The 233,972-nt window shown below is 45.3% G+C and overlaps 4 protein-coding genes across 7 annotated transcripts; 2 read left to right on the top strand and 2 right to left on the bottom strand.

Annotated features, from left to right (window-relative positions):
- Window positions 1-44,859: 44,859 nt before the first annotated feature.
- On the bottom strand, window positions 44,860-67,351 carry NALF2 (NALCN channel auxiliary factor 2). Its single transcript, XM_081963719.1, has 3 exons — window positions 66,588-67,351; window positions 46,282-46,453; window positions 44,860-45,388 (listed from the first exon to the last, which is right to left on the bottom strand). The coding sequence occupies exons 1-3, from the start codon at window positions 67,332-67,334 to the stop codon at window positions 44,955-44,957; spliced, it is 1,353 nt and encodes a 450-aa protein (XP_081819845.1). The 5' UTR covers window positions 67,335-67,351; the 3' UTR covers window positions 44,860-44,954.
- A 3,678-nt stretch (window positions 67,352-71,029) lies between these two features.
- ZDHHC15 (zDHHC palmitoyltransferase 15) lies at window positions 71,030-113,349 on the top strand. 2 transcript variants are annotated; one of them, XM_081963716.1, is made up of 12 exons: window positions 71,030-71,242; window positions 76,762-76,788; window positions 77,948-78,042; window positions 79,571-79,691; window positions 81,117-81,186; window positions 81,966-81,998; window positions 84,097-84,217; window positions 85,939-86,071; window positions 86,827-86,953; window positions 92,427-92,539; window positions 94,413-94,496; window positions 113,132-113,349. In XM_081963716.1, the coding sequence occupies exons 1-11, from the start codon at window positions 71,125-71,127 to the stop codon at window positions 94,454-94,456; spliced, it is 1,002 nt and encodes a 333-aa protein (XP_081819842.1). In that variant the 5' UTR covers window positions 71,030-71,124; the 3' UTR covers window positions 94,457-94,496; window positions 113,132-113,349. The 2 variants fall into 2 exon arrangements, with proteins under 2 accessions (XP_081819842.1, XP_081819841.1); XM_081963715.1 differs by lacking the exon at window positions 113,132-113,349 and adding an exon at window positions 97,456-97,626 and having other exon boundaries at window positions 71,031-71,242.
- Window positions 105,603-137,277, bottom strand: UPRT (uracil phosphoribosyltransferase homolog). 2 transcript variants are annotated; one of them, XM_081963718.1, is made up of 7 exons: window positions 137,080-137,277; window positions 113,356-113,398; window positions 111,433-111,502; window positions 108,485-108,547; window positions 108,075-108,236; window positions 107,432-107,530; window positions 105,603-106,054 (listed from the first exon to the last, which is right to left on the bottom strand). In XM_081963718.1, the coding sequence occupies exons 1-7, from the start codon at window positions 137,145-137,147 to the stop codon at window positions 105,948-105,950; spliced, it is 612 nt and encodes a 203-aa protein (XP_081819844.1). In that variant the 5' UTR covers window positions 137,148-137,277; the 3' UTR covers window positions 105,603-105,947. The 2 variants fall into 2 exon arrangements, with proteins under 2 accessions (XP_081819844.1, XP_081819843.1); XM_081963717.1 differs by lacking the exon at window positions 137,080-137,277 and adding an exon at window positions 136,450-136,860.
- A 400-nt stretch (window positions 137,278-137,677) lies between these two features.
- ABCB7 (ATP binding cassette subfamily B member 7) lies at window positions 137,678-226,826 on the top strand. 2 transcript variants are annotated; one of them, XM_081963714.1, is made up of 16 exons: window positions 137,678-137,848; window positions 160,010-160,087; window positions 166,572-166,658; window positions 173,922-174,041; window positions 197,463-197,595; window positions 198,434-198,702; window positions 202,028-202,116; window positions 202,198-202,285; window positions 205,790-205,964; window positions 206,847-207,004; window positions 207,504-207,667; window positions 207,813-207,942; window positions 209,159-209,330; window positions 216,660-216,763; window positions 218,394-218,501; window positions 226,200-226,826. In XM_081963714.1, the coding sequence occupies exons 1-16, from the start codon at window positions 137,834-137,836 to the stop codon at window positions 226,416-226,418; spliced, it is 2,109 nt and encodes a 702-aa protein (XP_081819840.1). In that variant the 5' UTR covers window positions 137,678-137,833; the 3' UTR covers window positions 226,419-226,826. The 2 variants fall into 2 exon arrangements, with proteins under 2 accessions (XP_081819840.1, XP_081819839.1); XM_081963713.1 differs by lacking the exon at window positions 137,678-137,848 and adding an exon at window positions 142,621-142,768.
- Window positions 226,827-233,972: the final 7,146 nt, after the last annotated feature.

Here is a 233,972-nt window from a genome sequence, read left to right as displayed (position 1 = left end):
CGCTGAGTCACCTTTATGACGGTTGCAAACATCTGACAAGTAAAATCAGTGGGGAAGCCAAATTCCCTTAAAAGCCGAGTTACTAACCCAGTGACTAAATATCATCAACTGCAGTGATTCCCTTAACAACTTTGGCAAAAAAGATCATTAAATGGGGGGAAAGTTCACTTAACAACAGAAATGTGTTCATTAAGGATGTAAGTCGAGGAGATGTACCGTGGTGAGCAGCTGGCACGTGTCTGGCCATGGCGGAGGGGCATCGCACACTCCTTAAAGGGGGGTCCTGCAGGGTGCCGAAGGCTGCTTCCCAACCCCTCTGCCTTCCTGTGCCTCTCACACAGGCGTTTTATTTGTGCTGATCCCCTCCAGTTTTAGATGGGGGGGGGGAGCATCATCTGATTTCTCACCTTTCAGATCTGCAGGGGTTGTGACCTCTGGATGGTTAGGACCGGGTGATTGGTCAGTTCAGCTTGTAACTCCAGCAGACCGCTGCTCTGCCGGGGGACGGTTGCTCTCCTTCCAGTGACTTTTTTTTTTACATTTCTTTTTATTTTTTTATATAAACATATCATACAACCTTAATCAAACAGTGTGTCATCTTGAGTACAGTTTTGTCTCATCATATTTAATATGTATTATCATTTTTATTATAATTTTATCACTCCACATTTCATTTACATTTCAATTCAGCTGCTCCCCTATTAATCTACTTCCCTTCCCGGTTTATTTAATATTATATCTTTTACTCATTCAGATATTGTACCCCCGCAAATAAAAATAAAAAATAAAAAAAAATCAATATTATATCTCTTTTTCTTCGTATTTACTTTCTATCCAATGATAAAATCCTCCCATATATTATAATGCTCCGATTCGTCCTTCCCCTTAGTTGCCCATGTTAATCTATTCATTTCTGCACAATCTAATCTTTTCTGGATTCCCTCTGAAGGGATTTTTTTCCATCTTCCAGTTTTGTGCAAATGAGATCTTTCATGAGCCAAATAGGTAACAACATCAGTGCTGGTAGTGCAGATAGTCCTCAACTTACAACCACAATGGAGCCCAACATTTCTGTTGCTAAGTGAAACACTAATTAGATGAATTTGCCCCATGTTACGACCTAGTGCAGTTGTTAAGTTAGTAATACAGTTGTTAAGTGAATCTCCATTAACTTTGCTCATAAGAAGGTCACAAAAGTGGGTCATGTGACCCTGCAACTGTCATAAATATAAGTCAGTTATCAGACGTCCGATTTTTGATCACATGTTCATCATGGGGATGCTGCAGTGGCCATAAGTGTGAAAAAATGGTCGTAAGTCACCTTTTTGCTGTCATTGTAACTTTGAATGGTCACTAAATGAACTGTTGTAAGTCCAAAACCACCTGTTGTGTATAGTATAAAAATATTGTTCAAGATAAAGGTAACAGTTTCCCCTCTCCAGTCGCATTGGTTGAAAACCCCAGTCCAGATCAAGGGGCAGTGAGTTCCAGTGGCTCCTTTCACTCTTGAGCCAGGCCCTCCCTCTCAGGGGGTGGGGTGGGGAGGCAGGGCAACCTTTTCTTCTGAAAAGGTTGCCTAGAAAACTGCAGCGAATTTTCCAGGCAGTTGCCAGGAGTCAAGATTGACTCTACTGTTCTTAATATGACTGTATACCGCCCCGAGTCCCTTCTGGGAGAGGGGCGGTCTAGAAATCAAATAAAAGTTAAAGTTGCAGCCCCTCCCTCAAATAAAATCCCCCCTTTTCAGTTTTCAGCCCCTGAAAAAATGGTGCAGGAGTAAACAACCACAAATGAGGGCTTCTGAATTTCTGCTCCACTTTGCTCCGCCAATAGAAATCACCTGTTTGATGGGAAGGGTGGAAATTGATGCGTTTCGTGTTAACACCCCAAATCCTTCATTGTTTCAGCTCAATACGCCCAACTGCAAAATTGACCCTTCCCCTCCATACAAGGATCTTGCATTGCCAGGGCTGCTTGGGGGGGGGGGGGGCTGCCCCTGGATTGCAAGAGCCTCTTGGTTTGCAGGAGGGAGGGAGGCCCAGTTGCTCCTGAAACCCAAATACCTGAGGGCAACTTTGGCCGTTCCCCTTTTTTGTTTGGTGCTGACTTGACCACATACTCTTCCTCTGCTGGGCCAAGATCCATAGGCATCAAAATACACCTTGACCTTCCTCTTTTCCACCGGCCTCCACCCTTTTTTTTTCTTTTCTAATCTCTGGGGTTCAGTTGGACAGCTGAGGCTGTTATGTGCCAAACGCCGAAAGTCAAGCTATTCACCCAAACTTACATAAGAGAGAAGGTGCTGTTTCAATTTTTTTTTAAAAAAAAAAAGTTTTGTAAAGCTATTCAAACAAATATTAAATCTGAGGCAAGTAAGTTTCATAAAAATGGCAATTACTCACCTTACTTTCAGCACCTAATTAAAGCACAATTTGGCACGAAGCGCAACAATGATTGCCAAATCCCACATTTTGAAGATTTCAGCTCTGCCCTATTCTTAGCCAATAAATTCAACATCAACACATGTTGAATCATAAGCCTGCAATGCCAGCGATCCATTTGGTGGATGGTTTTCCTTCCAGACTTTCATGCCTCCTCTTGCAGCTCTGAACACAACTCTGATGACTAAAGACGAGACATGCGAGGTTGTGTGTGCTTCAATAGGCTTTCTGCTTTCTGACCGCCACTCCGGTTGACCTGCCGTTTCAGCGCTCATTTCACTTGGGCCCACTTGCCCATCCTGTGCTACCTAAGGTGGCTGACAGGCAGCAGTGACCAACGTACCTGTTATGTCCTGGGCACAGGAAGGCCTTCCCTAGATCTGCTTGCTCCTCTCTACCCATTTTCCTTTGCTTCAGGGCTTCTTTTGCCTGATCATAGTCCCTTTTCGCGACTGTGGAGGGAGAGTAACCCAAATTTGAAAGATGAGATTCTACAGCCTCGGTCCGTGTGGATTGAATCACCTGAGCTGCGAGACAGGCAGAAAAATAAATTTGATAAACCAACAAATAAAATGGAAGAATGAACGGTGCTAAGGCTTGAGATTTCTCCAAAGGTCGATAGAAGCCAGAGACGCCCTTCTCAACGTTCTCCACACCCGTCCACAGTCCCCGGTGTCCATCTGAGACGCAGGGTGGTGTCTCGAGGGCTGCTTTGATGAGTTTGGATCGTACCCTCTCCAGAGAAGTAAAACATGAAGCGGCGGGAGCCCATCAGAGTCCCATGAAGGAGCTGGCTTAGCAGCTTTGCCTGGAAGAACTGAGGTGGGGCTGGAGGGGAATGCTCACCCTTGGATCGGAAACATTTAAGGACATAGCTTTGTCCAGCATTTTTTCCAAAACCCTCACTGGACCCCTGGGCAATGGAGGAGTTCTGCTGTAAGGTGTCTCTTGGCATCTCTGGGGCACAAGGCCCACCTAGCCTCGGCTTCCAACCCAGCTCTACATCCCAAAGGGCACAGGTGGAATGCATTGGCCAAGGTCTGGATGGGGTAGGACAGACTTCAGCTCAGTTCTAATAAGGCTGAGGGGCTGTGTGGAGGCCTTGGGCTGGGCAAGTCACCATCCTTGGTCTTGGATGGAGCTGCATTTCCCCAGTCAAGACCTGGACGTCCTTTAGATCTGCACCTGTTGCTTGTAGAACCTGTCATAGCTGTAGCCAGAATGGGTCTGGGCCTGGGTCTGGGTTGTCCTTTAGGCAGCCATCGCACTGGCTCTCAGAGCTGCCAGCCTGCCATGAACCTGGGGGGAGGGGAAGGGAGGCGGGAGTGAGGGAGGGGAAAGCGAAGCTGATGGAGTTGGTGGTAGGGAGAGTCCTGCGTCTCAGAGGCTTCAAGGCTGCTGCAGGACCATTGCAGAGACCATTTACTCAAGGATAATTGGACAGTGAGGGGCCAAGGGAGGGGGAGGGAAAGTTAACCGGGAAATTCAGTTCTGCTTTTGCTTTAGTACAATTCACTTGACCTCTAATGAAACTTTTCCTTTTGCAACAAACGGAGCTAAGGATCGTTTCTACTTAGGAGTCCAAGCTGAGGAAGGGCTAACAGTGGCCACCCCAAGATTGGATTGTTGCAACGAGCTTTTCGTGGCCTTGGAAGCCACCCAGAAGCCCCAACTGGTTCAAAATGCAGCCACAGAGGCAGCCGTGGGGCGTTCCTCGGTGTGCCCGTGTGTCGCCACTCTTCTACGAGTTGTTTTGTTTACCAGATGGTTTCCAGGTGGAATTCAAGGGGTTGTTACCAATAAAGCTCTGCGTGACTGCATGTCTCCAATCGTTTCTGCTGGTCCAATCATTTCTAGCAGTGTGTGCGCTCCAAGCCCTTCCATTAAACATTGCCTTCTGTGTTGGGCCTCCGCCATCTGGAACAGCAGCCCCTCCCCCGAGATAAGTATGGCACCCCTCCCCCCCTGGGCTTCCAGAACGCCTGGAAAACCTGCTTTGATGTTTGTTATTGTTCAGTGGCTCCTGTTTTATTTTGTGCTTTTGTTAGCCTGTTGATTTCATAGCTTTAGTTAGTTTTATGTCAGTGTTTCTTCTATGTGAACACCAGAAGGTACAGCAAAGTTAGGAGAAGAGGAGGAGGAGGAGGAGGAGGAGGTGGAGAAAGAAGAAGAAGAAGAAGAAGAAGAAGAAGAAGAAGAAGAAGAAGAAGAAGAAGAAGAAGAAGAAGAAGAAGAAGAAGAAGAAGAAGAAAGAACTGGAGAAAATGTACTAGAGAATTGAAAAAGAAAAAACAGCCCTGGAAAAATATCTGAAGGACAGTGAGATATAGAATCTAGTATAATATGAAGAGACAGGTAGTCCTCGACTTAAAATCACAATTGAGCCCAAAATTTTTGTCATTAAGTGAGAGATTTATTAAGTGAATTTTGCCCATTTTATGACTTTTTGTGCCACACTTAAGTGAATCACTGCAGTTGATGTTATTAACCCGCGTATTAAGTGAATCTGGCTTCCCCATTACTTGGTCGCAAAAGAGAGGCGGCCTTGGGACACAACAACCTTCATAAGTATGAACCAGTTGCCAAGCATCTGAGGATGCTGCAAAGGTCGTAACTGTGAAAAACAGTCATAAGTGACATTTCGCAATGCCTTAGTAACTTTGAAGGTCACTAAATTAACTGTTGTAAGTTGAGGACTACCTGTGTACTAAATAGCCAAGAAAGAAAACAGGCCTCCGAGGAAGACCAGGTGAAGAAGAGAAAACAGACATAGCAAGGCAAAATACATTTTTTAAAATACCATATTTTTTGGACTATAAGATGCACCGGTGTATAAGACACACAAAGATTTCAAAGAGTTAAGTAAAAAAAAAAAGGTTTTGTCCTCCCCGGCCCCCAGGAGGACTCTGCAGGCTTCAGCAGGGCTGGGGGGAGGCAAAAACGCCCCCTTTTTTTGCCTGTCTTTCACAAGGCCTGTTTTTCTGGAGCCACTATGAGCTTCTCAGATTCATTTTGGTGCCAAAGATTCGGTTTATTTTGTCAGCATTCCAAATATCATCCAGAATTAAATCAGAGTCCAAGGCAGAGTTTTCCTCAAAGTTCCCATTTAATAAGAGAGACATGTTGGTACAAACTGTGGACAACCCGAATCTGAAAGCTTCCTGAGTTTTCCACCCAGTTGAAAGTTCATGATCTTGCCTCATACCCACAAGTCCATCACATGGTCCAATCTTCCTCTGCCACGCTGGCATTTCCACCCATCTAGTTCCAGTCAGGTGCAGAGACAAAGGATGACCTTGGCTTTCTAGAAAGGAATGTTTTATTTTGACAACAACACATTCTACTCCTTACTATTCCCCCCTCCCAATTACCCCACTAAAGAAGAGCATAGTGAAGAAAGAGAGAGTGTGTGGCAGGCCAAAGATCCTAAGAGAAATCTGACTGCAGGCCTGAGAAATGTGATGTGGGTGTGGAGCTTCGAGAGGCCAAAAATGGCTGTATTCAGTGTATAAGACGCGCTACCATTTCCACGCTCTCTTAGGAGGGAAAAAGGTTTGTCTTATACTCTGAAAAATACGATAGTACCAGGCAAAGCAGGTAATAAGACCTGGCAAAGGCTAAGAACAGGAAAATTGGAGAAAGAGACGGGGCAGATTCTGGCTGCACAGGACCAAGCCTTATAAGGACAAAGGCATACAAAGCCAGGATTTTGAAGAAAGCAACTGACAGCAAGGAAACAGTGGGGCACTTTGTTAGCTGTTGCAAGACAGTCACACAGACTGACTACAAGCAGCAGCATGACAAAGTAGCAAGAATAAGCGCACTGGAAGATTTGCAAGAAATACCATTTGCGAGCAAGAACTGGTGGGGCCACAAAACAGACAGAATAATAAAAAATGAAGAAGCTAACATGCTCTGGGACTTTTGAATTCAAACAGGCCTGCCACATCACACACACACACACACAGGTTAACAATTGTAAATTAAAACAAAAAACAAAAAAGTCTGGATGGTGGAATGTGGCAATACCTGGAGACAGCAGAACAGAGGAGGAAGAACTGGAGAACATCATCAAATACAAAGATTTACAAATAGAAGTAGAATGACTGTGGCAAAAGAAAGCAAAGATAGTACCAATAGTAGTAAGTGCCTAGGAGGCAATCCCAAAACATCTGGCGCACCTCTTGAACATCATTGGCATTGTCCAAATTGCCAACAGCCAATTGCAAAAAAAGAGTGCTTTATTTGGATCAGCTTACATCCTGCGATGATTCCGTTAATGCCATCAAACCACATCTATCTCAGATCCTTGGGAAGGACTCAGTAGGTGGATAAAATTGTCAAATCCAGTCTGAACATCTAAACAATACAATACAATACAATACAATACAATAGTAGAGTTGGAAGGGACCTTGGAGGTCTTCTAGTCCAACCCCCTGCCTAGGCAGGAAACCCTATACCGTTTCAGACAAATAGCTATCCAACATCTTCTTAAAGACTTCCAGTGTTGGGGCATTCACAACTTCTGGAGGCAAGCTGTTCCACTGATTAATTGTTCTCACTGTCAGGAAATTTCTCCTCAGTTCTAAGTTGCTTCTCTCCTTGATTAGTTTCCACCCATTGCTTCTTGTTCTACCCTCAGGTGCTTTGGAGAATAGTTTGACTCCCTCTTCTTTGTGGCAACCTCTGAGATATTGGAACAATGCTATCATGTCTCCCCTAGTCCTTCTTTCTCTTAAGCTAAACATACCCAGTTCCTGCAACCGTTCTTCATATGTTTTAGTCTCCAGTCCCCTAATCATCTTTGTTGCTCTTCTCTGCACTCTTTCTAGAGTCTCCACATCTTTTCTACATCGTGGCGACCAAAACTGAATGCACTATTCCAAGTGTGGCCTTACCAAGGCATTATAAAGTGGTATTGACACTTCACGTGATCTTGATTCTATCCCTCTGTTTATGCAGCCTAGAACTGTGTTGGCTTTTTTGGCAGCTGCTGCACACGGCTGGCTCCTATTTAAATGGTTGTCCACTAGGACTCCAAGATCCCTTTCACAGTTACTACTACTGAGCAAGGTATCACCTATACTGTACCTGTGCATTCCGTTTTTGTTGCCTAAATGTAGAACCTTACTCTTTTCACCATTGAATCTAGTAGTTGTTTAACAAATAACTACTTTAAAAGATAGTCCTTGATGTATGATCCATCGCTAAGTTACAATGAACTCCCCCCAAAAGCAACTTACAATTTGGATTAAAACTTCTGATGGCCGCTCCACCCAGGGAGAGTTGTGACTACATTTCAGGCACTTAGCAAGCAGGTCACAATTATTGCAATTTGCAGCACTTGGCAGCCACGTGACCACAATTTATATTTTTTTCTATTTTTATTTCATTCAAAAAAAGTTAAAATACAAAACATCAAAATATTTCTAAGAAAAAAAACACAAAACAAGCAAGATATTAAACATGTGCATTAAAAAAACGAACACATATACACATATTGTCTCCCCTAGCTGAATACTGATTAATATTGTACAACCATATTAGCTTTGCACCCCTTGTAAAATAGGCTCAAAGAATTTTTAACGACTAAACTACTAATTCTATTTGCAAGTTATTAACCTGTCATCTATATACTAGATTAATGCCAAGATAGTTAACAGGAAGAACATTAATAATAAAAAAGACAAGATTAAAATTTCAAAACACTCTGTTAACAAACTGTTATTGTAATCAACTCATAGAAAATTTGCCGCAGCTTCTTAACCAAATAGTTCCCAAATAGTTCCAAGAATTAACATGATTCATCCTGGATCAAATATCCACATTTATTTCTTTAAAAAATTTTTATTTATTTATTTATACAATCATATCATCTTTGCAGCACATTTTACATCTTTTACATATCCGTTGTGTTTCCTTTATCAATACATATATATCTTATGTAACTATATCTATATCCATATCTTACATATCTTATTTCATACATCTATATACATTTGATCCTCTCATATTTCTTATTTCATCTACAATCTATCTTGTATTTCCCCCTCTTATTGATTCTGCAGTTTTGTATTTGTTTTGTAGTTTCTTGATCTTCTTCTCTTTATTACTATCCTGTTTTCTTTCCTCTTTCCTCTTGCCAATTATACCATAAGTCCCATACTAAGTAATACTCCGATTCCTCTTTGTCTTTTAGCTGTTTTGTGAGCCTGTCCATTTCGATCCATTCCAAAAAAAAAATTATCACATTGTCTTCTGTTGGAGCATGTTTGTTTTTCCAATTCTGTGCATATGAGATTCCTGCCACCGTGGTTATATGTGGAATTAGATATTTGATTTTCTTCTCATACTTCCCCTTAATTATGCCTAATAAAAATAGTTCCAGTTTTATTTCTATTTGATGTGCAGTAATCTCTCCAAGCCAATCTTTTATTTTTGTCCAATATTTTTTTGCGGTCTTGCACGTCCACCACAAATGATAATACGTTCCATGTAGTTGATTACAAAATAAATTGTCCACATTTATTTCTTAATACCATTTCTTATCAATTGTTATCTAGTTAAATGTAATAAGTCTAATCTCGAAAGCCAATCTATTTTTCCAAAAAAAGTCCAGATAACATTCTTTCTAAGTTATTGGTGTGATACATCCATTCCCCAATCTCCTTCAATCCACATAAAGAAGACCAATTCATAATTTATCCTCTCAGACAGTTTTCCACTGTTGTGTAAGAATGAAGGCTTGAACTTCAGGGAAGTGTATATGGAGTCAACGCAGCCATTTCTGGATCCACTTCTCAGTGAATCTACTGCTTTCAAATTACATTCCTTTTATTGGCTTAATGTATCTGCAGTTACTTGCCTCTGAATATTTTCCGCAGCCTTTATGAGTTCATCAAACTGTTTAACAAAGATTTCAGCTAGGAATTGCATTTTATCAAACAGATAAATACTGAATGCCGTATTCCAAGTGTAGTCTTACTAAAACATAGTCAATTAACAGATTAACATAGTTGGACGGGACCTTGGAGGTCATCTAGTCCAACCTCCCATCCAAGCACCCATTTCTGACAGATGGCAGTCCAGTTTTGAAAGCTTCCAGGGATGAAACTCCCACATCTTCCAAAGGCAACTTCTGTTCCATGGGTTGATTGCTCTCACTGTCAGAAAATGTCTCCTTAGTTCTAGGTTGAATCTCTCCTTGGGCAATTTTCATCCATTAATCCTTGTCTGGCCTTGGAAAATAGCTTGACCCTTTCCTATCTCCCCTGGTCCTTCTCTTCACTAGACTAGCCATGCCCAATGGATGTGTTAGTCCCAAGGGCAGCTTTAGATGAGGTCCACATACTTACTTCTCCTGCCAGATCTGATAGGATGGGCAAATATAATCTGGGTGAGGCAATCCCACAAATAACCCCATCTCATCCCATGAAGAACTTCCAAGGGTCAAAAACAGCTCCTTGAATTGGATCCAGAAGGAATCTGGCAACTGCTGATGCTCTCAAACAGAAGCCTTGTATGTGCCACGTAGCTGTCTATGCGGCTGCATTTTGTGCCAGGCTTCCAGTTACTCTCCAAGGGCAGCTCCATGCAGAGTGCATTGCAGCAGTCTAATTGGAAAGTGACTATATGCCTACTTGATTGCGTTACAGTCAGTAAGGTTACTTTGCACAGATGGGCTGTTCTCTGCCACACGTCTGCTAGTGCAGTCAAAATCTGTGGTTAGAAGAGGTGAGCCAAGTTCCTCTCTTAGTTGAAACCTGGCTCTATTACATAGTGTGATTATTATGCTGAGTCATACATTGGCAAGCAGTAGAGAAGCCTCAGCAGGAATTCATGGGTGATTTATCTTCATTGGTTCAAACAATAATAGGTAAGCTAAAATAATTTTATTAGCAGCTAGATGGGTCGAGACAAAACACATGTGAAAGGAAAGCTTGAAAAAGAGCTTAGAGGGCCACTCACCTCAACCCCCCCCCCAACTCCCCTTAGGACAGAATCCCTCATGGATTCTTGGGGCAGCAAGGCCATCATCTAGGTCTCCTACCTGGAGTCAGGTGCCCTCCTCCGTCTTTCTCCTTTGTATGATTATTGCAGATGTTAACTGTAATAGCACAGAGGTTCAGGGGGACCACATTGTTTCAAATTCAATTCAGAATAAAACTGGAAGGGACCTTGGAGGTCTTCTAGTTCAACCCCCTACTCAAGCAGGAAACCGTATATATCAAAACTAACTACTGAGCCACGGTGGTTCCACTCAACAGTGGTTAGAATGCAGTACTGCAGGCTACTTCTGCTGACTGCTGGCTACCTGCAATTTGGCAGAATCTCACCAGGCTCAAAGTTGACTCAGCCTTCCATCCTTCCGAGGTGGGTAAAACGAGGACCCAGATTATTAGGAGCAATCTACTGATTCTGTTAATTGCTTAGAGAGGGCTATGGAGTGGTATATAAGTGCTATTGCTATTGCTATACCATTTCAGATAAATGGCTATCCAGATGCTTCTTAAAAACCTCCAGTGATGGATCACCCACAGCTTCTGAATACAAGCTGTTCCCCTGGTTGATTGCTCTCACTTTTAGGAAGTTTCTCCTTTTTTCTAGGTTGGTTCTCTCCTTGATTAGTTTCCATCCATTGTTTCCTGTCCTGCTTTCTGGTGCTTTGGAAAATAGGTTGACCTCCTCTTCTTTGTGGCAGCCCCTCAAATACTGGAAGACTGCTATCATGTCACCCCTAGTCCTTTTTTCTAGACTAGCCATACCCAAAAGACCAGTCCCTGTGGCGACTGCTGATGCCTAGCATGGCGTGGGGAAATGTCCCTCAGTGAGCCTCTCCAGGGGCTTCTTCAAACTGGACTGCAGCCGAATTGGACAGTCAGACCCAGAGAGAGCCACCAGACCAGGGAAGGAATAATGGGTAGTTCTCATTGCAAACATTTGATTACTAGGCAACAAGAAATAGAACAACAAATATGCTTGATTAGAAGTAGGAGTAGTTGCAGTAGGATATTATCTACATTTTGAGGGACCTGCCTGGGGAAAGCTTTCAAAGTGGGCTGCTTGTGAAAGGTGTTATTGTCACAGAAATAATAATTCCTGGGTATTTTTTATTGTTGCTGCCTAGGGGCTAACCCAATTAATCAACGATAGCAGAACAACAATATTTTATTTTAAAAATTGAAACCATAAGCTTTTAATCAAATTTGGTGCCTCACCAGCAAAGATGCAATACAAAGTAATGCAAAGAAACCTGCATTATTTGGGCAAGGAATATGATTGTGCCATGGTTTCAATGGTGAACTTAAGCTGTCCCAGAAGTCAACAGCTTTCCCTGCTAACCTTCACGTTTCAAGGTTCCCCCAACTGTCATGGACTCACTTGGAATTTTTTTTTCCAGAACTTACATGATAACATGTGGCAGTCAGCGTCATACAGATCACCATGGCAAAGAGATAATGGAAATCCTTTCCACCTTCAAATGAAGCAATGTCTTCTCTGAGGCACAATGAAATCTTCTAACATATAATGAACTCTATGCATTGGGCTCCATGATTATCATGGAGTCCATGAAACATTGAATAAGAAAATAACAATAACGGAATTGGAGAGGGCCTTGGAGGTCTTCTAGTCCAACCCCCTGCTCAAGCAGGAGACCCTGCACCATTTCAAACAAAGGGATGTCCAATCTTTTTTTAAAAAACCCTCCAGTGATGGAGCCCCCACAATTCCTGGAGGAAGCTGTTCCATTGATTAATTGTTCTCGCTGCCAGGAAATTTTTCCTTGGTTCTAGGTTGCTTCTCTCCTTGATAATAACATGATAATGTTCCCTTATTTAGAGTTAGTAACTAACACCATCTGCAAATTCTCTGATGCTGTACACGAACATCTGCTGATGCTGCTTCTGATGAGGACACAAAGCTAAGAGCAGAAAAAGGGCCATGAGATTCTCTTTTATTGAATGCTATCTGTTAGATCTGGGCAACGAGAGACAGACTGCGGACACGAAGTGACTTAACAGCTCTTTATTAGTAATAATAGTGATCCAGCTTGTTTGGTAGTAGGAGGGTTCCCCTTTTATAGGGATTGGGCACGCCCCTCGACCAATCAGAGGGATACCTGTTTCCCGCTGTAGGAGCGGACCAGAGGGAAGACTTATCCCGATATATGTTAATATCTAACACCCCTCCCCTCCTAGATGGGACGTTGCGGTAGGTAACATAATCTTTTAGGTAGGTGGGTGTTTGTCTTGCTCGGGAGGAACGTCGTAGTTCGGGTTGGCTTGAAGTGGTTGCAGGACTGGGTGCGGGTTGGTTTGAAGTAGTTGCAGGATCGGGTGCTTTTTCTATTTCCCGTTCTGGAGGTCTTGTGCCTTCGTTGCTCGGGCGTTCAGGAGTTTGTTCGGCTGCGCTGTCTGGGGGTTTCTCTGTTACGTGTGTGTAGTCTTGTTCCACGCTTGGCTCGCCGGCGTCGTTGTTTCCTATGCTGGGGTTTTCTTGTGGCTGACTTTCCGTAGACAGGAAACTTTCGTCTTCATTTCTAAGGTTGGAGTGTGCTAGGCGACCCCGCAGTTGATCGATGTGCCTTTTCCAATTCCGCCCATCTTCTAGCTCTAGCAAATACGATCGTGGGCCCGTGATGCCTATGACCTTTGCCGGCATCCATAATGTTCCCCCCGTGTAGTTGTGAGCGTATACTGAATCCCCTACTCTGAAAGACCGGACCTTACTTGTAGAGTCTGGGGGAGCCGTGGCAGAGTAATTCGGATGGAGCCGGTCTAGGTGAGATCGTAGGCGACGGCCCATGAGTAGTTCAGCGGGGCTCCTACCCGTCGTTGCGCTCGGGGTAATGTGTTGAATGAGGAGGTAATGGTCAATGCGTGTTTGCCAATCACCTGGACCCATCCTGGCGAGGGCCTCTTTTGCGAATCGCACCATTCTCTCCGCCTGTCCGTTTGATGCTGGGTGGAATGGCGCGATGAGGGCATGCCGGATTCCCAACCCTGCTAAAAATGCTTCAAAGTGCATGGCCGTGAATTGGGGCCCGTTATCGGATACGAGGAGATCTGGCAGGCCATGGGTGGCGAAGAGTCGCCGTAGAACCTTTATGACTGCCTCTGCCGTGGTTGAAGTCATTAGGACTACATCTAGCCACTTTGAGTATGCATCCACAACTATAAGGAAAGTCTGACCTTGGAATGGCCCTGCGAAGTCGATGTGTATTCGCGACCAGGGTGCTTTGGGTTTCTCCCATTCTGTGGCGGGCGCTTCCGGGGGTGCTGGTCTCGATTCCTGGCATGGGTCACAAGTGGCCACCCACTCCTCTATTTCTTTGTCCATGTTTGGCCACCACACGTAACTTCTTGCTAACGCCTTCATTCTAACAATCCCCGGATGACCCATATGTAAAGCATCTAATACATTTTTACGTAAAGCATGCGGAATAACAACTCGATCCCCCCACAACAAACATCCTTGTAGTACTGAGAGCTCGTCCCGTTTCGACCAAAACATTTTGAATTCCGGGCCCACATTTCCCTTTGGCCACCCCCTCCAAACCCAAGTTTGAACTTGTTTTATTAAATTGTCTTTAGAGGAGAACCTTGCAACATCGTAGGAAGAAACCGGTCCCGAATCCAAACAGTCAATGAGCAATACCGGTACTTCTGGAGTGGGGTCTGGCAGAATGTCAGGTAATGGGCAACGGCTGAGTGCGTCTGCGTGTCCAAGAGTGGAGCCAGGTCGATGTATCAATTTGTATGAATATGCAGCCAGGAAAACAGTCCACCTGGTCATGCGAGGAGAAAGGGAGACCGGAGTGGGGCGGTTTCCCGCCAAAAGTCCCAACAGCGGTTTATGATCTGTGATCAGTTCAAAATCGCGGCCGTAGAGGTATTCGTGGAAACGCTTTACTCCCGCGACGGCAGCCAGCGCTTCCCTGTCCATTTGGCTGTAATTTCTTTCGGCCGATGAAAGAGTTCTGGAGTAGAACGCGATGGGTGCTTCTTTTCCGTCGGGCATCCTGTGGCTGAGGACTGCTCCAACTCCGAAAGGTGATGCGTCGCAGGTCAATACCAGCGGTAGGGTCTGGCTGTATTGAACAAGCAATGAGTCAGTGGTGAGTAGACGCTTTACTCCGGCGAAAGCTGCAGCTTCGGATCGTCCCCATTTCCATGGTGCGTTCCTCTGGAGTAGACGGTGTAGTGGCTCAGCAACGGTCGCCTTCTGTCTCAGAAAAACGCTGTAGAAGTTAAGTAATCCGAGGAAGGCCTGCAACTCGGTCTGATTTCGTGGTGTGGGGGCGTCCTGGATCGCCTTAATTTTCTTTGAAGTGGGGTGTATTCCCTGACCATCGATTCTATAACCCAGGAATTCTACGCTAGGCACGTTAATTTGGCATTTTTCTTTTTTAAGGCGGAGACCCTTTTCTCTGATTCTGGCCAAAACAGATCTGACTCTTTTGTTTAATTGCTCCTCGTTTGCAGCTGACACCAAGATGTCGTCAAAATAGGGGACGACTCCTGGTATCCCTTGCAACAGTCGTTCCATGACGCTCTGGAACAATCCTGGGGCAATGCTAACGCCGAATTGTAGCCGGTTGCATTTGAATGCTCCTCTATGCGTCACTATCGTTTGGACCTCCGCTGTGGCGCTATCAACTGGCAGTTGCTGGTAAGCTTGTGCCATGTCTAACTTTGCGAATACCTTTCCTGGCCCCAACGAGTGCAATAAGTGCTGTACTACTGGCACAGGATATGCGCTCTGTTGTAGCGCGACATTAATTGTGCACTTATAGTCCGCGCAGATGCGGACTGATCCGTCTGGCTTGACTGGGGTCACGATGGGCGTTTCCCAGCGCGCGTGATCTACCGGCTCAAGGATTCCTTGCTCCACTAACTTATCTATCTCTTTGTCTATTTTAGGGCGGAGTGCAAAAGGCACTCGTCTCGGTTTAAGTCGGATTGGCGCCACTTTAGGGTCTAAATTGAATGATATTGGTTTACCCACATACTTACCAAGACCGGGGCTGAACACATCCTCGAATTCCTTAAAAATCTGTTCAGCGCTGCTGTTTCTTACGGCGTTGATCCCGGTGACTTCTAACCCCAGGGCTTCAAACCAATCAAGCCCCAGAAGGTTCTGCAATGGCGCGCTGGCGATGGTCACGGGCAGCTGGGCTTCGATGTCCTTGAAACGGATGTGGAATGTGCCTTGGCCCACGATGGGGACTTGGTTCCCCTGGTAGTCTCGTAGCAGGACGTCTGGAGCGTGTAGTTGGCTCTTTCTGAGGCTAGGGATAGCCTGTTTCATGGATGCCCATGAAATGATCATCAGGGTCGATCCTGTGTTGACTTCTAGCTCGCAGGGTGAGCCCTCCAAGAGGACTGTGACTCTCAGCCTTTTGGGCCGCTTAGGGCGGACTTGATGTATTGTGGTGAGATACGTTCGCAACTCCTCTCTCTGGGTCAACTCTATCTCATCGTCTACATCCTGAAAATACTCTCGTTGAGCGTCTTGATAGAACGCTCGTTCAGCTCTTTGTGTGTATTCTCTCTGGGGATACGCTCGCTCAACTCCTTGTGAGTAATCTCTCTGGGGATACGCTCGTTCAGCTCTTTGGAAATGTTCTCTCTGGGTAAACACTTGTGGATTTCTCTCTGGGCGCCCTTTTTGATTTCGCCAAGCCCCTGGGTTGGGCTTCTGTTGGCGGTACATGGGTGGCTGCCGTGAGGCAGGGACTCCGCTCCGGCACACTCGTGCGATGTGCCCAAGTTTGTTGCAATGCGAACAAACAACGTTCCTGAACCTACAAGTAGACCTGGGGTGATTCCCTCCGCAACTTGCGCAGGGCGGCAAACGGGATCCGGGTCTCCCCCCAGGCCTCAAGTGACTGCTCTGCATCAGGTGACTGTCCTCGAACTCGGGATTCTCGTAGTCAGGGCTTGCGTCCTCGTAGTGCACTCTGGTTTGCCTTGCTGCTGGCTGGTTTATGTTGGCCCCTCGTTGTATGGTTACAGATGATTTCTCCGCTGATTCTGACGCTCTTGCTTCGTTTAACGCTGTCTGTAGGGTTAAATTCGGGTTTGCCAACAGCTTCTTTTGCAGCGAAATGTCTCTTAACCCACAGATGAGTTGCTCTAAGATGTGTTCTTCCAGATCCCTGTATTCGCAGTGAGCTGCTGCTTTTCGTAGGGCTGCAACATATTGATTAATGGATTCTCCCGCCTTCTGAGTCCTCATGTTGAATTCTTTGCGGCAGACATGGCGGGAAGGTTTTGGCGCGTAGTGAGTTTGCAGAGTCTGTTGCAACGTTGTCCACGATACTGCTTGTATTGGAGTAGGCGCGGTGAGGTCTCTGGCCGTATTGAAGACTTCTTTTCCGCAGTAGCCGAGGAAGATGTTTTTCTTCCTCGCATCGGTGATCCCCGTGTATTCGTTCGCTTCGAGGAAACACTCGAAACGAATCATGAAGGCTTCCCATTCGTCGTTTGCTGGGTCGAAAGGAGCGGGGGGAGCATGCATCGCCATCTTCTCTGTTTGAATTTGCCGCGCTGCGGTGATCTGAGATGGCTGTCGGAATTGCTGCCGAATTCCTGGGCTGGATCAAATCCGGAGATTCTGAAGGTAGCGTTCTTCGTCCTATCTGTCTCTCGATCCCACCTTCGTCGCCAATGTTAGATCTGGGCAACGAGAGACAGACTGCGGACACGAAGTGACTTAACAGCTCTTTATTAGTAATAATAGTGATCCAGCTTGTTTGGTAGTCGGAGGGTTCCCCTTTTATAGGGATTGGGCACGCCCCTCGACCAATCAGAGGGATACCTGTTTCCCGCTGTAGGAGCGGACCAGAGGGAAGACTTATCCCGATATATGTTAATATCTAACACTATCTTTGAAAAAAGTCTCATCTGAGAAAGCACTGTTGCTCCTTTGTTTTGCCTTGTTCTAGGGTGAATCGGAACCCTTCAGCCTCCTGCCCACATTTAGCCAGTAACAGGTAGCAGATCTGCTTAGTTCTTCTGCCTACTTGCTGCCCAAACACCCTGCATGCAGATTCTGGATTGGTTCATAATCTTCCACATTCTAATGTTATGACTTGCTTGAAATGAAAATATACAATTTGAAAAAGAATAACCAACTCATTAGACCCCACTTCACCTGCCTCTGTTGTTCACACCCTGTCATACTCAGACACCTGCGCTAGTTTTGACATGTCTTCGTGTGACTTGCATGGACACATGTTTGAGGCTTAGACACCTGGAATCATCTGCCTAGTAGTTGATTCTGTGCCATAATCCCTGTTACATAAAGAGCCTGCATCGAACAGCGACAGTATTCAATTCACCCCCCCCCTTCTTTGATCATTTAGCCCTCTGCAAAAGATGGTCTGTTTCTTATTCAAATTCTAGAAAGTTTTTACAGCAGCAGACCTGCCAATTTTCCAAGACCAGCCACAAAAAGAAAGAAATACAGAACACGGAATAACAGAATTGGGAGGGGCCTTGGGAGGTCCTCTAGTCCAACCCCCTGCTCAAGCAGGAGACTCTATACTTTTCCAGACAAATGGCTGTCCCATTGCTTCTTAAAAACCTGTTCCACTGATTTTAGATTCATTCTAGATACAAAGAATGAGTTAAACAGTTCCACTTTCTCCCTGCCTTGCGCTCTTCTCCAGAGGTGGGTTCCTACCGGTTCGGCCCAGTTCAGCTGAACCGGTAACGGTATACTAGCTTGGGTCGCAAAACCGGCAGTGACCCAAGCTGGCCACGCCTTCGAACCGGTTCTCCAGTAGCAGCAGTCGCTGCCGCTATCTTGTTTTTGAGTTCTGCGCATGTGCAGAACAATTTCTATTGAACTACGCACGTGCACATGTGCGCAAAGCACGCCCACGAGTGAACCGGTCATAACGCCAGCTGGAACCCACTCCTGCTCTTCTCCCATTAGCGGATTGATAATTTTCAGCAGGAACTAGGCGACCTGCTTTCGGTGACTAAGCAATATGGCCCTTCGCTGTTCTTGGGCACTCTGCCATTGTTAACGTCTAAATTTTCTATTTCCACATTTGGGAGGAAAATAAGAGAAGGCATCTGAATCGAAAGACATCACCTGGGTGTTCTCAGTTATTAGTCAGTGAAGGTTCCTCCTTTCCACCTTTCAGGTAGAGGTGCTCCAATACTTCCTGGGGAAAAAAATAATCTCTTCGGTTCTGGGAGCAGCTTCCCAGCAATACTTAAATGTGAGGAACATTTTGCAGAAGAATCGAGGCTGAACAAAGATCTAGGTAGTGTCACATAATTTATTTAAATTTCAGTGAAAGTTCGTTCAAATAGTTCCCCACCCAAATGACCCAAAGTCAGCTCGATTCCCAAGGTCTCCCCAGATCAGTGGTTTAAATAAAGAGTTAATTCATCCCAGTTAATTTCTCCCTCAATTCCTGTGCTCAATGTATCGATGACCTCCTCTCTTTCTTCTAAGGAACTCAAATTGCATACAGAGTCAGCTTCTCACTCTTATGCTCTAAACCGCCTAGTGAGACAAGCCGGGCTGACTGGTATAAAGTCTTCCCGGGAACTTGGTGGTGAAATGACGATGTCAGTTTGTGACTTCCCAGTCCAAAACTTGAGTTGTTCTGATGGATATATTGGTTCAATCCAGCATGACTGTGCAAATATCTAGAGGTCATAATAACACCTTTTGCATGGAAATAAAAGAAATTCAATGTCATTCGCCACAGGTGAATAGGCGGTAATATAAATTCAATAAACAAAATTAAAAAATCTTGTCTTATTTCCAGGGTAAAGCAACAATTAGTGGTCAGCTTGCCTTCTGGAGTCCGGACCAGCTGCTGCAGGAGGAAGGTAAGCAGCCCAAAGAAAGAGGCGGTGGTGAGGGAGGGGGCCGGGCTAGGGCCGGGGCTGTTCAAGGAGGGGAAACAGGGGAATGTGTGCTACTGGCGAAGGGAGAGTGGGTGATGAGCAGGCAGTGGCTGCAGGGCAAGGCCAGAATGGTGCATTCCCTGACCTGGCTGAGGCAGGCAATGGCTCTGGGACCTCGGGGAATGGCGTGTCCTTGGGCCCCGTGCCCCAACCCAAGGTGCAACGCTCTCTACATGGGGCTGCCCTTGAAGAGCACCCGGAGGCTTCAGCTGGTCCAGAATGCGGCCACGCGGGTTATCATGGGGGTACCTAGGTGCTCCCATGTTACACCCCTTTTAGGCGGCCTGCACTGGTTGCCGGTTGTTTTCCGGGTGTGATTCAAGGTACTAATTATGACCTTTAAAGCGCTCCATGGCTTAGGCCCAGGGTACCTGCGAGACCACCTACTGCCACCAGTAGCCTCCCACCGTCCAGTGCGATCCCACAGAGTTGGCCTCCTCAGGGTGCCATCGGCCAGTGTCAGCTAGCGATCCCCAGGGGGAGAGCCTTCTCTGTGGGAGCGCCTTCCCTCTGGAATGAGCTGCCCCCGGAGCTTCACATAATCCCTGACCTCCGGTCCTTCCGACGCACCCTAAAAAGTTTGCTTTTCCAGCAAGCCGGCCTGGCCTGTTAATTTTATCTCATTTTTTAAACGTTATTGTCATATTAATTAGGTTTGTTTTTTTGATTGTTTCTAATTTCATTTTAACTTTTGTGATGTGTGTTTTTAATGTTGTACGCCGCCCTGAGTCCTTTGGGAGAAGGGCGGCATATAAATCCAATAAAACAAACAAAACAAACAAACCACTCTTCACTCTGAAAGCTCCTCAAATTCTCAGAGACTGCTGTGATGTTGTGCCTCCTCATTCTCTTTATTAGATGAGACATACCTAGTGCAAAACATCAGCAAATAGCCCAAATCAACAAGGATGAAGTCAGGAAAGTTAAGGCTCTGAATCAACTGAGACTTGCAATAAATGTCAAAAATAATTTTTAAAAAGTTTCTTTCAACATATAAAAACACAAAGAAGTCAAGGAAACTATTAGTCCAATAATGGGAGAAGATGGCAAGGAAGTGACAGGCAACAAGGAGAAAGCAGAACTGCTCCATTCATTTTTTGCATTTGACTTTATACAAAAGGGAAAAAAAAGTCCATCCTATCAAAAGCAGTGCTGTAACAGGCAGAATAGGAATACACATCAAAACAGGCAAGAAAATAGTAAGAGAACAGGTCTCCCATCTGGATGAATCTAGTCACCGTGATCAAATCAATTACACTTCAGGGTTCTGAAGGAGCCAGCAGATGTGATCTGGAAACCATCGAACCATATCTTTCAAAGATTCTGGAGCGCTGGGGAACTACCAAAGGGCTGTGAAAAAGCTGATGTGGTTCCTATTGTCAAAATAGGGGGGAAAATGAATCCAGAAAATGACAGACTAATCAGCCTGAACAACAGAGTTGAGCAAAGCTATTACTAGAACCAAGATGAGCTTGTCAAAAACACATTATGCCAGACAATCCCTTTTGCATCCTTTAACAAAGTGACTAAATTAGTGGATCAATTAGGCAAACATGGGTTACTTGGATTTCAGCAAGACATTTGCCCAGGTGAACTACAGCCTCTTCTTGGTAAGATAAACTGCACCACCAGCAGATGGACTCTCCATTGGCTGACAAACTGCACCACCCTCTAGTCCTCAACGGAACTACATCTAAGTGGAGAGAAGCATGCAGTGGGTACCTCAAGATTTTGCCTTGGGCCAAGGACTCTTTATCATCTTCATCAATGATTTGGGTAAGGGGACAGAAGGGGAACTCATCAAATTTGCAGGCTACACCAAGCTTGGCGGAATAGTCAGCACTATAGAAGATAGTCTCAAGATCCAGAAGGATCTTCTTGACCAACCTCAATAAGTGGACCCTATCCAATCCAATTCAGTGGTGAGAAAAGCAATTAGGCAAACACCGTCTATCCTGCAGCTGGGTATCTAGTTTTTCCTGCCAAAGTGCAGCAGGACCTTACTTTTCTTGCCACTGAACTGCATTTTGTTGGCAAGGACACTTAGGTCTATCAAGATCCTTTGAATATATTCCATACCTTGCCTTCTATATACGTGCTATATGTACTTCTCATTCTTTGGAGAGAAACACTAGCACCATCCAGCGGTGAGAAGAAATTATAACTACAAGATTGCTTATTTTAGGGAATTTCCCAAAATTAAGCTGCTGAAAGTACAATCACAGTGGGAGAAAATGGTAATTTAGGAATGTCTATGGATGTAGAGGCAGCTTTCAACTCAGCTATCTATCAAAACATATAATGTAGGTAATTGGTCCTATAGGAAATTTACCAGCCAATAGCAATTTATCTGCAGAAAGGAAGTCAGGGAGGCTAAAGAAGGAAAGGATCCACTCCTGGGCAATGGGGAACTCTACATCTCTCTTGTACCAAAAGGGAAGCCATCTTCAACTGGGCTTAAGCAGAACAGTTGATAAAAAGGGAGCCCAGGTCAAGTGAAGTGATGAGTAGAATCAACAATAGTCTTAAATTACATGAAGTATATTTCAGATGGACATCAGAAAGCATTTCCTAAAAGTAAGGGAGGTTTTGAACAGAAGAGCAAATGATTAAATAGCTCCAGCAATTACTTTAAATAGAGCCTGGATGACCGTCAGTGAAGGATGCTAGAGTAATGAACCGGACAGGAAATTGAACTAGATTATTTACTTATTTAGCAGATTTTTTTTTATTTATTCCCTTCTACAACACATTACAGTCATTATATCAACATTGTTATATCATCATATCTGTACATGTATATAACATTTCGCTTCTATATTTACACACCTTTATACACAGTTCTATATATATTTATATATATTGTGTTCTGTAGGGAGAACGAGGCAGACAGGGACTGAGGCAAGGCAGGTTGAAGCTAACACAACCTTTTAACAGTGACAAACAGCTCATATGTGCGGCAAATCTTGGACCGGCAAACAGCAAGGCAAAAGACAGCTGACAGCTCTTTTATACTAGAGCTGTCAGGCATTTAACCAATCGGGTGGCTGGATTCTCCCGCCGGCAAGCTGCTTGCGTTGTAGCCAATCAGGAGCGAGCAATGTACGTTTTTGGCAGGAGAAGTTAGCAATGCAAGTCTATGGCAGGAGAGTTTAGTACACAACACCCCTCCCCTGCCAGTTGGCACATGTGTAGTCCGCCAAGTACGCAGGCTGACGTCGGATCCGCCCTGATCGTCTTAGTTCAGGGGCGGCGGCCATAGGAGGAGTCTCTGCTGGCTGAGCCTGCGGAACTGCTGGAGACTGAGCGGCCGAGATGGTGCGAAGTGAGGCCATCGTTGGACCAACTGGACTTTCAGGTAGGGTTGGCGACGAGAAAGCACTGGAGACGGGTGTGGAAGTGGTTTCTGGCAGCATTAGTTCTCCAGGGTAGGATTGGGCCTGCCCTGGTTGGAGGTCTGGAGCACCGGTCGTTCTTCGTTGAAGTTGGTTGATGTGTCAGCGCCACTCTCTGCCATCGTCGAGCTGGACCCTATAAGAGTAGGGTCCAGTTAACTGTATTATTTGTCCAGGGAGCCACCTTGGTTTAGCCCCGTAGTTCTGGGCGTAGACCAGGTCTCCCACATTAAAGGCTCGAGCTGCGTTGTCTGTGATGGGGCTTTTTTTTTAAACATAGTTGGGAAGCAGCCGGTCCAGAGTTGTCCGGAGCCGGCGTCCCATTAGCCATTCTGCTGGGCTTTGGTTAGTGACCGGGCACGGTGTTGAATGTTGCTCCAGGAGGTATTGGGACAATTTGTTTTGCCACTTGCCTGGCCCCAGGCGGCCCAATGCCTCCTTAGCAGACCGGATGGTCCATTCAGCCAGGCCGTTGCTTGCCGGGTGAAATGGAGCCGTGGTCGCACGTCGGATGCCTAGCTGATCTAGGAACATTTGGAATGGTGCCGACGTGATCTGGGGCCCGTTGTCGGACACCACCACATCAGGTAACCCATGGGTTGCAAAAAGACTTTCTAGTACTTTAATGACAGTCTCTGAAGTGGTGGATGGCATGAGTGCCAGCTCCACCCACTTCAAGTAGGCGTCCACTACAATTAGAAAATTCTGCCCCAGGAATGGGGCAGCGAAATCCAAATGGATTTGCACCCATGGACCCCGGGGCATGTCCCACTCCCTGACGGGCACTGACGGGGGAGCCGGCCTTGACTGCTGGCACTGTTGGCAGGCAGCAACCCAGTCTTCAATCTGCTGGTCAATTTTGGGCCACCACACATAGCTCCTGCCCAGCGCCTTCATGCGCATGATTCCTGGGTGAGCAGTGTGCAGGCAGTCCAAAATTGGTGCTCTGAGCTTGGAGGGAGGTACTACCCAGTTTCCCCACAGCAGGCATCCACTGAGGACAGCTAGCTCATGCTGATGAACGGAAAAGGGCTGGAACTCCTGACCAACTGGCCCTTGCGGCCACCCCTTGCGCACCCAGTCCAGCACTTGGGAGAGAACAGGGTCTTTGGCAGAAAGCCTGGCAATATCCTGGGCGGATATTGGCATGGCTAATTCCTCGACCAGGAGGACAGAGGCAACGGGAGCAGAGTCAACCACAGGCGCTGGCAGGGGGCAGCGGCTGAGGGCAGCGGCATGCCCCAAGTTCTTCCCTGGCCTGTAAGGCAGCTGGTAATTGTAGGCAGCCAGGAAGACTGTCCACCTGGACATTCTAGGGGACAGGATCTGAGGGGTCTGACGGTCCCCTGCCAAAAGACCCAAAAGGGGTTTGTGGTCAGTGACCAATTGAAAAAACGCCCATAGACATAGTCATGAAACCGCTTGACACTGGCTGTAGTTCCGTTCCACAGCTGAGAGAGTGTGGGAATAATAGGCAATTGGGGCTTCTGAGCCATTCGGGAGAACATGGCTCAGAACAGCCCCAATGCCAAAAGGCGATGCATCGCATGCCAAAATCAGAGGGAGGAAGTCGCTGTATTCGACCAGCAGGGACTGGGACGTGAGGACATCCTTAACTGCCTTGAAGGCATGGGCTTCCTTAGGATCCCAATGCCAGGGGGTCTTAGAGTCCAAGAGCCTGTGTAGGGGCTCAGCTAAGGAAGCCTTATGCGGCAAAAATATGGCGTAAAAATTGAGGAGCCCAAGAAAGGCTTGGAGCTCCACCTTAGATGTGGGTGTGGGGGCTTTTTTGATTGCCTCTATCTTGGATGGGGTAGGGTGGATGCCTTTGGCATCCACGAGGTACCCCAAAAATTCAACGCTGGGAACCCCTAATTTGCATTTCCCTCGTTTAAGTTTTAGCCCCGCCTGGCGGAACTTTTAAGGACCGCCCTTAGTTTGATGATGAGGTCGGCTTGATCCTTGGCGGAGACAAGCACATCATCAAAATAAGGCACTACCCCAGGCAGCCCTTGGAGCAATCACTCCATTATGCTCTGAAAAATGCCAGGGGCTATGCTAACCCCAAACTGAAGCCTCTTGCACTTAGAAGCTCCCCGGTGGGTGACGATGGTCTGGGCCATGGCAGTGGCCTCGTCCACCGGGAGCTGCTGACATTACCCCGCCCCAGGGAGTGGAGCAGGTGCTGCACCACAGGTACAGGATAAGGGTTGGCTTGCAACCCCCTATTGATCATGCATTTAAAGTCACCACAGATCCTAATGCTCCCATCCTGTTTGATGGGTATCACAATGGGCGTCTCCCAGGGGGAGTGGTCCACTGCCTCCAGTACCCCTTGTGCAATCAATTTGTCCAATTCTAAGTCTACCTTGGGCCGTAGGGCAAATGGCACTCTCCTAGGCATAAGGAGGATTGGTGCCACCTGGGGGTCCAAATTAAATGAAATAGGTGTTCCCGTATATTTACCCAGCCGGTCGTCGAAAACGTCTGCGAACTCGTTGGTCAGCGTGGCGAAAGGGTCTGGAACCACGGAATGGATGCCGGAAATGTTGAGCCCCAGCGCGGAGAACCAGTCCAGCCCTAGGAGGCTGAGCAGCTGGCCGTCGACTATGACGAGAGGGAGAGGCCCTTTGAAGTTTTGGCATGTGACCTGGAACGTGCTACAGCCCACAATAGGGATCTGCTGCCCTTGATAGTCCCTGAGGCGAATTGGGCATTGCTTCAGGGTAGCCTTAGTAAGGCTGGGCAGCATCCACTTTATCGTGGCCCACGAGATGAGGGATTTTGAAGACCCCATGTCCACCTCCATTTTACAGGGCTTCCCTTCAATTTGGACAGTCAGATAGATTTTGCGAGCCGGCTTTGAGAGCGAAGCGTGACTGACAGCCCATTCAGAGTACTGCTGGTCATCTGCAATAGCAAAACAGTCCCGGCGGCGCATAGGCGCTTGTTTTGTGGACTGCCTTGGCAAGGCGTGTTCAGGAGGCCGAAGAGCAACTGGCATGGCCGCCCTGCACACCTTGGCCAAATGTCCCTTCCTGTCACAACGTTGACACATGGAGGCTCTGAACCTGCAATTTGACCTTGCATGGTTCCCGCCACAGCTGAGGCAACCCGTCTGAGGCAAAAAGTCTCTCTGTGACTGGCTTTTTCGGGTTGTCAGGTTGAGGTGGCTGATGTCCTCTTCAATGTCTGAGAGATCGTCCGTTTCGACCTCGTCGTAGTGGACAGCGTGGCCCCTGCTGGCATGAGTGGCTGGCGGCAGAAATTTTTGAATTTCTGCGGTAGACTTATTAGACATCTTGTATGCCGTGGCTTCGTCCACGGCTGCCTGAAATGTCAGCTCTTTTCGCGCCAGCAAATGCAGCTGAAGTCTGAGGTCTCTGATACCACACATCAGCTGTTCTAGTAGGGCATCGTCCAGCACAGGGAAATTGCAGTGTAGAGCCGCCGTTCTGAAGGACGCCATGTAGTCCGACACGGATTCTCCCTCTCTCTGGACTCTCTGTCGGAATGCATAGCGCCTCGCCATGTGTGAGGGAGTTGGAGAATAATGGTTCTTCAGCTTCTCCAAGAGTGTCTCCCAGGGCATTGAGTGCACTGACTGAAGGGCTGCTAAAACCCTGGCTGTGCCAAACATCTCGTGGCCACAGGCGCTGAGGAAATAGCCTCTTTTACGGCCACTAGACAAACCAGTGAAGTCGTTTGCCTCCAGAAAGCACTCAAACCATTCGACGTAAGTGTCCCATGTCTCGGTGGCCGGGCTGAATGCCGAGAATGCCGGTTGGGTAGCCATCCTGAGAAGGACGGTGTGTGAAGGATCAGAGAAAAAAAATTCAGCGGTGAGCGACGTCTCGTTGCTTAGTGACTTGTGACAGCTCTAACAGTGACTTCGCCTTTCTCCTTTACCTCAGACCTTATCCCATCCTCGTCGCCAGTGTTCTATAGGGAGAATGAGTCAGACAGGGACTGAGGCAAGGCAGGTTGAAGCTAACACAACCTTTATTAACAGTGACAAACAGCTCATAAGTGCGGCAAATCTCGGACCGGCAAACAGCAAGGCAAAAGACAGCTGACAGCTCTTTTATACTTGAGCTGTCAGGTGTATAACCAATCGGGTGGCTGGATTCTCCCGCCGGCAAGCTGCTTGCGTCATAGCCAATCAGGAGCGAGCAATGTAAGTCTATGGCAGGAGAAGTTAGCAATGCAAGTCTATGGCAGGAGAGTTTAGTACACAACATATTGTTTTTCGGCTTAATTAATTTTCTTGTTTTGCAGCCATTTGTAACAATTGTTCCAAATGTCATAATATTCCGACTCTTCTTTATCTTTTAATTTCAGTGTTAATTTATCCATCTCTGCACAATCCAAAGTTTTTTTTATCATTAATTCGTACAAGAGGGTATTATTTTGTTTCCAGCATTGGGCAAATGCTATTCTAGCTGTAGTTAGTAGATGTGTTAATATATATTTAATTTTCTTTGTATATTTCCCTTTGATTATTCCCAGCAGAAAGATTTTGGGTTTGTATTTTATCTGTTCTCCTGTAATTTCTTGCACCCATTTCCAGATTTTTGTCGAATATTTTTGTGTTTCCGGGCAGGTCCACCATATGTGATAAAAAGTCCCTTGTATTTTTTTACACTTCCAGCAGGTCAGCTTCATGTTTGGATACATTTTAGCCAATCTTGTTGGTGGTAAATGCCAACGATAAAACATTTTGTACATATTTTCTTTAAGTGCTGCTCATTTCCAATATAAAACATGGTTTTGTATCAAACTGGATGGAATTGTTCCACATAACCCAGTTACTAAGGAACAAAGTTGGTGGCATTCCTTCCATCCACTGCCTAATGTATGGCCTGGATAAACACCTTTAAATGGTGGTTTCGGGTGCTCTTTCTGGCAGTTCCTGGCAGCTACCTCTCCCTGGTGTTCACGGACTCCCATATTTCTCACTGGGAGAAAGAGCTGCTGAAGAAACTTCATCTGCTAGGTTTCACGGAGGATGCCTTGGGAAACTACGACCTCAAGGATGCCCAATTTAGGATAGTCCAACGGCTCGTGGACATTGATTTACAATATCTACGAGCCAGAGCCAATAAAACTTGCTCCCCCCTGACTCTCAACCAAGTTAATAACTATGGATTGAGGATGACTTCCTATTTTTATACCCTAACCATTCCCAAGTATAGAAGAGCTTTTTCCCTAGCTCGCTTCAATGTCTTGCCCTCAGCACTTGTGGATGGTCGTTTCAAGAGGCTCCCGATTAATGAGCGGCTGTGCCCTTGTGACAGAGCCGAGGTTGAGACAGCGGAGCATGTCCTTCTATTTTGCCCTATGCATAGCGCGGACAGATCTAGGTTACTGTCTCTTCCCGAAATCGTCCCCTCTGGTCCTGATGGCTGTGATCTGTATGTGCATTGCCTTGGGGATGTCTCCTCGTACATCACCTCTCAGGTTTCCAGGTTTTTCTTGAGAGCTGTGACCATTAGAGGAGAGAGCTGTAACCTCCCTTAGTTGGGCTTTTGGTGACTGGCTGCTGTGTCTCTTTTGTAGTGGTCGTGTTTTAGTCTGTGACTGTAAATAAAGTATTATTATTATTAAATAATCAATGAAGCTATACCCCATCCACTGCCTCTCCTCTGCTTCTCCTGTCCCTAACAGAATTCCAGAAAGCCATGCCTAGTCTTGATCAGCTTCGCCTTCTTGACTGGAGTTACAAGCATCATGAAAAACTCAGCAGTTGAGGCTCCAGCCAGACTGGGTGGAGCTCCTCTATCATCCTTCCTCAATTCAATTCCTCAACTAATTAGGATTTCATAAACTGCTAATCTGTTCCTTCAGGCACATTCAAAAGCCACAAACTTCTAACAAAATGTTCCACCAAGAAAGGCCTGAACTAAATGTTGTAGTCTGTGCTTGCTTCTCTGCTGGGAGCCAGAATTCGTCTAGATCACACCACTGATCCAATTGGCCTGAATGAAATGGTCCCATGCAGTCATAGATAACTGCTCAAGCAATATTTGGAGTCCAGGACTACAGTAGTCTGTGCATTGGCATGGAAAATCACTTCCCCCTTTTGGTGCACCTAGGTACACGTTTAGCTGTTCTGGGGTAAGACCAGCATTGATGAGCCTGGCTGACCTGAGTTTCCTTGCTTGGGGCTGAGCGTTGTGCAACATCTCTACAGTTCTTCTGCAACCCATCTGTCATTCTTCCAAGAGGAAAGAGGAAACTGTGTACAATGCAAAGCAAAGCGTCAGAAGGCAAGACAAGAAACAATGGGTGGAGACCAATCGAGAAGAGATCCAATCGAGAACTAAGGAGAAATTTCCTTACGTGAGAACAATCTACCAGTGGGAACACCTTGCCTTCAAAAGCTGCGGGTGCTGCGTCACTGGAGGTTTTAAAGAAGAGATTGGACAACCATTTGTCTCAAATGGTAGAGGGTCTCCTGACTGAGGAGAGGATTGGTCTAGAAGACCTCCAAGGTCCCTTCCAACTCTGTTATTCATTAATGGTGACTTAATGAAAGTTTGTGATAGAATCTTTTGCCCAAAGCTTTGGTTCTGTCAGAAGGCTTATTCATGTCTGGATATGTCCAAATGTTCCATTTCTCCTCCAAAGTGTCTAGTCCTTGCTTCTGGGAAAGCATTGCAACTGTTTTTCTTCATAGATCGCCTACCTCTCCTTTAACACCCATGTTTTTAGATAAAGATAGTCCAAAAACTCTCGGGAGAGTTAATATTTACCAAAACATTACCATGGCAAAAAATGGCACAGTAAGAAAGAAGTCAAGGAATTTCAACATTGACCACAAGTGGAGCTATAATAAGCATTACCCCAGCATTAACCTCAAAAGGTTACAACCCTTCATAAATGTTGAGTAATTTAAAAAAAAAGTTTCTTAATTTTATAAAAGGAAAAAAGGGGTTAGGTTCTTGAATCCTATGTTTTTCAAATTTGCTATCATTTTTCAAATGTTACATTTTCATGTAGAAATACATTTTAAACTGTTATATGATTTTTAATTTTTAACATTTGTGAAGTTAATTCTTTAAGTTCATATGAATTTTATACTTTTTTAACTTGTAAAGTTTACATAAATTTTAAATTTTTGAAATCATTGATTTACATCGTATCTCTAAATGGTATTTTAATGGCACTTCATCTACAATGGAGTGAAGTAAGCAGTGGAGCTCCTCGAGGTTGTGTTTTAGGCCAAGAACTCTTCAATATCTTCATAAAGGATTTAGATGGGGGGGGGGGATAAAAGAAGAATTCATAAATTTGCAGACGACATCAACCAGGTGGAATAGCCAATACTCCAGAAGATAGGTTCAGGATCCAGAAGGATCTCAACAGACTTGATCATATTGAACAAAATTAAATTCAGTGGAGAGAAAAGCAACACCTAGCCAAGAAAAACAGCACAGATGTGGAAAAGGTGGTATAAGAGTAACTCTGAGAAGGATTAGGTAGACAACCACTTAAATATGAGCTAGCTGCCAAAAAAGTTAGCATGGTCCTAGGTTGCACAGGGATAAAATCAAGATCATATAAAGTACCGCTTTATAATGCCTTGGTAAGGCCACACTTGGTATATTGCATGCAGTTTTGTCATCATGATATAAGAAAGATGTTGAGGCTCTGGAAAGAGTGCAGAGAACAGTAACCAAGATGATCAGGGGACTGGAGGCTGAAAGATGTGAAGAACGGTTGCAGGAATTTAATGAAAAGAAAGACTAGGGGAGACATGATAGCAGCCTTCCAATATTTGAGGGGTTGCCACAAAGAGGAGAGGGGATCAACCTAGTCTCCAAAGCAACTGAAGGCAAGACAAGAAGCAATGGATGGAAACTAATCAAGGAAAGAATCAGCCTGGAACTAAGGAGAAATTTCCTGACAATTAGAACAATGACTCAGTGGAATGGCTTGCTTTCAGAAGTTGTGGCTGCTTCATCTCTGGCGTTTTTAAAGAAAAGATTAGACAGCCATTTGTCTGGAATGGTAAAGGGTCTCCAACTCCAACCATGTTCTTTTCTGTTAAATTCCCATTTTCCAAACATTTCTGGAATTCTCATGGATGTCATTTGCCTTGGGAATTCAATTATTTTACTGCTTTTCTTTTGCCCAGTTTTTCTCACAAATCTTCAAGATATTTGAACTGAATTTAAAATATTGAGATACAGGTAATATATTTATGATTACTTAAAGATAAATAAAGGTAGCCTTTTGCATAGTCCAGACACCTTTATAGGAATTTGATTTTTGCATCCCACCAATTTGGTATGAATTACATCAAATAACATGGACTGCAGCATTAGAGTTTTCTTTCCTGGTCTGAGTACCAAAGCATTCTGAATACAGTAATAAGACTGAGCAGTCAATTCATGTCAAAGTCCAACCACAACTGCTGATCTTGACAGTCCCTCGAAAATATATCAGTTCTTTTAGCATTGCTAGCATGAACATTTACTAACCTTTCGGTTTTGATTAGGTTAATTTGCATACTCCATAAACAGTATTGTTCTTGGTTTGGAGAGTCTGGACTTGCATAACCTCAACGGACAACTGTTCGGTGTCATTAGAAAAAGATTCTTCATTTATCCTGTCATGTCTAACCTCTTATTTGTGCACAAGAAAGAATTGCAGCAGCTGATATTAAAACAAACTGATTTATTTGCAAGTCTCTCTCTCTCTCTCTCTCTCTCTCTCTCTCTCTCTCTCTCTCTCTCTCTCTCTCTGTGTGTGTGTGTGTGTGTGTGTGTGTGTGTGCAGGCATGCCCTACAGCAAAGCTAGAGATAAGATCAGGTGCCTTCCTAACTGAAGGAGTGGCTAGACTGAAGCCTGCTGCCAAGTTGAGGGAAGGAGCATCTCCATATATGAAGATGAACCTGTGGAAAAAAGTTTGCCAGAAGGAAAACCAACAGTTCTTAATGATCTGATGTCCTTACATTGCTAATCCAGTCCCAAACTTAGTGTTAACTTCCAACCCAAGCTGGCAGAAACCATTTTCCTGGTCCTCAGTTGCCACACAGATGGGGAAGGAGGTTGGAATGCCTCTGTTGTACACAATTGCTAGCAATTGTCTCTACTAGCAATAGGATAAGGTCGGGAAGGAGTGCCCGGAGAGCTTATCGATTAACTGAATTGGCCAAGGTGACCTGTAACTGCAGGAAAGATTTAGAGTTGATTTTCCTTTGAAGCAGTGCTGATATGATGTTCTCAGTAAAGAAGACCTTTGAGATGGATCCTAGTCTCCGAGTTCTGATTTGCTTGGGTTCATTAGCTTAGATCATAAAATCATGGAATATAAGAGTTGGAACGACTTTGGAGAACACCTAGTCCAATCCTACAGCCAGTGCAGGAATCCATTACAGCACCCCCAACAGATGACCATCCAATCTCTCTTTAAACACCCCCACCATAAGAAAATCCAGCTCTTTCTGAGGCAGTCTGTTCCATTGTAGAACTTTTACTACTAGGGACTTCTTCCTGATACCTAGCTGAAATCTGCTTTCTTGTAAGCCATAAGTTCTGCACACCATATTCTCCTGTGGCTTGGTCAATGTGCCTTTGCTGCTTTTATCCCATGGATACAGCTATGTCTCATTGAATTCTGGGTCATCTGTAAATTTAATTAGCAGTTCCTCGGACTCTTCATCCAAGGCATTAATAAAACAGTAATAACAGCCTGCCCCTCCCATCTTATGGGTCTCCGTATCATCTGTTGATTAGGGGGCTAGCTTGCAAGATTGGACTTTTGCCCAAAGGAAGCTTCTGCATCAGGCCTTCAAAGAGCAAACCCAGAGGGCAAAGGATCTGGAGAGGCCTAATTTGCCAGCGCAAAGGTTAACTCATCCCAACCTGCTGATGCTTCTGATTATCATTTTTTTCAGGATGATCACCAAAGAACATGCTTTGCTTTTTGAACAGTCAAAAATATAATTGAAAACTGAAGGTATTTCTTAAAGAATCTGGCCAAAGAATTTGCTACCTTTATAAAAAGAATTGTATTATTTTCCTCATACTAAGAAAGAAGAAAAGTGATTTTTATTTATTCTTCTTTTGTGACTCAATTTTTTTTAAAATATTTCCTAAATCCAGTGGGCCAACCTAAAGTAAAACTTGGTTTTGTTCAGACTGGAGGGAAAGAAGAACTAATTCCAGAATTTTGAAGGATTCTTCACAAAGCCTTAGTAAGGCCACATCTGGAATACTGCATCTGCCTCTTGTCACCACAATAGAAAAAAGATGTTGAGACTCTGGAAAGAGTTCAGAGAAGAGCAACAAAGATTATAAGGGGACTGGAGGGTAAAAGTATATGAAGAATGGTTGCAGGAATTGGCTATGTCTAGTCTAATGAAAAGGACTAGGGGAGACATGATAGCTCTGTTCCAATATTTGAGGGGCTCCTACAAAGAGGAGGGGGTCAACCTATTTTCCAAAGCACCAAAAGGAACAATGGTTGCAAACTAACCAAGGAGGGAAGCAACCTAAAACTAAGGAGAAATTTCCTAAGGATGAAAGCAATCAACCAATGGAATAGAAGTTGCCTCCAGAAGTTGTGGGTGCTCACATCACTGAAGGCTTTCAAGAACAGACTGGACAGACACTTGTCTGGAATGGTATAGGGTCTCCTGCTAGAGCAGGGGTTTGGACTAGAAGACCTCCAAGATCCCTTCCAACTCTATTATTATTCTATTCTATTCTTTTGATCCAAGATGCCTCTTGCTCCTCCTGCTCATTGAACATGTCTCTTTCCTTCTCTTTTCTCTCCCTTCTGCGCTGCAAAGGACACTCAGCCTGCTTTCATGGTGCCCAGTCCAGAAGGAACCTACTTCTCCACTTATGCAAACAGGAACATCCCGTTTTCACATTTTCCCTCTAATTCCAAACTCTCCCAATGTCTTTCTCAGTTCCTACAGCAGGTAACCATTTCCTCCCAGATCTTCTGCTCACCTTTTCTCCACTTGCCAGGGGAGATCACTAGACATCAATACAATACAATACAATAATACAATACAATAATAGTAGAGTTGGAAGGGACCTTGGAGGTCTTCTAGTCCAACCCCCTGCCTAGGCAGGAAACCCTATACCGTTTCAGACAAATGGCTACCCAACATCTTCTTAAAGACTTCCAGTGTTGGGGCATTCACAACTTCTGGAGGCAAGCTGTTCCACTGATTAATTGTTCTCACTGTCAGGAAATTTCTCCTCAGTTCTAAGTTGCTTCTCTCCTTGATTAGTTTCCACCCATTGCTTCTTGTTCTACCCTCAGGTGCTTTGGAGAATAGTTTGACTCCCTCTTCTTTGTGGCAACCTCTGAGATATTGGAATAATGCTATCATGTCTCCCCTAGTCCTTCTTTCTCTTAAGCTAAACATACCCAGTTCCTGCAACCGTTCTTCATATGTTTTAGCCTCGTCCCCTAATCGTCTTTGTTGCTCTTCTCTGCACTGTTTCTAGAATCTAAACATATTTTTTACATTGTGGCGACCAGAACTGAATGCAGTATTCCAAGTGTGGCCTTACCAAGGCATTATAAAGTGGTATTAACACTTCACGTGATCTTGATTCTATTCCTCTGTTGATGCAGCCTAGAACTGTGTTGGCTTTTTTGGCAGCTGCTGCACACTGCTGGCTCAAAGAGCTGTAGGAAAATTAAAAAACAGCCCAGAAGGCAATAAAGGCGAATAATCCCCCAAATATTTCCTCCCCCCCCCCAAACATACAATTTTTAAGAAATTTGCCTTTCAGAACATCAGATGAAGTCTCACAGTTCAACCCATGGATATATTTCTCTGTATATCTGCAATCTCTAGACACACCCGGAAGTGAATATTTCTGGCTGTCAAGAAAAATCACGCACCAGATAAAAAGTTATCAATTCATAACATTTTATTTCTGTACTGGGTTAAACAGGAGCAGAGAAGTTCCCTGATCCAAAATACAACGGAACTGAAAGCATTACAGGTACAGAGACTATTGAAACACGGAGAGTAATAGGATAATAATAATAATAATAATAATAGTTTAATACAACTGAATTATAGCATGATTTTTTAAATCATTTCCCCCCTCCTTTTTTGTTTGTTTTTTTGTGTTTGTTTGTTTTTTTGTCAAACCATCTTGGAAAACAAATGTAATAGGAACTAGTGCAAAAAAGTTCTAAACATGAAGCAGTGTATAAAATGACCTAAGAAAAGTGCTTCCCCCAAAGAGCACAGCCATTTTCTTATGACGGAAGAGGGAGGGGGGAAAGGAAGGACAGAGGGCCAGTGGGGAAGAGGGCTGGGGGGGGGGGAGAGGGGAGGTTGGAGAGAGAAACAAGGCCATGAGGGAACAAAAGAGTTTGAAGGTTGAGTTCAGCAACACGCCTTGTAGTTTCCCAAACACCTCAATTCTGTTTTGCAAAAAGGGTCCTTGCCATCTCAGCCCAGGGGTCCCCCTCTGTGGCAGAAGCTGACCGAGAATTCATGTAGTCTGCCTTGATCCCTTCCCTCTCTGGCCAGCTCACCTTTGGGTGGCATAGCCCCTTTTATTCCAAGGAAGGCCTTCAAGAGGATCTTAATCAGGGCTCTCCAACCTTGGCCTCTTTAAGACTTGTGGACTTCATCTCCCAGAGTTGGAAGTCCACAAGTCTTAAAGTGGCCAAGGATGGAGACCCCTGGTCTTAATAATTAAATAATAGCGTGAAGAGGAAAGAGGAGCTTCCCCTACAGAAAAACCTCACCACAGAAAGGGCTCCTTCAACCCAGGCGACAGCAATGGCCAAAAGGAAAACAGGAATAACCCTACATGTCAAATGAGATGTTGGAATGGGTTAGAAATTATGTCCAACCTCTGTGTAAGCTGACTCATTTTTTATCAGGGTCCCAAATGTCAGGCAAAACTGACCTAACTTTTCACCTCCAATGTTAGTGCCTTTCTCCCCCGACCCACATTTCACTTGGTGCCAATGTAACCTCCCGTAAAGAGCCTTTCTCGCTTGGTGGGGCTTTCACTGCCATCATGGCAGCTTGAGAAGGCCATGCCCTTCTTCCTGGACCATTTCTCTTGCAACCTGCTATTCTAACAGCCCAAAGTCCCAAAGGTGCTTTTTCAAAAGGCAAATGGACTTCCTTTGTTTTTGCTTGAAGAGGTTTCGCTTCTCATCGAAGAAGCTTCTTCAGTTCTAAAGAAGCTTCTTGAATGAGAAGCAAAACATCTTCAAGGACAAAGCCAAGAAAGTCAAGTTGCCTTTTGAAAATGTGAAAATTGAAAACTTACTGCACCCGTGTAGAGTTTGCCAATTACACAGGGGCAGATAGGACAGAGCTCCAGAGGGTCAACATTGTTGCCCAGAGGACCATGGGTTGCCCTCTCCCCTCTTTGGAAGAGCTCCCGCTGCCTTAAGAAAGTTCAACACAGTCACATGGGATCCATCTCATCCTGGACAGTCTTTTTTTGAACTATAATCATCTGGCAGATGCTACAGGATAATAAAAACAACAAATAGGCTGAAAGCAGTTTCTATCCCAGAGCAGTAACTACATTGAATTCTCCTGTATAGTGCAATATTAATGCAATATCAGAGGTTTTCAGTTCAATTGTATAGAATGTGAAGGGTGTCTGTTTGTGTTTTATTTTTATAGTTATAATGTACACTGAAGATGGCATTTAATTTCATTGTATGAGGTACAATAACAATAAAGTAAACAAAAAAAAGCACCTTTGGGACAACTATAACCTGGATGACTGAGAATTTCCACAGACACCTACAGTCCAAAGTTTCTGACATTTGCACTTAGTAAAGCACATCTAAGGTATGTTATTATTTTGTACTGTATAGCATTTGAAAACCAACCTGGTTGGATATCGGAGGCTTTGTCAAAACTGCCTTGAAAAGTAGCTTTCTGGCCACAAATAGAACAGAAGCATATTCTCAAGTCTACCCTGAATTTTAAATACATATTAGATTTCAAAACTTTTTTTTAGAAAAGCAAGAAACAATTGGCTGTGTGTGTGTGTTAATGATTATGGGGATCCCATCCTCTGAGTTGGGTGCAAGCACCCTCATCTAGTACAGTTGGGGAGAAAAGCTGACATTCCTCGACCCACTTTTACTTTTAAGAATTTGCATATTGGGGTCACAGTTTATCCTCTAGGACAGGAGTCTCCAACCTTGGCAACTTTTAAGCCTGGCGGACTTCAACTTCTGGAATTCTGGGAGTTGAAGACTGCCAGGCTTCAAGTTGCCAAGGTTGGAGAGCCCCCCTCAAGGAAGCCCTTCCCAGAAGCTGCCTGTGTGTTGCTTGTTAGAGCTATTAACTATTCTACTAACAGTTGTCTTTGGCGGGAATGCAAACATGTGGCTATTTGGCAGGCTTAACCACGTAAGTCTATGTAGATCCTGGATGTTTGTCTGGTGAGCCGCAGACATCCTGAATCTGGGAAGATGTGTTCAGAAACTTTGGAATTATGCTGGATTTTTGTGCTCTAGGAAGGAATACAGAAACAGGACAAAACCAGATGTGTAGAGTTAAGGGGAAAACCACAGAAGCTGCAAAATCAGGGATTGTGTCATTAGAACTTAAGGACGGGGCTGCCCATAATATTAGAAATCTCAGGTTCTCGAACACCTTGGTCTCTTGGTAGGTTTATGAAATGACATCCTCTAAGAACGCAATGAGAACAGGTGGCTGTTTAAAAACTGGCACAGCACAATCAAAAGCGAGCTTTGTGGAGTCTGATACGTTCGGTCTCGTGCAATGACTCAGTTAATGGCCATGTAATAAATACGATTTCCAGATGCTCTCTGTAAATTCTACCTCGGATGCACATCCCTCTGTTCAAGAAAAGATCTTATCTGATATACATTTAAATACGACCAGACTGCATCTTCATCATTGTTTAAAGGCCGCAGCACTGATAGTCGTTGCCTCCCCCAAGATTAAGGAAACATTTGAAAAGGTAAACAAAACTGGAAGCTGTGAAGAGAATTGTTTCCTAATGGATCTTTAAGATGGAGAAAAGATGTGAAGGAAGTAGAAAGAGCGGCTAATAGATCCTTATGCTCAAGCCCCTAAAAGAGGCTCTCCTGAAGTCATCCTTATGTTCTGCGGTAGAAAAAAGGGAGGCAGGAGGGACCAGGTGCGAACTTCCCAGTAAATCTTCCCATCAACTCTCATCTGAGAAAATCATTGTTCAGATCACATGGCAGTTATACTGTGGCATGAAGGCTGAAATAAATGTTTTTGTTTTCTTACCACCCCCTACTTTTAACTTATTTTGAAAGCAAAATGGAACCTAATTTTACAAATGCAATAAAGGAATCAATCTCTAACTTGTCTACAAAAGCTCCATTTTTTTTGCCACATGGCACATACAGTATTTTCCATATTGTTCTTTGCACACTTAGCACATAGAACAATAGGGTTGGGAGGGACCTCGGAGGTCTTCTAGTCCAACCCCCTGCTCGAGTAGAAGAGTCTATACTACTCCAGACAGTTGGCTGTCCAGTCTCTTCTTGAAAGCCTCCAGAGACGGAGCCCCCACAACCTCTGCAGGCAAGTGATTCCATGATTCATTGTTCTTTGTCAAAACATTTCTGCTCATTGCTAGGTTGGATCACTTTTTAATGATCTTCCACCCATTTCCGCTTCTTCTGCCCTCAGGTATGTTGGAGAATAGGTCAAACTCCTTTTCTCTGTAACAGCCCCTCAAGTACTGGAAGACAGCTATCATATCACCTCTAGTCCTTCTCTTTGTTAGAGTAGGCATATCTAGTACCTTCAATTGTTCACCAGGCAGTTTAGCTTCCACATTCCTTACCATCTTTGCTGCTTTTCCCTGCTCTCTTTCTAGACTCTCAACATCAACCTTTTTAATATCACGGTGACCAGACCTGGGTGCATTACACAAGTGTAGTCTCACCAGTGCAGTATAAAGCGGTACTATCACTTCAGATGGACTGTTTACTATCCCTCTACCAATGCAGCCCAGGACTGGGTTGGCTTTTTGGGCAGCTGCAGCACACGGCTGGCTCATACCTAAGTAATTGTCCCACAGGTCCCTCTGCCTGTTACTTCTGTTGAGCCAGGTACCACCTGTGCTATATACCTGAGCATTTTTCTTGCCTAAGCATAAAACTTTACTTTTCTCACTACTGAACTGCATTTTGTTGAATAGGACTTTGATGACTTTAAATCTTTTACCTTCTCACACTTGATGAATACAGGTAGTCCTCAACTTACAACAATTCACTTAGTGACCAGTTACCATGGCATTGAAAAAAGTGACTTATGACCATTTTTCACACTTAGGACCATTGCAGCACGCCCATGCTTGACAACTGATTCACATTCACGATGATTGCAGAGCCCTGGGGCTGTGTGACCCCCTTTTGCGACTTCTGACAAACGAAGTCAATGGGGAAACCAGATTCACTCAACAAACTTGTTAGTAACTTAATAACTGCAGTGATTCACTTAACAAACGTGGCAAGCAAAGTCGTAAAACGGGACAAAATCACTTAACGAATGTTTCACTTAGCAACATAAATTTTGGGCTCAATTGTGGTCGAAACTTGGGGACCACCTGTACTTTAATTTTCTATGTCATTTTATTTAACTTGCTATGGAAACCTGAGTCTGAAGAAGCGCATTGTGTACCCCTGGGGATGAGTGAGGCAACAAAGAGCCCGAAAACAATAACAGAAACTGTGCATGAGGCATGAAATCGAACATGGAATGACAACATCTAATGGAAATGGAGGATTCAAAAAGTATACCACTGACTTAAATGATGATGCTGTTAAAAGAACTTTGGAGTTCTGGACCAAATTACCTGATATGAAGAGCTTCTGGCAGGGGACAGACTATGCCCCCCAAGAACCAGGAAGAAAATAAGTGAGCTTATCTGAGTAACTGAGGGACTGTAGCAGAGAAGAGGGGGGCCAACCTATTCTCCAAAGCACAAAAAGTAACAGGTGGGAGATCATTAAGGAACATCCAACCTAGAATTAAGGAGAAAGCCCAATTAATAGTAGAATGCCTACCTCCGGAATTTGTGGGTGCTCCATAACCGGAGCTTTTCAAAAAAATAAAATAATTGGGCATCCATGGTATAGAATTTCCTGTTCAAGCAGCCGTTTGGACTGGACGTCCCCCAAGATCCCTTCAAATCCTACGATTCTATGTTCTGTGAATAATTTGGGTGTTCTAAAATGCAGAATGGCAATCTATTCAATTAAAACATCTCCAGATGTCTCAATTTGGTCTGGCTAGCCTTAGGAACTTTTGAAACTACAAAACCTGTACTTGGAAAGTGTTTAGGAAGAATCTAAAACCTAACTATTTCTTAGGAACTTTGGAATTCAGAGTTGAAATATCGTACCTTGTGACAATTCACAATCTTTTTCATGTTTAATGGATACTCTGAATGTTTTAAAGAACAATAGGTGTCCAATGCTTCTATGCCACTTAAATTTTAGTATGTGGCATAGAAGGCCTTTTAAATAAACACATTTGGATCAGTTCTATGGATTTGTTATCAAACCTGCAAGTCTGATTCTCAGATGCCCTCAATCAAAATCCTGTAGGGTCATTATTTCTGAGGGAGCACCAATCACCAGGTGTTTTTTCCATGGGACACCTTAGAAATTGCCTACAACCGCATTTCTCAACCTTGACAACTTTAAGGTGTGCGGAATGCAATTCCCAGAATTTAACAGGATCCGTGAGATCCAGAACATTCTCTTCCCAAGGCTTGTGCTTCATTTGACCCTCTTGCACTATTTATGAGTCTGGCCCCCAACAAGCAGGAGTCACAAACAAATATCAAATGTTTTCATTCCCTCATTCAACCTCTCTTGTTCCTCTATTTGTTCTTTTAAAAACTTCTGCCTGGATTTCTCCAAAATGCTGTTTGCAAATCCATGCCAGGAGACACTTTCCTTGGCATCCACCAGGAAGGGGAGACGGTAACCTGCTGATAAATTGGTGTTTTATATTTGGTCCCATCCCAGGTGCAGCTATTTTGAGACTGAGCCCGTCTTCCCACAATCAATCATTTCACCTAAAATATTATTTTAAAAATCAAGCTGCATCCACCAGGCCAAAAGCTCTGATCATCCCTGACAAGGGCCATTTCTGTACGAATTTTCTCCACGTAAAAGTCTATTGGGAGGGGGGGGAGGGACAGTCTACATAGAAAATAATGTGTAAATTGTGTAGAATCAAAACCTTTCTTTTCTCATAGAGAACGTATGCGTAGGGTAGATTGTCTCCCATTAAACTGTAGCCAGCAATCGCAAGAATCTGAGCTCAAACCTTTCAAGACGCTGCGCATTCCTCCTGCTGCAAAGTCTGCCCTGCCCACCTGCAAACTCTTCAGATTCCCCAGTTGCCCTCTCTGCCTTTCTCTGCAGGGGCCTGGTCTCCCCCGCTCCACCCCCAGCCCCTACTACTACATTTGGTGCTGCCACAGAAGTAATTGCAACTCATCCAGTAAAAGAAAATCGGTGGTTCCTTTATTTCAAATCCAAGCTGACAGCATATTTTTGTACTGGTAATTCCTGATTCATGGTCAGTCTTGCTCAATCACACTTCGTTGGGGTGATCTCTCCCTGTGGCTGGAGGGGTGGGGGAAGGCCAGGACATTGTGTTTCATGCTTCCTGACCATGTGCTGACTGCTGTAATGCTTTTGAGACAGCTGAATCCCTTCTTTATGCCCAGAGTCTTTTTTCAGACTACAGTAACTGGAGTAGAATGTATTTTGTTTAGAGGAGAAGGATCAACCAGGTCCAGGAAAAGGCTCCTAGGCTGTTTTAGTAGCATCCACGTAGCTGTAAAAGTTCAGAAATTTCCTTGGGAATTGGAAAATCCACTTCAAGGAGAACAAAAAGGGGCCCAGACTTTGGCAGAAAAAGTAAGTGATAATAAGGGATGCATACAAAATAGTAAAAATTGAAGAGCATGTGGCAAAAAAAACCAAAAACCCTAAAGGAAAACAGTAAGAACTTATATTCAAAGTCAAAAACTGGCCAGAGAAGCATTTGGATCACTGGGTCAAATAGTAAAAGAAACAACATGGAATGATGCACTTTGCAGAGATACTAGATGAATCTGCTTTTATATTAACGTCGTATGAACCTGTATTGCCGTGGTGGCACAGTGGTTAGAGCGCAGTACTGCAGGCTACTTCTGCTGACTGCCGACTGCCAGCAGTTCGGCAGCTGGAGTCTCACTCACTCAAGGTTGACTCAGCCTTCCATCCTTCTGAGGTCATTAAACTGAGGACCCAGATTGCTGGGGGCAAGAGGCTGACTCTGTAAACCGCTTAGAGACGGCTGGAAATCATAGTGAAGCGGCATATAAGCCATTGCAAAGGATGAAACCAGGCGTTGCTTCAGTATCAGAATTTAGTTTTCCGTATGTTTTAAATAGGACTGAAAACTATGCCTTCTTTTGATCTCACTGTGCTCTGCCACCATGATGCAACTCATGGTTTCAAAAATAAGTCATGTCTTATCACGAACTGAACTCCATATTGTAAGTGATAGCCAATTCTTATAGAAATTATGTCACCAAGGAGGACAAAAGCACGTGGAGAAGGGGACACCTTTGCAAGGACAAGGAGCAGGCACTTCAATCCCTGGCACCTCGTTACAGGCTTGGGAGGAGGCCTTACCTGGAGATCCTCTGGAAAGCATACGTTGGTTTGGAGTGGTCAGTCTCATCCCTTTTTTATCATCAGCCTCTTCTTCCTCTCCCTCAGGAGGCAAATTTAATCTGAAAGAGAGAGCGAGTGGGGAGCTTCTACTTGAGGCAGATGCACTGTGTGGATTGGATCAAGATGCACTCCTGTTTTCATGCTGCATCGTATCCAGTGGGGTTAAGAAGAAGACTCTCTTTGGGCATTCAGGACTTTGATCATAAATTTGAGAGGGATGAGTATCTCCCAGAAGGTTCTAAAGCTCAAACCTCAGAATAACCCAACATGTTGGTTCCCTCTTTGATAATGAATTGGATTAATAGATAACAATATAGCCTTCCTGTGATTTGCTATGATTATTCAATTCCAAGTAGCTTTCCTTTAAGGAGGAAGGAATGTGGCCCAACCTATAACCAGAGAGCACAAAAATCCACAATGAATGTGATTTCTGGAATGAGTAAAATAATTCCACTTCAAGGTTTGTCAGACATTACAGAGAAGCCAAAAACAAGGGTTAATTTTTTTATGACCTAAGTGTGCTCTAAATGAGTCTATTTTAGACCCAATCAAGCCACCTAGATTTTATGGGATCCTTGGTGCTCTCCGTTGCTTTCTTGCAGACAATTCATGCACAGATATCAATACACTGATGGTGTTACCTAGTTGGGCAATGAAATGTCTGCAAGAAAACCACCAAGGACCCCGCAGCCCAATCCTTAGCTGCAAATATTCTCTTCTATTGGTACAAATCGCATATCCAGTGCCGCTCACTTTTCTCACTCTTGTTTATACCCCTCATTGTTGTCACTAATTCTTCGTTCTCAGTGGTGATATGTAACACGCCAACTGCTGATGGAGAATAGTCTTTTTGATGCTATCCACATTTCTGAGAGTGAGGGCCTTCGTGGGAGGTTTGAGACAAAAATGTTTTTTTTTTAAAAAATGTAAGATTAAAGAGCCAGAAAGAGAAGGAGAGATACTTCCATGTCAAGAGTTTCTTAAGCGTCTCCCTTTTTCCTTGAATGAAAATTTAACTTTCAGATAGAGAATGTTTGGGTATCAGAAACAGCCTGCCTGCATTGGGTCTGCATAGAACCATTTTTCCCATGGGCCCATGTGGGCAGAGAGAGCGTGGGGGCAAATTCAAATTGAGGAATGAATGTGGACCCAAACCCAGCAGTGTTTTGGTAGAGGATTAATTGAGCCAAAAATAAGGACGTGCCTTCAATTTCTGTAAAGAATCAGGAACTGGTTGCAGGGATTTGGCTTGAGTCAGTTAATAAGATTATATGAAGAGCCGAGACAAGCCTCTCAATTGCCCCTCCCCTCCCAAAAGAGTACTGGGCTGGTGTTTCTTAGAGGAAATAGGTCGTGGGACTATTTAGAGGTGTTTGTTTGGACATTTGTAGAATTAATCTCAGGTCAACTATAACCTTCTTGCGTGGGTGCTAGAAACGGAGAGACATCAGGCATTTCTAACTTCCTACCATTGTGCGAAAGACAGCATGTCTACCTCTTAGAGCATGGGTGGGGAACCACGGCCCTTTTATGACTGGTGGGCTTCAGCTCCCAGAATTCCTGAGCCAGCATGGCGGATAAGCCCCCTTCTCCTGCAAAACTAACTCAATGAAAAAGAACAGAAAAGAAACGGCTTCTATTGGCACATTTTCAACGAATCTAAGACGACCCTCCAATTTTGAAAGTAATCCCTTTGGAGAAAAGCCTCGCCTTTCTTCCAGGCAAATACAGTGTTTCATGTGTTTGAGGACATCTGACAGAGATGAGAGGCAGACAGTGAAGGAATTCAGCCCTTCTGGGAACGTGGGACTCCAGACTCCACTAGATGCTGCTGCTGCTGCTGCTGCTGCTGCCTCCTCCTCCTGGGCCCTGGCTCAACAGGAAGCCTAGGAAGGTCCCTTCAGCACTTCTTGCAGCTCTTGGTCCCGGGGGGGGGGGGGCAGAGAGGTCTAAGAAACAGGGGAGGGAGGAACCCTGTCATCAACCCCTGGGTTGCCTGGGATGGGCCTCGCGCAGGACTTGGATCTTGGGCAGGCTACGTCTGCCACTGCCGCAGGCCAGTTACTCCCTCCGGAGGGGAAACATCCCGGCAAGGACCCTTACCCAGGATACGTGGAGGCAGAAGCAGCAGGGGTCACTCCCCGGGGCCTTGGCAGGAGGCCACCTGCTGCCCCCTTCCCTTCTGCCCCTTCCTTGCCTGGCTTCTGCAGCTTCATGCCAGGCGCTCATGGGGCCCTCCTAGAGGCCGTGTTTCCACACAAGCCCCCTGGGCGTCCCAGGGCGGCCCTGCGAGGGGGAGTTGCTCTTAGTGGGGGGTTTCCACATGGGGGTGGGCCTGTGCATGGCATGTCACCCAACCGGTGCCCCCAAGAGAGGTATAAGGAATGCCCCCTCCCCTCCCCCGCAGGTGCCTGTCCCGCCCTTTCTTTTTGCCTGAGGAGCTGCCCTGGCGCTCGGTCACTCGTCTCTGGCGATGCTCTCCTCCACGGCGGGCAGGACCTCCAGGACCTCACTGTTGTGCACACCGGAGAAGGAGACCATGGTGTGCAGGAGCATAAGGACCAGGACGCAGAGCCGGATTTTGCTGTGGCTGAGGCGGGACCCTGCAGAGACCGGCAGCAGAGACGGGGGAGGGTACTGGTGGTGATGGTAATACAGGCGATAGTGCTGCTTCTCCTCCTCCTGCTGCTCCTTCCTCTTCCTCTGCTGCTGCTGCTGCTGCTGCTGCTCTTGCTGGTGATGGGGGGCTTCGTGGCGGGGGCTGTGGGATGACTCCGACTCGGTGGATTTGGTGGAGGCGTTGTAGCTGCGCTCCGGTTGGGGATCACAGGAGTCCCACTGCACGTCACAGCACTTCGCTTCCGGGTCAGGCAGCTGGTTCTCCAACAACCCTGGAAACACAATGGCACAATCATTGTCTGGGGAACAGCAACAGCACTTAAGATTTATATACCGCTTCGTAGTGCTTCACAGCCCTCTCTGAGCGGTTTACAGAGTCAGCCTCTTTCCCCCAACAATCTGGCTCCTCATTTGACCCACCTCGGAAGGAGGGAAGGCTGAGTCAACCTTGAGCCTGGTGAGATTCGATCTGCCAAACTGCAGAAGTAGCCTGCAGTACTGCACTCTAACCACTGAGCTCATACAGGTAGTCTTCGACTTACAATTGGGCCCAAAATTTCTGTTGTCAAGTGAAACACCGGGTTAAGTGAGTTTTGCCTTACTTTACAATCTTTCTTGACACAGTTGTTAAGTGAATCACTGCAGTCGTTAAGTTAGTAAAATGGTTGTTAAGTGAATCTGGCTTCCCCATTGACTTTTACTGGTCAGAAGGTCACAAAAGGGGATCGCATCAGCCCGGGACACTACAACTGTCATAACTATGAGTCAATTTCCAAGTGTCTGAATTTTGATCACATGACCATTGGAGATCCTGCAACGGTCGTAAGTGTGGAAAATGGTCGTAAGTCACTTTTCTTCAGTGCCGTTGTAACTTCGAACGGTCACTAAATGAACTGTTGTAAGTCAAGGACTACCTGTCATGGACATTTCAGCCCCCCCCCCCCCCTTGGGATGGGATAAAATGTCAGCTCGCACAAGTCCCTCTATTGATAAGGAGGGCAGAGCTGCCACCAGCCTCCCCTTCCTGGGCAGGACTGAAGCAGATCAATGCCTGTGGACGGGGCTCTCCGTGTGCTCCAGGCTACCCCCGTTCGCCCTAACCCCAGCGAGGCAAAGGGAAGGTGCTCGTCCCTGGGAGGCTTCCGGGTCCCCCTCCGAGTCTTACCCGTGCAGAGGAAGCCAGGCAGCCCTCCATAGACCAACTCATCGTTGTCGGGCAACACAAAGGGGCACCTGGTCTCCACCTCCAGGCAGTATTGCTTGCATGGAATCCGGTGCTGGCACTGCAGTTGGGTCACATCAAAATACTCAGAGCACAGCCAGGCCTTGTAGACAGCCTACAGGAGAGGAACAAGAGTCCAGAGGCAGTCACACAGTAGCAAAAACAGCCCCCCCCCTGACACACACACACACACCCCGCCCCAAGAATCTGAAGGGCGTCTGCTGGGATATATGGGTAGTCCTCGACTTACAACAGCTCAATTAGTGACCGTTCCAAGTTACGATGGCACTGAAAAAACGACTTATGACCGTTTTTCACACTTACGATCACTGCAGCATTCCCAGGGTCACGTGGTCAAAATTTAGACACTTGGCAACTGACTCGTATTTATGACGGTTGCCATGTCCCAGGATCACGTGATCCGCTTTTGCAACCTTCTGAGGAGGAAAGTCCATGGAGAAGCCAGAGTCACTTAACAGCCATATTGCTACCGGCAGCTCAATGAACGCCGTCATTCACTTCACAACTGGGGCAAGAAAAGTGGGACCAAACTCACTTAACAACTATCTTGCTTAGCAACAGAAATGTTGGGCTCAATTATGGTCGTAAGTCGAGGACTACCTGTAGTCACGGACAACCTTAATTGTTTGTTGCCTTGCACAACTTTGCTCAACTGTTAGTAAGATAAGATAGATTGTTGGAAAATAAGGCACCTTCAGAGAAAACCCTCCATTTCTAAGAGAAGAAACTCAGGAATCCTGTGTAGGGAGCCGTTCTTCCCAAGCCCAGCTGGGTCAGGCTGAGGAATTTGTGGGGACACTGGGGTTTACTTTAAGGGGAAATTATGGGGAGAAGGATCATCAGCGCTGCTTAAGCCTGCCAGGGGAGCACATGAAGCTGCTCACTTACTGGCCATTCCTCCAAGCGGCTACAGAAGAGACATGAGAAGCAAGACTGGACTTGTAGAAAGTTCAAATGCAAAAGGCAAATGTTACATAAAGGAGTTTCAAAGCCAGGAGACTTAATGTACAACACAAAGCAAAAACAAAAATCCTGACTTTGGTTTACTGTCATCCTCTTGTTTCCAAAGAATCTGTTGTAAGAGAACTGGCCCCTTAGTCCCTTCCTAGTCCCATCGCGGCAAGAGAGAGAGGCAGGCCACTTGGAAAGCACCAGGTGTGACTTTCTCTTCAGCAAACCTACATTCCTCTCTGATTTCAGGGGAAAGATGCACTTGCTCTACCCTGTCTTTGGCTGAGAAGCTCAAGACGGCACGCAACAAATACCACCCCCCCCCACCCTGACTTAAGTTGGGCCGGGAGAGAAGAGAACTGACTCAAAGCCTCCCAGGGAGCTTCCAGGCTGAGGTGGGGGCAGGAGGGGGCCCAAACCTGGCTCTTGCAAGACAATTCTGAGTGAGGGGTCCTGTCTCTTGCCCCCAGTCCTTCCTCACCTCTAGGTTTCTGCTTTCGGCTCTTGAGGCAACACAATGACTTTCCTCTGCGGCTATTTGGATTGGCCTGATCCCAGGCTCCTGGAAACAACGATAGACCAGGACCTCTATGAAATGACCTATGTGGAAAGAAATGTGCTGGCAGGCAGGTTACTCCGTGATCTGTGTAGCTGAGGCCCCTGTTTTCTTCTATGTGGGTCAGCTATACATGTTCTACCAAGTCCACAGAACAAGCAATCTATGGAGGTTAAATGATGGTTAACCTCCTGCCTTGATCATCAATTGGAGCTTTCCTGTTTCTGCAGCCCTAGTCCAGGTTAAAACCAGAAATTGGATATTTTTTTTCAACTGTCAATAAACCCATCATTTACTTCTTATATTGTCCCGCATTGCAATTGCCTAGTTAGTACATACCACCTACTGGTCTCCTGACCCAGATAGAGGCAGCTTTCAGGAGAAAGCAAATTGTATTAAAATAGTAATGGATTAGCTCAGGGACTCAAGGAAAACACATTGCATCCCTGCCCCCACCCCCCCATGCATAGACAGCTACAAATTGGCCGCATTCACATTACTCCACCCTCCCCTCCACACAGACACCAATCCCTGGCTGAAGATTGGAAAATACCTCTAAAATACCAACTGCTTTTCAAGATTGTCTACACTGCTCCACCACACAAAAATGAAGGGTCTGCAAGAAAACAAGCAAGCTCAGAGAGCACCAAGGACCCCCCATACAAAATTTACCAAATGCTCCTCTATGTTGGATTTGCAAATGTTGCACCAGTGTTTGTGTGTGTGGGGTTGTTGTTGCTGAGCGCCACAATAAACATAGAAAGAAAAAGAAGGAAAGCAATGGAACTGATCCCATAGGAAGATGAATTTTTATTAGTCTGCAAAAAATGTTAAGATCATAAATATAAAATTTCTAGTGGGGAAAAGGCCTAAAGGGTTGTAGAGCTATTTTGCTAATGGCTCAGGAACCTGATTTGTAGTTCAGTTTCAGTGAATCACATAAAACACAAAAAGTTTTTTGTTTAGGATCAAACAATCTGACTGACCGTGAACTTTTGTGCTTTACAAAAACAAAAGCTTCCTTTTTTTCTTCTTTTTTCTTCTTTCCTCCTAATCTATACAGGTAGTCCTCGACATACGACCACAATTGAGCCCACATTTTTATGTTGCTAAGGGAGACATTTGTTAAGTGAGTTTTGCCCGATTTTATTACCTTTCCTGCCACAGTTGTTAACTGAATCACTGCAGTTTATAAGTTAGAACCATGATTGTTAAGTGAATTTGTCTTCCCCATTGATTTTGCTTGTCAGAAGGTTACAAAAGATGATAGTGTGACCTTGAGACACAGCCACGGTCATAAGTATGAGTCAGTTGCCAAGCATCTGAATTTTGATCACATGGTCACGGGGATGCTACAAAAGTTGTAAGTGTGAAAAATGGTCATGTCACTTTATTTAGTGCCATTGTAACTTTGAATGGTCACTAAATGAACTGTTGTAAGTCGAGGGCTACCTGTACTCTAAGAACTCTGTTGTATGAATTGTAAAGGAAGTGTAATTGGAACCAATTGAGTAGAGGAGTAGACATGTAGTATGCCCTAATAAGAAACACTCAAGTCACTCAAATGTGTGTGTATGTTAAATGCACTTTATCTTAAATATAAATGACTAAATCATGTATGCCAATTTATGTTGACTATTTAATGAATACATATATGGAAATGATATATAAACCTATATTTCTTTATCTATCAAACTTTTGCATTAGGGAAATGTCCCAATCAACATTAAATTCAAAATTAGTTTCTTTTGGTTACAGTCCAACATAAAATACAAAAAAGGAAAATTACACCAATTTCAATAATTTCACTGTAACCTGTGAGTAATAAGGAAATAACTAGAAGTTAGAATTACTAACATGATGTTATGAAATTACAACCTTAAAATATCCCTGTAAAAGTCCTTCATATTAATACTACAACTGAAGCCTAAAAGAAGGCTTCAAAGGGCAAAAAAGATGTAAAAACAGATAAAGATTAGAAAAATAAAAGAATATAATTTTGAAGAATTTGAAAGAGCGGCTATCAGGATGAAAGTTGAAAGAGAAGCAAAAGAGATCTGGTGTGATGTATTGGTAGACAGTTAAAGACAGTTTTGAGAGTATTGAAGAGTTATTAAGAGGATCAATAATGTGGGAGAATTAATTAACAGGGTCCATCTTGTAAGCAGACCCACTATTATAAGTAAATAGATGAAAAAACCTATATTCTGGCTGTTGAATTCAGTAACAGCACTATTGGATGGAAATTGCGCATGTATAAGAATAAATGAAATGCTTAGTAAATGATTCAACCCTGAGCAGAACGTGTGATGGCAGCTGAATTGCTTAATGCACTTATTGATCACTATATAATAAATGCTTGTGAAGAAGTTGAAAGGGTATTGATTGGGACATAAATTTGCACAATAAGATACTCCTTGTTGCTTGACAACCTGAATGATTTGTAATGAATGCTAAACAGACCGTGTGATGCAATGAGGCATATGAATAAGCAAATAAGGAAATTAATGTATCAGGGACGAAATCAATTCTGATTGACTGGAGAAGTGGGGTGAAAGGTTGCTGATAGATGACAATAATAGATGGATTTCTGTAACTGGGTGTAATGTTTAGTAAGAATGGGATAATTAACACACAAACTTTAAGTCTTGCAAATGCTGATAGGAAAATTGGATAGTCTGCTGTAAGGCATAAACATTTGTTGAAATAAGTTAATGGCTATAACATGAGAGTGTGCATATGGCTAATTCCAAAATAATCTAACAACAGTCTATTCTGGGATAATTCCAATACTATTTCTTCAAGATTTGTGCTTCCCTCAGAGGAAGTAGCCCACAGTATGAGGGAACATTTAGACCCACAGTTCCTGCTACAGCAGCCACAGGAGGCCATGGTTCCAGCTTTGGCTAGTACACCAGTTACAACAATTCCTAGGATTGGAAGCACTAGCAACAACTGCTCAAGCCTTTCTCACGTCCACGAATGGTATCATGTGGTTTCCTGATTTCACCCTTGCATATTCAGGGTTTTTGCCAATATTCTATTTGAGTTATGTGTCTCTCCATTTTTTTTTTACACTAGTCATTTTTGTCTCTCAGTTTATGAGAGTTCTTTATGCAACCATGTTGGTTTTATTCGGGGTTTCTTATTTTTCTTTCTCTGTGGTATTGTGTTAGACTGGCCTTTTATACTCTCATTTTTTCAATTTTTCCAAGCATTTTGATTTCTTTCACCTTCAAGATTTCCAGCCATTGGAATCTTCCTAAATTCTAAGATGTTGAAGTCAGCTCTTAAAAGTCTGAGATGCTCTTTTGTCTTTATTTAATTACTTGTGCCTACATTACGTTGAATTCCAATATGACATGGTCACTCTCCCTCAAAGTTCCCGGAACCTCCTATCATTTCATCTCTATTGATAAGGTTTAAGTCCAGTATAGTTGAGCCTCTGGTTCCCCCTTCTACCTTTTGGATGCCAAAATGGCCTGGCGCATTCGTCAGGAACCTGATCTCCCACTTGATGCAAAATTTGTCTCCCAGTTCATATCAGGACAGTTAAAGTCCTTCATTACTACTATAGCAGGCTTCCTCCATAATTTAGCTAACTGATTAGCAAAAAGTTCCTCTATTTAATCTGCTGTTGGGTGATCTCTGCTGTGTGTCTGTGACAGTAGAAAGAAAAACCCACAAAAAGTTATCCTTGATTTCACTATAACTAGGGCTTGAATTGTTACTTAAGCAGTCACTGGAATTATTTTACAGTCATTTCATGACAGCTTCTTGAAATAAACCTATTTACCAGAATTTTGTGTCCTTGAATTGTTTCCTGTGTTGGTTCCAGTTCTAATAGCTATTGAGCGGTTTGACAGCAATTTCATTAACTCATTACTCTCTTCTTCACAAGAGAGGAAAAAAACACAGTTCCAGTTTCTACACTCAGACAATGATAATCCTTTGCATCATCACCGTACGCACAAAAGGTTATCAAGACTTTGCTCCTGTGGCCCAACATCATTACTACATGGTGGCCCAGATAGATCATTTGAACCAAACGATAAATCAAACACCTCAGCAATTAGCCCGAATCCAGGAAATTGCCAGACAGAAATATTTTCAGAGCAGCATATCCTTCTAGAAGTCTTAAGTGCTATTGCTAACTCACAGAATTCCCCACCCACCCCATCCATCCACCCACCCATCCATCCATCCATCCATCCATCCAAAGTCCATATGTCTTAACATTGCCAAGGTTGAGAAACACTGTTGCAGACTTTGCAGATTATGGACAACAATATGTCGTCTGTGGCCACATTTTGGAAATGGAAGGAAATCTGTAGTAGATGCAGGGTTTAAAAGACTTGTCCCTTTTTTTACAGAAATATTGTTTTGTTTACAAAAAATACAGGCAAACTTGCTGGGAATGGAAGTCCTCCAATGTTCTGTAACTTTCTGCAAACTAGGGAGGCGCAATGGCTCAGCAGTTGAAGATGCTGAGCTTGTCAGCTGGAAAGCTGAAAGCTGAAAGACCCTAAAACACCATGCAAAGGGGTGAGCTTCTGTTACTTGCCCCAGCTCCTGCAAATGTAGCAGTGAAAAACCATGCAAATGCAAGTGGATACATTTGATGGGAAGGTAACAGTGTTCTGTGCACATTGGCATATAGTAATGCCAGCGACATGACCACAGTAGCTTCTTCAGGCAATATTAGCTCCTTTGGCTAAAAAAATGGAGATGAGCATCACTCCTAGAGTCAGACACAACTGGACAGAGGAAACTTTTGACTTTTTATTTTTGATAGGCCAATTTCTTTGGCACTGTGGGATACCGGCATATGATCCAAACTCTCAAAACCATGTTAATAGTGCAGTTACAGGATCTGTGACTCTAAATGATTCATGCTTCCTTCCTAGCAAGTCAGCACAATTAGAATGTTTGACAGATACAGTGAAAAATCCGATCAGTGCAGGATAAAGAAAGTGTTTCAGCCCTTCAAAATGGTGCATGGGGCAATCCTAAGCATCAAATGCTCTCCCTTTTTGGTCTAATAGATGTGTAGGTTATAAACATGTGAGGGCAACCCATCTCTTGCATTACAGGAACATGCAGAGGAAAAAGACAATAGAGTAGCACAGATTCTGGGGGAGTGAATGTGGGAGAAGGGAGGGAGAAGAGAGGAACAAACCAACGTGACTGAGCAGTAAAAGTAAGGATCTAGTATACATCCTGAGCATTATCAATCTGAGCACCCTTTCACTGTTATTTGCCTCCTTCCCTGAGCAACCTGAGGTGGAAAACAGGATCATGTCCCATCACAGGGAGGCTTGGAGCCAGGCCTAAATTGTTTACCCCGACTTGCCAAATGCCACCTTTTCCCACATGTCAGCTTCATGGCTAATAAATGCTTCAGATATTTTCCCAGGGCAGGACAATCTTAAGCAAAATAATTCAAACGTCCACAGGATAAAGCAAAGCCGCTTATGACATGCATGCATTAGAAAGAACGTTGGTCTTACCTGAACGTTTTTTTCGGGAGAGTGGAGGGAGGGGTCACTGAAGGGTTATTACAGCCTGATTGGTCCATTTGACTGAGAGAAAACTTCTTAGCCTTCGGCTTCTCCCGTTGGCTCCCAGTTTCCGCGATGTCACGGTCAGCGTCTGCATGATGTAAGAAGACAAGGGAAAGCCGCCCAGGGCCACCCGATTCTACCCCTCCCGGACCCTGTCTATCTACCTAGGGCGGGAAAGTGACCCCTCCCTCCACTCTCCCGAAAAAAAAGTTCAGGTAAGACCAACGTTCTTTTTCCAGTAGAGTGGAGGGAGGGGTCACTGAAGGGACATACCCACGCTACGTCCCAGGGAGGGGAGACTGGGTCCCAGGGGGAGGAGCGGCCGCCACCCGCTGGAGCCCCCTCCGCCCGAAGGACGCCTCAGCCGAGGCATAAGTGTCCAGGCGGTAGTGTTTTATGAAGGGAGTAGGGGAGGCCCAGGTGGCCGCGCGACAGATGTCCTCGAAGGGTGCCCTTGTGGCCCAGAAAGGGCCCCCAATTCAGAAATACGCCTGGCCGATGTAATGGCCACTAAAAATACTACCTTCAGCGAGAGGAGACGCATGTGAACCGATCTGAGCTGTTCAAATGGAGAACCCGTCAGCGCCTTCAGGACGAGGGTAAGATCCCATGTAGGGAACCTATGGACGGGAGGCGGACGGATGTTGGCCGCCCCTTTAAGGAACCTCTTCACCAATGGAGAGCGAGAGGGGGTAGAGGAGCCCTCTCCTCCCAATATAGTGGATAGGGCCGCTACCTGTCGCCTGAGTGTATTATGGGACAACCCGTCCTCTAATCCTTTTTGGAGAAACTCTAGAACGTCTGGAACCGTGGCCCTAGCTGGATCCACCCCCCTGGGGCTACACCACTTCGCGAAGGCCGACCAGGTGGCGTTATAGATTCTAATTGTGGACGGTCTCCTAGCTGCCTCCAAGGTAGCTATGACCCCAGATGACAACTTCCTCCCTTTCAGTAATCCCCTTTCAAGAGCCACGCGGTCAGATGCAGCCACTGCGGCTCTGGGTGAATTAAGACCCCCTGACACAGGACTACCTCTTCTGGCGGAATCCTCCAGGGGTCCGTGACCGAGAGCTGGACCAGGTCTGCGAACCATGGTCTCCTCGGCCAATATGGGGCTAATAGAATGACGTGAGCCCTCTCTGTGACTACCTTCCGAATGGTTCTGGGAATGAGGGGAAGGGGGGGGAAGGCGTAGAGGAGACCCGGAGGCCACCGGGTTCTGAGAGCATCCACTCCTTCTGCTGCTGGAGTCTTGAATCTGGTGAAAAATCTCGGCAGTTGTGCGTTGCCGGGGGAGGCAAACAGGTCTACAAGGGGGTTGACGAATCTGAGGCAAATCTTCCGAAACAACTCTGGGTCCAGCTGCCACTCGCCGTTGTCCAGAGTCGCCCGGCTCAACCAGTCTGCCTGGTGGTTGGACTCCCCCGAAATATGTTCCGCCGTAATTGAGGCCAAGTGTCTCTCCGCCCATAGGCATAATGTCTGCGCCTCCCGCCACAGGGCTCATGAGTGAGTCCCCCCTTGACGGTTGACATGAGCTTTCGTCGCTACATTGTCCGTAAGCAGGAGGATGTGTCGCCCCTGCAGTTGGCGGCGGAAAGTCCGGAGGGCCAGTCTCGCGGCCTTGAGTTCGAGCCAATTTATATTGTGTCTGAGGTCCGAGGCAGTCCAACGTCCCTGGGCCATGTCGGACCCCATCACGGCCCCCCAGCCGTAAAGGCTCGCGTCCGTCGTGACTTGTACTCTCTCTGGCTCCCAAATTGAGGCCCCCTGTCGCAATGCTGGGGACATCCACCACTTGAGCGAGCCTCTCGCTTCTGGCGTTAAGCGAAGCGGTCGTAGAGAGTTGCTCAACATTTTCCTTTGGGCTGGTTTCAAGGCCCACTGGAGGGGACGCAGATGTAGACGGGCCCAGGGAACTATCCCTATGCAGGATACCATCTTCCCCAGGAGTCGGGACAAGGTCAGGGTGGAAACGGACCTTTTTGTCCTGATGGACATGATCAATTGTCTCAGACTGGTCAGGCGGTCTGGGGACAGGCGAACCCTCCCTGACTCGGAATCTATTACTGTCCCTAGATGCAGAATCTGTCTGGATGGGGATAGATGACTCTTGGGAAAGTTTACTGAGAAACCTAGTGTCTGGAGCCATTGGATGGTCAGCTGGAGGTCTGCTTTGGCTCTGGGGAGGGACCCTGCCTGCACTAGGACGTCGTCCAAGTAGCACTGGAGCCTCACCGGAATGGATCTCAGGTATGCAGCCAGGGCCGCCAGGACCTTGGTGAACGTCCGTGGGGCCGAGGCCAGGCCGAATGGAAGAGCCCGGTACTGGTAGTGTTGGCCTTTGTGGGAGAATCCCAGGAATTGGCGGTGAGCCCAGAATATGGGGATATGGAGATAGGCCTCCGTCAAATCTACCGAGGCCATGAAATCCCCCTTTCGAATGCCCTGCAGGATTGACTTTAGGGAGGCCATCTTGAAGCGCCTGTAAACTAGATACTGATTCAGGCGCTTCAGGTCGAGAATCGCCCTCCAACCCCCCGAGGCCTTCGGGACTACAAAGAGATTTGAATAGTAGCCCCGCCCCCTCTCCGGCTCCAGAACGACCTCCACCGCTCTGATTTCCAGAAGGTGCGAGACTGCGAGGTCCATGAGACGACGGCGTTCCGGATCCCGGGATGAGGAGAATGTTCTGAAGCGTCTCGGAGGGTAGGAGAGGAACTCGAGTCTTAGGCCGTGGCGAATGGTCGCTCGGACCCACCCGTCTGATGTGATCTGGTCCCACTTGTCCGCATACAGTGTCAGACGGCCGCCTATGGGATGACTCGGGTTCGAGTCATTTCCCTCTGCGGAAGGGGCGGCCGCCCCCCCCCGCGAAAGGGCTGTTTGGATTGGGACTGGTACCTGGGGCAGTCCTGAAAACCCTGCCTGTTGTACTGCCTATCCTGTCTGTACTGCTGGAACCGGGGCTCCTGGTCCCTGTCATAAGTCCTGAAGGAAGGCCTGCGATACGGGTGACTACGTGTTTCGGCCTTCTTGGTGGAGGTGGGCATCACCTTTTTCTTGCCTTTATTCTCCACCAAGATCGGGTCTAGAGCAGACCCAAACAGATTGGGACCCGCAAAGGGGGCAGCTATTAAATCCCATTTGGCTTTATTATCGATCTGCCAATTTCTAAGCCAAAGGAGCCGACGTGCGGCCACAGAGATAGCTAAGGCGCTGGAGCCGAATCGCATCGCATCCAGGGTTGCGTCGGCCGAATACTGGCAGGCCGCCATAATTTTAGTTAAATCCTGATGGATGCGATCATCCTGGATCGGGATACGATCCTGGAGTTGGCGGAGCCACATAACGGTCGTGCGATTAAAATACGACGCGGCGGCCGCCACCCGCATTACCCATGCGGAAGCCTTGTAATTTTTCCGCAAGGTGAGCTCCGCCCTTTTATCCTCCGGCTTAACCTTATCTGCGGCATCCCCCGAGACCACCGGGGAAGATGAGACCAGGGCAGCTATCAGTTGATCTATGGCCGGTAATTGGATGGCCTGTAGGAAGGTCTTTTCCATGTTATAAGCCCGCCTGTCATTGCTGCCAGGGGGAGAAAAATTTGAAGGCCTAGCCCACTGACTGGTGGCTACCTCCAAGAACAGTGGAGGGGCAGGGATCTCCTCTTTATTGGTGGCCGTGTTTGAAAACATCACCATGTCCGGATCTCTGGGCGGGGGCACTGTGGGGTCCCCCGTGCCCACCTTGGTGGTTCTCCTAGCCTTCTTCAGTAGGGGCTTAAACATGGCCTGGATGAATAAGTTGGAAGAGGTGGGCTGATCAGTGGCCGCATCCTCTTCCTCAGAGAAACCCCAGTCGTCTTGACGACGGGCCTCCTCCCTAGAGGAGACCTCACTCATGAGGGAAGGAGAAGAAGTTCTAGACCTGGCCCCGCTGAAAGGAGTAATCCTACTATGCCGGGAAGGTCTGTCCCTTTGAGCTATTCCCTTGGAAATGGCTGCAGAGATTAATCTTTTAAGATTTTCAGGGAGGTGTTCTAGATCCTCCTCATCCCATTCAGAATCATAGTCATGGGGGATCGAATCCCTATGAGACCTCCTATCCCGTGAGGAGCCTGCAGAGGGGCCCTCTAATGGGTCATTTCTATCCAAGCCCCCTGTCCCAGGGGAAGTTGGGGGTGGGGGTGAAGCCCCCCGTCCTTCACTCCTAACTGATCTGGATGAAGAGGAAGAGGGAGAAGAAGGGCTGAACCCCCTGTTGACAGAAGGGGAATGACAAGGAGCCTCAGATCTGGGGGATCTAGATCTAGGTCTGGGATCCCTGGCCTTCTTCTTCTCTGCCCTCTCAATGGCTTTCTCAATAGCTCTGGAGCGCCTAAGCTCGTCCCTTTGCAGAGCTCTGGAGGGTCTATCCTCAGCAGTAGGCCTAGCAGCTCGAGGCCTGGCCGGGGCCGTGGGGCCTGACTTCTCCTCTGGGGCCTGGGTGGTCGCGGTTTGAGCGGTTTCGGAACGCGCTGCCATCGCCCCACTCACGTGTTCAGAAGAAGGTGCTTTAGCTGATTTGGAGTGTTTTGCAGCCTTTGAGCCCGGCGCTGGTGTGGAGACGCTCAGCTTGGGCCTGTGGTGCCCCTGTGTTAGGCCCGTTCGCCACGTGTTCAAAATGGCCACCGGCTTGTTTTGCGGCCGTTTCTCTTCAGGCGGCCGCTAAAATGGCGCACGCACGCCGCCGCTTGCCTCCCCGGCCGTTCAGACGGCTAGTCGACCCGCTATTGTCGATCGCAGCTCTGTGCGATTCACCGCCGGTCTTCACGCCCGGCAGGAGCCGCTGGCGCTCCGGTCTTGCGCTCGCGCCGCCGCCGAGAGCACCGCCGACCCGGAAAAGGAGACGCGGCCGAGTTAGGGGCTTGCCGGTCTTCACGCGCGGCAAAAAAGGCCGCCGGCGCTGCGGCTTAGATAAATGGGTCGTCGGGGGAGGAGTTGGGAGCTGTAAGCCCCCCGGCACGCCCGAGACACCAGGAATCAGCCGGGGGAAGGAAAGGCCCAGAATGGAGAAATAGGTAGGAGAGGAGAATGCTCTAAGCGCCTCTCCCTGCTTATCTGGGACAGCAAAAAATTCCCGCTGGGCACAGCTCCTTCTATTCTATAATTTCTTTCAATTTGGAATATCCAATTGTCCAAATACTGCTCTATGTAGTACTCACAATCACTGGGAACCAAACAATAGTCTGAGGACCTTCTTGACTGAGAGGAAACTGGGAGCCAACGGGAGAAGCCGAAGGCTAAGAAGTTTTCTCTGAGTCAAATGGACCAATCAGGCTGTAATAACCTTTCAGTGACCCCTCCCTCCACTCTACTGGAAAATTGTTTCTTCATAGGTTGCTTTGCTAACTCTGTTTCCTAGAGTTTCCATGATCTGAGGAATAGATGAAAGAGGAGGAAAAAGCAGAGTCATGACCTATCTCCTTCCTGTCCATAGGATCGTAGGGCTGGAAGGGACCTTGGAGGTCTTCTAGTCCAACCCCATGCCCAAGGCAGGAGATCTTATACCATCCTGGAAATTTGGTTATGTTCTTGAAACCTCCAGCGATGGAGTATCCATAACTCCAGGACGCAAGCTGTTCCATTGATTAATTGTTTTCACTGATAATAGATTTCTCCATAGTTCTAGGTTAAATCTCTCTTTAGTGAGCTTCCATCCATTGCTTCTTGTCCTGCAGTCAGGTACTATGAAAGAGCCTTCTGAATCCTGAGTTTATCTTCCAAAGTGTTAGCAACTCTTCCTAGCTTAGTGTCATCTGTAAATTTGATGAGTTCCCCCTCTATCCCCTCATCTAGATAATTTATGAAGAAGTTGGAGACCATGGGCCCAAGACAGAACCTTTAGATCTAAATATTTTTTATTACTCTATAATATATAATACAAAGTACAAAAGAAAATAGTAGGAAAATAGGGGAGGAAGAAGGGAAGGGAAAAGTGTGGGGCAAAAAGAAAAGGCATTGACTTCTGACTCCCTTTGGTGCAGTAAAATAAGATAATAACATCAAACCTCAACGTTTCACTTTTACACAATAATATAAACTGGCCATTTCTATAACAACGAACCTATTAATCAGTAATCAAAGTTCTGCCCAAGACAGAACCTTAAGGTACCCACTGCGTACTTCCCTCCATATTCTACTAAAATTCCTCGTGTCTATAGCTATTTACCTCATCACAAGTGTTGGATGCTGTGGTTTGCTGTTGCCTACTTAGTGGGTTTACTAATCTGATCATAAAATTGGTATAATTGTTTGTATCCAGGCTGCTGTGTATTAGGATAGCTGATGCCCATAAAGCCATAAACTCTCAGGACCTCAGATAATATTCATTTAGTCAAACAACTGGGGGAAAGGGGTAGAACATTTCTCTACCACACTGAGTGATTTACAAATGTTAGCACGTGGCTCACAACAACCTGGCTCATTTTACCAAACTCAGAAGGATGGAAGGCTGAATCAACCTCAAACTGGTCAGGATCGAACTACTGGCTGTTGGCAGCCTTCATTGTAACCACTGAGCCATCAGGATTCATTATGAAGTTGATGATAGAAGTTTGTGGGTCCTTCAGTTGCTAAGGTTGAGAAACACTGCTTTATAGACTTCTCTCAAGCTCAAACTACACTAAATAGGAGGAGGCAAAATGCTGACATTTTAATTTTTGTATCACCTACATTTCCAGTTTAAGAAACAGACAGGCTGATTATGTCTTTTTGACTCCAACCTGGATATTTTTCCAATGTTCCTTTCTCACTCCTACCAGGGACCCAAACACTTTGTACTCCCTCCCCTAATAATAGACTCTGTCTTCAAGATCCTGGCAGCCAAAATGGCGAACTCCTCACTTCACTAAGTGAATTCCTACACTGGCAGGACCCATTCAATTGGGCATCTGCATATTAAAAACCACACACTTTCTATTTTGGGGTAGTTGGTTGCCTTCTGCCCAAGCAGATATCAAGGTTTATGTTTCCTCTTATCACGCTGGTCTTTGTGCCATGCCTTTAACCACAGAACCTGTTGCATTCCCTCCCTTTTCCTCAAAGACTTTGGACCATGATCTCACTGAATATTATTACTAGTGCATCACCTGTCAAATGCATGGATGCAGTAGTACAGATTATGGTTGTCCCCCCCCCCCCCAGGATAGCCCATTTAATCCCCTGTAAATTCATCCTCTTTGCTCCAGACACAGCTTGTCCACTTCCGTGCTGGGGCTGTTAGAGCTTGAAGCACTTTATCTGGCTTGTGAGCATTCTTAAGACAACATAGAATATAGAATAGGAAGGGACCTTGGAGGCCTTCGTTCAAACATCTTCCCCTGGCAGGAGACTCTGTACTATTTTAGACAAATGGCTGTGCGGTCCCTTCTTGAAAACCTCAAGTGATGGAACGCCCACAACTCCCGATTAATTGTTCACACTGTCAGGAAATTTCAGTTCTAGGCTGTATCTCTCTTTAAGGATCTTTCATCTGTTACTTCTTGTCCTGCCCTCAGGTGCTTTGGAGAATAAGCTGACAGCCTCTTCTCCAAGACAGACCCTTAAGTACTGGAAGATTGTTATCATATCACCCAAATCCTTCTCTTCGTTAAACTAGACGTACCTACCACAGTTCCCTCAATCATTCTTCACATGGTTTAGCCTCTGGCCCTTTGTCATCTTTGTTCCTTTCTTCTGTGCTCTTTGTAGGGTCTCAACAACTATTTTTGTATCTTAGTGACCAGAATTGGATGCAGTATCCCAAGTGTGGTCTCACCAATGCAGTACAAAGTGGTTCTATCACTTCATGTGATCTTGAAACTATCCCTCTGTTGATGCAACCTAGGGCTGCATTAGCTATTTCAGCAGCTGAGGCACAGCGCTGGTTCATGCTTAAGTGGTGATCTACTATGGTAGTAACTAGGACACCTAGTACTCATCATTTTGGGTACTAATGTCACCTCCCAAAACCAATTAGCGACGAATACCGAGGTACCACTGTATGTATGTTTATTGCTGACTGGAAACGCCTTAGAGAGTTTTTCTATGAAACAGAAAAAAATGAACTTATAATTTTTGCTGATTAGGCAGGATTAATGATAGAAATAAGAGAGCTATGTAAGAATGAGAGGTAAATTGATAATTGTACTTATAACTGCGGCAAAGAAGAACAGAAGCTGCTTCTTTGTATCTATTTGTTCTTTCTTTCCTGTTTTTCTTTTATCTTTTTTCCTTTCTTGCACTTTTAGTTTTCTCTTCTAACTCCTTTTCTCTTCTTTTAATATTAATTTGTACTAGTTTTTTTATCTTCCTTTTAAAAAACTTTAATAAAAGTATATTAAAAATAAACAATGATATATATTTTGTTTGATATGCAATGCAACACCTCACATTTTTTGTTACATTCGTTCCTTTGAGTAAATTGTAGCTTTCTAGTGCTCTGTGCCAATAATAAATCCCACTAGTAATCTCTAATACTATTTGTGTACCTGAATTCAGAACACTTGTTCTGCTTCTTTATTCCTTAGTACTTGCATAGGTATAAAAACATCTGGGGTCCTCAGGACCAGATACGGGAGTTTCCTATGAAACTCAAATCCCCACCTCTTCCTGCCTCTTTAGTTCCTTGGCTGCATATTTGATTCTAGATTTTTTCCACAATCTTTCATTTGCAATTATTTACATTTTAAAATAAATTATTATCGAATTATTTCTTCAAATAATTGCTTACTAAAGCTACAGGTAGCCCTTGACTTATGACCACAATTGAGCCCAAAATTTACGCTGCTAAGTGAGAGTTGTTAAGTGAGTTTTGCTCTATTTTATAACTTTTCTTGCCATTATTGTTAAGTGAATCACAGCAGTTGTTAAGTTAGTAACACGGTTGTTAAGTGAAACTGGCTTCCCCATTGACTTTGCTTGTCAGGAGGTAGCAAAAGGGGATCACGTGATCCCAGGACACTGCAACGGTCATAAATGTTGCCAAGCATCCAAATGTAAATCACGTGACCATGAGGATGCAATAATGGTCGCAAGTGTGAAATGGTTGATTGTGTGAAAAACAATCATGTCACTTTTTTCAGTGCCGTTTTAACTTTGAACGGTCACTAAATGAACTGTTGTAAATCAAGGGCTACCTGTATTCACAACAGTTAAACCAAAGTGATCTTCCGAAAGCCTCATAAAATTAAAAGACCGAGAAAAGGTAGAGCAGGGGGCTACCAGGACTCGGCCTATTTGCAATCCGGCCAGGTGAGCCGGCAGGTGTCGGCGCTCACAGCCCCACTGAGGGCCAAGAGGAGAAAAGAAAAGGCCTGTCAGGTTTTGGCGGGAAGAACCTCTTTGGTGAAGGAATTACCTCAGGCAAGGCTGAAATTATGCAGCCAGTTGGAAATGCCTGAGAATGCGAACTTGTCTTCTCTTGGCCCTTTTAGTAACATTTATTTTTTATTTCAGCCCTGGCCAGTGGCCTTCTCTCACCTGCCTCAGGTGGGCTGAGCTGCAGGCTCCATGTTTTGTTTTTGATTTGGTTTCCCTTTTTGGTACTTAGCCAGGTCCCTTTTCTGCCTTCTCCAGCTCCTGAGAGGGTCAATGTGGAGGGAGAAACCTGGGTGGCTGCAGAGAAGCTCTTGAACTCTGGCATGGGGACCTGAGAGCTGAAGGACCTCGGAGACCGAGGAAGTTCTCCCCTCACTGACCGGGAGGCCTTTCTGTGAAAAGGCTTCTGGTGTAATGGAGCTGGGAGAGAGATGAATGCCCTGCTGGCTTTGTGGAAGAAGCCATGCTTCTTCCTGCTTCTCTTGCTTTGAGATGGGCTCTTTGCTTTACTTCATTTAAATTTCCTGCCCCATTTCATTTCAATATTACTGTTTGCCCCAACGATATGGTCAAGTTCAGCTCAAACCTGAGAAAACATCAATTCCTAGATACGACCCTCACCCTTATAAAAATATTCATCAAAGATCTGGCAACTTTTTTTGACGGGAGGAGAGGGCACATCTCTGTGACACTCCAAAAACTCATTGGTGATAGTCGGTGGGGTTATAATAAAAGCTACATTTCATTGAATCAATATCAATAGAGTTAGCGGGTGTGTTTTGTGCAACATGCTTTAATTGGGTCATGAAGTCAGAATGTCACATAAATAGGGAAAGTGGGTCAGTTGTTGCAGCCAATCAATTCCAGAGAGGGAAGCGCAAAATCCTTTTCCCCAGATGTCAGCAACACCCACAACTCTGTGGATTTAGTTCACCATCTCCATCTTGAGCTACGGACCACACAGATGAAATTTTGTGGTCGTAAGTCGAGGACTACTGTATAGGAGTGGGTACAACTGATATACCAGCACATACAGATTAGGCCTCATTGACAATGAAAGAACTAGGAGCATTCTTTGGGCAGAATGCATTTATTCAGAATAGACAATTTCCCATTTTCCAGAGGAAGAAATACTCATTCACAATATTACCATTGTATTAGGTTTCTATTTCCTCAAGCTGCTGTCTGATCTGTGTCAGCCTATTTTCCAAAGCAACAAAAGGCAAGACAAAAAACAATGGAAGGAAACTAATCAAGGAGAGAAGCAGCCTAGAACTAAGGAGAAATTTCCTAACAGTGAGAAAAAACAACCAGAAGTTGGTTTCTGCCTCCAGAAGTTGTAGGTGCTCCATGATAGGAGTCTTTCAAAAAGAGACTGGAGTGGATAACCATTTATCTGAAACGGTAGAAGACCTCCAAGGTCCCTTCCAACTCTATTATTCTATGTTCTATGTATGTATGCACTATATCTGAAAACTTTGAAAGAAGTCATTCAAAGTTTTTGAATATGTTGCTAATAATACACATATGTTGCTAATAATACAATATACAATACACCAGCAATACATTTTTCTCCTAAACTGAAATCTGCTTTTAAATAAGCACACCAGAAATCAGTGAGGGGAAAAGTAGATGGCCTGGGAAAAGTTACACTTTTAAATTAAATCCTCTCTAACGCCAGCTCCAATTTCTTTGTGTCTTCTTCGGGACACTTTTCATCACTGATTTTTTTCTGAGAACATCCATAGGACTGAAATGTGATGATCCCAGAGTAATTTGGGATCGTGAACGTGTTATTGGAAGCCAGCCCTTACTTTTTGTAAGTTAACAGAATACCTGACAAAATAAAATGACATAGCATTGGACACACTGAGACCCATGGGTACAAGATCATTACCAATCTCCAAGGTAAACAAACCACACACCTATATATCAGCCTCCTCCAAAGGTTAAGATGACAGGATGATTCCCCTCTCATCCGAGTGTATAAATCTTGCATAATCAACGGAACTAAACCATCTCCATTCCGATTATGGTTTATTTTCCAACACTGCCATATTGTGACAATGCAGAAAATCTGAGGCACTTCTTCTCCCCATGAAGGCCCCACAGTCAAAGCTGATATGCAAATATCAGTAGAATCATTTGAAATGTTATCTCCTCCCCTCCACATAATATTAAAAGCCTAACTTTATGTTATATTCAACATGAATTATATAAACAGGTACTTTTAATATGATGTTACAATGAGGTGGGATTAGAGGACACAGAGGAGGTACATTTAACCGTCCAGTTCCAAATTCGTTAATGGAAGAAGCAGGTCTCCTTACATTTCCATATCCATATAAAAATCAGGGCCCCTGCACTCATTTTTTGAACGTACGTTCCACTTTCCAAAAATGGTGCATTTACTGTTATGTGCAACATAACTTGAAAAACCTTTTCAGAGAGGAAGTAACAAATGAAAAATGCTGAAATTTACATTGTATGCAAACTGAAAGTTATATTGTATGTAAATAAAATTCCACACAGCTAAGCATACAAGGATTAATTTTACAATACCTAATAAACAGGGTGTTGTATTTGTTCTTGGCTTTGTTGCGACATTTAAAAGATTAAAAAAAAAGTACAGCCACTTTGGTGATAAATTTTCTTTACAACCCAGAAATGCTCTGGGTCATATTTTCAATTCTTCTTACTCCTCTCTGTCCCTCCAAGAGCTATTAATTCTCTGGGCTTCCATTATTAATTAGGATATCTTATTTCCAGAGGTGGGGAGTCTGTGCCCAAGCCAGAACCCTGGTCTCCCAGGCTACCTTCCACTGAGTTCTGTGTGAGTTACACCTGGAAATGCTACCCATGGAACTGGGCTTGAGGTTCCATTGACTCAAGCACACCCACATCCATTTGGCCAACATTCATGTCTATTATTAGTGGAGGCAACTTTTGGAAGTCTTTGGGATGTGTTAGATGCCCTGGAGTGCAGTTATTACGCCTGCCCTAAAGGCAACCCTGGGGAACTTTGGAAAGTGGGAGGTGCTTATGATCAAACATCCCAAAGTAAAATTCCTAAAATGCTTTGATGTAAGCGAAGTTTGGAAACTATAATAAACTGATGCACAGTTAAAGAGAACTCTTTGGGACATCTACAGGAATACATAATAACTAAATGTTCCATCTTTCTGTTCAGCAAGACAACTCAAAGCAGCTAACAACACTGGTGAAAAGTTGAGATTAAAATATAATGCAATAATAGAGAGTGTTGTCAACAAAGCAGATTCATTGCCTTCTTAATAAAAGTAACCTATGGGACAGAACCTTCCAGAAAAGCTCCTTGGTCCTAGGTCAAAAGAATGAGTGTTACAAAGGAAAGCAGAGGTGAGTTGTCCTGAGTGAGGGTCAGTTCAGAATGGCTACTTAATCCCAAGGCTATTTTGCTACCAAGGAAGATGAGATTCCCAACCATTAACCTGCCCTGCTGTACAGCAAATCCCTGAGGAACTTTGAGGACAATCTAGGTCCTTCCTGGGAAATTCTGACCATGGCTGCTGCAAGAAAAGCAAAATGAGCGTTTAAAGCAGCCAGCCTGCAAGAAGCCAAGGGCCTGGCTCTCTTGGCTAGCATGCCCCTTATCTCAACCCATCTGTGGAGCCAAAATCTTGCTCATCAGCAGCAAGAAGCACAGTTGATGAGGGAGGCCCAGCTGAAGAGAAGGGCAGTGGCAAGCAGAGCCCCACTAGGCCAACCAGCTGTTGCACACAAAGCCAGGGAGAAGCCCAAGGAAGAGTTTATGGGTCCCCCCCTCCACCTCCCTACCTTGCAGTCTCTGATGCAGGAGCGCACAGAATAATCCTCGGCCTGCAGGTATTTCTCCAGCAAAAGCTCGAACTCCTCGTATTTTTCCTGAGCGTGTTGGTCCAGCCTTTGATAGGCCTCCAGGCAGCTGCTGCAGGCTTCCCCGCGCTGGGCTCCCGCAGCGGCCGACAGGAAATCCATCAGCAGGTTCGACAAGCTGCAGTCCAAGCTCTCCGGGCCGGCCATGCCCAGCAGCAGGTCCCAGGCCGTGTAAGCGTCACAAAAGGGGAGGCGGAAGGTCCGAAAGTGTCCCTCCAGGAAGTCCAGCTGGGGAGAGGCGGCGGCGGCGAGGGCGGCGGCCGCGGGCAGCCGGAGAGGCACGGCGGCGAAGGCGGCCAGGGAGCCCTGCTGGAAGAGGCGCCGCTGGGAGCAGGCCGAGCTCAGATCCGGCCGCGCGGTTGCTGCGGCGGCGGCGGAGCAGCGCGGGGGCGGCGGCGGCGGGGCGGGGCCCTCGACGCTCCGGTTGTGCGGCCCTCCTTCCAGGGCTGCCCCGGGCGCCGCCATGCCCGAGCTCCTGGCCTCAGCTCGGAGCCGCGTTCCGGCGGCGGCGCCGCAGAGCCACAGGCGGTCGGAAAGGAGGACGGCGAAGAAGAGCAGCGAGCCCAGCGACAAGCGCCATCTCTGCGCCCGCTCCGAGTCGGCGCACGGCTTCTCCGGCTGGCCCAGGCGGGCGGCTAGTGCGGCGGCCTCATGTTCTCGTGGCTGCATCCAAGCGCCGCTGGTCATATTTTTGGGGGGCGGCGCGGAGACGGGCGGGGGGCGGCGGGGGACAACGGCGGCGGCGGGGGGGCTCCGGGGCTCCTCCGCTCCTCCGGCCGCCCCCTCCGCGAGCAGAATGTCACCTACCGCCGCTTCTGCCGCCGCCGCCGCCGCCCAGGCCCGGAGGGAAGGGGAGGGGCGGCCCCATGGCGGCTCCCCCTGCGGCCCGCGACCAGAGCCCGCCGGCCCCGCCCGCGCCTCCTCCACCGCCGCTGAGCCCCGCGCGGACGCCCCCAGCCTCCCCCCGCGAGGCTGCTAAGGGCTGCCCAGGAGCCGCGCATGGTGCTGCGCCGCCGCGGCGCTTCTCAGCATGGCCAGCCCTGGCGGGAGGAGGCCGCGCCGCGCCGCCCCGGCATCCCCCCCTCCTCCTCCCGGGCGTCCCGGCTGCTGGGTCCGGCGCTCCGGGCTCACCGCTTGGCCCGCTCCATCTTCCGTCCCTCCCCCCGCCTGCCTCGGCCCTCCCGCCCTCCCTGCGCAGCGGGCAGCCCTCACTCGCCTTTCCTCTTACGCTTCAGGCCACTCCGGAGCGCCCGGGCGCGGCGGCCAGGCCCGTCCATCTCCCCCTCCCGCGCCCGCCGCTCGCCTTAGTCCGTCGCCATCTTCAGCCGGGCAGGGAACACCTTGAGAAATCGATTGGGTCGGGAAGGAGGGGGGCGGCCAGAGGAGGGGGCGCATGCGCGCTCCGCACCGCACCCGGGGAACACTTCCTTCGCCCGGCGCCCCCGCCTTGGCCACAGCGCCCCCGAAGCCGCGGGCGCCATGCGGGACGGCGCGGGCGATGCCTTCCCTCCGTCCGACCGGGCCCCTAAGAGCCCCAGCGCCCGGCGGCTTCCCCACCGCGGCTGCTCCTCCTCCCCCGTCCCCGAGCGGCAGAGGAGCGCGGCTGCCCCGCGGCCTCCCCGGCGGGATGGGGGCCTGGCGGGCCGTGGTGCTGAAGGACAGCTCCCGAGCGTGGGAAGCGCCGCGGAGAAACCGCCTGGGCTCCGCGACTGAGAAACGCGGGGCGCCGCCCGGCTTCTTCGGGAGCGCTTAGCGGCGCGGAGCGAGTGGCGAGGCGCGGAGGGGACGTCCCGCGATAGATAGGAGGGGCGACCGCGGCTGAGGCTATAGAGCAGCCCACGAGGGTTGCGGCGCCTCCAAAGTCTCATTGGCTTCCTCCACGTTTTCCCACCGCTGCGAGAGATGATTTGTGCGGAGACCTTAAGACAGCGCCCCGAGGCGATGCGCCTTCTGGCTGCCTCCTCCCTCTTCCCACCGCTTCTCCCGTCAGCATCAGGCCGACCGCACCCCCCCCCCCCCTCCGTCGTTCCTCTCCAGGAAGAGCTCAACTAAGACTAGGGAGCCTTGGCAAATGAAGGAGATCCGGGAGCTGAAGTGGCTGTTCCTAAACCCAAATCTACTGGCAATTTTCATTCCATCTTCAACCTGAAAGTCCTGGAGGAAACCGATGGTTAATCTCGTTATGCCTGCCTAAGTGCACCAGCGGGCCTCTCGTCCCCATCCTACTGTCCCCATTTACTTGTATTCATTTCCCTTGTTCATGTCCATGTTCATACTTATATCTGGATCCTGTACATGTTTGACCTGAAAGTTATTAATAAATAAATACGGATGGAAGACCAAAAAAAAATCTACTCCATGTGTCAGATGCATACATAATGCGGAGACATCACTGGCCTTTCTTTGGGATGACCTTTGGCGGAGCTGCAACCAGAGTAGAATTAAAAGAATGACAGATTAAAGGATTTGGAAGGGACCTTGAAGGTCTTCTAGTCCAACCCTCCTGCTTAAGCAAGAGACCCTATGTCATTCCAGACAAATGCCTGTCCAGTCTCTTCTTATAACCCTCTAGTGGTGGTGCACCCACAGCTTCTGGAGGCAAATCGTTCCACTGCTTCATTGTTCTCACTAACAGAAAATTTCTCCTTAATTCTAGGTTGGATCTCTCTTTGATAAGTTTCCACCGGTTACTTCTTGTTCTGTCCTCAGGTGCTTTGGAGAATAGGTTGACCCCCTCTTCTTTGTAATTTTACCATGTACAGCTGAAGCCTGCTCTGTGGATTTTATCCTCCTGGCAGATTTTACCAAGGGTGAGCTTCATTGGTGGGCAGTGGCTCCAATCTGGGCCCTCCTGCGATTTGTGGTTTGGTCTGCATGTTCGACTTGCCATTTGTTTCTCTTGCCTTTGGTGGCAGCTTTAAGGTTGGGCTTGTTTCATGTTTGTGAAGCAAGCTCACTCCTGGGCAAGAAACCATTGTGGGGAGCAGGCAGGCTGGGTAGTCAGTTTGGATGGTTGGGGACCTTCTGGGGGAAGAACACAGAGAAGTTAGTGGGAACACCATTTAAACTTGGTCTCTCTGTGGCCTTTGTACCTTCTTCGTCGGCAAAGTAGCACATCAGGGTTTAACAGAATAACAAAATAACAGTGTTGGAAGGGACCTTGGAGGTCTTCTAGTCCAACCCCCTGCCTAGGCAGGAAACCCTATACCATTTCAGACAAATGGCTATCCAACATCTTCTTAAAGACTTCCAATGTTAGAGCATTCCCAACTTCAGGAGGCAAGCTGTTCCACTGATTAATTGTTCCAACTGTCAGTAAATTTCTCCTTAGTTCTAAGTTGATTTTCTCCTTGACTAGTTTCCACCCATTGCTTCTTGTTCTGCTTTGAGGTGCTTTGGAGAATAGCTTGACTCTCTTTTCTTTGGTGCAGGTGCAACCCCTGAGATATTGGAAGACTGCTATCATGTCTTCCCTGGTCCTTCTTTTCATTGAACTAGACAAACTCAATTTCCGCAACCGTTCTTCATGTGTTTTAGCCTCCAGACCCTTAATCATCTTTGTTGCTCTTCTCTGCACTCTTTCTAGAGTCTCAACATCTTTTTTACACAGTGGCGACCAAAACTGGATGCAGAATTCCAAGGGTGGCCTTACCAAGGCCTTATAAAGTGGTTTAGCTCAGGAAAAGAGGGTTTGCTCCCAGGAGGGATCCTGGCTGGGCACTAAAACTACCCAGAAGCTGCTTTCCTTTGGCTTCAGGCATTGGAACTCCGGCTTCTTGGTTCCCTGGGTGGCAGCACTGCTCAGGCCACAAGGGTGCTTCCGCTTTGGGGCAGGAGGGTGTGTGAGTCCAACCCATCATTCGCAGCAGAGCACAGTGTATCTCAAGGCGCTGCAGGAATAACAGAATAACAGAGTTGGAAGAGACCTTGGAGGTCATCTAGTCCAACCCCCTGCTCGAGCAGAAGACCCTGCACCATTCCAGTCTCTTCTTGAAAACCTCCAACGGATGGAGCTCCCACGACTTCTGAAGGCAAGCCCTTGCCCTGGCTGACTGCCAAGAAAATGTCTCCTTATTTCTAGGCTATTCCCATCCAGGGATCCGGAAAGAAGCCGCGATCCTCTCCCAGCTGCACACACCCGGCCCGCACACAAACACACGTCCGCCCGGCGCTCAGCGATTCCCGCGCCTTCTTCGGGAGCAGCGTGCGCATGCGCGTCTCCCTGCTGTCTGCGCTGCCCCAGGGGCGCCCTCCAGAGGCTGCCTGCCACGCCGCTGCCGGCACTACATTTCCCGTCGCGCCGCGCGCTCGGCCGCCGTCCTCCAGGCGCCGCAGCCGATCCTCGAGCGATCGAGCGAGGGAGCGAGGGAGGGAGGGGACGAACGGGCGCGCCGGCCAGCCCCGCTCAGCCGAGCGCCGATGCCGCCGGGCCCGGCCCGCGAGGGGCGCCGCGGCGGGGATGGCGCTGTCCAGGGGGCTGCGGTGCTGCCAGCGGGTCTTCGGCTGGGTGCCCGTCCTCATCATCGCGCTGGTGGTGCTCTGGTCTTACTACGCCTACGTCGTCGAGCTCTGCCTGGGTAGGAGGGCGCAGCGGGCGGAGGGGCCTCCCGACCCATCGTCCCCAGCGCTGTGGGGCTGCTACGTCTCCCATCCTCCCCAGCCTGGCCTTCCTCAAGGGCCCCTCCTCCAATGGGGCTGGGCTACAGCTCCCCGGGCTGCCTTCGGAGAGAGGGGGCTGAGGATGATGGCCACTGGAGTCCCAGGCTTCTGGGGACTTCCCTCGACTGGATGCCGGAGGGGGAGGATTTCGGGGGGGGGAGGCTAATTCCCAGGTGGGAGGGGCTCAGCAACCTCCGTCCAGCGCTTCCAAGGGGGGGGGTCGAGGGGGTCGCTGCCGTCCTGCTGTGCCCCCCCCCCCAAGGCCCCCATCTCCTGCCCCGGCGCCCCCGCAGCCTTTCAGCCTCTCCCGGCTTCCCCTCCTTGCCTGCGAGCAACTATGTAGCGCAGGTCGCTGCTCGCCCAGCTGCTTTGAAGCCGCCTCCGCCCGCGGGGTGGGCGAAATCCAGCAGGGAGGACGCTTGTGTGTGTGGGGGGTGTGTGTGTGTCTGCCTGGGGCTTCCTTCCCACCCTGGACGCAGGAAGAGCAGCTGGCTGACCGGTTGCTTTCAACCCTCACCGGCCTTTTAGACATCCGAGCCAGGCTGGGTTCTTTCTGGGTCATATATCGGGGCAGAAGCGTGTTCGTTTATTTATCCGTCTTTATGGATGTTTTTGTCGTGTTTCGTGTGTCTCGGAGGGGGCGACCCTTTGAGGGCCGCATGCAACGAGGTTTCACGTTCACGTGTGCCGATGGGGGTAGGTTTAAAAGTGACAATAAAGTTGTTCTTAAGTCTTTTGACTTCTGGACTTCAACTCCCAGAATTCTGGGAGTTGGAGTCCAGGAGTCATAAAAGGGCCCTAGCACAAAAGCCAGACTAGCCTGTCTGGGATCACCTGTGGGAGCCTTGGATGGGGGGAGGCTGCTCACCTGACTTCGGGGCTTCCCCCTCCTTGAACCATGGCAGGGGCTGTGCAAAGGGAGCCAACGGGCACCCAAAACCGGATTGCATGCTTAGCGGATGGGGCTGCGCTCCTGCCTCGGGCATGGTTGGTAAGAAGCGCTTCCAATCTCTTCTGGAAGCTGCACCTCAAAAGGAGCTCAGCTTGTTTGTTTCCAGGAGAACTTGGGGAAAAAGGTTGCTGCTGCTTTAAGCATCTCATTGACATTAAGGCCATGGTGCGCAAGCTCAGCAATTTTAAGCTGTGTGGACTTCAACTCCCAGGATCCCCCAGTCTGGCTGGAACCAAGTTGGTGGTCTTTAGCAAAGGGACCAGTGGTGGGTTGCAGGTGGGACACCCCAGCACAGGCGTACCGGTGCCTGCCCGGAGCACCAGGTCCTGTTCCGGTACGGTGCTGTGGAGGGGCCGCCCGAGCTCCTTATCTGTATCTGAGCTCTTCGACGCTTCTGCGCATGCATACGCAGCGCACGCCGCCTGCGTGACACTCTGCCGAGCAGCTGGAGCATTGAGGAGGTGCGCGGAGGCGCTGCAAGACGTAAGGACGCATTAGCATGCTGTGCGCGTTCATGTGGTGGATGCCAGCCCCGTTGCAACTGTACCGGTTGCAATGGGATCTGGGACCCAACACTGGAAGTGACACTGTGTGGGCATTAGGGCAAAGGCATTTCTTCCCCACTGATTTCTGAAGGCTGCCCAGGGCAATTTGTTTAGGGTGCCATAGGAACACAGGCAATCCTGGAACTTTCTCACAACAATCTGCTAATGTAGCTCAGTGGGATGGTCAAGAGCATTATATGGAGTGGGTGGATTAAATTGGATGAGAACTTTGTTAAAGGTACTTGGTCCCACTTGATTCTTAAAAACTAGATCCTGCAGCATCTAAAAAGGTTAAACCGTGGCAACTGGACCCAGGTTTATTAAACGGAGACGTTTCATTACTCATCCAAATAACTTCTACAGTCAAAATGAAAAATTGAAGGCAGAGAGTCGTTGGGATGGACTCTTGCCATACCAGCTGCAGGGGTTTCTCCCCAAAATGTATTGCAAATGTAAACCATCCAGGCCAAAAACATCTCAAAAGGTTAAATCATGGCAACTGGACCAAAGTTTATTAAAACCTCTGGAGTCCGGAGGCTCTGTTTAAGCCTTTTACTCCTGACCTTGGGGTCCTTCAAGAGGCCCCCTCCCCCACTACATTTCATCATTCAGGAGAGAAAAGATAGATATCCCCAACTCCCCCAGACCCTAATCCATCAGAAGCGAGTTCTGTAAGTGAGACATCTGCAACAATTCCATCTTCTGTTGTGACTTGTTCCTTTGTGTGGCCTCCTAGATAGACCGGAGCAAAAACCAAAGTGGTACTAAAGCTCTTAGTTTCCAGAAAATAGCTCATCCCTTTACATAACGATCCTGGTTGGAGAATTGGGAGAGAAGGTCGGCTACAGAGGGGCCTCATCCCAGCCACCAGTAGGTGAAGCCAGGACTTGAAATCAAGGGTGGGCTTCCTAGAGGACCAAAAAGCCCCCAGGGAACTCTAAAGGTGGAAACACCCCTTTCTCTTCAAGGGGCTCCTGGAGTTGATGGCACCAGAGAGGGAACAATGCTATCAACCACCAGCCAGCCTTCATTTAAGGAGGGAAATGGTTTCAAAGCAAGTGTGAGCCACTCCATTTACCCGGGAATTATTGCAGCTGGTGGTTTGTTAAGAATCCCATAGATTCAGTTAATTAAAACTGAATCTGAATCATAGACACACAGAAAATCCTTGAGTTTTAATTTGCCTCCAGGTCAGTTTTTCCTATTATGTGTGCATGCACATACACGCTGCCCCAGAAAGCTTTGCCTTGCCACCTTCATTTACCTTGGCAAACAGCAGTGTGGGCAAGCCTGTGCCTTTCTCTGTGTGTGTGTGTGTGTGTGTGTGTGTGTAGTCTGCAGAGGGATTCTGCGTCTCAGCAGAAGCGACTCCTATGATACTCCTGAGGGGTAAGACGAAGGTGCAGCGATAAGGGTGCCTCCCGGAGGTGCTTCCTACCCAAGCAAGGAATATGAACAGGACTCCTAGTTGGGTGTCTGGTGTCCTTCTGTCTTCAGAGCCCAAACGCCACAAAACAATGTAAAAATTAATAAACGGTTGCAGAAGGGCCCTTCTGGAAGGACAGTTTGCTTGAACTTGCTGTCCGCTACAACTATCCTTTCAGATCCTTTTTTTTTTTTAAAAAGTGAGGCTGTATCTTGAAGGTTTGGCAGACGGAATATTCAGCCTCAGGACCAGGGGAGGTTGAGCCCCTTCAGGAGTTCAAGTAGTCACAGAACAGAGTATTTGGAGATGGTGCTGAACACCAACAGGGACCTTGGGGCAACCGACTCAGCCGCCGAAAGATTCGCACAGAATTCCCTTTAAGAAGGTTATTGATAAGGTTACAGAAATGTCTGCAATAAGACTGCGTTTACTTCAGCATCGTAGGATCCTAGGGCTGGAAGGGACCTTGGGGGTCTTTGAGTCCAACCCCCAGCACAGGGGCAGGAGTCCTTCTGTCATCCTGGATCAAGGAACGTCTAATCATTTTTTTGAAAACCTCCAGCATTTGACATTCTAAAACTCCGGGATGATCCGTTCCGTTGTTTTCACTGTCAAGAAATCCCTCCTTAGTTCCAGGTAGGATCTTTCTTGAACAAGCTTCCACCATTTCCTCTTGTCCTGTCTGCCTTCGGGTGCGATGGAAAACAGGTTGACCCCCCTTCTCAGTGACAGCCCTTCAAGTATTGGAAGGCCGCTATCATGTCACCCCTAAGCCCTTCATAGACGTACCTCATCCCCTTAACCATCCATCCTATGGTGTGTCTTGTCCTCTTTGTTGCTCTTCTCTGTACTCTTTCTAGGCCCTCGGAATCTTTTCTCTACCGTGGTGACCAGAGATGGGAGCAGTATTTCAAGTGTGGCTGCCTCACTAGTGCAGTAAAAAATGGTACTATCACTTCCCCTGATCCAGAACCCAGTAGATCTTTCAGTTCTTTAAGGCAGATCATTTTGCAGTTTTTAATACCTTCCCAAATCCCGAGGAATTTGCAGGTGGCTGCTGTTTTCCCAACCATTTCCTGACCCTCAATTCATCTATGAGAGATAGTTGCAGGTGGAGGTCAGTGCTTCCTTTCTCATTGCACTCATTTTCCCTCGGCCGTTTCTTTGCATCCAGTTTTTTCTATGTGCTACTGCATTATTTGATTATTTGGAAATAAAGAATAGGTGGGATTCCTCACCAAGCCCTCTCACTCAGCCACTCCTGCTTTCCATTATTCTTCACAGCAGGCTTCCAATTGGAGTCCCAAAGTCACCTGCATAGCCCTGTATTGAGCAATGCACGGATGAATGCTCTGACTCTGTGGGCATTTTCATGATGCCCTGTGATTATTCAGGTAAAGCCGTGATCATTCATGGCTTTCTGCCCTTTCCTTCAAAAAGAACCTCCTCATACTGGCACTCAAGTCCTTAAAGATGTTGGCCGCTCTTCTGTTTAAATACTCTGCTTAGTCCTTGAGGATCTTCTTCTCAGCCTAATTGTTGTGAGGATAAAATATGAGCAAATGCCCAATGAAAGAACCTGCAAGAAACAAAATATTTGTAAACATACAATGCTTTCCTCTCTTCCAGTTTAGAGGAAGCTTCGTAAAGCCATTTTGCTTCAACTTGTTACCGCACATGGGCTCACCTTCTTTTGAGGAGAGGAGGACTTTAAAAACAGCTTTGATTGAGCAGGGCAAGTTATTTTTGCAGTACAGCTGTGACACAGCAGAAAAGACGGTTGTTTTTGACTTCCCTTCTTTTGCCTGAAAAGATAAGCCCTCTTGGAATGAATGAAAGCTCAGTCCAGGTAAATGTGGACAGGTGTGAATGTCTTTGAGCTGGTGTAAAAACTGATTCACAGGTAAGCTTAAGGAAGCAAGCAGGCAAATGAGTCAGATCCTAGTTGAGGAAGGAGCAAAAGTTAGATGTGATCTATAATTATAACTGCTATTCTTATTTATTAATATCATGTGCCAAGCATGGTAGCTAATTAAATAAACAGATGTAATCTTTTAAAACCATCCAATTCAGAGGAAAAAGAGAGACGGTTTTAACCTCATTCATGAAAGTAGAAGAATTGGAAGAGTAGGGTAGAACTTCCAAGGAAGGTTTTAATAAATCTGCAGCAGATCAGCAACCAGCTCCAGCTCCACTTGAATTCTCTCCAAAGCTCTCATCCTTCCCATGAATGAACTTGTTGGAAAAGAATCTTGGTTTAGTCTGGCAAAATTCTGTCCATAGGCCAACAACAACAAAGTAATTAGTAACTCCACGTGTCATTCTTGATTCTTGGGGCATTTCAGTTATAAGGATAATAAATCAAGTGAATAAGTGAGTATCAGTGTGGTGGAATTAATAATATGATTTATAACCCATAAAGAAAAATTAATTTCAGACAAGGCATAATTGCAAGCATATTTCTTTGTGGAAACTTTGATATGTCATTTGAAATGTCCTTATTTTCTCTTTCAGTGACTCTGACAAACTCTGTAGAAAAAGGTACGTGGATATTTATTATATCTGATCTTTATACTTTGTTCTGCTCTAGATTGCTTTGCAGTCACCTACAATGATAATCCAATATAATTATCCCACTATTGACAGATATAGAAAGAGATTCATTGATGGGAGCCTTACACTGCAGTTGAGGTTCATGGAAATGCAAAGTGTCACCAGGCCTCACCTGCAATAAGACCCTGTAGGAGAATCTAAGTTGCATTCAACTAATTAAGGGAACTTGCAAAGAAGAAGCTAGTCCTTGGGGATCCGGTTTCGAATTGCTTGCTTAGCTAGGAAGTTTGAGCAATTGATTTTTATTATTTTATTTCATTTCATTATTTCATTTTTTTATTATTTTATTTTATTGTTTTATTTTATTTTATTATTTTATTTTATTATTTCTTTAATGCTTTGGCTACCCATCTTACTACAGGGCAGCTCTGGGTGGCTTTCATAAAGTTCAGCTCCCCATTTCAGTTGAGTGGGAATCTTAGCCGTTCTGGGCTTGGGAAAGGGTTTGATTCCTTTCTTCCATCGTCCCTTTCTTGATGGAATCCATGTCCTCTCCCCCTCCCTCTCCCCCAGCAGTTTGGGTTTGAAAGGGATCTCAAACTATAGCATTTTTTTTTTTGTATTCCTGGCCAGTTGAAGAAGTCAACACTCATAATACAGGGAGAAATGTATCTTGCTTTCTCGCGGGATGACCGTTTTTTCCCCCTGGAAGCATCTCACTTCCTATCATAAGCATTTTTCTTCTTCTGTTAAATCCTGTCTGAATCTTGGAGATTGCCCGCATAAGTCTCTGCTGTTTTCTTGGCAAGTTTTTTTCCAGAAATGGTTTTTCATTGCCTTTCCATGGCCTCCTGTGTTGGGCTGAGAGAAAGTGACTAGCCCAGCTGGTTTGGGGCCTAGGGTAGGATTAGAACTCATGGTCTCCTGAGGCTTTAACTAGAGGTGCTTCAAATCATGAGACAGGTGGCGTATACATTTCAATAAATAAATAAACCCGGACTCCACATTGATTCTCCCCAGTCTTAAGCATAGAGTCCCTTTGAGAAAGGTTTATGTTGTCTACTGTAAAAGTCATTAAAGGATTAGCAGCAAAAGGGGCATTTCTGCTTCCTTGCTTAATACTCTCCTTCTCCTTCTTCTTCTTCAGTGGCCTACCTCACTGTATTCCATATCATCTTTATATTCTTCATATGGACGTATTGGAAGTCTATATTTACTCCTCCACTGCAACCGGACAAAAAGGTAAAACTCGGGGATTTTATAAAGGAACCAACCAGATGTGTGACCTTCAACTCCCAGGCTGAAAGTTGGTTCATATGTCTGGAGAGAATGTAGTCTGGAGAAGGCTGAAATAAAGAGAGAAGCTAAAACAGAAGTGGTGTGTGCACACCTTCAAGAATAATCTAAATAGACGTCTCATCATAACTTTAAATCTGCCCTCATGGTCAGAAAGCAAGTGGATCAGTTTGGGGGCAGCTACAATTACAGTGGTATCTCGGTACTCATCATTCATTGCTTCCGGGAGGCGCGACGAGTTCCAAAAATGATGAGTACCAAACAGATTATTCCCATAAGGAATAATGTACTGACTCCAACAAGTTCTAGCTTATGTGTTGAGTACCAAACAAACGATGAGTACTGGGACAAAATTCTCATGTCAAAATGTGTTGAGTACTAAATTCAATGAGTTTCAAAGCAGTTGAGTACCAAGTTCCACTATATAAAGCATGGGATCCTGAGATAAATCAAATACCTCTATTAAGGTCTTTGGCCAGCCTTGACAATAAAAATAATACAGTAAAAAAGAGAAATAGTTTAACACAGCAATTTGTTATTGAGGAAGAGGAAAAAATAATAGGACAATTAAAAATTCAGTGCAACTGTATTACTTAGTGCAGATATTTGGCCACCCGATACATGTGTGTGGGGTTAGCATCCCTTAAAAAATTATAAATGCAAACATTCTTGTATTTGGAAATGCCTGGGGTGAGAGAGCATGTCTTGGGGCATCATGGAAAGGGCACCATGGGAGGAGACGAGCAAGAGTTTCTACTCCCTGGATCCACAAGGGCAGAGTCTCTGTGAATAAGAAGTCTGTGAAATCTTCCCCACCAGTAGAGCTGATGGGAGGGCAGAAATAATCGGAATGGCTTGGTCAGGTTTTGCTATATTTTAATTGTGAAATCAGCATCTTGGTAACCAAAGGGTAAGGCTGTCTGGTGGGCACCAATAATTGGATTAGACTCAATAATTCTAATTGATGAGAATCAAGAAGATTCTAGCAGAGGGAAATGGGCAGAGAAGTTGAGTGTGATCCTGCTCACTCTTCTGAACTGACATTAAATCTGCATTTATTGTGTTGCCTGGTGGTGTCTGTCAATGGCTAATTTTTTGGACACACAAAGGCACACCTGGGCCTCTGGGCAGCTCCGTTCCCAATGTCAGGTCTGCCACCACTTAAACCTCTAAGTAGTAACGACCCTTGGCTCCGTTTGTTGAGAAAAGCTATAGTTTTATCAGAAGCCAAGTGGATGGCAGTAGTTCATAGCCAGAACTGGAGAATCGCTGGCCAAAATCCCTTAGTTCAACTTTTCTCTCCCTTAACTGCCTCCCACTGCTGATTCCCCCCATAACCAATCAGGTTCAAGCAAGACGATTTCAGAAGGCTCAGGAATTCTGGGGGTTGAAGTCCACAGGTCATATAGGGGCCATAGTTCCCCACCTCTGTCCTTCAGCCATGCGTGTTTCACTCTCTTCCTTCTACTTCCAGTTCCACATGTCCTATGCTGACAAGGAGCGCTATGAGGATGAAGAAAGGCCCGAGGGCCAGAGGCAGATCCTCGCAGAGATGGCCCGGAAGTTGCCAGTTTGTACAAGGACAGGGAATGGCGGTGAGTTTCTAACGTGGCTTGGGCAAAGTCCACCTATGCCGCAAGCCACACTGACACCGCCCTTTTGAAGAACTTTTGGGTTGGCAAAGAGCATCGTCCAAATCAGCAATAACAAAATGTTTGGCTTTTGTATTAAGGGGGAAGGAGCGGTAAGGCGTTCGTTCATTCCAGCTCTTAAAATCAAAATGCAGTCCTTGAAATGTCATTACAGCCTTTTTCCTGGCTGCTTTTGTCATTTTCACCCTAGCTAAAATTTTCACTGTGATTTCTACTTGCCAGTTGGAATTGCAAAGGGGGTGGGATGAATTCAGATCTTGGGAAATTGTCCCTTCTGGCTAGTAATTCTGGAAGCTGTAATCCAAAATATATCTGGAGGGCGCAGGATTGAGAAAAGCTCATCTAATTATTACTTTTCCCCAGTGGTGGGATTCCACCAGGTCGCACCACTTCGGGAGAAACGGTTGTTAACTTTCTGAGCAGTTTTGTGAACTGGTTGTTAGAAGAAATCATTAGGGCAGAGAAATGGTTGTTAAATTATTTGAATCCCACCACTGCTTCCCCCCATCCCCCCTATGGAATGTAAAGGTCTCCACTGTTGGATGCACTGATGCTTGTTTCTGATTGTTGCTCCTAATTTCATAGGAGTGGCTGATGAATAGCAGCGTTTATATCCAGGATGAACAGTTAACATGCTGAAATTCAATGGAAAATCCATGGAAAATCAGCATCATAATTTGCCGTTTGTATCCGGCAGGGACTAATAAATCACCAGAGAAGCTTAGTTCACATAAAAAAGACATGGTAGAGAAGCTTTACCAAAAAAGCTGGAGGCTTTTGGACCCACTCCAATATAGGAAACTGACACAGCATCCTAGAAAAAAGAAGCGTTAAATAACTTCTGTTGTCAAGAAATGACTTTGTCCATAAAGTCATCAGCTCAGCCTTAGTGAAGGACGTGTCTCATCATCTCTCTCCTGTAGCATTCAGCCACCTAGAAAGTGTAGCTTCCCTGCAGGGGTGGCATTCACTTTCTTTCCCTACCGGTTCGCAAATGTGGGTGCTCACATGCACTTGGTCTTCCGTGCATGCGCTTTGGCTTGAAAACGTCCCTAAATAGGATGACATAGAGCCCAGAGCAGGTGGGCAGGCCTACCTGTGATTTCTACTACCAATTCAGGCAAACTGGTCCGAAACGGCTGAATCCCACCTATGCTTCCCTGGTTTTATAGAAGGCATCGCTTATCTTCAAAGTAGCCCTCAAATCTTGCTTTGCTGGCTGGGAATTCTGGGAGTTGAAGTTCATATACCTTAAAGTTGCCAACGTTGAGAAACATGCCTTGGTGTTTCTAGTAACAAGTTTATAAGACAGAATTTGCACTCGTGATAATGTTTAACTAGGGGCATTTTTGTCATGTTCTTTTCCAGCCATTCGATTCTGCGACAGATGTCAGCTCATCAAACCTGACCGTTGTCACCATTGCTCAGTTTGCGCTGTGTAAGTTCATTCTTTTCATCCATAAGCAATGTGGCTGGAAGGTTAGCTCAACAATTACATAGGAATGTTGTTGACTGGAAACATAGAAAGAAATCATTTTGCTTGCTTTAGCGGTGGCAGCACAGTGGTTGAACAGAATAGAATAGAACAGAATAGAATAGAATAGAATACGTAGAGTAGAGTAGAATAGAATATTCTTTATTGGTGAAGTGTGATTGGACACATGAGGAATTTGTCTCCAGTGCATAAGTTCTTAATGTGCATACCAACTACAAGTGATAGGTCATGTATCATAGATCATAGTTATAATCATTAATCATAATATACAACATACCATAGAGAGGAGAAGGTAGAGAAGATGGGAAGGATAATACAGCCCTACTACAGGGGTAAATGAAGTTTATATCGTGACTGTCCGCAATGTTTGCCTGATGCCCAGAGCAATTTTCTGCATGGCTTTATATCTAAGCAAACCACCTTATTCATTCAACTGCTGGTAGCAAACACAGAATCCCTTTTTCAAAGGATAATCAAGACATACGATGCAGCAACCGTGTCCTGTGTTGTACGTGCAATAACAGAAAAACTAACAAGGGGGCATCATGACCAGAGACTTCCTGGGAAATGAAATTGTAACCTGGCAATTGTGAACCTTCGTCTTTAAAAAAGGAAGCAGAATCCTCGATTATGAGTAATCTAGAAAAGAACAAAGTCTGTGGTTTGTTTCTCCCCCCGCCCCCGCCTGTGTGGTTCCTGACATTTTTCTCTTCTTTTAATAGGTGCGTGTTAAAAATGGACCATCACTGCCCATGGTAAGGACTCTTGAGGACCATTTCATTAATCCATCATATGCACAATAAAGTGTCTCAGGGATAGAGGTGTATCAATTTCTGAAATTGACCGGATCATTCCACCAACACTGCTTAAAATTCAGAACTCCAACTTTGGTTCAGCTACTCCAATAAAAATCCATGCGAACGGTGCACACCTTCAAATTGCTATGCACAGAAAAGTGTGCCAAAATGTGCCATGAATCCATTGTGCATTAGGCGTGTGAAATGGTATTCTTGATGGAATGCTTTGCAGCTTTTTCCCCATTGCCTTGAGAAATATTTATCCAATCCATTTATACTTTTGAACGACCTGCTAAAAGAAAACGGAATATCACATTGGTGGGTTTACACTATTTCCATTTCTGCTACTCAGAAAGAAGGACTGGGTGTTATATCTCAAGTATAAAAGTTCATTCTTAATGTTTGTCCGTCCAAATCTGGAAAGGAGGTTCAGAATCTCATATTCCATTAACAGGAATTCTTATTGTACCTCTCTTTGGTGCAGATTCTCCTTATTTTGGTATATTTCCCCCAATATGTTTTGGGGGAATTCCACAAATGCATAATAAATGGAACCATGCTGTTGTGCCAGGTGTGTTCCAACTACCTGGTTTTATTTCTTGGACCTTACTCTCCACAAAAATGGAGACCCAGAATGTCTTCCAATAAATTTGAACTAGAGGCATTTTAAATATATACATATTATAAAAAAAACAATCTAAAATATGCCAAAGAGGATTGTAGTAGACTTGGGCATGTTGTGAAAAGATTTTCGTGCATTGGCTGTTTAGGTTTCTATTTTAGGGCAGTCTTTCTCAACCTTAGCAATTTTAAAATGTCTGGACTTCAACTCCCAGAATTCCCCAGCCAGCCAAGTTGAAAAATACTTCCATAGAGCAAAGCAAGATCTGCCTCTCAAATTTTGTTCGTTCCCTGGAGCCTTGCAGAAAGCAGTGTTTGTCGACCTTGGCAACTTTAAAATGTGTGGACTGCAACTTCCAGAATTCCCCAGCCAGCCTTAATGGTTGGGGAATTCTGGGAGTTAAAAGTCCACGTATCTTAAAAGTTGCTAAGGTTGAAAAATGCTGATTTAGATATTTATATGTGCAGATATAGTTCATTTTCTATGAATGACTAGATGAAAGATGCAGGAAGAATTACTTGACGAAGGCTGGAATATACCATGAAATGAAATGGACATTTACAAAGTTCTGGAAGGAGAAAACCAGATCTGAATAATGAAGAAGGAATGAAGAATTTTTTTTGAAAACGCTTGTATATTAGCTGGACACTAGAGAGGATTGGTCAAGCCCTGGCTCTCTGCAGTGATACAGAAATTAAAATTATGTTTGAGACTTTCCTTTTTGGACACCATATCCAAGAGGAAGAAGAATACAAAGATTATTAGGGAAGAAAACTACTATCCCAGTTATCTTAAGCAAGGGCTAAAATGCAGTAAAACAAAGATGTCAGGTCTAACCATATCCCAGTTTGGGGGGCAGTTTAAGCTTTGATCTGAAGTCCGGGTCTATCTGCTTCTGGGAGAGGCAGGAAGAGGCAGTTACACCTGGGAGGAGGCTGGAGGGAGGGAGGCAAATATGGTTGGAACGGCCCTGGCATCACCCATATGCAGGCGTGTGGCACGCACATGTGTTGTAGCTTCACATGACGCTTCCACAAGCCTTCACGACGCTTCAGCTGCTCAGCGGAGCATTGCACAGGCACTGTACGTGCCATGTGCATGCGCGGAAGCACCGACAGCTTTAAACCACGGTCAGGAGCGCGGGTGGGTGGGTGGGCCCTCCGGAGCACCGTATCGGAACGGTACCCGGTGCTCCAGGTGGGCTCCGGTATGCCCATACTGGGGCGTACCGCCTGCAACCAACCACTGGAAGGGTGGGCATTAGAGGGGTTGGGACTGTGCCCATGGACTGGGTGTATGCAGGGACTCTTCTGTGAGCTGGGCGTTGCCATTGGGCTGCATCAGAGAAACGAGGCTGCTTGTTGCTGCTTTTGCTTTTCATAGCATCATTTCTCCAAATGTATTTTGATTCCACCTTCTTATTTTTTCCTCCAGGGTGAACAACTGCATCGGCTTTTCTAACTACAAGTTCTTCCTACTGTTTTTAGCCTATTCTCTGTTGTACTGCATGTTTATTGCAACAACAGTCTTCAAATATTTCATCAAATTCTGGACAGTAAGTTGGGGTGCCTGGTGGCCGCTTCCTTTCTGTATGTCGTGGGAGTCTGAAATCTTCTGGGGTGAAAACCAGTCCTAGGGGGAACACACCTCATTCCAAACAGAAGAAAGTTGCCATCGCGCAAAGGATTACGACAGTCCTAATCTTTCAAAACTGGGGAAGTTCGTTTCTACTTCAAGCTCGTGTCTTTTTTTATTTATCATCAAAATATATAACGGATCATATTCCCCTCTCATTCAGCCGTTTTGTCTTGTAATCAGTATTGGTGTAGCAGAGTTGGAAGGGACCTTGGAGGTCTTCTAGTCCAACCCACTGTTCAAGCAGGTGTAGGGTTTCCTATCACATTTTAGACAAATGGTTGGCCAACCTCTTCTAAAAAAACCTTCCAGTGTTGGAGCATTCACAATTTCTGGAGGCCATTCGTTCCACTGATTAATTGTTTTCTCTGTCAGGAAATTTCTCCTTAGTTCTAGGTTGCTTCTCTCCTTGGTTAGTTTCTCTCCATTGCTTCCTGTCCTGCCCTCCCTCAGCTGCTTTGTGGTCAGGGCTTCAGTGTCTCCATGCTGGGGATTCTGGGAGTTGAAGTCCACGCATCTTAAATTTCCTAAGGTTGAGAAATAGTACAGGTAGTTCTCAACTTATGATCACAATTGAGCTCAATGTTTCTGTTGCTAGGTGAGACGGTTCTTAAGTGAGTCACTGCAGTTGTTAGGTTAGTAAGATGGTTGTTAAGTGAATGTGGCTTCCCCATCGACTTTGCTCATTGGAAGGTCGCAAAAAATGATCACATGACCCCTGGACGTAGCAACCGTCGTAAATACCTGCCAGTTGCCAAGTATCTGAATTTTGATCGCGTGACTCTGGGAATGCTGCAACGGTCATAAGTGAGAAAAATAGTCATGTGCCTTTTTTAGTGCCCCTGTAACTTTGACCGGTCACTAAATGAACTTTTGTAAGTTGATGAATACCTGTCCTATAAACTTACTGGAAATTAGAATTAGAATTACAGTTTGTTTAGTGCCCATTCAAAGTTACAACGGCAGTGAAAAAAGTAACACGAGCAGTTTTTTCACACTTACAACCGTTGCAGCATCTCCATGGTCATGTGATCAAAATTGAGGTGCTTGGCGATTGATTCACACTTATGATGGTTGCAGCGTCCTGGAGTTACGCGATCCCCTTTGGTGACCTTCTGACAAGCAAAGTCAGATTCACCTAACAACTGTATCTAACGGTATCTAACTCCCAATAGCCTTAAGCAAAGACCGTCAGGGAGGAAGGGAGGGGGACGCCATTCAGCCACATCTGGATGGCAACTGAGCCATTCCCATTATGTCTGGGAGGGGCATTGCCTGCTCCTCCAACCTCTGCCAAAGCCAGACCTGCAGGAAAAAGGAACCCACCTGCCAGGGGTGGGATTCAATTTTTTTTACTACCGGTTCTGTGGGTGTGGCTTTGTGGGCGTGGCTTTGTGGGCGTGGCAGGGGAAGGATACTGCAAAATCCCCATTCCCTCCCGATCAGCTGGGACTCGGGAGGCAGAGAATCGATGGGGGCGGGGCCAGCCGGAGGTGGTATTTGCTGGTTCTCCGAACTACTCAAATCTTCCGCTACCGCTTCTCCAGAGCTGGTCAGAACCTGCTGAATGTCACCTCTGCCACCTGCCCTTTTGACCCTCTCCGGGTCTCTCCTTTGACTTTCTCTCGCTTTCCTTTGCAGATGGAGCCGACCAGTGGCCATTCCAGGTTCCACATCCTCTTTCTTCTTTTTGTGGCAGTCATGTTTTGGGTCAGCCTGTTGTTCCTCTTTGGCTACCACTGCTGGCTCGTCAGTCAGAACAGATCGACTCTAGGTAAGGCGTTCAAACCTTCGAGAAGAAAGTTATGGGCGAGGCAGCTTTGTACCGGCCCATGTGTGGCAACCAAACCGATGGAGACGCATTCCAGAATCCAAGAATGGCTCCCGTTCCCCATTCTGGAATCCTGGAATCCTTATGCACATGTTTTTTCCTTCATATTTGTTGGTTATTCCTAGAATCATTGGGTCGGAAGGGAATTGGGAATCCAAGGACATGAAACCCTCCAAGCTGTGGGTGCCCCATCACTGCAGGCTTTCAAAGAGACTGCCCACACCCACAATTCAATGCGCCCTGCCAACCTGCACATGGGTGGGGGGGTGTTTTCAGCCTCCCCAGGTTCCAGAGGCTTTCCTGAAGCCTGGGGAGAGTGAAAACGGCGTCCGTCCCCCACCAGCTGGCCCAGCGTGCCAGCAGATATGGCTCCGGTACCACCTGTGACATGCGTGCCATAGGTTCGCCATCACGGCTATAGGGTCTCCTGCTCAAGCAGAGGGTGGACTAGAAGACCTCCAAGGTCCCTCCCAACTCTGTTATTCTGTGTTTCATGATCCTCCTTACCTTCAGCAGGAAAGCTGTTTGACCTCTAAGCACAGGAGATTGTGAAAATGCTGGCTCAGATTCCTCCCCTGTGATGAACCCGCAGGATGGTTTGAGGTGTCAGCTGATTTCTAGCAGGCAAAGCCCCGAAAATCCCTCCTTTATCGGGACCCACTTTCCGGCGCCTGAGACAGCCTTCTATTTTGCCACAGAGGCTTTCTCGGCTCCTGTATTCTCTGGCGGCCCTGATAAAAACGGCTTCAACCTCGGCTTTCTCAGAAACCTCCAGCAGGTGTTTGGGGAAGAGAAGAGTCTCTGGTTATTCCCGGTGAAGTCCAGGTAAGTAAAAAGCAACCCACCAGTCATGGAGACAGGATTTGAGTTACTCTTCCCTCGTCTCCCTTCTCCCCCCCCAAAGGGAGGTTTGGGGTTGTGTAGGAGGGGAGAGGACCCCCGGAGCCATGGGGCAGCAGGAACCTGTCTGGGTGCTCTGCATATCTTCCTTTTCATTTAAAAAGAGCCAGGGAGAAAAGACGCCTAGAGAGTGGCTGGAGGGCCAGCCGGTCCGAATCTGATCAAACACTAGTAAGAATTCATATTAAATCCTACTTAGTGGCGATAGAAGCGGCAAAACGGCAATATTTTTCCGCTCTTATCGCGTCCGCAGATAACCGCCCAGCCGCCCTGTTCATGGTGACCCGTTCCTTACTTAACCAAGGAACTGGGGAAGACCCCTTGCAGGGTAAAGCTGAAGAATTTGTTCAGTATCTGCAGGATAAAATAGCTCAGATCCGGACAGGCTTGGACTCTGACTGGGTAGATTCGGGCGAGCCGACGGGGATGAATCTTGAGGAGACAATCTGGGATGAGTTTGACCCTGTGACCCCCGAAGGCATGGACAGGATTATGGGGAGACTCAGTGCTGCCATTTGTGTGCTGGACCCGTGTCCCTCGTGGTTAGTTTCGGCTTCCCGGGAGGTGACACAAGGCTGGCTCCAGGCGATTACCAACGCTTCATTGAGAGAGGGGTTCTTTCCCACCGCCTTGAAGGAGGCGGTGGTGAGGCCCCTCCTTAAGAAGCCTTCCCTGGACCCAGCTTCTTTAGCCAACTACCGTCCGGTCTCCAACCTTCGCTTTGTAGCGAAGGCTGTCGAGAGTGTGGTAGCACGTCAGCTTCCCCAGTACCTGGATGAAGCTGTCTACCTGGATCCGTTTCAGTCGGGTTTCAGGCCTGGGTACAGCACGGAGACGGCATTGGTCGCGTTGGTCGATGATCTCTGGCGGGCCCGGGACAGGGGCTGCTCCTCTGTCCTGGTCCTATTAGACCTCTCGGCGGCTTTCGATACCATCGACCATGGTATCCTACTGCGACGACTCGGGGGGTTGGGAGTGGGGGGCACCGTTTTACGGTGGTTCTCCTCCTACCTGTCGGATCAGTCGCAGTTTGTGTTGACTGGAGGGCAGAGATCGACCCCCAGGCGCGTCACTTGTGGGGTGCCCCAGGGGTCGGTTCTCTCACCCCTGCTGTTCAACATATATATGAAACCGCTGGGCGAGATCATCCGTGGTTTTGGGGTACGGTATCATCAATATGCTGATGATATCCAACTTTTCATCTCTTCCCCAAACCACCCAAACGATGCCCTCGACGTGATGTCCCGATGCCTGGAGGGTGTGCGGATCTGGATGGGGAGGAACAGGCTCAAGCTCAATCCCTCCAAGACTGAGTGGCTGTGGTTTCCGTCATCCCGATTTGTACATCTTGTTCCATCTTTGACGATAGGGGGAGAAATTTTAGCCCCCTCAGAGAAGGCTCGCAATCTGGGAGTCCTCCTGGATACGCGGCTTAGTTTAGAAGAACACCTGACGGCCGTGACCAGGGGGGCCTTTTACCAGGTTCGCCTGGTACGTCAGTTGTGCCCCTTCCTGGATCGGGATGCTCTGTGCACAGTCACTCATGCCCTCGTCCTTTCTCGCCTGGACTACTGCAATGCCCTCTACATGGGGCTGCCCTTGAAGAGCACCCAGAGGCTTCAGCTGGTCCAGAATGCCGCCGCGCGGGTTGTCATGGGGGTACCTAGGTGCTCCCATGTTACACCCCTTTTAGGCGGCCTGCACTGGTTGCCGGTTGTTTTCCGGGTGCGATTCAAGGTATTAATTATGACCTTTAAAGCGCTCCATGGCTTAGGCCCAGGGTACCTGCGAGACCACCTACTGCCACCAGTAGCCTCCCACCGTCCAGTGCGATCCCACAGAGTTGGCCTCCTCAGGGTGCCGTCGGCCAGGCATTGTCGGCTGGTGACCCCCAGGGGGAGAGCCTTCTCTGTGGGAGCGCCTTCCCTCTGGAATGAGCTGCCCCCGGAGCTTCGCATAATCCCTGACCTCCGGTCCTTCCGACGCGCCCTAAAAAGTTTTCCAGCAAGCCGGCCTGGCCTGTTAATTTTAACTTATTTTAAATCTATTGGTTTTTTAAATTTGGTTTGTTTTTTTGGATATGGATTTAATTTTTTTAAACTTTTGGGATGTGTGTTTTTTAATGTTGTATGCCGCCCTGAGTCCTTTTGGAGAAGGGCGGCATATAAATCCAAACAAACAAACAAACAAACAGGGAGAAGCTGCTCTGCTTCTTTGTGAAAAGAAATCTGCTGGCATGGCTGGTATTTTCCCCAGGATGCCCTTCTGCCAAGGGATGGGATGGCATAGTGATTAAAGACGCTGAGCTTTTCAGCTGGAAAGCTGGCAGCTCGTGTTCGAGATCTGAGTGCCGCATGATGGGGTGTGCTCCCTTCTTCGACCCAGCGCCAGCCCACCTAGCAGTTGGGAAGCATGCAAATGCGAGTAGATGAATAGGTACCATTTTGTTGGAAAGGTAACTGTTCTGACCGAGGCTTCCCAAGAGCCTGAAGCAAACTCCTTGTCCTGACAAAAAACCCTTTTACTAATTGACTGTGAACTCTGCTCATTCACATCCATCAAAGTCTTTCAATGGAGGATTTACAGTCACAGATCTTCTCTGGCTTGGAGAGCTGCCAGGCCGATCTCTGCAGATCTTGGTAAGGAGCCTCGGAGAGTCACAGACCAATTAAGCGAATTAATTGTCTCCTACAAACTCCACTCCCTTTTCATTCCTCTTTTACTTCCTCTGGAGGGGCCATTCATCGTCCCCCTGTGGCTTTACTCCCAAATTGGCCCCTGTTCTTTAGCAGTTCCCTTCGTCTGGCAGCTCTGCCCATGCGCACACTGGGAACAGGCTCCAGCTGTTCTTCTGCCCCACTGATGTCTGACTCCGAAGGCAACTGATAACTGGCATACGGCTTCAGCCCCCTCTCTGCCTCCGATACGGAGCCCTCATTGGAGCCTTCCCCAAACTCCAGGACTGGCCCAGGTTCCACCCCACCTCCTCACTGTCCGAATCTGCTGCCAGCTCCCCTGGCCACTGGCAGGCCACAACAGGACAAGTGTTCTGTGCGCCACAGAAATCTCCTTGGACAATGCTGACTAGGAGGTGGAGATGAGCATCCCCCCTAGAGTTGGATATGACTGGACAGGGGAACCTTTACCTTTGCCCACCTGGCTAGACCAAGGGCCAAAGTAACCCTATTCAGTGTCTGCCGGTGTGAAAGGAGCACCCCATGCCGACTTCCTGCTTTACCTTCTGCTAAAGAGCCCCTTCATGGCCATTTTGTGAAGGTACCTGTGACATACTTTCAAAATTCTATAGGTGTCCACCTGCCAGAATGGCTTCTCCTTAGCATCCTTTCACAAAAACGGGCCCGTTCTTTTTTTTAAAAAAGGCATGAATAGTCTTGGGGGGGCTTGCAGAGTGTTCGGGGGGGGGACGAGCAAAAATGGCCTGTTTTTTGTCAAAAAAATTGCATGCATAGCCTTATAGAGGCTTAAAGAGTGCTGCTGGGGGCAAAAAATGTCACGTTTTTTGCTCACTTCTGCCCTCCCCAGCCCCCAGGATCTCTCTGGAAGCCTCCATTAAGGCTATGCCCGGCCATTTTGGTGAAGGGGGCGGGGCTCCGGGAGGCAAAAAAAATAATACAGTATTCGGTGTATAAGACGCACTCAGATTTTCAGCCTCTCTTTTGAGGAAAAAAGGTGCGTCTTATACTCTGAAAAATATGGTAACCCTGTTGCTGATGTGACTCCTTGGATTAGTCCTCTGTTTCCGTAAAGGTTCTGTTGCATTCATGGTGGAAAACCAGCAGATGTTCCACTGTTTCCTTGTTAAAGAGGAGGAGAGGAATTTCTTGAGGTTTTTTTTTTCTAGTTTAAAGACAATGACCCTTCTGGAGGCATTAGAGAATACATCTTTGGCAACAGCCCTTCCCCTGCAGTTCCTACTTAGGTGCTGAGACATTCTGCTCTGGGGTCAGTTTATGGGTCATAAACTGGGTCTGGAGCCAGTTTATATCAGGCAAATACTGCAGGTAGTCCTTGCTTAATGAATAGACACTTAATGACCCTTCAAAGTTACAATGGACTTCAAAAAAGCTACTTACAATCCATCCTCAAAGTTACGCCTGCTGCCCCAGATGGGTGGCATAAGGAACAAAGCTGTTGCAGAATCTGGTAGTCTAGAAATACTTTGAAACCTCGTCCCAAAGTGGAGCAACAGAAATAGACCGTAAAGTGGGAGTGTGGGGTCTCTAACAATGCTTTGAGCTCTAGGCACATAGTGCTTATAAGCAGCATCCTGAATAACGGGAAGGGAGCTTCCTATAATCTTCACCGCTGTCCTCACCACTCTCTGTAGGGACTTTCTATCTGAGGCACTGCTGCCACCAAACCAAACAGGGATGCAGTTTGTTAAAATGCTCTCAATGGAGCCTCTGTAAAAAGTGGCCAGGACAGAAGGAGAAAGATGTGCTCTCCTCATCCGATGCAGGAAACGCAGACGCTGCTTTGTACGCTTCAACAAGGATGACATGCGGAGAGACCAGGACAGATTATTAGTTATCTGCACCCCCAGATAGATTTGCATAATGACCATACGATTCACTTAATGGTCGCAGTGATTCACTTTACAAACATCCTAAGAAAGGTTGTAAAATTGGATCTCATGTGATGTCTTGACTTACAACCGCAACAACTTAAGACTAAAGTTCCAGGCTGCATTGTGGTCGCAAGTCAGGGGCCAGCTGGTTACTGTCCATTTGGAGGGACGTGCCGGACGCAGGGAAGGAAGGGCAAGGGAGGTCCAGGGCTGCACTAGGAAGACCTTGACTGTCACATAAATAGTCCTCGACTCACAACAGTTCCGAGTCACAATGGCCTGGAAAAAGCCACGTGGCCCTTCCCCTCTCTTAGGAGGATTGCAGCAACCCTGAGGTCATGTGATCAGAGTCCAGACCTTGGCTGGTTCATGTTTCATGACGGTTGCAGAGTCCTGGGGCCACGTGACCCTTTTTGCAACCTTTTGATCAGCAAATTCAATGGGGAAGCCTGCTTCACTTAACAACCGCGTTACTAGCTTAATGGCTGCAGTGATTCACTTAACAGCTGCGGCCAGAAAGGTGGTAAAATGGGGGAAAAGTCACTTAACAAATGTCTAACTTAACAACGTAAATTTTGGCCTCGATTGCGGTCACAAGTCGAGGACTCCCTGTACTTCTCTGCGGAAGAGCAACTCAATCTAGCTGGGTTATAGGTTGGGACCCTCTGAAGGGAGGTTGGTGAGCATTGGAAGAGCCTCCTTCGCGGTGCCTGATGCCAACAAGACCCAGATCTGCCCAGATTTGCTGGTTGGCTTTTCCTTCTCTCTGGGGGCTCCTCCCTCACCTCCCTGCTGCCTTTCTCTCCACAGCCAGGGGGACGGACACTCCTTCCCCATCCGAACCCAGAGTGAAGCCCGGAACCCCCTGCTGGCAAACGAGGAGCAATGGGAGGAAGACGGGATGGAAGATGGCAGCCAGCACAGTAAGGGCACGCCAGCCTTTGAGGGGGTGCCGGGTGGGATGTAGGATGAGCCGTTGGTGCAGAGAGAAGGGGGGGGCTGTCATGGGGAAGGAGCTCTGGGACAAAGTGGAGAATTGAACAAACGGATGCAAATACTGCAAAATGCCATTGTGTGGACCTCAAGACAGCAGACGGGAGGCAATGGGTGGAATTCTCTGCTTACACCTTTGATGTAGCTATCAAAAATAGAGGATATTCCTCCTTTGGGTCCATTAAGTCAACATTTCTCAGTTCCACTGTTCCTGCTAGCTGGGGAATTCTGGGAATTGAAATCCACACTGTCAGTCCTGCCCCAACTTGATCCCTTAAGCAAGAACGACCCTCGACTCCATTTGGTGTGAAAGGTTCACTAAAGGCCAAGTGGATTATAATACAGCAAAGCCAGAACTGAGGATCACCTGCCAAACTTCCCCAGTTAACTTTTCCCTGTTTGTCCCTTCTTCCCATTGTTGATCCCTCCTTGTCCAATCATAGATAAGATGTTTTGGGAAAGGTCTCTTCAACTGTAGAGTGGGCAGCGCAGAGGTACATGCCTTTCCCAGCTCTCTGACCTTGAGGTTGTGTCTCTTGGTGCGACGAATCGTTAGCTTTCCCCACTTCCCATCCAGCTGCCTCCCCCCAGAGCTCAGGACAGACTGGCAGCTAGCAAATGGGAACCACAGGTGTAAGATGGCAGTTTTGACACTCACACATTAGGTTGACAAACGCTGCTCTGTCCATTGAAAAAAAAGAGAGAAAAATGGGCATCAGACATCCAAAAGTGATTGGGGTGGGGGAGAGGGAGGGAGAGTCCTTGTGCCAGTTGTCCTTATGCATCAGAAACAGCCCCTTCCTCATCCTTGAAGCAGATTGAGGGAACAATTGGAGAATAGGCTTCCCATTGCATTCTGGACCATTTCCTTTTCAAGTAGTTTTCAAGGGTAGCCCCACGTAGGGCACTTTGTAGCAGTCGAGCCTTGAGTTGACTTCCTGCAGTTATTCATTTAGTTTACATACGATATAGATACAAGTTGAGTCTTCTGTGGACATGCATACATACATGGCACATACTTTGCAAACCACAATAGTCCCCCCTCCCCCTCCCAATGGGTGGGTGGGTTTCCCCATGCTGCTGTTCTTGCCAAGGCTTCTGCAGGCGTCCCCAGTGGTCCCAGTGCAGGGTCCCTTCTTCCTTTTACATTTTGCTTGAAAAACAGGGTTTTGTGAGATGAAGAGGGCTGCAATCAGTTATTTTAAAAAGTTACTCCTGTTCTCTGCATCCAACTGAAGGCCGCTCTGTTTACCAATCAGGCCCTATTCAACAGGGGACTGGAGAGGCTGCCATCAAGATCAGATTGATTGCAGGATTAGGGAACAGCTTGTCTCCCTGCTTGGGGTGGGGTGGGGGGATGTTAATGGCCCAGCACAGAAGCCTGGCTGGAAGGGGAGCAAGCTATAGATCTCAAGTGCATCTTTGGCAAAGCTTAAGAAAGGCAGGCTGAGTACGTACGTGCCCATCCTTACCCACAGATGTATACAAACGCAGACTCTGGAAGTCGTAAACCTTCCAAATACTTTTTATGCTTTTGAATAGTTTAAAAGGGAACCGTTATTAAACGCAGAATTGGGAAGTAATCACAGTAATTGTATCGAATTCTAGTTGCATGCGAAGGACATGCAGTCTTCCTATGACTTGGTAGAGGGGGGGGGGTCTCCAGCAGACCATCCCAAGCCAAATAGACCCCCACCCCACTCCAGCCTAGAAAAATTGGGCTCCACAACTACTGGGAACACAACTCTGAAGGAAGAGCAGTCTCTGTCTTACTGAGTGGCCTTGTGTTGCTTGTTTGTCTAGATTACCAGCAAGGGTCTTCCCTTTCCATTGAAATGGAGACGTAGCAGCTTTGAAGAGCTGAGGTTGTGCAACTCATGAGCTCTGGTAAGTGATTTCTTCTTCAGCTTAAGGACTCCTTTTTCAGTTAATTGTTTCTCCCCATCAGATATCGATCTGGATGTCTTGCCTCCAGAAGTCATGAGGGCTCCTTTGCTGGAGGTTTTCAAGAAAAAAAACATGTATTTGGAATGGTCTCAGGTTGGACTAGAAGACCTTCAGGGTCCCTTCCAACAATGTTACTCTGTGTTCTACAATCTTGGCTGTGGTAGAATATTCCCCCAGCACAGGAGTTGCAAATTCCTATGATTCCCCTGTGGGAAATATGGTTTGCCCAAATCTATTAACTTTCTCTTGGCAAGGAAAAGCAGCCAATAAAGCCCCAGATGCCATCTCCTTGCACAAGAGTTAGAACAACAGAGCTAGAAGACACCTTGGAGGTCTTCTAGTCCAACCCTCTACCACACCAAGAGACCCTACACCATCCCAGACAAGTGGCTGTCCAGTTGTTATACACCACACTTTGAAGTAGCTTCCCCCCAGCCTAGCATCTTCCAAATCAGCTGGACTACACCACCTGCTTCTCAGGAATAGCAATACCACTTAGATTTATATACCACTTCACAGTGCTTTTACAGCCCTCTCTAAGTGGTTTACAGAGTCAACCTCTGGCACCCCAGCAATCTGGGTCCTCATTTTACCCACCTCAGAAGGAAGGAAGGCTGAGTCAACCTTGAGCCCCATCAGGATAAAACTCCTGGCAGTCGGCAGAGTTAGCCTGCAACACTGCATTCTAATCACTGCACCACCCCAGCTTAGTAGGAAGAAAAGGGGAAGGGACTGTGGAAGGAAGGAAGGAAGTTGGGAAAGGCAGGGAAGGGAGCAATAGCAGTTAGATTTATATACCGCTTCATAGTGCTTTTATAGTCCTCTCTTAAGCAGTTTACAGAGTCAGCCTACTGCCCCTAATAATCCGGGTCCTCATTTTACCCACCTCAGAAGGATGGAAGGCTGAGTCAACCTTGAGCCTGGGGAGGGTCAAATTCCTTGGAGGGAGCAGTGAGTTTTGCCTTGCAGGACTGCATTCTAACCGCTGTGCTGGTGGGTGTCATGTTGGGAAGCTCAGCATTAGTCATGAGCCACAAAGTGCTGACAGGTGTGGGGCAAGAGCGCCAGCTCCAGGGGAGGTCAAAGTCTCACCTTCTTGGAGCTTGCCTAGAATCAGGGCTGGGTTGGCCCTGATTCAGATTTGATTCATCCAGGGGTGTCTTTGGCCCAGATGTTCTTACACAGCCATGCCCACCATACACACACACACAATGGAAAGTGTGAGCTTTTCTTATGCTGCCTTGTGGTCTTGTGGAGGTGGCCGGATAGACGTTTATCAAGTAGAAGAGGCAGATTTTGTCTTTCAGAAGAAGTTGACTAACTGCTTGCAAACGATTGTTATTTAGAAGACCCCGGAGGCTTTTCCGGTAACTCTTTCAACACAAGCCATTCGCCTGCAGGAAACCCACCCGGCGCCACTTTTGCTGACGGATGAGTCTGCTCTTGAGCAGGGCCTCTCTTGATGGTGGCACAGATATCTTTACACAAAACCAACCGCAGAGCTGAGCAGCATTTTTCTAAACCTTCTTGATTCGTCTAAATAACGGAAGCTCAATATCTCTGGGGATTCTCCGTCATCCAGGTCCTGGTTGTCTCAAAGGTGCTTTTTCAAGAGGCAACTGGACGTTCTGGTTTTTCCTTGAAGACGTTTCACTTCTCATTGAAGAAGCTTCTTCAGCTCTGACTGGATGCTGGGGAATGGAAGGATTTGTACTCCTTGCAGATAGCTGGTCATTATTGAAAGAATGCAAATGACCAGCTGTCTGCAAGGAGTATAAATCCTTCCATTCCCCACCATCCAGTCAGAGCTGAAGAAGCTTCTTCAATGAGAAGCGAAACGAATTCAAAGAAGAACCAGAACGTCCTGTTGCCTCTTGAAAAAGCACCTTTGAGACAACCAGGACCTCGATGACGGAGGCCGAGGGGCCACAACAGAAAGAACGGAGGATTACCATCCAATGAATGTGGAAATATGCGAGAGGGATAGAATTGGCCTTCAGGGAAGACGGAAGATGTACCAATGCCAGCAGTTGGGTTGGAGTTTTGCTCCCATGAGAAGGTTGAACGCACAAGAGTGCGATGTTACAGAAGCCACAATCCACAAAGGGATGCAGGTAGTCATCGGCTTACAACCATTTGCTTAGCAACTGTTCAAAGTGACAACGGCACTGAAAAAACTGATGCAGGCCAGTCCTCGCACTTATGACCGTTGTGATCAAAATTTGGGTGACAGCCAGCATCTACTTACAGGAAGTGGGACTCACCTAATGAGCACAGAATTCACTTAACAACCACAATGATTCACTGAATAATCGTGGCAGAAAAGGTTGGAAAATTGGGCGTGACTCACTTAACAATCGCCTTGCTTAGCAATGGAAATTCTGGTCCCAGTTGTGGTCGTAAGTTGAGGACTACCTGTATTGTGCTCCTTAGTTTTGGAAGGGGGCAGTCAAAGAGGTGGGCAAAGGTAGGGAACCTGGGGTTGGGTCTTTACAGCAAACAGGAGGAAGAGGGGGGAAAAGAGAACTTGCTCCTTTGGAAACCAACCCAAACCGATTGGCCCTTTCCTTTGGAGTTTTTGCCCCCCCCCCGCCCCCCAATTAAGGATTTCATTCCAGAACATCAAAGAGCAGCTACTGATGAACAGTTTTCATCCCGGAAAATGCTGCCTCCTGCCCCCTCCCCACACCCGCTCTGATCTCGATCATTATCAGCACATCTGCAGGTGCAGTTTCCTTTTTATTTCAACGTGTGCATTAAATGCAAGGCTGCCTAAGGTCACATCGAGTTTGGTCCTTAGGAGCAGAAGAGAAATTCTTTTAATTAGGCTCCTTCTTCTTCCTTTCTTTTCCCGCAACCCACTTTCCTTTCCTCTTCCTCCTCCTCCCTGTCTCATTAGCTTCCTCTGGTGATGGAGACTTCGGGGGCATAAAAAGAAAAAGAAAAAAAGGCGCTTGGATCAGAAAACGAAAAGCAACATTGGAGGCTAATTCTCGCTTTCCGAAAGGCTTCTTGAGCAGACACTGTCCTTGGTGACACTTCCAAGGTTTGCTACACATTACGGATTCTTTTTTTAAAAAACATGGCAGCTCTGAAGTGATGAAGGCTATTCATGACCGTCTCTTTTTGTACGCCTTCCCCAGAAGAAGGGGAAAGGGCTTGGTGCAAATGCATTTCCAAGTGCCTTAAGGGGCATTTTGCTAGCAGCCTGGACTTCGTGTTGTCTCGTTTTGCCAAATAGGAAGAACAGCTGTGTAAAAGGGTTTAGACGGACGGTTAAGCAGACGGCTGGAAGCAGGAATCATGGCTGCCAAACCAAGTCTTGCTGCTAGAGAACAAGGTGAATACTCACCGCTTCCGTAGCCCTAGCAAACCTCCAACACCCTCGGGCCCTAAATGTCCTCATCGTTAACTCTGGTTTTGCTAGAAAAAAACCCGGCTTTTTTGAGTTCTCCTTTTTGATGTAAGCACAATCCTCGTTGTAGGTGCCTACAATTATCTGAAATTCATTCCGAACAGCTTCAGCTACTGGACTAGTTTCTGCTATGAAAAATAATAATTTTAAATTGAATTGCACAACTGTGACCCCGTATCAGACAGTTCACGGAGGCTCATGGGGCTACGGGCATCTTTAGACAGAGCCTGCCATGGGGAGAAAGCCCGGCCCCTGGTTTTGCACGAAGGGAAGCCTTGCTTGGAGCCAGGCCAGCCTCACTTCATGGACTTTTAAACCCTTTGCATAAGCTGATCAGGAATAAGATTGGTGTCTCTCTGTCATTATTCCTTTCTTTCCAAATGCACAAAGAAACTCATGGATAGAGAAGTTCAAAAGGCTGGCCTTCCCCCTGTCCCTTTAACTTGAGGGCTGGGTGACTTGATCTCAAATGTTGGTGTTGCAAGAAGAGGTTTTGATCCAAGTGGGATTCCCCCCCCCCCCCACCTCCAAAAGAATTTTTTTTCATGCTTTTCAGTCACTATACAGAAATAGGTTCTTATCTTCCCTCTTTAGAACTTTGGAGAAGAAAACAGCTGAGTACCGTAATGGGATGTCATTGGAAGGAGGTTGTAGACGTCAACCCTTTTCACAATCAACAGGGGGATGGGCTGGTGGTGCAGCTTCAGGGGCTGGAGCTAAACCAACTTCCCCCAATGCCAAGATGGCATCACCAAACCAGGCAACTGCATCTCTCTGCTTATGCTCCGTTTGGCCTCCCCACCCACACCCTGTAGCCACAGAAGCAGATGAAAGAGAGAGCAAGAGTTGAGCTTTCTCAATATAAGCCCATTCCAGTACTGCCTGGCATAGTACCTCCATCCCACTGGGACCATCGTTTTTTTAAGAAGACTTTAAAAAAATCCTGCAGTTGGAAGAGGCTGCCCATCATGTTTATAGTGACTAAGATGCCCTCAAAGTTTTGGCCAGGACCTCTGTGGCTTTGTTAGTGGTGCATCTTTTGGGGTTTTGGACATGCCCGTGCTAAGAGTAACCCAGTTTCATAGCTGGCAGCTGTACCCTTTGCTGATTCTGTAGGTGAGACCTCCCAAGATTCGGCCTCCAGAATTGTCTAGGCTGTTAAAAAAAAACCCTTAATGTGCTAATTTTTCTCAGTGTAGAAATGTGCCAGCCAGAAACTGAAGCAGACACAAATCTTAGGGCAAATATTGAAGCTTTACTAATTTCAATAGAACTAGTTTAAACATTTTTTTCTGCTGATTATATTAGTCCTTTGAATGCTATACATTTTAAGCAAAATAGACATTTGCGTGGGTCCACGTTTAACACTGATATTCTTCCCTAGTTCAACTTCATAACGGTGCTGTCAATCAATTGCAATGTGTTTCCCTTTCTTAAAAGACTCTTTTCTTCTTCACATCGATCAGAGCAATTAAACGCTAACACTTCATTAACAAATTAACAAATGCATCTCCACTCTCACATGTCAAAAAGATAATCTACTAAAACACTAGAACATGTATTTGGGGGGACTGATTTTTAATGATGTGTCTCCAGCCTCATGGAGCTACGGGAGAAAAGCATCTCAGCTGCTACTGAACATTCCTCAGGTCCACTCAGAGGAGGCGAAAAGCTTGTCTGGCTTCGTTCATCTCTTACTGAAAGAGGGGCCCAGAATTTGGGAATCTAGCAAGCTGGGAAAACCGTGCCTTGGAAAATCTCCACATCCAGGTTTGATCAGCAGGAGTCTTTCGGGGTCTTGAAGGAATGGCCTGGTCAACTGCCCTCCCAATTTCAGGCATTTCTTCATGCCCCGAATTTCCAGATGTTTTTAGACATTCTTGAATTAGGGACACCAACAGCAGAGGGAAGATCCTGGCACTTCTGGGCCTTGGCATTAGTCCCAAATAAACAATTGGCTAGCAGCAGATATAGTTGTAGCTCAGTGTTGCTCTACCTTGCTGAATTTTTTAGGTGGGTGGATTTCAACTCCCAGAGGTCCCCTAGTGAGCGCACTGGCCAGGGAATTCTGGAAATGGAAGCCTACATACCTTAAAGTCAGCAAGGTTGAGAAACACCATTGTAAGCCTTTATCAAGGCAAGGAACGGTTCAAGCACTTGTCTGCTTAACAGCTGTGTGAAAAAACAGCCGCCAGGGAAGGTGGGTTCTTTAGCCACGATTGAAAAGCTGTGAAAGGGAAACTGACAGTTTGTCTGCAAAAGCAGCTTTCAAATGCTCCCTTTAGTTTTATCTTTGTGGAGCAGTGATTACGATCCACAGGAGCTTTATCATCATTTGCTTCCAGGAAAACTATGCTTGCATTCACTAATAGTCCTGCCTGGTTCTCCATGAAAGAGTTTCACTCCTGCTTGTGGGCTTATATTTTTTATTTTGGGATGGGAACAGGGCGGGAGATGTCCTAGAACCAGTTTCCTTCAGCCGGGCCTGCTTAGAACTTCTTGAACTCAAATCATTCCTGATGATTTCCAAAGCTTCCCTCACCTCAGCAGCCTAATTTAAGGATAAAAATCTACTTGGTGTCCTTAAGGCTAAACCATTGGGAGTAAAACAAAAAACCAACCCTTTCTGCAGCTATTATAACTCACCCAATCTGTTCTATGCAGGGAAGCCCTGCAGGAAAAACTCCAGTAGCCTTGCGACTTCTCCTAGCAGCCTCTCCCAAAGCCCGTTCCAGCTGTGTGGCCTCTTCTCTGCCAGCTTCCTTGGGAGCTGGGCAGCTGTTGAGCTTGAAATGGCACAAGTGGAATACATGCAAACTATATTTTTAAATAATTTTGGGGTGGGGGAGAACTGCTTAATAAAATTAGATATGATCAGGTGACCAAAAATAATTTCTCTTTCGAAACATCTTACCAACTGCTTTGCGGCAAGCAAATGGGCTTGTTAAAGCAGGTTAGGAAGACTTCTGCCCCGACAATTCCTCAGAATCCAATGCATCCTAGTGCCCATCCCTGCAAAGCAGAGTTGCAAAAGGGCTTCCACAAATTATGGGAGGAATTATTATTTTTTTGCATGGTGGATTAGAGATCCAGTCCCCCCTATTAATAGTGCTGCAGCTGTATGCATTTCATTACCAAATTAACCCGTTTTCCTAGTTGCACAAATACTGTACGCTGAATCTTTAACTGTCAAATACAGTACAGGTAGTCCTCGACTTACAACAGTTCATTTAGTGACCGTTCAAAGTTGCAACAACTTTGAAAACAAGCTACCTATGACCATTTATGACCGTTGCAGCCTCCCCATGGTCACACGGTTTACATTCAGAGGCTTGACAAGTGGCTCACATTTATGACAGTCACCGTGTCCCAGAGTCACGTGATTTTTCTCATAAGCAAAGTCTGGGGAAGCCATATTCACTTAACAACCGTGTTACTAATTTTAAGAACTGCAAGGATTCATTTAACCTGTGTAGAAGGAAAGTCATAAAATGGAGCAAAACTAAAGTAAATTGAACAAGTTGAACTGACTCTTTTGAGTCTAGTACCCTCCAGCAGAAGGACTGGGGGATGGCTGGGAGGCCTTCCCTCATGCCCCCGCATGCTGGTTTCAGACTGGGAAAGGCTGTTTCGTAATTAAAGCAACTTTTTCAGTTTATTAGGATAAAAGTATGTTTGTTGGAATACTTTGTACCAACCATTATTGCCGCTTTCAGTCTTATCCAGTGGCTGCATGTCATTCTGCATGTTTTCATGTACTCACATGAGGACACGGGATATGGAGAGACCCAAAACCCGAAACAACGAAGCAAATGTTCTGAAGAGCAGACAGTATTTTTTTCTCATTTTAGATCATGAGAAGTCGTGAAACGTTTATGCTGCCCGACTCCCAGCGACTCTGGGTGGCTCGCAACAATCTGCTTGTTAACGGACGACACAGACCCAATAATTCGTGGCAGCGTTCTGTCTAGAAATATTGTATTTAGTAATCTACTTAGCCTTTTTTGTGATTTCTTAGGACCAAATGAAATTCAGAAGCAGGGAGGAAGGGTAGTAATTACTGCTTCTGAATTAGTAAAAAAAAAAAGAGGTAACAAATGGGTCTAATTTGCAAGCATATTCTTATTCAGGAAGAAATTAAAGACCTTAAATGGCTACTTAAGAAATTTGATGGTATTCTATAGAGCAGTGTTTTTCAACCTTGCCCACTTTAAACTAGGTGGGACTTCAATCCCCAGAATTCTGGGAGTTAAAATCCACCTACCTTAAAGTGGCTAAGGTTGAAAAACACTCTTCTATAGCATTTCAATTATGATCATCCAATATTGTAACGTTTGTTTCTAGATTTCTATTGTTTATTAGTTTTATGGTTGCAACCAACTAGGTATAATTTTCATACATTATTTAAGCCATTTTTAAAGCAGTCACGGATGTGCACGATGCCACACATTTTCATCAATCTAAACGTAATTTAGGATTGTGAATTGGTTGTGAGAAGTATCTTTTTCCCAGTAACGGGACTCTCTTGTGGCAAATCTTGCCTTGTGTTGCGGAACAAAGTAACATCTGTATCCTGGAACTATAAAATTTGCACTTTGTCCAGAATTATTCATGGAACTGGTTGGCGTTGATGTATGTGGAACTTTTCCATGCTGGAATGTCCCCGTTTCAGAAACCTCTCAAAGGCTTCCACGGTTCCACATTGCCCACATATTCCTGGGCATAAAATGGCCTTCTGAGAAGATGGAGCAGCAGAGAGCGGTCCTCGGAAACCAACCTGAGGACCTTTGCGAACAGTATGCATCCCATTCTCACCACAAAATTGAAAGCATCACGTTGATGTCTGCTAAGCACAGCAAGACAAATGTAGCTAGGTAGAAAATCTGTGTTTAAAAAATTGGCCGCCTATATATAGCTTAAATTTTGGAGATCATCAGAATTGTTGAATAATGTCGTTGTTGCATGCCGGTATAGTGGAAGAGTCAGCTAGCACGATGTAAGAAATGTTTATTTGGCCCCAGCCTATAACTCTTTCTCATGTAAGGTGTGGTGCACAACTGAAAGCACAACTTCCTCTACTTGCATCAAGACGGGACCATGACGTGTCTGTAATGACAAATTGAATGTGGCATACATATCATTCCTTTCTCCTCACTTGGGTGGGGAAAATACGTTGGAGAGGTAGTGTCAAGGTTGGGGAACTCAGTGTTCCCCAACCTTGGCAGCTGGAAGATGACTGGACTTCAACTCCCAGAATTCCCCAGCCAGCTTTCTTCCAGCAGTCAAGATTAAGAAACACTGCAGTCTCCTATCTACCCCCTTCTCAACTTTTGGGGAAATCTAATATAGCTGCACTTCCCCCATCTGTCTGTGACACGTCAACACTTAAGGTACGCAAAACAAGACAGAGAGTACCACCAAAGCTGCTTTAGCTCAATTTTTTGAAATGCCTGCCTTGTAATAATGCTCCAGTATGAGCAAAAGAGGTTTGCTGTTTTGCCAGTCGCACTGCTTGCTTCCCACCCCAATAAAACAAGTATATCAGGACTTCCATGAAAACACTGATAAATGCATTAATATATTAAGGGAAAGAATATGGCTGGGTTGGTCATGGCTGATGGAGGAAGAGAGCTGATTTTACTTTGTAGAAAGTTTAAAGTTGTGTTTCTTATAGCAAAGTTGTAGATGAGTCTCTTGTTGGTTTAAAAAGAAAATCAAACATTTGAGGCAGAGGATTCACTTGAAGGTACCAGTTATTTCTCAAAAATACTTCCCACTTAATATATTGTAGTTAGATTTCAATTCTTTCTCTGAGCTTTTGAGAGCGGCTTAAATAAGTCACTATGGCAGGGAGGAAAGATTACTCAGTGAAACACTACATGTAGATAAGTAAAGGGTGGGTTAATCTGGTCAAACTCTGCATGAGCCACCAGCAGCTACTGATTTGACTGCACTTTTGCAAAATACTTTTGTCAAGTCTTTTTGTTTTAATCATTAAGGGATGTTGTAAAATTGCACTAACCTTTAGTTTGGATATTATTGATCTCGGGGGTGGCAACAAATTGCACAGCCCTTTAGTCTATATTTTTAAATATTTTGTTCGCTATCTAGAGTAATTCCTGGTTTTTTCTTTGGTATTGTATAATTAAGATAGAATTGTTTCATTGATGATATATCAAGGAATGGATTTCCCCATTTGATTTTATAATCAGAAACATACAGAATGGATTACTTAAGTACGGTATAGTGGAGCATAATCATTCCTAAGGATCCTCCGAATCTCTTGGTTGTATCATACCCTGCTGTTCATGTTGGGTCTCCTGAATGTTTAATGCAGGGGTGTCCAAACTTGGGAACTTTAAGACTTGTGGACTTCAACTCCCAGAATTCCCCAGCCAGCATGGCTGGCTGGGGAATTCTGGGAGTTGAAGTCCACAAGTCTTAAAGTTCCCAAGTTTGGACACCCCTGGTTTAATGGTTACATTCTCTCAGGTTCATTAACTGAAAAATGTATGTTCATGATCATGTAGCAGTCTAAAGCATGGAAATATTTTACAATAAAAATGTTTTGTAGAATCACATTTGAATATTTAAATATGTTAAAATGTCTTGTGTAATGCTGCATTTTTTTAAATTCAAGTACCAGGAGTCTAGACTGGGTTAATATATTTCTCTTGTTTTGCATGACGTAATCTGCCATTATGACTTGGCTTATTTTTACTCAGGGTCTGTTAGTCACAGACTGAGTTTCCAACCAGGGGACATCTTGCCCAACCATCTCTAAGCTTAAGGTTTTAGCAGTCATGTCCAATACAACTAAAACATATTTTAGTAAGAAGTAAAGTGCGCTCTTAAAGAAATTAAAATAAATATCCTTAGGTCTGATGATGAACAGAAGAATGAAGGTTAACAGAACTAGAATATTACTGGGGTTTTTTAAAAATGCAAATGATTTTGGTGTAGGGTTCCAGCTGATTAGCAACCAGGAGACAATTGATCAATTACTTTAGCCAAGCTAAAAATATTGTCCGGATACTGACCTATAATGGCTGATCTACAGCAATGATCTTTCTGAAATGCTTTGCTTTAAAATTGTGTACAAGTCACCTGTGGTGAAATGAAACATTAGTTTTGTCTTTAATTGTTCTCACTTGTATTATTAATTGTATTTAATTTAAAAATCAACAAGGTTTACTATCAAAAGAAAACTAGTTGACCTGTGGTATGAAAATCTGAGCAGCCACCAGATGGCAGCAAACGCGAAGCATTTTCTGTATCCCTTTGCTGCCTTGGGTTGGCTATTCAGAATTCTGCAACCCAGATTGGATGGGTTTGCCTCTTCCCTTAGTCCACATATTCGTGAGCAAGTGTGAGCAGTGTAATGTTTTGCACACACCCTCTTTTGAATTGTGCCTGCATTTTGTTTACACGTCTTTATTAGTTACATAACTCCTATACAGCTTAAGGATGCAATCTACAAAAACTAAAGTTTTCGGATAACTTTAGATAACTTGGATAAAGTTATATCCAAAGACTGGCACAAATGGCTCAACAGTTTCTAGTGAAAAATCCATCTGTTCCAGGAAAAGGTCCAGTTGCAGTATAAAAACAATGAAAGATACAGACAATGGTGCCTTCACAGTTACTTTATTTTACCGTTGCAATCAGCCAAATTGGCTACAAAGAATAAATAAAATAGAGGGCAGCAATTTGAATAACCCAACATTAGATGCCTGTGGTCTGATTCATTGCCCCATCATTATTAAAATGAAAACTAGACTTAAGATCAAGTATCTATCCATTTAAATAAAAAAATTAGTGCAGGTCAACTATTTCCACCTTTGGACAAAAAACAACAACAAAAAAAAAACCCCGAAGATGTTAAATATTCCCATAGATACCTCTACTTCAAATTATAAAATGTAGAAAAATGGTATAATATCTTACAGTAACAAAACACAAATGGGTTAAGTACTTCAGTCTGTTCCAAAATACTTCTGCCCAAAATGTGTAGGTGCGACTGGATGAACCTCTGTTGTCAAAATTGTGATATCTGGAAATTCCTGGATTATTGATTTGGCACCTTAAAAAAAAGAAAACTAAGTTAGATATGTAGGTATGTTGATTTTCTACTTCTGGAATGTGCCCTTATCCAATTATTATAAGTTTTAATGAAAAGTTGACATAAATTCCTCCCCCCCTCCCTTCCCCAGTATTTTTTGAATTCAACAGTTGCATTCTCTTTGGAGATATAGTTAATTTCTATATGAAAGCTTACATGTGACAGTTTCCACAGCTGTCAACAGGAAATTCAACGATACTTCTATAATACAGAAATGACACTCTGGAGTATTCTTATTTGCATAAGAAAAAAAACTTAGATGTGTCCCCATAGGCACCAAAGAAACACACAATTCCTTTCATTTAACCTGACTTCTCCGACATGAAAGGATTTCACTACATAGGAATGTTGAAAATCTTTTTAAATGTTTAAGGATTATATTCATAATTATTCACTCCATCTCAATTTGTATCTACAATATTTTGAAGATGCTCACATCCGTGCCTTCGAGGTACACCAAAGACAGTCTGTTTTTCAAAATCTTGCAGCAGAAGGGTTAAGATTATGTTTCTCCATGGAACAGATTGCTTGATCAAGTTCTCATAAGTTTTACATATTTGTTGGGTTGAAGATCTATGCTGAAACATCTTGTCTGCCACTTTTTAAAGAAATCATCTATACCAGCGATGGTGAACTTTTTTTTGGCTCGCGTGCTATAAGTGGGGGGAGCGCAGGGGGTCATGTGCAGGCGTGCCGTACCCATAATGCAATGCGCGACCCCCCGAGTGCACATGCGCAGACTAGAGGCGCAACCCCCCCCATTTTTTGCATGCTTTTTTTGCCCTCCCCAGGCTCCAGAGGCTTTATAGGAGCCTGGGGAGGACGAAAAACCCCGCCCACCCGGAAGCCCTCCGGAGGCTTCAGGGACCTTCAGGACGCTTCCCTGAAGCCTCCGGAGCAGTCAAAACGAACCTCTGAGCAAACCGGAAGTCCGTTCCTGAACTTCTGGTTTGCCTGTAGGGCCGGTTTTTTGCGCTCCGGAGGCTTCAGGGAAGCTCATGAAGCCTCCGGAGGGCCCCTGGGGGAGGCTCTTTTCGCCCTCCCCATGCTCCTATAAAGGCTTTAAAAAAGGGTGAACTCAGCTGGCCAGCGCGCACATGCACGCTGGCCAGCTGACAGGGCCGCGCCTCGCATGCCCTGACAAATGGCTCCGCGTGCCACCTGTGACATGCGTGCCATAGGTTCGCCATCACTGATCTATACTGTTGCATGTAGCCTATCTTAATTTCTCTGTTCATTTCTAGCATGTGTATAGCTCTCCTTAGATAAAATGAGAGCTAAACTCTTTCCCACAAATACCTTGATTTCATGACTTGCTACTCATTTGCCTGAACTTACCATGGGGGGTAGAGAATAGACTCAGCAGGATTATAACGTTGGGCTGAACCCCATGTTCTATGAGAACCTTGACGGCCTCGATCACAGTGTTGCCAGTGCCTGATACATGGGGGGGGGCGGGGGGGGAGGAGTGGAAAGAGGGGAAAGAAAGCAGAGGTGAAATATCCAACTTTTCTTTTCAAACTTTGTGTGTGTCAGAGTCATCTTTCCTTTCGGTATGATTACAACTGGAGTTAGAAACTAATTGTGGCACAATCTATTCCCAACTCTTTTTGAGAAACTTCTACGAAGCATTTGGCTGAACAGAATAGTTCGGAAGTTGGAAAGAAATAGTCAATTACCAAGTATTTCATGAAGATTTAAAAACCTGTGGAATTCTACATAGTCGTGCCATTGCTTAATTACATTAGCAAACTCCCATTATCCGTTTTATATGAATAGACGCCTCTTACTCAACGTGTGCAGCCTAGGATCAATCTTTTGCCAGCTCAATTAGATCAAGGCCTAGACCTTCCGGCAAAGCATGAAACCCGTGTATTTTGCATCTCACAACAAGCTAAGCCTGTCCTCACTGGCTTCTCTATGGCCCAACCAAGCACTTTGCAGCCCACACAGCTTCTAATCCCGTCTTTAAAGCACTCACTCAGAATGGGGTACATGAGGAGGACTTTTCTTCTGTAGATGTCTGGTGGAAATTTTGCATAGTACACTTTGGCTCTCTGGGTCTCCTCGTCGCTCTGGATCAGGATCTTCCCTATTCGTATAGATCGGCAGCAATCGCGCAAACCCTGTTCCATGGCCTCCCCTTCATTGGGAGAGGAAAACAGGAAAACGTCATGCGGCAAAGAAGGGCAAGGGGGTTACTCGCTTTAAAAACTGGCATCTGCACACTCAACATCGTCGAAATTCTATGCTGTTTTCCTAAATAGGGTTGACTATCTTACATCCTGGGCATTGTTTTTCAGTCTGCATTCTGGTGTCATTGATAATGTGGTACAATGATCAATAATAAGAAATACTAACAAGTACACAAGAAAATTTTAAGTGACCTACCACTTCTCATTATGCTGACCCCACAGTTTCCCTTTTCAAATTTCACTCCTTCATATTTGTACCCTGTTGAAAAGACATAAATATTGTTTTATTTGTTATACAGATTTTTTAATTCTTATAAGAATGAAGAAGTTTCTCCAGGAGTTGATATCCTTCAAGTTATTCAGTAGTGAACCTAATAAATTCATTTCCCAGACAGCTTTTACTGCAATGACATGTTTAAATAAGAAAATAGGAGGTCTTACAAATTTGGAACTAACCAGTCACAGAAAGAAAGGACAATATTGCAATGGTTGACCTTCAGCGATGAGAAATAAAGTTTAATGTAAGATGCACTTTCACTGCAAACGTTTACAGAGGTGTCTCTTTTTAAGTGTTGAAATTTCATTACCATCTGTACAGTAGTCAATTCATAAATTTCCTTTTTAAAATTTAGTCCATACTTTTTGGGGGGATACACACAGAAAGAAAAACTCACTGAGTTGCTGTTGTTGAATAATTAGCTGTGTTATGTCTTTCACATTCTGACTCCGAAGTCAGAAATCTGAGGAAAGAATCCAGTCCCATCTGCAAAGAAGTACCAAAATAACTATGGAAGCTCCCTGACTGCTTTCCTGCAGCCTTCCCCAGCTTTCCAAGAGGTTTGCCCTGTGACTTCCAAAACTCCACCCTGTATGTAGGAACGAATCAGGAGGTCAAGAAATCTATTTTAGGCTAAGGCATTGAGCAAGATTCCAGGCAAAATTAAGAGAGCAATTCTATTAGACTATTTATTTACAGACTCTACAGACAACTCTATTTATTTTCAGACTATTGTTCCAATCATATACTGTAGACTCTGGCTTGATAATGCAGCTGGTTCAGCCATTTCTGCCAGAATGAAAAGCCAACTGATTGATTGCAACAGTGCTTTTTGTTTAGAAATCTAGTTTATGATTTTGAACATCTGAAGCTAATTAACACCTAGTCAACCACAGCAGAAACAAACAAACCAACAACAAAACAAAACACACAGCCAATTTGAACCTGTATGAAAGACCTTTAGGAAATCGCAGGCTGGGAAATCGAAATATATTTAGAGAGATGGTTACAAGCTACATGGTTTCTAAGAAAATTACATGGATATAGTCAGGAAAACTCCAGGAAGAATGTTCAGCCTAAAGGGGTTTTTATCTTCACCTTTATCAGAGCTTTAGACTCCTGTTAATAAGTTGACAAAATAAGAAACACAATCTTATGGCTAACTCAGCCTATCTAGAATCAGAAAATGTAACGCTCTTGCTTACATAAAAGCTCTCAAACTATATTAGGAGGACGTATTGATTCAAAATAGGTGAATTGATCATCTTGCTAGTTAATTATAGTTGCAACATTTCTCAGACCCACTTGAATCAAATCTAGGGACAGATGCACAATACCGCAAAGTTCCAATCAGCTGGAAACACAGCATCTCTCAGTCACATGTCCCCATTATAATCAATGCACATTGTTCTGTGTCTGACCTTTTGTTTTTTATCCCCCCCCCCCCCGCCTCCTTACTGAGCAGAAACACTGAAGAGGAAGGGATTTAAAGAGAGGAAGCAGGCATACAATGAAATACGCATTTATAGCAATTCTCTGGCACTGGCAGCTACCAGCATGCTACACAAACAGCCTGGTATATTTCCCATTGTGTGCCTGTTTCCTCTCTTCTTACCCCTTCCTTTCCATTCCCTTCTTTCTGTTTTGCAAGGGTGGGATGGGGGTGGGGGAGGGACCAAGCAATCTCTCCTGTGCCTGACCTGATCCCCCCCCCCCCCCATGCACAACAGAGAGATCAGAAAGGAAGGGATTACAAGAGAGGAACAATGGGGAATGCACTGGTTTGCCAAATGCACTCAGGAGCTACCAGTGCCCTCACATTCCTTTTGGTGTGTATTCCCCACTGTGACCGCTCACTTTCATGTAATCCTTCCTCTTCCCTTCTGCTGGCACCAGGGTAAGCATTCCAAAGAGTGGGGGGCGTTGAGAAAAGGAAAATGCAGTTGCACTCACAGGATTTCCCACTTAGTGACTGGTTAGCGAGAGTTGCTGGTCCCAATTATGGTTGCTAAATGAGGATTACCTCATTTGAATGACCATGACCCATCAATCTAATGATCAATCCTACAGTTTAAAAAATTAAAACATTCTTCTGTTTACTGGATGTTTATTTGTATATCTTGAGATTTAGTTGTTTAATCTGTACAGCCTATAAAACAAGTGGAATTCTCTAGCATGTAGATTGTTTACTGCAGAAACCTATATATTATATATTTACATCAGAATGTTATTTCGCCTTTATAATTTTAAGGCAATTCACATATGTGATCTCTTTAGAAATCTACTAGTCCTATATAAATCTTGCTGTTCTTTGATGTCTAGGACAACAAAAACCAGACGTGGGTAACAATCTCCTGAGAATTTCATTGGACATTGCTGCTAAAAAAGTATTCCATGTTTTGTTTAATAATTTTATTTCTTTGCGCTAACTCTTTGACATCTTATCCCCCTGTTATCTATCTCCTCCGGCCTTGGACTGAATATAGTTAGTCCTTGGTGAGCAACAGTAAATGGCACCAGAAACTCAATCACTAAATGACATGGTCATAATGCACAACAGCACATGACTGCATCAATCTCTGACGGCAGTTCCAGTCATTAGGTGGTTTAAGCCCAATGCCACACGATCTTCATTTGCAGCCTCCTGCCAGCTTTGCCACTGATTGCTTGTCTAAAATCTGTAGTGAAGATTGCAAATGGTGATCAGGTGATTGTGGGCTACTGTCTGCGAGTCAGTTGCCAAGCACCTGAGTTGCCATCACGTGATTGGGGGAGTCCCAGACACGCCTCCTCATTCAGTAGCATTGGAGCAAATGTTTATCAACCTTTGCATAACTTGCCTGGGAGACTCCCAGGCCTTCTCTTACCTGTTGGAGTAGTCACTGTGCATTCTGTGTAGGGTAGTCGATTTAATCCCTCTTCAACTACCAGTCTGATCTGCAAGAGATCACAACAAAGTCAAAGTTCCAATAAAAGCGTTTCTCACTTTTATTGTAAGCAAATTTGGTTTCCTGCCTTGCCTAAAATAAGCCTTGCTGGCCACATGACCACGGAGACGTCTTCGGACAGCGCTGGCTCTTGGGCTTTGAAACAGAGATAAGCAATGCCCCCTAGAGTCGGGAACGACTAACACATATGTGCGAGGGGAATCTTTACCTTTACCTTAGCCCTCCACTTTCTACCAATTGTTTAATGACCATTAAAAAAACCTCAGAAAGGCTGTTTTATGGCCATTAAGGACTTCCGGCCATCATAAAGTGTTGCCTCTGCCTCCCCCCACCCCCCCGCAGTCGCAATCACGTGACTGGATCTTGGACATTTGGCAACTGACTCACAATTATTATTGGTTGCCAAGTGCCACATGATCCCAGGGGTCATTTCCATTGAAACCGATATCTTCTAGGAATGGTGTTTGATGGTTTTAACCCAGGAAAGTGAAGCCAAAAGGTCTTAAAACTAAAACTATGACTGAGTTTACGAGGCATGCCCAGTCTGGCCCTTTGCACAGAAAAAGAAGGAAAGACACACTATATTTTTGCTTTTGGAATTGAGGGTGGCTTACACAGCTGTGGGAAAGTAAGGGCAGCTCTTCAATTCTCTATCTCCCCCCCCCTTCTTTCACCAGGAAGCCAGCTGCAGTCCTCCAGCCGCACCCAGGAAATTGGGGAAAGGAGCATTTTAAGACACTGCAGCTGAGTGGCTGCCTTTATCTTCTTCTTCCTGGTAAAGGGCCAGGTGGCGCCGCCTCGTGGAAGGAAGAAAACAGGGAAAGCCGATTGGTATGGGGCAGGGCAGGGCAATGAGGGCTGGAGCTTCCCAGGCATTCCCCACGCTTCAAGTCTCCAGACCTTTGGAGTCAGCTGTGGGCAGCTGCCTTGCACCCTGCTGTGAAGGTTTCCCAGATGTTTGGCCCTGGTGGGGTGGTTGCTTCATGAGGCATCACTGGAACCTCCCTGGCATTTAAGGGCATAAATGGGTGGAGGGGGGAGGTAAGGCAGGTAAGAGGAGTGGTGGCCAGTTCTAAATGTGAGTGGGCTGCTGAGCTTTGATCAGGAGATCCCAGGGGGTCTGCAACAGCTGCAACTTTGGGTACAGGTCGCAAGTCCCTTCGTTCAGCACCCTTGTAATTTCAGTCGTTGAATGGTCATAAATCGAGGCCTAACTGCATAGGACAGCCACAATGGTGGATAAACAGAATATCTCGGAGGACTCTCTGCTTATCTACTGGCATTACTGCTGAACCAATACAAACAACAGAATTTAGTTATTCTATTCTTTGATTTAAAATGTCTCTAAAGGCAATAAAACAAGATTTCCAAGACATGTTTGAATGGTGACTTTTAGCCCTTTCATCTCCATGAATCAACTCCTGCTATTTATCAAATGGAGGAAAACATACTGATTCCATGTAAATAGGTATTTACAAGAAAACTAGCATTGGTAAATACAGTAATAACTGTCCAATAGTTTAAGACTGGTTATATTAAGTAAAAATACCAACTGATTCAGAATCCGTTATGTATTCCTGAATATATATCCTAAAGATTTATGTTTACATTTTTATAGAGACATCAAAGGAGCCCCCACGGGTGTCCCCTGGGCAACAGTGATGTCAGCAGCTAATGCTTTCAGCCCGGAAGCACCCTAAGCCATACCTCTGACATAAATGGGAAACGGGACAATATGAACGCACAATGTAACTAGACTATTAATGTTAATGATTGATTTTTATTATGGTAATAATACTGTCGTTAATGAGCATGACATAGTGCATGAAAAATATGGCTTACCAAGCGATCAGCAGAAAATACGAAGTCACCTCTACTGGCTGTCCTGAACAAAAAAGCAGCAAGAAATCAGTTTTATTAGGGATTCAACTTTGGTTTGAATCACTTTGTTAGTTATCCCAGAATATTGAATATAATTAAATGTGACCCTAGCAACATGCACATTCATTTTATCTATTATTTTATGAGAGAATGTCTAGACTTTGCATTTACATCCGAGATCATCACCAAGGCCCGTCAACATTAATCATTATAGCAGCCGCCAATACGGCCAGAGAAAAACGCCATCAGAAAGATCTACTGAAGCCATCCTGCTATGGAATCCATGGGACTTTTTGTTTATTTCTTTGAGTAACAATAAGGAGACAGGATTATCTGTAAGCACATGAGCAAAACTACATTTATGTTAAGCCCCATCAAAAAGCTCAAAAATGAGCAGCATAGTAAGTTTAATAAATAAAACAAAATGGATCTTGCATTTCTCAGAGCTCAGTAACATTCTATACCCCTGCATTTTATTGAAATTAGCTTCTTTTAGTGCTTCTAGTCAGACTTAAAAGAACCTGACAAAAACATGTTATCATTTATCTTTTTGAAGCCTTTATTCATTATTTTAAGATATGAAAAAAGTTTGCAACAAACAAGTATCCTAGGATACTAAATAAGCAATCAACATAAACCATAATATAATACTCAATAAAAACAATCAACATAAATCACAAGATATAACAACAAAGTTATAGTCATAAGAAGCTAAGGAAATATGTAATAGAAAAGATGGGAAGGATAGTAGTAATACTGCCCTACTAGGTGGTTTGACATATAGCTAATCTGGTTCCCTATGGAGCAGGCTTTCCCTTGTCTTACATCCTCGTAACTCCACAGATTTCAAAGCCTTGTTAACATTCTCAACCTTCGATGGAGTTGCAGCTGTAGGTGGCAATAGCAGCAAGCTCAGACACAGAATATATGTTCCCTCGTCTCAAATTCAATCTATATTCACAGAGAAGATCTATGCCTTGTCATGTTCAGAGAGTCAGGAAGTTTTAAAAGAATGAAAAACAAGAGCAGAAGCTGTGAACTGGGTTGGGAAAAGCCAATAATTAACACGTGTTCTCCCCAGTTTCTGATTCTATTTTGGAATCTCCAGGAATCTGAAGAAAAGCCAGGTAACTTAAAACAGATAGCAGTGTAGGCAAAAATATTTTTCACATTATAAGATGCACCCCCCCCCAAAAAAAAGTGGGTGGAAATGTCTGTGCACCTTATAGAGCGAATGTTTCTGAAGCTTCGCCCACCCACCAGCCTCCCATCATTCGGCCGTTTTCAGCCTCCGCGCGTCCAGTTTTTGGCCCGTCCCAGGGGTTCTGTTCCATGGTGGCTGTGACCAGCGGCAATCCCCACCACCTGGAACGGGCTGAAAATGGGACATGCGGAGGCCGAAAATGGGGCGGAACAAGGGGTCAATATTCAGAGGGTTTCCACAGGCGGTTTGAGACCTCCAATCTGCTACGTTCAGAATCTAACTAAATCATTCTTCTAACAGAACAATACAATAGTAAAAGTTGGAGTATTCTCTGGAAGGCCAAGAATTACAGTGGGAGAAAAATCTCATTGCACAATTATTTCATCTCATTAGCCTAAGCTTTTTCTTTTCAGCAGCATAGTGGTAGCAGAAATTATAATTATGAAGGATTGCCCCCAGAAAAACTAGAGATTACAGATCTCTAAGAATGAGATGTTTTTGTGGGAAGTCAAAGATGGCTTTCAAAATAAGGTGCTTTACACAGAAAGCATCAACTTTAGTACACCGTAAACTTCTAACAAAGGCTAACAATCAATTTCAATTCAATTTCAATTTATTAGCGCTTATAGACCGCCCCCTCTCCCAAAAGGGACTCGGGGCGGTGTACAGTCCATGTCAAAGTACAAAATTAAAACAATTAAAGTTACTACATGGAGAATATATATATACAAATATAAAATGGATGGATGGATAAGAGGAGGATAAAAGATGTGCAGGACTGTATTGCTAATAAATAATTAAAATAAACAGACATTAAGATCCCAATACCCAATAAAATTAAGACTATAGAATAATACCCTTAAAAACCAGTAAAATATAAATGCCAGGAGATAGGCGTTGAAATTATGCCAGGCCAGCCAGTCGAAACAGGTGAGTCTTTAGTTTCTGCCGGAAGGAGCGGAAGTCGGTGGTGGTTCTAATGTCAGGGGGGAGGTCATTCCAGAGGGTTGGGCCCATCACAGAGAAGGCCCTACTCCTTGGCGTCGCCCGCTGGCATTGCCTAGCGGACGGCACCAGGAGAAGCCCCTCTCTGTGAGAGCGAATTGGCCGTTGGGATGTATGTGGGAGGACGCGATCCCGCAGGTAACTGGGCCCTATGCCATGGAGCGCTTTAAAGATGGTGGTCAAAACCTTGAAACGCACCCGAAAGACCACAGGCAGCCAGTGCAGCTCACGCAGGAGCGGTGTCACATGGGAGTACCTGGTACTCCCCATGACCGCCCGCGCGGCTGCGTTCTGGACTAGCTGCAGTCTTCGGGTGCGTCCCAAGGGAAGCCCCATGTAGAGAGCGTTACAGTAGTCCAGGCGAGACGTCACCAGTGCATGAGTGACCGTGCGTAGGGCATCCCGGTCCAGGAGGGGGCGCAATTGGCGCACCAGGCGAACCTGGTGGAACGCCCCCCTTGCCACGGCTGCCACATGATCATCCATTGACAGCCGGGCATCTAGGAGGACGCCCAAATTGCGCGCCCGTTCCACAGGGGGCAGCTGCTCGCCCCCTATGGCCAGCGTTGGAATTAGCTGACTGAACCGAGGTGCCGGTAGCCACAGCCACTCAGTCTTGGAGGGGTTGAGTTTGAGTCTGTTGTCCCCCATCCAGACCCCGACGGCTTCCAAACACCGGGACATCACTTCGACAGCCTCACTGGGGTGGTTTGGGGTTGAAACGTACAGCTGAGTATCATCAGCGTAGAGGTGGTACTCAACCCCAAAACCACGGATGATCTCACCCAGCGGCTTCACATATGTGTTGAACAGGAGAGGCGAGAGGACCGACCCCTGTGGCACCCCACAAGTGAGTGACCTCAGGGTCGACCTCTGCCCCCCCGTCAACACACATTGCGACCGGTCGGAGAGGTAGGAGCCGAACCACCGTAAAACGGTGCCTCCGACTCCCATCCCCTCCAGCCGGCGCAATAGGATACCATGGTCGATGGTATCAAAAGCCGCTGAGAGATCTAATAGGACCAGGATAGAGGAGCAACAACTCTGTGCTGTGTCCGGGTCGGAAGCCGGACTGGCGTGGGTCTAGATATTCGGATTCGTCAAGGTGTCGCGGAAATAGCTGCGCCACCACATTCTCAACAACCTTCGCTAAAAAAGGAAGGTTGGAGACTGGACGATAATTAGCCAACTCCATTGGGTCCAGTGAAGGCCTCTTGAGTAAGGGCCTCACCACCGCCTCTTTCAAGGCAGTTGGTAAGGATCCCTCACCCAATGAAGCGTTCACCAGGCCCAGAAGCCAGCCTCGTGTCACCTCCCAGGATGCCAGTACCAGCCAGGAGGGACACGGGTCCATTAAACATGTGGTGGGCCGCAGCCGTCCACGCAACCTGTCCAAATCCTCGGGGGCAACAGAGTCAAACTCCTCCCAGAGTGGTCTTACAAGACTCACTGTTGACGGCTCGTCCGGGCCACTGGAGGGGGCCCATCCGCTCCGGATCTGAGCGACTTTGTCCTGCAGATATTCCCCAAACTCCTCTGCTCTACCCTGCAAGGGCGCCACCCGCGCCCCCTGTGATAGGAGGGAGCGGGTCACCCTAAACAGGGCGGCAGGGTGGTTATCCGCGGACGCAATAAGAGCGGCACAATGTCTACGTTTGGCCGCTCTCAATGCCACAAGGTAGGTCCGTAAATAGGATCTTACCTGTGTTCGATCAGACTCGGAGCGTGAGGACCTCCACCTGCTCTCTAGACGTCTCCTATGGCGCTTCATCACCCCCAGCTCCTCGGTATACCAAGGGGCTCGGGCGGATTGCTGCCGCAGGAGAGGTCGCAAAGGCGCAACCCGGTCCAAGGCCCCAGCCACCGCCATATTCCAGGCGGCCACTAGGTCCTCCGACCGAGCGCGGGTCAGGGCTACAGGTAGCGGCCCAAGCTCCGTCTGGAACCTCTCCCGTTCCATCAGGTGCTTGGGGCGGTACCAGCTTGGACGAGCTGGCTCCGCCTCTTCACGGTGAGGGGTAGCGACAGGGAAGTCGAGCCGGAGACATGAGTGATCTGACCATGACAGGGGAGTGATAACTAGGTCCCCTATTCCCAGATCACTCGTCCACTGTTCAGATACAAAAACAAGGTCCAGTGTGTGACCACCCTCGTGTGTGGGGCCCTGAATTAGTTGGGTCAGGCCCATGGCTGTCATGGAAGCCATGAACTCCCGAGCCACCTCAGATGCTGCTCCCGTCGACGGCAGGTTGAAGTCCCCCATGACCATAAGCCTGGGGATCTCAACCACCGTCTCTGAGATCAGCTCGAGGAGCTCGGGCAGGGCCGCTGATGTATAGCGAGGAGCCAAGTATACAATCAGCAGGCCCAACTGCCTCCCTGGGCCCCATTTAACACCTAGGGACTCACAACCGGGTATCTGAGGGACAGTGAACTCTCTCGGTTCTAGACTCTCCCGAATAACTACCGCCACCCCGCCACCCTTACCCAGGACCCGGGGCTGATGGAATGCACGGAAACCCGGTGGGCACATTTCCACGAGGGATAAGCCACCCTCGTGGCCCAACCAGGTCTCCGTTATCCCTGCAAGGTCCAGCTCCCCCTCGGAGATCAACTCACTAATGAGGGGGGCCTTGTTGGTTACGGACCTTGCGTTGCACAGCATCAGCCGCATGCCCTGGCCCTGTAGTTCCTGACCACCCAGTCTGCGGGGGTTGGTACAAACGACCGGGCGTAGCCAACAGCCACGGTCTCCCAACCGACTTCGTGATTTTCTCCTGTCCTCGCATCCCCCCCTCCCCACGACCGATGTAATAAAACAACCCTCTACTGGAATAGCTTGTTCCCTCTCCCCCCCCACCCCGCTCACTCCCCTCCTTGACTCACCTGCTCGACTGGTGCTGGCTTCTCTCCCGGCCTGGTTAACCCACCCACCCTCCCTGGAACCCCCTAAGAACAGTGTAAAACATTTCGATAAAAAGCCCCTCAGCTTCCGTTTCTTCCACCTCTCGGGGTTCACAAACCCGTCATCAAGGCAGGCCCTTGAAAGCGCCAAGGGCCATACCTGCGAGAGAGGGGCCTCTCGCAGGCGGAGCAGGTCTAGCCTTGAGTAGATTGGTAAAATATTAAAACCCAATTGGGTAAGGTGCAGATGGTAATAGTTAATAGTTAATAGTCGGAGGCGAAGATGTTAAAGATGTTAAAGGGGAGCTGGGGGGGGGGGGGAGAATGTTCCCAATATTTCCAGAACGTGAGGGTGAAGCAGGTGGAGATATCATAAAAAATGGGGAACAATCAAGGTGGTTGAAAGTAGATGTAGTTACAGACGTGGGTTCTTTAGAAAATGGGGGGTGGCCTTCTAAGCCCAGCTATTCTTAGTCTTAGTCTGGTCTGGGCAGTCTGGTTCCAGGCCATCCCCAACCATTATTTAGGTCTTCTTCTTCTCCACTGGTTCCCAACATCCTCACCTTGACCCCCCTATCCGGCGTCTCAGTTCTCATTTCTCTTAACATTCGCAGCAGTTTGGGGAAACGCTTCCAAAATTATCCAGACACCAGAGCAAATTCCCGGGAGCCTGGGAGCAGCCAGGATACGGCCAGCTGTTATGGGGGAGTCCCTGGCTGCGGTTCTTTCCACACACCCAACACCGCAGCCATCTCCCAATGCCGTTCCCTGCTGCCCCCCCATTCTGCTCACCACTCAGTGTCCTCAGTGTCCTCTGGTGTCCTTCAGATATATAAGAGTTTAAATACTGGGATTCTTCTCTCTGGTTTTTTTCTGTAAGAAAATTGTTTCAACCCTGCTTCTTCTGCTGGCCAGCTGGCTACATGTGGCTTTTAAAATGATCCTATATGTCAAGAGCTTGGGAATTCAGAAGGTCCAGGCAGTTCAAATGAGTATAAAGATTTATTGCAAGCTTAAGCTCTCTACAAGAGTCTGAACTACTAAGGGTTGGGGGAAATTAGTGGTAGATAAGAAAGGCATTCAAGATGGGCTGGGTTTAGATCACTTGCGGGCGCAGGGACTCATGACATATGATGCATTTGACCCCTCCCTCAGGCTCAGCCTGGTCCTCCCCTACACTACAGGAAGTCTTCGACTTACAACAGTTCATTCAGTGACCGTTCAAAGTTACAACAGCACTGAAAAAGGGACTTATGACCATTTTTCAGTTACCTTTGTAGCATCCCTCTGAGCATGGGATCAAAATTCAAATGCTTGGCAACTGGTTCTTACTTATGACCATTTCTGTGTCCCCAAGGTCATGTGATCACAAGCAACAGGGATTCACTTAACAACCAGGTTACTAACTTATCAATGGCAGTGATTCACTTAACAACTGTGGCAAGAAAGGTCATAAAATGGGGCAAAACTCACTTAACACATTTTCACTCAACAACATAAATTTTGGGCTCAATTCTGGTTGTAAGACAAGGAATACCGGTATCTGGTCCAGGACTTCTTGTCTCCTGCTCCAGACCCCCCCCCCTTTTAACATCTGTTCTCAATTGAAGAAAACAAGAAAGCTGGGCATTATAACAATGAACAATTGTAATACTGATTCTGACAGGCCTAAAGCTTAAATCTGATTCATTAAAAAAAGCAAAGTCAGTTTTCAACTGAAGTAAACAGAATTTTTATAGAAGTGCTAAGTAACCAAAAACAATTATCGGCAGAAGAGAAACATAAAGAATTCCCCCATGTTTGCATTCAGTTAGTTAATTATGGATTTCACTAATAGACACATACTGTTCTGAGCTGCTTCTATGGAAACCAGCTCCCAAAATCAGCTGCCCCAAATCTCCCTTTTTATTGTAAACTGCGGCACTGTTGCCATTAGCCTTGAAATCAAACCAACCAACCTCTGCTCAAGTATTTTGTAAAATTTATTACCCTCAAAAAGATCAATATACTGATGTAAATAAGAAACACCCGTATTTCTTTATTTATTGAACATAGGCACCCTGGGTGTTGGGCAGCTAAAAACGAAACAGAAACACAATCTAAAGCAACAACGGTAGTGATCTCAGGAACAAATGCACTTCCTCACCCCTATCAGAGCTCTTCCGAGCACTTTGAGTCCAAGGCCTGGGACAATAACCAAGGTCTTCGCAGCCCCGTGAAGGCTGCCTGTGTCTCAAGAGGCCATTTGATCCACAAATGCCCTGAGAAAGGAGGCAGTCTTCCAAGGATCCCCCCCAAGTCACACTGCCTCAACGGCAGGCAGAAATATTTGGAGAGGCAGCCCCACAAGGAACCTGGCCCCATCTCATGTACGGCTTTAAGGATGACAGCCAGGACCTTGACCACTTCTCGGTGACCTTTGTCAGAAAGGCCAGCGCAGAGACTAAATGAACATTGTTTAGTATGGCTAGTTTCAAGGATGGCCTCCCACAAAAACATCCAGTTGCTGTTACTGCTGATACGGGCACTTGCCTACAATCCCAGCTTCCTCCTATAACTCCAGTTGGAAAACAGGCACTTAGCAGTGTTGCTGCCCTGCTGATGGTTCTCTACGGGGGCTGTGTCATTGTCACTCCAAACCATCGAACCTCCATTGGCGGCTGCCTAGCTGAGCACACCCACAGAGAGGGGTTACTCTCTGCTCAACATTAGGATTGGCCCCGCCATTTTTTCTGCCACATCAGGATAAAAAGCTAAGGGCACGTTCCACACAGTAGCCCTGTAGCCCGGCTCCACACCCCTCATCCACTACCTGAAAAAACTGTCTGCGGCATTCTGAAATCCTCTAACACCCAACAACAGCACGAGATGCCTGAGAGGGGGAAAAAGGTAAATATTTTAATAATTACAATTGTAGCATATTGGTTAAAAGGTTGGACCAGAAGCCAGAATACATAGGTACGAGACTACTAGCAGTTATGAAAACTCACTGTGTAACATTGGGCTACTCATTCTCTCTCTGTTTGGCTATTTTATTTGTGGGAATAAAATGAAGAATTGGAATGAAAGGTAGGATATAAGTCTAACAAAACAGTACACTGAAGAATTCTGGAGTGATGCCTCCTGAATTAATAGTGCATAGAACGTTGGTCTTTACCTGAACGTCTCTTTTCGGTAGACGAGAGGAAGGGGAGACTACTGGGATATTCTCACAGCCTGATTGGTCCAGAAGACTGAGGGAAATCTCTTTTAACCTCCTTCTTTCTCTGTGGTTCCCAGTTCCTCGAAGCCGCATGAGTAGAAACATACTGTCAAACAAAAACAGACAACAGACAGGGGACAACCTCCCCCAGCCCCTCACCCCGACTGATTACCAACTACGTCTTAATAGGGGTGGGATGTCGCCCCTCCCTCTCGTCTACCGAAAAGAGACGTTCAGGTAAGGACCAACATTCTTTTTCCGGTAGACTCGAGGGAGGGGAGACTCCTGGGACATACCCAAAAGCTCAGTGCCTGGGAGGGAAACTAAGACTCGGGGGAAGGGGCTGTCGCTACCTGTTGTAGGACCCTATGCCCAAAGGACGCCTCAGCCGATGCAAGGGCATCCAGCCGGTAGTGGCGGATAAACGGAGTCGGGGAGGCCCAAGTGGCCGCCCGGCAAATGTCTTCGAATGGAGCCCTCGTGGCCCACTCTGCTGTAGTAGCGGAACTCCGTGTGGAGTGGGCCGTGATCCCTGAGGGGGGAGGCCGGCCCGAAGACTTGTAGGCCGTGGAGATGGCCTGTCGTAACCACCTGCCAATGGTGGCCGAGGAAACCCTGGCACCCAAGGAGCCTGGTTGGAATGAAATGAAGAGGGCCTCATATCTACAGAAGGAGGACGTGTGTCGGAGATAAATGTGCAAGGCGCATTTTGGGTAGGATGACCTCCTGCGCTCGATGGAAGGGCAAATTGACTTTAGGGAGAAAGGTAGGATCCAACCTCAGAACTACTCTATCCTGGTGGAACTGGCAGAGTTTGTACTTAGATGACAGGGCCCCTAACTCGGAGATGTGTCTGCTGAGGTCACGGCGACTAGGAACGCCACCTTGAGAGATAGAAGCCTAAGGTGAATTGTGTGCAAAGGGAGTCCCCGTCAGGGCCCTAAGTACAAGAGGCAGGTCCCAGGTTGGGAACCTATGAACAGGGGGAGGCCATAAATTAGCGGCCATCCTTAGGAACCTCTTGACAAAGGGATGTTGAGGCAAAGACGAGCAACCTTCCCCCGGCAGAATTGAGGGCAGAGCCGCTACCTGCCACCGTAGGGTATTATGGGAGAGCCCCCGCCCCATCCAGGCCTTTTTGTAGGAAATACAGAATTTGAGCGACTGAGGCCTCCGTCAGACAAATGCTGAATGGGCCGCACCACTTAACAAATGCAGCCCACGTGGAGTTGTTGGTGGAGGGGCGTGTTGACACCTCGATAGTTGCTATAACTCGAGAGGACAAGTTGGCACTTTTCAGGAGGCCCCACTCAAGCGCCAGGCAGTCAAGTGGAACCACTGGGGCTCCAGATGGATTAAGACCCCTGGCGTAGGGAAAGCTCCTCCCGGGGAATCCTCCACGGGGAAGAGATCGAGAGCTGGGCGAGGTCCGTAAACCAAGGCCATCTGGGCCAGTAAGGGGCGATCAGAATGATGTCTGCCCTCTCTACCACTGCCTTCCTCAGGGTCCCTGGGATCAGAGGGAGAGGGGGGAAGGCATACAACAGGCCCGGAGGCCATCTGCTCCAGAGAGCGTCCGTCTCTTCTGCGGCCCAGGCTGGAAAATGGGTGAACAATCTCGGGAGCTGAGCATTCGATGGGATTGCAAACAAATCCACCAATGGATCGCCGAACCTCTGGCAAATCTTCTAGAAGATGTCTGGTAGAAGCTGCCACTCCCCGTGGTCGACAGTCGCGCGCTCAACCAATCGGCCTGGTGGTTGGCCATGCCCGAAATGTGCTCCGATACCACTGGCACCAGATGTCTCTCCGCCCAGGAGCCTAGTTTCAGAGCCTCCAGTCAAAGGGCTTTGGAGTGAGTGCCACCTTGGCGGTTTATGTGGGCCTTTGTGGCCACATTGTCCATCAACAGAAGAACGTGACGACCCTCTATCGTGTCTCTGAACTGGTGGCGAGCCAGTCTGTCGGCCTTCAGCTCCAGCCAGTTTATATTGTGGCAAAGGTCCGACCGGGTCCAACAGCCCTGCGCCATGTCGGAGTCTGAGGGACATCTGACGACGACGTTCCGGATCCCGGGGTGGCAGAAAGGTTCTGAAGGTGGTCGGGGGCATGGAAAGGAACTCCAGGCAGAGTCCGTTCCAGATAGTGGATCGAATCCAGGCATCTGAAGTCACGTGATCCCACAGATCCGCAAACAGTTCCAGGCGGCCTCCTATGGGAATGCTCGGATTGGAGTCATTTCCCTTTGTGGAAGGGGTGGCCACCCTCCCCTCGAAAGGGCCGTCTGGACTGGCCCTGGAAACTGCCTCTGTCCTGGTAGTAGGGCCTCTGGAAAAACGTATCTGATCTATAAGGGGCATATCTCTGTTGTTGATTCTCTGGTTCAGGGGCCCTGAAGGACTGCCTGTGGTACGAGGACGGACGATTGTCTGTCTTCTTGGTGTTGGTTGGCAAGACCTTCTTTCTGTCCCTATTCTCTATGAGAAGGGGATCCAAACATTCACCAAAAAGATTGGGTTCAGAGTAGGGTGCAGCCGCCAAGCCTCACTTGGACCTATTATCCATCTGCCAATTGCGCAACCATAACAGCTGCCTAGACGTCACCAAGGTGGCCAGGGCTCGGGATGAGTACTTTACAGCATCTAAGGTGGTATCTGCAGAGAACTGCGTGGCAGCAATGATCTTTGTAATATCCTGATGAAATCTCCCATCCTGGATCGGAATGCGATCCTGCAACTGACGAAGCCACATGATGGCTGACCGGTTAAAATAGGAGGCAGCTGCAGTGGACTTTATTGCCCATGTGGAGGCGTTGAAGTTTTACGTGTAAGTTCTGCCCGCTTGTCCTCTGGTTTCAACTTATCAGCCACATCCCCTGTCACTACTGAGGAAGCATTAGCGAGGGAGGCTATAGGAGGGTCGATGTTAGGCAACTGGAGAGGCTGGGAAAAGGCCTTCTCCATATTGTAGAAGTGGCGGTCGTTGCTCCTGGGATTGGGAAAGGTAGAGGGGCAAGCCCACTGATTCTTTACCACCTCTAGAAAAAGGGGAGGAGCAGGAACCTCCTCCTTATTGGCCGCTGTATTAGAGAACATGACCAAGTTGGGGTCTCTGGGAGGGGGAATGGCAGGATCCCCTGTACTGACCTTAGTGGTCTTCTTTGCCTTGTGCAATGAAGGTTTCAACTTGGGGGGAGCAAAGAGATTGGGGAAGGCCGGAGGATCCGGGAGAACAGTGTCCTCATCCTCCGAGAACCCCATGTCCTGGCACGGATCCTCCCCTACCACTGAACCCTCACTAACTACTGAGGGAGAAGGAGGCCTCGCAGACTGGAGTCTAAGATCAGAGGAGCTTCTGGCTTGAGGAGGCCCCTGTGGACTAGGCTCCCTATAGGATTGCTGATCCCTCAAGGAAACTGCAGAGGCAACCCCTTTTGAAATGGCAGAGGAAATAAGCCTCTTAATGCTCTCAGGGAGCAATTCCAGATCCTCAAACTCATCCTCAGAGTGTCCCGGATCGGGGCCCTGTGGAGCTAGGGTGCAGGGAGGAAGGAATCCCCTAGATGAACCCTCCAATGGATCCTCAACCACCTCCCTCAAGCCATGGGGTGAGACAGGAGGGGAGGGGGAAATTTCCAGGCCTGAATGCCTGTGTGCCCCAACAGGAGAGATAGAAGGGGAAGAAGGACTGAATCCCCTGGGGGGTGAAGCTGAATGAGCAGATACCGGCCTTAATGGAGGCCTAGATCTGGAGGGAGAGGAAGGCTTGTTGGCTTGTTGTTCTGCCCTAGCAATTACTTTTTCCAGAGCCTTTTGGCGCCTGGTCGCATCCCTCTGGGTAGCTCTGGAAGGCCGCTGTAGGTTTGACCGCTGCTGCCCTAGTTCTGGGCCCTTCCCTCTCCTCGGGCACGTTCTCCCCCCCCCTGGGCCATCGAAGTGGTCTGCCTGCTCTCCGCCATTGGATCCACTCACGTGTCCTGAGGGTGCTGCTCCCCAAAGTCACCAGCCGGTGCAAGGGCCTTGCGAGAGGAAGGATTGGGCTGCTGAGGCTAAACTTGCCAGTCCAACACTGGCCGCGATACAAGTGGTAATTTTCGGGGCTTACAAATGGCCTCTTCCATGTTCGTGCCTCCAAAATGGCCGTCCCGTGTGCACAGCCAAAATGGCCAACGGAGGACTCTGCGCGCTGCAAATGGCTTTTTTCCTTCAGCCGCGGCTTGAAAAGGCTTGCTGCAGCTCATTGCAACCAGGCGCGGCTTGCAAAGCTGAAATTAATAGCCCTCAGCCTGATCGTAGCCTCTGGCCAGCAGTCCTTCCCACAGAGCTGCGAAAGGAGAGCCTGACACACCCGCAGTTCCAGGGATCGGTCAGAGCTCCCGAAGACCACAGGAGGAGAGCGGAGCCAATTTTGCTCTCTCCCTGGCTTGCTGCAAGACAGAGGACCCTGTCCCTGCAAGTGGCAGCTCAAACAATTTGGAATTTAGAATAGCCAATATATATCTAATTAATATAAATTTTTACTTACTCTGGGAACTCATACAGAGTTTGGACCAAAGACTGAGAGGAACTGGGAACCACAGGGAAAGAAGGAGGTTAAAAGAGATTTCCCTCAGTCTACTGGACCTATCAGGCTGTGAGAAAGGGCATTGGTACTTACCTGATACACTTCTTCTCATAGTGGGGGAGGAGTATCCAGACTGGGCTAACCTTGTCCTCTCACTGATTGGACTGAGTCAGATAAGCTCTTGGGGACACGCCCACTGGTCACCAGGTGCTACCCAGTTATCGGCGAAGAAGTCTATCCGACTCGTTGTACCATTCACTCCAGACTTCTTAAAACATATATCATCTTTTATTGTATCAAACAACAACATAACTTAAAAACCGTCAACATAACACTTTATCAACTTAACATTGTCAGAAAGGGGCTGGATACTCCTCCCCCACTATGAGAAGAGGTGTATCAGGTAAGTACCAACGCCCTTTCTCCATAGTGAGGGGGAGGAGTATCCAGACTGGGACATACCAAAGCCTACATGTCCCTAGGGAGGGAGACCCTTAGGGCCCATGGCCCCCCCAACTCCTGGTCCACTTTAAAGAAGACCCTGTCCGTGGATAAAGGTGAAGGGCCCGCAGTGGGGGATGCCCACTGGCGCTTGACCAGGTCAAGGAAGGCCTTGGGCGTAGGTATCGTGTCAGCCTCGATGGTCTGCTCATCAAAAATGTTCTCCACTGAGAAGCCCTGGCGTGGAGGTGGAACCTCTGTAGCTTTGTTGCCCAGCTTGGCTACTGTCTTGGCCTTGAAGAGCAGAGATTTGAATAGCGAAGGCTGGAAGAACCTGGTGAATGTAGGCTTGGGAGGCGGCATGCATTCATCATCCAACAGCTTGCTCTCCCTCATCTCTTCCTCCTCACTTTCCAGGTCGCTGTCCTCCTGAGATGAGGCTGAGGAACTGGGAAGGTCTTCCTTCTGGACATCCAGGTAGTCACGGGCCCTGGGAAGGGAAGGAGGGGCCCCCTGTGGCTGTGACTGTTGGAATGCCGCTGCCATGCATTGCTGAAAGGCCCTCATCATCATCTCCTGGAAATTGGGTGCCCCTATGGGAGAGGGCTGTCCCATGCCTCCCTGTGCCGGAGGAATGCCCAAGCCTAGAGATCCTGTGGGCAGGGCTGCTCCCACTGCAGAAAGGGAGGGGGATTGCCTCCCCTGAGCAGGGCCCCAAAGGCCAGAAGTGTCTATAGGGATCCTAGCTTGCATGGCTGGGTTCTCCTCTGTGGCTCCAATGGGGGAAGGAGTCCCTGGAGCCTGCCCCTCTGTGCCCATGCCTGGGATGCTCTTGTGACTGCTTGCCTCCTTGCAGAGCCTTTCCAAGGTCTGATGCCTTCGCTTCTCGTACTTGGAAGGTGGCTTTCTGCCCCCCCTTCCCTTGGATCTGCCCTGGGGGAGAGGTGCTTCTGTTTTGATTTAGCCTTTCCTCCCCACCTCCCAAGGGGAGTCTCTGGGAAGGCCACTGACCTGGTTGGATGCTCTTCTGCCCCTCCGGTGGGGCTGCTGGCCAGATTAGCAGCTGCCTGGCTCCCTTCTTCCTCGTCTTGGATGACGTGGATCCTCTCGGCTTCAAAATGGCACCGCGCGGCTTAAAAGAAAGGGCGTGACTTTTAAAATACTCACCTAGCCGCTGGGGCTTTCCGGAGCTGCCACGCGCCCTTGCCGCTTGATTCCAAGCCTCCTGCCTCTGTCCGGTGCCGCTGTGGCCAGGGATCTCCTTTTTGGCTCCTCTGCGCTCTTCTCGCCACGTGGAGGGAGGGCGGGCGCCCCACGGCGCTTGGGAAAGCCGCGGTTCGCTGCTCAACCCAAGGGGAGCAGCGGAGCGCTCCTGCGTCTAGCGAACCTCCGCAGCAGGGCTTGCCTCCAGGAGGCTTGTGCCTTCTTTTCCTGCTTGCCTGGCAACAGTCCTCACTGAGTGACTCCGGTCTCACTCAGTGGCCAGGGCAGCATGCCACCCCAGGGGGGCTTGTGGCAGTCCTTGCTGGGATCAGAGGCTATAACGCGGCACTGGGAGGCAAAATCCGCGGATCCAAACCTTTTCCTTGCTTTGATTTGCATTTTTTTCTGGAGAATCAGAATGGTCAACCATCCAGTGAGTGGACTGAGTCGATAACAGGGTAGCACCTGGTGACCAGTGGGCGTTCCCAAAGAGCTTATCTGACTCAATCCAATCAATGAGAGGACACGGTTAACCCAGCCTGGATACTCCTCCCCCTCACTATGGAGAAAAGGTGTGTCTTATACTCCGAAAAATACGGTAAATACTTTGAGGGTAAAATATGAATCTTCCATCAAAACAATTATTTGAGATCATTCATTACCCTAAAAGCCTCCTCATTCCTACAGGATATTTTCAGAAGTTCTGCACCTGCTTACATGCAATATTCCTTATCAGCTTGATAACACACATCCATCCGCATGGATTCTTTCTTACATTAGCTTCTTTCTCGTCTTTTCTTTGCCATAACACACATTTCTCTAATGATGCAACACAGACTGAACTTAGAAAAATGCCCTTTGGTGAGAGACAACTTTTCCATATTAAGGATTTCACACTTTCCTCCGCTGCTTTCTGCACGTTTTGAGTTATAAATTAATGAATCCTTCAGCACATTAATTGTACAACATATTCTAGATATTGAAAACTATAATCGTTTCAATACTAAAAGGAAATAATTTGAGTGAGACATTTTTATAACAGGATTACGCTGCTCCTAACACAGTGGGTCATTGCTGAGTGCAGCAATAACAAATGTATGAAGTCAGCGAAAGCAAGCCAATAATTCTACTTGCCCCGGAGCATGCAACTAATCAAGAGGCTGCCGAGTACAATTTGTACATGAGGAAAAGCTCCAGGCCATCGTCTCTTTCAATAGGAAAGGATAACATTTTCTTCAAATTGAACTCAGCTGTCTCTGACATTATGGACATGCCCATGTCAATTTTGGGCAGCAGTACGGAAGGGGGTTGCCACTGCCTTCAGGAACTGCTGCTCGGTTGACAAACCCAGACATGGTCAGCCAGGTGCTGCCACCCACTGAGGCTTATGTCAAAGCAGAGAGTCAGAGCACGGGGAGTTTGGAAGTAGCTGCTCCAACGGCTTTACAAAAAGGAATCAATCGCTGTAGGCACAGCTCCATGAGCCACTAAAATAAATCAGGCCAGTGTTCTTTACAAAGATGACCACACCCACCACAGGCTATATTAGAACAAAATATCCCTGGCCAAGTGAAGCTGGAGGCTGACCCTTGGGGAATGTCTGCCCCCAGCCATGAAAGCTCATGCAATACCTTGGACCAGTGGTTCTCAACCTTCCTAATGCCGCGACCCTTTAATACAGTTCCTCATGTTGTGGTGACCCCCAAGCATAAAATTACTTTCTCTGCTACTCTATAACTGTACTTTTGCTACTGTTATGAATCATAATGTAAATACCTGATATGCAGGATGTATTTTTATTGTTATAAATTGAACATAATTAAAGCATAGTGATTAATCACAAAAACAATATGTAATTATATATTGTGAAATATTTATTTCTAATTACAAATAAATGAAATTTTGTCTTGAAGCATGGTGTAGCTTTGTTTTTTCTTGCCTAGGTGTTAAGAGTTTACTTCTACTCCCCTCTTCTTTGGGGCAGCCTCCCAGATATTGGAAGACTGCTATCATATCACCCTTAAGTCCTTCTTTTCATTCAACCAGACATACCCAGTTCCTGCAACTGTTCTTCGTATGTTTGAGCTTCCAGTCCCCTAATCCTCTTGGTTGCTCTTCTTTGTACTTTTTCTAGAGTCTCCACATCTTTTTTATAGAGGCAGCCAACATCTTGTCTGCTCCTAAATTTTGGGTCTGAAAAGAATCACATCCTGGAGGCTAGACAATCTCGGCTGCTATACAATCATACACACACATACACAAAGACACACAGTGGCTTTATTCCCACAGCCTCCTTAACTAAGTTGCCTGCAGCTGCATTCACAAACTTGCTTACCCTGCCTGGATGGATCTTCAACCTGGTTTGGGGTTGTTTGCAGGAGTGCTCTTAATCTTGGTGGTGGTGGTAAGCTTAATCTTAATTTATTGGGCAAATGTCGTGCATTGTTTATTTTTAATTTTTTTAAAAAAGTGTTTTATTTTCTCTTTCAAGTTCATTCACAAATATACACTGTTATAATGACCATTAATTATATCATTATCATTTATCCTTATTTTCTTACAAATATATAGAATACAGTTTGAATCACTTTCTTGCCACCCCATTTTATTTTGCAACAACCTTGCTCCTTCTATCTTCTCTACCTCCCTTGACTTCTTCTTTCCTCCTCTCCTTCCTCCCTTCTTCTTCCCCTCTCTTTCCTCCCCTCCTCTCTTCTCCTCCCTCTTCCCCTCTCTCCTACTCTTAATTCCCCTCCCTTACTTCCTCTGTTTTTACCCTTTCTTCCTTTTTCTCCTCCTCCTTCCTTCTTCCCCTCTTTCCTCCCCTCCTCCTCTCTCTTACCCCTCTCTCCTACTCTTAATTCCCCTCCCTTACTTCCTCTGCTTTACCCTTTCTTCCTTTCCCTCCTCATCTTTCCTCCTTTCCGTTGTTGCCCTTGCTTATTTACTTTCTCTGATGGGTTCTCGGGTGGCATTTCAGCGATCCCAGCTTTATATTTTCATACGTATCATTTTCTGTTACATTTTATTTCTAATATTAATTCCACTTGTATCATTTTTTTAATTGTTTACTTGCATTGCATTTTTTTGCTCTTTTCCTTTGTGCATGGTTTATGGTACTTTTAACAAGCAGGTTTTCATTGTGTCAATGGGGCCAATTTGGGCTCCTGAGCTTGGTTCACCTTTGGCAACTACAATTTGAGGTTTTTGCTGGAAATTGGCATTTATTTCTGTGTTTCCGCAAAAAAACACTCATTGCAGATAATGGATTTGTATAACGATTGCCATAAAAATGGTTGTAAAATCAGGCATGGTCATATGGTGACCAAGTTCTTGACCAGCACTATTTACAACTGTAACTTTGGGTTCAATTCTAAGTCAAGGATTACCTGGAGTAACCTTTACATGAAGCATTCTCCTCGCCCCTCAGTGTTTATAGCAAGTAGCTAAAGCTTAAATTTGGTGCAGAACTAGACTTTATCCATCTCTTCTCATTTTTTTACCTTCTTTTAGCAAAGAATGACATGCTACTGATCTTTACAAATGCTCTGGAAGTCTTATACACAATGAAACTCAAAATGCTATAAAAAAGCTAATGCTTCCATTACACAGGAAGTACATAATTAGACATTATGAGATTAACACTGCAATAAATTAGTGAACTGTTTACAAGGTGAGAAGCAAAGACATTTGTGGTGTAAGCTCTATGATTTTTCAAATCTTCAATAGTAAAGTAGCATTTGTTTTCATAGCATTTTATTGAAGACACACGAGACCATTTGAAGCAAAAGGCTGCAATTTGCTATTACTGATGGCCCTATAGATCTCATACTTAAAATTTTCTCATGGGTCCTGCAATGCCCTGCTTCATTGGTATTCAAGAGCACGTGATGATCTTGTTTCAAAGCTTTTGCTATATCCTATTTGTGGGCTTACAACCAAAAAGGAAAAATGTATTTTGAAATCGTTCTGAGAACACAAAGTTCTGGCTTCATATTGCAGCTACACTATGGGTTCTTTTGCTTCCAACTTCACTAATATTATAATAACAGGGTTAATGCATCACAGTAAGATGATTTTGTTAACAATGATCACTAAATGAATCACAATGAGCTTTATTCTATACATTAGGTCAAACTATATAACTTTATAAGCACAGTGGAGTTCACAGTAATGCTAAGTCAGGGTTGGAGTACACAACCTTTCTTGCATAAAGGCACACTTAAGTCTTTGGGTGGCATGAGAGCCCCCAGTCAAATGTGATGATCTTGTTTCAAAGCTTTTGCTATATCCTATTTGTGGGCTTTCATTTTTATATTTCTGCACTGTTTATCATGATTGCATGTTATTTTGACTGCAAGATGCCATCAGTATATGAAATGGATAGAATCCTTCTTACCTACATAAGGGAACAGAAACAAGCCATGGACCCTAATGTAATTCTTTCTCAAGTACACTTCAGATCTGAGCCAGCAAATATTTTTCTGTATGCTGGAAGTATCAGCTTTGGCAATCTTAATCATCTATTTTGCCGAGTACTGTGAATATGACCCTAAACAATTAAGAACCTGAAACATTACTGTAATCTTGAAGTCAAATCCAAATTTGTAGCCCAGTTCTTATAGGACTGATGATATACAGTCTCAAAAGTGACTTCTCCCTGTTAATTCCCTTAACCATTCATCATATGATTTAACCTCCAGACCACTTATCATTTTGATTGCTCTTTGTTGCACTCTTTCTAGGATCTCAGTCTTTTTTGTATTGTAGCAACCAGAATTGGACACAGTATTCCAAGTGTGTCCTTACTGGTGCAATATAGAGGTACTATCACTTCTTGTGATCTTGATGCCCTCTGTTGATGCATCCTAGGACTGCATTGGCTTTTTGGTAGCTGCAGCACACTGCTGAATCATGCTTAAGTAGTGGTCCACCCTTTCACAGTTACTATTGTTGAGTCAGGTACTGCCTATTCTGTACCTGTACATTAGGTTTATCTTGCCTAAGTGTAATACCTTACTTTTCTCACTACTGTACTGTGTTTGTTGGACAGGGCCTAGTGTTGAAATCTGTCAAGATCCCCCTGTATCCCAAGTCTATCTTCTAAACTGTTAGTTATTCCACGCAGCTTGGTGTCATTTGCAAATTTCATGAGCTCCCCTTCTATTCCCTCATTTAGATGATTTATGAAGTACTGGGCCCTAGACAAAACCTTGAGTACCCCACTGCATGCTTCCCTCCATGTAGATGTAGTTCCATTAACTCTGAGTTTACTTGGTCACCAACTGTGAAACCATCTGGTGGAGGTGATGCAGTCTTATCCCACATTGTTCTATCTTTCCAAAACGTAGGCTGTGATCGACTTGTCAAATGCCTCACTGATACTGCAGTCCAAGTAAACTATATCCACAGTATTTCCCCATCCACTAATTTAGTTACTTTATCAAAGAAGGCAATAAGGTTTGTCAGGCCTGATTTGTTTTTAACAAGCCCATGTTGGCTTCTAGGGATCGCTTTACTCATTCTGCAGCTTGATCATCTTTTCAGAGAAGAAATGGTCATTTAAACAACACAATCCAGATTTCAGGAATTATGCAAACTCAAGTAAGATCATCCTCCACATTAAAAATATGTCCTTAAGGTTTATTTTTCATTCTACTGAAAAGTCACTATTTTATAAAGCAGCATTATTGATTTATTTGTGATAGGTGTTGCACTAGAAAATTTCCAATGTCATCTAGATTAGAGGGTATTTCCAGCTTTTACCACAGTACTAATTGAGAAAATGTAGAACTGCTGCATAAGCTTGGATATATTTCCCAAATCGGCTTAATAAAAAAGGACCCATTATCTTAAAGCAAGATCCACTCTACTGGTTCAATAATTCTAGAATGAAGATGCACATAAGACAGTACCAATGTCTGTAATATCTACATTCACCGTGTTTCATTTGTTAAAAATTGCTTGATACAATGAAAATGATGCAATCCGACCATTTACTCAATGTAATTATATTTAAACCTATAACATTATTTGAATAAGTTTCAACAAATTGTGAAGCAATGTAATTATCACATTAATTATAAAACCAAAATCAGAATACGTAAGAATAAGCATCAAAATTCTAACACTGATGCCCAGAATACATTAGCTATTTATCAAGTTAGTTATTGTTGGCCCTTTGTTCAAATAAGCACTTAGTGAAGCATCTGCACTAGATATGTGGCATATTCTAGAACAGCCATACATCTAAAGCATGTTGTAGGATTATAAATAGCTTCTTTCTGAACAAATTTTGTGACTTGCTTCAAAAAGAACAAACTGGAGAACCTGGTTTATATGTATCAACAAATAACGAACCCGGATGCCTCTTTAACTACTAGATCTGCCAAGAAGCCTGAGGTGGAGTCATATACTTTGCTAGTTTTTGTTTACTTAATGACTTACAACCAAAAAGGAAAAATGTATTTTGAAATCGTTCTGAGAACACAAAGTTCTGGCTTCATATTGCAGCTACACTATGGGTTCTTTTGCTTCCAACTTCACTAATATTATAATAAGAGGGTTAATGCATCACAGTAAGATGATTTTGTTAACAATGATCACTAAATGAATCACAATGAGCTTTATTCTATACATTAGGTCAAACTATATAACTTTATAAGCACAGTGGAGTTCACAGTAATGCTAAGTCAGGGGTGGAGTACACAACCTTTCTTGCATAAAGGCAAGCTTAAGTCTTTGGGTGGCATGAGAGCCCCCAGGGGGAAAAACATCTAAGTTTGATTCATAATAAATGCATTCAATACATTTTTCTGTCACTTTAAAAATATGCTAACAAACTTTTGGTCTTTCTCAGATTATGCAACCTCCTGTTAAGCTGCCAACTAACCACATTCAGGTCTCTCAGTCTGCATTAAACAAGGTTATTGCAAGAACATTCATTTCATCTCAAGTCTGCCTAGCCAAAAAACTCTTTTGCATCTATGTACAAAGGAAAATGTTTTTTAATAAAAGACAGCTTGATTCATCAAATCCTACAGTACTATGACAAAACCAGATCTGAGAGTAAGCCAAGAACAGTGAGGCAGCAAAGGTGGACTTGCACCAACATACTCTATGAACTTTGATGCAGACTTGAACTGAAAGCCCTACCCTGAAGGCCTCATTTGATGGTTGAAAGACGTCAGCACTTGTCCCCACCCAGGCCGGTCTCTTTACAGAATAGGAGATGCCTTGGGCCACTGTCATCTGGTGTGGCTGTACTTTCTTAATACTCCTCCATGCTGAGTAAAATCTGGATGGATGACTCGCCCATCTCTCACGCATTTCCGATAAATATGACCTCAGGAATTATTACCCAGCAAGAGTTAACATGCCTGTATTTCAGAGGAACTGAAACCAAGAATCCACATACGTGTGCTCATTTACTGGCTGAAGCATTGGCTGGCTCATTCTGACATCAGCAGGCTTACCTATACAGACCCCTCCCTGCTTACGAAGTTGGTTTTTTAATCAAAACATAAAGTTAAACAATTGATCAATATTATTCCACTAGTGAGCTGTAATGCTTTATCTTTAAATTCACTTTTAAAAAAAATAAGAGTGTAACATTGTTTCTAACACTTTTTGTTTCTTTTTGTACAGTAAAGCAATAAAAATGGGGGAGGGGGGAATGAAAGAAAGGCCCCTCCTCCAGACAACTTTGCACCTGGCTTAATGCAGAGTCAGCCTTGTGTCAAGGTGAAGATGCTGACCTAGAAGGAGAAGGTGGGCCCTAACCTCCCCCCCCCCCCCAGGCTGGCTGGGTGAATGAGGGCAGTCTCTCTCTCTCTCTCTCTCTCTCTCTCTCAAAATTCAGATTATTGGCAACTGACTCATCCATCACAGTTGCAATTTCTTGGGGTCACGTGATCCTTTTTTGCCATCTTCTGACAAGCAAAATCAATGGGGACGCCAGATTCACTTAACAACTATCTTGCTAACTGAACTGCAGTGATTCACTTAACAAATGTGACAAAACTCTCTTAACAAACGTCTCACTTAGCAACAGAAATTTGGGGCTCAATTGCGATGGTAAATTGAGGACTACCTGTACTTATTAGAGAGGTTCGCTGCCTTGAGGTGACCTATATAATACACACAGATGCGAGAGATGGATGGATGGATGGATGGATAGATAGATAAGATAAATAGATGGATAGATAATGACCTGAGCCATCTCTCCTCCTGGAGTACCAGATGCCACTCAGGGGCCTCGTTCAGCTTTTCAGCCCCTCCTTGGCTGCCCCCCCCCAATTTTCCTCCCCCGGAGAAAGAGGAATCTCTGCACCTGCCGACGAAGCCCCGAGCCCGGCCAGCCCTTCGCCTCCTCTCCCCGCCCGCTCGGGCGGCGACGCCCATCGTCCCACGCGGGGCTGCAATGCCGAAGGACAGGCGGCCGAGGCGCTCCGCTTGCAACCCCCGCGCGGGACTCTGAGTCAGGCGGGGCGCTCTGCACGCGCTCAGAGGGCGCCCATGGCCACGCGCTTACTTGTCGCGGATGATGGTCTGCAGCTCCCGGATCTGGTCGTTCATGGGCAGGAGCTTCAGCTGGGCCGCCGTCGACCCCGGCCAGTCGTAGAGCGCCGGCATCGTGCTGGTGGTGGTGGCCGCCTCGGCGCCCGCCTCGCCCGCGCAGCAGCCGTTCCCGCCGGCGCAGCAGCATCGGCTGCCGTCGGCGCTGCTGCTGCTGCTGTCCGGGCTCAGACTGTCGCCGCTGCCCGGGCCGGGGTCGGCGAAGCGCAGCTGCCGAGGGCCGCCCTCGCCGCTCGCTGGCATCCCGGGCTCTGCCCCCGCCGGGCCCACCACGCGCCGGTCGCGGCAAGGCATCGCCTCCATGCGCCGCCGGAGCAGCCACGGCGCCCCGCCACGCGCTCCGCTTTACCTCAGCCGCGGGCCCGCGTGCCGGCCCGTGACGCGGCACAGCTCGGGCGCTCCCATTGGCCGCCGCGGCTGCCGCTCGGCGCCCCGCCGCCACTCGGCGTTCGGAGGAGGGGCCGGCGCCCGCCTCCTCTCGCCCCCTAGCGAGTGCGCGCGCGGCCTCCAGCCCCGCCCAGCCCATTTCTGGCCGAGGCGGGAACTGCGCGGGACACCTGAGGAGCTCCGTCCCGCGCCCGCTTACCTGCGAGGAAGTGCCGTGGGCCGGACGGCTGCTAGCCCCGCGTGGGTGACTCCCCGGAGTCCGTCCATTGGCTGCTGTTTCTCCCTGAGTGGGAAGAGAGTTCGCGCCGGCGGAAAGTCCCCAGCGCCCTGCTCGTTAAACTACGTTTCCCAGAATCCTTCGCGCGAAACCAGGACTCTTAAAAGGGGCAGCTTATATGATGATTATTCTGCGTGGGAAAATTGGTCCTTCGGTGCTGCGGCCGCTTTCTCGTCGCATGCAGGCAGGGCTGCCTCGGCTGTGGCTGTGCACAAGCCGCAAGGGAGCGTCTTCAGGCAAAGAAGCTGCAGATCCCGCTTGCAAACCGCAAGAGCTGCATTTGCACAGGGGGCAAAAATAGAAGGCCTTTCTGAATGGCAAAATTAGGTTCTCCTTGTGATGGAATAATTCCAGTGCTCCTTGCATGCCTTTGAAATCGCGTACATAAATAGCCCTTGGCTTATTACCACAATGGGGAGCAGAATCCCGTTGGTGAGCAGGGCGGTGGTTGGTTAGTTCTAACCGATTTTACGACCTTTTTGCCGCAATTAAGCAAATCACTGCAGTTAAGTGAGTCGTGCAATTGTTGAGCGAATCCAACTTCCTCCGTTGAGTTTCGGAAGCCAGCTGGGAAAGTCACAAATGGCAACCACAGAATGCTGCCACGGTTGTAAATACATGCCGGTTGCCAAGAGCTTGAATGTTGATGTAACGGGGGATGCTGTGAAGGTCATAAATGCAAAGACCGGTGGTAAGTCACTTTTTTCAGGGCTGTTATAACTTTGGATCTGTGGTGGGTTCCAGATCCCGTCGCAACCTGTAGGCTGCAAGGGGGCTGGGCGTCCTTGTTGGACACGCACGATGCGCCTGCATGCGCCCGCCACTGCCCAGCCACAGGTGCTCAGTGGAGGTCGCACAGGCGCCGCACGCAATTGGCCCATTTGCATCAAAAAGTGGTAAGGAAGGGGGGGTGGGCCAAGTGAGCCGCCGTTCCGGCACGGTGGCCGCTGCTCCCAGCTACCACCAGAACACCCGTACCGGGCCGGACCACCCGGAACCCAACACTGCTCTGAATGGTCACCAAATGAATGGTTGAAAGCGGAGGATTACTTGTAGCCGCTCTCTGTTTTTAGTAAATGGTTTATAGTGCAGCATATAACACCAGAGTATCTAATTTTCTGTTTTATACAGAGTTCAGTTTGAACAGAAACATTCATCCTAATATAGAATATAGTTTGCACAGCGAAGGTCCATACCGATTGTGTCCTAATTTTCCTAGCTTTTTGATGAAACAGGTGCAAACTGTTATCTCTTTCCACTTATTTTTATAACTTTTTTTCTCTTTCCATTCCTGTTTATATTAATTTCATTGCTATTTTCTGATGTTAAATGTTTTATTTTCATTTAATATTTATTTTATACTTAAATATCTTGAGCTTCAGAAAATTAAATTGAATTGTGTGGTTAAGAATTGTTTTTCCAAAATTAACTGGTTTTTTAAATTTAAAAGCCATAAGAAAATAAACTTGAGGTTTTTACTTAGTAATTTAAATTATGCTTATATTACATAAAAGAGGCTAAGGACTTGATATTAAAATCAAAGTAAATAAAGTGCTGCTATGTCTCCCTGAGTAGGAAGAGAGTTCACACCGAGTTAACAATATTGGAAACCGTGCCAGCACATTAGAATAATCCTTGGGGACTGACTTATTCTTTAGAACAACATAGACAATTCCATCATGTTCTATTTTATCTTACAATATGAGCCATAAAACTAGATCATTTTTCAGGATTGTGTGGAAATTACGGAAAACACTCTACAACCTGCATACATGATCAAAATTGCCATCCTTCCATCTTGAGTATACATATATTGAATAAAGATGCAGTTTTGAATTTGATTTGGGGGGGGGGGGACCACAGGTAGTCATTTAATGAAGTGACTGTTAGAAGTTGTGATTGCACTGAACAATTGGGTTGGGTCCTCAAAGTTACGGGTGTTGGAGCGCCCACAACTTCTGGTGGCAAGCTGTTCCACTTGTTAATTGACCTCACTGTTAGGAAGTTTTTCCTTAGTTCCAGGTTGGCTCTCTTCTTGACCAGTTTCTATCCATTGTCCTGCCTTCAGATGCTTTGGAAAATAAGTTGACCCCCTTTTTTTTGGTAGCCCTTCAAATATGATAACATTGATAATGATAATACTGCTATCATGTACCCAATTCCTGCAACTGTTCTTCATGTTTTGGTCATGTGATCAGAATTTGGATACTTGACAGCCTGCTTGCATTTACAACGCAGGGTGTCTTTGACTCTCCCCATCTCTGTCCTTTTGGATGCCCTGAACTCTGCTGCCTCTGCTACTCCCTATGCCCTGCACCCCTGCCACACCCAGCTGGCCTGCACTGTCTTCTTGCCCTGCTGACAAGACACGACTAGTGCCTTTTGCAAGGCAGCTGCTGGCTGTGCAGTGAGGCGTTCCGAGTCTTTTCTCAGGAAAGGCCAGCCCTGGTGTGCCTTGTCAGCCACAACAGAAAACTGTGAAGGTTAGCTGGGGATGGCAAGGGTGATAGAGTATAGAGCAGCCAATAGGGCAGAGATGGGGAAGGTAAGTGGGTGGGGGAGAAATGAGTGCAGCAGGACATAAACATCAGACTAATGACAATGCAGTTATTCTAATTATTGCAAATGGGGCTACAGAAGCACTGGTGCAGTCATGAGATGTTTTGCTTAAATAGCCATTTCCCTAAGTGATGGAAATTCCAATCCCAATTAGGGTTGTTAATCAAGGACCACCTCTACTTCAATTTCTTCCTCTCCTCCTGTTTCCTATTCTAGCTCTTCTGCTTTTAAATGTGCACATCAGCTCCCAAAAAGCAAAAGATTCAGCAGGATGAATGATCACAAAATTATGACTGCAAGAAAGGATTTTTATCATTGAATTTATTCCAGTCTTCAAAACTTCTGCTGTTTCCTCCACCCTAAATTCCTGTTATTTATATGGAAACCCCCCTCACATCTTTTAAGTCTTATTTATAAGTTGTGACTGCAACATTGTACATTTAACTCTAAAAATTAAAAAAAATGTGTTCAGGTGTCTGATCAATAGAATAACCATTTATATTAAATTTGCAGTTATATTCAATTCATAACCCTTAATTTTAAAAGTGTTTTACTTTATATCCATTTATCTCAAAAAGTCCATTGCAAGCATGACCAATTCAGGGGACAGTCAATTAATTTTAGCATTTCATTGCTATAGATCCCCAGCATAACTTTCTATCCTTAATCGCTCCAAGGCTCTTGTTCCTTTTTTGCCAGTCACTAGTGATGAAGTATTTTATTTAAAAGATTTTGGTTGGACAACAAATAAATTAACTGGGAATTTCTGCAAAAAGTTCAGCAATCAATGATTCAATTACATGAATGTTGCTGAAATATATGATGTAGAATGCATTTGAAGATATCCTTGTTATGATTATTATATCAGTATCTAAAATCAGAGAGGTAATTGTCAATCACACCCCAGTATTCTTCATTTTGGCAAGATTCTACATACCTTCCGCTGTGTGTGTTTGTATAACACATAGGATTCCAAAATTCTTCCTGATGATGGACAGATGGTGGTAACTTTTATTAGGAATATTTTCCAATTCACATAACCACGCCAACAATCTGTTACAATTATGCAGCCAGTGTAGATGCAGACTAATTGTCAATAGCCGGTATGAAGCAGTGTCCAAAAATCCTACTTCCTACACAGTCTTCCCACATTGCATTTTTGTTGACTGTGCAGGCTCTCATCAGTTTCAACTGTGCTGGATCCACCAATGGCATCCTGATGATTGAAGAATGATTGCACACAAATCTCAGACATAAAGTGATTCTGACCAGCTATTGTTTACTTTGATTCTGTATCTAGTTCTGACAAAAAGGGATACTTGTAAACTCTTTTGACCAGCAGGATACAAAAAAAAACCCCACATTGCAGTAAGGCAGATGGGTGTGCTCCAGCCACATACAAATTCCAAGGGAACATTCCAAGGAATATATTATTGATACAGTAAATGAATATTATCATTTTCTAGCATTTAACAGTTGATAGATGTGTGGGTATAAGTGAAGGGAATTTCCTGCAGAACTCAGGTGGCACCTTCCAAAGGTCTGGCTTGTCCTATAACGTTAGGATCTTTTCTAGGCCTTCAGAACACAGATACAATGCATGGAGTACAGGTAGTCCTCAACTTATGACCACAATTGAGCCCAACATTTCTGTTGCTAAGTGATACATTTGTTAGGTGTATTTTGCCCTTAATGTTGTTAACTGAATGTGGCTTCCCCGTTGGACTTTGTTTATGAGAAGGTTGCAAAAGGGGATTGCATGACCACATACTGCAATCATAAATATGAATCAATTGCCAAGTCTCTGAATTTTGATCACATGACCTTCAAAAGTCACTTTTTCCAGTGCCGCTGTAACTTTGAGCAGTCACTAAATGAACTGTTGTAAGTCTAAAGGTAAAGGTTCCGCTTGCACGTATGTGCTAGTCATACTCTAGGGGGCGCTGCTCATCTCCATTTCAAAGCCGAAGAGCCAGCGCTGTCCAAAGACGTCTCCGTGGTTTTGTGGCCAGCATGACTAAATGCCAAAGGCGCATGGAACGCTGTTACCTTCCCACCAAAGGTGGTTCCTATTTTTCTACTTGCATTTTTAATGTGCTTTCGAACTGCTAGGTTGGCAGAAGCTGGGACAAGTCACGGGAGCTCACTCTGTTACGCGGCGCTAGGGATTCGAATCACCGGCCTTTCTTATCGACAAGCTCAGTGTTTTAGCCACTGAGCCTGTTGTAAATCTAGTCTACCCGTATTCTGTAATTCTGCAAGAAGACACCAGCCCATTTCTTGTAGCTGACTTCTGTGAAGTGCAACATTCATGCAGCGAGCATCCTGGCAGAAATGAGCTAGAGCAACATGAAACAGCGATACTGAGGCCACCTGGAGTCCCATAAAAGTAAGCAAGGTTTTATCCCTATCAGTCGAAGGACCGGATATATCTCAAGCGCCGGGCGTGGCTTCTGCTGGGCAGGAAAGAAGCAAGCGACGGAATAAGCTCAAAGAATCCAGAGGAAGGGAAGGAACGGGCCTTTTATGACTTGTGGACTTCAACTCCCAGAATTCCTGAGCCAGAATTTTTTTTAAAAGTAACTTCTTGCTCTGGCCATGTTGCCATGTGGTAAATGGCTGGCTCAGGGATTCTGGGAATCGAAGTCCACAAGTCATAAAAGGCCCATCGCTCCCAACCCCTGAAATAAATGAACAATAAGCAAGAGCCATCTCGAGGAGGAGGAAGCTTTCAGTTTATCCACCTAAAGTACCCATCAAGTTAGCCTTAGCCAACCTCCCTCAGACCTCCAGGGTCCCTTCCAATTCTATTCTCCAACTCTATTGTCTTGATACTGTTTCTCTCTTTCTCCTCCCCCCCCCGCGCGAGCCCAGGCTCACTTCCGCCGGCGGCGCCCGCCCCTTCCTCTCCTCGACTTTCCCCTCCAATATGGCGCTGCTGAGGGCTCTACCGAGCCTCTCCGGTGACCGCGCGGCGGCCACGGCACTTCGGGCCAGGCCGCTTCGCGTTTCCTTGCGCTGGAGGGGCCGGTCGCTCCCTGAGGCCTCCCAGGTAAGGCGGCGGGGCTCTGGCGCTAGCGAAAGGCCGGGCGGGGCCGGGGAGACAGTGGGGAGCCCGGCAGAGGGGAAGGACTCCGGGGCCGGGCCGCTTTAGCGGGGCCGCTCGTGGAGAAGTTGTTTAGGCCTCACCCGGGGAGCCGAGGATCGGCTGGGCGGCCTAAAGTTGTTGCCCTGAGTGTTCCAGGAATCCCAGAGTGTCTCCCACCCACCCCACCCCTGCATTCTGTCTGCCAGTTTCTCAGAAGGGGATGAGGTTGCCTCGGTGGGCAGCGAAACAGCTGCAAGCATAGAACATAGAATAACAGAGCTGGAAGGGTCCTCTAGTCCCCCCCCCACCCGCTCTAGCAGGAGACCCCGCATCATTTCAGACAAATCATCGTCCACTCTCCTCTTGAAATCCTCCAGTGATGGAGCCCCCGCAACTTCTGGAGGCAATTTGTTCCACTGAGTAATTGTTCTCCCTATTGGGAAATTTCTCCTTAGTTCCAGGTTGCTTCTCTCCCTGGTTATTTTCCATCCAGTGTTTCTTGTCCTGCCCTCTGGTGCTTTGAATAATAATAACAATAATAAAAATAATAATAAAAAAAATATTATCAGTGCACAACGTATGAGATTGGTTGAGCTCCCTCAGTGCACCGCCTCCCAACACAATGCAACTGACAGTGAAGACAAAAGAAAAAATATATCCCTAACCCAATAAATCATATTAACAAACACCCAGTCCCATTTTCACCAGTGTGAACATGTTACATATTGTGTCAGCCCTGCAAGTCCATCATACTACATAGTTGCGATGTTATTTCACATTCAGGAGCCTGACAGCCCACAGATAAAAACTCTTCTTCAGCCTGTTTGTGAGGCTGCCTATGCTTCTATATCCTTCCCAATGGTAGGAGGGTAAAGAAATGCTGACCAGGGTGTGAGCCGTCCCTGAGGATTTTCCTCACTCTTCTAAGGCAATGAGCCCTAGTATCTCACCTAGTAGGGTTTTGTGCTGTGCTCACCACGCTCTGTAATGTTTATCTGTCCGCGGGATGCCATACTGTGATGCAATAGGTGAGGATGCTTTCTATTGTGGACCGGTAAAAGGAGGTCATCAGTTGTTGTTCCACCCTGTTTTTACGCAAGCCCCTAAGAAAATGGAGTTTCTGTTGGGCCTTCCTGGCCACTTGGATCATATTGTTTTTCCAGGTGAGGTCTTCGCCGAGATAGACTTCCAGGAATTTAAAGGAGGAGGCGCTCTCTACACAGCCCCCTCTTCTTTGTAGGAGCTCCTCAAATATTGGAACACTGGAAATAATCTTATAATCTTATAATCATTAAAAAAGTAACTTCTTGCTCTGGCCAAGTTGCCATGTAGTAAATGAATGTGCTTTAGAAAGTTACTTGCTTTACAGAAGCTGTGGGGAAGGAGTTTTATTTTTTTTTATTTTTTTAGAGAATGTTAGGCTTCTTGTGTTGATATTAAATGGGGGAAGATTGATTTAAGTTGCTTTTCTCTTAGAGGATATTGCTTCTTTTGAGAAATACATTGCAAAATTTAAAAATGCATTAATTCCATAAGAATTCAGTCATTTGCTTTGTAATCAACATATAAAAGTATACGTCATCTTGTGTTTATCTTCAGATCTTTTTATTTAGCTCTAGGACGGAGGGGCATCTTTTCTTTGAATTATTGTTTTGGCTAAGTGGAACAAAGGGCTTATAGAAAAGCAAAAAAGATTTTTTTCCCCAATTGATAGTTGGGCTAGATTTTAAATGTTAAAGGAAGGTTTCTAATGCAAATTCTTTTATTTGCTTTCATTAAGCTACTGATTGTCATTAAGCTATTGATTAATATTGCCCTAGCAAAGAATGCAGTGAATGTTTTTACATTTGCTCAGGCCAATTTGACAAAAACCAATTATTTTTAGGGTTAGGGTAAGAAGCTTTGCTGAGCATGAAAGGAAAGCCTCACTTAAAAAACGTGTCTTGTGTAATTTTATGATTTTTATGATAGTTGGGAAAGATTGTCATGCTACTGAGCCTTCACAGTCTTTGATAAATGAGTTGACATCTGCACACTTAAGGCTAGCATTACATTTTTAAAAGCAGTATTTTTCTTGGAAGATCTTAGGCTAATCATACAGCTTCCAGAACAAGTTAATTGTGCATAAGAAGATCGCAGATCAAGGACTTACCTTGTCTTATCGTTTAGCAAATGCCATTCCTTTCAGGTCCTAACACCAAAGCACAATGTTCCTTTCCATGTAACTCAGCAGTTACTATTCCAACTGGTACTTGGGAAGACCAGAGCCTGTGAAGTGGTTACTGCTGTTATACAGGAACAGTACACTGTTCAAATGAACTGGGTGGATTCACACAACATGCTTATCAAAATTAATCATGTCACATTTTAACTGAGTTTAAAGGCCGTGATGGTACAGCAATACTTTCAAATTTGTGAAAATAAATAGGCATTACCTTGGTGGGAACATAACAGTGTTCCGTGTGCCTCAGTGTATAGTGATGCCGGCCACATGACCACAGAAATGTCTTCAGATAATACTGGTTCCCTTGACTAAGCAGATGGAGATGAGCACTCCCCTAGAGTCTGAGACGACTGGACAGGGAAACCTTTAACTTTACCTTTATTTATTGAGGAAAATGGAATTTTATTTAACAAATAAGATATTTTGGTTGAAACCGCTAAGAGTATATACATTTAATAAATTCATTTTTTAGAAATGCCATTACTTTACTCTTTCTGAAGACTTTAGATGCAGAAACTGTCTTTGGAAAATGGTACATATTTTGTTGAATAATCGGCAGTTTCATATTTGAAAATTTAAACAGATCTATATCATCCAGACAAAATAATTTATTTTCAGATTTTGAAGCTATCTTGACACTATTTGCATTTGCCTTCGTTTTCTGACATTCTTCTTAAAGCTATCTGCACATCTACCATCTACCAAGAAGAAATGTCTTTTCTCTCCCTCCTGATAATGTTATTAACACTGTTCACCGACAATGTCAGTAACCTCTTGGACTTGGTACTTTAACGCCTTGCAATGCATGTTCCATGTCTGTTTCTGCTGCTGGGATTTTTTTCAGTGTTAGGTGTGCTGTACAGGGAAGCTTTGCATGGTTTTTCTTTACTTTGAAATTAATTTCTTCATTCTTTTGGGAAGTGTATTGATCTTGATAATATTTTACTTATGAAAAATAGTTAAAATCATAGCTGCTGTTGGTTGATCTTGGACAAAATTAGTAGTTTATAAAAATGCCTACAAACATTCCTTCCCTCTCTCCCTCTTTCTTTCTTTCTTTCCTTCCTTCCTTCCTTCCTTCCTTCCTTCCTTCCTTCCTTTCTTTCTTTCTTTCTTTCTTTCTTTCTTTCTTTCTCCAATCTTCTCATTAACCATTATAGCATAAGTTGTATATCTGTTTGTAAGGGAATATAGAGCTGTCCTCCAAGTTATGAGAAAGTTATAATCTTGTGGGACTGTCCAGCCACATGAGGCCCTTGGGCTGCAGGTTGAGCACACCTGAAGTAGATGGTGTACTCATGGAAGGCATTTAACACTATTGTTACCCTCCCCAGAAGTGGCTGACCAACCAAGGTCAGATCAAAAGCAAGTCGTGTAGTACTCTGGCAGGTCTCAAAGAACTCCAAGTTAACATGTAATGAACTAAAGATCTCTCTTGCATTAACAAATGTCAGTGTCCATGAGACTACCATCAGGAGAACATTGAATAACAATGGTATGTGTCAGGGTATCTGTCCATGAACTAAAGCCAAGGGTCATTCATCAAGACTTACAACCCCAAAATTCACAGGTGGTACAGACAAAGAACAGTTAACACTGAAGAAACTTAATGTTTTGGAATGGTCAAGTCAAAATCCTTAATCCTATAGAAATGTTTTAGAATTGCCTGAAATGGGCAATTCATGTGAGGAAGGCTGACAACATCCCTGAGTCGAAGCTTTTCTGTACAGAGAAATGGACTAACATTCCACAAGACAATGTAAAGGACTAGCCAACAGTTGTCAGAAATATCCAGTAGCTGTTCCTTCTGAAAGGGGACATACTTATAGGTAGTCCTTGACTTGTGGCCTTTAAAAATTGACTTATGATCATTTTTCACACTTATGACCATTGCAGCATCCCCATGGTCCCATGATCAAAATTTGGATGCTTGGCAAGTGGTTCATATTTATGACGGCTGAGTGTCCCGGAGTCATTTGCGACTTTCTGGTGAAAGAAGTCAATGGGGAAGCCAGATTCACTTAACAACCATGTTACTAATTTAACAACTGCAGTGATTCACTTCACAACAGTGTGTCAGGGTTCCAAATAGCATCCAAAATTAAATCAGAGTCCAAGTCAAAGTATTGCTCTAATTTCCAATTTATTAAAGAGAGCCATGTTGGCACATCTGGGAAAACCTGAATTTGAAAGCGTCCCGGTTTTCCCACCTAGTTGAAAGTTCAAGATCTTGCCCCCACACCCACAAGTCCATCCCATGGTCCAATCGCCCACTGCCACACTGGCAGCTTTCACCCACCCAGTTCCGGTCAAGTGCAGAGGTGCAAAGACAAAGGATGACCTTGGCTTTCTTGAAAGAATTTTGTTTTGGCTACACAGTAAATAACTCCGTACAATCCCCCCTCCCATTTTCCCATAATAGAAAAAGGCATAGTAGAATAATAGAAAGTGTGGCAGGCCAAAGATCCAAAAGAAAAGATGGCTGCAGGCTTGACACTGTTAAGTACATTTTTTTACTCTGTTTAATTGGGTTCTCTTTAGCTGGTTTTAAGACCTGTCTAAGAGGAAGAAAAACGGTCCAATGGGCAATCTGGAAGTCCGTTCCTGAACTTCCGGTTTGCATGTTGGGCCGTTTTTCGCCCTCCCCAGGCTCCTAGAAAGCCTCTGGAAAATGGGCCGATCATGTTTTAGGACATACTTGTGAAGAAAAATTATAAATTCAAAAAGACTAGCGAACTCAGGTACCACTGTATATGTTGTGGGAACTAATAGCAAACTTTGCAATTTTTTCAGTTACATTGTTTGATCATGTTGGTAACATTTTATGTATCTGTTAAATAACGACTTCATCTGTACATGAAGCACAATTGATTTGTAGAACTTTTTTTTAAATTAAATGTCAAATTTCTGTTTCATCAAGCAAACGAATGAAATATTTACAAACAAAGAATGCTGACTACATTCTGAAATAGTGTCCATTACCTTATTTAAATTTTTGGTCATATTAACAAAAAAGGACCTTTGGGACCACCATGACCTGGATGACTGAGAACAGGCTTGGACTCTGACTGGGTAGATTTGGGCGAGCTGATGGGGATGAATCTTGAGGAGACAATCTGGGATGGGTTTGACCCTGTGACCCCCGAAGGCATGGACAGGATTATGGGGAGACTCAGTGCTGCCACTTGTGTGCTGGACCCGTGTCCCTCTTGGTTAGTTTCGGCTTCCCGGGAGGTGACACGAGGCTAGCTCCAGGCGATTACCAACGCTTCATTGAGAGAGGGGTTCTTTCCCACCACCTTGAAGGAGGCGGTGGTGAGGCCCCTCCTCAAGAAGCCTTCCCTGGACCCAGCTTCTTTAGCCAACTATCATCCGGTCTCCAACCTTCGCTTTGTAGCAAAGGTTGTTGAGAGTGTGGTAGCACGTCAGCTTCCCCAGTACCTGGATGAAGCTGTCTACCTGGATCCGTTCCAGTCGGGTTTCAGGCCTGGGTACAGCACGGAGACGGCATTGGTCGCATTGGTCGATGATCTCTGGCGGGCCCAGGACAGGGACTGCTCCTCTGTCCTGGTCCTATTAGACCTCTCGGCAGCTTTCGATACCATCGACCATGGTATCCTACTGCGACGACTCGGGGGGTTGGGAGTGGGGGGCACCGTTTTACGGTGGTTCTCCTCCTACCTGTCGGATCAGTCGCAGTTTGTGTTGACTGGAGGGCAGAGATCGACCCCCAGGCGCATCACTTGTGGGGTGCCCCAGGGGTCGGTTCTCTCACCCCTGCTGTTCAACATATATATGAAACCGCTGGGCGAGATCATCCGTGGTTTTGGGGTACGGTATCATCAATATGCTGATGATATCCAACTTTTCATCTCTTCCCCAAACCACCCAAACGATGCCCTCGACGTGATGTCCCGATGCCTGGAGGCTGTGCGGATCTGGATGGGGAGGAACAGGCTCAAGCTCAATCCCTCCAAGACTGAGTGGCTGTGGTTTCCGTCATCCCGATTTGTACATCTTGTTCCATCTTTGACGATAGGGGGAGAAATTTTAGCCCCCTCAGAGAAGGCTCGCAATCTGGGAGTCCTCCTGGATACGCGGCTTAGTTTAGAAGAACACCTGACGGCCGTGACCAGGGGGGCCTTTTACCAGGTTCGCCTGGTACATCAGTTGCGCCCCGTGTCCTTGGGCCCCGTGCCCCAACCCAAGGTGCAACGCTCTCTACATGGGGCTGCCCTTGAAGAGCACCCGGAGGCTTCAGCTGGTCCAGAATGCGGCCACGCGGGTTGTCATGGGGGTACCTAGGTGCTCCCATGTTACACTCCTTTTAGGCGGCCTGCACTGGTTGCCGGTTGTTTTCCGGGTGCGATTCAAGGTATTAATTATGACCTTTAAAGCGCTCCATGGCTTAGGCCCAGGGTACCTGCGAGACCACCTACTGCCACCAGTAGCCTCCCACCGTCCAGTGCGATCCCACAGAGTTGGCCTCCTCAGGGTGCCGTCGGCCAGGCAGTGTCGGCTGGTGACCCCCAGGGGGAGAGCCTTCTCTGTGGGAGCACCTTCCCTCTGGAATGAGCTGCCCCCGGAGCTTCGCATAATCCCTGACCTCCGGTCCTTCCGACACGCCCTAAAAGTTGGCTTTTCCAGCAAGCCGGCATGGCCTGTTAATTTTAATTTATTTTAAATGTATTTAAATGCAGGAACTGGGTATGTTTAGCTTAAGAGAAAGAAGGACTAGGGGAGACATGATAGCAGTGTTCCAATATCTCAAGGGTTGCCACAAAGAAGAGGGAGTCAAACTATTATCCAAGGCACCTGAGGGTAGAACAAGAAGCAATGGGTGGAAACTAATCAAGGAGAGAAGCAACTTAGAACTGAGGAGAAATTTCCTGACAGTTAGAACAATTAATCAGTGGAACAGCTTGCCTCCAGAAGTTGTGAATGCCCCAACACTGGAAGTCTTTAAGAAGATGTTGGATAGCCATCTGTCTGAAATGGTATAGGGTTTCCTGCCTAGGCAGGGGGTTGGACTAGAAGACCTCCAAGGTCCCTTCCAACTCTACTATTGTATTGTATTGTATTGTATTGTCTTTTAAATTTGGTTTGTTTTGGGGATATGTATTTAATTTTTTTTAACTTTTGGGATATGTGTTTTTTTAATGTTGTACGCCGCCCTGAGTCCTTTTGGAGAAGGGCGGCATATAAATCCAAACAAACAAACAAACAATCTCCATAGACATTTTAGTCATATAATGACCATGTTGTTTAATTTTTTCATCATATAGTAGGATCGTAGTTTGCAGTACTAAAGCAATAATACTTGCAGTTTGTAGGATTAAATATCTATCGATATTCTCAGTAGTCCAGGTCATGGTTGTCCCAAAGGTGCTTTCTTGTTTTGCTGGAAGGCATTTTGCTTCTCAGCCAAAAAACTGCTTCAGTTCTGACTGAATAGTGAAGAATGGAATTCCTTGCAATCATATGGTTGCTAAGTTTTGTGGACTTTGGTATTGGTTTATCCAGGCAAAACAGGAGCAAATTCTGACAATAATTCGGTTTTTATGTACAAGTTCAAAACAGCTTTCTTTCAGACCTTTCAGGATCACAACCTCCAGGTTTAGAACTCCTCTATTAAGTTAAAATAAGGTTTATTTGGTGTTAGCTTAGCATGTTGCTTGCACCAAGCTGTGTGGTTTATAAAGCTAGTACATGGCAAAAATAGGCAGCCTTAGATCTCCAAGGTCCCTTCCAATCTGTTATTCTGTGTTATTTCTTCATCTTTTTTGGCCTGAAGCAAACCATTTATTTTTTAAAAAATAGCTTAATTGTGTGCTAATATCTAATGGTTGTGGGAAGGGGACAGTTGGCTGAAAGAATAAGCCAAGTTAATTATTCCCCTTTAAACCATATCACACTTACATGCATTTGGCAGTATTGGCTGCTGGGGGAATCTATTTAAGACAGAGACTGGGGATTTGGTGGAAAATAATCCATCCATGGGTCTCTCCCTTCTCTTTTTTTTAAGCAAAAATGGGCCTGTGTAATTGTAATTGATTGGGTGTTCTTAGTGTTCAGTATTCTGAATTTTTTTTGGTATGTTAAGAATTTGTGATAAATTCACCAATTTTGAACTTACCAAATAGATTGGGGAACTTGAATATAGATCCATGATGGGGGTGGCACGCAGAGCCATTTCTGAGGGCACGCGAGGTGTTGCCATGTCAGCTCCAGCGCGCATGCTAATTTTTGGCCTTGGATTTTCAGACTTCCAGATTGCCTGTTGGGCTGTTTTTCGCCCTCTGGAGGCTTCAAGAAAGCCTGAAGCCTCCAGAGGGAGAAAAATGGTCCAACGGGCAACTCGAAAGTCCGTTTCCAAACTTCCGGTTTGAGTGTTGGGCTGTTTTTGCCCTTCCCAGACTCCTAGAAAGCCTCTGGAGCCTGGGGAGGGCAAAAAACAGACCCACCAGAAGTCGGAAAGCGGGCCATTTCTGGCCTCTGGAGGGCCTCCAGGGGGGCTGGGGAGGCTGTTTTTGCCCTTCCCAGGCTCCAAGAAAGCCGTGTGCGCATGTGTGGGGCAACGGGGTGGGGGGAGGTCACATGAACAGGGGGCACGTCACGCGGGAGCATTAAATTATGGGGGTGAGCACGTGAGGAAGCGCGATAGCACCTGAGGGGGGAAAGGTTCGCCATCCCTGCTTTAGGGGAATACCCAGAAATGTCTGTGAGTATCTGTTGAACTCATATATGGTTCTTCAAAACCAGGATTTGTAATCATGCTAAATTAGATATTGCATTTGGCAAAAATGAACAAAGAGAAATTACTGATCACAGGTGCACAATATTTCACCCAGAGGTACCTGAATATTGCAAATAAAGGTCGGTTTGCCCTCAGCCTCCATGCCAAATTCTGAAGCTATGTTTCCTGCTTTTATGAGATGGAGCATAACTAAGGACCACCTGATGCGGCCCCAGCCATGACCACCACACATGACTGTCAGGCCAGCCTCCACTGTGAAAGGCAGTCCTTAGCCTTCCTAAATGGCTCTTGTCTGATTTGCTGAGTCAGCTAGCTTTCCAAGGTGCTTTCTGCTGCCCAGGTAGAAGGCTGGCAGATCCCAAAGCATTGCTGTAAACAAAGCTGAGCTTGGCACTTTTCTCCAAAGCAAAAAAATTAAAGGATCTTTAAAAAAAAAGAATATAAAATGTATCATGCATTTTGGCTCTTCTAAAAATCATTATTAAAGCAAGTAATTGGTAGCCTTGGAAGAGTTATCCAGAAAAATGAAAGTTTAACTACAGTAATTCATCTTAGAATAGACTGTTTTGGGCTCTGTGGCCTTGCTTGTCAGACTGGATGTTATTTGAACCAGTAATGCCATAAGTAGGGGACGAAGAAGGAGCATCACTTTCTGCATTTTCTGTAATAAATTCCTCACTCATTAGCAAAATCCTATTTAATTTTGCAAAAGGCAAATTAATCTTAATGCGTACAGTTTATCTAGGGTTATATAAATATCGCAGGCTATACATTCTGTAATGAAAGAGATGAATATAGAATCTATTGATATTACTGATGCAGAATGAGATGAGATATAAAATGTGCCAATTTGTATGTGATTTGCATATGGAAGAGCATGCTTGCTCTTTCCTTGTGGTTGTTATATGCACAAATAACCTGGACTGAGCTCAGTTTATTGTAAGTCAAATAACAGACAAAACATAAATCCGCAAATAGAAAATTAAGTACAATAAGTAAATTCCTAGATGATGATAAATATGTAATATTTGAAGTTTTAAAAGTTTTGAAGCCAAGATTATCTATAATTTTATGATCTATCATTCTTTTATGTTCAAATAACATGTATAATCTCATCACTTTTAAAGAGTTTTCTGAACATTTTCTTAGCAATCCCTGTTGAATTTTAGACTATTGATTTGTCTGATATTCATTTAAATTATTATGTGAAATCAGGATTGTTTTAGAAGCCAGGTTTCATGGCTTAACCCGTTGTGTGAATCCAGCCAATTGTAGTCTTCAGCAGTCCATGCTGAACAATTGAAATTTCTTCTATGGGAAATTATGGGTGTTAGTGGATAACAGAATGAGTTCCATGTCATATCCGTCCTGTAAAAATGTTGATTGGCAGCTGTAAATAAAATAGGTGAGCCAAGGTTTGTTCAAGCAGCCACAAAGCAGCCTCCAGTTAGCTTTCTTGGCTGTTAACCAATACATGTGTGATTTACTATGCTGCAGGCATATCCACCCCTTTTATTTTACAAGAATGCCCAAGAGCTTCCTAGTAAACAGAGATGATGGTTGAACCTTAAATTCTGGTCCTCCCATTTAATTTTTTTTAAGGAAGGCCAAGTGAGATCAAAGGAAAGAGTAATTTTTTAGCCTTATTTACGTTTTAAAAGTGAAAGTCTCCAAAAACTCTTGGTATAGTGATAGATGTAGCACAATATTTTGCTCCTTGCTTATGTTTAAAGATCTTGTCTTTACAAGAGGATACACAGGATAAAATAGTATGGACTTCTTCAGATTAAAAACAAGACTCTTTGGAAATAATATACCGTAAGTAATGTTTAACATAATACAGCGCTTGAAAATATTGGAAGAACCAGTTTTACTTATGTCTGATGTTTAGTTTTGAAATGTTGGTAATCCAGCTCTGATTATGAAGAGACTCACTTTTAAGCTTGCATACTTTCTGTTGGCATTTAATTTTTTTATTTTTAAAAAACTTGATTGGGAATCTTTTACCATAATATAATAGCATTTTTTTTTTCTTTTAATGACCCATCGGGGTGGAGTTGGGGCAATTGAATAGAGCCAAGTGCCTAAGGACTGAATGCCCTTCCTAAGGCCATTACCTTGAAGGAAATGGTCTGATTTTTAAATCAAAAGATCCAACTGAGAATTGGAATTTGGGCACCTGGGCAATACTGGAAACTTATACTGGAAAAGTATGCAGGTGGTCCTTGATTTACAACCACAATTGGCACCAGAATTTCAGTAAGGCGGTTGTTGAGTGAATCACACCTAATTTCATGACCTTTTCTTGCCATGCTTAAGGAAATTCCTGCAATTGCTGAATGAATCCAGCTTCCCCCATTGACTATGCGTGTCAGAAACTGGCCAGTAATATTACAGATTGTGGTCACATGACCCTGGGCCACTGCGAAGGTCTTGACCACTTTGGATCATGTGACCTGATCATGGGGATGCTGCAAACATCAGAAATGCACTTTTTTCAGTGCCATTTCAACTTTGAATGGTCACTGAATGAACGGTTGTAAGTTGCGGAATACATGTAGAAGAAATGTACTGGAAATTAGAATTACAGTTTGTTTAGTGACCGTTCAAAGTTACGATGGCACTGAAAAAGGAGACTTATGAGCACTTTTTACACTTACAACCCTTGCAGCATCTCCATGATCATGTGATCAAAATTCAGGTGCTTTGTTGAACTTCCGGTGGCACCGGAGGTGTTGAAGGATGTTCCTTTGGGAACGCCAGCCTCGTGATTGCGTTTAAGCTGCTAGAACAGCGTAAATCAGCTGTCAAGTGGCTTGAAAATTCTCCCCTCGGGAAAAGAGGGGGAGGAGAGCAGTTGGGCAAGGGTAGAGCTCCCCATAGACCCCCAGGAGCAATTCTGGGGCTCGAAGGGTGAGAGCCCCCCAGCAGCCCGACAAGGCTCTGCATCTCGAGACGCTTCTGCTGCAGCAGAAACAAAATGCCTCGACCACCCCTGCAATCAATGTTTTAATCTACAATGGAATAAGAAGCAGGCAGAGCAAGGGCAGGAGCGATTATAATTGCAAGTATAAAACTTTAACTCCGATGCAGTATCACTTCCTTCTGTGAAGATTGAGGAGAACAAAGGGTAATAAAGATGGCGTCTGCAAGTCAAAGGGTGTGATCAAAGCGAAACTTAAAAGGAAAGTATTTGTTGGATCTCCGACTTCCGGTCCCTGCAGGCGACGGACATTTCGCCTGCCGCTTGTCTTCTCGGTGGGCTCCGTTCAGGAGCACAGGGGGCCTTGGAGGGGTCCCCTGCCGTAGGGTGGCTTGTTGGAACACCTCAGACTTGGCGGCAGCCGGTGGGGGGTTTTCCAGCTTCGCCCCAGGAGCCGGGGAGCAGAAGGGGGGGCATGCTTGCCCCTTCGCCAAATGGGATCCAGGAGGAATAAGTTAATCAAAGAAGTGTGGCTGAAATGTTGGTCGTGGAGGATCCTTCCTAATCTCTTCAACTATCGGTAACAGATAGGCAGCAGACTATCGTAAGTTCCTGTTTGATCTGTTTAAAACCGAAGATTAGAGGGGGGAGGTTTTTTTTCTTTAACCCCCCCCCCCTTGGACAAAGCGGCATTTAAACTCTCTCTCTCTACATTGGAATGGAGAGAGAACAAAGGCTGACTTTCCACTTGAATTAACTATGCGAGAAAGACTGAAATCACAGTTGCAAGAGTGCTTGCTGAGCTGTTTTTAAAAACCAAAACTTTTGCTCTTCTCCCTGCGAAAAGGAGGAGTCAAGATGGCTCCCCTCCATTCTCATTTTTGTACTTATAAATGAAGTCTGCCTTTTGAAACCACCTTGGTGGAAAAAATGATACTTTCTGGCATCTTTTAATACCTCCCTTGAGGGTGCTCTGGATCTCTTCTGCTACGTGGACTTTGGGGATTTTGATTATTTGGTTTCTCTCTTTTTGGTGTACCTCTGTGTCTTGGAACAATGAAGGAGAATTAACTTTTTACTTTCGGATTCGCTTGCTACCTTGGACCAGCCCGGCTGCGCGCTCCAGTGACGCCATTTTCTTTGTAAAAGATTTACCATGTCTGAACTTAGACAATGGGACCTAAGAAACCACCAACGGGCAAGTCACTATCGGCTCCCGCCTCAGCGACTTCCAGTCCAAGTACCCAGCAGCTGAAAATTACTCCATTGCTACAAAAGAAGCGGCTGGAGAGAGCTCAAAAGAATTATCTGTCAACCAAATGTTTTAGGAAATTATGAGAGGTCAAAACGAACTGAGGAAGGAAGTGGCAGATCTCAAAGACGAACTCAGAGGGGTACAACATAACATAACAGAAAATAGACAAAGAATTGTGGTGCTGGAGGAGGGGGCAGCTGGGATGGGGGAAAAGGTTAAGGAGGTCCGAAAGGGATATTTAGAACTGGAAAATTTTATGGCCAAAATAGAATTTGAAAGAATGTCTTTTTTTCTCAGGTTCCAGAACCTACCAGAGACAGAAAATGAAGATCTTAAAGATATTATGAGCACAATTTTAGCAGAATACCTTAAGAGAAACAACAGATGTGGTGGGATATGGACCTGGTTTATAGAATTAATTCAGCATATGCCAGAACCCATAATGTTCCAAGAGAGGTACATGTTAAATTTCTCAGGAGGACCATGAGAGATGAAGTGCTAGGGGCCCAAAGGGAGGGACCTTTAAAATACCAAGATAAAGAAATTACCATTCTAAAGCAAATTCCGAAAAAGATAAGAGAAAAAAGGAGGAAGTATTCTTCCTTATCAAAGAAACTATACAATAGAGGAATTTGGTTTAGATGGTTATTACCAGAAGGAATGTTGATTTTCTGGGAGGGAAGCCGAATTAGAATTAAGACAGTGAATGAGGCCAAAGCCTTTATTAAAAAATATTTTTCTCTCCCAGAGGACGAAGATAGCGGAGGTGGGGAAAATGGCAGCAATGTACAAGACATGGGGAAGGGGGGGCTATGGTTCCACCTGGGGACAGGGAGGAGGGAGCAATATCGAAAAGGCTCAGGTCACAAAAATAAATATATCTGAAATATTATTGTAATTGTTGATATACTAGAAAGTGACAAAGAAAGAGATGATTGAACACATGGTTGATATAAAGTAAGAACTCTGTTTATGCTTATCTTTTATATGTTATTTTTAAAATTGTAGAAGCGTGAGATTTGGAGGGATTTCTACTACTAACATGGGAGCTACCAAAATTTTCTATGTACCCTTTTACCTTTTCCCCATAAATGTTTTAAAACCAATAAATTTTTTTACAAAAAAAAAAGAAAAGAAATGCTGGTATCTGCAAAAAAAAAAGGAAAGTATTTGTTAATTGTTTGTTAACATCGTTAAAAGACTCAAGAGCTCCAGATTAAAGAAAACAGTTTTGGTTTACTAATGAGCTATAAGTTTTAACAAGTTTGGGGACTAAGTGGACTTTTTGAATTCAATAATTTGGCTGTTGGAAAGTGTGATTTGAATATTCGGAAATGCCTTCAAAACAAATTAAAATAAGTGCCTCTAGTGCTGAAGTCACCCGGCCCAGCCACCTAAATTGCAGTCTTTATTATCTTTAGTGGATACACAAACAGTGACATTTGAAGCTCTCCAAGATGCTTTAAAGGCACAAACCTTGTTTCTGCAAGAAAAAATTACATTTGCCCTTAAAGATGTGTTTGACGAAATGTCTGAAATTAAGGACTTAATTCAAACCCTCAATCAACAAATAAGAAACGATACAGTGGATGCGTTTAAGGGTATGTTTGCTTTTGTAACATCATTGGACGACAGGTTGGAAGAAATTACTCAGTCTAATGTGAATTTGGAGAATAAAGTTGATGAGATTCAAATCAAGATTGAAAAATCAGAGGCAGAGATTACAATGATACAATACAGAGCGATGGAATTTGCTTTGAGAATAAGAGGCTTGAAAGAAGTTAACCAAGAAAATTTGAAAGAAATCTTTGCTGAAGCTTTCGCTCAGTTAACTGGTGAACCAAAAGCGGAATATGATTGGCAGATTGAAAAAATTTATCGTGTTAATCATGGATTGCCAGAGAGACAACTACCAAGAGATATTGTAATCTACTTTGTCACCAGGAAAACAAGGAATGGAATATTACAAGCGACTTTGGAAGCAAACTACAGGTGGCAGGACAGGAGGTGGCAGTACTGAAGGAAATTCCTTTTAAAATATTGAGATCCAGAAAGGATTATGCATTCCTAGTTGATGAATTTAAAAATCGCCAGATACAGTATAGATGGGAGGCCCCAGCCTGATTGGTGGTGAATTATTTAGAAGATATCGTCTTAACTCAGTTTGGAAGGCAAAAGATTTTTAGAGGGATGTACTAAAGGCTGGATTCCCACCATCTCCAGGATAAATCCAAAAGAAGAATCAGAAAAATAACAGGATGTGAGATAGTAAAAAAGGTTATCCACTTAGGACTCTATATTATAATTTTAAATGGGAGATTACATAAGTATAATTATGACCATTATGGCACAAAATATAGATAGAGATGGATAAATGGGAGAACTTACAATAGTTTTTGCTGGGAAAGATAATAGTAGTAAAATGAAAGTCTTGTTTGAGTTTTTATTTTTTCTTTAAATGATACCAAGATTTTAAAATACGGGAAAAGATTTGGATAAGAAATGAAAAATTTACGCAAGATTAAAAATTGATAGAGAGTTTTTATAAGAAGTTTTATAGATGGTTTTTAGATCTTTAAAAGTTAGCTTGTGTGTATCCCAATTTATAATTTAAATGTTGGAAATGTGATTGTGTTGATGCTATGTATTATTATGTATGGTGGATTTGCAAAGAAGCTAAAGCATTTTGGATAAAAATATGGCGGATTACTTAAAATATTCTTAAAAAAGAGGATAGAAGAATTGCTTACTATACAAGATTGGACGTTAAAAGTAGTTAATTTAGCAGAGACGGCTAAAATTTCAGCATATTGGAAAGACTATTCAGAGGAGAAATACAATTTGGAATGGAGAAGATGGATTGACTATATTCAAAATAAACATTGGACTAGATAACTTCAATTTGTTTATGTATGAATAAGGAATGTTATAGTTTATCCAAACTTAGCTTAATATAAGGGGGGTTAAAGTACAAGAGGGAGGTAAGATGTTATAGTTAGTTAGCTTATGTTAGTGTATGGTTGTTAAATGTTTATACCCTGTATTTTGCTCTGGGAAGCTGGGGGGGGGAGGGAGGGTTGGAGGGAGGGTAGGGGAAGGGGAAATACCTGTAAATTCTATTAAAACTTCAATTTAAAAAAAAAATTCAGGCACTTGGCAATTGATTCACACTTAACGATGGTTGCAGTTTCCTGGAGTCACATGATCCCCTTTTGCAACCTTCTGGCAAGCAAAGGAAAGTCAGATTCACTTAACAACAGTGTTATTAACTAAACTACTGCAGAGATTCACTTAACAACTGTGGCAAGAAAGTTCATAAAATGGGGCAAAACTCACTTAAATGTTTCGCTTAGCAACAGAAATTTAGGGTTCAATTGCGGTTGTAAGTCATGGACTCCTGTATGTAATATGTTTGAGAAGTAGATAATATTAAGTTTAAACATGATGTGTGGTGGGGCCGCGTTATTTGAAGATCCTCTACTCCTAATTATATTTGCTCATCACGTCAAATGTGCCAAGAGAGACCTGCTGCAGTTCCTGTCCCTCAAGGAAGTCCTCTTAATGGGGCCAGGGAGATGAGCCTTCTCTGCGGTGGTGCTTGCCTTATGGAACATTTCCCCCCTCAAAGCCAGGGTAACTCTCCCTCCTTATTTTCTGGAAGTCCATGAAGAAAGAGAGGAGGGAGAGAGAGAGCCATCTAAAATTCTCACTGACTTTGTGATATGGTCATTGTTTATATACCTCTTTAGCTATACTCCACCCAGTTATTTCTTGTGAAGTGCTGACCCTATCAATCTAATAAAGAAATAATATGAGGTAATAGGAATATTAAGGGGAACAGGCAGAGAATTGCCATTTACCTCTTTAAATAGATGGTGCTATAACTTAAACATGTTGCCCAACAGTTTTCTTATTTCCTTTTGTTTCTTTTCAGAAGCAAATGCTCTTTCATTATACTGGAAGTGTCTCTGCAAAATGACTGGAGTGTTTCAGTTGTGGACATTGTGCTATTAATTATTACAGCCTTGCTTTTTCTTTCTTTCCAGGTTCTACCAATTTTAAATCGACCCACATGGCACAGCTCACGGAAATGCTATTCAAGGCACCTATTGGATGCTGCAAAGGTAGTATTGAGCAGTCTTTTCTTTCTCTCTCTTGACATTCTGCTAATGAGAAAGGCTTGTAGACTCTCCCTCCAAGAGTCTGGTTTTTACTTAATCTTTATAACTTTGCTTTCCAGCTCCAAAAAATTTAGGTTAAAAAAGCAAACCTTTCTTCTTAGAGGACTATTTTTGTAAAGTCTCAAGAAAATGGATGTGATTGTAAAAATAAAAGCAAGCTTTCAGCAGCAACAAAGAGTTTCTTTCTAGTACAGGTATCACTTTGGAGGAGGGTCTAGGACAAGTTGGCACGGCCAACTCAGCTCAGCCAACTCACCGTGGGACCAGAGTGACACTAATATTGAAGAAATGGTGGAATGAAATCTTAAAGGATGAAAAAGGAGGGACAGAATGAAATAACTAAAATTATTTTTTAAATATTTTAAATACTTGAATTGATGAATTGTCCCACAGCCGGTGGTCCCATGGCAAGTAGGCCACAATGAGTTGTTCCGCATCAAATTGGCCATGGTGAGTTGGCCGCACCAAGTTGGCCCATTCCGTCAGAGAACACCATCGCACCAAGCGGCTGAAGAGAAAGTCTATGAAATGACCTAAGTCTAGAGGTCAGGGAGCTGCACTGATGCCAAGCTGGCAAGCTTTCCAGTTTTTCTTAGAAACAAACAGAATCCAAAGCCTTTTTGCAACCCTACAAGAAATGAGTTGCTGCTAGTTTAGGTTAGTATTCGAGACTTTTATTTTGAACTAACCACACTTCTGGTTATCAAAGCCAGGCTCAGAGTGAAACAGGTCTGATAATTGAGTTAGGCTTTGTAGTTCAAGTAGTCCTCAGGTTATGACCTTAGTGGAGTCTGCCCATTATGGTCGTAAGTTGTGAGTGTCGTAAACTACAGGACCTGATTTTATCACCTTTTGGTGGCAGTTGTTATGTGGCAAACATTACACAATGGCCATGCTCCCTAAGTGAATTCATTGTTTCCTATGTGTGTTTTTGCTGAAAACTGGAAGTAAACCCTGGTTTGGGTTTATAAATTGTGACCATGTGACCATGTGAATGTGGGCTGGTTGAATGCCTGAAATGTGGTCATGTGACTACGGGAGGGCAGTGGCCATTGGAACTTCAGAAGTACTTTTTAGGGTGGGGGTAATTTTGAACGGTCAAGGACAACAGTCAAGGACTACCTGTAAATGACCAACCAACCAGAATCCAGGCTTGTACTGGGGTAGTACCTCTGAACACACTAGGCGTTCCTATCCAGAAGGGCTTGGAAAACAAACTTCCTACTTTGCCCATTTTAGAAACTGAACTCCAGCAACCTCCCTTGTATATGCAGCATTACCTGCCTCTGAAACAGTCAGGCCGCCAGTCGCACTTACCAAAATCATTAGAAAGAGGCCTCAAATGGTGGCGCACTAACTGCATCTCATGAGCCACGTTTGGTGCCCCAACAGGCCTCCTGTTTTCTCTGGGCAGAGCTGTGTTCAGAAGCACACTGAGCGTAAGAAAGGAGCCCAAGGCCAGCAGGGCTAATCTGGCTGCAAATGTCCGTTTCAGATGCCATTTTTAAAGGAATTCTTTATCGTAAAGCCCCAATCTAGGCAACACTGAGGCTCAGTTAGATAGTGTTAAAAACAAGGAGCCAGCCTACCTAGCCATATTTTCCTCTTCAGCCTGAAATAGGGAGCATGGGTTAAAAGGTGATGTCAGATCTTCCAGAGATAAGCTGGAAGGCAGAAAGAACTACTCCTTCATCATCCTTAATCCAACTTAACAGTCACACAGTCCTTGATTTATGACCGGTCACTTAGCAATTGTTTGGACCTAGGAGGTAGTTACAACCCAGATTCAAATTTACAATCACACACACACACACACACACACGGCAAGATGATCGCATGACCACACTTTAGGCGTTTAGCAACATGACTGCGGTGGCTATTTGCAGCATTCCATTGGCATGCGACCACATTTCACAACGTTTTTGCCAAAACCTGACATTTACTTCTGGTTTTTGGCAAAACCACACCATGAGGACCATTGGTATGCTTAAGCACTGCTGGGATTTGCTTAATGACCACCACAGAAAAGGTTGTAAAATGTAATTGACCTGTTTTATGACTGTCACACACTCAAACCGCAATGGGTAGGCTCCATTAATGTGGTAATTCGAGGACTGTACCCCCTATTTATATTTGGTCATGCACAACTTGTACTCTTGAAAGTAATAAATGAGAGACTTTAAGCTCATGCTCCCAAGCTAGAAAGGATTTTGTCTTCAGTATCTAAGTGCAAATTTCCACTGCATTCACAAATATACTCCTAGTTGTAGATCCAGTGTACAAATGATTAATTTTGCTTCCTTTATTTTTAATTTTGTTTCTTAAACATCTCAACTGCAATAAAACTTTGTAATCTGATTAATATTTTGCTGCTGAATTCCTGGAAGAGAGAAGCCACCCAAGAACATTTAGCAATAGGAAGGAGAAGTTGGAACCTTATAAAAGTAGCCAGCTGCATAGGAAAGATTGCTTGAAACATGTCAGATACTGGCAGCCTCCTTGATGCTCTCAACCAAATGTTGATATAGTACTTAGCACTAGCAGACCAATAGCAGGAGCACTTACATTTATATATTATGTATTTATATATTATTATTTATATTTATATATACATTTATATATTGCTTCACAGTGCTTTGCAGCCCTCTCTAAGCAGTTTATAGAATCCCCAACAATCTGGGTCCTCATTTTACCAACTTCGGAAGGATGGAAGGCTGAGTCAACCTTGAGCCAGTCAGGATCGAACCCCTGGCAGTTAGCAGAATTAGCCTGCAGTACTGCATTTTAACTACATACACACCACAGTTCCATGGGTAAAAGGCTGAGTCATTGTCAACCTTGAGCCAGTCAGGATGGAAGGAATTGAACTCCTGGCAGTGTGAGCAGAGTTAGCCTGCAATATTGCATTCTGACCACTATCATGGCTCTTAGTACACTTAATTCACGCAGCAGCATGCTTAACCCTAAGGTGATTAGGACAGAATTGTTAAGTAAGTAAGCTCCCCGTTAGGAGAGCGAGTGTACAGAGAAGCGTAATGAGAGTGGTATGGAAGAACACGCAGAAACCAGCATACAGGGACACTGAATAGTATAAATAATAGTAGTTTACTATGTGGAAATATAGAGGTTCAATTTACAGTCCAAGTCATACACGGTTCAGTCAGTCAGTTATCAATGTTCTCAGTTAAGGAATGATCCTTCGAACACATTCCAGTATCAATAAAATAATCAGTTTAGGCTAACAGTAGCAAAAACACAGTACCTCACGATACGTCTGCACGGATCAGCATCTAACAAACAGAGAGCTAACAGTCATTCTCTTGTGGCTGCTCGAGGTAACAGCAACTAATCACATTACAGCAGTACTTAAAGCTACAGTACTACCATCCTGGTTTATATATTGCTGACCCAACTGTTAGCTTACATTCCTAACAAGAATGACAGTGCTCACTTCATCTGCTTTGCCCAAATGAATAATTCCTATTATGATTTAACAATGTTTTCCTCCACACCACATGAAGATAAAGGCTGGATCCCACAACACTGTAAATCCATTCAACTTCACTATAGCCTAGGCCAGGGATCTCCAACCTTGGAAACTTTAAGCCTAAAATACCAGCTTTGCTGCTGGGGAATTCTGGGAGTTAAAGTCCACCAGGCTTAAAGTTGCCAAGGTTGGAGATCTTTGGCTGAGATTAGCCTGATATGCAAACCCTGCTGCAAATATATTCTGTCACCTTCCTGTATATCTGGAAGGTTCAAAGGCAGAACATTAATTCAGGAGAGGCAGACTGCATTGTCCAATAAAAATATCCATTAAAAAAAGAGCTATCTGATCACCATTAAAAGTAATCAAAGTGTAGGAGGCTTTTAAAAGAATTGTGTTTACTAGCAGAAGAGACTTTCCTGCCCTTTCCCTCCAGTTATATCTTCCTGAAAAACCTGTCCTGCGGGGGTGGGGAATTTACAGAAAATTGGGCAAAGTCAGTCAGTTTAAATTCCAGCTTGTAGAAATTTCAAGACTGTTCTTAAAAAGTTTTGAACATAACAGATTGGAATTTAGGCAAACCACACATCTAAATATATATTATTTTATTTTACATACTGCATACAGTAAAAATTATGAATAAAAATATTGGAAGAGTCATATGTATAGTCTTTAATAATGTGAGTCTTTGTTATTACTTGGGTCTGTGTTTTGTTTGTTGTTACTTTTTTCTGTTCCCTTTTTTTACTGGGACATTTGAATTATGTTATTTGGTTTTTATTATACTGTTAGCTGATGTCAATCCTTGATGGTATGTAAATTTAAAGAAGCAAGTAGCAAGATAAATACTTAAAATAGACCAACAGCATTAATTTGTCCCACATATATTGCGTATGTCATATAGCTAGTGATTTTTCGTAAATGCTTATTAATAGAATGTTAACGCCACTTTCTTTCATTTTCCTTCTTTCCCTTTAACTTCCTGGCTCCCCTTCTTAAAAACAGAAAGAATCATGTTTTCTGTGAAGAATAGTTGTGAATTAATGCTTTCTCACACTTTTATGTATTTGCAAGCATTTCTTAAGTTCTTGTAAGTGCTTTATGATGTTATGTTACTCACCAAATTGCTCTTGGTGTCTCTCTAGCATAATAGAGATATCAAGCATTTTCTTTGAAGCCTACATGCACTTTCAGAAATGACATTCCGATTATATCATTCTTTTTTTTTTTAACAACTCGAAAATAGAAGAGCTCTGGGTAAAAATAAAGGAAATTGTGTTGTTAGTTCATTTGACTTCAAGTGGTACGCTGTGTGACAATTATGCAACCATGGGGATGAGCTGAGAGGTGGCAGAAGCTGAAACTGATTCCATTTCTCCCCAAAACTGCTGGTTTTATCACCCAGGACCTGCACTCTGCTCTTGCTCTGAAAACCCTTTCACCCAAGACTCAGAGAACGGTAGACCTGGTTCACACCTGTGCACGCACACATGCCTACACCAGTGTCTTGCAGGTTCTGCTGCTGCGATACGCCATCCACAGGGGGCACTGTAGCTAATAGCTGACCTGCTGTGACAGGAAGATACCTGCAAGATGTTAGGAAGCAAGAGTTTGGTTGCTGTTGACTAGATATTCTAGTCCAATGCTCCCCACACAGGTAGTCCTTGACAATTGAGCCCAAAGTCTTATCTTGCTAGGTGAGACAGGTGTTAATTTTGCCCGATTTTATGATCCTTCTTGCCACAGTTGTTAAGTGAATCCCTGCATCCGTCAATTGCATGATTTTAAGGGAATCTGGCTTCTCCGTTGCCTTTGCTTCTCAGAAGGTCGCAAAGGACGATCACGTGACTCCAGGACACCGCAACCGTCATAGATATGAACTAGTTGCCAGGCATTCCCATTTGGATCACATGACCACGGGAATGCTTCAGTGGCCGTCAGTGTGGAAAACGGTCCTAGGTTACTTTTTCAGTCCTATTGTGACTTTGAATAGTCACTAAGTGAACGGTTGTACGTCTAGGACTGTATAAGATCCAAAGTACTTCTTATCTTCTGGAGGAGTTCTGCTCTTGTTGAAGGAAGAAGCATTTTAGGATTTGAGTCAACCTGTATTTAGAGATTTTTACTTTTTTTATTATGTCTTTTATCACACTAGTAGTAGATGTACTCTTGCACAGGCGTCTCCAACCTTGGGGACTTTAAGCCTGGCGGACTTCCACTCCCAGAATTCCCTAGCCAGCGTTGAAGTCCGCCAGGCTTAAAGTCCCCAAGGTTGGAGACGCCTGCTGTAGCATTTGCTTTCTAAGCATCTCTCTGAATATCAAGAGGTATTCATTCACTACACCGAAGAGTCTCCAGTCAGGCTTCATGCAGGATCCTCCTGCAAGGATTCCTGAGAGAAGTAAATTATATAGAGAGCACTCACAAATGAGCTGCTTCTGGATTCCAGTGACTCAGTTTCCCATTATTTTCCTAAAGTTTTATTCACCAGTCCCTCCTCAGCCCCTGTATTGGACTTCATTTAGTAACCATTCAAAGTTACAATAGCATTGATGCCCATTGCAGCATCCCCATGGTCACATAATCAAAATTCAGATACTTGGCAGCTGGCTCATACTTACGACCATTGCTGTGTCCTAGGTGTGTATGTGTGTGTGTGTTATGTGATCATCTTTTGCAAGCTTCTGTCCATCAAAGTCAGTGGAGAAGCCAGATTCACTTAACATAACAATGTGTTGCTAACATAACAATTGTAATGATTCACTTAACAACAGTGGCAATAAAGGTCGTAAAATGGGACAAAACTCGCTGAATCAATGTTTCAGTTAGCCACATAAATTTTGGGCTCAGTTGTGATGGTAAGTTTGAGGACGATCTGTAACGGATTTTATTGTGATTGAACAACCACTGACATCCTTCTCTGCTGTGTTCTTGTCCCAGCATTTTCAGGGGTGGTCCCAGATAGACAGAAGGACCTGTTGGCATGGACATGCTGGGGGAGGCCTCCAGTCAGACCCGAAGAATGCGGTAAATATCACCCCTTAATCCATCCTGGGTTTTCTGCACTCGAGAAATAAATGTCTACACAGTTGCTGGTGTGTTTGCCTGCGAGGAGGCAAGAGGGGGGGATCCTTCTGTCGATTTCTCTTAAGTTTGCCTTGGGTTCTCTGAAGCAAGTTGATTGGAAGCAAATCCCTATTTGCATAAATTGTTCAGAAAATTAGTTTTGACAGAAGAAGGAAGCCACCAGCTTATCTGCCTGTGATTGGAAATGACTGCATCCTGGGGAGAAAGGTGTCAATTTAAAGCTTTTTGATGGCTTTGACCAGTGTGAAAAATCACGGAGATTTTACACATTCTCATGCATCTTTTCTTCCGCTCTCCTCCTTGATTATATCTTAGCGGGGGACAGCGTCTGTTTTATTTATTTAAAATGTTCCTATCTTTCTGACAACAGGCCTCTGGGGCAGCTGACAAGCAGCGCAAATTAATATATAAGAAACACAGGACTCTTCTATTGTGGCGGTGGATGAAAAAAAGGGATGCCATATCCCATTCAGCTGCTTAAGTCAGTTGTGCTTTTTAGATAGTTTTATTATTTCATGGTTGTCATTGAAAAAATGCCGTGAAAGGCAATATCAAACTATTTTTAACTATATCAGTAACTCACTTCTCAGGTTTTAGACCTTGCTTCTTTAAACTCCAGCTCTGACATGAATTAACATTTTTCAGTTTAGCATTCATTGTTCTTCACTTTCCTGGCACATCCAACTTCCGAATGAAATATTTGCAGGAAGGCAACTTCTGTAAGTTTAGAAGGATAGACTTCAATCCCCAACCCCCATCCTATTAGTTTCCCAATGGCTGTTTACCTCTGGCAGGAAAGAATGGCTGGGGAAAACTGGATTGAAGCTGCTGCTTAAATGCTTAAAACTGCCTTAAAACTACATAGGCCCTCTGCCTATCTCTAGGCAACAGTGTCTAGTCCCACCCATTAGTTGATGCATGGCACAATGTTAAATTTTGCACTGTCTGGTCTCCCAAGCCTATGGCCACACACACCAACCTCCCTCCATTCCTGTGGAGCCGGGAATATGACAGGACACCCTTTACAGAAACAAACCACTCTTCCTACTTCTGCTGACTCAGAGATGGAGGAAAATTAAATTAAATGTCACACCATCTCTACACTGAGCTAGTGGGCTTGTATTAAACTTTTCTAAAGGAACAAACCTGGCTCTTGTCAAAGTTGCAACCCTCCCCAGATTGTGGGATATGTTTATAACAAGGAGCACAGTGGGATACCTTTAGTTAAGGTGTTGCAAAAGAAAAAGCAGCTATGCCTTTATCAAAATCAAGACAATGTTGCTTATAAAATGAGGCCTGTTGGACTGTCAATCATTTGGCAAACTGTTTTTGTTATACATTATTAAATGATGCTATGAAAATTGCCTTTTGTATTTAAAAAAATGCAAAAGTAGACATGTTTCAGTTTTTGGACAAGAATGTGATAGAACTCTATTAAATTTTACTTCCATTTTGAGGAGCAATTTGAATGCAGGTGCTTACAACCACAACCAACCCAAGCCCAAAAGTTTTGTTCTGCTAAGTTGAGACATTCGTTAAGTAGGTTTTGCCCCATTTTATCACTTTTCTTGCCGCAGTTGCTAAGTGAATCACTTCAGTTGTTAAGTTAGTAACATGGTTGTTAAGTGAATCAATAGATTTTGCTTCTCTGGAGGTCACCAAAAGGGATCGCATGACCCTGGGACACAGCCAAACTCATAAATATGAACCAGTTGCCAAGTGTCCGAATTTTGAACCCACGACCATGGGGATGAGGCAACAGTCTCATCCTCATGTTTCACAACTGTGTGAAAAACAGTCATAGGTCACTTTTCAGGACTCTTTTAACTTCAAACAGTCATTAAATGAACTGTTGTAAGTTGAGGACTGCCTGTACCGTTCTTCCCATCAAATGTCTCAGAGGAGACAGCAGTAAATTAACTTGCCAAGACCTGGCATTTCACTCCAAATCTTTATGCAATATTGTTGGAATCAGATTATGTCCCTTCCTTGAATCGTTCCAGAGAGGGCAAATATAAAAGGAACCAGCACCTGAATTGGCCATAATGATCTCATTTTTGTTGGTTGAACCCAAGTATTCTGGGAGTGGAAAGAAATTCTGTAGTTTTTATCTTCAGTTGCTTGCCTTTGTTGTACTTCTTTTCCTTGCAATTTGCCCCCACCCCCCACCCCCCTGCATTTCAAACGAGCTGTGTGTGTCCAGGTAGCTGCAAGGGATTTAATCCAGTTTTCAGGCACATTAAATTGGAAGATATAACATAAGCAATACATACGGAATAATACTGGTTTCCGGTCCACGGCAGCAACCAAAACCGGTCCCTGGTGTCCAAAAGTTTGGGGGCCATTGTCCTACAATTTCAGTTTTCAACACTTGTTCCTCCATCCATAGTTTCTTGGTAAGCAAATTCTAAGAGGACAACAAAATTGTCAATAAACCATGATTTGGGCATGATATGAAGCATTAATAAGACTGTGACAAATCACTGTTTCAAATTCTGATTTGTTGAGCAAAACGAAACATGGTACTGTCGTGAGACGGGAGTCACGCATTTTCCTAAGCCAAACGTGCTTAGTGTGACATGCGGTCATGGATACCAAGTCAAGGTCCATATAAAGTCAGGAAGTTGGAACTTGCTGATCTTTTAAGAGGAATCCACTGTGTCAGGGAATGGTGGGATATAATGCTGCAGATCCCGACTGGCTTCAGTCTAGTCGTGCTTTTATGTTTGGATGCGAAGGGTAGAATTCATAAGGCCCGTAAAGAGGCCCATATTATGAACTAGCTTAATTGTTCAGGTCTCCGTGGAACATTGTACAGCATCATTAGGACATGTTTACTGGAGCTTTCCAATTCCTTTATTCTGCATGGGGTAGTTTTACCCCTGGCCTAAATCAGCAAACTTTTAATAGTGATGATTATTTGCCCCATTTGTTAAACAAATACTGTCTTCCAAAATGAGTCATATCCTTTTTGAATTCACTCCAGCCTAGTGAGTGGCATTAAATGAAAATGAGCATAGGGCTGCACCTTTGGGCTTGCAGAGAAGAGTCACAAAGGACGGACAGTGGAAAAACAAAAGAGGAGAAATAGTAACCGCTAAGTGGCAAGTTGGGAGCTGGCATTGTCTCCAGTTGCATCCAGATTCGTGTTCTCTGGTATTGCTCTTGCATATAAGTAATGCCATTCTTTGCTGGACTTTTTCTTAATGATAGTGGAGACTAAACATCAATTCTGATGGAAAACTGGGAAATAGCAATAGCAGATAAACCTCCAAGTGGCCTCAACAACTCTCAGAGAGAGCGATAATGACCAGATGACTGCAAGGAATATAAATTCTTTCCATCCGCCACCATTCAGTCAGAACTGAAGAAGCTGCTTGGATGAGAAGCGAAACACCTTCAAGAAAAACAAAGTCCAGTTGCCTTTTGAAAAAGCACCTTTGGGACAACCCGCAAGCTGGATGGCTGAGAATCTCTATAGACATTTGGGGAATAACAAGATTTCAGCAGCTGCCTGTTCTCTGGCTGATCTTTCTTGCCATGCCGTTCTCCTAAGAAAGACGTGGAGTCACTTTTTATGGCACACCTGGGCATTTTACAGCCTGCGGGCCTTGTCAGGCCTTTTGACTGGCCCAGGAGGTCAAGAGGGAGGTGGCAGCCCTCCACAATAATCCCCTTTCTCATGTGGTCCTTGGGAAGGTTAATTGCCCACATTTTGCTGTGGCTTTTTACACGAGTGGAGGCTGTTTGGAAGCTGTCATTTGGTGTTACACGTGCAACATAAATCTGTGCAGCTATTTGTGACCCACTGTTGCCAGTCATATCACTTTGTGTGAGAGTTTCATCCCTGTTGGGAAAAGAGCGAGCAGGTGCGTCGTATCCCACCTTCACAAACACACATCTAGCCTGGATAAGGAATGAGAGAGGAAAGATGACAAGAATCAAGCTGTCCTAATTGGCTACAGATATGGGCCTTGTTTGAATGCCAGGAACTTGCCAGGATTCTTGTTTTAAGCCTTAGCCTTTATATCTGACTCGTAGAGATTCTCCGTCATCCAGGTCACGCTTGTCCCAAAGGCGCTTTTTCAGGAGGCAGTCTGGATTTTCTTGTTTTTTCTTTGAAGACGTTTTGCTTCTTATCCAAGTGGTTTCTTCACCTCTGACAGGAAAGTGGGGAATGAAGGATTTATATTCTTTGCAGACAGCTGGTCATTTGCATTCTTTTAGAGATGTGATGGTGAACTTATGGCAATGTGTGCCAGGGGTGTCACACAGAGCCCTCTGTGGGCGCATGCACTGTTGCCCCAGCTTAGCCAGCTGATCATCAGGTTTCCGATGTGCGCATGCATGCCGGCCACTGGTCATCTGATTTGCAAGGTGCGCATACACACCAAACAGCTGGTCATTGGGTTTCCGAGGTGCGCATGCGCGCCGGTTTCCTTTTTGACCAAAAGGATTTGCCATCACTGTTTTAGAGGGGTGTTGAAGCACTTGCAGTTTTATCTGTGTCCTCAGAATCACCCGAGGGAAGCTCCTGGCTCCCGTGGTCTGCAAATCCATTCCTCCTCCCACACCATTCAAAGATTGTCCATCTCAAATTGTATAGCTAAAAGTCTGTAGAGATTCTCAGGTGACCCTGAGGACACAGGTATACCTCCAAGTGCTTCAATGACCTTCTAATCAGTGTTTCTCAACCTTGGCAACTTGAAGATGTCCGGACTTCAACTCCCAGAGGGAAGAAACACTGTTCTAAAAGGATGCAAATGACCAGCTGTCTGCATGGAATATAAATTCTTCCATTCCCCACTATCCGGTCAGAGCTGAAGAAGCTTCTGGGATGAGAAGCAAAACATCTTCAAAAGAAAAAAAAACCCAAGAACATTCACCTGCCTCCTGAAAAAGCACCTTTGGGATTTTTATTTAATTCTGTTCACAAACATTGTATTGTGAAATCAAATCAAATATCTTTATGACAGACTTAGACCAGCATGAATAATAAAAGAGTGCAGTAAAAAGAGAAATAGTGTAATATAGCACCTATTTGGGAAAGGAAATAGTTTATACAATTATTAGGGAAGGAAAAAAAGAATAGGGCAATATAAAAGCATAACTAATTTAAAATTTTGTACTGTTGTATAACTTGGTGAAAATATATTGTCAAACGTTGTCAATAACCTTAAGTATATCTTTTTTGTTTTGTTTCTGTACGTAGAACAATGTGTGAGAGAATACAGTAACAGAGCAGAATCTGTTTTTTTTATTTTGCTCCATCTGGGCTTACCATTTGTTCCCATTTCTCTTTTGATTGAAAATTTGAAAAATTAAAAATGAGCTTTGTTTTAATCGAAAGTCTCATTGCCATAAATAGAGAGAAAGCAGTTTACTAGGTAATATTACATCTTGGTATCATCGTTGATTTTAATCTATAGTCTAGATCACGGGTGTCAAACTTGATCGCGAAACATATTGCGACATATTTTGCCTTTGCGGAGCTGGGGTGGGCGTGGCCTCCACACGATGTGTCCAGCCCGTGGGCCACCAGTTTGACATCCCTGGTTTAAATCTTCCCAATGATGATTTTTAACGATGGTTTAGAGGGGGGTGCAGGCATTATACCCCTACGTGGACCACAGGAGCTTCTGTGCAGCTGTTGACATGTTTCTTGATGCCTTCTAAGCTCCCTGACCTGCTGGATGTAAACTTTTTAGAATCTTATTTGAAGAAAGATGAATGGAAATCTAGATTTCCAATAATACCTCCGAGGTTCCTTATAGACTCCTAAGGGTTTTTTTAGAAAATAAAATGGTTGTTGGCTGTAGACCAATGTTGGTTTGCCTTCTGCTAAATGTGTGGCTTGTGATTAGCTATGGCAACCATTTTATAGAGTGTCCCATAACATGCTCTCAAAATTCCAGATGCTCTTTCTGGCCCAAAAGGGTTAGAGGCTTCCATATAAAACTGTTGTCAGGGTTCCCGACCAATGCCCTAATTAAATCATGAGCCTCAAGCCAAGCTTCAAAAGAAAACCAGTTATTTATTAGGAACTTCCTGTCGGCATGAACCAAGTGAAGCCAACTTGTCTCTGCTCTGACCCTGTTTCCCCCTCCCCCCAAGGTGTGTCATCAGTCACATCTCCAATGAAGCAATTTCACGTGTTGTAGTCCCTCTGGCCACTGTGGGTCTGCGTGGATGTGACCTTGACGAGGCCAGCTGGATTGTGCTTTGTTTTGACTGAAGTGCAAGTTCTTGAATGCAGCTGCAAGGCTCAATTGACCATCCCCCTGCCTATGGCAACTCTAGAGCAAGTCAGGCTTTGCGAGTTGACAACTGCTACATCTGGATTTCCTATGTACGATTGCTCCCTTGTAGCTGGTCTGGCTCAAATGCTAGTTGGCTGTTAATACTGATAAGGAAGAGGACTGAAGCACAGAGGGTTCACACCTGCTTCCACCTCCTCACAAGCTTCTTTGGATTTCACCTGTCCTCATCCAGCATTTAATTTTTGCCTATAGCTTTGCTCGCCCAATTCTTGTATGTTCCAAAGCTAACTTAGAACTCAGAATCTCTGGTAGTTACTGGAACTTTGATTTAGTGTTCCCCTTCCCCAGCATGGAGGGGAGCAGGTGCCTTGATCCTTAAATCCAATTTACAAACTTGCTTTTATTACATCTCCATTTTTTACAGGTCTACATGCTGTAGATATTATTTACAATTTTGTAATGTGAGAACATCAATTGAAGATCTTTGGAACAGGAGGTTTTATGCTTGAATAAAATTATCCCTATGTTTTTAGTTTCACTGGTTAAAAAGACCCATAAGGTGACAAAAAGGGTGTCTGTAATTCATTTCAGCTCTAAAGAAGGAATGAATAATACAGGACAGGACAATCAGTTTATGAAGGAAACTTAGTTCTGTACTTGAATCTTTAGCAGCCTTGTAATGCACAATTACTCAGCCTCATAGCCATTTAGTTCAAAAGATTTGACATTTTACATGCAATTAAATCACCTAGAACAGTTTTCTTAATCTTAAGAGTGCTATTACTTCATACCCATTGAACCAATTCCCTTTGGTGCTGATTTGAATTCAAAAGTTGCTAACTAAAAATAGCTCACCTTTCTTGGATTGGGACTCGGGAATCAGTGTCATTTGAGGAACCTGTTGAGATCCTCGTTTCCATCTCACAATCTTTTCTCTCCACAGTTGAAAGAAATAGATGGTCGAAAGATCCTCAAAGCAATGCTTTCCTATGTCTGGCCCAAAGACCGGCCTGATCTCCGTGCCAGGGTTGCCATATCGTTAGGATTTTTAGCAGGTGCCAAGGTAAGAACACTAATGCAAGCTGAAATTGGTGGCCAGGCTTTTGCCAGACAAAATGTCATCAGGGAAAAGAGAAGCCAATATAAAATATTTTGGTTGGGATTGTGCTCACAGAACCTTTTTGAAGATGCATTAAAGGCCTCCGTCTCTGTCTTGAAGAGCCATTATTTTCCCTGGTGCTTTGATACTGCTATAAGTGCCTATAAGATATTTTCATTGATGCATACTGTACATATGGTGAAAACACTAAAAGCTTGTTCTCAAGCACTACTCACAATTTTCTGTCCATGGTTAAGCCAGGCTGCATATCCCATCCTTCTTGTTGCACTCAACCACAAAACTAGCTACTCTTAATCTTCATTTACGCAGTTGTGCAGACACTCACTTTCGATAAGCTTGCAGTTAATATGCATAGCTCATATCACTTGTAGGCATCGTGGCAATTCTGAGCAGACAACTTGCTATCTGTTGGTGGCCTTCATCCCTTCCAGTTTGAAGCAGCCCTCAGATGTACATCATCTTCTGTTAGGCTCAAGTCAAGAATCCTTTGCCGGGGAATTAATTTATGCAGACTGTCATTAATAGAGACTGAACTTAAATGACAATAACACAAATTGTTCTCTTGGTGGTATTTGCTAAGGTTCTTCTGTTGAGAGTTTCCCAGGCTGTGTGATCATACATTTCACCACAGTTTATGAGATTGGACAGTATTGAAATAGAATATACCCCTAAGTGTATTCTTGGTAGCTTATTTGCAAGCATTTGGAGAGAGAGAGGCTTGTAATATATGCTTGTGGTATCACTGGCTATTCTGAAAGAGGACAGAAGTATGACAAGAATAATATTTTTTTTTCTTTGTTCAATACAGCCATTTATTCGTGGGCTTTTTATTTTGTATTCTCTCTAAAAAGGACAAAGAAATCATATTTGATAAGTGTTAATTTAATTCTAGTTAGCTCAGACTAGTGACTTAGTATAGCAAGCAACATCAGTCCATGGCGCTAGAGTGAATTTGCCAGTGGGCTTCAATTCCAAAATAAAAAGAATTATTTTATTATGAGGACAGCTTCACATTAATAGAATATACAGCCTTTGGGGCTGCACCAGGTCGAATCAAGTGCTCTCTTATCTGCATTCCCCAGACTTTCCTTACTAGAAAGCGAAGGAGGAGGCTGCAGGGAGAGAACATGAGGCTGGTGAAGGAGGGCACCTTTAAGCTTTTCTTTAACTCTTTTCAAGGAGGGGGAAACAGGGAGAAGGTTGGCAGGATGTCTTCGCCTAGGCAACTATCTGACCTAATCCTTCCTGCAGCTACCATGCAGGGCTGGGGTTCAGGATGCAAATAAGTATTTTGGCCCTTGGAAATTCTTAAGGGAATTATGTGGGGGCACACCTCTGCAGTGTGCATAGTTAAATATGAACATAGCTCCTTCCGCACCAATCCGTGTTCCCTTCAAAAGCAGCCCTATTAGACAAAGCTCTCCCAAACATGGCCAGCCAGCAAACATGACTAAGGCTCTATATTTGGATCTCCCCATCCATAATCTAACTGGCACTGTACTTTATTTACATTAACCAAAAAAAAATGCTATTGGTTTTATTTTTTTTCTTAAGATAAGAGTACAGGAGAGAAAAGAGCAAGGACTCCAGCAGATTAGGGCAGCCCCATGTCCTTAAGCTGCAAAGGAAGGAAAGGGCTTCTGGGGAAGACGGTCAGAAACCTTGAGACAAAGAGCAAAGCAAGTCGTCTTAAGCAAGTAGCTCTCCAGCCTACATTTGGGGCACAGAGCATGGAAACGAGCTTCCTTGTTAGCTCTCATAGAAGGCTCTCATAGAAGGCAAACAGGAACTTACCCTAAGTAGACTACATGTTATCCACAAAATCTCCTAAATGCTTTCATTTTATTTGAGATTCACTTTAGCCTCCTCTCCTCCTCCTCCCAACCAGGTTGCAGAGCCATTCTTAGCAAGTGAGAAGCTAGAGACGATCCAGTCACTCTTTTCACCAGCGGAGGGATGTGTAGAGAGTAAGGGGAGGTTTTAGGAAGGCAGGGTGGTCAAAAAGGGCAAAGAGGCCACAGTGGTGGGATGAGAGTTGTACCCCTTTTTAATGGGTGGATCCCCTCCCTGAATCCCCCCCCCCCCGAGGTGAGGTCTGAGGTGATTCAGTGGGGAACAGCAACTTGTATTCATGGAAATGCCCCCCCTCCCCCATAAGTTCTTGGCCGGAGCATAAAAACTGCTTGAATTACAAGGCAGCCCTTGTGAACTTCCATCACAGCAGTGAAGAGCTTTCATGCCTGGGTTGATCAGGTGCTGCTTGCCTCATCTGGGGGTTTCATCTGCACATCTGTAATCACACAAGCTCACCATCCCTCTGTGTTGCCTTTATCAAGCTCTCCGTCTCTACTGTTACTGTGGTGGGAGTCCCTTGTCCTCTTCAGCTTTTACTTTGAATTGCACAGGGAGAGCCTTGGCAAGTACTAACTTTTAAAAAATTGAAGCACTACATATTCCAGCATCCACGTCCCTACTGATATTTTTTTATTTTCAATTTCCTGCAAGAGCAGCTGCCTTGGCCAGGTGAGTGCAGCTGAGATCAGAAAACACTGCCTTGTCTTAGAACTGGGAAGAGATGGAAAAGTGCTTCATTGGAAGGGGGGATTTCGGAATTCTCCACTAAATCTTTTAATAAAATAAAAGCGTGCCCTCAAATGCCAGCTCTCGTTTTGAACAAGAAAAGCAATAACCTCACCGGAAATACACAGCTTCAGCACTGGTGGGTTTTGTATAACCAAAGATAATGTGTAATTACCGTAAATTGGAGCAGTAGCTAGGTTCACATGGCACATGGAATAGCAAATTAACCTGCAGTGTAACTTCTTAGCGTGGGATGCTTTACAAATGCAGAATTCGTATAGTTAGGCTACGGTTTGGTATGATATGCCCAGTGCAGAAAATGAGTTTACAGTGTTAGCTGTGGCTGAGCTCAAAGGGCAAATACTGATGTTGTTTTGCACTATAATTCTCAAAAGACCCAGCCAGCAATCAGCGCATCTTCAAGTAGTAGCGGTTGCAGGTATTCAGTTAATTAATTAATTGAAGCCATCTCTGATTTGAGAGCCCCCCAGAGGCATCTAGATAGCCACTGTGCCCAGTTTAGGCCCCAAGGTTGCAGTCATGAAAAATACTCAGGAAGGGAGTGCCAGGTGTTTTTTTTTTAAGATATATGGCACTCTTCTTCCAAGTCTAGTGGCCTTCAACATTCTGGACTACGGTTCCAATCAGTTGTAGACCATCTTAGTCTAAGGAAGGTAGAGAAGGCCAGTGCCCAGATTGCTTAATTCTTCAAAACGTTTTCCCACTCTTGAGAATGCTGACAACTGCGCCTGTAATATATTGAAGTCTAAAGTAGTTGGAATTAAGCAAAGATGACATTGGTGTCAAATATCTTAAGCCCTTTATTTCAGCTAGAAGGGTAGGGAGAAAAAAAAAATCCTCCCCCTTATGGCGGTCTGCGTTTTACTCAATGTTGGATCCTCTCTACCAGACGCCTGGGAGTTTGAGGGTTTCCACAGAGGGTTTGCCTGGCACTGAACTCTTCTGGATGTTCCTGGGATCGGTTGAGGGTCTATGACAATTTGTTGCAGCCAACTCGCCATGACCCACTCGCCACAGCCAACTTGACACAGTCAACTCACCACGGGACTAGAGCTACACTAGGATCAAAGAAATGGTGGAATAGAACCATTAAAGGATGAAAAAGAAGGGACAGAATGAAATGGGAATGACAGAATTTTAAATAATTTTTAGTTTATTTTAAATAATTAAATTGAATTGTTAAATTGTCTCACAGTAAGTTGTCCTGTGGTGAGTTGGCCACAGCAAGAGGCTCTGTTGGACCCTCTGCCCCAACTTGGGAGTCAGAGCCCCAAGTGCTCCTACCTCCACTGGGAACATTTTGGCCTTTTCATATCCTCTGCATCCTCTGCATATCACCACCTCCTTGTCTACTACCTCAATGTCTGGTTGGTTGGCTGTCTGGATCTGTAAGTTGCACAGGACCTTAGCTTTTTTATTCTCCGTGACCTGGGGGATCTCCCATCTAGACTTAGGAGGGTCTAGAACAGGGATAGTCAACCTTTTTATACCTACCGCTCACTTTTGTATCTGTTGTTAGTAAAATTTTCTAACCACCACTGGTTCCACAGTAATGGTGATTTATAAACTTTATAAAATTTATAAAGCAGAGTTACAGCAAACCCCTACCATGAAAGCTGGAACGCCCACTAGTGGGCGGTAGGGACCAGGTTGACTACCACTGGTCTAGAGTTTAGACCCGTGATGACGAACCTATGGCACACGTGCCAGAGGTGGCACCCAGAGCTCTCTGCTGGCATGCGCTCCTTCACCCCAACTCAAATCTCGGTGGCGTTTCTTTCGTGAGCTTCTGTTTCCCTGCAAATGATGAAACAGAAGCTCATGAAAGGAAAAGATCTTGGCACTCTGCCGGTGTTGGGATGCCCTGCCTCCCGCTGGCCAGCTGGTCTTTGGGTCTCTGCTGCGCATGCACGCATGTCGGCATTCGCACATGGGCACCTTTCAGTTTGGGCATGCGTATGTGTGCAGTTTGGGCACTCGGTGCCTAAACGGTTTGCCATCACTAGTCTAGATCATACACTGTGCAAATGTCCATGTACACAATGCCAGCTACTTGGTTGGGCCATTCAGTTTATGCTGTTTCTACCCGCATCTTATGCTTTGCCACTATATGTTGGACTGTGTCTGTGGCCCAATCTGCACCTTGGATCCTGACTAGTGTGGCAGACCCCTGCTCCTCTGGATGTGGTGTTATTGTTATTGTGCTGCTATGGGATCTGGAGCTTAAGTGCTGTCTCTGGAATGAGCTGCCCCCGGAGCTCCGCATAATCCCTGACCTCCGGTCCTTCCGACGCGCCCTAAAAAGTTGGCTTTTCCAGCAGCCGGCCTGGCCTGTTAATGTTAATGTTAATTTTAATTTATTTTAAATGTATTGTTTCTTTTTTTAAAAAAATCGGTTTGGTCTTTTTGGAAATGGGTTTAATCTTTTTTTAACTTTTGTGATGTGTGTTTTTAATGTTGTACGCCGCCCTGAGTCCTTTTGGAGAAGGGCGGCATATAAATCCAAATAAACCTAAACCTAAACCTTTTCATCCAGCTCTTTCCAGCACTGGTAGGAATTTCCAATGTCTTCCACCTCAACTGCCTGTGGATGGTACATCCCACGCAGGGTCTTGCCTTGCCTTGCCATAACGGTTCCTCTGCTTGATCTTCTTCCTATGTCTGCTGCTGCCTTAGTCATTCTCTTGGAAACTCAGCTTTGGGTGCTGCCTTGCTGATGTCCTTCCAGATGCTCTGGGTTTCATCCGTGACAGCAGCTTTGACACTTACTAGATCCCGCCAGCCTCTTTCTGGCCGGTGGAACAGTCTCTGAATGTTGCAGTAGAGGTGGAATACTCCACACATTGTGTGGAGCTTCTGGGACTTCACGTCGCAGTTTCCACGTTCTCCTTTAGCCAGCTCCCTGTAGCGGAAGGGCATCTGATGACTGGCAGGACATACATGTTGATGGCATGGATCTCGTTCTTCCCACTGAGCTGGGTCTCCAGGACCTGTTGGATCCGTTGGTGGTACTTGAATGTTGCTGTCTTCTTTGCCTCTTCATCATGCCTCCCGCGTGATAGTGGAATACCAAGGTAGTTGTAACTGGTCTGTATGTCTGCTATTTGATCTGTTGGTAGTTCCACTCCTTCAATTTGATTATTCTCCCTCTCTTATTATCAGGACACACTTCTCCAGATACTTTTCCAGTCTGGATGACTTCCTAATGTCCTCACCGTAGAGCTCTGGTTACCTAATCAGGATCGGTGGATTAGCAAGTCAATGTCTCATTCACTCTTTGTGAATGAGGTCATTTTCCTGTGGCTTTGGTGGGAGGGGCTACAGCAGGGTTTGTCACAGCCTGATTGGTCCATAGACAGGGATTTTTCTTAAGTATCCTCCTTTCCCTCCTGGCTCCCAGTTCCCTCAGTCTTTGGTCCAAGCATTAGCTGTGGCTCATGTGAGGTAGTTTTTTATAATTAATAATGAAGATATTGGAAAAAATTGGATAGATTGGAAATTCCAAATTTACTACAAACAATCAAATTAATTGGTCTCACTAAAGGGAGCAAGGGACTTTGCCTCCAGGGCTCCGAGGAGCTCTCTGTGAGCCTTTGGCTCCCCCGGAAGGCTGCAGGGGGGCGTGGCGTAGCTGTTTAAAATTGCGCAGAGGCTTCCAGCGTTCCCTGAAAGCGACAAGTTCGCTTCATTCGTTGTTGTTGTTTTTTTTGCCCTGTCCCGAGCCCTGCCGCAACTTTGAGACCAGCTGAAGCTATCAACCCGATCTCCACACGCAGCTTCAAAGGCCTGCCGCGTCGCGCTATCGGCCCGATCTTGTTAATTTGAACTTGGAGTGCCGATCAGAGCAAGTGGAGCAGAATTACGAGAGCAGCTGGGCGCAGAAGGAGCCTTTGGGGCTCAGCTCATTGCGAGGCTAATCCCTCAGAGCCACCTTAATTGGATCGCCCGAATCTTCACCCACGAGGCGCGGTGGTCATTTTGGTGCGACCTCGTGGGTGGCAGCCTCTAGCCACGTTTTTCATCGGCGACTGAGAACAAAGCACAGAGCAGAGGCACGCCAGGCCTCGCGAAGCTGCTGCAGCGAGGCCCAGAATCAAGACCGGCAGGCACTCCCAGCAAGACACGTCAGTGAGGCATGGCCTCTACAGTCTCGGATCAGCAGGCCCAAGGAGAGCGGGTGGAGGAGGCCCAAGGCAGGCTTAGACCCAGAACAGCAGCCCCCAGGCCTACAGCTGATCAACGCCCTTCCAGAGCTACTTCCAGGGATGAATCCAGAAAACAGAAAGCTCTGGAAAAACAGGTGGCCAGGGCAGAAAAACTGGCACAGGCTTCTAGGCCCGAATCCCCCTGCAGATCCAGGTCTCCACTGGAAGCCCGCTCTCAAGTATCAGGCTCTCCCCTCAGGGGTTTCAGCCCTTCGTCCCCTTCTGTCTCTCCTGCAAGGCCCAGAAGGGGGGTGACTTCTCCTTTTCCCCCCATTTCCCCCAGAACATATAGGGAAGAGGTGGAGGATCCAGGTGAAGGGGGCTCTAGGGACTATTTACCACCAGCCCAACTTGCCCCACGAGGGCCATCTCGAGGCCCATCTGAGGAAGATTTGGAAGACTTAGACCATTTGCCAGATAGCATTAGGAGGCTCATCTCCGCAGCTATATATAGGGGTATTTCCTCGGACTTAGCCCAGAGGGAGGGCTCCTCCCAGGGAAGATCTAGATCACCAGCAGCTGCTAGAAGAAGGTCCCCCTCTTCCTCCAGAGGTCACGATGCCCCCAGGCCTCCTTCCCCCTCAGTGGTTAGTGAAGGTTCCATCTTGGGGGAGCACACTCACCCGGACCTAGGGTTTTCTGAGGACGAGGATGCTATTCCTCCAGAGGCCCCTGCCTTCCTGGGGCTTTTTCCTCCCCCAGCCTTTAAGCCTATGTTACATAAGGCCAAAAAGACCACTCAAATTGGCACGGGGGCTCCTCCAGTCTCTCAACACAGGGATCCCAACCTGGCCATGTTTATAAATCCTAACACGGATAAAGAGGAGGTTCCAGCTCCTCCTCTCTTCCTCGAGGTAGTGCAGAATCAGTGGGCAAGGCCTTCTTCCTTGCCTAACCCTGGTGGCAATGACAAACATTATTACAATATTGAGCGGGCCTTTGCCAAGGCTCTGCAACTCCCCACAGTAGATGCCCCGGTCACCCTATTGGCCAATGCATCCACGGTAGTCTCAGGGGACGTGGCCGACAAGCTAAAACCGGAGGACAAGCGTGCAGAGCTTACCCTCCGTAAGAATTTCAACGCCTCTGCCTGGGCCATTAAAGCGGCTGCGGCAGCCTCCTATTTCAACAGCACAACGGTCATGTGGCTCAAGCAATTATAGGACCGTATCCCGATTCAGGATGAGCGTCTTCACCAAGATCTCACTAAAATCATCTCGGCCACCCAATTCTCGGCGGACGCCACCCTGGATTCCATCAAATTTGCATCCAGAGTTCTCTCCACCTCTGTGACGGCGAGGAGACTCCTGTGGCTCTGTAATTGGCATATGGACAACAAGTCCAAATGGAATCTGGCGGCGGCGCCTTTCTCGGGTCCCAACCTCTTTGGGGCCTCCCTAGACTCTATCCTTGTGGAGAACAAGAATAAAAAGAAGGTCCTCCCTTCTAATACCAAGAAGCCGGATAATTGTCCATCTTCATACCGGAGGGCTTCTTCTTTCAGGTCCTCAGACCAGGATTACAGGCAACAAAGATATGCCCCCTGCAGGTACGATAGGCAGAACCAACCACCGTTTTACCAGGACAGAAATAGGTTCCAGAGCCAGTCCAAACAGCCCTTTCGTGGGGGAGGCAGCCATCCCTTCCGCAGGGGGAAATGACTTCAATCCGAGTCTACCCATAGGCGGCCGCCTGGCATCCTTTGCGGATCAGTGGGATCAGATAACATCAGATGCCTGGGTCAGGTCAACAGTGAGAGAGGGTCTCTGGCTGAAATTCCTCGCCCCTCCCCCGACACTCTTCAGGACTTTCTCCCCCTCCAGGGACCCAGAGAGGCAACGTCTGATGCTCCAGGCAATCCAGCACCTGCTGGACATTCAGGCGGTCGAACCGGTCCCTCAGTAGGAGTGGGGTCAAGGCGTGTACTCAAACCTCTTTGTAGTCCCGAAGAGCTCCGGGAGATGGAGAGCAATTCTGGACTTGAAGCGTCTGAATTCCTTCCTGGTCTACTGGCGCTTCAAGATGTCCTCACTCAAATCCATGTTACTGGGAATCAGGCGGGGCGACTTCATGGCATCAATAGACCTAACAGAGGCTTACCTACACATTCCAATTTGGCCAACTCATCGCAAATTCCTCCGTTTCTCCCACGGGGGTCGACATTATCAGTACAGGGCTCTCCCCTTCGGCCTGTCCTCTGCTCCCCGCACATTCACAAAGGTCCTGGCGGCAATGGCGGCTCACCTGAGGTCCAGACCGATGAGACTTCATTGCTACCTCGATGACGTGCTCGTGCTCGCCCAATCTCGACCACAAGCGGTCCAGGATTTGCAGATTACCATCCAGACTCTGCAATCCCTGGGGTTCTGCATCAATTTCCCCAAGAGCCATCTCTCCCCTTCGACAACTATTCTCCACTTGGGCACAGTAATAGACTCGAGATCAGGCCTAGTTCGTCTTTCACCAGAACGTCTAATCAGTCTGCAGACACTCGCACGATGCATCCACGCAAGTCGGTCCGCTTCCATCCTGACATTGGCACAATTGCTGTGTAAGATGGTGTCGTGCATAGGGATCGTCCCATGGGCACGACTACATTCCAGAACACTCCAGTGGACCCTCATTCCATTTCAACAAAGGAGGTTGAGCAACTCTCTGCACCCCATTCGGCTCACGTCGGACCTCCGCTGGTCCCTGAAGTGGTGGTTGTCCCCATCCTTGAACCACGGGGCTGAATTCTGAGAACCGGTCCGCATATCCATCACGATGGACGCCAGCCTCCTCAGATGGGGAGCGGTGATGGAGTCCAACCTGGCACAGGGACGGTGATCCAGATCCGACCTGCGCCACAATATCAATTGGCTGGAGCTGAAGGCGGCCCGCCTAGCTCTTCTTCACTTTCAGGACTCGATAGCCAACCAACATGTCCTCCTCTTGACGGACAATATCGCAATGAAGGCCCACATAAATCGTCAAGGGGGGACCCACTCCATGAGCCTGTGGCAGGAGACTCAGAAGCTCGGCCGGTGGGCGGAGAAGAACCTGGCGTCGATCCTATCAGAACACATCTCGGGTGTTGCCAATCACCAGGCAGACTGGCTAAGCCGGGCGACAGTGGACCACGGCGAGTGGCAGCTGGACCCAGAGTTATTTCATGGTATCTGCCTCAAGTTCGGCAAACAACTGGTGGACTTGTTCGCAAGCCCGAGCAACGCCCAGCTTCCCCGATTCTTTTTCCACTTTCCTACACGCAATGCAGAGGACACGGACGCTCTCAGAAGCCCGTGGCCCCCTGGCCTTCTTTATGCTTTTCCTCCCCTTCCTCTCATCTAGGGCACCCTGAGGAAAATAGTGTTAGAGAGGGCCCATGTCATCCTGGTGGCCCCGTTTTGGCCGAGGCGTCCCTGGTTCGCGGATCTTGTCCAGCTGTCAGTGTCCCCGCACTGGAGAATTCCTCAGGAGGAGGTCGCTCTGTGCCAGGGGGTCCTGAGACACCCGGAGCCCCAGTGGCTCCAGCTGACCGCCTGGCACTTGAGCGGCGCATCCTGAGGAACGCGAGCCGGTCCACCAAAGTTATCTCCACTATCGAGGCATCCAGACGTCCGTCGATCACTCGCATTTATAATTCGACGTGGTCCGCCTTTGTGTCATGGTGCAGGAGGTTTCAGACTAATTCGGCCTCGGTCGCCCAAGTCCTCGAATTCCTACAACACGGACTAGACCATGGCCTGTCCCATGACACGTTATGGAGGCCGACAGCTGCCCTGTCTTCAGTCCTAGCCGGGGAGGGTCACTGGTCGTTAACTCAGTCACCGTTGGTGAAACGCTTCCTTAAGGGCACGGAAAACCTATGCCCTCCCCCGGTTCACAGGCTCCCTACATGGGACCTGTCTCTGGTCCTTGGGGCCTTAACAGAGGCCCCCTTCGAACCTTTGAGGACCGTCCACCTTGAAACTGGGAGCCAGGAGGGAAAGGAGGATATTTAAGAAAAATCCCTCAGTCCCCGGACCAATCAGGCTGTAACAAACCCTGCTGTAGCCCCTCCCACCTACGCCACATAAAAGAAGCGTTCAGGTAAGGACCAACGCTCTTTCACATAGATGAAATGGCTGATGGTAGTTCCATTCTTGAACTTATATCCATATCCTGTCCTTTGATTATCGGAATGAGGGAAATCAAGCAGTAGGGACAGTGCATCACTTTGATGTATGCCACATTCGATGGTCACGTGTGAGCTGCCTTGAGTTGACTTCCAGCGTTGTCTTCCACAGCCCATTGAGTTCTTAAGGAAGGTTCTTAGTGCCCTATTGACTTTTTCCAGTGCCAGGCATTCATAGCGCCATGTGTGTGGCACTGAATTGTAAACTTTTCTGAAGTCAATCCAGGCTGTGTTCAGATTGATCTGTCTAGACTTTGAGTTTTGGGCAACTTCTCTATCTATGAGCAACTCACGTTTTGAGCCTCTGGTGTTCCCAGTGCCCTTCTGAGCTATGCTCATGTACTGGCCGTATGGTCCCATAGCTTGGTGGCTATGATCTCAGGTCCTGCAACCACTTTGCATCACTGTTATGTGTCTTCTCTTTCTCCAATATGTTCTTCCAGAAGTGTTCAGTTTCTACTGTTGGTGGCTCAGCTGTTTGTCTGTTATTGCATTGCAGTTGGGAGTAGAGCTTGGATGGTTCTTTGGAGAACAGGACGTGGATCTTCTTGGCTTCTGCTTCTCTGGTGTATTTCCTTAGCCTGGTAGCTTGTGCCATGAGCCTTAGCAGCCTCCAGGGCTTCAGATGGAGTCAGGCCCTTGTATTTTTTCAGAGTCTTAACTCTAATCTTCACACTTTTCTGTAACTCTACCAGCTGATTAACCTCTCTCCAAATCACCTTGATTTTAGCCTTTAGCTTTATTTTCTGTGGGGTGAGTATGTACTACTGTTCTTGATTGTGGAGCCAAACATCTCCAGGATTACAACAGCTGCAATGTATTCCCGTTCATTGGAGATGGTTGTGAGAGCTGTATTGACACCTTTTAGGGAACTATCTGATGGTATTTCTCTACTGAGACTCAGGAGCCAGTCGTGAGCGTTGACTGTGGCTGATTTATCCATGATCTCATACCTCATATTAGTTGCTGTGCTCTATAATGGAAGAGGCAGTGGTGACATTCCAGGGTAGGGTGACGGCTGTGCAGTTGTTCTTCTGAGGCTTCTTGAGTCTGTAATGTGTAGTTGGTCTGTCTCACACCATCATTGTGTTGAAGCATTGGGTAACAAGGTCTTTCCCAGTTAGTGTGGATATATTTCCCCATGCATTTCATTTCTCCCCTATTGTAGTAGCATTCCATCAATTCCAGGTTCTCTTGTCTCATCTGTGTATGGTTTATTCCAGGAGACCATTTATCATCAGATTGTCCTCAATATCTGAACTTTTTAAATCCAAACAACATCTAAGCTGGCATGACTCCCCTAATTCGTGTCACACTCATATTTTTTGAGGTAGGAAGAGGAAGCATTAGGGGGTCTTTGCCAAGGACCCCAAATAGCTGGGATTTAAACCTCGATCTCCAGTATCAAAGACGGTGCTTTAACCACTACGCTCCCTAGCCAGCTAGTTGGTGATATATATATATCCATCCACCCATCTCCCCATAATAGCTGGATTAAATTCAGGAATTTGATAAGAGCTGCTATCACCTCCTGTCACAGTTGCCATCATTTTGGCCTTTTGCTCATGGGCCTGGCATCCATTATTTATGAGTCAGGCATGTCTCTCTCTGTAGCGCCTCTGACTGTTAATTTTCTGTATCTGGGAGGGGAACTGGCTGGAAATGTGAAGTGCGCCGAGCGAGTGCCAGGGGAACTTTAAAATGGATGACAACGCTCGCCTCCCGAGGATGTCTTATCTACCTAATCAGCAAGGGAGATGTCAAGGCAATATCTATACTCATTTAGCTGGAGTCAGCCATACAGACCCTTAAGGGAGGACTTTTAATGAAACATCTTCAGCTTGCTTCTCCCACAGCTGCTGATAGGATGGAGATGCCCCTCCAGGCATAACACCCCAGAAAACTCTGCTCATCTCGCTAGTTCTTCCCCAGCCCCAGGTTGTGCTGAGGCAGCTTGGCTCTTGCTCTGGGTGCCCACATTGGATCCGTGTCTGCCTTCCCTTCCGAGAGCACCGGGCTGTCTCGTCTCATTACCGGATCTGGAATGGAAATCCTGCTCCTGTTCTCTTTGTGGGATTGTGAACTTCCGTCTCTCCCGTGAGAAATTATCTGCCAGAAAGAGAGGCTTTGAAATCCTTGGGTCTCCACACAGGCTAAATTGATAACAACATATAAGAACAGAAGGGGGAGGGAGGGAGGTAATAAAATATATATACAGCGTGTCAGATTGAACAGGGAGAAGAAATCCTTAAACATCTCGTGTGTGTGTGTGTGTGTGTGTGTGTGTGTGTGTTATATAAAAAGGCAACATTAAAAATAAAAATATGGTTTTCTGCCTGGATGGTTTTCTGTAATGAGTCGAAGGACAGAAAGAGGGAGTAGTGAGCTTCCTCCCATATTTGGGCATACTAGGAGTTGTAACACAAATACATAGATAGCTTACTATATACGTACATACTAGATAGATAGATGATTGATTGATAGATAGATAGATAGATGATAGATAGATAGATAGATGATAGATAGATGATAGATAGATAGATAGATAGATAGATAGATAGATAGATAGATAGATAGATAGATAGATAAATAGATAGATGATAGATAGATGATAGATAGATAGATGATAGATAGATAGATAGATAGATAGATAGATAGATAGATAGATAGATAGATAGATAGATAGATATCATATACTGTATTTTTCAGAGTATAAGATGCACCGGAGTATAAGACGTACCAAGGTTTTGAAGAGGCAGATTTTTTTTTAAAGTAGGTAGAGGGAGAGAGAGGGAGAGAAAGAGAGAGAAACACAGTAGGTAGGTAGGTAAAGGGAGAGAGAGAGAGAGAGAAATACAGAAGATAGGGGGAGAGAGAGACAGTAGGTAAGTAGGTAGGTAGGTAGAGGGATAGAGAGAAATACAGTAGATAGGTAGGGAGAGAGAGAGAGTAGATAGGTAGGTATGTAGGTAGATAGAGGGGGAGAGAGAGAGAGAGAAATACAGTAGATAGGGAGAGAGTAGGTAGGTAGGTAGGTAGGTAGGTAGGTAGGTAGGTAGAGGGATAGATGGAGAGAGGGAGGGAGGGAGAAATACAGTAGGGAGAGGGAGAGAGTAGGTAGGTAGATGTTTCCAGGTGTATTTATCCATGTGCTGGAGAAGGAAATTGCTGACAATCTACAGCACCTAAGACTTTGTTTCTGCTGGCACAGAACTTGATCAATGTAATTCTCATCAATCAGTTAAAGAGCTTTCCGAAAAGAGCGGGGGGGGGGGAGTGCAAACCTCCCAAAAAAGGCCCATTTTTCACAAAGGCTCGTTGATTTTTTTTAAAAAAGGCATGAATAGCCTTGGGGGGGGGGCTTGCAGAGTGCTCCTGGGGGTGGGGGCAAAAATGAGCAGAAAATGGACCGTTTTTCACAAATACGGGCCCATTTTTTGTCAAATAAATTGCATGCATAGCCTTATGGAGGCTTATAGAGTGCTGCTGGGGGCTGGGGAGAGCAAAACGGTTCTTTTTTTGCTCATTTCTGCCCTCCCCAGCCCCCAGGAGTTCTCTGAAAGCCTCCATAAGGCTATGAACAGCCGTTTTAGTGAAGGGGGCGGGGCTTCGGGAGGCAAAAAAATGCTGTATTCAATGTATAAGATACACCTAGATTTTCAGCCTCTTTTTTGAGGAAAAAATGTGCGTCTTATACTCTGAAAAATACGATGTGTGTGTGTGTATAAGCCCAAAACCCAGCCTGAAGATGGCGAGTGAGACCTCGCTGAAATGTTGCCAAGACAATCTCAATCTTACACGGGAAAAGACCCGAATACAACAAGACCAGCGTGTGTGTGTGTGTGTGAGAGAGAGAGAGAGAGAGAGATCAAAAAGATATTGGGTGTAAATAGAGCAGTTTTGTAGTAGTATAACTAACGTAGGTGCCACATTGATATTTATATTTCACAAATGCTTGGAGATATGAGTGTTTCTTAAAGCAATACATCGTAATATTACCCAGCCTTGGTTTTAAGAAGTTAACCATCATTGCATTCTAAGTGCTCACTAAAATAAGCTCTTGTTAGCCGTGAATACCTAGGAGATGTTCATATAAGCTAAAAAGAGTAGGGCCAAAAGAATCAACTGCTTCTGTTCCGGGCACAAAGTTCCTCCTCTGCAGAGCTCCAGTGCAAACTAAAAATTGTGTTCGCTGCAAGGACAGATTTATGAATTTAACACTTCCCCATATTTTACCATCCAGTCAGACTAAGGTTAAATGGGGAATATTGGCTTCCTCTTATATCCATTAATTAGGATAATTAATAAGGGGTTCCTACAATGACGAACTATTTTCTAAAGCACCAAAAGACCAGATGAGAAACGATGAATGGAAATTAACCTAGAAGAACTAAGGAGAAATTCCCTAACAGTGAGGGCAATCAACCAATTGAATAGCTTGCCTTCAAAAGTTGGGCGTCCTCTATTACTGCAGGCTTTCAGAAACAGATTAGACAACCATTTATCTAAAATGGTAGATTCTACCATTTTAAACCTGCTTGAGCAGGGGGTTGGACTAGAAGACCTCCAGGTTCCCTTCCAATTCTCTTATTCTATGTTCTATTATATATACCAGGGATTGGTAACCTTAAACACTCAAAGAGCCACAAAGGTCCTAACTGGAAGCCCCCCTTCAATTCTGGAGCCAATCAGAAGTCTGGTTCCCCCACCATAAAGTCTCCTCCTAGTGCAGTCTCCTTTTTCCTCTACCTGTCCTAACCGAAAGCCCTATCAATTGTGGAGCTGACCGGAAAACCCGCCCCTTGCCATAGAGTCTCCTCCTGGCACGCCATGCTTTCCCCACCTAACTGGAAGCTCCTCTTAAAATTGTGGTGCCGACCGGTGACAGGGAGCCGCAGCAGAGGGATGAAAGAGCCACATGGGTCTCCAGAGCCACAGGTTGCTGACCCCTGATATATACATAAAACTACTTTTATCATCATTTAGTTTGCTTAACTCTCAATATAGAGTACTAATTGTGTTTATGACATGGTTAAAGTCTTGGGAGGTCTTATTGCCCAAGTTGCCATACAGGAAGAGAAAGCCAAAGCTGCAATGATAGAAGAGTAGAGTAGAAATTTTATTGTCACTTTAAATATACACTAATCAGCATACATTAAAATAATTTTTTGTAAAATTCAGCTCTCAAAAGATAAATATTATACATATAAACATACATACATAAATGACACAGAGAAACATTACAGTCTAGTTCTGATGTATACATATACATGGGGGGGGGGGGGGAATCCCACTAGTTTACAAGACTGATGGCATAAGGAACAAAGCTGTTATAGAATCTAGTAGTCCTGCTAGAAATTCTTCAAAACCTCATCCCAAAGTGGAGCAACAGAAACAGACCGTAAACTCTGTTTGTGTGAAGTCTCTAACAATGCTTCAAGCTCTAGGCACATAGCATTTATAAGCAGCATCCTGAATAACGGGAAGGGAGCTTCCTATAATCTTCTCCGCTGTCCTCACCACTCTCTGTAGGGACTTTCTATCTGAGGCACTGCTGCCACCAAACCAAACAGGGATGCAGTTTGTTAAAATGCTCTCAATGGGGCCTCTGTAAAAAGTGGCCAGGACAGAAGGAGAAAGATGTGCTCTCCTCATCCGATGCAGGAAACGCAGACGCTGCTTTGCACGCTTCAGTAAGGATGGCGTCAGGAGAGACCAGGGCAGATTATTAGTTATCTGCATCCCCAGATACTTAATACTATTGACCACCTCCACATCTGCAGCCTTGATGCAAAGTGGAGTATGACTACGTCGGCTCTTTCTAAAATCTACAATGATCTTCTTTGTTTTGTTAACATTCAAAACCAAGTTATTTTTATTGCACCAGCCCACCTGAGCTTTCACCTCCTCCTCATAAGAATTTTCATTGTCATCCAGGATAAGATGGAAGATGGAACAAAGAAGTATGAAGAACAGGTGAAAGATGGAATGAAACTACTACAGATTGACATACTAGGCATCAGCAAATTGAGATATATATTTCAGCCAGAAGATCACACTGTTGGGGCATGAGACATAAAGAAGGAATAATCTTGTTTTCATAATTAAGGTTACAGTAAGAACAATATTCTTCTATAATGCAATCAATAACCAGATAATATTAATTAGACTTCATGGATATCCCTTTAATATGACAATCATTCATATTCAGTTTATGTTGCAATCACTGATGCAGAAGAGGAGGTTGATGGATTTTTTTGATGAATTTGAAAGCGACAAAACAGCCAACCGAGATGAGCTGCTTGTGAGTGGAGACCGGAATGCCAAAGTTGGAAATATTAGATATACAGATCAGGAAACCACAGTACAGACAAAACGTGATAAAAATGGATTGGCTCCAAGTTGGCAAAAAAGTAAAATAAGACTGTATGTTCTTGCCTTATTTATTTACTTACTCAACTTAAATGCTGCAGACATAAAGGAAGCTGGATTGCTTTAAAATGCGAGCTAGAAACATCAACAACCTGCTCAATGCTGGTGACACTTCTCTGATAGCCAACAATGCAGAGGATTTCTGCTTCCTCCAGGAATAAAAGTGAAGGAACACAGTGAAAAATGGAACCAACAGGAGACCAAACAAATGACAGCAGGTATAACAACTAATCTCAGAAATGATAATGAATATATTGAAGAAGTAGATAACATCTGCCTTTTAGGATCAACATTAACTAGACAGAAAGAGGCAGTTAAGAAATAAGCCACAGACTAGTACTTGGAACAACAACAGTTGCAGATGAACATGAGATGTTTAAAATCAACAAGATAGAAATTGAATTAGATCAAGAATTTATCTTCCTTAGATCAAAAATGGTTCACGATGGAAGTTCTACACTTGATCTCAGATGCAGGATAAACTTAAGCTGCACTGCGGTGGTTAACATGAATAAGATGTGGAGAAGCAAAGATACTGATACAAATACAAAAAACAGGCTAGTTAGAACAATAGTCTTCCCTGTAATGAAGTATGGATGTGACACTTGGACACTAAGAAAAGAACTGATCAAAAAATTGATGCCTTTGAACTGTGAAGCTGGCACAAAGTATGGCATATAACAGTGATGGCGAACCTATGGCACGCGTGCCACAGGTGGCACATGGAGACATTTGTCAGGGCACGCGAGTCGCTGCCCTGTCAGCTGGCCAGTGCGCATGCAGGCGCTGGCCAGCTGAGTTCACCGTTTTTAAAAGCCATTTTTCACCCTCCCCAGGCTCCAGAGGCTTTATAGGAGCCTGGGGAGGGCGAAAAGAGTCTCCCCGCCCCCCACCCCCCCCTGGAGGCTTCAGGGACCATCCAGAGGCTTCCCTGAAGCCTTCGGAACGCTTAAAACGACCCTCCGAGCAAACCGGAACTTCCGGTTTGCTCGGAGGGTTGTTTTAAGCACTCCGAAGGCGTCAGGGAAGCCTCCGGATGGTCCCTGAGCCTTCAGAACGCTTAAAACGACCCTCCGAGCAAACCGGAAGCCTCCGGACGATCCCTGAAGCCTCCGGGGGGGGCGGGGGAGGCTCTTTTCGCCCTCCCCAGGCTCCTATAAAGCCCCTGGAGCCTGGGGAGGGCAAAAAAACCATGTAAAATAGGGGGGAAGTGGCTGTAGTGCGCACATGCGCACTAGGGGGGTCGCGCATTGCATTATGGGTGTGGCACGCCCGCACACAACCCCCCTGCACTCCCCCCAATTCTGGCACGCAAGCCAAAAAAGGTTCGCCATCGCTGGCATATAACATGAGCAGCCAGAACGACCATCAGAGAGGTGCTGAATTGTATAAAACTAGAAATATCACTAGAATCCAAGTTCACAAGACTACGTCTGATTTACTTTGGCCACGTCATGCATGCAAATTCATTGGAGAAGGCAATGATGCTAGGAATGGTTAATGGGTCAAGAAGGGGCAAGCAAAGAACTTGCAGCATTGATAACATCAAAACTGATACAAAGATGAACATCCATCAACTGAAAGAAGCCATGTTTGACGGGGTAGCATGGAGAGTACTTGCCTATAAAGTCGTTAAGAGTCGGACATGACTGGATGACTAAAACTACTACCAGTGCTTGGAAGAGCACTCATGAAGACCTTTGAGAAGATATTCAGATGCCACAGTATCACAGCATATCAGAATACTTGAAGCAGTGATGCTTTCTGTGTCTATGGAAACTAAAGTTGGATTTTGAAGAAGCAGGATAGGAAGACAACACTTTTCATGTTTAGTGTTGGAAAAGATCAACACCGATGATCAACACCGGCATGGACAGCCAAGAAAACAAGAAAATGGATGATCAAACCAACCAAGAGGCCTCACATGACCAGGCTTAAATTATTCCACTTTGAAGCTGTAGGTTCTAATTCTGGGAAAGAGAAGAAGAGGCTGACCCGCATCAGGATGGAGGGACTCAGTTACATTTATGATGAATACACTGTTGGATGACTTCAAAAACCAAGTTAAGGTCACACCATCATGGAGAAAATCCCTGTGGTCATTAAGTCAGTACCAACTTGATGGTGGCGCATAATTTAAAATTTCAACTTAGAACCCAGCATTTTCTATACTTCTGTAAATACTGAAGGATTCTTTTCTAGAAAATCGATTCTTGCTTGTATAAGCATGGCCTGGCTCCAAAGAAAGGCATTCTAATTTTATTTGCCTAAAGAGATATTTAGCTGCAGCTTGTAGTGGTTTTCGAAGTTATTTGGCAATTACAGACTGTTTGAAAGCAGAAGGGAATTTAAAACCTATTTCTGCTTTTAGAAAACATTGAAGTAATAGTTTTCAACTCGTAGGTGAGACTCAGAAAGAATTCAGGTAGGTCATTGAAATGTTTGTAAAATCTTTAATACTTACCATAAATTTTGGGCAAAGTGTTTCAGGTATGAAAAGTTTAGAACCCCTGAAAAGCAATTTATGGATGATCACGATACCTCCTGGGAATTCCTAAAGTGGCTCTCTGGCAAAATTCATTTTAGTTGTTAATCAGTCACTGGTAGGGAGGAAGGTAAATAAGCTGAACGTGACACTTTTGATTTTGACAGATAGTGAGTGGTGAAGGAGAGGGAAAATGAGAACACAATGGGATGTAACATTGTGGTGCCTCATTCAGATCCATACTTTTACCCTTTAGGAGTGGGAGAAACCAATTTTGAATTTTGTGTAAGCACTTTCAAAGGTGGGGCTACATCAGAGGAGGATAATTTTTTTTTTTTGCAAAATTATAGTAAAGCCAATTAATTCAACTGACAATTCAAATGGTGGGGGGCCATTACCCTTTTAACTTTGGGGAAAATGTGTACCTCTTAAAACTCACCATGGTGAATAGCCTGTTTTTTTATTAAATAGCAGGAGAGGGAGCTTTACAGAATTGTCATTATAATAAATGTCATTACTTCTGAATAGGCTCTCCCAGGGAAACCAGTTTTATGGCCTCTAAATGATGGTCACCACAATGTAGTGCAGATGGAGTGGTATTGTGCCAAAAACAGAAGAATGAATTAAAATTGAGTTTCCAGTCAAGCCGGACCGAAGGGATTTGACCAACGCTTGTTGCTGCTTATCTGAAAAGCATAGTTAGAAATTAAAATTGTAAAACAAAATGCTTCTTTTAAGCTTTAACATCTGTTGAACACATTCTTTAATTCCTTAGAGTTTTATGTCTGAATTTTCCAACAATCTGCTTTTTTCCCACTGACTCTGATTTGTGATTGCAACATTTTAAATGTGTGAAATCTTCAGGGATGTTGTGTAATTCTAATCCAAGTAAACCCCTAGAGGCAAAGCAAAATTCCAATATCAAATAGTGATGTGAAGCATTTCAGTTTCTAATAGCCCCAAAGCACCCATCGCAGTGAAGAGTTTAAGGGACAAAACGGGAGAAGTTCATGTGTCTCTCCCTAAAACTTTGGAATCTCTTTAATGAAGCCGTATCCTATTTGAACATTAGATTGGTGGTTGTGTTATTCAGGGCCTTTTTAGTGGTGGCCCTGGAAAAATGTATCACTCCAGATAGGAGGAATGTTCTCATATTGGTAAGCCTTAGTTGCTCTTCAGCATTCATTACTTTCTCACTTGGTATCCTTTCTGCTTGTATATCTGGATTAGCCAGGGAAGGGCAATCTCGCTGGTTCTACACATTGCTGTAAGCCATGATTAATTGGTAACCCAAAATTTGTGGTCTTGTATCACACAGTAGGCTAGAGGCTAAAGCAATCTCATTTGGGGTTAGTGTGTAATATGAACCTTATTTCAGAAGATAATGCTGGTCTCTGGCATTCACGACTCCCCAGAGTTGGCGCATGCCCTCGGTGCTTTTTAACGTCTATGTAAATCTACCGAAAGGACTTAGCCATCAATCTGTGCGCAGTTTACTGCCATAACTGCACTGACTTTAAAAATGTTACCTGATTCAACTGGCTTTTATTGGAGAAGTGCTCCTCTATTGATGTTTTAGTCCTGTGGGGATTGCTAGGAGTGTATTCAGTTGAGTGAAATAGATTTTAATGTATTTTATATTACATAAAAGTTTAAAGTGTTGCAATTGCTTTTTAAAATATTTTTTACACTTGTAAGTTCTGCTGCTGTCCTATGTCGCCTTCAGGCAGGTAGCTTAAAAATAAATAAACGAAGTTGTCCATTTGCTTATCTGTTTTGCTGTTTGTTGAAAGTAAATCAGGCTGTCTTACTGCATTTGGCATGGGGAAAAAGCGATTGCTGAGCTGGTCAGAACCCAATGGCGGCTGGTTGATTTTTGCAAAGATGGATGCAATCCAAAGTGCTCTGGAAAGACTTGAGAAGGAGGGAAATGGCTGCTTTTCCTCCAGCTTTTAAAAGGAGTGGCACATCAGAAGTGTTCTTGTGGTGCTGTCGTGGTTCTATATATCAGCACTGAGCAACCCAGAGGTGGATCACTACCCGGAATCCTTTTTGGTAATCTTCAGAACCTACCAGAACCACATTTCTGAGACACAGCAACATATCCCTGAACCTTGAAAGTGATACCTGGTTCCAGCCCCCCCACCCCAAATTGTGTATATAATTTCTCATCAAGCTGTGTCTTGTATACTAGTTAGGTGTCGCCAGAAGAAGGGGGAGGGAATATCCCCCTATAAATGGGAAACCGATAAGAATTCTTGGCCTCCTGTGTGAGTAATGCTATGAAATGATTACACTGAGCTGCTGCCAACTTTCAGGATTCAAACATACTAGAAAAACTGTGCCTCCCTCCCAACTACCATCCTGATCCATGCAAAGCACACACGCACAGAGTAAAGGGGTCAAAGGTTTCTTCAATGTCACAGAGGTTTTACAAGCAGGAGGCGGCAGCACAGCTGTGTGTGCAGTTGCACGTAGGCATTGGAAGCTCACCTGCAAAAGGTGCGGATCCAAATCAGGAAACGATAGCCAAGGTATACTGTGTTGCTCTCCATTGACCGCATGGTGCTGAATTCCTGCACTTGAACTGCACTCATTGTGCATTGTTGGCTAGACAATTTTGTCTTTTATTTTTCAAGCTCTTTTTAAAAAAATTATTCATGCGCTATATTTCATAGTTCTTATGTTGTGAGCTAGTTATCTGGTGTCAGGCAATGCCACGATTGAATAAGTTAAAATTAACAGTTGACTTTCATTTCTATCTTGGGCACATCTCCATGGTCACGGGAATAAAATTCAGATGCTTGGCAATTGACTCATATTTAGGATGATCGCAGTGCCCCAGGTGACCTTTTGACGAGGAAAGTCAATGGAGCGAATCTGGATTCACTTAACAACTGGGTTATTAATTTAACAACTGCAGTGGTTCACTTAACAAATGTGGCGACAAAAGTCATAAAATGGGACAAATCTCACGTAACTAATTTCTCACTTAGCAACATACATTTTGTGCTCAATTGTAGTCGTAAGTTGAGGACTACCTGTATAGGAATGTTCCTCTTCCTCCTAGCCAATTTTCAGGGATTAATTTCAGGTTCTGTCTGGCAAGCTTCCTGGTAACCTTTCCCCGTTGTGTCTTTGGAGGTACCAGGTTTTATCCTGGTTTAATGCCTGCCTTGTCGAGAAAGGCGATGGAGGTCTGTCCAGTCATGTCAACACTTTAACGAGTTCTTTCTCAACCAAGGGGAGTGGAGAGGAAGGCTGTTCTTTATGAAAGGGGGAAACTCTGGGCAGGCAGGCCTTGTACTCTTACGCTGTCGTGCCTGAAGGCCGTAATGCTCTGCCCGCAAGTAGACAGGGGCAAAAGATCACCATTTCAGCTTCTTCGGAGAAAACATTTATACTTCATAAATAAAGCATTTTTAGCATGTCCTGCATAACCGTATGCATACTGATCTTGCATAATATCTTATGCTTTTTAGGCTATGAACATAATGGTTCCCTTCATGTTTAAATATGCAGTCGACAACCTCAACCAGCTGTCTGGAAATGTTCTGAACCTGAGTGATGCACCCAATACAGTTGCAACCATGGCAACAGCTGTTCTGATTGGATGTAAGTGTGATGCTTTCATCTGCTGACAGGGGCTGACTTTATTCGGGAAGGCTTGGGAACGTTGGTGCACGTGACCTTTCACGGGGAAGCATCTGGGGTGAACGTTGCTTGCTGGGGTCTCTCCTACTTTGTTATCATGAAGAATGAACAGCACTGCGATTCTCTTGAGTTGGGTTATCTGCTGGAATAATAGCCTAGTCTCCAGGCCTGCTTTTGCATTGTCTTTTCTTTTTTTTTTTTAAAAAAAAAACACCAAATATCTGAAGATGAAATCTGTTTAAAAGTGACATACTGTTTTTTTCAGAGTATAAGACGCTCCGGAGTATAAGATGCACCAAGATTTTGAAGAGGCAAATTTAAAAAAAAAAGTTTTTCCGCTCTGCAGACCTCCCAAAAACGGGTCTGTTTTTTTGTCAAAAAGGGCATGCATAGCCTTTAGGAGACTTATAGAGTCTCCTGGGCGCTGGGGGGGGCGGGGGGCGGAAACAAGCAAAAAGTGGGCTTTTTTTGCTCGTTTTTGCCCTATCCAGCCCCCAGGAGCACTCTGGAAGCCGCCTAAAGGTTATGCACGGCCATTTTTGCAAAGGGGGCAGGGTTTTGGGAGGCCAAAAATGCTGTATTCAGTGTATAAGACTCACCCAGATTTTCAGCCTCTCTTTTTGAGGGAAATAGTTGTGTCTTATACTCCGAAAAATATGGTAACTGATAACCTTTGACTTCTCAATCCGGAAAAGTTAATGGGGAAGGAGGGAGGGGGTTATTAAAAACTGCTGTGGATGAATAAAGTAAAATTAATTAGACATGAAAGCCTTTTTCTTTCCCCTCCTCCTCTTGCCAGACGGCACCTCGCGAGCGGGCGCAGCGCTGTTTAACGAAGCCAGAAACGCCGTCTTTGGGAAAGTGGCCCAGAATTCCATCCGGAGGATAGCCAAGAACGTCTTCCTCCACTTGCACCAGCTGGACCTGGGCTTTCATCTGAGTCGGCAAACAGGAGCATTGTCCAAAGCCATTGACCGAGGCACCCGCGGCATCAGCTTTGTGCTCAGTGCCCTGGTGTTTAATCTGGGCCCCACCTTGTTTGAAGTTGGCCTCGTGAGTGGGATTTTGGTACGTGTCGTTTTCATTCCATTGCGGCACCAATCGTTGGTTTGAGATCCACGTCTAGCGGCTCTCGGATGTCCCTGGCACCAGGTGTGGCCCAACCCTTGCCTTTCCCAGAACCCTGTTGAAGGAAAGAGGAAAAAGAAGGGGTTAGAAACGCAGAGGGGGGCTGTTGCAGCCATCTAACGCGGCCCCACCCGCCCTTTGCTTCAGTTTCACCCCCTTTGAGAGCCCTGGTGGTGCAGTGGTTAGAATGCAGCATTGCAGGCTGACTCTACCCACTGCCAAGAGTTTGATTCTGACTGGCTCGAGGTTGACTCAGCCTTCCATCCTTTTGAGGTCGGTAAAATGAGGACCCAGATTATTGGGGGCAAGAGGCTGACTCTATAAAACTGCTTAGAAAGGGCTGTAAAGCACCATGAAGCGCTATATAAGTCTAAGTGCTGTTGCTATTACTTTGGCATCCCCAGGGCAGCTCTTGATGCTCTATTATTCTTAAGGAAATACACACGTAGAAAAAGTGGCCGCACTGGATGCTTATGGCTGTTAATCTACAAATAGAAGCATCCACTAAACATCGTCTGAATGTGATGCTGATACGGGGAGCTGCTAGGGTAAGCAGGAGAAGTTCCCAGGGTCTCTTTGAAGACCTCTCTTTAGCCGTAGAGCTGCTTCTGCATTATTTTAAGAATGGCATTTTCTGCAACTTAAATGCACCTGAGCTCCGTTTGTATCAGACTCATGCAAAACGTTTGAAACGGCCACTTTGCAAGGCAAAAGATCAGTCCCAACCCAGGCACGCAGAAGCCACTGAGGAAAGCCTTGGTAGCCGTTGCACTGAGCTTTAGGGAAGGAGCTGCCCTTTCCGGTGCTGGGAGGATGAGAGTATTGCTTGCCCCAGTGAGTTTTGCAAAAGCCTCCTTTCTGGCGCTTTTGCACAGCCGCCTCCCCTGCATTGCAAAATGCTGCCTGTTTACTGTTCAATGACAAGAGGAGCCTAACAGGTAGAGGGAGTCCTTGCTTGGTGTCCGTCACGACAGCCTCGGAAAGGGTGCTTTTTGCCCTGTCAAGCGTTTCTGACAATCGTTGCATGCGCCCCAGGCAGTCACATGACTACATTACGGATGCTGGGCTCGCATTTATAAGCATTTGCAGCGTCCCGTGGCCACGTGACCGTGATTTGCAACATCCTTTCTGGAGAAAAGAGAAAAAAATGGCCATTGGATAATGCTGCATTTGCTTAACGTCCGTGTGGTTCACTTAATGACTGTGGTGACTTGCTTTACAATCATTTGGTGACCCGCTTAAGGTTCACCTCTACGGCCAAAATTCCTGGCCCAATTTTGGTCCTAAATTGAAGGCTGACTGGATCTTCCCACTTCTCTGGAAAAAAAAAAAGCCCAGGTTGATAGCTTCTCAGAAATGCAGCACATAAGCTAAGAGGGAGCAATGCTCACAGATGATTGCCGAGAAGGCTAGCTGTCAGCATGGTTACAATGGCCCAGATGCTCCCTTTCTACTCCATGCTTTCCATCTGGTGTTCTCAGTATTCCACAGCATTTGAACCAGGTTGACGTTGAAGAGCATAATCCTCCTCCTTCCTTAAATTTAGCCAGACTTTCCAGCAGGAGATCCCCAAGCGTTGTGCCAAATCTCAAGCAGGAATGTAAAGACAGGATATGAAACCCATCCCCAAATCAAACAGTGGCGGCTTTTGAGTTAATAACGCCCGGTATCTTTCATTTAAACGGGTGGGGTTTGCATTGTGCCAAGAAAAGGAAATAAACCCTATTCTAATTGGAGCTTAAAGTGCGAAATCTCTCACAGCTGCTTCTCCCCACAGCAAATGCCAAGAAGTCACACATGACAGAGTAATAAGTATCATTTTAGGACTGTGTTCTTAACCTTGGCAGCTTGAAGATGTGTGAACTTTGACTCCCAGAATTCCCTAGCCAGCTATGTTATCTGAGGAATTCTGGGAGATAAAGTCCACACATCTTCAAGTTGCTTCGGTTGAGAAACACTGGTCTGAAGGAAAGAAAGAGAGGGGCTTTAGGGCAGGGGTCTCCAACCTTGGTAACAGAATTCCTCAGCAAAGCTGGCTGAGGAATTCTGGGAGTTGAAGTCCACAAGTCTTAAAGTTGCCAAGGTTGGAGACCCCTGCTTTAGGATGCCTTGGGTTTCTTTCCTGCCCTTGTTGCTGAGGGTGAAATGTGCCCAGAAGCTCTCATTCATCAGAGCTTTGAGGTCATGCAAATATCCCAGGTTGGACTCTCCCAAAACTTTCAACAGAATAGCAATTGTTCCTTTGGAAATCTTGGAGTCACTTCTGTGGGCATAAAATGTCATCATACGATGGGGCCTTATGCAGAGTTACAGCAGTGCCTTGCTTGGCTGCAGCTGCTTCAGCTCTCAAAAGTGTTGGGGTTTTGGAAATGAAAGACCCGTCCAGATTGAGTAATTCTTTAAGAATTATGACAAGAAAGCAGAATTGTAATGCTAAACTGCTACGTGACCACCAGTCCTTGGTGGCGCAGTAGTTAAAATGCAGTATTGCAGGCTAATTCTGCCGACTGCCAGTAGTTCAATCCTGACCGGCTCAAGGTTGACTCAGCCTTCCATCCTTCTGAGGTTGCTAAAATGAGAACCCAGATTGTTGGGGGCAAGAGGCTGACTCTGTAAACCGCTTAAGAGAGGGCTGGGAAGCATGGTAAAGCGGTATATCAGCCTAAGGGCTATTGCTATTGCTAACTCTCAAGACTGTTTTTTTTTCTACTATGTATTCAAAATGGACTGTGATTAATTAATTTGTGTGTGTGTGTGTTTTGAGAGCATGCATCAGAATTTTCATTTTTAATGTGTGCCAATGTGTACACACAAAAAGTAGGACAATAAAGGTTATCTTATCTTAATTGGAATCATTGCAGTTTATTTCCTGACACATTTGGTCATCTGCCCATCTTTTCCTTGAATCCTGGATTCCGTTCATTACTTCCATTCATTTCGGTTGCAAACAGCTCTCTGTACGTGCTTCTTGTAGAGAGAGATTCTTTCCCCTTCTCCGCTGCAAATGCTGTAGCTCAAGAGCACAAGTTGAGTCTTTGTATCTGAGAATCTGCGGCCTTGTGGAGCCGCTCCTAAGTGCACAGGGTGTCAAGGAGCAAAACTTCCTGCACCAGAATCTTTCCACTCCATTTCTGTTTGGCTTGTAGACAGTTATTACTGTTATCCCTTATATATGAATGCCTTGTCCAGAGAACCTTCTGTACATTCCTGTTCTAACTAAAATGATTGGAATGCCCTTTTTTTTCCCCTTTTCTCTTCCCTGCAGTATTATAAATGTGGTGCGCCTTTCGCACTCGTAACCTTGGGGACATTAGGAGCATACACGGCATTCACAATAGGACTTACACAGTGGAGGTAAGACAGTCCCTGATGGGATTTGACTGCCTGGTGGAACTGGATGGAAACAACCGTCCCTGCCAACCTTTTGTCTTGCAGAACTAAATTTAGGATCGAAATGAACAAAGCGGATAATGATGCAGGGAATGCTGCCATTGACTCTCTGCTGAATTATGAAACTGTGAAGGTAAGCCATTTGCATTTTTAACTTTTCATGTTGTCATTACTTGGGTAGACCTTATTAACAATGCATGCCGTTTTGTACCCTTTGCTCAAGAAAAAGATTTTTTTTTTATTCCTTTCTGCTAGGAACAATGACCAAAAGAATTACTCTTAGCCTAAATAGGTAAACCAAATGTCACCTACTTGGGCCCTAAGCTGTTGACTGCCTGTGTGTAATATAAGAATGCTGCTTCTCCTTTCATATTTTCCCTCTTGATTTGCTTCTTTAAGGAGCCAGGTGCTTTTTTCAATGAAAGGTCTGCTTAACTGTGTTTGACCAGCTGCATGGCAGTTTATTAATTCCTGTTCAACTGAAAGCAGAAATGCAAACCCAGAACCCAAGCCAGCATGGGAAACACAGTTTAAGGGCTAGTTAATGTGGTTGGCCTGAATAAGCTTCAGGTTAATCTCAGTTTTAAAAATCAGTATATCAAGAAGTACCATATTGAGACTATGAATAGTATAAACCTAGGCTCTGCTCAAAAATGCTTTTCTTGCTTTCAGCAAAAAGAAACAGCAGGTAAATAGATGTATCAAATGATGTATTTGCTGGTATATGACTCCAGAAGAATTAGCCAGCCCACTGTGCCACAGATAACCGGGTGCGAGTCCCTGTGTGTGAAGTGGGGCCCAGGGAGGCAGCTGGGCTTGCTGATTGTATACTTGGCTCCTCGCTATGCATCAGCGGCCCTGCCCGAGCTCCTCGAGGTGATCTCCGAGATGGCGGTTGAGACCCCCAGACTTTTGGTCATGTGGGACTTTAACTTGCCATCGGTAGGGGAAACATCCGAGGTAGCTCGGGAGTTCATGGCTTCCATGACAGCCATGGACCTGACCCAAGTAGTTCAGGGCCCCACTCACGAGGGAGGTCACACACTGGACCTTATTTTTATCTCTGGCCAGTGGAGGAGTGATCTGGGAGTAGGAGATTTAGTCGTTGCACCCTTGTCATGGTCAGATCACTCACTTCTCCGGCTTGACTTTCCATCCGATACCCCCCATCGCGGGGAGGCGGAACCGGAATGTCCTAGATGGTTCCGCCCCAGGCGCCTGATGGAGCCTGATAGATTCCAGACGGAGCTTGGGCCATGTCCTGTAGCCCTGACCACGCCCGGATGGAGGACCTAGTGGCTGCATGGAATAGTGCGGCCGCTGGGGCCTTGGACCGGGTTGCGCCTTTGCGGCCTCTCTCGCAGCAGCGATCCACCCAGGCCCCTTGGTTCACCGAGGAGCTGAGGGTTATGAAGCGCCGAAAGAGACGCCTAGAGAGCAGATGGAGATCGTCACGCTCTGAATCTGACCGATCACAGGTGAGAGCCCATTTACGGACTTACCTTGTGGCATTGAGAGTGGCCAAACGTCAGTATTGTGCCACTCTTATTGCGTCCGCAGATAACCGCCCTGCCGCCCTGTTTAGGGTGACCCGCTCCCTCCTTTTTCAGAGGCCGCGGGAAGCCCCTTTACAGGGTAGAGCAGAGGAGTTTGGGGAATATCTGCAGGACAAAATCGCTCAGATTCGCAGCGAGTGGGTCCCCTTTAGTGGTCCAGAAGAGACGTCGGAGGTGTGTCTTGAGGGATTAGGCTGGGAGGAGTTTGACTCTGTTACTTCCGATGATATGGACAGGTTGCATGGGCGACTGCGAGCCACCACATGTTTACTGGACCCGTGTCCCTCCTGGCTTATACTGGCATCCTGGGAGGTTACACGAGGCTGGCTCCAGGAACTAGTTAACGCTTCTCTTAGAGAGGGGTTCTTGCCGGCCGTCTTAAAAGAGGCGGTGGTGAGGCCCCTACTCAAGAAACCTTCCCTGGACCCGGCTATATTGTCTAATTATCGTCCCGTCTCCAACCTTTGCTTTTTGGCGAAGGTTGTAGAGAGTGTGATGGCACAACAGTTCCCACGCCACCTGGAAGAAATGGATTATCTAGATCCGTGCCAGTCCGGTTTCTGGCCCAGCCACAGCACGGAGACGGCTTTGGTCGCGTTGGTGGATGATCTCTGGAGGGCCAGAGATGGGGGCTGTTCCTCCATCCTGGTCCTATTAGACCTCTCGGGGGCTTTTGATACCATCGACCATGGTATCCTATTGCATCGTCTGGAGGGGCTGGGGGTGAGGGGCACCGTTTTGCGGTGGTTCTCCTCCTACCTCTCTGGCCAAGCGCAATGTGTGTTGACTGGGGGGCAGAGGTCGACCCTGAGGCCGCTCACCTGCGGAGTGCCCCAGGGGTCGGTCCTCTCACCTCTCCTGTTCAACATATATATGAAGCCGCTGGGCGAGATCATCCGTGGATTCGGGGTAGACTACCATCTGTACGCTGACGACACCCAGCTGTACATTTCTACCCCGAACCACCCCAACGATGCCGTCGAAGTGATGTCCCGGTGTCTAGAAGCCGTGTGGATCTGGATGGGAGGTAACAGACTCAGGCTCAACGGGTCCAAGACGGAGTGGCTGTGGTTACCGGCACCCCGGTTCAACCAGCTATGTCCATCACTGGCCATTGGGGGCGAACAGCTGGCCCCCATGGATCGGGTTCGCAATTTGGGCGTCCTCCTAGATGCCCGGCTGTCAATGGACGACCATGTGACGGCCGTGGCAAGGGGGGTGTTTCACCAGGTTTGACTGGTGCACCAATTGCGTCCCCTATTGGACCAGGATGCCCTCCACACAGTCACCCATGCACTTGTGACGTCTCGGCTGGACTACTGCAACGCTCTCTACATGGGGCTCCCCCTGAGATGCACTCGAAGGCTGCAGCTAGTTCAGAATGCGGCCGCGCTGGTTGTTGCGGGAGTCTCGAGGTACTCCCACGTAACACCTCTCCTGCGCGGGCTACACTGGCTACCTGTGGCTTTTCGGGTGCGTTTCAAGGTACTGGTTATCATCTTTAAAGCGCTCCATGGCACAGGACCAAAGTACTTGCGGGATCGTATCCTGCCCCATACATCCCTTCGACCGATCCGCTCTCACAGGGAGGGACTCCTCCGGGTGCCATCCACTAAGCAGTGTCAACGGGCGGCGCCCAGGAGTAGAGCCTTCTCTGTGATGGGCCCAACCCTCTGGAATGACCTCCCCCCCGATATTAGAATTGCTACCGACCTCCGCTCCTTCCGACAGAAACTTAAGACCCACCTGTTCCAATTAGCTGGCCTGGCTGATTTATAGTCCCACCTTCAACCTCCTGGCAAACACCTTATTTTGGGGTAATTTTTAAGGGTAATTTTAATTTATATTTGAATTTTAATCTATTGTACAGTGTATAACCTACCTCCTCTGTCTATTTATGTATATCTACCTATATTTTTGTATTTACATTGTTTTAATATGTCTGTACACCGCCCCGAGTCCTGTTTAGGAAAGGGTGCGGTCTATAAATTAAAGTTTATTATTATTATTATTATTATTATTATTATTATTATTATTATTATTATTATTATTATCGTGCCATCTTTTCTCCCTTTTCATAGTACTTCAATAATGAAAATTATGAAGCCCAACGGTATGATGGATTTTTGAAGACCTATGAAAACGCCTCACTGAAAACTACCTCAACTTTGGCTCTTCTTAATTTTGGACAAAGCGCCATATTCAGCATTGGATTAACAGCCATCATGGTGATGGCCAGCAAGGGAATTGTTGCAGGTACCTCTTACGCGTCCAAACTGGTTGTTCATATCAAACTCATGTTTCACTTCCACTCCACTCCCTGCTCTACCACAGGTTGATTCTTTTCCTTGCTCTTTTCAAACGCATGTTCTGTATTCCTGGTGGCGCCCCAGATGTTCCCCCCGGTCACACCAGCTGGCACCACCAAGGAGAAGGAAGGCTGTGGGTTTTGCAGCAAGGGGTTGCAGGTTCCTCACCACCACCACCTGTTTTTCTGCTACATTTTGCAATAGTGTGATCTAAACATGTGGCTGTCGGCTGACTTCAGCTTTAATGTGAATCTGTGCTGAATATAAATTTGAGTAGGGTTAATACTAGCTTTGAACATAGAACATAGAATAATAGAGTTGGGAGGGAGCTCGTAGATCTTCTAGTCCAACCCCCTGCTCGACAAAGAGACCCTATACCCGTGATGGCGAACCTATGGCACGCATGCCACGGGAGGCACACGGAGCCGTTTCTGAGGCACGCAAGGCATTGCCCTGTCAGCTCCAGGACGTGCTGGCCAGCTGATTTTCAGCCTTGATTTTCGACTGTTTTTCACCCTCTGGAGGCAATCTGTTCCCGAACTTCCAGTTTGCATGTTTTTCGTCTCCATCACTGAAAACCCCCAGTGATGGAGCTTCCACAACTCCTGAAGCCAAGCTATTCCTACTGGTTGGATGCTCTCACCACTAGGAAATTTCCTCCTTAGTTTTAGATTGTTTCTCTCCTTGGTTAATTCCCAACCATTGTCTCTTGTTTTGCCTTTTGGTGCTCTAGAAAAAATAAGCTTGCTGCAACTTACTTTGAAAAATTAAGCTACTACAAGGCTGGAAACTGCCTTATTGCTCGTCTACCTTTTTTTTTGTCACAAAGGTAATTTAACTGTTGGTGATCTGGTCATGGTGAATGGATTGCTGTTCCAGATTTCCTTACCCCTTAACTTCCTGGGGACGGTATACAGGGAGACTAGGCAGGCGCTCATAGACATGAACTTATTGTTTACGCTGCTTAACATCGATACTAAAATCAAAGTGAGTATTGTCTATAAAATCTTCCTTTTTAAACGTTTGCCTTGTATGCTAGTTTAAAATGAATCCAGATTTGTTTTCATGGCAAAATTTGAGCAATTACTGAAGATCCTTCATTTTAATGTTGCATTTCTGAAAGGGGGGGGGGAGCCAAGGGCATAAGTGTAATCTCTGCATTTTCTATAAGTGTGCCCTGTGCATTGAAATTTTATTCTGTCGTTTTAATTAATGATGCAGAATTGATTGTGCAAAAGGCTGCTTTGGAGCCAGTCCATTCTGGCAAAAAAATAAATAAATATTGAGCTTGAAAGAAGAAGGGAGAGAGAAAGAAAGAAATTTGCCTGTGACTGAAACTGCTAGGTTTTTTTTAAAAAAAAAATACTTCTAACCTCTTTCAGGCATTTGCTCGTGCCTCGTTTTCAATTAGATCTGTTGTTTAGCTTGCTAAGCTCTTTAAAATACCTTCCGGTCAGTGTGTAAAGCGGGACTCTTCTTTTAATAGGATAAAGACCTGGCTGTACCCCTGCAGATCACCCCACAGACTGCTACCATCGCCTTTGATAACGTGCATTTTGAATACCTTGAGGGGCAGAAAGTCCTCAGTGGCGTCTCTTTTGAAGTCCCTGCCGGAAGAAAAGTGGCCATTGTAGGAGGCAGTGGGTCAGGGTGGGTAAAAGGATGCACAAAATTCTGCATCATTGATTGGTTTCTTTTTTCTTTCTTTCTTTTTAACGGCCATAAAACCTTGGGTTGTTTTTTTCTAAAGGTGCAAAACAATGTTCTAACCCTGAGTCTCCTTTTTTTTTTAAAGGAAAAGCACAATTATGAGATTATTATTTCGCTTCTATGAGCCTCAGAAGGGAGAGATTTATGTTGCTGGCAAGAATATACAAAATGTCAGTTTGGAAAGCCTGCGGAAGGCTTTAGGAGTTGTGCCACAGGTAGGGTTTTTTCTATCTTGAAAGTCATCCTAATGTTGCAGCCCCAGAGACTGATGTAACAATGGGGAAACTGAGGCGATGAAGCCAAATAAAGAAAGCAATAGAGGAACAAGAAAAAAACCCAGATCAGATCAGCAGGCACAGCGTGTGTGAAAAGAACAGTTTTTATCGGATGATTAAAATCCCCCCAGAAAAAAAGGTCTAAGCCGATGTCCTTCTGAAACTAGTCGTAAAAGCTGAAAACATCCACCAAAAGGATTTCCTGTTAGGTCCTGTATTGCTTCTGGAGCTGGAGCAAAATAATCACAGCTGGGGAATTCTGGCAGTTGAAGTCCACACTGAAGTCGCCATGGTTGAGGAACAGGCGCCTCTGAATAATGCTCAAGTTAGGTGATTCTTGGCATGGCTCTGTCTTGGAAACGTTTCCTCCCTGTTAACGTATTCCAGATCCCTCTGTAAAGGGGGTAAACAGCCCCCTGCCCTTCTGGTTGGTTTTGTTGGCCCTTACCACCCTCTTGCCAGTTTTGGCAAGGTGCCAGTTAGGGCCTTTGGGAGTCTGAATGACTTGTAGTCCCTTGGGAGGCCTCTCCTGCCACCTCAGCTTTCCAGGCTGTTTTAGAAAGTAATGTTGATCCTATTAATGTGGACCTCATGGTGGCCGTTCTTCCTCTCGGCCGCTCTGGCTTGGGTTAGGATGACCCTCGCAGCAGCAGCAGCATCTTCGGGCACTCTTGGGATCCCCCGGGAGCTCTGTAGCTTGTTGAAAAATTCTAGCCCACTCATGCTGACTTTATAAACGCCCTTCGCATTCCCAGCTATTTGGTGCAGGCAGTCCTCGACTTATGATCACAACTGAGCCCCAAAATTTCTGTTGCTAAGCAAAACGTTTGCTAAGTAAGTTTTGCCCCATTTTACAATCTTTCTTGACACAGTTGTTAAGTGAGCAACACGGTTGTTAAACGAATCTGGTTTCCCCATTGACTTCGCTTGTCAGAAAGTCGCAAAATGGGATCACATGAACCTAGGACACTGCAACCGTCATAAATAAGAGTCGGTTGCCAAGCATTTGAATTTTGATCACGGGGGTGCTGCAACAGTCGTAAGTGTGAAGAACGGTCATAAGTCCCTTTTTCAGTGTCGTAACTTTGAGTGGTCGCTAAAGGAACTGTTATAAGTCGAGGACTACCTGTATTTATTTTGTTTGTGTGTATCTTAGGATGCTGTTCTCTTCCACAACACCATCTTCTACAACCTCCAGTATGGCAACATCAATGCCTCTGCGGAAGACATCTACGCAGTGGCAAAGCTAGCAGGAATTCACGATGCCATTCTCCGAATGCCCAATAGGTACAACACCCAAGTAGGCGAGCGGGGCCTGAAACTGTCAGGTAAGGAAATCAATGGGCCGCTGGTCTCTGCAGCAGCTCCCTTCTCCTGCCTTGCCTCAGGCTTGGTGCTCAGCGTTGGCCTTCCTAACTGGCCTTTCTCAGCAGCAGACAGATAAATGCCAAGTTTAATATGAAATGGTCATCCAGCAGCTGGTCTGAGGCTTCTCTGGAAGCAGCTCAGAAAGTTTCATTGTCAGGGACAGAGGGCTGGTAGGCTCTTCACACCCTCCTCCACAGGATGACGGCCAAATCAGAATTTGATTAGATGGAGACAATTAGCAGTAGCTGCACAGCTTTAAAGATATAGGAATACAGAGCTCTCATGCAGCCAGTAATTGTATCGTCATCGTCATCATCATTATTATTATTATGTCTCCAAGGGCCATGAGGACTCATCAGCATATCAAAAGTGGTTTTTATTTTTTGAAAAGGCAACTGGAAAATAAAAGCCACTTTTGATACAACTATGACCTGGGTGGCTGAGAATCTTAATAGACATTCATCACAATGTCATAGAATAGCATCCAAACTTGGTATCATCATTGCTGTGAGACCAGCAAGCTATCAGTCACAGTTGGGCGAGTCTTTGGTGAGGGGACTTGAGGGATGAGCTGATGGGGCCTTAAATCTTCCCTTTTCCTCTCAATCCAAATAGTCACAGTGGCTTCTTTGGCCTGGGTTAAGTGATTAAAATGGGTACCATTCATCTTTCGTACGTTGCCTCTTTACTCCCCTCACCAGAAAAAAAAGGACCCGCTGTCTCTGGGTTGCTGGGGGTTTGGGTGAAACTTGTTTTCTGTCCATCTGTGTAAGGAGGTTTGTACAGGTTTCCCGTAACATACCTGACACGAATCCAAACTGGAAGCTGCAGAGGTCCAAATTGTTTAAAGGTTGACGTGTGTCTCTTAACTGACTATTTAATGGCAACGTTTAGTTGAGGGGGATGATGGCAGTGATTATAGAGAACACTTAAGATAATCCTGTTTAATTTTCCTTGTGAGGTTCTTAAATGATACGAAAGAAGCATTTGTGTGTCATATTGTAGAAAAATATATTTTTGCTCAGGGATAATACATTCTAAGCTTGCTTGACATTACAGCCTAAATATATGATCAAAAGAAGGGAAGAATCACTGTTTAAGTAGATGCTATATAGTGTTAATAGCCGGATGCCTCTTCTGCACTTCGAAACTACGTGATCAGGCTGTGCAGGAGAAATTTGGTTCACAATCCATTGGCTCAGTGGTGGTCGGTGATTGAAACACATAAGGGAAGATCGCTCCCACCACCTTCAGTCCGGAACCAGTTCCATAGGTGGAAGGCATAGTCATTTTGGTGAGGTACCGACCAGAGGTGGTATTTAGCCGGTCCTCTTCGGTTCAGGTGAACCGGTAGCAGTGGCTGCGGGACGCTCCGCCCTGACATAATGTGTGACCTTCTGTACGCGCACTCACATTTGTGAACCGGTGGGGAAGGTAAGTAAATCCCACCACTGGTACCGACGTTTAGTGCTGTAAGGAGCCCCAGACTGCATATGTGCCAAATTTCAAGTTTGTAGGCTTTATGTTTCTGCAGATTTCATGATGAGTGAGTGGTACTTGGTGTATATGTATGTGTGTATGTATATACCATGTTTTTCGGAGTATAAGGTGCACTAGAGTATAAGACGCACCAAAGTTTTGAAGAGGCAAATTAAAAAAAAGTGGGTAGGTAGATAGAGGGAGAGGGAATGAGAGAAATACAGTAGGTAGGTAGGGAGAGGGAGAGAGTAGGTAGGTAGGTAGGTAAAGGAATAGAGAGAGAGAAATACAGAAGATGGGAGAGAGAGAGAGTAGGTAGGTAGGTAGGTAGGTAGGTAGGTAGGTAGGTAGGTAGGTAGGTAGAGGGATAGAGAGAAATACAGTAGATAGGGAGGGAGAGAGAGTAGATAGGTAGGTACGTAGGTAGATAGAGGGGGGGAGAGAGAGAGAAATACAGTAGATAGGGAGAGAGAGTAGGTAGGTAGGTAGATAGAGGGATAGATGGAGAGAGGGAGGGAAGAGAAAGAGAGAGACTAGGTAGGTAGGTAGATGTTTCCAGGTGTATTTATCCATGTGCTGGAGAACGAAATCTGCAGCACCTAAGACTTTGCTGGCACAGCACTTGATCAATGTAATTCTCATCAATCACTCTAACGAAAGAACTTTCCGAAAGGGGGATAAAAAAAGTTTTTGCACTCTGCAAACCTCCCCAAAATGGCCCATTTTTTGCGAAAACGGGCCCGTTTTTTTTCAAATAAAAGGTATGAATAGCCTTGGGGGGGGGGCTTTCAGAGTGCTTGGGGGGGGCAAAAAAGAGCAAAAAATTTGTCAACAAAATTGCATGCATAGCCTTATGGAGGCTTATAGAATGCTGCTGGGGGGGCGAAAAATAGCCCATTTTCTGCTCATTTCTGCCCTCCCCAGCCCCCAGGAGCTCTCTGAAAGCCTTCATAAGGGTATGCACAGCCATTTTGGTGAAGGGGGCGGGGCTTCGGGAGGCATATATATATATATATATATATATATATATATATATATATATATATATATATATATATATATATATATATGTTAGAATTTGGTGGGAAGGGAACAGCGTTTCGTGCACCTTCAGCGTTTAGTCATGCCAGTCACATGACCACAGAGATGTCTTCGGACAGTGCTGGTTCTTTGGCTTTGAAACAGAGATAAGCACTGCGCTCTAAAGTCGGGAACGACTAACATATACGTGCAAAGGAAACCTTTACCTTTACCTAGATAAGAATTGTATTTAATTTACAAGATCCAATCTGGGTCGGTCACCGGGACTAGAGGTTTAGTCTTCCAAGCCTATCTTCAGGGAACTTCTCTCTGCTTTGGGCTGTTCTATGCACCGAGCAGCAGGAAACGAGAGCCAATGACTTAATAACCAGCCAATCAACAGCTAAGAAGCCACGCACAACCAGGCATAAATGTGATTCACACCATGGCCCAAAGGAGGCATTCTGGTGAGAGAGAAGTTCCCCACGGATGGGCTCCAGCACAAGTCTGAAAGCTTGGGAAACTAAAACTTTGGTTCCGGTAACTGACCTAAATTGGAGTCTATGTTATCCTGGGATGCATAATATTTGCCTTCATTTGTGTATCTAATTTTCATCACCATAAATGAAAATCTGAAATGAGGGGTTGGAGGAAAATGCAAACAGAAGGGTTTATTGAGAGGATGTGTAGCTATATTAGCTCAGAGTACTAACGTGTTTCCCTGAAAATAAGACAGGGTCTTATTTTCTTTTGACCCCCGAAATAAGCGCTTGGCCTTATTTTCAGGGAGGTCTTATTATTTTTGAGGTGCAGGAGGCGGCGAGTGTGGTCACCTCATGGCTGCTGCTGTGTTGCAATATTTTCAGGGAGGTCTTATTTTCGGGGGAGGGCTTATGTGCTCAAAAGCCCGATTGGGCTTATTATCCGGGGAGGTCTTATTTTTGGGGAAACAGGTTAGCACAGACAAATTTGGAGCTGGACTACCTGTGCTGTCATTTGAGAGCCAGTTTGATCTAGTGGTGTTGGCACTTGGCTGGAACCAGGAGACCGTGAGTTCTAGTTCCACCTTAAGCATGAAAGCCAGCTGGGTAACTTCGGGCCAATCTCTCTGTCTCAGCCCAGCCCACCTCACAGGGTTGTTGTTGTAGGGGAAATAGGACAAGGAAGGAGTACTAGGCATGTTGGCCACCTCAAGTCACTTATAAAGTAATAAAGGCAGGATAAACATCTAGTAAATAAATGAACTCCCATCCAATGCCAACCACTGAACATTATGTTCAGATTCCATACTGCCCAGCACAGTTATAACAATGGAAGAAAAGGGAATCAAACGCTGCATAATTTCATGGAATAAACTTAGTATTCCTATGATTGGTTCTTACCTGTAAAGGAGGCAGCAGCTTCCACTAATATGCAGACTCTGATGAAATGGAAACTGCAGGTAGTCCTCGATTTATGACCACAAGAGAGACCAGAATTTATGTTGCTAAGCGAGAAATTTGTTAAGTGAGTTTTGCCCCATTTTACAACTTTTCTGGCCCACGTTTATTAAGTGAATCACTGCACTTGTTAAAGTAGTAACACAGTTGTGAAGTGAATGTGAATTCCTCCTCGACTTTCCTTGTCAGAAAGTCCCCAGGTCACTGCAACCATCCTGAATATGAACCATCTGTCAAGCAACCTGTCTGTCAAGCAACCATCTGTCAAGTAAATCACATGACCATGGGGATGCTGCAAGGGTCATAAGTTTGAAAACCGGTCATAAGTCACTTTTTTCAGTGCATTGTAACTTCGAACAGTTGTAAGTCGAGGACTATCTGTCTTACATTTTGAAACATATTGCACTTCTAAAATCTCTCTCAGGACTTCGCAATCTTTAATTCCTGTGGTTGCTGCCCCTGTTTCGGTAGCTCTTTAGTCAGGGAAGCTTTGGGTGAGAGGTAGGGAACCTTGTCCTCCAAATGAGCCCCTGTCCCCTCCCTCCCTGATGCTAGAGTCAGAAAACCCAGTTTCGGCTAGACTGTGTATCTTGCGGTGGCCTGGGAGATTTCCTGGTATCAGACCAAGAGTTGCATGCCAAACTCTGCCAGGATAGTTAAATCAGTGATAGTGATCTCCATTGAAAATCTGTTCAAAGTTGTTTCTGGTACTTTGATAAACGTTAAACCTAAGGAAGGAGAGAGGAATGCAACTTGTTCATGATTTATAGAAGCTTAGCATTTATTAGGGTAAAATGTATTTCTTGTTTCTTGCTGGACTTTTAATTTCTAATTTGGAAATTGCAGGCATGCAGTAACTCTAAGAAATGGCCATTGGTTCTTTAATCAAATGCTATACTTTTAATTATAGCATTGACTTATGCTGAGAAGGTTTGCAGGAAGGTCACTGCTGCAGAAATGAAACCTGTTTCCCTCCAAGGATATGCAATAACCATTGTGGACGTTACCGATTGCAAACCCATCTCCCTTTATTTTATCATGTTGCTGGAAATGCATTGTCAAGAAGTGTTCTAAATGATTTTTTTAATGAGCATGTTTAAAATCTTGTTTTTCTTGACTTTATAAATACTACGAAAGGCCTTTGGAAAAACCATGGTTAGTAATAGCTCTCCTAGAGCCAATTTGGCCTAGTGGTCAAGGCACCAGGCTAGAAAACAGGAGTTCTAGTCCTTCCTTAGCCATGAATAGCAGCTAGGTGACCTTGGACCAGTCACCCTCTCACAGCCCATCTCACCTCACAGGGTTGTTGTTGTGGGCAACCCAGGAGGAGGAAGGTTTATTGCAGGGGTGTCCAAACTTGGGAACTTTAAGACTTGTGGACTTCAACTCCCAGAATTCTCCAGCCAGCTATGCTGGCTGAGGAATTCTGGGAGTTGAAGTCCACAAGTCTTAAAGTTCCCAAGTTTGGACACCCCTGGTTTATTGGATATGCTCGCCATCTTGAGTTATTAGTTAAAATTAATATAGCCGGGAGGCAAAATAAATTAAATTATGGGGAAATGTATATAATATGACTATCATAGGAGATCGTCATGGTGGGTTATAGTTTGTATTCTTTTTATATTGGCCCTTTTATTGTTTGTAGGTCTCCCAGAGTGACTGAGAGTGAGTAGGCAGTCGCATAGATCTAATAGCTGTCGATGGAGATTCTCAGTCACCCAGGCCACGGTGGTCCCAAAGGTGCTTTTTTCAAAAGGCAACTGGACTTTGCTTTTCCTTGAAGATGTTTCACTTCTTGTCCAAGAAGCTTCTTTAGTTTCTGACTGAATGGTAGAGAGTGGAAGGATTTATATTCCTCGCAGTCCTCTGGTCATTATCGCTCTCTCTGAGAGTCCTGAAGGCCACTTGGAGGTTAATCTCTACCCTCAGGGACATCTGAATAGTGCAAAAGGGGCGTCTTAGAAGTGCTGAAAGGACTGTGTTGTAAACAGGAGATACAGTAGGTGGTGTTATATCCTTCTTCCCCCTACCCCATGGAGAGAGGGCTGTTCAATCTTAATGGAGATGGTCTCTTTGACCTCTGGATGGATGGATGGACGGGACGGGTGGACAGACAGAAAGACAGACAAAGTCCTTGAATGCAAGTGTATGTGCTAGGATGCCACTGTTCATGGTAATCATCCAGTGTATAAGCAGCTGTGACTATGTGCACAGAAGTCAGGTTGTATCTTAAACAGAAGGGCCTTGTAATTCTATTGCGACTGAAATGGTTCTCTTCCCATACTCTTCTAAGAACCAGACTGTGATTCAGCCGTAAGTTGAAGGGCCCCTTCTCCCATTTATCCTGAGATTGTCATGGGTAGTCTTTGAAATGGGCTCGGAGGAAGACCCGAGAAAAGACCTTGCATCATGGAACCATTCCTTTTATAAATACTGGCAATAGCAAATACAATACACTTCAGGATAAGCATTTTATAAAGGGAGTGAGAAGCAGAAATCACATCTTGGGTGAACAGTTCAATTTCTGTTTATTGCTCAGCTTCAGGACAGCCACTTAAGGCTTAAAGTGAAATGAGATTATTATCCTCCTAAAGTGGCTTGCTAAAAGAAGGCTAGGGTAGTTAGAAGGGCACATCGCCAGGAACATGAAAACATTAAAATGGAAGCTTGTCAGATTTTTGACATGTAGCATAAGAAAGCAGGCACATATATAACCATTAATTACTTTCAAGGCCTCCAAAATCCAAAATGGACTTTAAATTTTTGAAGACAGGGCCGTACATCTCAAAGTCATAATGTGGCAATATGGTGGCCTAGAAAAATAGCCCTAATTGTAGCCTTAGAGAATGTGAGGAAAGAGTGCCCTTAATAGTGGAGAACATGCAAAAACACCACAATCCTTGGGGAGGGGGACTGTCAGAAAGTGACAGTCTCGGTTACAGATAGTCCTCAACTTGTAACAATTCATTTAGTGACTGTTTGAAGTTACAACGGTACTGAAAAAAGTGACCTGTGACCATTTTTCACAATTATGAGCATTGCAAAACTAAAAACTAGAACTAAGAAGAAATTACCTGATAGTTAGAACAATCAATCAGTGGAATAATTGGCTTCCAGAAGTTGTGAATGCTCCAACACTGGAGGTTTTTAAGAAGAATTTGGACAATCGTTTGTCTGAAATGGTATAGGGCTTCCTGCCTGAGCAGAGGGTTGGCTAGATGACCTCCAAGGTTCCTTTCAATTCTGTTACTCTGTCACAACGGCTCTCTGATGTCTTTCATTTCAGAATGCCCTTCCAAGCAAAAATAGTTTTCACTGACTTTATGTGCATATGTGCCTTCCTTTTTTTAGGAGGTGAAAAGCAGAGGATTGCAATAGCCAGAGCCATTTTGAAGAATCCTCCCATTATTCTCTATGACGAAGCCACGTCATCCTTAGATTCCATTACAGAAGAGGTAGGTTGGCTACCCCCCTCGCCCTGCGCTACGTCTTTATTGCAGTTCTACATTTTGCTATCCCAGGCTCACAAGATCAAACTGGGAACAGTGGGGGAACCGGCTTTTCTAGAATTGGATGGAGAAATGAACCCACTTCCGAATGAATTATAGCACAAAAGTATTAGGTAGAGCAGTTGGAATTGCTTGACCTGCTCACTCTTAAGAGGTGAAGTTTTAATTTGAAGGGAAGCAGCTGGTTGCCACTTCATGTTCGTAAAAATTGGCCCCCTCAATGATTTTTGCGTGTGAGCCATAGAAACAAGGTGCACGGTTTCTTGGGATGCAGGGTTGACTGTGGACAATGCTTCCGTTTGGCACCAAATTATATTCGCAGGTCAGGCTGTAAAGCATCAGGGTGTTGTGAAACAGGTCCTGTGACATCACAGGGGCAGCTTCATAATGTTATACATGGACCCTTGCACCCCCAGCCACTTCCCTAAGTTGTCTTGTCCGAGGCTAAAGCTCACCGCGTCTGTTTGTGTTAGGTGACTTGACATAGCAGGACCTCTGATCGTGAAGGGGGCCTGACTGGGGATGGCTGAGGCATAGTTCATTCCTAAAGAATAGGAGGAGGCAGATGCACCTGTCAAGTAAAAATCTCCTTGGGTTCCGTTTACGGATCATGATAAGAATTTTTAGTGAGCTTGTTTATTCTACTTGTTTGTTGCCGTTCATTTTGCTATATTTATTATGAGGTTGTCAAATGAACTTGAATGTTTACACAACACAGCTGCACTTTAAAAGCAGCTAGTAAAATATGACTCCTTTCCCCCCAAAGTGGGCAACAAGCAATCAAAAGGGTATTTAAGGAAAAGCAGAATTTGTCTGTTGCCTTCCTATATTATAAAGGAAGCAAAAAAAGAAATAAATCACTGCTGGAGCAGGCACATTTTTCCTGTGTGGCAACTCCAGTTTCCTCTAGTTTTTCCCCTGGGATAGCTAGATTTCGCAATGAAGGAATTTTTTTGTGGTTCTTGTAGTTTTCATAGCATGTACATTAAATTAAGCACAGGTAGAGCTTGACTTACAATTATAGTTGAGCCTAGAATTATAGTCATAAGTCGGGTGTGATCACAAGTCAAGGCATCATCGACCCCAATTTTTTGCCATTTTACTGGCAGTTCTTAAATGATGCAGTCATTAAGTAAATCCATTTCCCCCAGCGTGCGTCTTATTTTTTATTTGCTTTTTGCTGGAAACCAAAAGTAAACATTGGAAACAGGCAAAAAAAAAAACAAAACATTGTAAATCACAGAGATGTGATAGCAGGACTCTGCTGTGGTACAGGTGAGGCAGTTGCCAGGCACCTGAAATGCAATGATGTGACCGTTGGGGGGAGGTTGTGGCCATTGTCATTTCAAACATGAGTCATAAATAGCTCTGCGGAAATTGGTTGTGGCTTTGAATTGTTACTAAGTGAACGGTCGTAAGTTGAGGACTGCCTGTGCCTCAAAGTCTGACTTTTTCCTTTGTTAATGACATTGGAATGGCTGGCAGCTTGTTTCTATGTGTGATTAAATCATTCTCATTTGCTAATCTATTTTAAGATGAGTTCTCCCCCTCCTGCCACCTATCTTTAATCTTTCAGAACATCTTGAATGCCATGAGAGACATCGTAAGGCACAGAACATCCGTCTTCATTGCACACAGGTTGTCAACAGTGGTTGATGCTGATGAAATAATCGTCCTGGATCAGGTGAGACCCAGCTTCCTGATGGGAAGGAACTTTGGCAGACTTGCAAATGTCATTTGGGGCTACGCAATTTCCATGCCACTTTTCCCTAAAAGGCTTTTGACTTGAAATACTGAAACATTGTGAATGTGTGGATGCATATTTGTATGTGGAGTGTGTGACAGAGAAAGACAGATGGATTGAGGGAACAACATGTTGGGTTTTGAAGTGGATTACCATTAATTAGTTTCCCTGGGGGCTCAGGGAGGGTACGAGCATAATACTCCTTTTTGAAATTCTAATGATTTTGTGTTTTTATTAGGCTGGATCCCCTAATGTGAATCTGATGGTAGTTTTACTGTTCCAAGAATATATATCTGGCGTATATATTACACATACGTCCCTTATGTTCCCTTTAAAAAGAAAGAAAAGTAGATGGTTGTATCCTTCTTCCATGAACACTTAGGAGGGGTTAGGTGCTTCCTATTAAACAATAGATTTGACAATCTGGGTTGGTATTGGCTATCTCTAGAATGTTTCATTAATATATATTTGTCCTATTCCCGCTTTCACATAAATGCCACTGATGGCTTACAGCCCCGTAACAAATTTAGAGTACCAATCATCATATAGGAAAACTGCACAACCCATGTGTAACAATTCAAGCTTTACACAAATAAAGGGGGACGTGAGCATATTCAGTGACCGTAGAATGCTGTCTGATCACATGGTCAGGAGAAAGGGGTAAGTAAAAAGCCTCAGAAGGAAGATTGGAATGGAGTATCCTTGAAAAAGGGTGTGGTTGGCTGAAAAAAAAACCTTTATCTTTGCTTTCTTGCGAGCATTTCCTGCAAGTAACAAAATAGCAGAGTTCCGTATCTTGGCACCATGAAGATCTGTGGAACAACTCCCAGAATTCCCCAGCTAGCCATGATGTGCTGGCTGGAGAATTCTGGGGAATGAAATCCACATATCTTAAAGATCCAAGTTTGAAAAACACTGGAATGCTTAATTAAACGCAATCCAAACAGTGCCCAAGCAATTATCAGCAGCTAAAAAACAGAACCATTAAATCCAGGCAACATTAAAACATACCGGAGATTAATATGATTTTTATTTACCTCTAAAACGGTATGACTGATGTCAATTGGGGTTGTGTTGTAAAAGAATCTGTCCCTGGTTGAAGGACATTCCAAGTCAGGTGTCACCTATACTTGAATTATTCCCCCTGTTGTTTCTTTGCTCTGATCTCCCTGGAAACCAAGATGGCAATGGGCTTTAAGCCATGAGAAAAGATGCTTAGGGACGACAGGGTCATATTGTCTTCCATGGAGCAGGTTCCCTTTTGCATAGCTTTAATGCCCTGATTGAAGATTCTGCTCTGTTAATTTAGGTCGGCATTCTTTGTTTAATATCCTTATAATGCAGAATTATGATGCATTATTACTAAAGGTGGCTCCTTCCTCCTGGCTCTGAAACCATCGAGCTGGGGGGGGGGGCACATTCATCCATTTGAGTTTTCTTTTAATAATGATAAACTCATTGGCTTGTCTTCCTTATTTTATTACCGCTTCCTGAACATTCAGCTGATCATTATGTTTCTTACCTATTATCAAACAAACAGACTTTTATTACTTGCAAGGTATCTAAATTCTATGTGCTAGCTAATAACTTCCAGCAAGTGCCATTGTGTCATCTCCTTATACATTTTACCTATAGGAGCCGTGATGGCGCAGTAGTTAGAGGGCAGCATTGCAGGCTAACTCTGCCCACAGCCTGATGGGGCTCAAGGTTGACTCAGCCTCCCGTCCTACCGAGGTCGGTAAAATGAGGACTCAGTTTGTTGGGGGCCAACTCACTGCAGGACAAGACTACACTAATATTGAGGAAATGGTGGAAGAGAATCATTAAAGAAAAGATGCAAAAGAATGGATAAAATGAAATAGTGTTAAATAATAATGAAAAATAATTGTTTAATTATTTTAAATAATTTAATTTAATTTAATTGTTGAATTGCCCCACGGCAGGTTGTACCACAGTGAGTTGACTGTGGCGAATTCCTATGCCGTGGCAAGTAGTCCCATTCCACTCCCCTAAACGAGTTAAAACAAACAGAGCATTGTATTAGTGCGTGAGAAGAAGAAAACAAGCAAGAAATAAGATGCATTAGATCAGCGATGGCGAACCTTTTTGGGCTCCCGTGCCAAAAGCGAGGGGAGCGCAAGGGGGTCGTACGCAGGCGTGCCATACCCATAATGCTATGTGCGCGACCCCCTTGCGCATGTGCATGCACACACCCTGCGCATGCGTGTGACCCCTCCCTTTTGGCCCGCGATAGACCCGTTTTTCACCCTCCCCAGGCTCGAGAAGCTTTCAAGGAGCTTGGGGAGGGTGAAAACAGCCTCCCCCACCCTCCCGAGGCTCTTTGCTGTCTCTCGGACTGCACTGGGGGAGAAGCATTTGCAATCAGTGTCTGCCCCGCCCACCTCCCCCACGGCAGCTTCTCCTTCTTCTGGCTGCTCCAGCATCCCAGCCAGAAGCAGCACTGTGACAGCCGCTGGGGGTGAGGGGGCGGCGGTGGCAAGCATGGGCAAGGGTTTCCCTCCCTCCCCACACGAGCGGGCTACTTGCACGGCTCTAGCCCGCGGCTCTAATGAAGATCCGCAGTCCGGAGCGCTGCTACTTCCAGCCGGGATATATTCTGCCAGATCCTTGGTGGCGTCTTTATGCGGGTAGCTCGCCTCCCTGCCAGCAGCTCATCCCGTGTCCCGGCTGGAAGCAGCAGCACAACAGTCGCCGTTACCAGGGGCGAAGGGGTGGCGGTGGAGAGAACGGGCGACCGCACCTTCATCCTTTCCCCAACAGTGGCTGTTGCGCTTCTGCTTCCAGACGGGATGCTGGCGGAGGAGCTGCTGGCGGAGAGGTGAGCTACCCACATAAAGATACCACCAAGGGTCTGGCAGAATATATCCTGGCTGGAAGAAGCAGCGCAACAGCAAAGGAGTAGCGATGGCAAGGACGGGCGGTCCCAGGCTTCCCTCCCTCCCCCCCGGCCAAGCAGACTTCTTCAGAGCTCCAGCCTGCAGCTCTGATGAGGATCCGCGGTCCGGAGTGCTGCCGCTTCCAGCCGGGATATATTCTGCCAGACCCTCGGTGGTGTCTTTATGCAGGTAGCTCGCCTCCCCGCCAGCAGCTCCTCCGCCAGCATCCCGTCTGGAAGCGGAAGCACAACAGCCGCTGTTGGGGAAGAGACGAAGGGGCAGCGGTCGCCTGTTCTCGCCACCGCCACCCCTTCACCCCTGGTAACGGCGACTGTTGCGCTGCTGCTTCCAGACGGGACACTGGACGAGCTGCTGGCAGGGAGGCAAGCTACCCTCATAAAGACGCCACCAAGGCCCTGGCTCGCTGACATGGGAGCAGCTGCGGTGGCTGCCCGGTTGCTCCTGCCCTTCCCCCTGTGGCTGCAACTGCTGCTCTTCTGGGGCGCCCGAGCCAGCCAGGCACTCCAGATCGTGGATCCTCATCAGAGCCGCGGCCTGGAGCTGTACACGTAGCCGGTTAGGTGGGGAGGGAGGAAAGCCCGTCCTTGCCACTGCCGCCCCCTCGCCCCCGGCGGCTGTCACAGTGCTGCTTCTGGCTGGTGTGGGAGTGGCTGCAGGGGCTGGCTGGCTGCTCCTGCCTTTCCCCTTGTGACTGCCGCTGCTTTTCTGGAGCGCCCGAGCCGGCCAGGCCCTCCAGACAGCAGAAGAGCCATGGGCTGGAGGGCTGGGGCTATGCAAGAAGCCCGCTCAGGCGGGGAGGGAGGGAAGCCCTGACCACAGCTCTACTAAAAAGCGATGGCCAGGAACCCCTCTCTGCGTCTTTTGCTATGCGTGGCCGTTGCTCTTCCTGTTGCTGGCTTTTGGTGTGCATGCGTGCCAGGAACCAGATCACCAAACGGCCGACGCGCATGTGCACCCTGGAAACAAAAAGCTCCACTTCTGCTTTCTGGCACGCCAATGCGCGTCAAGACCAGCTGGCTGCTGCGCCCGAACCCAGAAGAGGAACTGGTGATGACTCCGCGTGCCAGGAGAAATGGCTCTGCGTGCCACTTCTAGCACGCGTGCCATAGGTTCGCCATCACGGCGTTAGATGCTCAAAGCATTTGTTTTCAAAAAATAGCTTTGCTGAAGCTGCCTCTGGCCATCCTTCCCAAATATTCTTCCTCTGGCTACCTCCATGGTTCCATATTTGCATTTCAGGTGACCATTGTACGAAAGAAATGGAACCATTGTAAAGTGTTGGCCTAATAGGGCCATTATATCACTGTTACTGGGTTTTTTAAAAGGCCCAGTTGAGCAGGCTCATTAGTAATAATGAAATGCCAGAGAATGCTTAGGCCCCCTTAAATATCTTGCCTTTGTGAACTCTTATGGAGTGGAAATGTTGCGATGAGCTCCGTGAGGTGGCTTCACGCATGCCTGGCTCCCAGCTGTCTCGTAAACGCTGGTTTCTTAGAAAACAGATAGCTCAAACCGTTGTAGACCAGCACAGCTAAAGAAAGGCAGGAAGAAAATATTAAAATAAATTAGGAGGTGAGGTGAGAAGGCTGAACGACCTCTTCCCAGTTCAGTGTAACTATTTGTAGTTTTGGGTACAATAAAACTCTGAAACTCTGAATCAGTAGTTGATTTATATAAATACACAGTGAAGACAATCTATCCAGTTTCTTTGCTGTATAGCAGGGGTGTCCAAACTTGGCAACTTTAAGACTTGTGGACTTCAACTCCCAGAATTCTGGGAGTTGAAGTCCACAAGTCTTAAAGTTGCCAAGTTTGGACACCCCTGCTGTATAGTAACTTTCTGTTCCTCTAAGGCTGCTGGAAACGCATGCTGTCTCTTTCAAACACATCAGGGGTCTCTCTTTTTTAACCAATGAATTAAGACTGACCTATTGTGAGCTTGATGTTTTTTTTAAAAAAAAATGATTGAAAGCAAAAGAGAAATGTGGATAATGTGGATAAGAGTCCCGTTGATTTACCACTGTGTTCACCCAACGGATGTTGGGGAGCTGCAAGCTTCAATTATAAATCAGAAGTTTAAATCAAAACTGTTGCTTCTGATGTCACTGTAACCTCCAGACATTGGAACAAGCAGTGACAACAAACTCTTCCCGAAAGGTTTAAAAGGCTTTTGAAATATCTGCATCTCCTTCCTCCAATAAAAATCTGTCATTTTAAGTCAGTCATTTGTTGCTTTCTGAGCCAACCTGCATACATACCCATGCAGTCACTGCATTATTTCCCCCCCGGCTTTGGTTACATCCCTTTAGATCCCTTCCTCTGAAGGTTGTTTTAGAGTTTACCCTTCTGGTGGCTTCTGGTAGATTATACACCACTCAGCCATTCTGAAAAGGGAGTACAGAAAATTTGGAAAAGAAACAGAAAGCCAACAGTTCAAATGGGTCAGCCTTATATGAGAGAATGTGGAGAGGCTGGGAGATGAATCGATGGAAAGCTATCCACAAGCAACCAAGAGAGAAAAATATGGCTGCTAGCAACTCGATCCAGGCAACCACAGAATCGGGGGGCATTCTGAGAAGCCCCCAGTCAATGAGGTGGGGAGATACCTTCTGTATTCTGTTTATTTATCCTTAAAATGCCTTATGCGATTGAAGCACTTCTTGCTTCCTTGATCCTGCCCTTACGAGTTGATTGGCCTCTTTCTCTGCTTTGGTACCCTTCCCAAAAGCAGTTTTATCAGTGACTGGAACAATATTTATTGCGCCATAGCTCAGGTTTTATTCAGGTGGAGAAGAGATCCGAGGCCATTCCCACTCACTTCAGAGTTTACTTGGCAACCACTGGGTGTCCTGAAATCAGGCCTCCATGAAGGAACAGGCTAGGTCCAGTGAGGGTCTGTTTTCTAAGATTCGGGCTCTTTACTTTGGAGAGGGGTTGCCTGTTTTTAAGAGATGAATGCCTGGAGCAAAAGTAGAAGAGGGTGAACACCCACCTTCAGTTTCCAACTGTTTAGTTCTCTACGAGTTGATCCACACCCTTCCTTCTCTCTGCTCTGCTGCATGGAAAGTCCAAGGGCCAAGAGGAAAGGGGGACACCCAGGGCTCCACTCATATCCTCATTAAAAAGACCCACCGTCCCTTCACATCAAGAACGGGACAGACTCACCAGCACCCACCCACCCCTTCCCACCATAGTCTTGGCTGTTATACACAAACTAAACTCTGGATGATGAACAGGGCCAGTTGGGTTGTAAGAGAAGAGCCACCGAAAGGAAACATTCTGGAAACAGGATCTGATAGCCATTGACCTTTTTTTTTTTTTTTAAAGAAAATTTTATTTTTTTTAAACAAACACAAACAAACATAAAACCATCTTCCAGTTACATAGAGTGTGTCGGTTGGTTACGAAAACTTTTGTGCATCCTCTCCATAGTCCTCACTTACAATTTATATAAAACCTCATATTATCAATCTAGTATATATGTATACATTATTATCATTGTTAATCATTTATTTGAGCCATTGACCACCCTAACAGCAAACCTTCCTGTGTTTTCCCTCCTATACTGAAGCACATATTTTGCAAGTGGGTAGACCGTGTGGAATCCCTCAAATCTACAGAAAGGAGATGCTTAGTAGGTGGCCGACACCTTGGGAAACACAGGCCAGTTGTTGTAGGCAAGATTCTGCCCAAGGAACCAGCCTTCCCCAAATTCTGAGGATTTTTTAATGAAACTCTCCAACATGCATCCCACAATACCAAAAGGGAGCAAATTTTAATCCAAACTCTCTCTAGCTTCTATAATTGTAAGATTTTTGAGAAAAATGGAGGGGAAAATGTCTTCTGCCCTGTTCTAGAGTACCAAGTTCTGAAATACAGGTAGTCCTCAACTTATGACTATAATTGAGGCCACAAATTATGTTGTTAAATGAGACATTTGTTCAGTGAGTTTTGCCCCACTTTATGGCCTTCCTTGCCACTGCAAGGAAGTTGTTAAGTGAACCACCGCAGTTGTTAAGTTATTAACATGGTTGTTAAGTGAATCTGGCTTCCCCTTTGACATTGCTGGTCAGATGGTCACAAAAATTGATCACATAACCCCAGGACAGACCAACCGTCATAAATTGAGGCAGTTGCCAAGCATCCAAATTTTGTTCACGTGAAAAACGGTCCTAAGTCACATTTTTCTGTGCCATTGTAATTTCGAACGGTTATTAAACAAACTGTTGTAAGTCAAGGACTACCTATAAACTATGGTTGGTTTATTATGAGTGAGAGAGCTTATGGTTTGGATATGAGGATCCATGTAGTGGTAGAAGTATGCAGCCCTCTAGCTAGAAACCCAGGGATGTTTTCAGCATGATGCTTCATTCTAAGGCCAAATTGTGGTTGTGCAGTGGTCAGAATGCAGTATTGCAGGCTACCGCACTGCTCACTGCCAGGAGTTCAATCCGGACCGGCTGGCTCAAGGTCGACTCAGCCTTCCATCCTTCCGTGGTGGGTAAAACCAGGACCCAGATTGTTTGGGGGGGCAAGAGGCTGACTCTGTAAGCCGCTCAGAGAGGGCTGTGAAGCAATATGAAGCGGTATATAAGTGCTCTTGCTGTTGCTAATGGGCTGCTCCTTTCCTATGGAACCCACTGAGCTCCAGGTGGGGCCTCTCCTTGTTCCGGAGAAGCAGTGCTGGGTGGTGATGGACTTGTGCTTTCTTTAAAAACAGGGCAAAGTGGCAGAGCGTGGCAAGCACATTGATCTGCTTACCAGACCCAACAGCCTCTACTACGAGATGTGGCACACTCAGAGCAGCCGGATGCTGAACAGAAGCCCCAGTGAGAGGTGGGAGGAGAGAAGCAACCACATGTCCAAAGAGGAAGAAAGGAAGAAGCTGCAAGAAGAAATCATCAACAGTGTGAAAGGCTGTGGGAATTGCTCCTGCTGAGCCCGAGTCTAAATCCAGCCCCAGTTGGTGCCAAGCAAAGTTTGCACTGAAGCTGCATTCAACCAAGTGCAGGGTTGACGAGATTTTGTTTGCTTTCGTTAGCGGGCTTTTCTCCATGAAACCGGATCTTGGTGGCCAAAGGACTTTGTATCTGCCTGTCAGTGAGGATTGGTTGAAACTGACCTGGACTGCCTCATTAACGCTTACATTTGGTAATAATCTCAGACAAGGTGCAAATCCACCTGGGATTGCTTGTAACGTGGCAGAAATTGCTATAACCCGGCCAGAATCAAATTATCTGGCATTCACTGTTAAGATGTTGCATTCTAGTGCTGCTCCTCACTACTGCAAAGGTGGTTTTTTTTATAAATTGATTTTAAGAGAAACCAATTAAATCAAGTGCAAATATTCATGGGGGGAAAGGATGCCGTTAATATTCTTCAGTTCTTGCATTTGATAGAGTTTGTATCCTTTTATAAAGGAGGCATCGGGTTTGCAGTTCAATGCAGAAACATTTTTGCCTCAATATTTACTGGTTTTCTCCAAAAGAAGTACATATTTCTGCAAGGACTAAATTTTCAGTGTTAAGAACAAAAGAGAGCATCTCAAAAGGATTGGTGCGTCTTTCAAAGCAAAGCAGTAAAGGCTGCTTCATCTCAGTTCTGTAATCTTCCCAGAACGGCACAAGGAAATGTTTCTATTAAATTCTAATGATAATTCAATACAAATATTGTTAGAATTATTGTCTTGCCAATAAGTTGCTTTTCTGTAGCAAGGCACAGAGTGTCTTCATTCCTCAGGCACTATCCGGACTGCCTTTCATTTGGGCCCAGTTAGGTCGATATGTATTGATGAAGGAAATACATATTGTTTGGAAAAGGAATGTGAGTTGACCTTCATTAAAAATAACGATCAATACTTCAATACAAAGATGAGTAACTTTTGCTGTGCCCTGCAAAACAAACTGCTTTAATAGGTGGCAATAGGTCAAAGTGGGAATTGGGGATTCGTTCTTCAACTGGATGAGTTGCTCTTTGATGGCATTAATGGAAAAAGCCGTAGTGCTAAAAATTCCCTTCTTTCCTTCCTTCCTTCCTTCCTTCCTCCCACCCACCCACCCACCCACCCACCCTTCCTTCTTTCCTTCCTCTAGGGCCACTGGAGGAGGAAAGGGGGGAAACAGTCATTATTAAATTTCAAGAATTTAAGGTGTAATTTACCCTCCTTTCAGTGTTTATTTTTCTTTCTCAAAATGAAAATGCTCGTCTATCTGAAGAGACTGGTCTATACCTCCAGGCAGCACCTGTGGCTCCCTGGAGTGCTCATGCCTCTTCCACCAGAGCTGCCTGAGTGAGGTGGCCGTTCGCCTTGTGGCCATTGTTCCAGTGAAAGGTACAAGTATCCTGCAGGCCTGGATGAGGCTCCAATAGCCCTGTAATGTGCAACTTATCAGCTGTGTTCAATGGTCATTTAAATAAATACTTTTCACCAGAACTACAACCAGTTCATCCCCTGTTTCAAGCCTACTGATCATCTCCATGCAAGAGGGGAAGGGGGGGGACTAAGTCAATTAGGACTGTGATTGGTTCCTTGTAAAGTTTGGTACAATGATCCTAGCAACTTTAGGCCTTATTTCAGCAGTTTTATACCCAGAGTCACTTTTCAACAAAGTGACATCACTGCAAGCATTCTCCGGGACGATGTTTATCAACCTTGGCGACTTTTAGATGGGTGGATTTCCGCCATTAAAAAGCGAAAGTTAGAATATTTCGGACATGTGATGCGACACTCGGAAAATTTTGCCATCCTTCACTTAATCCTCCAGGGAAAGATTGAAGGCAAAGGAGGTCCAGGCAGAAGAAGAACAACACGGCTTCAAAATCTAAGGGACCGGTTTGGACAAAACTCAGCAGCACTTTTTCGTGTGGCTGTTTATAAAAATAGGATCACCAACATGATCGCCAACGTCCGATGACGGAATATGGCACAAGAAGAAGAAGAAGGATTTCAACTCTCAGAATCCCCCAGCCAGCCTGGCTCGCTCTTTGGGGAATTCTGGGAGTTGAAGTCCATCCACCTTAAAGTTGCCACGGTTGAGAAAGACTGCACTAGGGTGGGGTTTCTTTATCTTGGCAACTTTAAAATATGTGGACTTTAATTCCCTGGTTTGCTGGCTGGAGAATTGTGGCAGTTGTAGTTCACCCACTTTAAAGTTGCCAAGGTTGAGAGACATTGTTCTAGTAAAAAAGCAAGCAAGCAGTACTGTGGCGTTCTTAGGTTTTGCCTTTGTGGAATAAAGATTTCTGTAAAACGCTAAAGGGGACCAATTTTCCTTTTAGACTAATCATTCCTAATTTTCAGTTGTTTCTCTAAGTCTAATATGTCCCTTCTGAAATGAGCAGGGAAATCGACTTCAAAGCCTTTCTCTCTCCCTCACTTAGATAGACTGTTACGGTGTGAAATAAAGTCACATTTTATTACTGTAGGGCAGTTTCTCAATCTTGGCAAGATTAAGATGGGTGGACTTCAACTCCCAGAATTCCCCAGCCAGCTGGCTGGGGAATTCTGGGAGTTGAACTCCACCTAACTTAAACGTGCCAAGGTTGAGAAACAGTACTGTAAGGCAAGATTAAGCAGCTCTTTTGCACCAATATTTGTTCTACAGCTGATGGGAACATAACATGCAATGCCTGTGGCACTTTTCTGCCCTGAATTAAGACTGACTCCACATACCAAGTTGATTCTGAATTTTTGGCTCAAACACATTTGTCGCTGTCTACTTGTTTTGTCCCTACTCTTTTGTCCCTAGGGATGTGGTGACTCAGTGGCTAAGACGCTGAGATTATCAATCAGAAAGGTTGGCTGTTCGAATCCCTAGTGTCGCGTAATGGAGTGAGCTCCCGTGGCTTCTGCCAACCTAGCAGTTCAAAAGCACGTAAAAATGCAAGTAGAAAAATAGGTACCACTTTTGGTGGGAAGGAAACAGCATTCTGTGCGCCTTCGGCATTTAGTCATGCCAGCCACATGACCATGGAGACGTCTTTGGACAGTGTTTGGCTCTTTGGCTTTAGAACAGAGAAAAACCCCGCCCCCTAGAGTCGGTAACGACTAGCATATATGTGCGAGGGGAACCTTTATCTTACTTGTTTTTCATTCCCTTTGCAGATTTCTCTCCTACAGGGAATATCCAGAAGTGGAAAAGAAGAAAGGCCTTTCTTTTGGAAATGGGCATCTACTCTAACGCCTGGATTTAAGCATTTGTTGGAAATGAAAGCAAAAATACTTTTTTTTCCTCTTCCATTTTTCTGATCCTAAGGATCCATACGTTTTAATTACCTCAACTTGTAAAACAAAATTTCGGAGAGCATATTTGAAGGTGAGGGAGAGGAGAAAATCTTAGTACTTGAATGATTAACTTAAAATAAATGAAGGGTTTTTTTAACTTCTATTTTGATTGGCATTGAAAAGAAAAGGGCAAAAGTTTGGGGTGCTTGAATTGCTTTACATTCAAGCACAAAAGTTTGGAACATGTGGGGGGCTTCATGTCTCTCATTTCTACAGCTCTTTAAAGTAGCTGTACCTTGTCCTGGGATGATGTGGCTGCTTTAAAGACTCACTGACATTGAAAGACTCAAATTCCAAGAAGACCATCTTTTGGTCTTCTAATCCAATGGGCTGCAGAACACGAAAGGGGGCAAAGAAATCTTAGAAACTGGAGTCTTTTTGACAGTCTTGATGTGGGTTTTTAAATATGTACATTAGATAGATTTTATTAACCATAATATTTCATTTACAACATATCAATGGATTTTGGCATCATAGCTTCTGGTGCAGACTTTCTGATAGCAAGACAACAATTTGATTTTTTTCTAGTCTGTGATCTTTTGGTACGGTAATTGCATGTTGCAAAAGGGCTTCATGGTAAGAATGCACTAAGTTTGTTTTATAAAACATGATGAAGTTCTTAAGATACATTGGTAACTGCCATTGACTCTTCAATTCTCTTGTGGCCTTGAGTCATTGGCTGGAGGTTTTGCCCCAGATCAACAAAGTCAATAAAGTTGCAATTTTTAAAACTAATCTCAAAACTGTTGAGCCTGTTGAAGGGAAATTCAAGGAAGAATGGATTCTGTTGGGAGAAGGAGTTCTCATTCAGTATGAACCTTTTTTTTCATTGGGAGTACATAGTTGTACTCTTAGAGCTGTAAAGAAGTGAATGTGTTTTTTACTGCCAGCGAATTCTGATCCTGAACTCTTTCTTTGATACTGTCCAATGGAAAATGTTGGGCGTTGCACAGCACCGGAGCATTTCTCATGTTTTCTACGTGCTGAGTTGAAGATATTCATTTAATAATTGCTCACAATTTATTACAACATCTTAGCTACGTAGTGCAGCTTTTCTCGGCTTCAACCATAGCTGGCTGGGGAATTCTGGGAGTTGAAGTCCACCCCATGAATGTGGCAGAGGTTTAGAAACACTGAGGAAGTGCCTTAGCAGGTTCCATCTTGAGATTTGTGAAGAGATTTCAATGAACAGAAAACAAGATGGAATTAGCAGGAAACTGTGGAGATCCAGCTCGTTGGCCGTGTGTGGAATCTGTGTGTGCAGATTCACTTGGCTCTTCTTCCTGAGTGCGCATTTTGGGGAGTGGAATGCTAATTGTACTAACAGAAATTATTTTGAAATTCAGATGTTTTGCATTTTATTTTGACCTTTAATTTCTTTCACTAGTGTGAATATAACTTGGGCAGAGCAAATATCCATTTTCTAAGTCACAATTTTTTAAAAAAAATGCAGAAGTCACCCCAGTGAAAGTATTGTATATAAGGTGTCTATTATGAAGTCTTCTGAACGTAATTCATGTTCAATGTGTGTAGATAATTATTACTGGAATAAATGATGAATTGCTTTTTGAATAGAAATGGGTGTCCTGTTGAAATTATTCTTCTGGATAGCAGCTTCTTCAAGAACAAATCAATATTTTCCCCAGTTCCTTACATGGCACAGAAGGCTGATTATTTTAATAGCAGGCCTCATCTACCCAGAGGGAGCTGCCTTAGAATTATTCTTGGATTAAAAGTCATTGTTTGTGCAGCATTCAGTAATGTCAGTGAAATGAGAATAAATTGTCACACTTTGAACCTTAACAATCAACAATGAAAAATCTCACCTGAACGGCTAGAAAAAGGAGTCCACAATGCTATGAGGCTCTTATAAATATACCTCATTCCTACAATGAGAAAAGAGCTAGATTGAATTGTTTTAGGCCATATCTTGTTCTAGACTCCACACATAAAGGTCCTTTAGCTTTTCTTTCTATGGAAGCCTCCTCCCAGTAGCAATCACGATTAATAGCCATCGCTTCCCTACTAAGGTTCTCCAGATGTATTGAGACTATGGCTATGCTGGCTAAGAATGACAGAAGACTGGATCCTAGCTCCGCTTGGAAGACTGGTTTCCATTAACACAATTCTGGAATTGGTCAGTTGGAGCAGATGGGAACTTGACCCAAATCAGGGATCTCTCTCTCTCCACCAACTGAGCTTTGATGCAAGATGGGAACAGCAGCCATGTTTCCCCTCTTTGGCTATTGCCATTTGAAGGTTGGTTCTGCCTTCTACCATTGCAACAATCTTGAGTTCAAGATGACCTCCTCGACTTAATGGGTGAGAATCCTCCCCATTGCCCGTAAGATGACGGCAGACTCTGGGGTTAGTTTTCTTTTGGGTTGCCTACAAAAACAGAGCAAGATTAGTTTGCCAAGATTATGTTGAATTTAGCCAATTTGATATTGGCCGTGATTCATCCCAGCAGACAAGGATTGCCTCAGCAGCATTCAACATTTTTGCAAGTCCAGGGGCCGGGATGGAAAGAATAAAGGTTCAAAGCAGATGTGGCTGGAATCTTGATCAGAATAGAGCTGGAAGGGACCTTCAAGGTCTTCTAGTCCAACCCCTGCTCCAGCAGGAGATCCTATGCCATTTCAGACAATTGGCTGTCCAGTCTCTTCTAAAAAACCTCCCGTGATGCAGCACCCACAACTCCTGAAGGAAGTCCTTCCACTGATTAATTATTCTCTCAGGAAATTTCTCCTTAGTTCTAGGCTGCTTCCCTCCTGGGTTAGTTTCCACCCATTGTTTCTTGCCCTGCCCTCGGGTGCTTTGGAGAATAGCTTGGCTCCCTCTTTGTGGCAGCCCCTCAAATATTGAAAGACTGCCATTATGTCACCCTGTATTTGTTTTCTTTAGACTAGGCATACACAATTCTCTAGGCCTTTTATCATCGCTCTTCTTTGTACTTTTTTCCAAAGTCTCAACATCTTTTTTGTAATGTGACCAAAATTTGAGGCAGTTTTCAGGTGTGCCCTTACTAAGGCTATATAAAGCAATACTAATACTTCACATGGTTTTGATTCTATGCCTCTGTTTATACAACCGAGGATTGTATTAGCTTTTTTAGCTGCTGCCACACACTGCTTGCTCATATTGAAGTCTTTGTTGTTGTTAGTTGCGAAGTCGTGTCCGGCCCATCGCGACCCCATGGACCACGTTCCTCCAGGCCTTCCTGTCCTCTACCATCCTCGAGTCCATTTAAGCTCACGCCGACTGCTTCGGTGACTCCATCCAGCCACCTCATTCTCCGTCGTCCCCTTCTCCTTTTGCGCTCAATCTTTCCCAGCATGAGGTTCTTCTCCAGTGAGACTTTCCTTCTCATTAGGTGCCCCAGGTATTTGAGTTTCATCTTCAGGATCTGGCCTCCTAAAGAGCAGTCAGGGTTTTAAGTCTTAATCCCTCTTGTTTAATTCTGAATCCCTTCCAAAGACTGGTAAATGTAATTTAGGGCTTTTCATACCAATAGTCCTCAACTTATGACCACAATTGGGACCACAATTTTTGTTGCTAAGCAAAGCGGTTGCTACATGATTCCCACCCAATTTTACAGCCTTTTTTGCCATGGTTATTAAGCAAAACACTGCAGTTGTTAAGTGAACCACTTGAATCTAGTGTGTTGTTATCTTCTAAGAGCCTCCACTGGAGCATATTAGTTTCACATTTTGGCACACCCACTTCTCAACCTATTCAGGGTCCTCTGAGTAGTCTACATTTCTTGCTTCCCCTCCTGTAGAAGGGCTGTGGCACAGCTGGCTCAGGAATTCTGGGAGTGGAAGTCCACAGATCATAAAGGGGCCATTGTGGCCCACCCCTCTTCTGTATAGTATGCACAGAAATGAGGCATTTGAAAGAAAAGTAAAGCTACTCCGACACCACATTTTTTAAAAAATGTGTTTAAATTTTAGCAGAAGACAACATCTCATTTTTAAAAGACTGTGAAAGATGATGCTTTGCCCTTGCGATGGGGCAGCACCAAATCTAGGACCTCCCATTTGCAGAACTCCTATCAGTTGTGGTCATCTCCTTTCTTCCTTGAGAATTGGGAGCAGCGCAGATCTTCTCGCCACAGCCAACTCGCCACGGGAGAAGAGTTACACTAATATCAAAGAAATGGTGGAATAGAATCATTAAAGAAAGAATGCAAAAGGAGGGACAGAATGA

The sequence above is a fragment of the Natrix helvetica genome (assembly GCF_964273705.1).
Source record: "Natrix helvetica genome assembly, chromosome: 11".
Lineage (NCBI taxonomy): Eukaryota > Metazoa > Chordata > Lepidosauria > Squamata > Natricidae > Natrix > Natrix helvetica.
This window is presented reverse-complemented; position numbering and strand designations above follow the sequence as displayed.

What these genes read in the sequence shown, in the direction of transcription:
- NALF2 (XM_081963719.1), bottom strand. Translation starts at nt 67,334, where the DNA reads ATGCAGCCACGAGAACATGAGGCCGCCGCACTAGCCGCCCGCCTGGGC. An exon ending in CCTGCATCAGAGACTGCAAG is followed by an intron (nt 46,454 to 66,587) that starts GTAGGGAGGTGG and finishes CCTCTCCTGTAG; the next exon opens with GCTGTCTACAAGGCCTGGCT. An exon ending in GCCTGGCTTCCTCTGCACGG is followed by an intron (nt 45,389 to 46,281) that starts GTAAGACTCGGA and finishes TTGTGTTTCCAG; the next exon opens with GGTTGTTGGAGAACCAGCTG.
- ZDHHC15 (XM_081963716.1), top strand. Translation starts at nt 71,125, where the DNA reads ATGGCGCTGTCCAGGGGGCTGCGGTGCTGCCAGCGGGTCTTCGGCTGG. An exon ending in CACTGCAACCGGACAAAAAG is followed by an intron (nt 78,043 to 79,570) that starts GTAAAACTCGGG and finishes TTCTACTTCCAG; the next exon opens with TTCCACATGTCCTATGCTGA. An exon ending in ATGGACCATCACTGCCCATG is followed by an intron (nt 81,999 to 84,096) that starts GTAAGGACTCTT and finishes TTTTTCCTCCAG; the next exon opens with GGTGAACAACTGCATCGGCT.
- UPRT (XM_081963717.1), bottom strand. Translation starts at nt 136,796, where the DNA reads ATGGAGGCGATGCCTTGCCGCGACCGGCGCGTGGTGGGCCCGGCGGGG. An exon ending in CAGACCATCATCCGCGACAA is followed by an intron (nt 113,399 to 136,449) that starts GTAAGCGCGTGG and finishes TTTTTTGTTCAG; the next exon opens with GACAGCCAGTAGAGGTGACT. An exon ending in TATTTTCTGCTGATCGCTTG is followed by an intron (nt 111,503 to 113,355) that starts GTAAGCCATATT and finishes GATCTCTTGCAG; the next exon opens with ATCAGACTGGTAGTTGAAGA.
- ABCB7 (XM_081963713.1), top strand. Translation starts at nt 142,646, where the DNA reads ATGGCGCTGCTGAGGGCTCTACCGAGCCTCTCCGGTGACCGCGCGGCG. An exon ending in TGAATTATGAAACTGTGAAG is followed by an intron (nt 202,286 to 205,789) that starts GTAAGCCATTTG and finishes CCCTTTTCATAG; the next exon opens with TACTTCAATAATGAAAATTA. An exon ending in GTAGGAGGCAGTGGGTCAGG is followed by an intron (nt 207,668 to 207,812) that starts GTGGGTAAAAGG and finishes TTTTTTTTAAAG; the next exon opens with GAAAAGCACAATTATGAGAT.